At 41.1% G+C, this 288,358-nt stretch overlaps 1 non-coding gene across 1 annotated transcript; it reads right to left on the bottom strand.

Moving 5' to 3' along the window:
• Positions 1–181,400: 181,400 nt before the first annotated feature.
• Positions 181,401–181,538, bottom strand: LOC119939827. The gene has a single exon (XR_005454790.1). It is a non-coding gene; the product is annotated as a small nucleolar RNA SNORA7 (small nucleolar RNA).
• Between the last annotated feature and the right edge of the window lie 106,820 nt (positions 181,539–288,358).

Here is a 288,358-nt window from a genome sequence, read left to right as displayed (position 1 = left end):
TATATTGTATTCTCCCAAGCGCTCAGTACAGTACCCTGCACCATAAGCACTCAATAAGTACAACTGATTGAAATTATTTTTAAAAAGTTGTTTCCAAAATGAGCAGGGAAACCCAGGACCCAAAGCTGAGTTATCATACAAATTTTGTAGAATAAGATTTCATATCTAAATGCAAAGACTACCTTAATGTGTTTTTGCCCAGTGTTGGCTTCAGACATTGAGCTGCCATGGTGTGGAGGAGAAAATCAGTGTGGCCTGATTTCATATAACATCATAATGCTATGCTCTCCACACATGTAAGATTAAAACAACAATATTGTAGGCAACAATCATGGAAGAGTCTTTCTCTGCTGCTACTGTTGCTGATGCTGTGTCACCACTACCATCTCTCACTCCTGAGCTGTGCAATCCCGATTGATGACCTACTAATGGATCAATTCCATCCTACAACCATTTCTGGGAAGATCAGTGGCATCATTATCTTTGAGAAGAACCATGTAGCCACAATCTTTGAAATGACCAGTCTGCCACAGTCTTTGGGGATGTCCCAGGCATTGGTCATCTTAGGGGGGGCCTGGACAGATGCCATCTTTGTGAGGGACATCATTACTGCCACCATCTTGGTGAGGCTGAAAAGCCACAAAGGACCATCTGAAGCTAACCCTATGTCTGTCCACAAAGTACATGAAAATGCCCCATGAAAATACCAATTTTTAATTGTGTAGATTTTCCCCTTGGGAAATACACCTTGATGAAATACTTTTTGTAGGGTATAACCACACATTTTTAGAAGTCACGAAACTCCAAAACTTAGAATTTGTAAATCAATGTACATTTTTTCTCATCTGCTCCTCATCTTGGAACCATAAGAGACTGAATTCTCTTTGCATGGTGGAAGGGTCAATTTTGGAAACTTTCTTTTCTAAATTTTGATCCCTTGGATAATGCATTTTGTTTTACTGATATGTATTAAATCTCATTAATATCTTTTCATTTTAAAACTAAAACTTAAGTAATTGAAATGAATGAATGTCTTGCCTAGAAGCCGGAACTGTTGCTATTCTAAGTGATCTGAATCTCTTTTCCTCCTCATTAGTGAGACTGAAATACCTTGTCTTATCACAGCACATATCCCCACCCAGAGTGCACTTGCTTTAGCCTGGGAATGAACCCCCCGTAATTTGTCAAATCTGGTATTTGAACCACTTGAATTGTTAGCTTTTATCTCAATTTCTTGACTGCTGCTTAAGAGGATTAGAGGCATTTGCCCTGCTTCACCAGGGTAGCTAGAAGTGACAGGATCAATGCAACTTATATCTGAAAATCAATGATGTGTGGCTCTTGCTAAGTCTGACTGACTGATCCACCGATTACTGTAGAATATTGCTGCCTAGAGAAACCTAGAGAATCTGATGGTTACCTCCATCTGGGATATATTTGAATATCAAATTTCTGTAAGTATTAAACTGGGTAGGAATCATGCTTCAATATGTCAATTCATCATATTTAAGGAGCATTTACTGTGTGCAGAGCACTGAACTATGCACTTGGGAGAGTAATAATAATAATGGTATTTGTTAAGTGCTTAATATGTGTCAGGTACTATACTATGCTCTAGGGTGGATACAAGCAAATCAGGTTGGACACAGTCCTTGTCCTATGTGGGACTCACAGTCTCAATCCTCATTTTACAGATGGAGTCACTGAGGCACAAAGAAGTGAAGTGACTTGCCCAAGGTTACACGGCAGACAAGTAGCGGAGCTGGGATTAGAAGCCACGATTTACTGACTTGTTGGCCTGTGGTCTATCCGCTACTCCATGCTGCTTCTCTAGTAAAATATAGTTGATTTGGTAACATTCCCTGCCCACAAGGAGCTTACAGTCCAGAGGGGAAGTCAGACCTTAATATACATAAACAAATTAAAGATCTGTACATAAGTACTGTGAGGCTGAGGGTAGGTTGAATAAAGGGTGCAAATATGCGAGGAAGGTGGACTGGAAAGGAGAGGGAGTAGGGGAAATGAGGGCTTAGTCGGGGAAGGCCACTTGGAGGAGGTGTGATTTTTAATAAACCTTTTCATAAGGATTTTAATGTCATTCAAACTAATTCAAAGCAGCTAATTCATAGCTATTTCCAATCCTACTCTCCGATAACTCCTTCACTTCTGCCTGCAGACATGTTGAAATCTTCCCCATACTAAAAAAAACCCTTTATGGATACCCCGTCCCACTCTAGCTAATGTCCATCTCCCTTCTTCCATTCCTATCGAAATTCCTGGAACAGATAGTATACATCATCACCTTCACTGCAAAAGTCAGCACATAGTAAGTGTTTAACAACCACCTTAAAAACATAAAGATCTCCTTATAGTCAAGTCCAATGCACTCTACTCTCTCCTAACCCTAACTCTCCTAAGTTTGTCTGTAATTCTGTAGATTCCTTCCTCCTCCTTGGAACATTTTCAGATCTCAGTTTTGCTGACCTAGTAATCTCCTGGTTCTAATCTATCTACCCCAGTGCCTAACACAGTTCTTGGCACATAGCAAATGCTTAACCAATGCCATAATTATTTCCCTTCTCTATTAGTAACACCACCCAAAAGCCTTCAACTTTGAAGCCATCCCTACCCCCTCACTGTTTTACAGTTTCTACATTCATTATACTGCCACGCTTAGCTACAAACCATTACCAGCATTTCCCCTTTCCTCTTTAGCCAAACAACAGCTCACCTGATTCAAAATGTTTTCATATCGTGGCTGGAATACTGTATCAGCTTTTTTACTGATATCACTGCCTTCAGTCTCCCCACACCAAACTATACTACATCCCCCTACACCGCACAGATCATACTGTGAGCCCACTGTTGGGTAGGGACCGTCTCTATATGTTGCCAACTTGTACTTCCCAAGCTCTTAGTACAGTGCTCTGCACTCAGTAAGCACTCAATAAATACGATTGATTGATTCATTGATTGATTGATCCCTATACTCCTCAAAAACCTCCAATGGCTTTCAATTTCTCTCTGGATCGAGCAGAAATTCTTTACGATGGGCTTGAAGGAACTGCAGCAACTCTTTCCATCTTATATATCATCTAACTTTACGAGCTACTCCCAGCTTGTACTCTTTGTTCCTCCCAATGCCCCCTTCTAAATATTAAGATGATCATTATCATCATTATTAGTAATAATATTTTATGGTATCTGATAAATGCTAACACTGTATTAAGCACTGGGATGGATACAAGTTAAACACAATGGGGCTCACAATCCAAGGTGTGATTTTTGCTTAGCATTTTTATGTGTTTTTGTGGGAAGCAGCAGGACATAGTGGATAGAGCACGGGCCTGGCAATCAGTAGATCATGGGTTCTAATCCTGGCTCCATCACTGGTCTGCTGTGTGACCTTGAATAAGTCGCTTTACTTCTCTGTGCCTCAGTTACCTCATCTGTAAAGTGGGGAATAAAACCATGAGCCCCACATGGTACAGGGTCTGTATAGAACCTGATTTGCTTGTATCCACCCCAGTGCATAGTACAGTGCCTGGCATATAGTAAGTGCATAACAAATACCACAATAATAATAATAATAATAACTATTATTATTATTGTGATTGTTATTGTTATTATGTGCCAAGCACTGTACTGAGGTCTGGGGTACATAGTACAGTGCTCTGCACATAGTAAGCGCTCAATAAATATGATTGATGATGATGGAAGCAGCATGGCTTACTGAAAAGAGCATGGGCTTGGGAGTCAAAGGTCATGGGTTCTAATCACGGCTCTGTCACTTGTCAACTGTGTGACTTTGGGCAAGTCACTTCTTTGTGCCTCAGTTACCTCATCTATAAAATGGGGATGAAGATTGTGAGCCCCATGTGGGACAATCTGATCACCTTGTATCTATGTCAGTGCTTAGAACAGTGCTTGGCACTTAGTAAGCGCTTAACAAATACCATTATTATTATTATTATTATGCAGTCCCTATACCATGCAGAGCTCACTCTGTGTCATTCTGAGATACTTCTAACCTCTTGATCCTGCTGTTCTCTCATCCAGGATCTTCAACCCCCTTCACACATTCCACCAGACACCAAATCTCCCCATCTTTAAAACCCTCTTGGAATCCCAGCTCCTCTAACTAGTATTCTCCAATTAATTCTTGTCAGACAGTTGGGTACCATCAGTCTTTAGGCTAAGAATGGAGTGCTTTGAAACTTTCTAATCAGGTAATAATAATTAATAACTTGTTAAGCACTTACTGTGTGTCAAACACTGTTCTAAGTTCTGGGTCTGGTGAGGGAATTGCAGAGAAGCAGATGCAGAAAGCAGAGGGGCTGGTTGGCTACATTTTTCTATGCTATTCCTATGCTATTTTACCCGTGTAATCATTTTGGAAAACTGGGAAAAGTCCTCTATCGGTCGTGACTATTGTCCATGAAGTTGTTCATTATAACCTTATAGTGAATAGCTTGCCAGATTGTAAGCTCCTTGTTGGCATACTTCATGTCTATGAATTGTATTGTCCACTCCTGGGTCATTGATTTAATGCCCTTGCACCAGTAAATTCTCAAACAATGCTACTGATTGATTGCTGTTAATACACAGCCACGTTGTTTGCTTATCATTTATCTGTCCCAGCACTTAGTACAGTGTTTACTATTACAACCTTTCTATAGCAGCTTAGCTTTTCAAGTGGTTCTATGTAAAGTAGTAATGCTCACCTCAAATGGCAATTCTAGTTGCTGTGGGGGTGGATGGATAATAATAATAATAATGATGGCATTTGTAAAGTGCTTACTATGATGACAGAGGTTCTTGAGGAGTTGGGGAAACGTGGACTGAACTTTTTTTTTTTTTAGATCCAGACAGTAAGAACCAGATTGGGAAAATTAAAGAAGTAGGGAGATTAGCGAGGAGGCTGAATCAGTAGTCAAGGTGGAAAAGAATAAATGCTTGCATCAGTGCAGTCGCAGTTTGGATGGAGAGTAAAGAGTGGATTTGAGTGGTGTTGTGAAGATAGAACTGACAGGATTTGATGACAGAATGAATATGTGGGTCTAGGATAATGCCCAGGTTTCTGTCTCACAAGACCACTGTCTCCAGTGATGGTACAAGTTTCGGGAACTTGAATTGTCTAGATTCTTAGCCCTTTATGTAATTCCAGTATAGTTTCCATATTGTATCTAACACCCTCCAAATAATGTGCTGAGCAAGGGACTATTTTGTTGACTAGTCCTGTGGTAAGGTTTTCATTTGATCAAATTCATGTGAAATTGGAATGAGAAATTAAGGTTTTCAATAGATTCCTTGACTGATTACTAAAATGAAATATTATTTGCAGAATCTCTCATTTCCTGGCAATGCTTCCATCTAAAATTTCACTTAGCTTCAGCATTCTTAAAAATGTTTGCTACGTCATTTTGTTTTGCAATGTATAACCATGATCACAATTTCACTAAGAAATTTATACAAACGTTTCAAAATTGTGAAAGAGGCTGATCACCAAATTAAACCCCTTATTTTTCTTTTATGTTGCTTTATGGATTTTGATGAACATGTGCTACCAAATGACAGTTGATGCAATTTTCCCTCTTCCTTTGACTGTGAGCCTCGTGTGGGACATGGACTGTGTCTAACCTGATTAATTGTACCTACACCAGTTCTTAGAATAGTGTTTGACACATGTAAGCACTGAAAAAAACCTTAATAGTAATAATTCTAATTGTTATTATTTTTTGACTATGCATTGAGCATGAAACTAAAAGCTGAAGCATGGCTAATTGCTTATTATATACTTCAAGTTGGCACATAGTAAGCACTGAACAAATACCATAATACTGATTATTCTCATTGTTATTATTTTTTGACTACACATTGAGCATGAAACTAAGAGCTGAAGCCCTATTCATTGCTTATCACTATATACTTCTAGTTAGATATTCCTTCAGGATTTGATGCCTTATGCTGTATCGGATCAACACGGTCTACTACAGACACTGAGTAAATTCTGGATATGTACATAAGTGTGGTGGGACTGAGGGTCAATAAAGGGAGCAAATCCAAAGGTAAGGGTGATTAGCTTGTAGTAATAATAATAATAATGATGGTATTTATTAAGTGCTTACTCTGTGCCAAGCACTGTTCTAAGCACTGGGGTAGATAAAAGGTAATCATATTGTCCCACGTGGGACTCACAGTCTTAATCCCCATTTTACAGATGAGGGAACTGAGGCACAGAGAAGTTAAGTGACTTGCCCAAGGTCACACAGCAAACGGTGGAGCCGGGATTAGAACCCATGACCTCTGACTCCCAAACCCGTGCTCTTTCCACTAAGCCACACTGCTTATGTCTGTTTATTGTTATATTGTACTCTTCTAAGCACAGTAAGTGCTTAATAAATATGATTGAATGAGAGAGGGAGTAGGGGAAATGAGGGGTAGGGGTAGGCCTCTTGGCGGAGATGTGATTTTAATATGGTTTTGAAGGTGGGGAGAGTGATCATCTGTCTGATATGCTTCGTAACCCCACAGTGAAGGCCAAACTGATTATTAGAACACAGGGAAGCAGCCTAAATGAATGCTATCTGAGAGTGTAAGATCTCTAAAATATATACCCACGTGGAGAGTCATGAGAAGAAATTTGGAGACATTGGTTATCAGCTAAAGATAAGTTCTGAAACAAGTGTCTACATGAGTGCAATTCTCTTTATGTAATGGCTGACCTGATTAGGATAATTAACGATCATCTAATTTGGACAATTTCTATCTTGAAAAGAAATATGTTGCCATCCATTGGGAAGCGACGCTGTTTAATCCTTAGGGAGGGACTAAAAAAACCTCACAAGATATGTGAAATATTAAAAATTAGGGTTGATCCATGAGACAGTCTTAGATCTACCCATTGCTTCTCAAAAGATCCACCACATAGACTGTTAAGCCCCATAATTATCTCTCCTGTTTGTGACAAGAAGGCACTAATCAGTCTCTAAGGGAGTTGTCCTGCAGATCAGGGAAAATACGTGGGCTTCACCTTTCTTATCAAGCTATTTTGTGTTTGGTATCACATAAGAGCTGACAAAAGTCCATCATCCTCATCTAGTCCGGAATTAATTTAAATTAGGCAAAAGGTACTCTTTTAAAGGGGCGTTATCAGGATTCATATCAAACAAAAGTTTTCCTCCTTAAAGCAAGATAGGTTCTAGCTGTTTATAATCCCGTATTAAAAGATTAGAAAAAACATCTGAAGAAATCAGAGAGGCTCTAATTGAGGTTCTTGCCTTTAATCCTGTGACTAGACTCCCTCTTGGCTACCAAGATCTATCAGTGCAGAGTCCTGGGAATTCTGTAAGAAAAAAAAATACAACATGAGGAATACAATATAGTCTTTTCTATCTAAGAAGTGAAACGGGGAAAAATCCAGCCAGTGATATCAAAGTGTAATTTGCTACAATATTATGAGTGGGGTTAGCCAGACTAAGGGTTTTACAAATAAAAATAACTAAAGGAAAGAACTGGAGAAAAAATAGTGAAAATCATTCTTCTGTAACATCCAGAATTGGCTTTCAAGACAAGGCATATGCAATAAGCTTCTTTGAAATAATATTGTTCACCCCAGAAATCCAAAATAGAAAAGAAATATCCAATTAAACCCAGACCAGAATGAGAATTATGAACTGTTTATTAGAAATACATGTAACACTTTGAAACTGGTACTATAACATAGTGGATGGTCTCAATGGGACCAGAGTTCATTTAAATCTTGTCCTTTCCCAGAAATATATTTTAACCTGAATTTTCTACTACTTCAATAAATAATGCATTGCTACTTTAAACTCAAGTGTATTACATTACCTCAAAATAGTGTGAAGTGATCTATGGAAGTATTTATTGGTAAATCATCACTTGATACTAATGCAGGGAAAGATTAAAAAAAAAGTAGGTCAAATCATATTAGCTTTAAAAAGAAACAAATAGTTTGAGAAATGCAGAGTTTTGGTATAGGATAGTAACAAGAAAACAGCAAACTTCAGAATGACATTTATAAACAGATATTAAGATAAAACTTAAAATGGAACTACAATGCTTTATGCAACATATTAAATACAAAGTGTTTTTATTTTCCCTCTTTGGATACAAGTGGGATAGATGCTTAATTGCATACAGATTTACTTAATGTAAAATAGATTTGTTTGCATATAAGTACCATGAATGTGTTTCCATTCAACATAATATGCATGAACATTTGAAAAGGGCTAGTTCGCTGTTTATTCAGAAAGTTTTCTATTTCCCTCATAAACAAATTCAGCTATGAAAATGACATTTTAAAATATTTTAATATCCTAATTAATATTTCATTAACAGTCTTTTGGAAAAAGAAGAATCCTCTTCAGTAAAATGGGCTGATACTACAAAAGAAAATTAAAACAACCTAATACTATGCTTTTTCTTTTCAGTCGCAATAAGAAAATCTTTTTATAGAACAACTTCGATTTGAATACTATATTTCCCCACCAACAAGATTCCAAGGATCTTGAAAAGAATGCACAATAAAAGCAGTAAAGGGTTTTACAGTATTACTATTTTAATATTTAATACACTTTGAGACTCTGTCTTCATAAGCAAAGGGAAATAGAATTGAGATAAAAACCTAATGGTCCAGGCCCAAAGTCTCCTTCTGAGGGAAAAATGGGATTTAGGACTTGAATAGGCAAGTGGTTACCTACATCAGTTGCAAATCTTGTCCCCAAATTGTGGGGCTGTGAGTCTGAACCATATATTAATAATAATAATAATAATAATAATAATAATGACATTTGTTAAGTGCTCACTATGTGCCAAGCACTGTTCTAAGCACTGGGGTAGATACAAGGTAATCAGGTTGTCCCACGTGGGGTTCACAGTCTTAAATCCCCATTTTACAGATGAGGTAACTGAGGCATAGGGAAGTTAAGTGACTTGCCCAAAGTCACGCAGCTGACAAGTGGTGGAGTCAGGATTAGAACCCATGACCTCTCTTTCCACTGAGCAATGCTGCTTCTCTATCTCAACCCAGAAAATGGCTTTCTTTCCTTCCCACTCCCTTCCCACTGCTGCTGCCTGCCTCGGTCTTCCACCTCCCAGAATGAGAAGCAGTGTGGCTTAGTGGATAGAGTACAAGACCTGTGTTCTGCCACTTGTCTGCTGTGTGACCTTGGGCAAGTCACTTAATTTCTCTGGGTCTCAGCTACCTCATCTGTAAAATGGGGATTAAGACTGTGAGTCCTATGTGAGACAGAGACTGTGCCCAAATCAATTATCTTGTTTCTACCCTAGTGCTTAGTACAGAGCCTGGCACATCATCATCATCATCATCAATCATATTTATTGAGCGCTTACTGTGTGCAGAGCACTGTACTAAGCGCTTGGGAAGCATTTAACAAAAACCATTAAAGAGAAAAAAAAAACCCACCACCTTCTGGTATTACCAGTGCCATGTTCCCACCCATTTTCTTAACAGTGAAAACACCGGGCAGTTTCAGTGAAGGAAATCATCGCATGGTTTAGTGGGAAGAGCTCAGGCTTGGGAGTCAGAGGTCATGGGTTCTAATCCCAGCTCCGCCACTTACCGGCTGTGTGACTTTGGGCAAGTCATTTAACCTCTCTGTGCCTCAGTTACCACATCTGTAAAATGGGGATTAAGATTGTGAGCCCTGCGTGGGACAATCTGATCACCATGTATCCCTCTAGCGCTTAGAACGGTGCTTTGCACATAGTAAGCGCTTAACAAATACCATCATTATCATCATTATTATTATATTTGGGATATATATAAATATATATATTTGGGACCCAGAATAGCTGCAGTGCCAGGCAGTAATCAGGATTCACACTTTGCTAGGTCGCTTCAGGAACGTCCTGTGAAATCAGCCTCCAAACCCAAACTGGTGGGTTAGTGCTGGACAGCCCAGCCCCGGGGCTGCTTGTTGACAAATACGAACAACTTCAGGATGTAAATATGCGTGTTTGTGTGTGTGTCTAATTTATCAAATGTATATTAATATATAATCAATACTATAAAACTAGACTATATAATACATTTGCTCGTGTAGTCAGTTGGTTCCCTTGTGGGCAGGAAAAATGTCACTTTTCTGTATTGTGTTTTCCAAGCTTTTAGTACAGTGCAGTGTGTCCATTGTACACACAAAATTACTTCTACTAAATCTTCATTTTTGGAGATGACACAACTGACAAAACCCCTCTAGACTGTAAATTCACTGTAGGCAGGGAATGTCTGTTATATTGTTATACTGTACTATCTCAAGCACTTAGCACGGTGCTCTGCACACAGTAAGTGCTCAATAAATATGACTGACTGACTGACTGACAACAAGCTCCTATCCACGAGGACAAATGAGGCTGAAAATACCCGTTCAAAAGTGTCACAGTGTTGGACGGAAAGTTAAGGGTTCTTACTGCGCTGATGGGTCGGTCTGTTTCTGAGCCTGCCTGTTGGTATTCCAATTTTGGTGTAGCTTTTGCCATCAACCAGGTCGATCTATCTGTTGCAGTGGTCTTCTTGCAGCCCCCTATTTGAGTCCATGCTTTCCGGGGTCTTTAAATTGTTTATTTCTCAAGGCTTGTGTGTGCTTCCTACCAGTTTTACAGAAACTGCTTGGCATCAACCAGTCTCTTGATTGTTCCAGCCAGCAAACCTGTCTTGCCAGAAACATTGAGAAGCGGTGTGGCCTAGAGGCTGGAACAGAGACCCGGAAGTCAGAAGGACCTGGGTTCTAATCCTGGCTCCGCCACTTGTCTGCTATGTGGCCTTGGGTAAGTCATTTCACTTCTTTGTGCCTCAGTTACCTCATCTGTAAAGTGGAGATTAAGGCTCTAAGCCCCCATATGGGACAGGGACTGTGTCCAGCCTGATTAGCTTTTACTAAGCACTTAATACAGTGCCCTGAAACACAGTAAGCGTTCAATAAATACAGTTGAATGAATGAATGAATACTATACCCTTCATTTTGGAAGACGACACAACCACTCTAGACTGTAAACTCATTGTGGGCAGGGAATGCGCCTGTTAAACTGTTATATCGTGCTCTCCCAAGAGCTTTGTACAGAACAATGCACACAGTAAGAACTCAATAACTACGATTTGACTGACTGTGCTTGACACATAGTAAGTGCTTAACAAATACCATCATTACCATCATTATTATTATTATTATTATTGAAGCAATGCTTGCGAAAAGGATCACCAACAATCGGAATCAATGTTCCATATTCCAGGACGTTGTTGTTGGTAATCTTGCCCTGCCATTTTTTGGGGGTTGAGTGTGATTTTTAGGAGTCACTAGTGAAACTTCCCTGGAAGTGGGTTGTGTCTTCTGTAATAGGTGCAGTTCATCCAGGAAGGTGGTTTTTTTAACCGGTATTTGTTTAGCACTTACTATGTGTTAAACGCTCATTATCTGTCAAGCACTGTTCTAAGTGCTGGATTAGATAAAAGGTATTTAGATCGGATAGAGTTCCTGTCCTATATGGGGCTCACACTCAGCTTCTCTGTGCCTCAGTTACCTCATCTGTAAAATGGGATTAAGACTGTGAGCCCCATATGGGGCATGGATTGTGCCCAACCTGATAATAATAATAATGATGGTATTTGTTAAGCGCTTACTACGTGCCAAGCACTCTTCTAAGCACTGGGGTAGATACAAGGCAATCAGGTTGTCCCACATGGGGCTCACAGTCTTAATCCCCGTTTTACAGATGAGGGAACTGAGGCACAGAGAAGTTAAGTGACTTGCCCAAGGTCACAGAGCAGAGAAGTGGCAGAGCTGGGATTAGAACCCACAACCTCTGACTACCAAGCCTGGGCTCTTTCCACTGAGCCACGCTGCTTCTCAAGCTGATTTGCTTGCATATACCCCAATGCTTAGTACAGTACAGGACACCTAGTAAGCCCTTAACAAATAACATTAAAAAAAAAGTAGAAGAGAGAACAGGTATTGAATTCCCCATTTTGCAGTTGAGGAAACTGAGGCACAGAGAAGTGAAATGACTTGCTCAAGGTCACACAGCAGGCAAGTAGCAGAGTCAGGATTAGAACGCAGGTTCTCTGGCTCCTACTAGGCAGCGCTGCTTCTCACGTTGTTTGACACCACAACAGCCTTACAAGTCTTCATCTTGGACTGAAACTCAATGTCCTGTTGTCGCCACACTCTGTTATTCAATCTGAGAAATGGCATTTAGAATATTTAAGGTTCATTGAGTAATGCTGCTTAAGAATTGATCTTGGGATGAATAGGTTTTTGATAGAAAATCGTATGGATAATTGAAGCTCTCATAGTGAAGTTTGGCTTCTTTTATCTAGGTGTTTCTAGATCAAGATTTTGGTCTAAATCATCTGGTAATGGAGTGAAAATGTATTTTTGGACCAAATTATTTAGATTTTTGGCAAGTGGAGAAAGAGGAAATGAGGGCTTAATCAGGGAAGGCCCCTTGGAGGAGATGTGCTTTTGATGATGATGATGATGATGATGGCATTTATTAAGTGCTTACTATGTGCAAAGCACTGTTCTAAGCACTGGGGAGGTAACAAGGTGATCAGATTGTCCCACGGGGTGCTCACAGTCTTAATCCCCATTTTACAGATGAGGTAACTGAGGCCCAGAGAAGTTAAGTGACTTGCCCAAAGTCACACAGCTGACAATTGGCAGAGCCAGGATTTGAACCCATGACCTCTGATTCCAAAGCTTTTGATGCTTTTTGATGCTTTTGATGAAGCATTCACTCTACAGTACAACACATAGGCTGAAAGTTGGTTGCATGACCTCATGAAGTCACCTGGCCAGATAGACCTAGGTCGGGGCCAAGCGACCAGCATGCATTGATCTGGGGATTTTCTTGTTTGAATGAGGTTGGGTTCACGTTCACAGTCCTCTGGCTATAGAAGCAGCGTGGCTCAGTGAAAAGAGCCCGGGCTTGGGAGTCAGAGGTCATGGGTTCTAATCCCGACTCTGCCACTTGTCAGCTGTGTAACTTTGTGCAAGTCACTTCACTTCTCTGGGCCTCAGTTCCCTCATCTGTAAAATGGGGATGAAGACTGTGAGCCCCATGTGGGACAACCTTGATTACCTTGTATACCCCCACCAGGGCTTAGAACAGTGCTTGGCACATAGCAAGCGCTTAACAAATACCAACATTATTATTATTTTGTTGATGATATGGGACATTGCTTTTGGAGTCTCTTGGAGGTCTGCAGTTTCAAGGGCTCAGTTCTTTGAGGTGAGGATGGGGAAAAGGTTTTCTACCTACCATCCTCAAGTGAGCACATTTACCCTCCTTATGGTGTGGATTGAGACAGTTGAGAAAAATGAGAGGCCCCCGGGGGTGTCCGGGGGACCCGGGAGAGGCAAGCAGGAGTGGGAATGAGGCCTGGACACCCTCCCTTTCCCTCCCATCCAGGGGCAGATCAATCAATCAATCAATCAATCAATCGTATTTACTGAGCACTTACTGTGTGCAGAGCACTGTACGAAGTGCTTGGGAAGTACAAGTTGGCAACATATAGAGACAGTCCCTACCCAACAGTGGGCTCACAGATGGTTGTGGCCCAGCCATATGGCCTAATGGATAGACCATGGGCTTGGTTCTAGTCCTGACTCCGCCATTTGTCAAGCGCTTAGTACAGTGCTCTGCACACCATAAGCGCTCAATAAATACGATTGATTGATGAGACCAGGGAGTAGCAATGTGGCTGAATGGATAGTGCACAGGCGTGGGAGTCAGAGGACCTGGACTCTAATCCTGGCTCCACTACTTGTCTGCTGTGTGTCCTTGGGCAAGTCACCCCACTCCTCTGTGCCTTAGTTCCCTCATCTGCAAAATGGAGATTCAATACCTGTTCTCCCTCATCTAGACTGTAAGTTCCCCTGATACTAATAATAGTGATGATATTTGTTAAGCGCTTACTATGTCATCTCAATCCCCATTTTACAGATGAGGTAACTGAGGCCCAAAGAAGTGAAGCGACTTGCCCAAGGTCACACAGCAGACAAGTGGCAGAGCCAGAACTAGAACCCATGACCTTCTGACTCCCAGTCCCGTGCTGTATCCACTACACCATCCTGCTTCCCCTCCAGACTGTAAGCTTGTTGTGGGCAGGGAATGTGTCTGTAATATTGTTATATTGTACTCTCCCAAGCGCTTAATACAGTGCTGTGCACACAGTAGGTACTCAATAAATACGATTGACTGACTCCTATTTAATAATAATAATAATAATAATGACATTTATTAAGCACTTACTATGTGCAAAGCACTGTTCTAAGCACTGGGGGGGATACAAGGTGATCAGGTTGTCCCACGTGGGGCTCACAGTTTTAATCCCCATTTTCCAGATGAGGTACCTGAGGCACAGAGAAGTGAAGTGACTTGCCCAGAGTCACACAGCTGACAAGTGGCGGAGCTGGGATTTGAACCCACGACCTCTGACTCCAAAGCCCGTGCTTTTTCCACTGAGCCACGCTGCTTCTCTATTTACTGTGAGCCCCATGTGGGACAGGGACTGTGTCCAACCTGGATAACTTGGGGCTACTCCAGTGTTTACAACAGCACTTGGCACAGAGTAAGCACTTAACAAATACCATAAAATCAAATAGAAAAATAAATTACCTATAATTTAATAATAATGATAATAATAATAATGAGGATGACAATAATGCTATTTAAGTGCTCACTATGTGCCAAGCTCTGGTGTAGAGACAAGATACAAGATTTGTCCCCATTTTACTGATGAGGAAACCAAGACATAGAGGAGTTAAGTGACTCACCCTAGGTCACACAGCAGACGAGTGGCAGGATCAGGATTAAAACCCAGGTTCCTGACTCCCAGTCATATGTTCTATTCTTTTAGGCCAAACTGATCATCAGTTGCCCCCTAGGTCCCACCTCCAACTTTTTTTAACCATTTTGAATCTCTTTCTCACATTCCTCCTCTCTTTCTGTATGCCTACATTGACCCTTGGGGATTTCAATATCCACTTAGATGTTCCTGGTGACCTTTCTGCTGACCGCCTTCTATCACTGCTCACCTCAGCTGACCTCCTGCTCCGTCCCACCCCTCCCACTCACCAACTTGGATACACATTCCGTCTCATAATCTCTAGCAACTGTACAATCTCTACCCTCACCAATTCCGAAATCCCTCTACCCGACCACAATCTCTTTTCCCACACACCTCCTCCCCATAAATCTGTACTATTCCCCCACAGAGACCTCCGATCTTCATTCATTCATTCAATCATATTTATTAAGCGCTTATTGTGTGCAGAGCACTGTACTAAGTGCTTGGGAAAGTACAATAACAACAATAAAGAGTGATAATCCCTGCCCACAAGGAGCTCACAGCCAAGAGGGGAGGAAACAGACATCAATACTAATAAACAGACATCAATATAAATAAATAAAATTACAGATAAGTGCTGTGGGGCTAGGAGAGGGGGAAGAGCAAAGGGAGCAAGTCAGGGCAATGCAGAAGGGTACATTGTGCACTGTGTGCAGAACACTTTATTAAGCACTTGGGAAAGTACAATACAACAATAAAGAGTGACAATCCTTGTCCACAAGGAGCTCAGTCTGGAGGAGGAAGACAGTCATCAATACAAATAAACAGACATCAATACAAATAAATAAAATTACTGAAATATACATAAATGATGAGCAGGTGGAAGAGGGGAAAGAGCAAAGGGAGCCAGTTAGGGTGATGCAGAGGGGATTGGGAGGAAAAATGGGGCTTAATCTGAGAAGGCCTCTTGAAACCTTCAATAAGACATTGAAGGGGGGAGAGTAATTGTCTGGTGGATTTGAGGAGGGAGGGCATTCCAGGACAGAGGTAGGACTTGGGCCAGGGGTCAGAAGCAAGACTGAAGATATCGAGGCACCAGAGAAGGTTAGCACCAGAGGAGCAAAGGACACGGGCTGGGTTGTAGGAGAGAAGCGAGGTGACGTAGGAGGGGGCAAGGTGTTGGAGTGCTTTAAAGCCAATGGTGAGGAGTTTTTGTTTGATGCGGAGGTGGATAGGCAACCACTGGAGATTTTTGAGGAGAGGAGAATGCCTGAACGCTTCTGTAGAAAGATGATCCGGGCAGTGAAGTTAAGTATGGACTGGAGTGGGGAGAGGCGGGCGGTTGGGGAGTCAGAAAGAAGGCTGATGCAGTAGTCTAGGTGGGATAGGATGAGTGATTGTATTAATGTTGCAGCAGTTTGTATGGAGAGGAAAGGGCCTTTGGTCCAACAGGATTTGGTGACAGATTTAAATTGTGTGTTGAATGAGAGAGAGGAGACAAGGATAACTCCAAGATTTCGGGCTTGTGAGCCATCTACAGTGACAGGAAACTCCAGGAGAGGACAGGGATTGGATGGGAAGGTAAGGAGCTCAGTTTGGGATATGTTAAGTTTGAGGTGATGGGAGGACAACCAAATAGAGACATTTTGAAGGCAGGAGGTGATGTGAGCCTGGAGAGGGGGAGAGAGATCAGGAGATGTAGATTTGGGTATCATCTGAATCAAGATGGTATTTGAATCCATGGAAGAGAATGAGTTCTCCAAGGGAATGAGTGTAGATGGAGACTAGAAGGGGACCTAGAACTAAACCTTGAGGGACCCCCACAGTTAGGGGATGAGAGGTAGAGGAGGAGCCCATGAAGGAGACTGAGAATGAACTACCAGAGAGATAACAGAGGAGAGGTCAGGATCAGTGAAGCCAAGGTTGGATACTGTTTCCAGGAGAAGGGGGAGGTCCACAGTGTCGAAGGCAGATGAGAGGTTGAGGAGGATTAGGATGCAGTAGAAGTCATTGGATTTGGCAAGAAGGAGATCACTGGTGACCTTTGAGAGGGTGGTTTCTGTGGAGTGAAGGAGACAGAAGCCAGATTGGAGGGGATCAAGGAGAGAATTGAAGGAGAGGAATTGGAGAGAGGGGGTGTGTTATTCATTCAATTGTATTTATTGAGTGCTTGCTGTGTGCAGAACACTGTACTAAGCGCTTGGGAAGTACAAATTGGCACCATATAGAGACAGTCCCTACCCAACAGTGGGCTCACAGTCTAGAAGATGACTCGCTCAAGGAGTTTGGAGAGGAAAGGTAGAAGGGAGATGGGGCAATAACTGGAGGGAGCTGTGGGATCAAGGGAGGGTTTTTTAGGATGGGGGAGACATGGACATGTTTGAAGGTAGTGGGGAAGAAGCCTTTGGAGAGTGAATGGTTGAAGATGGCTGTTAGGAAGGGAAGGAGGGAGAGAGAGAGAATTTTTATGTGGGAAGGAATGGGGTCAGATGCACATGTGGAGGGGGTGGCATTTGAGAGGAGGCAGGAAATCTCCTCTGGAGATACTGCAGGGAAGGGCTGGAAAATTGAAGAGGGGGCCAGGAGGGGAAGGGACTGAACAGGGGGAGGGGCAATTTTAGGGAGCTCAAACGTGATGGTGTTAATTTTCTTAATAAAGTAGATGGCCAGCTCTTTGGGAGCCAGGGATGGGGCAGGTGGGGGAACAGAGGGCCTGAGGAGAGAGTTAAATGTCTGGAACAACTGGTGAGGGCAATGGGCATGGTGCCAATAAGGGAGGAGAAATAGTTTTGCCTGGCAGAGGAGAGGGCAGAGATAAAGCAAGCAATGATAAACTTGAAGTGGACAAAGTCAGCCTGATATTTAGATTTCTGCCAGCAGCATTCCTGTCTCACAAGCCTTGGCACTATCCTTGACCCCTCTCTCTCATCCAACCCACATGTTCAATCCAAAACTAAATCCTGTCAGTCCCACCTTCACGACATCACTAAAAATCTGCCCTTTCCTCTCCATCCATACTGCTAACGTGCTAATATAATCTCTCATCATATCCCACCTGGATTACTGCATCAGCTTTCTTGCTGACTTACCAGCCTCTTGTCCCCACTCCAGTCCATACTTTAGTCTGCTGCCCAGATCATTTTTTCCACAAAAACTTTCAGGACATGTTTTGCCACTCCTCAAAAAACTCCAGTGGTTGCCCATCCACCTCCGTTGGTTGCCCATCCACCTCCGTATCAAACAAAAACTCCTCACCTTTGGCTTCAGAGGTCTCCATCACCCTGACCCCTTCCTACCTCACCTCACTTCGTGCCTCAATCTCATCTATCTCCCCGCCAACCCCTCGCTCACATCCTCCCTCTGGCCTGGAAGGCCCTCCCTCCTCAAATCTGCCAGACAATTACTCTCCCCCCGCTTCAAAGCCTTATTGAGGGCACATTTCCTCCAAGAGGCCCCACTTTTCCTCATTTCCCACTTCCTTCTGCATCGCCCTAACTTGCTCCTTTTGCTCTTCCCCACCCTCCCAGCCCCACAGCACTTATGTACATATCTGTAATTTATTAATTTATATAAATATCTGTCTCCCTGCCCAACCCCCCCTTCCCCGGACTCTAGACTGTTGTGGGCAGGGAATGTGTCTGCTTATTGTCATATTGCACTCTCTCAAGTGCTTAGTACACTGTTCTGTATACAGGAAGTGTTCAATAAATACAATTGAATGAATGAATGAAAATGGAGCAGAAAGAGTGAAGGAAAATGTGAAACTGAGGAGGCACAGTGCAATACTGGAGCTGTCTCACTGCTGGCCCAAGTGACTTCTTTTTTCCTTTTCTGCCTCCTCCCCCACCCATACTGCCTGTGTTCTCTAGCAGAGTCAATTAGTAAATCTCGACGGAAGAAAGCCCTCATTAAAGTGATAATCGCTTTTAAAAGTCGACTGGGAGTTGGTCAACAAATGAAAATCAGTCAGCCGCACTGATTGTTTAGTCAAAAGACGGTTCTGCTATTGTGGAGCCAATAGATCACTGGAATAAACTTCCCCAGAGATCTCTAAAGCAAGATGCTATCATCAAAGATCTCAAATTCATTTGTCTGGAGGCAGGGGGTTGGACCAGATGACCCTTCGTATGACTTAGGAATCTATAATTTATTTCGATGATTCCATCACCCTGCATTGGTCTCAAACACAGTCAAGTAACTGGATGTTCATTTCTCTGGAGATCCACAGAGAGATATGAATGGAAGCTCTGAGTAGAAAAGGTCCAGGCTTGTCACTGTGGGTAGGTAAAGTGTCTATAACTCTGTTGTATTGTACTCTCCCAAGAGCTTAGTGCAGTCTCTGCACTCAGGAAGGGCTCAATAAATAGCACTGATTGAACGAGGAGGGTAGCCAGAGTGATGTGTAGTGTTGGTGCGGAATAATAATAATAATGATGGCATTTGTTAAGTGCTTACTATGTGCAAAGCACTGTTCTAAGCTCTGGGGAGGATACAAGGTGATCAGATTGTCCCACATGGGACTCACAGTCTTCATCCCCATTTTACAGATGAGGTAACTGAGGCACAGAGAAGTTAAGTGACTTGCCCAAAGTCACACAGCTGACAATTGGCAGAGGACAATCAGATGGAGTCAGAGGACGTGGGTTCTAATCCTGACTCCATCACTTGTCTACTGTGTGACCTAGGGCAAGCCGCTTAACCTCTCTGTGCGTCAGTTATCTCACCTGTAAAATGGGGATTAAGATTGTGATTCTTACATGGGAAGACCTGTTTACCTTGGATCTACCCCAGTGCTAAGAGCAGTGCTTGGCACATAGTAAGCACTGAACAAATACCATAATGACTGTTGTTATTATTATTAGCAGACAAGTGTCAGAGTCAGAATTAGAACCCTCTGACTCTTTCCACTAGGCCATGCTAAGCACTTAAGAAAGTACAATATAACAGAATTGGTCGATACCTTCCCTGCCTACAAGAAGCTTACAATACAGGAGATGTTCAACATGAAAATAGGTGAGGGATGTGGAAAATAGTAGAGTATAAGAACATTAATTGTGGGGGTAAGATGAGTATCTAATTTTCTGGGAAAAGTTGGGGACATCAATCAAGTGAAGGAAGTCTGGCAACAAGATGACAATCAATGAGAAACAGCTGACTTGGGCTAATCGAAAGACTAGCGTAAGATGCTTTCATATTACCTGTGACCTTTAAATGCAACTCTTTCACATCACAGTTCCATATGAGGTTCCTCCAGATTACAGGTTCAATAAGTGGCAGCTATCAAAAACAACACATAAGATAGGAAGCGAAAGGCATAAGTTTTTGGCCTACCTCAAACCGTAGTTTACTCATTCCTGAGGCTCCACCAGCAGTTCTGAATGTGTTTTTAAGGAAGCCATAATTGAATGGGAGAAGATGAAAAGCAGGACGAGGGTGGAGAAGGTTCCTGCAACAATAGCTGGAAAAGAAGGAACCTTCCAGCCTGGAAAGAGATATGTGAGTAGAAGTGGTACTTACAGTGCTTTGCACACAGAAAGTGCTCAGTAAATACCACTGATTGGTGGACATGTTTAAACCAACACAGAACTTAGGCAGAGATTATTGTTTGCCGGAGGTCATTAAACCAGGGCAAGGAGGTCTTTGTTACAGCTTAAAGATGGCAGGTACGGAAGAAACTGATGGAAAAGTTACTGACAATGAGTAATGAGTTTGATGGTAGAGTCAAGAGAGGTTGGGATAAATTTCTGGCCAAGAAACCTTAAGTGGCTTTCTGGAGGGGCTGTTAGAAGTGACCAATAGTTCATTGTAACTCATAGAGTGAATCAATCAATCATGGTTAATGCACATTTGGGAGAGTACATATCATCAGAGTTGGAAGACATGTTCCCTGCCCACAGGGAGCATCCAGTCTAGAAGGGGAGACAGACAGTATAAATAAATTACAGTTATGTAAATAAGGGCTGTGGGGCTAAGGGTGTGGTGAATAAGGTCCAAATCCCAGTGCAAGAGTAATGCAGAAGGGAGTGGGAGAAGAGGAAATGAGGGTTTAGTTGGGGAAGGACTTCTTGGAGGAGATGTGATTTTTATTAAGACTTTAAAGGTAGGGAGAGTGATGTTCTATCAGATATGAAGGAGGAGTGTGTTCCAGGCCAGAAGCAGGATATGGGTGAGTGGTTGGTGATGAGAGATTTAGGAAATGAAAATGCATAGAAGAATTTGCCCTTCAGCAGAGTCTTTGAAACTGGACAACTTACTCTGTCATTTGTCATTTTTAACCCGGTTACCGTGCTTGTTTATCAATAATAGTAATAATAAAAAAACATAGTATTTGTTAAGCACTTACTATGTGCTAAGTAATGAGGTAAATATAATAATAATTGTGGTATTTGGATTAGAACCCAGAATTCTTCTCCTTTGTGTTTGAATACGGCTATTTCCCAGCTTGACTTTGTAGGCTAAGCTTTAGGTCTAAGTTAACAACCTCATTTTAGTCCATTGGTGAACCTTCTTTTGTTTACGTTTTCCTACTTTCCCATCTCAAAGAAGTTTGTTAGATTTCTAATTTTGCCCTCCCCAGAGCTAAGTATTCCTCCTAGCTTCGTTGTCTTTGCACACTTAACGAGCATACTTTATATTCATTCCATTCCATCAGCCAATGGCAAAACATTCAATACCCCAGGGCTGAGGGTTGACCCCTGAAGAGCCCCTCTGGTTATCTCTCCCCATTCCTTCATTCCACAGATGATAATTATGATCTGAATCTTTACATATATCCAGGTGATACTGGCCAGAAATCCTTCAGGATATAATTTATTCCTCATAATGAAAAACTTCTCTAATTTGGAATCATATATGGCAGAATGCTTTAAAAAAATGCTATGCTTAAAGAAGAGTGCTTTGCTTCTGCATAGAAGAGCAGATATTGGTTTCATCTGAACTGAAATATCTATATGACTCATGGGAAATTAGAAAGAAAAATAGTATTTTATAAATCACTGAAGTTTCTACTGTCATCTGCTATAGGTAAATCATATCTAAATGTAAAATGTTACTTCCTCAGCTAATTGGAACATTGACCCACACCTGGTGAGGTCAGGATTTGACACTTTCTTCCTCCCTCATGGCTGTGTGTCCCAATCTCCACCTGGGCATGGGAATGCGTGCGCACGTGTGTGTGTGTACACACACAAAAATAAATTATCTGATCACGCTGCTTCTATGAAACCCAGAACTGTGATGAAATGAGTTGGTAAAAAGCTCACTGTGGGTAGGGAATGAGTATGTTTATTGTTATATTGTACTCTCCCAAACGCTTAGTACAGTGCCTTATGGAAGTAAGCTCTCAGTAAACTTGAATGTTTCAAAAAAATGAATTGAAAATGTTTCCAACAGTACTACAGTACTCTGCCAACAGTAAGCACTCAATATATACCATAAATTGATAACTGCTGTATCTCTTCTTGTTGTGTGACCCAGAGTTCTGATTACACCTGGGGGGGCCAATCGATTCTCCATCTAAATCCACTCCCTTGGAGAAGTTATTCGCTCCCATGGCTTCAATTACCATCTCTATGCAGATGATTTCCCCAAATCTAATAATAATTATTATTATGGTATCTAAGTGCTTACTTTGTGCCAGACACTGTACTAATTGTTGGGATTACTGTACTTGTTCCACATAGGGCTCATAGTCTCAATCCCTGCTTTTACAGAAGAGGTAACTGAGGCCCAGAGAAATGACGTGACTTGTCCAAGGTCACACAGCAGACAAGTGGCAGAGGCAGGATTAGAACCCATGACCTACTGACTCCCAGGCCATGTTGTATGCACTCTATGCTTCCCTTCCACATCTGCAACCTTGACTTCTCTCCCTTTCTGCAGGCTCCTGCCTTCAGGACATCTTTTTTTAAGGTATTTGTTAAGCTCCTACTACATGCCAGCCATGTTCTAAGCACTAGGGTTGACACAAGCTAATCAGGTTGGACACAGTTCATGTCCATGTGGGACTCACACTCTTAATCCCCATTTCACAGGTGAAGTAAGTGAGGCACAGAGAAGTTGCCCAAGGTCAAACAGCAGACAAGTGGTGGAGTAAGGATTAGAGCCCAGTTTCTGCTGATTACCAGGGTCATGGTCTATCCACTAGGCCATGCTGCTTCTCTTGGACATTTCTACTTGGATATCACAAGCCCCACGTGGGACAGGGACTGTGTGCAACCCAATTTGCGTGTATCCACTGCAGTGCTGGTACAATGCCTGACACATAGTGAGCACTTAACAAATACCATAATAATAATTATTATTATTATACATGTGCACATTATAGAATAGAATGTGTACTCATATTGGACTTAGTGAATTTCATATATATGACTAGTATTCCTAGAACAGAGTATGTCCAAAATTTGATGGAAGTATTTCTTCCTAATTGGAGATATTATGTTACCTTCAGATGAGGTAACTGAGGCACAGAGAAGTTGTCCAAGCAGACAAGTTGCAGAGCCGGGATTAGAACCCATGACCTTCTGACTCCCAGGACCATATTCTATTCACTATGCCACACTGCTTCACATCATATAGAGACAAAGTTGTCTAAAATAATTAAATATGGTGGCAGTGGTGATGATATTCTAAGCATACAGTGAGCACTTAGTACAGTGCTCTGCACACAGTAAGCACTCAATAAATACGATTGAATGAATGTGGAACAGGTCAAAACACCAAGCCTTTGTTGTGTACTAAAAGCAACTCTTGTGACGTTTTATGCTGTCAAGTCGTCTCTGACCCACGGTAACACCACGGGCACATTTCTGCCAGAACACCCCACCTCCATCTGCAACCGTTCTGGTAGTGTATCCATAAAGTCTTCTTGGTAAAAATACACAAGTGGTTTACCATTGCCTCCTTCCGTAAAGTAAACTTGAGTCTCCATCCTCGACTCTCTCCCACACCGCTGCTTCCCAGCACAGGGAACTTTTTTGACTTGTAGTAGATTGCCTTCCACTCACTAGCCACCGCCCAAGCTAGGAATGGAATGGGTAGGCCTCTGTTTGACTCTCCCTCCTGAAGCCGAGACTGGTAGAGTACTGGAAACTATCCAGGTGCAAATGGGAGCTATTAAAAGCAACTATCATAGTAAAAAGATATTGGCAACAATGCATCTCCACTATCATACTCATGACCATGCAAAGATATTTTTAGTTCTCTTCAATAATGGTATCCCAACAGGCTAGTAGGACTACTTTCCTCCTTTTTAATCTAACTAAAATGACAAAGGCAGTTATTAGCAATGAGAGAATGAAAAAAGATCTATGCTAAGTACAGGGGTTAAACACTGGCATAGGTTTTACATAACTGTCTCAATAAATCAATTTATAGGATTTTTTTGAGTGCTTACTGGGTGCAGAACTCTGAACTAAGCACTTCGGAGAGGACAGTACAAGAGTTGGTAAACATGTTCCTTGCTCACAACGAGCTTACTGTCTAGTGGGGCAGATGGACATTGATATAAATAAATACCATGATTAATACAGTCACTTGTCCTATCCATCCTGGATTACTCATCAGCCTCCTTGCTGACCTCCCAGCCTCCTGTTTCTCCCCATATCAGTTCATACTTCATTCTGCTTCCCAGCTCATTTTTCTACAAAAAATGTCAGGATGTGATTCCCCACTCCTCAGAAAACTCCAGTGGCTGCCCATCCACCTCCGCATCAAACAAAAACCCCTCACCATTGACTTTAAAGCACTCAATAGCCTTGCCTCCTCCTACTTCACCTTGCTACTCTCCTACAAACCAGCCTGCACACTTCAATTCTCTAATGCCAACCTTCTCATTGTGCCTCAATCTCACCTGTCTTTCCACCCAGCCCCTCGCCCATGTCCTGTCTCTGGCCTGGAATGTGCTCCCTCCTCAGAAAATTACATTCCCCTCCTTCAAAGCCTTATTGAAGGCACATCTCCTCCGAGAAGCCTTCCCTAAGCCCCACTTTACTTGTCTCCCACTCCCTTCTGCATCTCCCTGACTTTCTCCCTGTGTTCTTCCCCCGCTCCCATCCCCACAGCACGTATGTACATATCTGTAATTTATTTATTTCTGTTAATTGTCTGCCTCCCCCTCTAGACTGTAAACTTATTGTAGGCAGGGAATGTGTGTGTTGTTATATTGTAATAATAATAATAATAATAATGGCATTTCTTAAGTGCTTACTATGTACAAAGCACTGGGGAGGTTACAAGGTGATCAGGTTGTCCCATGGGGGGCTCACAGTCTTAATCCCCGTTTTACAGATGAGGTAACTGGGGCACAGAGAAGTTAAGTGACTTGCCCAAAGTCACTCAGCTGACAATTGGCAGGGCCAGGATTTGAACTTGTGACCTCTGACTCCAAAGCCCGTACTCTTTCCATTGAGCCACGCTGCTTCTCTTGTACTCTCTCAAGTGCTTAGTACAGTGCTCTGTACCCAATAAGCGCTATGCAAATATGATTGAATCATTGAATTCATGTAAAAAATGTTTTTCAGTTCTTTTATCAATATTCATTGACAGGAAATGCTGAATCCTATCTTCTGGAGGAAATCTTTTTCAGTTCAGCCTCAGTTAATTTTAACACAGCACACACCCATTCAACCCAATGCCAAATGAAGTGAACATAATGCCATTCAAACCAATGCCAAATGAAGTGAACAGAAAAAAAAGCTACCTCTAAATATAGAGGACCATACATCAATCAAAGGTATTTATTAAATGCTTGTGGTGTGCAGAGCACTGCACTAAGCACTTTGGACAGGGCAATGCAATAGAGTTGGTAGATATGTTCCCTGCCCATAATGTTAAAGGTATGAATTTTTTCATCTCATTTTTATGAATATAAACTCCTGGAGGCCATGTCTGCTTTGCTGGACAGATTCTTACACATTATGGGAGTCAATACATGTTAAATAAAAATGGTTTGATGCAAGCTTCCCCATCCATTCACAAAGAGAGACACATTCTCTTATATTCAAACGGTCCTGGGAATCAGGTGCATTTACAAATCATGCACTAGGTTTATCATTGATTTATCTCTTTTCAGTTCTATTTCTTCGAATGTCAACTTGGGATATCAAAATCTCCTAAACTCAAGGCCTGTAATACCAGACTAGTGACTCTGAAAGCTTTATAGTCTTGTAGTTCCAGGAGCTATTTCTAGGTATTTCTTAAACATGAAAGGAAAGGATTAAGATAATTTAGGATTCCTTTGAAAGGAGGATTAGGGACAGACTCTTGGAATTATCCCATAAATAGTTGTTAATCCAGGATTTAGGAACACTGGATTCCCACAGACAGATGCAATAACAGTGAGTAGGTCTTCACGTGGCAGAAGTATCAGCATGGCATAGGCCTTTCCTTACGTGCACACAGTATGTAGTGGATTGTAAATCACTGTGTGCTTAGACTCTCATCACCACTGCCACCATATTTAGTTATTTTACACAACTTTGTCTCTATACAATGTGAAGCAGCATGGCATACTGAATAGAATACGGTCCTGGGAGTCAGAAGGTCATGGGTTCTAATCCTGGCTCTGCAATTTATCTACTGTGTGGCCTTGGGCAAGTCACTTAATTTATCTGTGCCTCAGTTACCTCATGTGTAAAATGGGGATTAAGACTGTGAGCCCCACATGGGACAGGGACTGTGTGCAACCCGATTTGCTTGTATCCACTGCAGTGCTGGTACAGTGCCTGACACATAGTAAGCACTTAACAAATGCCATAATAATAATAATTATTATTATACATGTGCGCATTATAGAATAGAACATGTACTCATATTGGACCTAATGAACTTCATATATATGACTAGTATTTCTAGAACAGAGTATGTCCAAAATTTGATGGAAGTATTTCTTCCTAATTGGGGATATTATGGTACTTTCAGATGTTTAATTTTAAATACTAACTGTGATATCTGTTGAGGTAGATACAAAATAATCAAAATAATCACAGTCCCTGTCCCACATAGGCCTCACATTCTAAGTAGGAGGGAAAACAGATATTGATCACCCATTTTACAGAGAAGGAAACTGAGGAAACAAGGTCACACAGCAGGTGAATGGTGTGGTCTGAATTAGAACCCAGGTCTTCTGACTCCCATGTCCATGTTCTTTCCACAGTCTAGGTTGCTTTCAACTTGAATATTGTCATGAGAAATCCAAACTTGATTAGTAGTAACGCTTCAGTAAATCAGAGTTTGATCCAGTTTTGGGGTCTGGAACCAATTGAGCACTTTTGTTTAGAAGTCATTATCAATCCATTGGTGTTGGTCATTATTTAGTCTGCCCCAGACAGACCACTGCAGCCTCAGATGGGAGAAAGATTCCCTAGCAGCTAAAAGCATGTCATAAAAGGTTAAAATGAGAGGTGTCCCTGAAATTAGTTTTCATGAAACACTTGGAAGGACTCTGAATCTAGAGCAAAGATGGAATAAGATATGACAATTATACTAAATCTTCTCTAAAAGTGTATTATTATCATTCATCATATTTAGTATTTACTGTGTGCAAAGCACTGTACTAAGCACTTGAGAGACTACAACATAACATCAAACACATTCCCTGCCCACATTAATATAAATAAATAGATACGTAAATGAATTACAGATATATACATATGTGCTGTGGGGAAGGGAGAGAGGGTGATTGAAGGAGCAAGTATGAGAGGCGCAAAAGTGAGTGGTAGAAGAGAGGAGGGCTCAGTATGGGAAGGCTCTGGAGGAGATGTGCGTCCAATAATGCTTTGAAGTAGGGGAGAGCAATTATCTGTCTGATATGAGGAGGGAGGGCATTCTAGGCCATTCTAGGCAGGAGGTCCGTGGCGTGATGGATGAGATCGAGGTACAGTGAGAAGGTTATGTGGTGTATTCTTGCGGTCCGCCAAGGATACTATGAAGCTCTGACCGACACCTTCATTTACTACTTTTAAGTTCAGGTGTGCTAATGTCTCTTTAATGAAATCCGCTAATCAGGACATTTGCCGAAACAGTCTCAGTTAAAACTCCGAGGCTGTGCTCAAAAGAGGCATTGTATAGAAGTCAGGACTAAGCAGAAAATGTTGTAGCAATTTGCTGAACATGGAGACTTATTGAGGATGCAGTCCTGAATAATACACACTAGCTTTGCTCTTCCTCTTTAGCTTGTGTCGAGAAACCATGAATCATTCATGGTCTCCCAGCTGAGAAGGGCTTCAAAGAGGCTGATTCTGATTGGATGTCCTGGGTGAATTGCCATGCTGCAGAATTCCCGACACCCGTAACACTGGAGGGTTGAGAAAACACTTTCATCTGGGCCTCCAAAGTGTTTAGGGTCACAGTTCACCAGAAGATAACGATGTCGATGTACATTCGGAATTAGCTGCACAGATACCTGTGTAGTGCGGTGTGGAAAAGTGAGCCAGTGAGATCCCCAGTGGATGCTGTGAATCAATTACTGTATTCTGAATACAAGGTTGGCTGCAGGGGATAAACAGATGTCAGAGAATTTTTCCCTAATAAGACCCTAGAAATAGAAAAGCACTGTCAGCTTCATTTTGCATTAAAAAATCTCATTTCCTCTTCATATGGCCAATTTTATTAGGCCTCTAAACAAAGATGTTTTGCATCACTACCAGCAGTGGAGTATGAGCGGTGTCATTAAATTTCATAATTTCTGCTACAGCACAACAACTTAGGCACGAAAAATTGATCCTATCTAAGTCACAGGAACAGTGATCTGAATCAAGAAGCCTTTTGGTGGGTTAATCATTGAGAGACAAGGATGAACAATGGGCTCATTCTCATTGGAATTGCAAGTATAGGATGCCTTCAAGATTGTCATTCTCACTCTCCAAACTAAAGATGGGGAATAATTCCCCCAGCCCTCTCTGCCTTCCACTTCATTGGACCTAAACCATCATCAGCTTTAAGCCATTGAGGTCAGAAACAACTTCCAACACGATAAACCTGAGTACATCTTTAATGGATCACATACTTGAATATGTCACGGATGCACTACATCCCGTTTTCTACAAAAATGGTATAAGCTGTGATGGCAAATGAGCCATTTGCTCAAGAAAAATTACTTTGGGTACCTCATGTCCTAAGCCCCTTGAATTCAGGTGCATAGGTGCATCATTCTATGAGTTGTGCAAACATCTAATTAGCCTCGCCTTTCAATTAGAGACATTTTAAAACTTAAAATACATACCTTTGCTAAATATGATCCGAGATGGAATTAAAGAAGGCAGAGAAGATGGCTGTATTTCCTTATTTGTGTAGTGTTTTCAATCCATTTAGCAAACATTGGTTTCAATAAGGAAGAAACCATTAGCCGTGGCTCAGTGGAAAGAGCACGGGCTTGGGAGTCAGAGGTCATGGGTTCAAATCGCGGCTCCGCCAATTGTCAGCTGTGGGACTTTGGGCAAGTCACTTAACTTCTCTGTGCCTCAGTTACCTCCTCTGACAATGGGGATTAAGACTGTGAGCCCCACATCAGACAACCTGATCACCTTGTATCCTCCCCAGCGCTTGGAACAGTGCTTTGCACATAGTAAGTGCTTAACAAATGCCATAATTAATTAATTAATTAGCCTTCTTTTCTCTAAATACTCAAAATTAAAATGCCAAATACTCTAATGGTGTGGGGGAAAGAGTGCATAGAGTTGTTCATTTCATTGGTGAAGTTCACTTATGAGTGTGTGGTTGAAAATGTCAATAGGGGGTCTTTAGTCCTGACCACCTTGTGCACCCAAGAAAGAAAAGTATGACTTCTAAAGATGACCATAACGGAGAAGGTAAGATTTCAAAGGAGTAAAGAAGTCTGGGAATATTCCATTCTGGGTAATGATATTCTTTCTGATAGATTTCCCTTTAACTTCCATTAGATGAGCTCTCTATTCTCATGGATATTTCAAACTATTATTGGGTCCTCTCAGTTTCAGATCAATCAATTAGTCAATCAACAGTATTTATTGAGCCTTTACTGTGTGCAGAGCACTGTGCTAATTGCTTGAAAGAGTATAATACAATGAAGTTGGTAGACAGGGTGCCTTGCCCTCAGGGAGAGTACAAACTAATTAGGGAGACAGACTTTACAATAAATTACAGATAGGGGCAGAATACAATAATAATAATTATGGTACTTGTTAAGCACTTACCATGTGCCAAGCACTGTTCTAAGCACTGGGGTAGATAAAAGGTAATCAGGTTGTCCCACGTGGGGCTCACAGTCTCAATCCCCATTTTACAGATGAGCTAACTGAGGCACAGAGAAGTTGTGACTTGCCCAAAGTCACACAGCAGACAAGTGGTGGAGCCGGGATTAGAACTCACCACCTCTAACTCCCAAGCCTATGCTCTTGACACTAGGCCTTGCTGCTTCTCTATATAAGTGCTGTTGAGTGAGTATCAAAGTGTTTAAGGGACCTAAGTACACAGGTGAGCAGAAGGGAGGTGAATGGGATAGGGGAAAGAGAGGTTAGTCAGGGAAGGCCATTTGAAAGAGAGATGATTTCTAATAGGGCTTTGAAGATGGGGAGAATGGTGGTCTGTCATCATCATCATCAATCGTATTTATTGAGCGCTTACTGTGTCAGATTTAAAGAGGGAAGGAGTTTGAGTCTGCAAGTTGGATGTGAGCAAGAGATCAACAGCGAGAGAGGCAAGATCTTCAATGCTGTACTTTATGACTCATAAAGACAATTGACTGTTTAGATCACTTAAAATGAATGGTATTATTTACTCATCCTAATCCCCTCCTTTTTGCTCTCTTATTCACTTAGGCCTGTACTCTTTAAGCCCTTTAATACTCTCCCTACCCCCAGCCTCACAGCACTCATGTACATAGTCCTATATTCTACCCCTATCTGTAATTTGTTATGCAGTATAATATAAAATGCATAAAAGTTATTATAGTCCTATTATAACTATCATCAGTTACCATACAAATAACGGTACAGTAAAACTTCGTATTTGGGTAAGAGGCTATTCAATTCTCAAAATCTCAGATTTTTCATGATGAAAAAAAAACAACAACAAATCTTTGACAAGGATTTAAATGGAAAGCTTAACGTGCTTGAATGAGTTGGCAGTCCGGTAGCATTGTAGGCAAGTGGCAGAGCCAAGATTCAAACCCAGGTCTTCTCACACCTAGGAACGTGTTCTTTCTGTGGGCAGGGAATGTGTCTATTATATTGTTGTGTGGTATTCTCCCAAGATCTTAGCACTGTGCCCTGGACAAAGTAAGCACTCAATAAATACGATTGAGTGGTAGGTGACACTGCTTTTCATCACATATTCACAGCATGGCATAAAGGATAGAGCACGGCCCTGGGAGTCTGGAAGTCATGGGTTCTAATCCCTGCTCTGCCACTTGTCTGCTGTGTGACCCTGGGCAAGTCACTTTACTTCTCTGTGCCTCAGTTATCTGTAAAATGGGGATTGAGACTGTGAGCCTCATGTGGGACAGAGACCTTGTCCAACCCTATTTCCTTGTATCTACCCCAGCGCTTAGTACGGTGCCTGGCACATAGTAAGTGCTTAAAATACCATAATAATAATAATTAGTAATTATCATTATATTCAGCATGCATTCACTGCCGATCTATTGGCAATCTTTCACTTGCCGTTTGCCCCTCTCAGACTACTGGGGGACTCTAACACTACACTTCCACCCTACTCTCTGGGTCACTGAGTGGTCTGGATCACTGAGAAGGAGTGCAAGACTTGAATGTGATTTTATTTTTTCAACAAAAATAATTTGACTAGCTTCTGCCTAGGACTCAGGTACAGAAAGAATTCCCTCCTGCTTAGGTTGTGAACCCCATGTGGATCAGGGACTGTGATCATGATAACTTTTCACCCTTGCACTTAGAGTTGCATTCTTTTATTCACCCCTCTCTCAGCCCCACAGCACTTATGTGCATATCTGTGGTTTATTCATTTATGTTAATGTTTGTCTCCTCCTTTAGACTGTCAGCTCACTGTGGGCAGGGAACGTGTCTACCTCCTCCGTCATATTCATATAGTGTACTCTCCCAAGTGTTTAGTACAGTGGTCTGCACAAAGTAAGTGCTCAATAAATATGATTGATTTAATAATTGTGTGGTACTCTCCCAAGCGCTTAGTACAGTGCTCTGCATACAGTAAGTGTTCAACAAATATGATTTATTAATTGACTAATCTATTCATTGCCCCTCATCATCTTTTTCACTGCTCCTCATCATCTTGCTCACACCCACCCCAGGGCCTTGAATTCCATCCACTTTCAAATCAGGCAGATAATAGTTTTCTTCCTTTTCCAAAGTCCTTTCATAGGCACATCTCCTTCAGAAAGCCTTCTTTGATTAATTCATTTTCCTTCTTAGGGTATATCCCCACAAATATCATTTTCAGTACACCTCTGCTGTATATACATACCTTGCTATTTAAGTGCTTTATATATTCACTTCTCATTTTTCCTTCTCATCGTAAATTATTTCAGTGTCTGCCTACCTCAGATTGTAAGCTCCTTAAGGGAAAGTATTGTGACTACTAACCCTATTATCCTCTCCTAAGCACTTAGTTCAGTGATTGATTGATTGGAGTCAGGGAGATCAGTAAGTAAGCTGACAAAACAGTCTAGCCCTGATGTGATTGGAAGCTTCCCAACTTGACTATTTCAAAACATAGCCTATGTAAAGGTTTTGAGTTATTTGTTGAAAAAGCAACTTTCCTCCTCAGTGTGTTTTTTTTCCAAATTGACCTTCCTTAGAATTGATATTGTTTTTGACTTCCCAAACCAACCTTTTCAAGTAAAGCATGGAGTTCAAGTTTGTAGATTCTATGAAATCCATGTCTCCGTAGTAAGTGTCTTCTGAGATAGTGTGGTTTGAATTTTCATCCTAGGAGGTTAGCAGATATAGTAATAGTCTTGTCTTGGCTCAGTGGAAAGAGCACGGGCTTTGGTGTTAGAGTTCATGGGTTCAAATCCTGGCTCTGCCAATTGTCAGCTATGTGACTTTGGGCAAGCCACTTAACTTCTCTGTGCCTCAGTTACCTCAACTGTAAAATGGGGACTAAGATTGTGAGCCCCCCATGGGACAACCTGATCACCTTGTAACCTCTCCAGCACCTAGAACAGTGCTTTGCACATAGTAAGTGCTTAATAAATGCCATTATTATTGTTATTATTATTGTCTTATGCCATTGAGTCATTTCCTACCCATAGGGACACCATGTACATATCTCTTCCAGAACTCCCTGCTATCCATCTGCAATCATTCTGGTAGTGTATCCATAGAGTTTTCTTGGTAAAAATATGGAAGTGGTTTATCATTGCCTCCTTCCACGCAGTCAATTTGAGTTTCCACTCTCGACTCTCTCCCATAACGCTGCTGCCTAGCATGGGTGAGTTTTGACTTGTAGCAGATTGCTTTCCACTCGCTAGCCACTACGCAAACTAGGAATGGAATGGGTATGCCTCTGCTCGACTCTTCCCCCCAACACCATAGCCGAGACTGGTAGAATACTGGAAACTCTTCAGGGGTGACCTTGAGAGGGGATAGTAATAGCAGTGGCTGAAAATCCTTGAAGAGAGCTATGATTGTATGAAAAGATCAATTTAAAAAACCTCGATGATTTCATCATTGTTCTTATACTGATAAGAGCCTAGCCAGTGACATAATAGCATATCTGATTTGGCTTTCTACCTCTTTGTCTCCCTCGAAAGCAGGCTTCCTAAGTAGCAATATCTAATGATATCATTTAGCACCAATAATAATAATAATGATGGCATTTATTAAGCACTTACTATGTGCAAGGCACTGTTCACCAATGCACACAGAACATGGCACTATCACTGCCTCAAAATTCCAACCACACCAAAAGTATTCAGGGCAATTAGAGGACCAACCCTCTTTATGGCTATGAGCCTTAAATCTACCCAGACCTGTGTTTTAGGAAGCCGTGTGGCCTACTGGCAAGAGCACGGGCTTGGGAGTAGGAGGTCGTGGGTTCTAATCCCGGCTCCGCCACTTGTCTGCTGGGTGACCTTGGGCAAGTCACTTAACTTCTCTGTGCCTCAGTTACCTCACCTGTAAAATGGGGATTACAAGTGTGAGCCTCATGTGGGACAGGGACTGTACCTTGTATCTAACCCAGTACTTAGAACAGTGCTTGGCATATAATGCTTACCAAATGCTATAGTTATTATTTTAATCCTGGCACGGATATTTGCCTACTGTGTGACTTTCAGCAAGTCTCTGAACTTCTCTGTGCCTGTTACCTCATCTGTGAAATAGAGATTCAATACCTGTTCCCCCTCCTTCTTAGACTGTGAGCCCCAAGTGGGACAGGGACTGTACTTACCTGACTAACTTATATAAAAATTGTGGTGATAATTGTAGCATTTGTTAAGCATTTACTATGTGCCAGCCACTGTTCTAAATGCTGGGGTGGGTACAAACAAATCGAGTTGGACACAATCCTTGTCCCTGTCTCTCAGAGGCTGCTGGACTCTGAGTTGCAAACATCCAGAATCCTGCTCCTCTAAACAAAAAGACCCCACCTGTTCCATAACACGCTGTTCTCATACTTTGCATTGTTTTTGTGATTTTATGTTATCCTTCCTTATATGTGTCTAGCCTGGAATGCCCTCACTCTTCACAACCAACAAACACTCTCCCCATTCCAAAGCCTTATTGAAGGCACATCTCCTCCAAGAGGCTTCCCCTGACTAAACCCTCCTTTCCTTCTCTCCCACTCCTTTCTGCATCACTTTAACTTACTCCCTTTATTCATCCCCCTCCCAGCCCCACAGCACTTATGTACAAATCCGTAATTTTATTCATTTATATTATTGTCGGTCTCCCCTTCTAGACTGTAAACTCAATGTGGGCAGGGAATGCGTCTACCAACCCTGTTATAGTGTACTCTCCAAAGCGCTTAGTAGAGTGCTCTGCATAGAGTAAGCGCTCAATAAATATAATTAATTGATTGATGTCTGTCTCTTGTCCCCTCCAACTCCTTAAAGGCCAGGGAGCCCATATAATTTTCAGCTGTGTATTTTTTTTTTCCAGGGCATAGTACAGTGCTGAGTGAAGCAGTAGAGTATAAAGATATATAATTAAGTGTTATGGGTGGAGTAGGATTACCCAAATGCATAGATGACCCAGAAGTGATGAAGCAGCAGTTGGGCGGGATAGAGAATGGGAAGATGAGAGCTTAATCAGGGAAGGCCTCCGAGGGGAAGTGTGATTTCAGAAGGGCTTTGAAGATGGGGAGGGCTAAGAACAGGATATTCCAGCCGGAAGGATGATTACGAGCAAAAAGTAGCCATTGGGAATAATGAGAATGGGGCTCAATAGACAGGCTGGCTTGAGAGGAACAAAGAGGAAGAGATAGGGTTTAATGACAGAGGAGCAAGGTTAAGTAGTAGGAACGGGAGTTGACTGAGTACCTTGAATTTAGTGGTTAGTGTAATGCTACTTGATAAGTGCTTACTCTGTGCCAAGCACTATACTAAAAGCTGGGGTAGAAACAGTATAATAAGACTGGACACAGTCCCTGTCCCACATGGGACTCAAGTCTAAGTAGGAGTAAGTAGGATTTAATCTCCATTTCACAATGAGGAAACTGAAGTACAAAGTAAAGTGACTTCCCCAAGGTAAGAAACAGCAGACCAATGACAGGGCTGGGATTGGAACCAAGGTCTCAAAAGCCCGAACTCTTTTCACTAGGCCATGCTGCTTCCCTGATGGTTGGGGGTTTCTGCTTGATGCAGAGAGGATTGGACAACCATTGAAAGTATTTGAAGAAAGGGGAAGGGGTTGATGTGCACAGAATTATTTACTAGAAAATTTACTAGGCATCAGAGTGAAGTAGAGACCCAAGAGGAAGAGGTTAAAGGCCAGGAGATCAGTGAGTAGGTTGATACAGTAATCAAACTGGGATAAGATTTGAAGTTGTCAAGAGAGACAGGGAGGGTAGTGGGGTTATCGACTATAATGGGAAAGTTAGGTGGAAGAGATTATTTGGGAGAGATGATGATGAGTTCAGTTTTGGACATGTTGAGTTTCCAGGAGAGAGATTAGGATTAGAGAGGTCAATATGGGAAGTCCAATACCTAGAGTTGATAGCTGAAGCCATGGGAGTGGATTATCTCCCCAAGAGAGTGAGTGTGGATTGAGAATAGAAAGGAACATTGTAAAGAAACAGTGTGCCTAGTGGACAGAACACAGGCCTTGGAGTCAGAAGGACCTGGGTTCTAATCCCAGCTCAGCCACGTCTCTGCTGTGTGACCCTGGGCAAGTCACTTCACTCTCTGGACCTCAGTTCCTTCATCTGTTAAATGGAAATTGAGATTGTGAGCCCCATGTGGGACAGGCACTGAGTCCAACCCAATTTGCCTGTCTCCACCCCAGTGCTTAGTAGAGTGCCTGGCACATAGTTAAGTGCTTAACAAATACCATTATTATTATTATTATTACCAATGTAATGAATAGACATACACAGCAACAGAGTTTAGAGATATGTACACAGTGCTATTGTAGCAATCAATGAATGGTATTTATTTAGTACTTATTGTGTGTAGAGCACTGAATTAAGCATTCAGGAGAGTATAATGCAACAGAGTTGGTAACCATAGAAAGATCCTATGTTTAGAGGGGGAGACAAACATTAAAATAAGTTACAGCTATGATGACTGGATAACCGGTGGTAATTGGAGAGTGTTTTGATAGTCAAAGGAGGGTGTTTTAGATTCGTAGGCATGTTTGAAAACAATAGGGAAAAAGCCACTGTAAAGAGAACAGTTGAAGATGGAGGTCATGGATGGAAAAAGAGAGCGGGCAAGTGTTTGATTCTACTTCTCCAGGCTAAAGAACAGTGCACTGCACACAGTAAGCACTCAATAAATACCACTGATTGGATAGAAGGATAGCTCCAAAGTGTTTAGGGACTATGGAAGTCCTGAAGTGGTAGTAGAGGGAGAAATTTGGTGGGGAGATAATAACAATAGTGTTTGTCAAATGCTTACCAGGTACCAGGCACTGGGATAGATACAATAAAATCAGATCAAACACAGTCCCTGTCCCACATGGGGCTCATAGTCCATAGAGGAGGGTGGATAGGTATTTAATCCCCAATTTACAGAATAGGAACCGAGTCACACAGCAGGCAAATGTCAGAGCCGAACATTAGAACCTGGGTCTCTTGACACCCTGTCCTGTACTTTTCTGCTAGTCCACATTGGAGAAGAGAAATTAATCAGGGAAAACCTCCATTAGGAGATGTGAATACCCAGATGGGAAGCCAGTTTATATTGCTAAATCCCTAAGTCTTCTGAGACCATAAACAACAGAAATCCAACTGAACAAATCTCACGTAAATGAGATGGCAATCTAGTCTCAGGACGATTTTTGCACATCTAGATCAGGAGGTTAGTGATTACTAATACAAGATGAAATATCTACTCCTGACCTGTTTTATTTTCTTCTTCAAATCGTATTCCTAGAGGCTTCCTCTTTCCTCTGTGTTTCTGTGTTTTCCTCTTGAGTATGTATCTAACCTGTTTGTTTGGTTACTTAGACTGAGGCTTCAGACCAAGGAATTGGAAGTGCAGCCTCTTGACAGTCAGTGCTTTATTCTTCTATCATAAAAAGAATCCTAAGTAAAGAATGCCAGCAGTGGCTTGCTTAGCTTCTGGGCATTTTTTTGTTCTTGTGATCTAAAGTCCACTTATTGTGTTTTCGGTTATTTGGAGGTCATCAAACTTTGATCACTAGGGGGAAGTGTGGGGCTTTGCCTTGATCTTGTGATCACACTATAAGCTGATGTACCTCTTTAATACACATCAGAAAAGCTTATTTGACAATGAAAAGTCAGTATTTCATGTATATCAATCATCCAGGCTTATGCATTTTAAACTCAAAACATTGCCATTACAACAATTCGTAAATGAAGATGAGAATATGATGTGCATTTCACTAAAGACTAACTTTCTGTGAGCTCATTGTGGGTGGAGAATGTGTCTGTATCTTGTTATAGTGTACTCTCCCACGCATTTAGTACAGTGCTTTGCACACAGTAAGCATCAATAAATACGATTGAATGAATGAATGTTATTTGTATTTATCCCAGGGCTTAGAAACACAGTAAGCTCTTAACAATATAATAATAACAATAATAATACCTTATGTGAATTGTGGATTTTGGAAATCCCCTCTCCTCCTCCCCCACATGACATCATAACTTGGATTTCAATATGCGACTGTAGTTTAGGGGTTCCAAAAGAGTGTGACCCCACAGCCTATATTAATATTTAATCAAGTGCTCACTGAACACTGAAAGCTAGTGTTGTCAAGATTAACTAGCACGGGAGTTCTTTAAAGGCATCGTTAATCCCTTCAAAATTGCAAATAGATTAATCCTTCAGTGGTTAGAAGCAACTGTTCAGACAACTAACAAAACTGGAGAAACCACTTTGGACCTAAGTGATTTCAGTTTCTACCTCTGAAATTGGTCTTAAAGAGAAGAACTTGCTCTTCCACCCAAACCGCTTTCTGTAATTCACGATGACCGTAGAAGAGAATTGCAAGTGGCTTCCAGGTCTTTTTCCCTCCCCATCTTCTCAGCTAACTCGGCAGTTCTATGGAAATTGAAAAGGAATTTCATGAAACCGAGGCTTGTCTAAGAACATTTTCATTCAGTGGAAACAAGACAGTGTATTAAAGGGTAGATTTCCTACTTTCGTTTTGACTGTGAGGTTGAATGGAGGTGGGCCTTCGAGGGCACGGTGTTTCTAAACACAGAGAGAGATTAAAGAGTTGGCTGTGGAGAGGAGAGAGAATAGAAAAAGATAGAAATATGCCTGGAGGATAGAGATGTCCTCAGAACGTCGTGTCTAGAGGTGAGAGTCTTTAGTGCTACTGCTTCCCACACTCTCCTCTATGAGTCTCATGATGTAACATTTTCAAGATGGCAGCTGATTACGCCTAAGGGAAGCAGTGTAGCCTAGTGGTTTAGCACATGGTCTTGGGAATCTGGAAGATTTAGTTTCTAATCCCAGCTCCACCACATGTCTGCTGTGTGACCTTGGGCTAGTCATTCAACTTCTCTGGGCCTCAGTTACCTCATCTGTAAAATGGGGATTAAGACTGTGAGCCCTAAGTGGTACAGGGACTCTGTCCAACCTGAGTAGCTTGTCACAAATCCAGGGCATAGTGTAGTTCCTGGCACATAGTAAGTGCTTAACAAATGCCATTATTATTATTATTGTTACTATTCGTTCAATCACATTTATTGAGTGCTTACTGGGTACAGAGCACTGTACTAAGCACTTGGGAGAGTACAATATAACAATAGACACAATCTCTGCCCACAAGGATCTTACAGTCTAGAGGGGGATGCAGACATTAACATGAATAAATAAATACAGATATGTACGTAAGTACTGTGGGGCTGGGGGGTGGGTGAATGAAAGGAGCAAGTCAGGGCAAAGCAGAAGGGAGTGGGAGAAGAGGAAAGGAGGGCTTAGTCAAGGAAGGTCTCTTGGAAGAGATGGGGCATCCAGCAGAGGGGGAATGGGGGGGGGCCTGAGGATGATGTGGAGGCAGAAAGTGTTTCTTAATAATAAATTACTACTAATAACAATGCAAAACTACTCAGAGACGTTTTTATTTCAGAGAACAGAGGGGTTGATATTAATGGAGAGATGTTGTTACCCCTGTGACTTCGACATGATGCCTCAATGGGGTGCTCATTTAACAATAATAACTGTAATTCTTAAGCTGTTACTATGTGCTAAGCAGTGCATAAGCACTTGGGTAAATATAAAATAATCAAGTTGGACAGTGTCTCTGTCCCACAATCTAAATAGGAGGGAGAATAGGTATTGAATCCCCATTGAATCCACTTGCCTGCTATGTGACCTTGGGCAAGTCACTTCACTTCTCTGTGCTTCAGTTTCCTCATCCGCAAAATGGGGAATTGAGACTGTGAGCCCCGCTGGGGTGGATACAAGAAAATCGGTTGGATACAATCCTTGTCCCATTTGGGGCTCACAATCTTAATAACCATTTTACAGAAGAGGTAACTGAGGCGCAGAGAAGTTAAGCGACTTGCCCAAAGTCACACAGCTGACAAGCAGCAGAGCCGGGATTTGAACCCATGACCTCTGACTCCCAAGCCCGGGCTCTTTCCACTGAGCCATACTGCTTCTCTACTCAATGCTAATTTTCTTTGACTTCTCAATCAATCAGTGGTATTTATTGAGCACTTAGTGCAGAGCACTGTACTAAGAGCTTGGGAAAGTACAATAAAAGAGTTAGAAGACACGAGCCCTGTCTATAAAGAGCTTACAGTCTACAAGGTTATCCCAATGTACCACTTATTGATATTTTTACTCTAAATTAACACAAGAAACATTAGTAACTGATTACCATATCATTGCCTGACTCAAAAAAATTGTTCATTATTATAGCATGAAGGTAGAATCCATGGACTTTTTTTCAAACCAGGTATTAACTTCGCCCTTTGTAGACATGTCGAACTTAATTATCCAACACATTTCTTGGAACACAGTGAGTGCTTAACAAATACTATTATCATTATTATTATTATTGTTGTTATTATACGCAATGTAGGTGTGGGGATATGAGTTTCCAGATGCAAAAATGCTGATATACACCTGCTATTTAATCAATTTTAAAGATTTTCCTCTTTCATCTGGAAACATTTTTATTTCTAACGACTGTTCTTTGGAACATGCAATCCTACTTTACTATTTAGTAATTCTTTACATTCCAGAGCAGTTGTTATAATCATTTTATGAAAACTTCTCACAATGAGAAGTGGGAAGCATTAGGTGAAATGAAAGAATCCAGAAGCAGGAGGCAATTATGAAACAATTAACGTGAGCATCCTTGCTGAGAAGGGCAGGCTGAGCAAGTCCAACACAAAGATTTTCAATTTTAGAGACAGGAATTGGGACATAATGTGAAGCCAGGTAAAGCAGGAAGGGGTAGTTTAAAAAACAAAAAAAAAGCCTTGTCAAAGAGAAGCCTGAATGTCATTTGTCTTATGCTGTCGAGTTGTTTCTGACTCCATGGACACATCTCTCCCACAATGCCCCTATCTGCAATCGTTCTGGTAGTGTAGACACAGAGTTTTCTTGGTAAAAATGTGGAAATGGTTTCCCATTGCCTTCTTCCACATGGTAAACTTGAGTATCCACCCTCGCTCCTCTCCCATACCGCTGCTGCCTGGCACAGATGAGTTTTGACTTGTAGCAGATTGCCTTCCATTCACTAGCCACCGGCCAGCCTAGGAATGGAATGGGTATAGAAGACAATGGTCGAGTACTGGAAACTCTCCAGGTGCCATCCTGAGAGCAGGAAGGCTGTTTACAAGCATGGAATTAGAAACACATTAAATGTCACATAATGTAAAAACAGACAATCGAATGGGAATCCTGAAACATTCACTGGTAGAAAAAAAGTGGTGATCAGAAGCAAATAAATTATTCTTCCTGAATTGGAAAGCTCTTCTGGTGAGTTCCACTAAAAAGAGCGGAAGATTGGGGAGAAGAAGAAATCAAGCAGACCAAAAAGTGTGAGGAACTCCTGAGGGGTTTGCGTAAAGCTAATAAAAATATTTTTTTCAAATAGATCAATAATAGGAAGTCATATAGGGAATGAATATAGTTACGTGGGGATGCAAAAAGTACACTGCAAGTTGTGTGGCCTAGTGGATAGACTATGAGCCGGAAAGTCAGAAAGTCTAATCAACAGCTCTGCCACTTGTCGGCTGTGTGACCTTAGGCAAGTCACTTTGCTTCTCTGTGCCTCAGTTACCTTATCTGTGAAATGGGAATTAAGACTGTGAGTTCTATGAGGGACATGGACTGTATCTACCCCGGCACTTAGTACAGTGCTTGGCACAAGAAGCAGCTTGGTGTAGTGAATAGAGCACGTACCTGAGAGTCAGAAGTCATGGGTTCTAAACCCGGCTTCACCATTTGTCTGCTGTGTGGCCTTGGGCAAGTCACTTAACTTCTCTGTGCCTCAGTTACCTCATCTGTGAAATGGGAATTGAGAATGTGAGCCCCAGGCTGGACAGGTTCCGTGTCCAACCCAATTTGCTTGTAACAGCCCCAGTGCTTAGTTCAGTACCTGGCAAATAGTAGGTGCTTAATGAACACCACAATCATCATCCTTATTATTATTATTTCATAGTAAGTGCTTAACAAATACCATAAAAAGTCCTCTGACTCTCAGGCTCATGCTCTTTCCATGAGGCCAAACTGCCCCTCAGCCATTTCTCTATGTGTAGCTAAAGAGTTGAACACTTTTTTTTCTTTATGCTATTTGTTAAGTGCTTACTATGCATCAGTCTAAGTAGGAGGGAGAACGGGAACTGAATCCCCATTTAACAGATGAGGAAAGTAAGGCACAAAGAAGTTAAGTGACTTGCCCAAGGTCACACAGCAGACAAGTGGTGGAGCTGGGATCAGAACCCAGGCCCTCTGCCTCCCAGATTTGTGCTGCTTCCACTAGGCCATGGAGCTCCCATTAAGATTAAGAATTAAAATAACTTCTTAACAAACAGAGTAGTGACCATGTTCTAGATATCTCTTTTCCATAAAACTATTTTAAGGCCTTTGGCTGCATAAGAAATAAGTTTAAACATCTTATATAGCCTCCTAAAGAAGCATGATAGGTTGAATCACCCTTGTGCTGTCCTTATGGAAGGACTTCAGAGGTGTCCTAGCAATTGTAGATCAGTGAGTTGTACTGAGTTCTGCTATTGGACAAACCAGCAAATGAATAAATTGAAATCTATTCCCTCCTACCTTTTTAAAACACTTGCCCCCTCTCTCTTTCTCTCTTTGATTGCCATCTTCAACTGTTCACTTTCTAATGGCTTCTTCTCCACTGCTTTCAAACATATCCCCTTGACCCCAAGGCCCCCCTCCAGTTATTGCTCCATCTGCTTCTTTCCATTTCTCTCCAAACTTCTTGAGAGTTGTTTACCCCCCACTATCTCCATTTCCTATCCTCCAAATCTCTCCTAGATCCCTTCCAATCTGGCGTCTGCCCGCTTCTCTCCACAGAAACAGCCCTCTCTAAGGTAACCAGTGATCTTCTTCTCACCAAGTATGATTGCCTCTACTCTATTCTAATCCTCCTAGACCGCTCAGCTGCCTTTGACAATGGAGACCACCCCCTTCTCCTGGAAACTTTATCCAACTTTGGATTCACTGACACTGTCCTCCTTGGTTCTTGTCCTATATATCTTCCTTCTCAGTGTCTTTTGCTGGCTCCTCCCCTGCCTCCACCCTCGGACCCTCAAAGTTCAGTTCTAGGTCCCCTTCTATTGGCCCTCTACACTCACTCCCTTGGAGAACTCATTCGCTCCCATGACTTCAATTACCATCCCTATACAGATGATCTCCAAATCTTTATCTCCAGCTCTGACCTCTCTCCTTCCCTGCAATCTTGCATTGCCTCTTGATTTCAAGACATACCCACTTGGATGCTCATTCAATCGTATTTATTGAGCGCTTGCTGTGTGCAGAGCACTGTACTAAGCGCTTGGGAAGTACAAATCGGCAACGTATAGGTTGTTGGTCCCTACCCAACAATGGGCTCACGGTCTAGAAGGGGGAGACAGACAATAAAACAAGTAGACAGGTGTCAATACCATTAGAATAAAGGTTCAGCTCTGGGTCCCCTTCTATTCTCCATCTACACCCACTCCGATAGAGAACTCTTTCGCTCACACAGTTTCCACTAATATCTCTCTGCAGATGATACCCAAATTTACATCCCCAGCCTTGATCTCTCTCATTCTCTGCCTCCTTGCATTCCTCCTACCAGGAGAAGCAGTGTGGCCTAGTGGATACAGCATGGGCCTTGGAGTGAGAAGGTCATGGGTTCTGCCACATCTGCTGTGTGACCTTGGGCAAGTTACTTCACTTCTCTGGGCCTCAGTTACCTCATCTGTAAAATGGGGATTAATAGTATGAGCCCTATGTGGTACAGGGACTGTGTCCAACCTGACTAACTTGTATCTACCGCACTGCTTAGAATAGTGCTTGGCACATAGTAAGTGCTTAACAAGTACCATAATAATAATTATTATTGTTATTCTTATTACTTTGATGTCCACCTCAAACTTAATAAGGTTAAAACTGAACTTCTTATCTTCCCACCCAAACCCTGTCCTCCCACTCACTTTCCCATCACTGTAGATGGCACCACCATCCTTCCTGTCTCACAAGTCTGTAACGTTGACATTATGATTGATTCCTCTCTCATTAGAGAAGCAGCGTGGCTCAGTTGAAAGGACATGGGCTTTAGAGTCAGAGGTCATGGGTTCAAATCCCGGCTCCTCTAATTGTCAGCTGTGTGACTTTGGGCAAGTCACTTAACTTCTCTGTGCCTCAGTTACCTCATCTGTAAAATGGGGATTAAGACTGTGAGCCTGTGAACCTGATCATCTTGTAACCTCCCCAGTGCTTAGAACAGTGTTTTGCACATAGTAAGTGCTTAATAAATGCCATTATTATTATTCAACCCACATATTCAAGCCATCACTAAATCTTGTCCAGTCTACCTTCACAACATTGCTAAAATCTGCTCTTTCCTCTCCATCCAAACTACTATTATATTATCCAAGCACTTATCCTATCCTGCCTTGATTAATATATCAGCCTCCTTGCTGATCTCCCTGCCTCTCCCCACTTCAGTCCATACTCCACTCTGCTGCCCAGATCATTTTTCCACAGAATCATTCAGGACAAGTTTCCCCACTCTTCAAGGAACTCCAGTGGTTGCCTATCCACCTCTGCATCAAACAACAACTCCTTACCATTGGCTTTAAAGCACCTTGCCCCCTCCTACCTCACCTGGCTACTCTCCTACAAGCCAGCCCACATACTTCATTCCTCTAATGCTAACCTTCTCACTGCACCTTGATGTCCTCTAGCTCGCAGCTCTCCCTGTCATCCACGTACTGCCTCTGATCTGGAATGCCCTCCCTCCTCATATCAGACAGACAATTTCCCCTCCTTCAAAGCCTTATTGAAGGTGCGACTCCTCCAAGTCTTCTTCTAAGTCCTCCTCTCCTCTTTTCCTGCTCCCTTCTGTATCACCCTGACTTGCTCTATTCATCCCCACTCCCAGACCCATGACATTTATGTATATATCTGTTATTTATTTATTTATTTATGTATTTATTTATTTATTTACTGTCTCCCACTCTAGACTATGAGCTCATTGTGAGCAGGGAGCGAGTCTATTTATTGTTCTTTTGTACTCTCCCAAGCTCTTAGTATAGTGCTTTGCACAGAGCAAGTGGTCAATAAATATGATTGCATGAACATTTAAAGTGCTTTAAAATACCACAATTATTACTATTATTTCTTATTCTTATTACCAATATTTTAAGCAGTCTGCCTTCAGTGGTTCTAGGAAGATTAATTCTGATACTGGAGAGCAGGAGCATACTGTGGAAATTTCCAGGCAGCTGTCTTCAGGTTGGACTATGTCCAACATGATTAGCTTGTATCTACCCCAGCACTTTGAACAGTGCTTGACACATAGTAAGTGCTTAACAAATACCATCATTATTATTATTCAGTTTCTTCTTGAAGATGGTGATTATGGGAGCAGTTTTAAAACCTTCTGGCATTTCCTCCATATTCCATATCCTGAAGAATATACTGTGAAGATAACCTAAGTCTTCTTCCTGCTTATAGGGTTCTGCGAGACTTAATCGAGAGCCAGGTGTTTCATTCATTTTATAGCTTGGTTTATGAGATGTTGTAGTCTCATCTGTCAAAAAAGGGGCACGTCTCAATTCTGAGATTGCAGGACAGAACCTGCACAGCAGAAGTCATTATGTTGCTAGGGGCTTGTTCTGGGTCACTCACACTCAGCTCATTGCAAGCAGGGAATGTATCAATTTGCTGTTATATTGTACTCTTCAAAGTGCTTAGTACAGTGCTTTGCACATAGTAAGCACTCAATAAATATGATTGAATGAGTGAATAAAAGTCAGGTTCTCACTGGGGCAGAGAGTAGGCAGCACCAACATTCTTCTTGTCTCACAGGCCTGTAACCTTGGCATTATCCTTGACTCATCTCTCTAATTTGACCCACATATTCACTCTGTCAGCAAATCTTGACTGTTCAACTGTCACAGCATCACTAAAATCTGCCCTTTCCTCTCCATCCAAACTGCTACCATATTAGTCCAAGTATTTATTCTATCCCACCTTGATTACTGCATCAGCCTCCTTGCTGACCTTTCTCACCCCACTCCAGTCCCTATTTCACTCTGCTGTCCAGTTCATATGTCTACTAATCTATTCAGTTTATGTTTCCCCACTCCTCCAGAACTTCCAGTGGTTGCCCATCTACCTCCACATCAAACACCACCTTATTTCTTATTGATTTCCAACAACAGCATAACTTACTCCTCTCCTCTTCTGCCAACCTACTCACTGTACCTCCATCTCATCTATCTCACTGTTGACCCCTCGCCAACATCCTGTCTCTGGCCTGGAATTCCCTCCCACTTCATATCCGACACACCATCACTCTCCCCACCTTCCAATCCTTATTAAAATCACATATCCCCCAAGAAGACTTTTTTTATTGGTATTTGTAAAGCACTTACTATGTACCAGGCACTGTACTAAACACTGGGGCAGATACAAGCTAATCGGGTTGGACACAGTCCCTAACCCGCAGGGGCATCACAATCTTAATCCTCATTTTACAGATGAAGTAGTGTAGGCACAGAGAAGTGAAGTGTCTTGTCCAAGGTCACACAGCTGACAAGTGACAGAGCCAGGATTAGAACCCAGGTCCTCAGACTCTCAGGCCCAGGTTCTTTCCACTAGGCCACACTCCTTTCCAGTAAGCTTTCCTCAACTAAGCCCTCATTTCCTCTACTTCTCCCTTCTGTGTTGCCCTTGCACTTAGATTTGCACTATTTTTCACCCTCCCCTTCACTCCTGTAGCACTTATGTGCCTACATGTAATTTATTTATTTATTTATACAAATGTCTGTCTTCCCTTCTGGACTGTAAGCTCTTTGCAGGCAGAGAATGTGTCTATCAACTCTGTTGTACTGTACTCTCCCAAGCGCTTAGTATAGTGCTCTGCACACAGGAAGTACTCAATAAATACCAATGATGGATTGATATTCAGGCAGGAGGCAGCACAGTGCTCAGGGCAAGGTCAGTCTCCCCCTATGAGAGCCAGCTACAGGGAGAACTGGGATGAGAACCTGTGTCCCCTGATGATTCCCAGAATAGGGAGTTCTCTACAGGACCTACACAGTTAGCACCTGTGATGTCCTAATAGAGTCAATTAGGGACACAGAGGGTGGGGGTTTTCGTGACTAAGCTTTACTGATGGAATAAATCACAATATTCAGTATCGCAGTAAGAAAACATTTATTAACCTACAAAAAAAACCCCATCAAGCACAACGGATAACATACAAAAACATCAAATGCAACAGATCCGGCAGCGTGGCTCAGTTTAAAGAGCCTGGGCTTGGGAGTCAGAGGTCGTGGGTTTTAATCCCGGCTCCACCACTTGTCAGCTGTGTTACTTTGGGCAAGTCACTTCACTTCTCTGTGCCTTAGTTCCCTCATCTGTAAAAGGGGGATTAAGACTGTGAGCCCCATGTGGGACAATCTGATTACCTTGTATCTCCCCCAGTGCTTAGAACAGTGCTTGGCACATAGTAAGCATTTAACAGATATTATTATTATTATTATTATTATTATTATTATTATTATTATTATTATTATTATTATCTGGGCCAAGTTTCGTCTATAGATTGCTCTCCTTGAACAGATACTTTAGGAAGATGAAGAGATCAGGAAGTAAATCAAACACATTAGCCTCCTAAAGTCACTTTTAGCTTGAACATAGGGTAGAACAGACTGTTAATCACCCACAGGTCTTTCCAGCACACCCTACACTCCCTCCTGACCCCCAAGAATGTCACCGTTTGTAGGATTATCTATGAATATGAAGGACCGCTTCATATTCAAAGGTAAAATGGGTATTCAAGAAGAGGTGCCCTTGTTCACAGGTATTTTATACTCTAGCATACATGCATTTTTTTCATTACCTGTCCCAAACATGAGTTTTCTGAATTCTTCCTCACTGTTATAGCAGAAAATTGAAGAAGAACCAGGACTGTTGAACAAGCCCACAGTCTAATGAAGATCTAAATTTGCTCATTATTCTGTGAACAGCAGTTAGGAGGGAACGAGGGGATGGGATATAGCTGTTCTTTCGCTCTCTCTGCAAGGAGAAGGAAACCATTTGAATAAAATATCTGACAAATAAACTGTTAGGAATTAATCAGAAGTGTGTTTGCTGTCCCTGTTGGAAGTCGATAAACATGCTGAACACTTGTAATAACATAGAAACTGTGGCAAGTTCAACACACTGCAGGTTCTTGTCCATTTATTTCCCTTTTTGGGTCAATGTATGTCCCATTATGTTGGAGGTTGTACATGCCCTCTTCCCAGTGCCTTCACATCAAAGCTATTTATCAAATGTGTGCTCTCAAAGAGGAGTAGCAACCTATGTGCATATAACCATTTTTTCTTATAGAATTCACATTTATTTTGAACATATGTGATGAATGAATGAAGCAACCTATAAATTTCTGCCTTGCCTAATCATGCACTTTCAGCTATTTCCACAGCTGGTAAACTCCAGACAACACTGGAAAGCAAGAGCTGTCTTTTAGTGGACTGTTTTATAACAACAAAACTGGCCTTATATATAATCCTAATTCATTGGACTTTTCCATTTTCTTAATTAACTAAAGAAAGCAAAATCCCCATACATGAGGGATCAGAGGAACTTGTGGAAACTTACTGTGGGCAGGGAACATGTCTACCAACAAGGTAAGGTAAGAGGAGAGCTGATTGAATATCATAAAGCCAATGGTAAGGAGTTTCTCTTTGATGCGCAGGTGGATTCATTCATTCAGTCGTATTTATTGAGTGCTTACTAGGTGCCAAGCACTGTATTAAGCACTTGGGAGGGTACAATAAAACAATAGAGACACGTTCCCTGCTCACAATGAGCTTACAGTCTAGAGGGAACCACTGGAGATTTTGAGGAGTGAGGAACAGAGAATGAATGGTTTTGTAGAAAAATGATCCAAGGAGCAGAGTGAAGTGGAGAGGGACAGGAGGCAGGGAGGTCAGTGAGGAGGCTGATGCAGTAGTCAAGACGATATACCAGCAAGGTTAATTTAAATACAGTTCCAAAGTTTCAGTTCCCCTGGTGAAAACTACAAATGCAAATACTAAGTTAAATACTTCAGCAGCTAAACTAATCATCATTCATCACCGGCTTGATCGCAAAACCAGTATTTACACCTTACCCCTGAAGCAGAGCATTTCAGAGTGAAGGGAATTTCAAGTTTCAAGTGCATCCACGATAAAGTTATCTGTTTCCCAATGATTTGAATGAGAGGACTTTGCAGCAATTTAGCCTCTTAAGAACCTAAACCGTCTTATAGATTGGTTTTAAGATTGAAATTGACACCCTCAATTGCCATGGGATGAAAATAGTTATTCAGTGAGAAAGAAGGGCTTCTAATTTTTGCCACAGCCCTAGGAAGTGATAACAGAGCAGGTTTTAGTCATGATTGTGGTTTTTGTTAAGCACTTACTATGTGTCAAGCACTATGCTAAGCACTTGGGAATACTTAATATAGGCACATTAGACATGAGTCTCACAATATAAGAGATAGGTAGAATGCATATTTGTTCTGTTTTATAGATGAGGAACATGAAGCACCGAGATGTTAAATGACTTTCGTACATTCAATCATATTTATTGAGTGATGACTGTGTGCAGAGCACCATGCTAAGCAGTTGGAGAGTACAATATAACATTCCCTGCCCACAACGAGCTAAAAGTCTAGAGGGGGAGACTTGCCGAAGGTCACACGCCTGGTAAGTAGAGGAGCCAATAGAATGCCCAGGCTTATAATCTACCCATTAGGTCAATTAATCAATCAGTGGTATTTATTGAGAGCTTACTATGTACAGAGCACTGTACTAAGCATACTACTACAACAGAATTGACAGACATGTTCCCTGCCCATAATGAGTTTAGGTCATGCTGCTTTGTCATCTTAATGACAAGTATCTATCTGATCATCTAATCTGAGGGAGAGCAGAGAAAGCTGCCCTTCCTATTCAAAGACAATGCTGATGATACAGTTTGTCCCTGCTTGCTGAGCTGGCTGCAAAAGCCTGTGAGGACCATCATACTCATTCATTCATTCATTCAATCTTATTTATTGAGCGCTTACTGTGTGCAGAGCACTGTACTAAGCACTTGGAAAGTACAGTTCAGCAAAAAATAGAGACAATCCCAACCCAATGACAGGCTCACAGTCTAGAAGGGGGGAGACAGACAACAAAACAAAACAAGTAGACAGGCATCAATAGCATCAGTATAAATAAATAGAATTATAGATAAATACACATCATTAATAAAATAAATAGAATAATAAATATGTACATATATACACAAGTGCTGTGGGGCAGGGAGGGGGGTAGAGAAAAGGGAGGGAGTTGGGGCGATGGGGAAGAGAGGAGGAGCAGAAGAAAAGGGGGCTCAGTCTGGGAAGGCCTTCTAGAGGCTATTCCTCACTGTGTGTGTGTCAAAGTTGCCCTTTGTCACCCTGACACGTTTGTCACTTTTGGTAACTGTTGATGTTGTCAAATCTGCCTCTTGGCTACATGATCTTCCCAAAGCCTCTGTTCAAGGAACGTAACCCCTCTTCTGATTGCCACATGCCAGATTTGCCTGGATGTTGCCATTTTACCTTTCTAAAAGCCAGTGCTATATCATAGCATTTGACACACAACTTTACAATGTCTTTAAACTGTTCTGAACACTACCAAGCATCAGTATCCACCACCAAGGTCCTCAACTACCCACCCAGTGATGCCCAAATCTACAGAAAAGGCTCCAATCTCTCACCTGCTCTAGAATCTTGGATTTCTTCTTGCTTCCAGGACATCACCCAATAATTAGCCTGCTGGCACCTTGTGATGCATCCGGCTGAAAAAGTTCCAGGAGTCACCACCACTTGTCTGCTGCGTGACCTTGGGCAAATCTCTTTATTTCTCTGTGCCTCGGTTACCTCATCTGTAAAATGGGGATTGAGATTGCGAGCCCCACATGGGACAGGGACTGTGTTCAACCCGATTTGCTTGTCTCTACCCCAGTGCTTTGTAAAGTGCCTGGCACATAGTAAGTGCTTAACATATACCACAATTATTAGTATTTAGGAGTGCCCTGACCTCAGTTATCCTCCTCTGAGTTCTAAACCTTCCAGGTCTTCTATTTAAATGCAATCTAGGGACATTCTGCTCAGTATTCCCCAATTCCCTACACCTCATTTTCTGCCACTACCCTTCAACTGAAACCCATGTATCTATGTGAAGGTAAAGAGATCAATGGGGATTAGTAGATCACCCCCATACTGGGGCTGGTTACAGGAAACTTGCAGAGAAATCTTTAAAGTTTCGAATGTCCCTCCAAACTGTTAGTCTCAGCCTGTTCAGTTTCATTCATTCATTCATTCATTCATTCATTCATTCATTCGGTTGTATCTAGTGAGTGCTTACTGTGAGCAGAGCACTGTACTAAGCCCTTGGGAGAGTACAATGCAACAATAAACAGGCACCTTCCCTGCCCACAATGAGCTTACAGTCTGACAGGGCAGACGGACATTAATATAAATTACAGATATGTACAAAAGTGCTGTAGTGTCAAGAGGGGGGATGAAAAAGAGAGCAAGTCAGGGTGATGCAAAGGGAGTCAGAGAAGAGGAAAGGAGGGCCTTAGTCTGGGAAGGCCTCTTGGAGGAGATGTACCTTCAATAATGCTTTGAAGTGGGGAGAGTAATTGTCAGATTTGAGGAGGGAAAGCCTTCTAGGCCAGAGGCAGGATGAGGGTGAGGGGTCAGTGGCAAGATAGATGAAACTGAGGCACAGTGACAATGTTAACATTAGTCGTGCGGTGTGGTAGGAGTGGGTAAGGTAATGAAGTGCTTTAAAGCCAATGGTGACGTTTTTGTTTGATGCGGAGGTGGATGGTCAACCACTGGAGTTTCTTGAGGAGTAGAAAAGCATGCTCTGAACGTTTTAGCAGAAAAATAATTGAGGCAGCAGAGTGAAGTATGGACTGGAGTGGGGAAAGAAAGGAGGCTGGGAGGTCAGCAAGGAGGCTGATGAAGTCATCCAGGAGCGATAGGATGAGTGACTGAATTAACGTGGCAGCAGTTTGGATGAAGAGGAGAGGGAAGATTTTAGTAATGCTGTGAAGGTGGGACCAACAGGATTTAGTGGTGGATTGAATATGTGGGTTGAATGAGAGAGAGGATTAGGGCTTGAGACACACGAAGGGTGGTGGTGCCATCTACAGTGATGGAAAAATCAGGGGGACCGTGTGGTTTGGGTGAGAAGATAAGAAGTTCTGTTTTGGGCATGTTAAGCTTGAGGTGATGGGAGGACGTCAAAGTAGAGGTGTCTTGAAGGCAGGAGAAAATGTGAGACTGCAGAGAGAGTGAGAGAGAGAGGGAGATCAGGGCTGGAGACGTAGATTTGGGCATCATCTGCATAGAGGTAGTAGTTGAAGCCATGGGAGCGAATGAATTCTGCAAGGGAGTGGGTGTAGATGGAGACCTAGAAGGGGACCTAGAACTAAACCTTTCAAAATAGCTTAGCTCAAAATAGGTTAGCTTAACTGTAAACTGGTATTCCTTTAAGAAAAAAACCCTTAAATTAGTTTCATTCTTTCCCGAGATCTTTATGATGCTGAAGAAAATTGGCAAGTAAACTACGATTTCAGATTTTGCTCTGTGACGCAAGACATTTGGAAAAATCTCAGAATATCTTCAAAAACTTCCAGTGTTTCTCCAATCTCAGATGTGTCCTTGAAGTTTAATGCTATCGATTTCCACATTGGTTTACTGCTTTAGAACACAGCTTGGATGTCACACAGCCATGTAAATTATTAGCTGAGGTAACAGTCAATGAAGAACTATAGGTTTTTATCTCATCTCTCCTTTCTTCTCTCAGAGAAAATGGAACAGCATTCATGTATCCGGATCTCCCAAATATTTGGGATCATTCCTTGTTTCACAGCCTGCCCAGTTTCTCCTTACTGTTTATTAGGCACAGACCCCCGATTATCCCATATTTGAATGCTGTATGGACCACCTCTTTGCAGGATGAGAAAACTGGTTAATCTAGACCTTGAAAGGCTCCCATAGTCTCAAAACTGAAATCTGGCCCCTCTACCCATCATGTAGAATAAATTCATTCATTCATTCATTCAATCGTATTTATGGAGTGCTTACTGTGTGCAGAGCACTGTACTAAGCGCTTGGGAAGTACAAGGTGGCAACATACAGAGATGGTCCCTACCCAACAGCAGGCTCACAGTCTAGAAGGGGAAGACAGACAACAAAACAAAACATATTAACAAAATAAAATAAATAGAATATGTACAAATAAAATAACTAAAATAGAGTAATAAATGCATACAAACATATATACAGGTGCTGTGGGGAGGGGAAGGAGGTAAGTGGGGGATGGGCAGGGGGAGGAGGGGGAGAGGAAGGAGGGGGCTCAGTCTGGGAAGGCCTCCTGGAGGAGGTGAGCCCTCAGTAGGGCTTTGAAGGGAGGAAGAGAGCTAGCTTGGCGGATGTGCGGAGGGAGGGCATTCCAGGCCAGGGGGATGACGTGGGCCGGGGGTCGATGGCGGGACAAGTTAGAACGAGACATGGTGAGGAGATTAGCTGCAGAGGAGTGGAGGGTGCGGGCTGGGCTGTAGAAGGAGAGAAGGGAGGTGAGGTAGGAGGGGGCGAGGTGTTGGAGAGCCTTGAAGCAGAGGGTGAGGAGTTTTTGCCTGATGCGTAGGTTGATTGGTAGCCACTGGAGATTTTTGAGGAGGGTAGTAACATGCCCAGAGCGTTTCTGCACAGAGACGATCCGGGCAGTGGTGTGAAGTATGGATTGAAGTGGGGAGAGACAGGAGGATGGGAGATCAGAGAGGAGGCTGATGCAGTAATGCAGTCGGGATAGGATGAGCGATTGAACGAGCAGGGTAGCAGTTTGGATGTAGAGGAAAGGGCGGATCTTGGCAATGTTGCGGAGGTAAGACCAGCAGGTTTTGGTGACGGATTGGATGTGAATCAGTGAATTTGATTCACTGAGAGCTTTTTGGTTTAGTTTTAACGGACAAGATCTAGTCCTGTCTGATAATAATAATTATGGTACTTGTTAAGCATTTACTATGTGCCAAGCACTGTGCTAAGTGCTGGTATAGGGACAAGTTAATCAAGTTAAACACAGTCCTCATCCCACATGGGGCTCACACTCTTGATCCCCATTTTACAGATAACTGAGGCTCAGAGAAGTGAATTGTCTTGCCCAAGGTCACACAGCAGACATGTGGTGGAGCCTGGATTAGAACCCAGGTCCTCTGACTCCCAGGCTCGGGCTCTAACTACTAAGCCACACTGCTTCCCTGCCGGTAATATTTAGAAACCGTCTTCCAATTCACCTTCATTTGACCAGCTCTGCCGATTACCAGTGCTTGAGCCATCCCTTTCTACTGCGAGTCAGTTTGCCTAGAGTCAGTTAAGGACCACCCTCCGTGTGGCTACTGATGAAAACAATTGTTTTTTAAAGATGAAGTTTCAAGACCTGAAGAGGAGAGGAAATTCCCAGAGTCCAACCGGTTGGAACTCCAGGATTCCTCTCCAAGAGAACGAATACTGACTCTGCACCTAATTTCAATTCAGAAGCTCCGTGACACTTGCCTACACTGATGATCAGGCTGGATAGAGACGCATCTGTGATCGGATGCCAGGGTCTGCTTACTGCTCAAATAATGGTTTTCTCCTTCAGAGAAGAGTGCTGAGTTCTGCTTCAGAGCTGGGGAAGGCAGTTTGCTTACCCTCTCAGAGATTTTGAAAAAAACGGAGCTCTTTTGTGAGAACTCAAAAATCCCCAAAAGCCAAACCATCACCTTAGTTTTGGACCCTCAGGAAAGATTCTGATGGCTAGACGCCGCCACACTGAACCTGCTCTTCGAAGAAGAAGACAAAAAGGCTCCCCCACCCCAGCATTTTCGCCTCCTTCCCAAGAAAGAAAGGAGCCATAGCTGTACAGTGTGAAAACCTCATCATTTCCTGTGTTTTCTATGTAGAAGTGTTCAGTGCAGCTAGCTAGAAACCTCATATTCAGAAGGCAAACAAAGCATCATTTTTTAATGACTCTTCTGAATACATTTTTGCAGCAGCTTGCCTTGTCATAATGGCTTCTTCAAACGCTTTTTAAAGCCTGTGATGTTCAAGGCCCTTAGTCTTCCCTGTCTCTTGCTTGTTTTTTTTTTATGTGTCACAGTTGTCAACGAATATAGTGCACCTTTGTCTTTGTTTCAAGATGGTACCTGATCAATATCATCAATCCTTCTCCCTCCCTCTCCCTCTCTCTCCCTCTCTCTCTGTCTCTCCCCCTCTCTCTCTCTCTCACACGCACTCTCTCTCTACAGCTGTATCCATTTCCTCCTGGCAAAAAGGGACTTTATGAATAAATGATACTGAAATGCTGAGGGTTCAGATACTAAATAATGAATTTCACCACCAAAAACACAACAACTTCTCCAATCATAAAATACCGCTCCTTCCATATTGATTGTGCTTTGGCAACTAGATGCAGCGCTAGGCTTCACTCTGCAAGGTGTTTAAAAAGAAAAACAGGTTTACCCAGGATTTATCATGTATGGAAAAATGTAATATCTAAGTAGGCTGTCTGCTAATGTCTGGCATAGTGTTTCTTCATAATGGTTAACCCTTTTTCAGGGAGTGGAATAATGCAAAGAGTGCCTCTCTCTAGATGGGAACTTTGCTTCATGGGACATTACAGTAAGTGTGTCATCTATTCTGTGCCGTTCTGCGGGTACTGGCTGTAATGATAATGCAAAACTCCTTTTCTATTTTTAAAGACCAGCTGGATGTAAGGAACGCTGTATTCTGCGGCAGAACAGGGTCCTAGATCAGAAAACCTGCAGTTGCTGTGCATGCGAAGGGTGCTGGAACTTGCCTGCAGAGGGTCAAGGTTTTGGAGCATTTGTTGTCGGCTCAAATGTGACTTGCTTGCCTATTTCCCTCATGAATGGTCTCTGCTGGCGGATTTCTGATGTGCAAAGAATGCCAGGATCTGCTAGCTGAGAGATAGCTGGGGTCAGGGAGGGTAGATTCATGGCATGTGATTGGCAAAACCTGCCTTCTGTCAAGTTGTAAGCTAACTTTTTTGACTGAAATGTTCTGTGTCTGCCTATAAATTTGTTTTACTGCCTATTAGTGTCAGAGAAGCTTCATTTTTAATTAGGTGAAACGAGTAGACTTTGTTTTATGAGGAATGCTTTCGGTTCCAAGTGGAAGATCTTTTAGTCATACTCTGCAGTACAGGTTATCAGATGATGTCACTCCTGTGGGTCCATCTAAGTTTTGGGGCTTTTTCAGTGTGTCGCTGAGTTTTTTGAAATTACAGTTAAACTGGTGACAGAGAAATAATGGAAAAGTTGAGAGGTTCAAATGCCAGATATCATTTATTTTATTTTTTTTTTGACATCCATTCATCCATTAAGAGCTCCGTCGGACTTTCGAAATGCCAGGGGTAATACCAAAGGTTTGCTTGTTTACCTGTTGGCTCGAATAAAGCGTACGTTTCCATTTTATAAAACTTAAAGGGAAAATGCAGACGTTAATTTAGAGCTACTGATGCAGTGAAATGGTGGAATATATTTGAGCTATTAGCCATTTCAATCTCCTGCCCACAAATAATTGATGAGTTTCTATTAAAGATTGACAAGCTAGCAGACTGCAAAGCATTTTGACTAGAAATGCGGCATGGACAGTTAATATGCATCATTCCTTTTATTCTGTTGCTCTATATTAATAGTTTGAGAATTAAGCTTCATGTTTCTATATGTCTATTGATTGACATTAACTGCAGATGAGCATCTGGCTTTTCCCAGACCCCTCCCCCTCCATCATTTCATTCACAGCTTTCAGCCACCACTCTCCATTTGCTAGGGGGTTTAGTGTTTTGCCTGAGTATTAGGTTTTCACTCACCTCCTCGGGATTGCTAAATCTATATTGAACCTCTGTATTGAAAAATGTGAACCGGAGTAACAGACAATTAAAGTGCCAGGTAATGTCACCCGGAGACTCACAGAGGACTCATAGCTACAATAGTTTCTCCTCGGGATCTCAGCTTTGGAAGTAGAGCCAAAACCGTATCTCAGTTGCCAGCGGCAATAGAACGGTATGACTCTGTTTTGAATGTGTTGAATGTTTCTCAAAGATACTAACTGCTTCAAAATCCACAACGCAGAGTTAAGCTATGTTCTCTGCAAACACAGACATACGCACACACACACACACAATTCCTTTTCCATGTTGAAGCAAAGCATATTGATTACCGGACCATTCACAGAATCCAGTTTGATTCCTTGCATAATCTCTAAATCTGGCAAGTCCATGGCTATCAGATGGACAGATTGATTTATTCAGCAGTTTTTGTGGACACCTCATTTGGCTTATTCTACTGTACTTTGTCGATCTGCTTTGAGCCCCTCTATCCCCACCCTTTTCTATTGCTGTGAGACAAGTCCTATCAGTGATGTCCTGAGTCAAGTAATCACTGAGGCAGAATATTTTGTAACTGGGAATACTTTGCTTAACTAAATGTGCAATAAGTATGTTTCTTCATTTTTGCTTAGTGCAAGCTGGTTACCGTATTTCTCCCAAAAAACTCTCCAGTGCTCAACACACATTGATGACCAGAAGAAACTAGGTACTGGCTTAATTTAGAGATGCCATACCAGAGTAACACAGAGGAACATGAATTATTACCATGAATTTTAATATTGGTTATTTTCGAGAGCTCTCTTAGTAAGACATCTTACTTTACCCAGGGCAGTCCTTTGCCGTTGCGGATCTCTTAGGAATTTGTTTTCAGCAACCGTCAAATGTGCGAACTGACAATCAGTCTAGGAGGACAAGTTCCGTGACTTGCATACTTCTTTGTAAATCAACTGGATGGATATACATAACGAGTGCACAAGCTAAATCCAAAGTTTGTGACACTGAAAATCCAAACCCAAGAAAGAGCTGTGCATATAGTTTTAGTTGTTGTTATTTGATCTAGAGGACATTAAATACAATATACTTCCACACCTCCCCTTTTGTAAGCAAAGAGCCTCAAGGGTGTTTTGGTTGTTTTGTAAACGTTTTTGAAAGTCATAATTAGAATGGGCCAGTGAAAGTGAACAAATATATGTTGAGCATAAAAGAAAATACACAAAAAACTGATAATTTTATATTGATTGTTAAAATGCATGCAAGTCCAACAAGGATATGGTGGACACTCATTTGCTTAAGCCCAATTTCATTAGCTACATATTTGTGCATTATTTGTATTTAAGGATATTTTTTCAGTAGAATAATAAATAGGTGAAAATAGTTTGGGACCACGTGATGTGTTTTATCCGTTAGGCATTGCCTGGGGGAACTGGTCCCTGCCTGGTTTTCACTACTGAAAAGTGAAATGCGTCACAATGAAAATCTTATTGAAATGTATGTTAACCCATTAGAGTATGCTCATTTTCAATTCTTTGTAGGAAAGCATGATGTATCATTCTGTGGGTGTCATTTTTCAAAAAAGAGATGAGTCAAGTAGAGGAGCAAATTTAATGGGGGAGTTTTATGGGAAACATTATACAAATGGCAGACTACGCGATTCCCATTATTAAAATAATTTGTCATTGTATGAAAAAATGGTATAAATTACAAGAAAGCTCTTCTTTAGTTATCCCCCCTCTTTTTTAATGACAGTGGCTATTGTGTAGTAAAGACAGACACGTTTTCAAGCAGAGCCCATTTCGGGCCTGAATTTCTGAGAGCTCTATTAATGTTTCATGCTAATCAAGGGGAGTGGGAAATAGAGCTGACAGGTGCTTTCTACTCTGCTTATTCCTGTCTTCCTGTATTAGATATTACCAGCTAAAAAAGGGCCAATGTCGTTCCTTTTCAGTGCATGCAGCGATAAGGGCAGGAATGAGATGTGTTTTCGCCTAAGATTCCAGTTGTTTTCATTCTTGGCTGAACTACTAGCATTCCATGTTTATTTGGAGCATTGATTATTAATAAAACTTCGAACTTGCCACTTTAACTGGACTCTTGCTTTAGGGGCCAGAATTCTGAATGAGTACGACCCAACAGCGCCTTGAGTTTTACCAAGTTTTAATCAGACATGTATTTATGGTGTTACCTCAGTGGAATACCTTCATTTCCATAGGGTGAGTGCTTCTATTTCCTCTGTGCTGTCCAAAGACAGAGCTTATATTAGAATTTGCCCATACTTCCAAATTTTAAAACATGTAACAGATTTGTAACAAAGTAAGCATGCTTTCGCATCTGAACTAAGAAAAAATGCTTAGCCGGTTTAAAGGGCTTTTTTTTCTTCTTTGTTGATTTTTAATCTGGTTCAGTTCCTTTTAGGTATATGACAAAGCCCCCTTATTAAATAAAATCAAAACACCAAACCCCTGTAGGTAAATGTTCATTTATACTACCCATTATGTGCTTAAAAGTGATTTCTTAGTATGGCTTCCTTTTCCATATCTTTTGTTCATAGAAAGAACTGTGTGTTTTTTTTTCTTAAAGTGCATTTGAAGATGTCAAGGAATGTTACTTTCATTTTTAACTACTGAGAAATCGCCATATCCCCCTTTGGAACATGAGAGGTGACATTTCAAGCTTTGGGGATAGATTGAGCATTTTTGGACTAAGGTTTCAGGTAGCAATATGTCACATTTTTTATTATTAGCGTTTTAATAGCATTTGTTAAGCACGTACTATGTGTCAAACACTGTTCTGAATGCCAGGGTAGATACAAGTTACTTAGATTGGACAGAGTCCCTGCCCCGCATGGGGCTCACAGACTACGTAGGAAGGAGAACAGGAGAACTGAGGCCCAGGGAAGTGAAGTGACTTGTCCAAGGTCACACATTTGGCAGAGCCAGAATTGGAACCCAGGTCCTCTGGCTTCCATGCCCATGATCTTTCCACTAGGCCATGTTGCTTCTCACGCAAATGTCCCAACAGAAGGCCAAATGACATTGTTATATGCAAATAAAGTAAGAGCTTTGGACATGGCTCAGTGGAAAGAACATGGCCTTGGGAATCAGAGGTCATGAGTTCTAATCCCAGCTTGGTCACTTGTCAGCTGTGTGACTTTGGGCAAGTCACTTAACTTCTCTGTGCCTCAGTTACCTCATCTGTAAAATGGGGTTTAAGAATGTGATTCCTACATGGGGCAACCTGATTACCTTGTGTCTCCCCCAGTGCTTAGAACAGTGCTTGGCACATAGTAAGCATTTAACAAATGTCATTATTATTATTATTATTATTTGCAGATGAGGATGGCATCAAAAATGGGACTGTAAGCTCCTTGTGGGCAGGTATCACATTTACCAACTCTGTTGTATTGTACTCTCCCAAGGGCTTAGTACAGTGCTCTGCACTTAGTAAGAACTCAATAAATCCCAGTGATTGATTGTTGGATTGATTGCAAATAGTTTCTTGGCCTTACTTTCTAAGAAAACCATAAACTCAAAGGTGCATTAGAAAGCACTGCAAAAATGCATATCAAATGTAGAAATCAACAGAAATTCATTTATCGCTGATTATTTCATTTTAGAAATTTGTGTATTCTGAAAATGAAAATGGTGAGTTTGCGTTCGTATTAGACTGTAGCAATCTGTGTCGTTAACAAGTGCTTTTAGTATCTCTGCTGCTCAGTGTAAAACATTCTCAAGTCATGTCTTTATAAACAAAGTAAAAAGAGGACTGGAGGATCTTCTAGTAACTTGGGCAGTTGTAAAACAATCCATGTTTTCTGATTCTGCTGCTGAAGTTCACTGGATAATTCTTCAGTCAGATGTTTGCTTGGTTAAGTGGATATGACCTGGGAGAAAAAGTTCTTTGAATTTTCAGAAGCTCAAAATACCAGAATTCACATATGATGGCATCATTTGTTTTATGTTATCATCATGATTTAGTAGCATGATTTATTTAGTCAGAGGCTCTGTAATCTATTCTGTTAGAGTTAGAATAAACCCTACAACAAAGAACCCATAGTAGAGTATCCTCACTCCTAGAACTGCCAATAACACAGGAATATTAGTTGGCTGAAGTATCTAGATCTTCCGAGTTTAATAGCTGCCTGGTGAAAATACTGCTATTGGTTGTCATATGCCAACTTTAGCCAGAGTGTTAATTCTGGAAAAAGCTCATTGGCAATAGAAACAATTTGGAAACATTTTGTTTATTAATGTTAAGACAACCTTACAAGTGAAATACCTAACACAATATATAGACAAATCAATCAGTGGTATTCACGGAGCTCTCATGGTGTGCAGAGCACCATATTAAGAGCTTGGGAGAGTACAGAGCAGAAGAGTAGGTTCTCTTCCTATGAGAAGGTTACAGAAAGAATAGACTTGAACAAGTTTTTCATAGTTTGTAACAATGATCTGGGTTATGACATTTAATCTCCACATTAAGATCGCTTTTCAGAGTTGAAAGTAAAATAATTTATCTAAGAAAATGAGACCTGCTCCATGCTTGAAATTAATAGTGAATATGATGAAGGCGTAGAGGATCCCTGCATAGAGAAAAGTAATGAAAGAGAAAATCAAATATCAAACACAATAGCTAACATAAGGGAAAGAGTATAAAAGGTTTATTTAAGATACTGAATTTAGGTTAATGTTTACATGGCTAATAAATCATTAATCATTTTGTTGTAAGATACTATTTAATGATTAATTAACAATGCATTAATAGAGGAGTATATTGGTAACTTGACCCTGTCTTAGCTAGTGATAATTACAATATTTAACACCTATTGATTCATGTTATTAGTAGCCTATTTTGCTTCTCAATTAGGCTTTGGTAAACCTCTATCTGAATCATTTCTCATGACTCCACAGACTGGACAGTAACTAAAAGAACATGGTGGAAAACTTCTCCTAATTTCAGGGACCTATTCAATTTTAGTTTTCTCTGTATTTTATGTTTCCTTAGAGGGATATCAAATACCAGTGCCCTTTACCTTGAAAGTCATTCATTCCTGAGTTTTCAATAATAACTACTAACATTTACATATGGACAGTGTTCTCACAGTGGTTCTCATTGGAAGCGATCCAAAGTTGCCTTGCAATATAAAATTATCTTTTAATTTTGATGTAAACTATCTCAGAACCTTAATACCAAAGGAGTAACATAATGTAATGCAATACATAACAGAAGGCAGAACAGAGTCTCCGCGCAGCTAATGTATGATGAATGGAAGTAGGGAAACTCAAGCTAGGGAGAGAAAACTTTCCTAATGACACGGTGCAGCAAAATCTGGGGTGATGTGGCAAGACATAATTAGCCTGCTGTACAACAATTAAAAATGGGGTGACAGTGCAGAGGCTGTCACTCAATCCCAACCTCAAAGTACTGACAGAAATAGACTGCAAGTAGAAAGTATAACACTGCAGCAACACACATTGGTTGGAAGGCCGTGGGGCAACCTGATCACCTTGCAACCTCCCCAGCGCTTAGAACAGTGCTTTGTACATAGTAAGCGCTTAATAAATGCCATCATTATTATTATTATCATTATTGTCAGCCTTTTCCACCACTCTCAGGCCCATGATTAAAAGTGCACTATCAATAGTGTCTTCTCACCAGAAGCCCAGATAGGACACAAACACTGTTAGGGAGAGGGAATTTGTGTTTAGTCACAGGATGCCTCTTGGAGAAGATATGCTGTTAATAAGATTTGAAGTTGAGGAGAGTGATGGTCAATCGGATAAACCGTGGACAAGGAATGCGTCAGTTGAATGTTATATTGTGCTCTCCCAAACACTTCCTACAGTGGTCTGCACACAGTAAGCGCTCAATAAATACCACTGAATGAATATGCAGAGGGAGGATGTTCCAGGCCAGAGACAGGACATGGGTGAGAGGTCGGCGGTGAGATAGGTGATATCAAGGTATAATGAGTAGGTTGGCATTAGAGGAGTGAAGTGTGCGGGTGGGAAATCAGAGAGGTAAGGTAAGAAGGGGCAAGGTGATTGAGTATTTTAAAGCCTATTTTAAGAAGTTTCTGTTTTGTTGAGAAGTAGATGGGCAACCACTGGAATTTCTTGAGGAGTCACGGGGTGGCGGGGAGGTGGTCGAGGGACTGAATCGTTCTGTAGAACAATGATCTGGGCAACAGAGTGAAATATTAACTGGCTTGGGGAAAGAGAGGCGGCAGGAAGGTCACCAAGGAGGCTGATGCAGTTGTCAAGGCAGGGTAGCATAAGTGTTTGGATTAATGTTGTAGTAGCTTGGAGGAAGAGGAATGGGTGGATTTTAGTGATGTTGTGGAGGTTGAACCAAAGGATTTGGTGACGGATAGAGTATGTGGATTGAATGAGAGAGATGAACTGAGGACAATGCCAAGGTTATGGGTTTGTGCAACAGGAAGGATGGCGGTGTAGTCTACAGTGACAGAAAAGTTACAGGGAGATCAGGGTTTGGGTGCGAATATGAGGAATTTTGTTTTGGACATAATAATAATAATAATAATAATAATAATGGCATTTGTTAAGCGCTTACTATGTGCAAAGCACTGTTCTAAGCACTGGGGGGATACAAGGTGATCAGATTGTCCCATGTGGGGATCCCAGTCTTCATCCCCATTTTACAGATGAGGGAACTGAGGCTCAGGGAAGTGAAGTGACTTGCCCAGGGTCACACAGCAGACATGTGGCGGAGCCTGGATTAGAACCCACGACCTCTGACTCCCAAGTCCGGGCTCTTTCCACTGAGCCACGTTCCTTCTCTACATGTTAAACTTGAGATGTCAGTGTCATCCTGGTACAGTTGTCTTGAAGGGAGGATGAAGTATGAGACTGCAGAAGAGAGAGGAACAGGCTGGAGATGTGGATTTGGGCATCATCCACATAGAGATGGTAATTGAACCATGGGAACAAATGAGGCCTCCAAGGGAGTGGGTTTAGATGGAAAATAGAAGGGGACCCAAATCTGAGAATTGAGAGACTCCCAAAGTTAGGAAATAGGAAGTGGAGGAGGACCCCACAAAAGAGATTGAGAATGAGTGTCCAGAGAGATAGGATGAGAATCAGGAGAGGACAGTGCCAGTGAAGCCTAGGTTGGATTATGTTTCCAGGAGAAGGGAGTGGCCCACAAGGTAGCTGAGTGGTAGAAGTGGTTTTGGATGCAATAGCAGCTGTTGGATTTGGCAAGAAGGAAATCGTTGGTGATCTCTAAGAGGTCAGTTTTAGTGTAACGAAGGTGGCAGAAGCCAGACTGGTGCGAGAGAGGATTGAAGGAGAGGAACTGGATGCTACAGGTGTAGACAATTCACTCAAGGACTTTGGAGAAGAATGGTAGGAGGGAGATGGGGCAATAACTGGAGGGAGCTGTGAAGCCAAGGGAGGGCTTTTTTAGGATGGGGAGACATGAGCATGTTTGAAAGCAGTGGGGGAGAAGCCATTGGAGAGTGAATAGTTGAAGATGATAGTGAAGGAGGGAAGAGAGGAGGAGGCAAGTATTTTAAGAATAATTAGAATGATGGTATTTGTCAAGTGCTTATAATGTGTCAAGCACTGTTCTAAGTGCTAGGGTAGATATGTTATCAGGTTGTCCCACGTGGAGCTCACAGTCTCAATCCCCATTTTATGGATAAGGTAACTGAGGCGCAGAGAAGTTAAGTGACTTGCCCAAAGTCACATAGCTAACAAGTGGCAGAGCCAGAATTAGAACCCACAAACTATAAATCCCAAGCTCTTGCTCTTTCCACTAAGCCACGCTGCTTCTCTATCTTTTCAATAAGGTACAAAAGGATGGGGTCGGAGGTACAGGTGGAGTGGGTGGATTTTGAGAGGAGATGGAGAACACTCTTGAGATACTGCTGAGAAAGATGAGAGAGTTGAATTTTATTGAATTTTCCTCAATAAAGTAAGTGGCCAGGTTATTAGGCACAGGAGATGTTGGAGGGGAATGTGACAGGGTATTTACAGAAGGAGTTCAGTTTCTGAAACAAGTGGTGAGTGAGTGAGGTGAGTTTAGTAGAGAGGGCATCAATTTGATAATCAAGGGAAGGTAGTTTGGAGATTGATATTAAATGGGGCATGAGAAGATTGGTACAGGTTAAAATATTGGAGGTCTCTGTGGGGGACCAGAGCAGTAGTAGTAGTACTATTACATTTGAGGCCTATAAGGAGAAAAATAAAAAATCCACACATTCTTATGTTTCAAATACTCTTTTTGATTTTCAGAAACTCTCATTGCTTTATCAGCAAATACTTAGAAGTTCATCCATTCTTCTCCCAAGTTACAAACTGAAACTGGGTTTCTACATGAAAACCAGACCTAGCTGTTGGCCTTGTAACAACCAGAAAAGTTTAGTAACCACCATTCATAGCATCCCACGTAGAGAGACAATTTCTGCTGACGGAACCTTCCTGGGTAATGCTCCCAGCAGGAGGAGGTTATAGTGATCAGAATATGCTCAAGTCTTCTCTTGATGGTAGAGATGGGGCTGATAAAATCAGTTGTTGTCCTTTCCCTTTTAGCCTCTACATAAATACCCCCGGGGGGTGGGGGGGGGGGGGTCTAGCATCACCATCTAGAACAGCTGATGGTAAACGAGCTGCAGGTGTTTATAGAGCAGCTGAACAAACTTATAATTACAACAGTTTCAGGCCAGAAGTTGCCTAAATGAGGTTGCCTAAAGGACCAGAGCCCCCAATAAATATCTGAATCCAAGTTTCAGCAAGGAGTCAGCTAACACACTTCGGTAATACCTGTATTCTTAACAGTGCAGTTTTTGCAAGGGTACCCCTTGCCCTTAGAATGCATGTTTGTTATCTTGTAATAATAATGATGGCATTTATTAAGCACTTACTATGTGCAAAGCACTGTTCTAAGTGCTGGGGAGGTTACAAGGTGATCAGGTTGTCCCACGGGGGGCTCACAGTCTTAATCCCCATTTTACAGATGAGGTAACTGAGGCCCAAAGAAGTTAAGTGATTTACCCAAAGTCACACAGCTGACAAGTGGCAGAGCAGGGATTTGAACCCATGACCTCTGACTCCAAAGCCCGGGCTCCTTCCACTGAGCCACGCTGCTTCCCCAAGTGCTCTTGTGCTCTCCCAAGTGCTTAGTACAGTGCTTTGCACCTGTTAGCATTCAATAAATACGATTGAATGAATGAATATCTTCATATTCTATTATTTCCTCCTGTCCATTATTTCAGAGTCTGTATTCTCCCACAATATGGTAAGCTTCTTGAAGGCAGGGTACATGGCTACAAATTCTATTGTCCTCTTTCAAGTTAACACTGTAAACAGTAGTCTCTGAACATGTAATACTGATTAATTGGTTGAAGAAAAAAATTATAAGATTGCTATTATTGATTTGTCAGCAAATGCTTAGAAATTCATCCATTATGCTCCCAAGTTTCGATCTGATATGGATAGCCAAAATAGAGTTGGTGTTCCTTAGCATTCCAAGATGCCCATTCGAAGTTCTCAAACTACACTGAGCATGAACTAAGACCACATTTCAGGACATACGAGGAGGTCCAGATATTTTAAGTGAGCAGTCTTAATACTAAAGGTGTTCTACCTGGTCAGAATTTCTTCAGTACAGTGAAAAGGAGGTTGTCCCATGCAGAACGTTTTGTGACATCATGGATTTAATGTATTCATTGAGATGAAAGAATAAGCACAGAAAACATGGTGTAGTGGAGTGATTCAAATTTTCCCAAAATGTGTCTTATGAACATTGTATGATCTGTGTAAATTTGAAAGAGATTCTTTGAAGTAATTTAAAGTTGCTTAAAATAGTGTTGGATAAGAGAGGGAGTGGATAAGAGAGGGAGTCTGGAGTGAGGTGTGCATATTTTAATGGGAAATATCTCATATTTAGAGAGCAGAATTATTTCAGCTCTTTCAGAAAAATGATCCATCCTTGATGGCAGGCCATTTTACACCATTGTAGATGAAAATAAATTGTGTGTAGACTCTTTTGCTTTATTTTGTAATGAAGACCTTTACCAAGCACAAGTCAATCATTCCATTTATAATCCAAACAGATCTGAATGCCCTAAATAGCATAGCTGTCTTTCTCCCTTCTATTTTAGTAACTAAGTAGGACCATAAATATTGAATTATGAAACCTAAGGATCTTGAAAAGTCAGTCGCTACACTTAAGACGTTATTTTCCAAATTGTTTTTGCCTCTAACACCCTCACCATGGCTGTCAGTAGTTTAAAAGCGTGCTTTTTAATATTTAAAGTTTTTTGCAGATTAGATAACAATGCATTAGCTTCTAATGAATGAATTTAAGGTCTCTGGGTCCACACCCAACATTTTTATGGCCAGTTTGAGTTAGCCGTATTAGCTGCAGAACCATTAGTTTGCTTCTCATATGACACTACAGCATCCCAGTCTAGCAAATATTTTACTTACATTAATTGATTTACCAGTTGCTGAAGGGTCAGGGTTAGCTATATCTTCCCCAAGACGAAACAGTAGTTACCTCAACTTACAGAGCAGGGGTCTCCATGTGTGGGTTTTTCCCTGCCAGATTCATCAGCAAGATTGTTCGATACCTTGTGCTTGTCAACAGAAGTGTCAGCCAGGTTTAAAAAGAATAGTCAGAGGGAAAACTTAAAAGTAAATTATTTAAGTGGAGTTAGAGTGGAAACTTGAAAGAACTCTGTTTGGTGGGTTTCTTCACATCATTCTGTCTACGGAAAAGGAACTCTCAGCGTCTCACTGGTAAAGCTCTGTCATAACTAGGGCTGACAGTTCACATTGAAAATTCTGTTTTCTTCCTTCCCAGGAAAGCAAGTCAAAGTTACACCAACAAACTATTGCTGGCAAGTGTCTGGCTTTTATTTTCTGTGCTTTTTTAAATTAGCCATTTGGGCTTTCTAGACTATATTGCAAATGGGTTTCTGGAACTTTGAAATTCATTTTTGTAGTGTGGTGTAGTTGATTTAATTCTAGAAAAATGACAAAGGTTCTCTGAGGGAATATATCTTGAAGAGTGAAGGATACTTGAGAATGAGATGGGGTCAATTTAATGATAGATTAAAAACAGCAATTTGCTGGCTGATAAATGTTTGTATTTAGAAAGTAATTCAAATCCTTTGTCGGTCTGATTGCAGTCGACTGAATTTCAGGATCATTTTTAAATAGAGACATTTGCCCAAGGTATTTTCAAGGTCATTAGAAGGCCATGGCCCTGGCAAACTTTTTCCTCAGTTTAGAATATTTCAGTGTTTATTAGTTTAGGGGGTTGTGCATTGCTTGGGTAGTCTACAGTGTATGTGACTATGTATGTTAGAATTGTAAATGTACACAATAGCTAAATGGTGTATGTTTACATGCATTCTTCTAAGGTCTGAATACTCTATCCATACTATTATACCCACACACATGTACATATAACCCTATCCTTTGTCTAATTGACCTATCAATATATAGTACAGTATATGTAAGGCCAGATCATTAAGGTTAATTTGTTCAAAAATATTAGAAGCATTAATTTTGGGCTCGTAGCTAATGACTGTTTCCAGCTAGTGTCTTGTTACATCATTAGTATCAGGGAGATTATAACTCACACCCAACTGTTTTTATACTATCTAATAGAATCAATCAATTGATGCAATGGTTGACAAGAAGCTGTTTTGCATTTTGTCATCTCACTAATGCACATGGCTTAAAGGCGTTGGCATTCATAATGGGGGCAGTTTGGTAGGAGGCATGGAATAGGCTGAAGCTGTAAGGGCCATTTTCATAAAATATTAATGAAATTGAAAAATGCACTGGGGTTGAGGACTTGTCTGCTAAATGTAAGGGAAAATCTATTCTGTTCTGCTTTCTGATGACTGTAATTAGCAGCCCTAATTAAAAATTCAAACCGTGTGTATATTTGAAAGCATGAATCTTAGCCCTCATAGTGTTTATTTCCTTTACAAAGTATTTTATTTTACAACACTAATTGAACAGGATCCTTCTCAGTCTGACTGTCGCAGCTGGCTGGAGCCAGTTTATGTATCCAGTCTCTCTAGACTACTTCCTTTTGTAAGCAATAAAACATCTTTAAAAAACATGTATAGGCTCTCTATGAGCCATTAACTCTGTGTCATCCTGTACCATGCAGACCTTCTATACATGCATTGTTTTTTTTTTTCCCTCCCTTCGCTTTAAATGTGACCTCCTGGAAGAGGCTGCTTTTTCCTGATCTTCAATATTTAATTGGATTTACTTACATTAAATGACCACCTTTCTAAAAGAGACCTGGCCCACTTCTGACATTATTTATGAACAACATACACTCTGCAAAAGTGCCTGTGAGCTTACATGAGAAAAATCTACTTTTCATCATTGCTTTATAGGGTTGTTTCTTTAATTGTGGTCAGAGTGTTGCCACTTCGATGGAGATGCGTGATGCCATCCAGAGACCAGAGTCCAAACTGATTATGACCCTCTTTCTTAGTGAGGTCCAGAAGAGGGGGGAAGGGTCAGAAATACCATGAACTGAAGGAGCCAAGACTGGAAAAATTGTTTTCCCACTCCCAAGGGGTAATTTCCTCATCTTTAGCTGATTGTATTCATTTTGGTCAAGAGGACATAGGAACATAATTTTATTATTCAAAATGTCCACTGCAAGACAAATCCATTTTCACCTATCTGTTATATATTCTGTATTCTAGTTGACTGGGTGACCTGCCTTTTCTCTTCAAGTTTCTTGGGCTGTGAACACAGAAGAAAGGTAAATGAACAAACACTAGGAGGGCATACTGGGAAATTGAAAAGATTCAGGTTTATTCATTTCATTCCCAGGATGTTCATATTAATATGCTTTATTCTTGTCCCAAAGCTTTTAGAAAGGATATGTGAGAAAAGGAAGCCTTTTTTTCATTCCAATATTAATAAGATCTTGGTCCGATATTCCCTGATTCTATTCCATCCTTAGAATGTTGCAAAAATCCGCAGGAGTACAGAGTGTGTGACGTTTATCTGCCATATCTGTGACATTTTTTTGCCATCTTCAGTTGGAAGGACAATGAGACGCAGAGTGATTTAGTGGATAGAGCACAGACCTGGTAGTCTAAAGGACATGGATTCTGACCTTAGCTCTGCCACTTGTCTGCTGTGTGACCTTGGACAAGTCACTTAACTTCTGTGTGCCTCAGTTATCTCATCCATAAAATGGAGATTAAGACTGGAAGCCCCATGTGGGACAGGGACTGTGTCCAACCTGATTATCTTGTATCTACCCCAGGGCTTAGAATAGTGCTTAGCACATAGTGCTTAACGGATACTGCAATTATTATTATTACTGTGAGTTCTATAGGCGACATGGACTGTGTCCAACCTGATTAACCTGTATCTATCCCAGTACTTAAAGCAGTGCCTGGCACAGCTTCAGAGCTCTCCATTACCTTGCCCCCTCCTACCTCACCTCCCTTCTGTCATTCTCCAGCCCAGCCTGCACCCTCCGCTCCTCTGCTGCTAATCTCCTCACAGTGCCTCATTCTCGCCTGTCCTGCCATTGACCCCTGGCCCACGTCATCCCCCTGGCCTGGAATGCCCTCCCTCCCAACCTCCGCCAAGCTAGCTCTCTTCCTCCCTTCCTCCCTTCAAGGCCCTACTGAGAGCTCACCTCCTCCAGGAGGCCTTCCCAGACTGAGCCCCCTCCTTCCTCTCCCCCTCCTCCCCCTCTCCATCCCCCCGCTTTACCTCCTACCCTGCAGCACCTGTATATATGTATATATGTTTGTCTGTATTTATTACTCAATTTATTTTACTTGTACATATCTATTCTATTTTATTTTGTTAATATGTTTTGTTCTCATTTGTGTTCTCAGATGACCCCGTTTTTATTTTTGTAATGTAGAAAAATTTCACAAGCCAATTTTGTGTCCCATTTGACCTCAAATGACCCGATGAACTCTCTGTGACCCCCTTTGTGTCCTCAGATGACCCCATGACCTCATTTGTGTCCTCAGATGACCCCATTTTTACTTTTGAAATGGAGAAAAATTTCAGAAGCCATTTAATGGCCCATTTGACCTCAAATGACCTGATGAACTCTATGTGACCCCCCTTCGTGTCCTCAGATGACCCCATGAACTCTCTGTGACCTCATTTGTGTCCTCGGATGACCCCATTTTCACTTTTGAACTGGAGAAAAATTTCAGAAACCCGTTTAATGGCCCATTTTACCTCAAATGACCTGAAGTTTCTGTGACCCCCCTCGTGTCCTCAGATGACTCCATGTACTCTCTGTGACCCCATATGTGTCCTCAGATGACCCCATTTTTAATTTTGAAATTGAGAAAAATTTCAAAAAGCAGTTTGTCTCATTTTACCTGAAATGATCTGATGAACTCTCCGTGACCTCACTCATTTCCTCAGATGACCCCATGAACACTCCGTGACCCATTTGTGTCCTCAGATGACCCCACTTTCACTTATGAATTCGGGAAGATTTACAGAAAGCAGCAGCGCTCCTCCCCCTCGGCCAGAGCTGGGTGCCTGCTCAGATGCCTGCCGGGCGGGATGGGGGTTGGGTTCCGGGGATGCCTCCCTGCTTGGCCTCTGCCCCCACCCCAAATGCCTGTTCCCCTCATGCTGTAGGGCTCCAGGCCTCAGTTTCTCCGGCTGGGGAGCCGGGGTCATGACCCCCGGCCCCCTTAGGCAGAGTGGGGGTCACAGCCCGGACCCCCGAGCCGCCCCCCACTCACCAACCACTGGCAGAGGGCATGGTGGGGGTCGCCCGGCTGAGGAGCGCTTACTATGTGCCAAGCACTGTTCTAAGCACTGAGGTAGATACAAGGTAATCAGGTTGTCCCACATGGGGCTCACAGTCTGACTCCTCATTTTACAGATGGTGAGGATGATGGTATTTGTTAAGCGCTTACTGTGTGCCAAGCACTGTTCTAAGTGCTGGGGTAGATACCGGTAATCAGGTTGTCCCATGTGGGGCTCAGAGTTTTAATCCCCATTTTACAGATGAGGTAACTGAGGCCCAGAGAAATGCAGTAACCTGCCCAAAGTCACACAGCTAAGTGTTGGACTAGGATTCGAACCCACGACCTTGGACTCCCAAGCCCATGATCTTTCCACTAAGTCATGCTGCATCCTTATTGACACCCATGTCCATTGCCCTCGACAGTTGTTCCACATGTTTAACTCCCCCCCATAAGTCCTTGTCATACTCAAGATCTCTATCCCAAGCCCTTTTGACCTGAAAGAGTCTCCTTGCTGCTGAATAGTTTTAAAGCATGATATAAAGTCCTTATTTATCATAATAATAATAATAATAATTTTGGTATTTGTTAAGCGCTCATTATGTGCCAAGCACTGTTCTAAAGGCTGGGGTAGAAATGAGCTAATCAGGTTGGGCACAGTCCTGATCCCACGTGGGGCTTAAGGTCTTAATCCCCATTTTACAGATGGGGTAACTGAGGCTCAGAGAAGTTAAGCGACTTACCCAAAATCACACAGCAGACAAGTGGTGGAGCCAGAATTAGACCTCACATGCTCTGACTCTCAGATCCTTGCTCTTTCAATTAGGCCAATTGACACCGGGGATCCTTTTTCCTGGGAGTTGGATCCTCATGGTAAAGTTAAGTATTTCCAGTCAGTCAACTACTGGTCCATTGGAATGGAGTAACTTTACACAGCGAGAAGACCAAAAACAACAGAATTAGCAGAAATGAAGGCAAACCTAGAACCATGGAGCATGAAAATGGACCGTCTGAGTGGTGGAAGCTAAACAGAGCTGATGAAACCAATAAATTACATTTCAATCCATCTTTCCCTGGATCAATCAATCAATTGTATTTGTTGAGCGCTTACTGTGTGCAGAGCACAGTACTAAGCGCTTGGGAAGTACAAGTTGGCAACATATAGAGACAGTCCCTACCCAACAGTGGGCTCACAGTCTAAAAGATCACTCTCCCTTCTGCCCTATCTATGCACTTGGATCTGTGACCTATGGATATTTGCTATCTGCCCCCCTCCCCAACCCCACAGCATGTATGTACATATATTTAAATTATATTTTATAAATTATTTATTCATATTAAATCTGTCTCCACCTCTGGACTGTAAGATCATTATGAGCAGGGAATGTGTCTGCTAATTCTAGTTATATTCATCCATTCTTTCATTCAGCTGTATTGTTGAGCACTTACTGTGTGCAGACCACTGTACTAAGCTCTTGGAAAGTGCAATTCATGAACAAGGAGAGACAATCTCTACCCACTGTGGGCTCACAGTCTAGAAGGGGGAAGACAGACATCAAAACAACTAAACAGGCATCAATAGCATCAATATAAATAAATAGAATTAAAGATGTATATATATACACATCAGAACAAGAAAAACAGGCATTAATATAAACAAATAGAATTATAGATGCGTACAGATATATTCAAGTGCTGTGGGGCAGGGAAGGGGGTAGAGTGACTTACAGGACTTGCAGGATAGAGTGCTTGGTACTCTCCCAAGCACTTAGTACAGTGCTCTGCACATAAGTGCTCAATAAATACCATCACTTGATTGAGCACTTACTTTGTGCCAAGCACTGTACTGAGCGCTTGGGAGAATATATGACAGAGTTGGTAGACACATTCCCTGCCCACAATGAGTTTATAATCTAGAGAGGGAGGAGTGTGAGCTCTTCTAGAGATGATGGTACAAATAGGTAGAATCAAAAGCAGTGTCATGCACTCTGAAGAAGTGTAATAGAACACAGCAAGGTTCAATTTTTATATACATATAAAAAGGTATAAATTGTCCGATGTACCCCAGTTTCTTGACACATTCTCATAAACTAATGGAAGCACCAACATCAGCACTGTCATTTTTTTAATGGCATTTGTTAAGTGCTTACTATGTGCCATGCACTCTTCTAAGCACTGTGGTAGATATAAGATAAATCAGGTTGTACACAGTTCATGTCCCACAGAGGGTGCCCATTTCACAGGTGAGGTAACTGAAACTGAGAGAAGTGAAAATGACTTGCCCAAGACCACACAGCAAACATGTGACTGAGTCAGAATCAGAACCCAGGTCCTCTTGACGCCCAGGCCCATGCTTTTTCCATTAGGCTACGCTGCTTCTCATCTGCAAAGCTGAATGATAGCTATCAATCAATCAATGTGTGCAAAGCACTGTTCTAAGAGTTAGGAGAGTGCAGTATAACGGAGTTGGTAGACTTGTTCCCTACCCAAAAAGAATTTACAGTCAAGAATCTCTCTCTCTCTCTCTGATTGACAGCTTATTCACTCATCCTGCTGCAGGTCTTCCAAGGCTAGGAGACAGATCATGGTAAGGAAGAAGATGGAAAGACAGAAAAGCTTTGAAATGACATGGCCTAGTAGCCTACTGGAAAAAACACGGGCCTGGGAGACAGAGGACTTGGTTCTAGACTGTGAGCCCACTGTTGGATAGGGACCATCTCTATGTGTTGCCAACTTGTACTTCCCAAGCGCTTAGTACAGCGCTCTGCACACAGTAAGTGCTCAATAAATACGATTGATTGATTGATTCTAATCCCAACTCTGCCACTTGTCTGCTGTGTGGTCTTAGACAAATCACTTAACTTCTCTGAGCCTTAGTTACCTCATCTGTAAAAGAGAATTAATACTTTAAGCCCCATAGGGGACATACACTGTGTCCAACCTGATTAGCATTTATCTACTCTAGCACTTAGTATAGTGCCTGGCACATAGTAAGTGGTTAACAAATACCATTAAATAAAAGCTTGAAATACTTACTGTGTGGATGTCAGGGCTTCTAGAGGAAGCTGGAGAAGAAGTTAAGAATTAACAGGGCAGAAATGTGATCATTACCAAAAAATAATGTTTCTATCTAATCCAAGATTTCAAGGGTCAGTTTGCTACTGGTCTGAGGTTGGGTCCATTCAGAGTTTTGTCTGAAATGGAAATTTTTATTAGAAAAAGCCAATGGGAATAATACCATTTCCTGGCCAATTTGGCATTCTAACAATGCAGGGAAACATCAAGGCCTTTTGGAGAGAGTACAGAACTGGGAGTCCAAGGATGTGGGTTCTAATCCTGACTCTGACACTTGTCTGAGGTATGACAGTGCAAGACACAACTTCTCTGTGCCTCAGTTTCCTCATCTTTAAAATGTTTTCCCCCCTACTTAGACTGTGAACCCTGTGGAATACAGGGATTGTGTCTGACCTGACCAACTCATACCGACCCCAGCACTTAGTACAGTGCTTGGCATGTAGTAAGGGCTTGATAAATGCACAGGTATAACTATTTATAATTAGTCATTAACTATTACCTGAACTTTCATCCATAGCCGTGTTTTCTGACTGGCTCCAGCAATTAGAACTTGCATTTAAAACCAGTATTCGACCACTGAAAATCGTAGAAAAATATTTTGTAATCTGCAGTTTTCAATTGCTGAATCCAGTTGTTTTATTTTAATTATATGTGATTTCTTTTGTCCAACCAAGTTACGGAAGCCATACTTACTTCATGCTAAAATGCCTATTGTTCTAGAAGTTGAAAGATTAGCTAAAGAACAATTATTAGGATTGTAGAGTGAAGAGTGAATTAACCTCTTTAAAAGATCTGATTTCAATTATTTTATTCCCTCCACAAACCTTCACAGATATTTACTGCATCTGGCCAAATGTGTCTGTGGCCCTGGGAAATATTTGATTTTTAGAAAGGCAATCCACATGTTACATCCACAATAGCTTATATGTACTTCTGCATGTATAGGTTCCTCTTTCCCCTCTAGACTGTAAGCTCCTTATGGGAGCTTGTACTCTATTTTATTGTACTTTCTCCAGTGCTTAGTACAGTGCTTTGCACAAAGTAAGTACTCAAAAAGTAACATTGATTGTGGTGAACTTGTCAGTGAGGAGTAGAAACACTCATTAACATCTGAAACGAAGTTTGAAATAACCAAAACATGATTAAATGCCATGGATAAGACAAGAATTTTTGATGGGAAATGTGAGGAATAAAGGAAGCCAAAGAGAAAGAATTGCCTGCATTTCAGCGATTAATCATGTTTACATATCTTTCCAAGTGAGTTGTGCTACATTTTTCATCCTGCGATTCATTTCTATTTTCCTTCAGTTTCTCCATCTCAGCCTTTTAAAGGGTGATTCTCCAGCATTTCTTGTCTAATAGATGAGATGGGACTCACTGGTTATTAAGTTTATTAGATAATAAATATGAACTCAGACATGCATACTTCAGTAGAGTGCATTCCCTTGCAGTGAACACAAAGGGTCACTGTGACCACATTCAATATATTTTTAAGAATTCTAAAAAAAAAAGAAAAAGGACCAAATTTGGAATGTGGTTACTCATCATCTGGGTATTCACTTGGAATTTCTAATATTAATTATCTTGACTTCCATTTTAGTTATCTTCATTTTCATCTCTCAGGCTTTCAGGAATGTGAAAGCAGTGCTTCTTTTGGCTGTTCAAAAAAGACAGAAAGTAAACAGGCAGAAGTCCCAGACACTGCAGTTTTCCTTTCTGGTGCATCACCTTTGTGAATTAATGTGCACTGGAGAAATAAATTGGTCTCTGGAAATCAATAATGAGCCAACAGCACACATTTCTGGTCAGCAATGCCCTCTGAGCTTAATCAATGGACCATAAAATATGTTTTTCTCCAAATAATAAGGGATACAATTTAGCCAAAATTAGCAAATGTCTATATCGAATCGAAATTGGATTCTTGGAAACCTATCACTTAACTAGTCTCTAAGCCTTTTCACCATTGACAGAGCTTTTTTGTGAGTTTCACTTTTGATGATTTCTTCATCTTTTGGAAGAGGTAATAATCTATTTTAAAATTTTTGTGGTAATGAAACATACACGTCAATTTTAGAAAACTCTGGTACTTCTCTTTAAACAATGCAGTTCCACTGAGGAGATCAAACTCATAATCATTAGGAGCTATCTATTGATGGTAAGAGGGTACTAATTCTTCCAGAATGCCCAAGTAAAGTTGAGCTCCTTGTTTTTGTGAAAAGTATATCCAGATAAAATTTCTGGCAAAATGTTGAAGCAACAAAACAGTAAGGCATACCTTAAACCATAGCTTGAACAATAGCTTTCAATTCTCCCATTATTTTTTTTCTTCTTTTTTATGGTATTTAGATAAAACACTATTCTAAACAATGGGATAGATACAAAGTAATCAGCTTGGACATTGTCCATGTCCCAAATGTGGCTCACAGTCTTAATCCCCAGTTACAGGTGAGGGAACTGAGACACAGAGAAGTTGAGTGACTTACCCAACAGCAAGAAAGCAAGAAAGACTTTCTTCTTTCTGTTTTCCTCTGATCTGCTTCTCCTGTTCTTGCTCTCCAGTGCCCTTCTCCAAGATGATACATAGTAATTCACATTTTCTCGAGGGTTTCTTAAATCATTGGATATTATGACACCATATAAATATTGCTAGTAATTGGCTGCTTCCTATGAAGTATGAATCTGTGATGTCCCCTTGAGAAAGATTGCTGGTAATTCTAGAATTAAATCAAGGCTAATTGTGGCAGCTGGACAATAATAATAATAATAGTGCTACTTGTTAAGTGCTTACTATGTGCTAAGTGTTGGGGTAGATACAAGTTAATCAGGTTGGACACAGTCCCTGTCCCCCATGGCGCTCATACTCCGTGGCTCAGTGGGAAGAGCACGGGCTTTGGAGTCAGAGGTCATGGGTTCAAATCCTGGCTCCACCACTTATCAGCCGTGTGACTGGGCAAGTCACTTAACTTCTCTGGGCCTCAGTTCCCTCATCTGTAAAATGGAGATTAAGACTGTGAACCCCCCGTGGGACACCTCATCACCTTGTAACCTCCCCAGAGCTTAGAACAGTGCTTGGCACATAGTAAGTGCTTAATAAATACTATTATTATTATTATTATTATTATTAATCCCCATTTTACAAATGAGGAAATTGAGGCCTAGAGAATTGCCCAAGGTCACATAGCAAACAAGTGGCAGACCTGAGATTGGAACCCAGGTCCTTCTGACTCCCGGGCCCCTACTCTATTCACTAAGCCACACAGCTTCTCTATTTTATATCAATTAAAGTGTTCATGGAGGGGAGGGGAGGGAGAGAAGAAGGGAGAATCTTGAGGCAGTGTACACAACTGGGAAGAATGGAGTTTGGAACTAGTTAGTTCTGGGCTGGGACCAAAATGATAGGCGTCAAAGTAGGAAAGGCAGAGCCCAAGAAGAGATTTTCAAGCACAAGAGCTTTCAGGCTGGCCTGGAGGGCAAGTTTTCTATTTGCTAAAGAGTCATAGGTGGAGTGAAGAAGGGAGAGACAAACCAGGAAGAGGATAATAGAGTTGGCAAAAGACTGTAAGTTCATTGTGGGTAGGGAACCTAACAACTTTGTAGTTTTGTACTCTCCCAAGAGCTCAATACAGGGCTCTCTCTGCACATGGTAAATGCACAATAAATACCACTGATGCTGGTAAAGGAGGAGGAATGGGGAAAACTGAAGAGCCACAAGAGGGTGGAGAGAGGGTAAGGGAGAAGAGACAGGAACACTTCATTGAAAATTATAGGAGTGAAGCCTGAGAAACTGAGAATATAGGAAGGAGAGTGGTAAAGAAAGGGAAGGTAGAAGAAGACAGAGAAAGAGAAGTGGGGGACTGGAGAATGACTCAGGAGAAGAGGAGCTGGGGAAGGAAATGCATCAATCAATCACTGGCATTTATTGCATGCTTACTGTGTGCTGAACACTGTATTAAGCATTTGGAAGAATGCAGTATATCTAGTAGACCCAATCCCTGCCCTCATGAAGCTTACAACTTAGTGGAGAAGACAGATACAGAAATAAATGACAAACAGGGATAGACAAATGGGGGTATCTTTGGCCCTAAATGCTATGGTGGGGAGTTGGGGGTAGGGGGTAGGGGGAGGTACTTATTGCCTAAATTGGGGAGGGAAGCAACTTGGCCTAGTGGATAAAGTACGGGCTTGGGAGCCAAAAGGTCCTGGGTTCTAATCCCAACTACACTACTTGCCTGCTGTGAGTCTTTGGGTAAGTCACTGAACTTCTTTATTGCTTCCTCAACTACAAAACAGAGATTCAGTATCTGTTCTCCTTCCTACTTAGACTGTGATCCCCATGTGGGATCAGGACTATACCAGCCTGATTAACTTATATCTACCCCAGCACTTAGAACAGTACTTGATACATATCATTAAAATGAAAGAGTGTGTAGGGAAAGATATAAAGTCACAGGGAGAGATTTAAAAAAATGGTATAATCTCATGAATAATAATAGTACTTGTTAAGTGCTTATTATGTACTAAGCACTGGGGTAGATACAAGATAATCAGGGTGGACACAGTCCCTGTCCCACATGGGGCTCACAATCCAATTAGGAGGAAGTAGGATTAAACCCCTATTTTACAGTTGAGGAAACTGAAGTTTAAGTGACTTGCCCAAAGTCACACAGCAGAGAAATGGCCAAGTACAGATTAGAACCCAGGTCCCCTGACTCCCAAGTCCTGGTTCGTTCCACTATGTCATTCTGCTTCACAAATAAATGCTAGATCTCAACTAGTTTGAAAGATTACTGAAAGTCTGTGAAGTTCACTGAAAATATGAAGTGTTAAATATTATTACTAAATTTTAAAATGTCACTTGTAATGAAGTTGGCTTGAGGCAAATGAAATTCCTTTAGTAAATGCACGTCAGAGCCTCTCCTTTTATTCTCCACCCAGAAGTTTAGGAAATTGCACCTAGAGCATTGTTTGACTTTTCAAATATCATGGGCAATTTTTCTAAAAGGAGTTTAAATTGGAGAAGATTATGCATCACACCTCGAATAACTGCTCTAATAGCTCATTCATGAAGACTGGATTAGAACTCAAATTGAGTGAGAGCTCACAGTTCTCCTGATTATTTCCACCTGTCTCTTTGGCATCTCTTCTGAAAATATGTCCCTGCTGTAAAATCACGGGGGTCACAATGCCTAGCAAATATTCAAAAAGATATTCCAAATGAGCTTCACAACAACAACAAAAAAAAAGGTTTCCAAAATTGATCAGTCAATATTGAACACTTATCGTGAAGTTCACTGTATTAAATCCTTGGGAGAATACAGCACAATAGAATGAGTAAACATGATCCCTGCCCTTAAGCAGCTTACAGTATAACAGGTTTAACCTAATGAATCTCTATGCCTTCCTCTCTCCCTCTACCTCTTCAAATCACCCCTGACACGTTGTCCCAGTATTCTAGGTGTGGTGCAGGTATAGCCAAACAACCAATTAATTAATCAATCAATCACATTTATCAAGGACTTATTATGTGCAGAACACTGTACTAAGCACTTGGAAAGTGCAATACAACAGAGTTGGGAGACACATTCCCTATCCACAAGGAGTTTATACCTCACAATACAACTATACTGTGAATACAGCCTATATTTTTGTCTTCTATATTTTAGAAGCAACCAGGGGATACAATATGTGTGATGCCTTATTCTGCCAACCACAGGTGAGTCCCTCATCAGCCTCTCCACCCACGGGTTGAGATTCAATCATCAGAAATAACTGAATCTCAGAAGAGAATCTTCCCACAGTCTTTGTCAGAATTTTGAGTGGTTGACACAGCTGGAAGATGCAGATGTCAAAGGCATAATTATATCTCCTTCAGAGGAATTGTTGTCCAAGGAGAACATCATCTACCTTTGACAATCCAATGAATGACTGCAAGATATGGAAGCAGATGAAGGGATTCTGGTTTCTCCATCGCGAGATAAAATCTTGGAATTAAAATGTCTTGGGTCAATTTTCAAGAAAACTGATGGACTGATAAATACGCCACATTTACTTGTGTACTTGCCCCACTTTATAGTATACTTTTTGGAACATTAAAATAGACTTGGGGCGATTACACAGGATCACACAATTCAAGAGGAAAAAGAGAAAAAAGATGAAGAATGAAGAAAAGAGGGAAGAAGAGCAAAAATAGAGAGCACTTGGATTATGTCACTTATAAATGCACACTCCCAGTGACTGCACTTAATAAGCATGAAAAGAATTAATAATCATCAATAGTATTTATTGAGTGCTTACTGTGTGCAGAGCACTGTACCAAGAGCTTTGGAGAGTACAATGCAACACAATTGGTAGACAACTCCCATTTCCACAACAAGTCAAGACGGATTCCCCAACCCCCTTCTCCTCTTTGAATAGTATTTGTATAGTGCTTACTATGTGCCAGCCACTGTATTAAGTCCTGGCATAGATACAGGCTAATCAGGGTAGACACAGTCTACATCCCACTGTCTCCTCCAGAGTCTCTTTACTTCTAAACCAAAGTAACATGGACTTTGAGGAGTCCATCTGAGGGGCATTGAGGAGAAACAATTAACTACATGATTTTCAGGTGCCCATTGTTTTAAGCAACTCAGTGGTACATCTCATTACCATGTACTTGCCCCAGCACTTAACATGGTGCTTGACAGAAGTGGTTAATACATTTGAATATTGAAATTGAATATTGAAATTTGAATATTAATAATAATTGATTATTATTAATATGTATAATAAATACTACCCAAAATGAATTGTCTTAAAGCTATTAAGCAGTGATCTTTATAATACTACAATGAAAAAGCATTAAATTTATTATCACCTTTAATAAACTAACCTTCTACTCCTAAAATCCAGCGAGTGACTTTAATTCTGATGGATAATAAACTCCATTAAGCTATTTTTATTTTAAAATGTGCTCACTTTAACATTTGTAAAAGTAACCAGATACAGCTTTCAACGGCAGCTGCCCCATGAAACCCAGAGTGTTTCTAATAAAATGCTTATTATAATATTATAATATCAGCCCACCGTTGTAGAAATAAGCACAGGTAGGGATGACAAACTTGCCATTTAAATCTTTAAATCTTCTTTGCTAATATTTATATGCATGAAATCTTAAAGAACCTTTAATGTGCCTATAATCCTGAACATTTGACAGCTTTTACATAATTTTCTAGGCAAAGGTGACCTGATCAGCCGATGCTGTTGACAATGCAGTTGAAATAGCCTTCCAATAAATGAAGCGGGATTATCCAGGCACTATGGCAAACAACAGCTCATAATATGCATCAGGAAATTTCCATAGCACATTGGATCTTTGCCTTCAATGACACATGGACCATGTCTGATTCTCAAACACACATTTCCCTAGACACTCAGTAAGTTGTAAAGGACACAGATAGAAGGAACTCGCTGCAGATTTCAAATTTGTTGTTTTACACAATTTGCAGGAAATTGCTTTCCATTAAAAATAAGCCCCAGCAGAGTGGTGTCAAATGGAATTATGATTAGCATTCAGTGCCTGCTGAATTATACTCTGATATGCTTCATTCATTTGGAGGGCTTTCCTGTTAAACTCCTACAACATTGCAGAAAATGCACGTGTGCCTCTCTTAAATCTGCTATTGATGCACCACAGACTGGAGAGAGGATGATGAAGTGGGGCAGGCATCAGGATGCTCAGCCTCTCATGCCTCTGTTAAAACGTCACCCTCAAAATGCTACCCCATTCCTTGTAGCTCTGTGGGCGTATGCCAAGGAACGGCTTGGAGCTTGCTGTCGATTCATATCACACAAATCACTGGCTGTAAATTTCGTTTGGAACGGTGTAATTAGCAGCCCCACAGCTAGATTTTCTAAATGCTCTTCCTCCTACTGTTCAGCCCGAGTCCTTGACAATTTGAATGCCACGAAATATCAATCAATACTGATCTTTTATGTCCCTTTGCCAGGGCCGCCTAAGGATACGTTGGGTTGGCGTGGCAACATCATTAGAGTATTGAGTTCCTCCTCAGAAGGCAATCTATGGCATGTCACTGGGAGTTCTCGTTGGATAAAAAATAAATACCCATTAAATGATAGCTGGTTCCTCCCTGTCAAACGGAATAACTCTGCCCAAGTGACCTAGCACTGTAGCAGGGCAGCCCTTTAGGCTGAATTGCTTCAAGCGAGCCAACCTATTTCAGGAGCATTTAAATGAGAAAATAAAACCACAGAATTTCAATGTGTTATGGATCCAGACATAATACTCAATATCCTTGACTTAAATCGATACCGTAAACACAGGTGTGCTTTTATCTCCTTTAGTGCCTTCAAGGACATTAATTTTTTTTTCGAAGATACGGAACAGTGCAGGGCATACTCGTGACTGAGGTTAGCTATGAGTCTTCAGATATGCAAGCATAAGGCTTATTTCTCCTCACCACCCCCATCACCCCACTGTCATTCCACCACTTCTGTCACATCTGAAGACTTGGTTCCCCCTAAACACTTATGGACAAATCTTTAAGCTTTGTTACTTCCCCCTACCTCTAATTTATTTTAGCATCTATCTTCCCTGCTAAACTGTAAACTCCCCTTTAGACTGTAAGCTCCACTCTAGACTGTTAGCTTCCCTCTAGACTGTAAACTCACTGTGGGCAGGGATCATGTCTACCAACTCTGTTATATCTCTCCCAAGCACTTAGTACAGTGCTTTGCAAACAGTAAGTGCTCAATAAGTACGATTGATTGATGGATTGAGGGCAGGGAAGGTGTCTCCTATCTCTATGGTACTCTCCCAACTGCTTAAGCACAGTTCTCAACACAGAGTAAGCTCTCAATAAAAAACACTAATTGCATGTAAAACAGAGTGAGTAGAGTGAATACAATGATTGCATAGTAAAATTATGTTCTATTTTGACAATGTGAAAACTCATTGAAATTAATTGTGGAATTATTATTGTGGAGATATCCACATTTAAAACTAACTTCATAGACTTCAAGCATAGAGGTAGCAAACCTTCATAGCAGTCTAATTTAGCATTTTTCCTTTGCAAATTAAGTTCAACTTTTAGACAATAAGCTCATTTTGGGCAGGGACAGTAGCTACCAACTCTGCTGTACTCTCCCAAGCGCTTAGTACAGTGCTCTGCACACAGTAAGCTCTCGGTGAGACCTTGATAAATACCACTGATTGATAGATTAACAAAGTTTACACAATATGAATGATCCCCAGTCAATCTATGAAAGCTATATCACAGTACTCTAAAAGATTTACTGGCTTTACTAAGGGAGAAAGAAATTAATCCAGATATCGTTTTAGGAAAAACAAGTATGAGTCTTTAACTGGCATCAACATGAGCAGAGTTGTTAGAACTGAAAGTCTCTAAAGTAACCACTGACCTTCTGCTTACCAAATCTGATGACCTCTACTCCATCCTAATCTTCCTAGACCTCTCAGCTGCCTTCAACCTGAGGGACCTCTCCCTTCGCCTTGAAACTTTTTCCAACCTTGGCTGCACAGCATGGCTTAGTGGAAAGAGCACAGGCTTGGGAGCCAGAGGTTGTGAGTTCTAATCCTGGCTCCACCACTTGTCACCTGTGTGCCTTCAGGCAAGCCACTTCACTTTTCTGTTCCTCAGTTACATCACCTGTAAAATGGGGACTAAGACCGCAAGCCCCACATGGGACAAGCTGATAACCTTGTATTTATCCCAGTGCTTAGAACAGAGTTTGGCACATGGTAACTGCTTAACAAATACCATTATTATTATTATTATTATTATGAGGGTGCTGCCCTGCATCTGCACCCTGAAATACTCACAAGGCTACTTGTCTACATCCTCCTGGACAGTGGATACTCAGGATCAGGCAGCTAGTGGGACTGTAAGCTTGTTGTGGGCAGGGAATGTGTTTGTTTATTGTTGTACTGTACTCTCCCAAGTGTTTAGTACAGTGCTCTACACACAGAAAGCACTCAATAAACATGATTGAAAGAATTAGCAGGGAGAGAAGGAGAGAGCATATTTATTGAGTGCTTACTGTGTGCAGAGCACTTTACTAAGCACTTGGGAGAGTATGGTACAATAATAAAGAGATATATTCCCTGCCCAAAATGATCTTACAGTCTAGGCAACCAGTTTACAGTCCAGACAAGGAGCTTACAGTCTAAGGGTGCTGTACTTAGACTCCTCCTCCATTTTATCATTTCCCTTCACTGCCTGCCTCTTTGCTTTCTTACCTAGTCTTCTTCTGCCTCTCATGTTCCCAATGCAGAAGAAGTATGGAGAGGTTGGGGTTGGGATATTGTCAAACCTCAAGGCACCTGAGTTGCCCCAGAATGGGATCTGGGAGGGCTGGTGGAACTTTACTTCAGACTTGGTGCATTGGGTTTGTACCACCTTCTCCTTGCTCTGGCCTCACTCTTTGCTGGTCTCTCCCTGTTCCAGACATTCCCTGCCAGGGTTGAGGGTGAGATTGGCCTCATGCAGTAGAGAAAATAATCCAAATTTTGTACTGGAATAATTTCCTCCAAACTCCTGTTTGCCCTCTTTCTCCTTCCGGTTGCACTCGCTGAGAAGAAGCCAGGAAACTCATTTCACAGGTTCATAAACAGGGATTTCCTCAGAGATTCCAGGTAAACAGTTGTTAAAAAGAAGAGGGAGCATGGTTCATCCAAGAGCTATTGTCACAAGACACAATTTTTCAATATTTAAGCCACATTTAGACCTCATGCCCAAAAGTAAGGCTCTGACTGACATATCAAATACTCTGGCAACATTTAATCCAGAATAAGGCACCAGTAGTTTAATAAATAAATATGTACAACTCTGAGAGTAAAGTTTAACAGCCATTCCATTTTATTAAGCCTTTAGGCAAGGATTATATATGGATCAAAAGGTTTTTCTATGAAAAGGATTGGTAAAAGGAGGAACATCACAATAAAACTGAGAAAGGTATTCAGAACATTTCCATCCTTTTGAATAGAATATGTTGACAACATTTAAAACTATACTATACCTTAGACTGCACCTGAAGGTAACAATTCAAAATGGAAATCTTCTATATATTTTATTTTCCTCCAAGGAAATTTTCATGTTCCTTTTATAAGATATATCCTTTGCAACAAAATGAATATAAACCATTTAACAAGTGTGTGAGAGGAAGTGAAGCTTCAGTAAAGAGAAAAGGTACAGCAGGAAGCAATTAACGGACAGAACAAATGGTAATGAACTAACAACTAGTGTTTTAATCCAAGGTAAAAATTTTGGCTCTGCCATTTGGCTGCTGTATGACTTCAGGCAAGTCACTTAACTTCTCTGTGCTTCAGTTTCCTCATCCGTAAAATGGAGATTATTCTTCATCCTCCCTCCTGTTTAGACTGTGAGCCCCAAGTGAGATAGGAACTCTGACTTGGTTAGTTCAGTGGTTGGCAAAAAGTGCTTAACAAATACTAGTATTATTATGGTTCTAAGGCTGTTCAGATAGAAAGTTGTTCAAACACTTCTTCAAACCTGATATTCCAGCAATCTACAGTGGAAGCAGTGTGGCTTAAGAGCTGGGTTCTAGTCTTGACTCTGCCGAAGTCCTGCTTTGTGACCTTGGGCAAGTCACTTAACTTCTCTATACCTGTTTACTCTCTTGTAAAGCAGAAAGATAAATTACTACCTCTTTCTGACTCTTAAGAATGCTGTGAAGATAAAACAACATCAAAAATTGATAAGAAAGCTTTGAAAAAGATAATAATAATAATGGCATTTATTAAGCACTTACTATGTGCAAAGCACTGTTCTAAGTACTGGGGAGATTACAAGGTGATCAGGTTGTCCCGGGGGGGCTCACAGTCTTAATCCCCATTTTACAGAGGAGATAACTGAGGCACAGAGAAATTAAGTGACTTGCCCAAAATCACACAACTGACAATTGGCGGAGCCGGGATTTGAACCCATGTCCTCTGACTCCAAAGCCTGTGCTCTTTTCCACTGAGCCATGCTGCTTAAAGTGTTTTATGAATTCTGAGGTTTTGTTCTGGAAGACAGGGAAATGTAAAATGGACATATCAGGTCTGGCATAACAGGAAGCCAGTCACTTGGCATAAAGAACAGGTGATAGAGAACAGGGCTACATTTTGACCTGGAGAAAAATGACCAAAGGAGCCCAAGAAATGTTGAGGAAACTTCAAATGCTTTTCAACTAATCTCATTCACACATTCATTCAGCAGTATTTATGATTTGTGCTGCTGTACTAAATGCTAGGTAATGTTCAAAAAGGAGAATTAATGATATTAATTTCAGGATTTGTTAAGTGCTTACTATGTGCCAAGCACTGTACTAAACCTTGGGGCAGATACAAGATAAGAAGTGCAACACAGTCCCTGTACCACAAGGCGCTCACAGTCTAAATAGGCAGGAGTCCGGGTTTTTAATCCCCAATTTGCAGATGAGGAAACTGAGGTGCAGAAAAGTTAAGTGATTTGCCCGGAGTCACAGAGCAAGCAGGTAGTGAAGTTGGGATTGCAATTCAGGACTTGAAGAACATGGCTGACCATTGCTTAAAGATGAAACTCAAATCTTCATTAAGAAGCAATTGTCTTTTATGGAGTCTTCGTCTTTAGGTAATATGTTACAAGCTGCTAGACAGTTACATTTCTCATAAATTCCTCTATCCCTTATGAAGTCTAGTCTGCCATATATTTTTCAACTTCATTAAATTCTGATTTTTTTCCTGGTTTTTATCTGTTTTCCCCTAAGAAACTGTCTCATTTCATTAGTCCGTGCCCTCTGTAATTCCTCAATTCCTAATTGACAAAGGAAGACCTATTTTTCAGAATTTCCTACCACCTAAGAATCATTTGAGGTTTTTTGTGGGCTTACATGGCTCATTTTAGCTTACATGGCTCATTTTATTCTTGAATCAACTGGTTCAACAGCAATGATAGAATATCATTAGTTCATACTGTTATCAATTGTATCTATGTTTTCTTTTGTTTTCCCTTATATGTACAAAATCTGTGTCCTCCTTAACTAGAAAGGCCTCAAGAGAAGGACTTCTACTGATGTACTCTCAACATGTAGAATACTTCTCTTCACACATTCTTGTCTTCTGCCACCGAGTCTTTTCTGATCCATAGCGACACCATGAACACATCTCTCCCAGAACACCCCGCTCTCCATTTGCGGTTGTTCTGGTAGTGTATCCAAAGAGTTTTCTTGGTAAAAATTGTGGTTTACCATTGTCGCCTTCCACGCAGAAAACTCTAGTCTCCACCCTCAACTCTCTCCCATGCTGCTACTGCCCAGCATGGGTGAGTTTTGACGTGTAGCAGATTGCCTTCCACTCATTAGCCACTGCCCAAGTTAGGAATGGAGAGTCTGCTTGACTCTCCCTCCTGTATCTGAGACTGGTAGAGTACTGAAAACTCCCCAGGTGTGACCCTGAGAGGGACTTCACACAGTAAACACTCCAAAATTCAGAATAAGCACTCAGAGTAGTCATTTTCTACCTTAATTTTAAGCTCAGTTCATCACCTATATTGTCTTCAGTGGTAACTGATGCAGTTTTAAGTACTCTTCCACCTGGGTCCTCGGAGTAAGGTAACAATCAATCAATCAAATAATATGGAAATAAGAAAATATAATGCTAATGATGATCAATCAGTCAATCAGATTTATCGAATACTTACTGTGTGCAGAGCACTGTACTAAGTGCTTGGGAGAATGCAATATAATAGAGTTGGTTGACATGTTCCTTGATCACAATTTATTTATTTATATTACTGTCTCTCCCCTCTCTAGATGATAAGCTCACTGTGGGCAGGGAATGTGTTTATTATTGTATTGTACTTTCCCAAGTACTTAGTACAGTGCTCTGCACACAGTAAGAGCTCAATAAATTTGACTGAATTAATGAATGAGCTTACAGTCTAAAGGAGACAGACATTAATATAAATGAATAAATTATGGATATGCTCATAAATGCTGTGGGGCTGAGAGAGGGGTGAATAGAGGGAAGAAATCCAAGTGCAAGGGTGACACAGAAGGGAGAGGGAGACAGAGAAACGAGGGCTTAGTCAAGGAAGACCTCTTGGAGGAGATGTGCCTTCAACACGGCTTTGAAGGTGGTGAGTGTAATTGCATTATAATATGACTTCGGTACTAATAAGACTTAAAACCTGTACATCCTGATTTGCAGGAACTCTTTTCCTTATGCTATAAGCCTTATGTGGGACAGATTCTGTGGCCAACTTGATTGTCTTGTATCTACCCAGTATGTTTGGTTTTGTTAGTATGTTTGGTTTTGTTAGTATGTTTGATTTTGTTCTCTGTCTCCCCCTTTTAGACTGTGAGCCCACTGTTGGGTAGGGACTGTCTCTATATGTTGCCAATTTGTACTTCCCAAGCGCTTAGTACAGTGCTCTGCACATAGTAAGTTTGCAATAAATACAATTGATGATGATGATGATGATGCTGGGCCACAATTATCATTATTATTATTGTCCATTTTTCCATCTAGATGGTAAGCTCTTAGGGGGCAGAGATCATGTCAACCAACTCTGCTATATTGTACTCTCCCAAGGACTTAGTACAGTGCTCTGCACACAGTAAGCACCCATTAAGTACCACTGATAACTCAGATTGGGAAGAACTGGGTTACAGTTAGCAATATGCTAGGGATTTCTTGGCCTGTAAAAAGATTCAGAGTACTTTTAATTGCCCTATGGTGCTGGGTCATTTGTGAGGTGAATCAATTCCTCTAAACCTTCCAAAATACAGTAAAGTACCTGGTACCCTGGCCCATGTCCAAATTTCCAAGGGCTTGAAGGAAAGGGAAAAGGCCGCAGATTCTGCATAGAACAGCGTTCCATTCCCCTCCCCTTCTGAATCTTAGCGGGGGACTAGGAGAGAGAGCAACGCAAGGGGCTTAGACAGAAATCCCAGTTGGATTCTGAGGCTTCCCTGAAGCCCATGTAATCATCAGAAAACTGCCCAGGGAGAAAATCAGAAATGTGGACGGTAGATGGTTCTAATAATACTGTTGCAAAGAATAAGTTATCTTACTGGGGATTTTAATTTTAGCCCTTTTTTCAGCTGGTGGGAATGAAAAATAAAAATGAGGAATAAGGCATCCAAACATGCAATTTAAGACTAATTCAGACAACTAATCTTCTCAATTACATATATAATATGCACATGTATATATGCACTTGAGTAGATTGTGTGCAATTACATATATACCACATACATAGATGTAATGAAAACACATGTATTACATACATGCACTTTGTCACATACATAAATATGTTAGTATATAATAATGATAGCATTTGTTAAGGGCTTACTATGTACCAACCACTGTTCTAAGTGCTGGGGTAGATACAAAGTAATTAGGTTGTCCCTTGTGGGGCTCACAGTCCTAATCCCCACTTTACAGATGAGGTAACTGAGGCACAGAGAAGTTAAATGATTTGCCCAATGTCACACAGCTGATAAGTGGCGGAGGCAGGATTAGAACCCACAACCTCTGACCTGACCCAAGCCCATGCTCTTTCCACTAAGCCACGCTGCTTCTTGTCTATATGCAGTATATGTGCATATGTGTGTATTGCGCATATAATCATTATCACTCTACATATGGTTGTCCTTTGTATCCAAGACATTACCACCGATGGTGCAGTTCACCATCACTTAGGTTAAGTGCATATATCCTTTATTTTCAGTGAGATTGCTGAGGCCAGAAATACCCTTCTATTTGTTCATATTAGGCTAAAAAGACAGACATGTGAACAACACACCCTGCCACACTGTCTGCACTCATGGATTGTCTGTGCTCTATTCATCAGTTGTCCCTTAACAATATCCTCCTCTGCTGACAAATTTGCCAGTAGACTAGCTCAGCTCAAATGGAGAAGCAGGGAAGCTCAGCAAGAAGGAATGAAATTGGAACTCTTGTAAGAATGTGAATGGGTGGTCAGCGGACTAGACCTGAGAGCCAGCACTGCAATTTCACCCGTTGCCAACCTGTGGTGATCAAGCCTGGAGCAGTTAGACTGGAAGCAGTGTGGCCTAATGGAAAAAACACGGGCTTGGGAGTCAGAAGAGCTGGGTTCTAATCCCGGCTCCCCCACTTGCCTGCTCTGTGACCTTGGGTATGTCACTTCACTTCTCTGTGCGTCAGTTTCGGCATCATTCAAATGAGTATTCAGTTCCTGTTCTCCCTCCTACTTGAACTGTGAGCCCCATGTGGGACAGGGAAGGTGTCTGGCCTCATTATCTTGTATCAGCCCCAGCGCTCTGAACAGTGCTTGACCCAAGGCCCTGAACAACTACCATAAATGTATTATTCATTTTATTAATTATTTAAAGCAAAAGGAAGGATATGCAAAGTTTCCCAGATATTAAAGTGGCCCTAGAAATGGGGAAAAGTGTTTTCAATGAAGAGCTGGCCATGCACAGCTCTTCCCAAGTTAAAATGTTAAAACAATCCTCAAAGCTCTGAGTTGAGATAAGCAGATAGGCTTTGAAGCAGGGAGGGCAGAAGCGTTGACTACAATGATGGGAAAGTCAGTGGGACAGAGAATGTGTAGGTGGGAAGATTAGGAGTTCAGCTATGGACATGTTAAGTTTGAGATAACGGTGGCATATCCTAGTAGAGTTGTTCTGAAGACAGGAGTAAGTGACAGACTGCAGAGAAGAAGAGAGATTGGGACTGGAGAGGTAGATTTGGGAGTCAACAGCGTAGAGATGATAGTTGAAGCCAAGGGAGTGAATGAGTTCTCCAAGGGAGTGAGTGTAGATGGAAAATAGAAAGGGACACAGAACTGAGTCTTGAAGGAGCCCTGTAGTTATATGGAGGTTCCAGTCAAAGATACTGATAAGGACAGGCCAGAGAGAAAGGAGGAAGACCAGGAGAAGACAGTGTCAGTGAGGTTAGATAATATTTTCAAGATTTAGTCTCTCTTACTGACTTGCATGGACTTCTTTTCGACTGTACCTCCTTCCATTGAATAACAGCTGCTTAGCTGAGCTGCGATTCTATTAGCATCACCCCAGTGCTGGAGAGCTGACTGCATTCTAGTAGAACCTCGCTGTTGCTATCTTGTCCTTCCATTTGAGGTTGAGCGTGCTCCACAGGTGGCACCGATGAAATCCATCCATCAGTGGTATTTATCGAGCACTTACTATGTGCAGAGTCCTGTACTAAGCACTTGGGAGAGTACAATACAACAAAATGAGCAGACACGTTCTTAGACCATAACAAGCTTGCAGTGCCCAGAAGCTGAACTGTGTCTTTTTTAAGCACTTACTATGGTTCAACAGTGTTCTAAGCACTGGGGTATTTGCAAGTTAATCAGTTCCTGTCCCACAGTGGGCTATAGTCTACGTAGAAGGGAGAGCATTTTTGAAACCCTATTTTACAGTTGAGGATAGTGAGGACCTTTTCCTTTCTCTCCTTTGCTTTTTTTGTCCTCCCCTTTTTCCTCTTCCTCCTTCACCTTCTCCCCTCTCCTCCTTCTCCTGCTCCCTTTTCTCCTCCTCTTTTTCCTCTTACTCTTCTTCTTCCTCCTCTCTCTAGCCTCCTTGTTCCCTGTTCTCTTTTCCTTCTCGACCCAGAATTAGGGAAGACCCAGGAAGGCCCTTATTAGTTAGAGACCCAATTTCCAGCTGCTCATTTATGAAAAGTGACCCCAGAGATCAATCATTATATCAATTAATGGTATTTATTGAGTGCTTAGTGTATGCAGGGCACTGTACTAAGCTCTTGGGAGAGTACAGACAACAAAATAACAGACACATTCCTTGCCAGGTTTTTCAGTCTGTTCAGTTGACAAAATGCTTTTCCCCTCCCTCCTGGGAAGGTTACTACTGTACTCTTCAGGACACAAAGGGGAAAATTCTACAGATTTGTTTGGTTAGTGTGTCCTCACAAGCTTAATGACCCCAGTTCTATTTCTCCACTCGAGTGAAGGCTCATTTGTTCTACAATTTCTCTCTTCAAAGAGACACCACTTTCTCTGCAATATGAATGAGTTTCTATTAATAAGTGGTCATTACTAAGATAGAGGCTCATCTACAAGGTCTTATTTTGGGAGATTGCTTTAAAAAAAATGAAGAGGAAAGTGGAAAATTCCAGGTAACATGGCCCATAATGAAAACTTTAAGTTTTCCCACTTTGAATTGGATCCAAGGAAAGCATTTTCCAACCATCATCACCATGTTTAGCCAAAAATGTCTTCTCGTGCTTCATAATGGTTGTCTCTGCAATAAGCAACAGAATGGAGTAGAAAATATTTGGAAGGGAAATCTGGAGTGGTAAAAGACACTCTCAGAAGTCCTCAAATCTTACTTTAGTCATCCTGGAGACTCCCGTTAATGAGGGTGACACCAGTCAATCAATGTACAGTGCTTTGCACACTGTAAGCGCTCAATAAATACGATTGATAATGCTATTTATCGAGTGTTTACTGTGCATAAAGCACTGTACCCTGCTAGATTTGTAGTCTAGTGGTCCATAAAACTCACTGTGTAAGTTCTTCACTTACCCAGCAGTAGGTCTGCCCAGCCCTCAGGGCTGATCAATCATGACACTATCAGGTGTGAGCTCTCTAAAATTGCCTCTGCCCTTCTCCAGTCCCTCCCCCTTCTGCCGACCCAATCTCATACCCCTAACGTCCTGGCCACCTATTTTATTGAGAAAATTGAAACTATCAGTAGTGCTCTCCCTAAATCTCCCCTACACTTCTCCAGTCTCTCCCTCCTCTTGCCCCTTATTCTAATCCCAACACTGCCACTTGTCTGCTGTGTGACCTTGGGCAAGTCACTTAACTTCTCTGTGCCTCAGTTACCTCATCTGTAAAATGGGGATTAAGGCTGGGAGCCCCAAGTGGGACAGGGACTGTGTCCAACTGGATTACCTTATTTCTACTTTAGCACATAGAGCTTAACAAATACCATTAAAAAAACCCCTCTGTCTCCAGCTTCTCCCAGCTGCAGTCCATGCTTCATTCCCTATAGACCATAAGCTTACTGTGGGAAGGGAATATGCCTGTTATGCTGTTAAATTATATTCTCCCAAGCGCTTAGTACAGTGCTCTGCACATAGTAAGCACAAAGTAAATACAAATGACTGACTGACAGACTTCTGCCCAGATGAGAAGCAGCGTGGGTCATTGGAAAGGGTGTGGGCTTTGGAGTTAGAGGTCATGGGTTCAAATACCTACTCCACCAATTGTCAGCTATGTGACTTTGGGCAAGTCACTTAACTTCTCTGTGCCTCAGTTACCTCAACTGTAAAATGGAGATTAAGACTGTGAGCCACCCGTGGGACAACCTGATCACCTTGTAACCTCCCCAGTTCTTAGAACAGTGCCTTGCATACAATAATAATAATGGCATTTATTAAGCACTTACTGTGTGCAAAGTATAGTAAGCGCTTAATAAATGCTATCATTATTATTATCATTCTTCCAAAACATCATTTGCATACATCTTCCCTCTCCTCAAAAATCCTCCAGTGGTTGCCCCTCCTGTTTGGCATCAAACAGAAAATCCTGACTGTTGACATTCAAGTTAGTAAATCATCTCTCTCCCTTTTACTCATCTTCACTCCTTTCCCACTACACCCTAGCTGGCACGGTTCATGGTATTCAAGTCAACCTAGCCATTATGCTTCATTCTTCTCCCTTTTTCCGATGACCGCTTGCCTGGACTTCTCTTCCCCTTCACATCAGACAGACCACTGCTCTCCCCATATTCAAGGCCCTTCTGAAGTCACCCCTCCTCTAGGAGACTTTCCTGATTAATCTCCCACCTCCTCACCCTAGTTTCCCTACTTCTGACACTTTGGCACTGTTGTGTCACCTGAAGGTTAATCTTATGCTTTAGACTCTATTGCTTTCTTCTAAATAATAATAATAACAATGATAATGTTGGTAATTGTTAAGTGCTTATTACGTGTCAAGCACTGTTCTAAATCTAATTAGGTCAGACACTGTCCCTGTCCCTCGTGGGGCCCACAGTCTTAATTTCCATTTTACAGATGAAATTAAGTGACTTGCCCAAGGCAGGTAAATGGTTAATACAGGATTAGAACTCAGATCTTTGCTCCAAGGCCTGTGCTCTATCCACTAAGCCATGCTACTATAATTTATTTTAATGTCCATTTCCCCCTACTAGAGTATAAACTCCTTGAGGGTGGGGATCTCTACCAAATCTATTGTACTCTCCCAATCACCAAGTACAGTGTTCTGCACAGAGTAAGCACACAATAAAGTACTATTCACTGATTGTCATATCAACAACAGACTGGTTCTGAAATTATTTACTGTATCACAGTTATTTAAAACCATGTAGTAGTCACAAGACTCTAGGTATTTAGAAATGAGGATCAGAAATCCTTTAAAGAATGTTCAGGAAACTTTAGTAGGTTTGTATCCTGTGCATCCTGAAGTTCAGTGAGATGATGCAGAGATTCATAGAAAGCTATTAACTTCTACTTAAGACTAGTGTCTATGTAGTAGCCAAATGATTAAATCATCTTTGGGGAATCATTGACATAGATAATAAAAGTGACACAAGAAATATCCATTGTTATGTTTATAGGCCTTAAAAACACAGAAAATGTCACAAATTCTCCTTTTAATGATTCCTCATTCCTGTCCAATACCTTCTACTGTCACTACCCACCACTATATCAAAAGGTTTCACAAAATCAGAAGGTTTATTTCTTAGCAACTGTCATCAACCTCAAATTGCTGCCTATTGTCCTTATCCTACATCCATTTGCATGCAAAATGTGTAAAACATAAGTTACTTTGTGCCTTCTGTTGTAATAATAGAAAGGGAGTCAGAGAAGGGTGGGTAGTCCAGAGAAGGGGGAGTAAATATCTTAGCAAGACAAACCATTTTGTTACTTTGTTAACATAAAAGAGCCCTCTCTATATAGTTCAGTTTATACATCTAAATTTTTCAAGGTAAATGAATGTTAATTTATCACTGATGAATTTCATCATTTAAGCAGTGTGGCCTTTTGGATAGAAACTGGGCCTGGGAGTCGGAAAGACCTGAGTTTTCTAATCTTAGCTCTTCCACTTATCCACTCTGTGACCTTAGACAGGTTGCTTAACTTCTCTGTGTTTCAGTTTCCTCATCTGTAAAATGGGGATTAAGACTGTGAGCCCCATGTGTGATGTGGATGGTGTCCAACCTGATTGGCTTGAATCTACCCCAGTGCTTAGTACAGTGCCTGGCACATAGTAAGCACTTAAGAGATACCATAAACAAATAGACGATACAATAAACAGATGTCCTGGGTTCTAATCCCAGCTCCTCCAGGATCACTGCCCTCAAAGGCCTCACAGTGTAGACCTGCTGATCTCCAAATGTCAGAGGAGGTGACATAGAGAAGCAGCAGTGTGGCTCAGTGGAAAGAGCACGGGCTTTGGAGTCAGAGGTCATGGGTTCAAATCCCCGGCCTTGCCAATTGTCAGCTGTGTGACTTTGAGCAAGTAACTTAACTTCTCTGTGCCTCAGTTACCTAATCTGTAAAATGGGGAGTAAGACTGTAAACCCCCCGTGGGACAACCTGATCACCTTGTAACCTCCCCAGTGCTTAGAACAGTGCTTTGCACATAGTAAGCATTTAATAAATGTCATTATTATTATTATAGAGGAGGGTGACTCAGATGTGCAAGGAGGGTGTCAGAGACAGGAGAGTGACTTGGGGAAAAGTGTTGAGTTTGTCAGGAAGAGAAACCAAAATGGTATTTTCCTGGGTTTTACTTCTAGAAAACTCCCCATGAACCAAGTGGCCATGAAGTTTCTGCAGCCCCCGAACCTTGGTTGCAAAGGCCATGATGTTGCAGTTCTTATTCCATCAATTTATATTGAATCTCAACGGCAGCTCTGGCACCATTAAGCTTCTTCCTCCTTACAAGGGAGAGGCAAGTCACACCCCAGCTCAGCTAGGTATTTGCACAGACTGGGACAATATTATATTAACTTCGAGTTTAGTTTATCCAGCAAAGCCTCCCTCCCAACTCCCTTCATATTAAGTTACTCGCCTGCCCGGAAGAAAAGGATTTTGGGTCTACTGGTCCCACAGGATCCTTCAAGCTCCAAGATCCTATAAGCCTGGAGTGGAATACTCACATAAGAAAAAACATGGGAATGATGTTATCTCTCTCCAGCCCAGAGCTCAGGTCGGCTACCTCTGGGCTGGATCCCATGAGGGAAAAACTGCATCCTGAGACCCGTGCTAGTGGGTGTCTTAGCATAAGGAAAACGAATGGTCTCAATATAGGACTCTCTGGCTGATGCTTCTGCTATTTCTGCTATTTCGGATCCTAAAAGAGCAGCTGCCTGCACATTTTTCTGCTGTTTTTCCTCAGCATAATGTTAAGCAATAGAGCAAGGGGCACACTTATGGACTCTAATGGTCTGATAATGGACCACAATAAAAGTTATGTGTCCCCCGCTGAAGGTGAAGGAACATAATGGATGGCGAGATCCATTATCTGACCATTAGAGCTTACACTACAAGGAGGCTCTTGGTAACCAAAGGAAAAATGTGATTTTCACTCATTCCCATTAGTTCAGGAAAATGATTCTGAGAAGGCGGATGATTGAGGTACTAGACAAGATACCCAAGTTGCATCTGTCTTGTCTCTGCTAGAGAAGCTCAGATGGACTATAAAACCACCCAGGTACATTCATCTAAGAGTCTCCTTTTTCCATATCATGAATGGGAGAAATTATGGAAGAAATGGGTGACAGAGACTCAGAGGGAAGAGAAGCAAGTATGAAAAGCTGTAGCAAAGAGCCCCCACTATCTGAATGTTCTTCCACCCGACTTGTAGGGTTTCCTGCCCCCATGCCACAAATATTAAATCGTTTTGTCATATAATCTGAAGGGGACCCTTCTCTCTTCAAGAAGCAACTTTAGAAAGAGCTGAAGCTGGCTCAGTTTCAAAGCTGGTGAGTTATCTTTCAAGTGCCTTAATGCTCCCCTTTGGCGGTCAATATATGAAATGTTAGCCATTTCATTTATTGATCGCGAGCAAGGGTATTAAGCCATTTCTTTGGGTCTTCGGGGAATCCTGATACCCCTGACTTTCTTCATAGTGCATTTGATTTGGAAAAATCGATCAATCAATCGGTCGTATTCACAGAGTGCTTTCTGTGTGCTGTTCACTGTACTAAGTGCTTGGGAGAGTATAATAGAATGGAGTTGATAGGCATGCTCCCTTGTCCTCCAGGACCTGGAAAAAAGATCTTCCTTCATCTCCCCTTTCCTACTGGATGGTCTCTGAACCAGCCAGTGATGGTCTTCTATCCGTGGCATTAGGTCTGGGCCCCCTGAAGAGGGAATCGGTACAGTGGCATGGTTTCTCACCAGGAAATCTTCATACTGTTATGCTTACGACACAACTGATTCCTGAAAACTGCATCTTAAGTCAAAATATTCCGAATCAGAAACAATTTTCCCCTAGGAAAACCTTATCACTGGAAGATTAGTTGTTGATCCAAGGTATCATGGATTTTTTTTGGTCAAAATTATCTGAAATTGGGTACTATGTCAGTTATAGGTGAGAAAGATCACTACATCAGTGTATTTATATTAGGTCAGAGAAGGGCTTTGACTTCATCAGTAAAAAGATGATGGCAATCCTCTATGGTGAATCTGGCTGTCCAACAGCAATAATGATGATCATAATGGTGGTACTGGTTAAGTGCTTACTATGTGCCAAGCACTGTACTACTAAGCACTGATATAAATACAAGATAATCAGGTTGGACAGAGTCCCCGTCCCACACAAAGCTCACAGTATAAGGGGGAAGGGAAACAGTCATCCAATTTCCATATTACAGCTGAGGAAACTGAGGCAGAGAGATGAAGAGTGACTTTGCCATGGTCACACAGCTGGCGAGTGGCAGAACCAGGGTTAAAACTCCAGTCCTCCTGACTCCCAGCTCCATGCTTTTTCTCCTTGGTCATGCTACTTGTCAAAAATCAAACAATGCCAATTGCTCCACTGTCCAGCCTCTCCTGTTCCGGGCCTGGGATAAACGTTGCTCTTGTGCCTTCTCAGACTCTTCCATCGCTTCTGAGAAAAGCAGCATGCAACTGTCACCTACCCTCCTGCCACTGAGGGTCCCTGCTCTTGGCATGCTTTGAGCATGTTGGGCTGGGGATGCGAGCTGCTTACGCATGCTCTTGGCTTCCTCCATTGCCCCCGAGAAAAGCATCACGGTAACCACTGTCTTCCCTCCTGCCACCAAAGTTCCATACACCATGCTTGCTCTCACACATTCTTAGACTGTTTTATCACTACTGAGACTTGCAGTCTTTTGTGTCTATTTGTTTTCTATTTTAATGTTTCATCACTCCTGTCACATCCAATCCCTTTTCTCCACCTAATCAATGGTATTTACTGAGTGCTTACTATGTGCAGAGCACTGTACTAAGTGTGTAGGAGAGTTCACCACAAATTTAAACTTCCAGACTGTGAGGCACAAGAGAGACAGCGACCAAGTTTAATTCCCATTTGTGTATTTTTCCCAGCACTTAGTACAGTGCTATGCACTCAGTCAGCGCTTAATACATACCATCTCTATAAACTATAAACTTTCCCTGATTCCCTCTATCCCCCATCATGGTTTTTACAAACGTTTCTACCATGAGCTGAAAGACAAAACAACCCCACAGCACGTATGTCTTATTTATTTAGATTAATGTCTGTCTCCCCCTCTAGACTGTAAGCTCATGGAGGGCAGGGAATGTGACTTTTTTGTTATATTGTACTCTCCCAAGTGCTTAGTACAGTGCTTTGCATATAGTAAGTGCACAATAAATATGATTTAATGAATGAGTGAATGAACATCCAGACCTGATGCCAATTCCTGTTGAAATCTTCAAGAAGTCAATCAATTAATCAGTCAGTGGTATTTGCTGAGCACTTCCGTGTTCAGTTCATGGTTCTAAGTGCTCAGGAAAGTGCAATATAAGAGAATCATGGATACAACACCTGCCCAGAAGTAGCTTACAGTCTAGAGGAAGGAAGGGATTTATTGTACTCTCCTAAGAGCTTAGTACAGTGCTCTGCACACAGTAAGTGCTCAATCAATAATGATTGATTGATTTATGGCTTAGGTGTCTGCTCATGCTTTTCTTTACATAGATTTCACGGGGAAGATGCTATAAGATTTCAAAGATGCAATGACATTGACCATCTTAAAGAATGTAGGTGAAATATCTAACTCTTTCCATTTCCAGTCACATAATTATTCAGATATTTCATGGACCAGTTCCTGAAAAAATAGCCTCACCCATGCATTTCCAAAATTACAGTGCTGCTCTAGTCTCAGTATGACATGAGAACTACTGAGAAGCAGCTCAGCCTAATGGATGAAGCATGAGCAGAGGATCTGAGTTCTAATCCCAACTCTGCCACGTCTTCTGTGTGATCTGGGGCAAGTCACTTCACTTCTCCATGCCTCAATACCTGGAGAATGGGAATAAAGACCGTGTGGGATATGGACTGTGTCCAATCTGATGATCTTGTATATGTCCTAGCCCTCCGTACAGTGCCTGATATGTAGTAAGGTCTGGACAAATAGCACTGAAAAATAAAGGGCATAGTCTTTGATACTGAGCAGAAGTGCAGTCAACAACATCCAGACTCCCACATGAGGTTCATATCTGAACACAATGAGTACAGCTGAGCTGAAGCAGACATTGGCTGCTCTGAGAGATTCATCCAGATCTTACATGGAACTGGACTGGTTCCATGTGAATGAAGCCAGTCTGGCTGTTTTTCCTTCCCAACGGTTCAAAAGTAGAACTGTGGTCCAGGTACATTCATTTTCAACTTATTCTACCCTTCCATGTTGAAGTTTGACAAAGGTCCAGGAAGCTTCTATTAGTGTTCTGATTGAACAACCTAGAAAATTGGACAAGCGGCCTGACCTAGTGGAAAGAGCACAGGATGGGGAGTTAGAGGACCTGGGTTCTAATCCTACTCAGACACTTGCCAGCTGTGTGATCTTGGGCAAATCACTTAATCTCTCCGGGCCTCAATTCCCTCAACTTTAAAATGCAGTCTGTGCATCCTCAGGAGCTATGGAAGCAGCACTGACTAGTGGATAGAGGAGCGGCCTGTGAGTCAGAGGAGCTGGGTTCTAATCTTGACTCCATCACTGGCCTGATGTGTGACCTGGGATAAGTCACGTCACTTCACTTATATGTGCCTCAGTTTCCTCATTTGAAAAATGGAGATTCAATAACCATCTTCCCTTACTACTTAGACTGGGAGTCCCAAGAGGGACAGGGACTGTGTCCAACATGATTAACTTGTATCTGCTCCAGTGCTTAGAACTGTACTTGACACAGAGTAAACACTTAACAAATACCATGATGATGAGGATGATGATTATGGAGCAGAGTAGGGGATAATATTCTTCACTCCCCAAAGCCCCTATCCTTTTTGTATAATATGAGGAACAGCATGGCCTATGGGAAAGCACACAGGCCTAGGAGTCAGAGGGCTTGATTTCTAATCCCAGCCATGCCACATGCCTCCAGTATAGCTTCTCTGTGCCTCACTTTCCTCAAGTATTAAATGGGGGCTATCTTTTCTCCCTCCTACTTAGACTATGAACCCAATCTGGGACAAGGACTGTGTCCAACACCATTAACTTTTTTTTTAAATGGCATTTATTAAGTGCTTACTATGTGCAAAGCATCTAACCCAGTGCTCAGTACAATACTTGACACATATTAAGTGCTTTACAAATACCATAATCATTAATCATTACTGTATGGACCGAGTGTCTAAACTACAGAGACCTAAATCCCCCACCTGCTCTTTTCCCCTGGATATAGCTCTTTAACTCACGTTTAGGGAATATCGGAATAATAATTATAAAAATTGTGGTATTTGCTAAGTGCTTACTATGTGCCAGGCAAAACAAATTGGACACTGTCCCTGTCCCACATGGGGCTCACAGTCTTAATCCTCATTCTACAAATGAGGGAACTGAGGCACAGAGAAGTGAAGTGACTTTCCCAAGGCCACACAGCAGACAGGTGGTGGAACTGCCCCTTCTAGACTGTGAGCCCACTGTTGGGTAGGGACTGTCTCTATATGTTGCAAATTTGAACTTCCCAAGCGCTTAGTACAGTGCTCTGCACACAGTAAGTGCTCAATAAATATGATTGAATGAATGGAGCTGGGATTAGAATCCATGACCTTCTGATCCCCAGGCATTTTCTCTATCCACCATGCTATGAAGCAATGTGGCATAGGTTCTAAGCCCAGGTCTGCAACTTGTCTGCTGTGTGAGCTTGGGCAAGTCACTTCACTTCTCTGTGCCTCAGTTACCTCATCTGTAAAATGGAGATTAGGACTGTGAGCCCCATGTGGGACAACCTGATCACCTTGGATGTACTCCAGTGCTTAGAATAATAATAATAATGATGGCATTTATTAAGCACTTACTATGTGCAAAGCACTGTTCTAAGTGCTGGGGAGATTACAAGGTGATCAGGTTGTCCCACGGGAGGCTCACAGGCTTCATCCCCATTTTACAGATGAGGTAACTGAGGCACAGAGAAGTTAAATGACTTGCCCAAAGTCACACAGCTGACAATTGGCGGAGCCGGGATTTGAATCCATGACCTCTGACTTCAAAGCCCATGCTCTTTCCACTAAGCCACGCTGAACAGTGCTTGGCACATAGTAAGCGCTTAACAAATACCATAATTATTATTATTATGTCAGAGTATACTGAGCAGCAGGAACTGTGCTGACTGAAGAAAGAGCTTCAGTTTTGGATCACTCAGAATAAGGAAAGGGAAGGTGACGTATGCAATTTGTCACCACGGAAATTTGGGCAGGTGCTAAATATCAATGAGGATGAGAAAACTCTACATCCCACGCACCCAACCACCATCCTGGCATTGACACTTATCATATCCCAGTTAAATTATCAGCCTCCTCACTGACCTCCCTGCCTCTCCCCTCTCCAATTCTGGATCATTTCTCTAAATCATCATTCTCTGCACAATGCTCGAGTCAGCCAAAACTTCCAAGGGTTATCCATTCCTCTCTGCATCAAGCAGACACTTCTGACCTTTACGTTTAAGGCACTGAATTGGTAATTTCTCCCTCTTAATAATAATGGCATTTGTTAAGCTCTTACTATGTGCCAGGCACTGTACTAAGCACTGGGGTGGACACAAGCAAATCGGGTTGGACACAGTCCCTGTCCCACTTGGGGCTCACAGTCTCAATCCCCATTTTACAGATGAGGTAACTGAGGCACAGAGAAGTGAAGTGATTTGCCCAAGGTGACCCAGCAGACAAGTGGTGGAGTCAGGATTAGAACACATGATCCTCTGCCCCCCCAGATCCATGCTCTATTCACTGTGCCATGCTGCTTCTCTCACCACCCTCGTCTCCCACTACACCTGAGCTCCATTCTTAATTCCTCCCAAGGGCCCCATTAGACAGTAATTAGCAGTGATAATAGAAGGGGTCATGTCTTTAGCCTCTACTATAGTCTCCAAAACATCGATCAATGGTATTTATTGAGTGCTTAGTGTGTGCAGAGCACTGAGCTAAGTGCTTGGGAGAGTACAATAAAACAGAGTTCAGTGTCATGTTTCCTCCTCACAAGGAGCTTACTGTCTAGAGGGGGACAAAGCATGACGTAAAGTGCTCTATACACAGTAGGTCGTTATCTATAATTGGTTAGTTGTGAAATTTTATCAATGAAATGTCCATAAGTTTTGGGATAGGAGAAGGAAAGATTGAGGATGGTTGAAAGCTTGAGAAAGGTCTAATAAATTCATTTTCGGTCTGTGTAGGTTATTAAAGGTAAAAATTATGACAACCATATTATGACAATATGTCAATTGTCAAATTGTGACAATAACCATAGTCCCTGTATTCCTCCAGACAATTTTATTTGTCACTGTTGGAAACTGAATGCTGTATAGGTTAGGCCATTGATCTGACTCTTTTGGCTACTTACTCTCCCAAGTACTTAGTACAGTGATCCGCACACAGTAAATATGATTGATTGATCAATTGATTGTGTATTTCCTTCATACAAACCACAGCATAGGTCATATTCTCTACCCCTAATTTTAGTCCACATAGAAGAACCTAAAGGTTCTTTAAGTAGGATATGACTTTTGTAAAATAATCCCTTCTCTTCATCAACATCAATCAACTCCATATCCTTTGGACTGATCACCATACATTTGTTTTCATTTCTCTCCACTTGCAAGAACAGACACTCAAAAATGAAAAGCTCAATATTTATCTTGCTGTCTAAGGAAAGGTGTAGTTTTTCCATTATACAGTTGTCGACATAACTTCATTTTGTAAAGCAACCAGTATCTTTTCATTCTTCTTTGGGTTCTATCCTGAATGGTAAATTACTAGTAAAATTTCCTTATAGAATCACAAGCTCAGGTGGAAATTCGATATATAAATTCAGCTGGTCCTACCCCCAACTAGAAGTTAAAATTTTCTTGGGAAAGTTTGTAATTTTTTTGAACTTTAAAAAATTAAGCACAAAGTCAATTTAAATTGAATGTTTGAAAAACCCAGCCCAAGGTGAATTAATTGAAACCCATCGATAAAATAGCCAAGAACTGTGGAATATAGCATCATAATTGTTATCACTGTTTGATATGTGGGGTGCAATCATTGTCAGCTTTATCATCATCATCATCATCATCATCATCATCACTGTGTTATTTGTTTGGCACTTACTCTGTGAGAAGCAATGTGGGTAGATACTAGCTAATCAGGTCAGGCCCAGTCCAACCCAGTGCAAATGAGATGTGATCTTGATCCTTTGTAATTCAGGAATTGTTCTTCTGGTTTATGGATTATCCAGGTTTTCTGATTCTCTTCCTTTCTGACTCCCTTCCTTATTTCCTGCCTGGTAAACAGAAAAGAAAAGAGTTTTGGCTGGGACCCATCTTGATTCATTTTAATAATAACAATTGTGGTTTTTGTTGTTAATAATGATAATAATAATGATAGTCATTAAGTGCTTACTCTGTGCCAAGCACTGTTCTAAGCCCTGGGGTAGATACAAGTCAATCAGGTTGGATACAGTCCATGTCCCACATGGGGCTTACAGTCTTATTCCCATTGTACAGATGAGGTAACTGAAGCCTGGAGAATTGAAGTGACTTACCCAAGGTCACACAACAGGCATGTGGTGGAGCTGGGATTAGAAATCTTAAGCGCATTCTCTACCCACTAAACCATGCTGCTTCATTTTGCAAGTTGGATTGTGAGCCCCATGTTTGGAAAGAACAGTGCCCAAGTTCTTGGAACCACCCCAGTCCTTTATATTTGTGCTTGGCACACAGTAAGAACTTAACAATCCATCAATCTGTGGTACTTATTGAGGGCTTATTATGTGTAGAGCACTGTACTAAGCCCTTAGGAGGATGCAATATAACAAAGTTGGTAAACATGTTCCCTACCCACAATGAGCTTAACAGTCTAGAAGAGAACTGTTTTACTATTATCATTACAACATTTCCCCTGTTGCAGAAAATTGGATTCAGTAAGTATGAGATTCTGAGACTTCTTTATCATCCAACTGGATAGGAAAGAATATCCAAGGACACAGTTTATTTTCTTCCCCATTCTCAGTCAGAATGATGTGATTTGTGCACTCCTTGAAAAAAAGTTTCATCAGCAGGGATAATAGTAATAATATGTGCCAAGCACTGTATTATGCACTGGGTAAGATACCAGATAATCAGGCCCCACATGGGGCTCACAGTCAAAGTGGAAGGAGAGCAGATATTGAATCTCCATTTTGCACTTAGTACAGCCTCAAAAGAGGCTAAAATAGGAAGCTTTTGATATGTGGAATGATTAATAAAGTCCCAATTGTGGAGTGGCAGGAAGAACAGAGATAGTAGAGACAGTGGGAATTTGGGAAAAGGAGGGGACAAGTGAAGAGCATTCTGCTGTCAACTCAGCTAGCTACATTTAATGAGACCATCAAAGGAGACAACCAGGAGAGAAATCCAGGAAAGTAAAGCTAAGCTTAGCACATTCATAAAGGTTTATGGACACCCCCTCACCCGGTATCCCCCTCCTCTATTCCCTCCACCCACCCACACACATGGGATCACTCAAATTGTATAAGAAGAGGTTAGCCTAGCCTACTGGAAAGAGCATGTTATCAGGAGTTAGGGCATCTGGGTTTAGCCCTGGTTCTGTCCCTTATCTGTAGTGTGAACTGGGGCAAATTACTTAATTTCTCAGCTTCCTCATCTGTAAAATGGGAGTTAAATACCTGCTCTCCCTCTCTCTTAGGCTGTGACACCAGTGAGGGACAGGGATTGTATCTGATCTGATTATCTCCTGTATACCCCAGAATGTAGCCCAGGTCTTGGCATGCAGTAAACAGTTAACAAGTTCCATAATTAATTGAGAAGTGTTGCTATAATTTGCCCTCCACTAATTCACACTGAACATTCTGTAGTATGAAGGGCTGAGATTTTACTACACAGAACCCCACCTTCCTAAAAATGGTTTTCACTACCCACTTCCTTCCCAAACAAAATTTCCAAGAGTTTTCCCAATATGGAGTTAAGAAATTAGGAATAATACAAAAGTCTTAAGTCATAGGTATTCACTCACAAGCATTTTTAAAGCAGGTCTATTAGATAACCACATGCCAGCTAGTGTTTGACAAAAGTTCCAAAGTAGTACTGAAGGCATGTTATTCAGATGAAGGCCTTTTACATAACTTGACTTTTCTTTTATAATTGACCAATAAATAGAACCCGAAAGATTTTTTGGAAAAGATAAAAATCACAGTAAGAGAAAAGAAGAATTGTTGGTTTGATCAACCAGCTTTCCAAAGCAGTTCAATGAAAATTTCCATTCAGTTTAAATTGCCTATGGTGTCATAAATGATCTGATCAATTGAAGCTGATGTAACGGAGGATTTATAGCTATGTAGACCCCAACATCAAATACTGAAATCAGAAACTGGAATAGCAATCCTGTCGATCTAAATTAGCCAACAGCCCAGTTTTACTGGACCTTGGATAAATGGTAGCTGTAACTGCAGGCTCGAACCGACTAGAAGGACTTGGGATGTTTCAGTTCCTGTAAAAACAATCACTTTTAAGAAGAGGAATCACTTCTCAATAATTACCTATTGAGAAGCAACGTGGTCTAGTTGAAGGAGCACAGGCCTGGAAGTCAGAGGACATGGATTCTAGTCCTGGCCCTGCCATTTGTCAGCTGTGTGACCTTGGGCGAGTCACTTTTCTGTGCTTCAGTTACCTTATCTGTAAAGTGGGGATGAAGACTGTGAGCCCACTGTGGGACATGGACTGTGTCTAACCTCATTACCTTGTATCTACCGTAGCACTATTTCACTGGTACATAGTAAGTGCTTAAACATATCATTAAAATAAAAAGAAGAAGGTTAGGAGAGTTCTTCATTCATAGCATTACTAGGACTTGATATGAGCTCTTCTGGAATGAAGTATTTCAACAATCAATCAACCAAATTGTTCTAAACCCTTGCAATATAATGCAGTTGTGTATAATACACGATCCCTGCCCACAAAGTTCATTCAGACTACTATTTAAATGCTTTATCAATTATTAACTACAAAATTGTTTTTCAAATTCAAAACTTGGATTTTTCACCAGGAAAGGGAAGTGGAGAGTTATGGCTTACAAATTTCACCAGTGGTTTCTTTCCTTTAATTTTTATAAGCTCGTTGTGGGGAGGGAGCATGTCGGCGAACTCTATTATTTTGTACTCTCCCAAGCACTTAGTATAGTGCTCTGCCTATAGTAAGTGCTCAATTAATATGATTGATTGATTTAAGGGAATACAATAATTATTTACAGGGGAAAGCCAAACTCACCAGCCTCCGCCTTTCCTAGCACGTCCCCAGCCGGAAACACTCTCCTGTCTACGTTTCCTCTATCAATTCAGATGAATTTTTATCCATCAGACGATATGAAAATTTCGATAACTTCCAGCAGATGAAAGGCAATCATAAAGATGTGCACTATTGAGGAAACGAGTGGCCTTTTCTTTCCTGTGGCGTGCCCTCTCTATTAGACTTTGTAAACTGCGGCAGTTTGAAATCTTTAACCAGCCATTACTAATAAGCATATGTTAATTGTAGCAGAGATCATAAGCAGGTCAATTAGGAGGCAAAGACTGGAACAGAATGAAACATTCAGCTGGAGGGAAAATTCAGGGCAGGTGTTGGCCAGCGTGTTCTGCCCTGGCAGGAGCTCTAAGCATCTTGGGTAGGAGCTCATTTAACATTCCGATTTGCTGAATTTGCATTTCAAATTTTCATTCCTAATAGACAATATAGTCAGTCTTTGTTAATGAGGACTCTGATTACATGTGCCATTATAATTGGGAATTAGCAGGCCAGCCTTGTTTTGGATATTAACTCCAAAGCAAATTGGATTAAAAACGGCATAACTGAATTTTCTCGCTCTTTTTGTTGTTTTCTTAAGTCAGAGGCGAGAAGGATTCCATTTGTTCGAGGCATATGGCTCTCAACTGGAGTCGAGTGTTTTATGTTGTGTGTATTTTAAAAGTAAAGGTACAATTAATGTCATATAAAAACAGACTACCAAAATATTTACTAAGTAATGTTGAAAGGTGACCAGCAAATAGAATTGGTGCTTCACCAATTCTAGTATTCACGAGTGGGAATTGACTGCACTACAGTCACTCCAAAGCATTGGTGGCAAGAAAATACTCTACAAATAGTAATTTTCCTAAATTAGACTTCTGTTTTTAGTATGGGGCTGATATTTCAGAATGAGCTGTCAGTCAAATTATGTAGCTTGTCTGTTCCAACGTTTAAGGAAATTATTCAAAATCCCTGTCATTGCTGTCTAGTCAGGCTGAGTTAAAAGGTGATTTGGTTTAGTTTTTCTTACATAATTTCAAATATGGAAATGAAATAATGAACATAGAACAATTCATGACATGCTATATCAGTTAGCAATGCATCTTTTGATAATTACAGAAATATCCCTTTAAAGATGCCCTTTTCTGCATTTTACCATGTGCTTAAAATCCATGTCAAATCCATAGCTCAAATTTTATATTCATTTTCTATTTTACTTGTTTTTTTTCACTCTCATGGGTCAGGTAATATTTTAACCCAATTTATAATAATAATAATAATAATGATGGCATTTGTTAAGCGCTTACTATGTGTGAAGCACTGTTCTAAACGCTGGGGAGGATACAAGGTGATCATGTTGTCCTACGTGGGGCTCACAGCCTTAATCCCCATTTTACAGATGAGGTAACTGAGGCTCAGAGAAGTTAAGTGACTTGCCCAAGGTCACACAGCAGACATATGGGGGAGCTGGGATTAGAACCCATGACCTCTGACTCCCAAGCCCATGTTCTTTCCACTGAGCCATGCTGCTTCTCCAATTTCACAGTAACACATTCATTATTAGTCAATCAGCCATTCAATTGTATTTATTGAGCGCTGTTTGCAGAGCACCGTACTAAGCACTTTGGAGAGTACAATATAATAATATAAAAGGCACATTCCCTGCCCACAGCAAGCTTACAGTCTAGAGGAGATGGACATTGATATGAATAAATGAAATTACAGATATGTACATAAGGATTAGCCTTTCCAACCAATGTTTCAAAAGCAGTATTAATAGTTGTAGTAATGATAATTGTACTAGTAGTGTAGTTATGGTAGCTATTGGATGCTCAGAAGCCATTTGGACTAGTGAGAAGCAGTGTGGCCTAGTGGATAGCCCATGAGCCTGGGAATCAGAAGGACCTGAGTTCTAATCCCAATTCCACCACTTGTCTGCTGTGTGACCTTGGGTAAATCACAACTTCTCTGTGCCTCAGTTACCTCATCTGTAAAATGGCGGTTAAGAGTGTGAGCCTTATGTGGGAAAGGGACTCTGTCCAACCCATTTATCTTATCTCTACCCCAGTGGTTAATACAGTGCTTGGCACATAATAAGTACTTAACAAATACCAAAATTATTATTATTAATATAATGCACTATAATAAAGTGGTTGGGAAAATACAACAGAAAGGAAAGATGTGTTCTATGCCCATGAAGATCTTTCACTCTAATTGTCTTGTCTTATGCTGTAGAGTTGTTTCAGACCCATGGTGACACCACAGACACATCTCTCCCAGAACGCCGCACCTCCATCTGCAATCGTTCTGCTAGTGTTTCCACAGAGTTTTCTTGGTAAAAATATGGAAGCAGTTTACCATTGCTGCCATCCATGCAGTAAACTCAAGTCTCCGCCCTCGACTCTCTCCCATGCTGCAGCATACTGCCCAGCGTGGGTGACTTTTGACTTGCAGTAGATTGCCTTCCACTCGCTAGCCACTGGCCAAGCTGGGAACAGAATGGGTAGGTCTCTGCTTGACTCTCTCCCATAGCCGTGACTGGTAGAGTACTGGAAACTCTCCAGGTGTGACCCCGAGATGTGTTCACTCTAATGGGAGGACAGAAATACAAGTATTTAGAAATAATCAGATTAAATAATTGAATTTATAATTGAATAAATGTATGCGCACGGGTACTGGGGGTGAGAACAAAACACTAGTGGTAGTGGGTGAGATGATCTAACAGGTGATGGGTATTAATCACGAAGGCTTTTTGGAAGGGGATTATAAATGTATATGCACAGGTACTGAGGGTTAGTGAGAACAAAACACTAGTGATAGCTGGTGAGATGATCTAACTGGTGATGGGCATCAATCAGGAAGGCTTTTTGGAAGAGGAATTTGAATGTTTGGAGAGCGGTAGCCCATTAAATTTAGGGTGGGGGTGGGTATGTTCCAGGCTGGGGAAATGGTGTGAATGAGGGGACTGAGAAGGGAACTGTTAGAATTGAAAGAGGACTTTTTCTTGGTGCTCAAGACAAGAGCACATTTGAAGGTGGAAGAGAAGAAGCCATCAGAAAGAATCAGTCTCAAAACACAAGCAAGGCTTGGTTATTTAGCACCCAAGTGGAAATTACTGCATTCTAAATCAATCAATCAGTGATATTTATTGAGCACTTACCGTTTCCAGAACACTGTTCTCAGCATGTGAGAAAGTACAATAAAACAGAATTGGTAAGCATGATCCCCGCCCACAGGGAATTTAGAGTCTCAGAAGGAATACCCTGCCCAGGAGGAACTTAAAGAGTCTCAGGTTCAAGGAGTATCCAAATCTTTCATAAGAAATACTAATCTATCCTTTTTTAAGTGATTTGCTTTTTAAGAGGTAAACCATAGAAAACTCTTCACGTGGCATGCCGAAGGAATTCACTGGGGTTTCCTGAAGGAATTAAGCTGATGAACAGAGAGACTCTCTGTAAATGTGGTGAGGCATGATGGGGAATATATGTACTTGTACCCAGAGAGAATTGCAAGTGGTAGAAAGAGAAATCTTTCAAGGAAAGAGAATTGTTTTAGGTGAAGTTCTCAAACTGATGTTAACTCACCAAGAAGTTTGGTTACCTGCCTAACCTATTGCTGCCCACCTTAATCCTAGAGCAACTTGTGAACTTTGTCATGTTACTGGATATAGAGAAAGCCATACTGAAGTCTGGTGTGTGGGAACTTTTAAGTGTTTTCCAGTAGAATGTAAACTCCTTCTGTAGACTCAATTATTTTTATCTTTTTCTTTTTCTTCTTCTCCTCCTTCTTCTCCTCGTTCTCCTGCTTCTCCTTCTTCTTCTTTTTCTTCTTCTTATTATTGTTAAGCACTTACTATATGTCAAGCACTGGGGTTGATACAGGTTAATCAGGCTGGACAGTCACTGAATCCCAATTTTACAGTTAAGGAAACCTAGGTACATAGAACCTAAATAGGTAACTCAAGTTCACAAACTAGGCAACTGGCAGAGCTGGAATTAGAATGCTCCTCTAACTTCTAGACCTCTGCTCTTTCCACTAGACCACACTGCTCCTTCTCCTGGACAGGGATAGTGTTTAACAACTCTAATAGATTGTACTTTCCCAAGCAGTTACTTTAGTGCTTCATACTCAGTAAACACTAAATAAGTATTATGAATTGATTAATTCCTTCTGTAGATGGACACCCATTCTGATCAGTGACAAGTAAAGTAGGATGTTTCCCACTACTTCCACATGGATTGTTCCACTCCTTTTACAGCCCCATCTTTAAAGTGGAGGTGCAGTAAGAAGAAGCTTCTGACTCCCAGGCTTTCTATGTTTAAGTCATATTTCTTCCGTCATATTTTGACCAGATCATCTGGGGAACCCATCAGAAAGGCAAGCCTATGATTTTGTGTCCTGTATTGATAACATTAATAATGCCTTGAAAACATCATTCTAGACTGTAAGCCCGGTGTGGACAGGGATAGTCTCTCTTTATTGTTAAATTGTACTTTCCAAGCCCGGTGTGGACAGGGATAGTCTCTCTTTATTGTTACATTGTACTTTCCAAGCACTTAGTGGAGTGCTCTGCACACAGTAAGTGCTCAATAAATATGACTGAATTAATCATTAACCTTAGTGTCTCTGAGACAGTCCTCTCCTGGTTCTCTCCCACCTCTGTGGCCATTCCTTTTCAGTCTTCTCTTTGGTCTCCAACTCCCTAACTGTGGAGGTCCCTCAATATTCAATTCTGGGTCCCTTTCTTTTCTCTACTGAGACTCACTCCCTGAGAGAATTAATTTACTCCCATGGCTTCAACTACCATCTCTATGTAGATTACTCCCAAATTTACCTCTTTAGTGCCAGACTAGCTCTTTCCCAGAGCTTAGTACAATGCCTGGAACATAGCAAATACCATTAAAAATAATTAAAAAAAATTTTTTCCTACCTTCAGGTCCCTCTGGCACTTCAAGCTCAATATGTACAAAACTGAACTCATCATTTCCCTTCCAAACCCTCTCTTCCCTGTTCCATAACTTTCCTATAATTGATTACAAGACCACCATCCACCTCATCATGAAGCCCAAAGTGCTCCTTGAGCATCAGTTTAGTTTCTGTGCCCTGATCTCATCTGTTTCACCACAGATCCCTTTCCCACATTCTCCCCGTAGCCTGGAACTCCTTCCCCTTCCATACATGCCAGACCACTTGGTTCTCCACCTTCAAAATATTAACAAGTCACATCTCCTCCAAGAAGCCTTCCTGATTATCCCTCTTTTCCCTGGCTTGCTCTCCCTTTTGCGTCCTCTATGTACTTGGATCTGTGACCTTTGGATATCCACCTCACCCCAAACCCCAGGCAACTTATGGACACATCCTTAAATTGCTTACTATAAATTACTCATTTATTCATATTAATGTCTGCCTCTCCCTCTAGACTGTAAGCTTGTTATGGACAGGGAACATGTCTACTAATTCAATTGCATTATATCCCTCCAAGAGCTTAGTAGCATGGAAAGCAGCACAGCATGGTGGATAGAGCACAGGCCTGGGAGTCAAGAAGGTCTTGGGTTCTAATCCTGGCTCTGCCACTTGTCTGCTGTGTGACCCTGAGCAAGTCACTTTACTTCTCTGGGCTTCAGTTACCTCATCTGTGAAATGGGGATTGAGACTGTGAGCCCCATGTGGAACAGAGACTGTGTCCAACCCAAATTGCTTGTAACCAGCACTTAGTACGGTGGCTGGCACATAGTAAATGCTTAACAAATACCACGGTTATTATTAGTGGTAGTACAGTGCTCTGCATGTAGTAAGTGCTCAATAAATACCATTGATTGCTTGATTGATCCCTGTCTCCTATGCCTCTCTCAAACTACATATTCACTCAGTCACCAATCCTCTCAGTTCTTTCTTCACATCATTTTCAGAAAGTGCCCCCAAGCTGGACCAAGCACGTGTTATATTCCGATTGAATTATTGCATCAGTCTCCTCGCAGACCTCGCTGCCTCCAGTCTGTCCCCTCTCCAGTCTATACTTGACTTAGCTGCTCAGATTATTTTTCTAAAACATCATATTGCACACATTTCCTCTCACCTCCGAAGTTCTTTAATGACCCGATCCTCTGCACATCAAGCAAAACTCCTGACAAATGACTCTAAGACAATCCATCAGCTCCCTCCATCTTACACTTGCTCCTTTCTCACTATATCCCAGCTCATGTGTTTATTCCTTTAAAGCTGACCTGCTCACTGAATCTTGTTCTCGTTATCTCTTACCATTGACCTCTTGCTCACATCCTCATTCCTGCCTGGAATTCCCTTCTGACAACCCATTTTTCTTCGCTTCAAAGCCTACTATCAGTCAACCAATCAATCTAATATATTGAGTGCTTCCTTTGGGAGGAATGAAGACTGAGTGCCGGAATAGGAGGTGAAGAGAACAGATAGGTAGGGAGGGTCCAGATCTTAGAGAACCTTGAAGACAACTGTGAGGAATTTTTGTTTGATGCCGAGAGACACAGGTTTGAATGGTTTTGAGGGGAGGCCGAGTGGAATTCTCAGAAGATGATCCATGCAGTAGCATGTAGTACAGATTGGAGGAGAGAGAGACTGAACACTGTGAGATTAATCAATCAACGAATTTCCTGAATGCTTACTGTGTGCAGAGTAGTCAGTCACTTGTATTTATTGATTACTTACTGTGCGCAGAGCATGGTACTAAGCACTTGGAAGAGTTTGATATAACAATAAACAGACACATTTCCTGCCCACAATGAGCAGACAGTCTAGAGGGAGAGACAAACATTAATATAAATAAATTCATTATGGATATGTAGATAAGTGCTGTGAGGCCGGGGCGGGGGGTGGGGGGTGGGGATGAATTAAGGGAACAACTCAGGGTGATACAGAGGGAGTGGGGCAAGAGGAAAGGAAGGCTAAGCACTTGGGAGAGTATAATGAAATACAGTTGATAGACATGATGCATGCCCACAAGGAGATCAGCAAGGAATGTAATGCCATAATCTAGCAATGGTAAGACCAGAGGTTGTACTAGAGCAGTTTGGGTGCAGAGGAAGGGACAGATCTGAACAATGATCTGAAAGAAAAACCAGAAGGGTTTGGTAGTATATGGAAGTGGGAGTTGTACACTATAGAATAGACAAGGATAAAAACCAAGGTGTGGACTTCTGGGATGGACAGAGTGATGGTGTTGACTGAAATGAGAATTTACAGGATGAGTGGATTGAGGAGGAAAAATGAGGAGTTCAGTTATGGATTTGTTGAGTTTCAGGTGCTGGCAGGACATCCAAGTGGAGATATCCTGAAGGCATGGAGAGATGGAGGATTAAAAGTGAAATGAGAAATGAAGGCGGGAGGTAGTAAGCAAAACTAAGTGAGTGTATGAAGTCCCCAAGAGGGTGAGTGTAAAGTGAGAATAATAATGATGGTTTTTGTTAAGTGAGTACTATGTGCCGAGCACTGTTCTAAGTGCTGGGGTAGATACAAAGTTAACAGGTTGTCCCATGTGGGGCTCACAGTCTTCATCCCCATTTTACAGATGAGGGAACTGAGGCCCAGAGAAGTTAAGTGACTTGTCCCAAGTCACACAGCTGACAAGTGGCGGAGACGAGATTCAAACCCATGACCTCTGACTCCCAAGCCTGGGTTTTTTTCCACTAAGCCACGCTGCTTCCCCATAGAGAATTATAGAGGAGCCAGAATAGAGCCTTCAGGGATGTTCATAGTAAAAGGGTGAGAGAAAGAGAGAGGTGCCAATAAATGAAACTGAGAAGGAGCAGTCAGAGAAGTAGAGAAGCAGCATGGTCTAGTGGAAGGATCACAAGCCTGAGAGTTAGATGACTTGGGCTCTAATCCCAGGTCTGCCACTTGTCTGCTGTGTTACCTTGGCCAAGTCATTTCACTTCTCTGTGCCTCAGTTACCTCATCTGTAAAATGGAGGATGAAGACCGTGAGCACCTACATAGAACAGGGACTGGGTCTGATCTGATTATCTTGTATCTTCCCCAGCGCTTAGTACAGTGCCTGTTTCTGTTCATTTTATGTGTCTGTTTATTGTTGTAATGTATTCTCCCAAGCACTTAGTACAATGCTCTGCACAAAGTAAGTGCTCAATAAATATATGTTTGGTTTTGTTCTCTGTCTCCCCCTTTTAGACTGTGAGCCCACTGTTGGGTAGGGACTGTCTCTATATGTTGCCAATTTGTACTTCCCAAGCACTTAGTACAGTGCTCTGCACATAGTAAGCGCTCAATAAATACGATTGATGATGGTGATGATGATGAATAAATGCTTGGCACATAGTAAGCACTTATCAAAAACCACACATTACTATTAAGTAGAAGAACCAAGATAGTACTGGTTCAGCAAAGATGAGGGAAGTGTTTAAAGTAGTCAAGAAATCCAAGAGGCTTAGATAGAATAGAATCCTTTGGACTTGGCTATGAAGAAGCCACTGGTGACCTTGAAGAGAGCAATCTCATTCAGCGTTCTCAAAAGTCAGGCTGCAGAGGGTTGGGAAGAGAATTGGTCGAGAGGATAAAAATGTATTGGATTCAAACTCCCCATTCTTTACCTTGATTCACTGTAGAAAATAAGATTTGCCTAGCAATGATTCAGTTACTTAAAAAATAAAAAGAAACAGAGAGCATTGAACAGAGAATAGTCATATTCAATGAAGATTACAGAGAAGCAGCATAGAGAAGCAGCATGGTTCAGTGGAAAGAGCACAGGCTTTGGAGTCAGAGGTCATGGGTTCAAATCCCGGCTCCACCAATTGTCAGCTGTGTGACTTTGGGAAGTCACTTAACTTCTCTGTGCCTCAGTTCCCTCATCTGTAAAATGGGGATTAAGACTGTGAGACCCACGTGGGACAACCTGATCACCTTGTATCCCCCAACACTTAGAACAGTGCTTTGCACATAGTAAGTGCTTAACAAATACCATTATTATTATTATTATTATGTCGATGATGACAACAGTGATTCTCAATGAAGGCTCAGCAGTCGATGATTTCAAACCATAGACCCTAGACCATAGACCTTCTTTTGGACCCAGATGTAACTGGCTTTATTTCAGGCAAATGCTGATTGCTCTTTTAAGGATGTGTAAAGAATCAATGAAGAATTACAAAATACAGTGTCATATTAGAACATCTTCATTTCCATGCTAGCTCTCAAAGTGTCCAACAAGTTTATATGAATTGTAAAGTACTGCCTTTAATGAATAATTTGTATCCAAGGTCACAAGTAAGCTCCTTATTCTTTCATTCATTCATATTTATTGAGCACTTACTGTTTGCAGAGCAATGTACTAAGTGCTTGGAAAGTACAATTAGGCAACAAATAGAGACAAACCCTACCCAACAACGGAATCACAGTCTAGAATATATTCTAGATATACACAGCCCACATAAACATATATACAGTCTAGTTATATTCCTTGTGGACAAGGAACATATCTACCAACTCTATTGTGTTGTACTCTCCCAAGTCCTTAGTACAATGCTTTGCAACACAAGCACTCATTCATTCATTCAATCATATTTATTGAGCACTTCCTGTGTGCAGAGCACTGTACTAAGCGCTTGGGAAGTACAAGTTGGCAACATATAGAAATGGTCCCTACCCAACTGACTGAAGTGGGCAGTGGACCCAAATCAGAAATGAATGAGCTGGATTAGAGGAATCTGAATGTGGTGATAAGCCTTCATTCAGCCTTGAACTGATCCTTGCCATTTAATTTTTCAGTTTAAATTCAGACAAAATTCAGATCAAAATACTATAACCTTTACACAGCTGGGGAAATGTCTTGTTTCATAGAACCGTGCAAGTAATAAGATTCTGTAAATGTTAGGGAATTGATTCCATGTAACACAATGGATAACACTGTGAAATTGAAACATTTTAGGTTTGAATGTGAGGATTATTGTTTTCTCTGGGGAGATACAAATCCGACCCCACTTTTGGTGTTGGGGAATGTTTCTAGGATTTAAATTGGCTGAATCACAATAGATTTCATATCTAAAATGTCTCAGGTGGGTAGACAGGAAATTGTAATGGAAAATGAAGGCTCAGGTACTTTTTTAGAGACTACAGAAATGTGGGAGAACCAACGTCTTGAGGGAGGAGATGGAGGCAAGACCAGAAAGGAAAGTACTAGCACATCAAATTATCCTGCAGCTAACAATGGCACCTGGTTGGCCAGGAATTGGAACTGCTCAATCAAATATTTAGGGGTATTCTATGAATCCTTATTCTGTGCTAACATTATACAAAACACTTGGTAGACGTGACCCCCGCTCTCAATCAAGCCATAGCACTTATTCAGCATTTACTCTAGGTAAGTGCTTGGGAGAACACGATAGCATTAGTAGACATGTGTCTCCATGTGACTAGAGAAAGTGTCTACCAACTCTGTTGTATTGCACTCTCCAAAGCACTTAGTATTAATGTTCTGCTCACAGTAAGCTCTCCATAAATACCATTGATTGGTTGATGCATCTTAAATGAAAATGAGATTATTTCATTAAAATTGCCTGTAGTTTTATTTTATAAAGTAGCTGTAGCAGCAGCAGTAATACTAGTAATAAGAGTAGTAGTAGCAGCAGTGGTATTGGGAGTAGTAATAGTAGCAGGGGTAGTAATGACAACTGTATTTACTGTGTGCAACACACTAAGAGTATGGGAAAGAGCAACAAAAGAATTAGACATTTTCCCTGCCCACAATTAGACACATAAGGCAATCAAAAAAATATTTATGAATAGTGGAAGAACAATAAATAATGTATGAATGTATGATTTAATGCACACACTCACCCATATGCAGGTATATACAAACAAGTATGCATATATCTAGAAATTCACCATCATTATCCTCCTCCTCCTCCTCCTTCTCCTCCTCATTATTTATCAAGCCCCAAATGAGTCTTAGGTACTGTACTAAGCAGCTTGAGAGAGAACAACAGCAGGAAATCACATGCTCCTTTATCCTCAGGCTTTCAATCTACTGGGAAAGACAGACGAAAAGTATTTACAGATTGTGAAAGCCGGAGGAAGAACAAATATAATCAGGAAGCAGTTGGAAGACCTCAGGATTTACCAGCCTAAGAATAATTGAATGTTCAGATATATATGTAAATACTATATAAGTAAAAATATGCAAATATACATGAATGTTGAAGCTACATAGACAGTATCTACAAGCACTATATAGCAACATTAGAAGCAGCATGGCTTAGTGGATAGAGTGTGGGCTTGGGAGTCAGAAGGACTTGGGTTCTAATCCTAGGTCTGCCCCTTGTCTGCTGTGTGGCCTTGGGCAAGTCACCTAACTTCTCTGTGTCTGTTATCTCATCCATTAAATGGGGATGAGTGTGAGCCCCGTGTGGTACATGGACTGTGTCTGACCTGATTAGCTTGAATCTAATGGTAAGCCTTAACAAATGCCATTTAAAAAAAACAACCTTGGAAAATCATTACAAGCATTTTATCAATGGGTCAGTGTTTTTTACCATCTTGTCCTTCTGGCTAGAAGGTACTCATGGAGCCAGTGGAATTCAGGCAACATTATTCACCTGCCCTAGATAACTGCTTCCCTTAGGCTTCTGTGTTGTAGTAATACGTAGTCTTCTAGACTGTGAGCCCACTGTTGGGTAGGGACCGTCTCTATATGTTGCCAACTTGTACTTCCCAAGCGCTTAGTACAGTGCTCTGCACACAGTATGTGCTCAATAAATACGATTGATTAATATTAATAGTATCTATTAAGCGCTTACTGTGTGCTCTGCACTGGGAGGGAACACATGGGTGGGAATTAGACACACCAGGATTGATGAAGCAATATCACACAGAACCATAATAAAAGAGGATTCATTCATTCATTCATTCAATTGTATTTACTGAGCACTTACTGTGTTCAAAGCACTGCACTAAGCGCTTGGGAAGTACCACTCAGCAACCTATAGAGACGGTCCCTACCCAACAACAGGCTCACAGTCTAGAAATAAATACATCAACTATAACTAGGGCATTATGGCTAAAGAAGAACAATTTCAAGCTCCTAGTTCAGGACACACCTGTAGCCACAGTGAGTTCTTCAGCAGCCAACAGTCTTCCCCTAGCTATGGGTGGGTGATTTTCCCTTTCCCACCTGGATGGTGGAAGGGTGAGAAAAACAGCCCAGTTTTGTCAGAGCAGTCAGGACACAGCTTGTGTGGAATTCCACAAAGATATCTTATCTTTCTATTTACAGTAGTGTCTTGGCTTCCAATAGTTTCCCTTTCTCCTTGTTCCCCTAAAACATTTTACTTAAGTGTAACCCAAAGCTGCAGGTAGGCTTTAGGAAGTGACTATGTCCTATAACATTCTTCAGTGTAAATTACCTGTAGAGGTAACAAATAATAATAATAATAATAATAATAATAATAATAATGGTATTTATTAAGAGCTTACTAAGTGCCAAGCACTGTTCCAAGCACTGGGGAGGTTACAAGGTGATCAGGTTGTCCTACGGCAGGCTCACAAGCTTAATCCCCATTTTACAGATGAGGTAACTAAGGCACAGAGAAGTTAAGTGATTTGCCCAAAGTCACACAGCTGACAATTGTCAGAGCCAGGATTTGAACCCATGACCTCTGACTCCAAAGCCCGTTCTCTTTCCACTGAGCCATGCTGCTTCTCTAATTTGTGCCAGGAGTTATTTAAGCTCCCTAATAGAATCACCCTTTTCCTTTTCTCCTTCTTTAATTCTACCCTGTCTGGGATATGAAAACTTAGGGAGTTGCTGTTTCACTGTACTAAAATGTGCCACAGGAGGTTGGGACAGGCAACAGACACTGTGCCTCCCAAGCAGCAGGTTTTACAGGGCTGCTTCAAGTTGTTGGGGATTCCCCGGCAACTCATCCAAATAGAGATTTTCACTCACAGAAAGGCATTTTGTTCCTTATCATGCTAGCCAGAGAACTAAAGAGGAGCCAAGTTTAAAGCCAAGCTTTCTGAGGAAAGGCAATGATATTGCTTTTCAAAGTCTGATCTACAAGTCCGTGTTCAACAGACAGCTCGATATCACGCATTAAAAATAAATGTAATCATGAGATGATTAACTCTGAAATCCTCCCATCAAAAACCGATCAAGCTGTCACTTGTGCCTGAGAAATACACGTGCATATTTTGAGCTCTGAAGATGGGGAATAATTCTGGGAGAAGAAAGCGGGCATTATTCTACATGTATGTGGGGGTAAGGGAAACTATGACATAGCATGTGAAGTCAATAGTCTGGTTGTTATTATTTATACATGAGTAAAGATTACAAATGCAAGCACCAGCTCAGATCTCTCACCCCCTGGATCTATGAAGCCTGTCACTCAGTCTCCCGCGGTGTGTCTTCCTGTCTCCCAGCCATTAGACCGCCTGCTGCCCTGACTCTCATCTACCTCATTGCCCTAAGGCCTCGATGATAACAGCATTGATTCCAATGTACATCTAATTACTTCTCATAATCTATTCATTTCACAATAGTGTAGTGAAACATCTGTCACATCATAAACTCTTTAGTATCCTTATCAAACCACCAAAACCCACTCTGCTGTCAATCGGCAGCAGCTTTGGTTTCCCTCTTATTAATAGAGTGAGACCGAGGTTCCTAGCTTTTTGGGTGTGTTAAAATAAATGTTCCCAATGACCAGTGAAGCAGAACTTGGCAAACTATAGTCGTATGTGACTACATACTTCTTATTAAGGGGTTATCATGATGCCAGGTGCCAAAAATCAGCTCAAAAAGCTGTGTTTCCTCCATGTTCTAAGTCCTTAAAAAGTCTTGGCATTTATAACACAATTACAGATGACTCGCGTCCTTAGCTCTCTGAGATTGATTAATTTACAAATATAAGCACCTCAGGGATTATTGCCTTTGAAGAGCCTATCACATTTAAGACCTTTGTACCTGCCATGCCGTACTTTACCATCAAAGTAAATTATTTATCAGTAAATAATGCTGATCCTCTTCATGGAACGAATCAAGAGCAATGTGACCTGTTAACACATATTCTTATTATTAGACAACACACATTCTTATTACTGAACAACACAGACATTAATTATTTAGGACCAAAATGAAACTGTCTATGCTGAAAGGATCGGTTGAATCTAATGAAAAAGGCTGATTAGTTTATTGGCAAGAAATTGAAACACGGGTAATAAACTCAGAGAATTTAGGTGCTGCCTAATTTAGAACTCTAACCTCCTACAGACTATTTGCTGTATTTCCTACAAATTATAAATTCATAGTCTGTGGTCCTTGCATTCTCTGGTTGAGTTTCCATCTTGTGCATCTTAGGAGAGAAAACAGGTTCCCAAGGGGGTGGCCATTCGTTTAGTTTTATCCTGGTCTGTCCCCTGACCATTATAGATCTGGCACTGGATGTTTTTATATCCAGAAATTTTATATTCAGAACTCAGCCTTCCTTGCCTTGGCTCTTGATAAGAGTGGACAATGTGCTACATAAAAATAATAATAATGATGGCATTTATTAAGTGCTGGGGAGGTTACAAGGTGATCAGGTTGTCCCACGTGGGGCTCACAGTCTTAATCCCCATTTTACAGATGAGGTAACTGAGGCACAGAAAAGTTGTGACTTGCCCAAAGTCACACAGCTAATTGGAGCAGGATTTGAACCCATGACCTCTGACTCCAAATCCCGTGCTCTTTCCACTGAGCCATGCTACATGGTACAGAAACTGTATCAGCCAAGGCCCTGGAGGAAGGGTAAGCTCCTTGTGGGCAGGAAACAAGCCTACCAACTCTGTTATACTGTATTCTCCCAAGCACTTAGTACAGTGCTCAATAAATATGAATGACTGATTGATTAAAGTGGTGGCAAAAGGATCCCAGAAAAATGCCCTAGATTTGGGTGAACTCCGTGTACTTTGGCAAGATTCCATGTTGGTACACACACACACACACACACACACACACACACACACACACACACATATATGTACTTGTAACATATATGTGCGTGTGCATATATATATGCACTTCTTTGAACCCTCTAAATGGAGTGAAAAGAAAGAATCAAAGAAATTCTAACAACAATATGGACAATAAATATATGGCTGGGGAAGTGGTGCTTTGCCTGGAGACCAGTGTGGTTCAGCCTTTGACCTGCTGTTTCTGATCACTATTTCAATTTTACCAACCTCCTTTTGAATTCCAGTCTTTATCTCCAAGGCATCGATCATCCCTCTCCTTGCACTAATCTTCTGTAAAGTGAACAAGTATTAAAGTTGGAAGTTGTATGCTATGGAGAGTAGAAATTGCTGCATTTATCTCACAGACACGAGTGTCTCTGGTAGTCTTTAGAATCGCTGGACACTGTCCTCTGCTCCATTGTGAAACTGGTCCCAAGCAAAGGTTTGAGTCAGATTCTCCCCTTATTTATGCAACTCTCAAAGGGCCTATTCTATATTGTAGGTCTTCAGGTCATCAACTGGCCCTCCGGTAGCTTCTAAGAGTATGTTCCAATCAATCAGTGGTAATTATTGAGCACTTACTGTTTGCAGAGTATTGTACTAAGTGCTTAGGAAAGTACAGTATACCAGAGTTGATCAACACATTCCCACCCCACATCAAGCTTACAGCTTAGAGGCTTACAGTTGCTCATTCCCTCCATTTTCAAATTCCCCTGTCCTCCCTATTATCATTCCCATTTTTCAGTTTAAGGGGTGATCTGAATTGTTTCTGCCTTTTTTAGGATAGAAAATTAGTATTTCAATTTTGAAATAGAATATTCAATCTTTATCAGGTAATATTTATTGCATGCTCTGCCTCTGCACAGGTGATGTATCTCACCTTTGACAGAATTTTATTCTGACCTCTGAAGGCACATGTCAATAACTTATAGTGAATCAATGATAAGAACTGTCAACTGGCATGCAGCTTCCCATAATTTTCCCAGGAGACTGCAAAAAGAGTCAAGGTCCAATGCAGGTGTTTGTTTTCTTTTGGAATGAAAATCCTAGCCTGAATAAAAAGACAAGTGATCTGCTAATCTCAAGATCAGACATCATTGGTTTACACAGAAAATCTGACACCTTTTTCCCACTTACCTCTGTTCACCTGCCAGAATAAATCTAGGGTTCAAAAGATGTGTTCCAGAGCTGGTGTTCCATAGCTGGTATTCCAGCAAAGTGCTATTGTCAGATCAATAATGGAGTCAAGGAAGCCACACAGAAATTGTTCAAAAAATGTTAACTCCTTCATGGAAGGAAATTAGTTAATGAAACTTTGGTAGAAAAAGCAGGAAAGCCAAAACCTTTACTGACAAAGCTATCTCCAAAACAGTGTTTATAGAACTGTTTGGGATTCTACAAGTGGACAAAGTGAATATGTGTTGATTATATTTAATATCCTAAGGGTAAGGTGGAGAGATAAAAATTCAGAAAATGAATTTTAGGATTTTTAGATGTGCAGTGAGGCCTAGTGGAAGTAGAATAGCCTGGGTGTCAGGGAGCCTGGCTTCTAATCCTGGTTCTGTCACTTGCCTGTTGCGTGTCTCTGGTAAGCCACTTAACTTCTCTATGCCTCAGTTTCCTCATTTGTTAAATGAGGATTCAATGCCTGTTCTCACATGGGACTCTGAGCCCCATGTGGGACAGGGATGGTGTCCAACCTGATTATTTTGTATCTGTCCCAGCATTTAATACAGTGCTTGGCAATTAGTAAGCACTTAATTACTACTTTCATTACTACTGTTGTTATTATCATTATTTCTATACTGTAATATAGAATAAAATAAAAGCACTAGAAGGAGGGACCCAATGCAAAAAATGCATGAGGCAGCTGTAAGGAGAAGAAAGCATATGGCTTCTTAGGGCAATACTGTGGGGATGGAAACAAATACCAAGGGTGAAGAGAAGTATCTGAGTACCTAGATGAAAAGTGAAAAGGCATCAAATTGGTTAAACTCAATACTATGCTGAAAGGCAAAGGGGAAACAGCATGGCCTAGGAGAAAGTGTACGGCCCTGGGAATTAGAGGACCTGTGTTCTAATCTCGGCCCCACCACTTGTATGCTGTGTGGCTTTGAGCAAGTTAGTTAACTTCTCTGCCTGTTTCTTCATCTGTAAAATGGAGATTAAGTCCTCTTCCCTCTGACTTAGACTGTGAGCTCCATGTGGGACAGGACTGCTTCCAACCTTATTATCTTGTATCTTCCCGAGGGATTAGTAAATGCTTAAAGAATATCATTAAAAAAGGTGCTGAAAGTATAAATTAGACCAGATCAGTTGAAAATCACAGTAAGAAATAGCAGAATTATGTAGCAACAAAAAAATGAAAACAACCCTAAATTCCCTGAAACTAATATTTAAATGCACCTAGTATAGAACATAAAAGGTGAAGGCATAAAATTCTTCAATTACTTTAGGCAAAAAGGAGGCCTGAGAAAATGTCACCTTTCTCCAACTTCCCTTCTTTCCCTCTCCTCCAGGAAAGCTGATCATAGAAAATGAACCATGAAGGTTTTTGGTTTTTTTCGGGTTGGTGTGTGGGGGTGGTGAGGGGGGGCGGTTGCTACAAAATAAGGCAAACTGTGCTCCAGACAAATATTCTCTTGTGAGGAGTGGTTAAAACCCAAATAAAGAAAAGGAAATTATTAAAGAATTCCTTAAAAAAAATGGAATCTATTTAAATAAGCAGTACATAATGAGATAAATCTTTAGATACTTAATAATTGTCAGTAATTATTGGAAATCAATAATTGATATTTATTGAGTGCTTACTGTTTTCAGAGCCCAAAACAAAGCACTTGGGAAAATACAGTACAAATAGCCATTAGACACTGAGAACTTACTGAGTAGAGGGGAAGTCCCTAAGGAAGGGAAAACCATCTCTGTAACAGATGAAAGGAGAGAAATGAGAAAATGATGATAATCTCAAACAAATCTGCTTAATCTTTATACTTGGGACTAGAAATAAAATAAAGCCATTTGTAATCATCTAGAAAAAGGCACCCTTTTCTGTAAAATGCAGATTAAATGCCTGATTTCTCCCCACTTAGACTCTATCGCAGTGCTTAGTACATTTCTCGGCACATAGTAAGTGCTTAACAGATATCAATATAATGATGATGAATATGATGATACTAGGTAGCGGCATCTTTTCAGAGAAGCAGTGTGGCTCAGTGGAAAGAGCACGGGCTTAGGAGTCAGAGGTCATGGGTTCAAATCCCGGCTCTGCCTCTTGTCAGCTATATGACTTTGGACATCACTTAACTTCTCTGTGCCTCAGTTACCTGATCTGTAAAGTGGGAATTAAGATTGTGAGCCCCACATGGGACAATCTGATCACCTTGTATCCTCCCCAGTGCTTAGAATAGGCTTTGCACATAGTAAGCACTTAACAAATACCAAAATTATTATTATTATTAGGAAGTAACCATCATGGCTTCTTGATGAGGAAATCATTCTAGACCAGCTTAATTTCCTTCCTGTGATAAAGTGACGAGTCATAAAGTCAAGGGAGAGACATAGATGTGAATGAGATAGGCTTCAGAAAAAGTTGTATTCTGACCTATATGACCGCTTCACCAACAAGCTAGTTGGCCCAAGTTTCTCATGTCATCTGGCATAGTTTCTACCTAGACCTGAAGATGTTTTTTAAAAAAGGTTTTTACTATTCAGTATCTCTGTTGGTTTAATTGAAAGTGAATCAGTGGATTTTGTTACTCCAAAATCTAGTTTAATCTAATCTAATCCTGGAGGTTTACACTCATTGCTTTAATACTAGCAGTGCTCACCTATGATGGGATGCTCACATTAACACAGATATCCAAAGCAAGGCAGAAATCACAGACACCAGATAAATCATGTTTGACTTTAAATCTTGGACCCCTCATTTATCCAGGTATTCAATGGCTGTACATTTAAAGAAATAAAGTGGCAAAACCGGCAATCACACTTTCTGTGCCTGGGTGAAATCTCCAAATTGGAAGAAAGTTCTTTCAGTTGATAAAATGCATGCGGATGAGAGTGAATTTCAAGAAGACCTCAAAAGGCTGAGTGGGCAGAAAAGATGTCAATCAATCAATCAGTCAATGGTATTCATTGAGTGCAGAGTACTATACTAAGCACTTGGGAAAGCATAATATAGCAGAGCGGGTAGACATGTTCCCTGAAATCCTATGCACCCAAGGAAGAAGCTATATACCTACAGAAACATTGTGGCTTAGTGGTAAGAGCCCTGGTTAGAGCATGTTCTAATCCTGGCTCCCCAACTCGTCTGCTGTTTGACCTTAAGTAATCCACTGAATTTCTCTGTGCCTCAGTTACCTCATCTGTAAAATGGGGATTAAGATTTTGAGCCCCAGGTGGGACATCCTGCTTACCTTACATCTCCCCCAACACTTTGAACAGTGCTTGGAACATAGAAAGTGCTTAACAAATACCATAACTACTATAATTATTATTAGAGAAAAAAATCCAAACTAACAAATGATGATGGGCTCTGATTCATTCAATCATTCAATCACATTTATTGAGAGCTTACTGTGTGCAGAGCACTGTACTAAATGCTGGGAAGAGTACAGTACAACAATAAGTTCTTCCCAAGTGCTTAGTACAGTGCTCTGCACACAGTAAGTGCTCAATAAATACGAGTGAATGAATGAATAAGCACACACATTCCCTGCGCACAATGAGCTTAAAACCATGACTCAGAAAAAAGATTGGGAACTCCTTGAGGGCAGGGACACATCTTTTATTACTATTGTGCTCTCCCAATTGCTTAGTTCTGTACATAAAAGATGCTCAGTGAAGTGACTGATGGATTTATCAATCTCAGAGTTACTGTTCACTGTTTCTTCAAATCACTGATCTAACCTGTGGCCTGAGCCCCTAAACTCCAGCAAAATGCTGGTCATTTTCAGGAAGGAAATAGAAGTAAAACAAAAGATGGGGTCTGCCAGTCCTGGAATACTGCATGCAAGTTTGGCTGCGTCATTTGGGCAGGGAACGTATACGTTTATTGCTATATTGTAACTCTCCCAAGCTCTGCACATAGTAAGTGCTCAATAAATACAATTGAATGAATGAATTTCAAATAGGGAAGAATAGACACCTGCACAAAATACAGAGAATACCTGAAATGATGAAGGGTGTGGAGAACCTTCAATCATGATAATCATGAGAAGCAGCATGGCTTAGTGGAAAGGGGATGGGTTTGGGAGTCAGAAGATGTGGGCTCTAATCCCAGCTCTGCACTTGTCTGCTGTGTGACCTTGGGCAAGCCACTTACCTTCTCCGTGCCTCAGTTACCTCATCTGTAAAATGGGGATTAAGACTGTGAGCCCCACAGGGGACAACCTGATTACCTTTTATCTACCCCAGCACTTAGAACAGATAGTAAGTGCTTAACATATACCATTATTATTATTAACAATAATAATAATCAATCAGTGGTGTTTATTGATTGGTTATTATGTTCAGAGCATTGTACTAAGTGCTTGGAAGTATACAATACAACAGAGTTGGTGACTATGTTCCCTGCCCACAATGAGCTGACAGTCTTGAGGGAGAGACAGGCATTAATTTAAATAAATTAATTATATTTAGGTACATAAATGCTGTGGGGCTGAGAGTGGAGTGAATATCAAGTGCATAAAGGCTACAGATCTAAGGGCATAGGGAATGAAGAAGGGAATGGGAGTCAGGGGGAAGAGGGCTTAATCAGGGAAGGCCTCTTGGAGGAAATGTGACCTTAGTAAGGTTTTGAAGGTGGGGAGAATGGTGGTTTGGGAGTTGCAGGCCAGAAGGAGGATCTGAGAAAGGGGTCGATGGTAGGTAGACAAAATGGAGGCACAGTGAGTAAACTGGTGCTAGAGGAGTGAAGTGTGTGATCTGGGCTTCCACACGAGAACAGAAAAAAAGTAAAAGTTTCTTCAGTCTGAGAACACTCACTCTGACAGATGAAACTGAAGTTTACAAAATCATTGGAGTCTTGGGCAGAAGCAACCCGGAATTTTTCACCATATCCCATAACAACAGGTAATAGAGGGATCCTCTCAAACTTGAAGGTAACAGATGCAAAAGAACTAAAATAGGAAAACTTCAGACCACAGGGAGTAAGCATATGGAGTTGCTTATCACAGAAAGATATGTTTGAATATAAGAATAAGCTACTAACGGCAAGTTTGGGATTAGTGCAACTGGAAGGTGTCCCCGTGCTGCCCGCTTCCTTATGAGGTCTGAGAAGATCTCATGAGAAGGAATGAGTACGAACAAAAGCAAGGGTTCTTTGTTTCAGCCACGGTCTGAAAACAAAAACTGAGCCACCGTATGGCTTGTACATTCCACGGCCATGGCTGGCATACAGAGATCGGCACCTCACCTGCTTTGCTGAACCAATCGCCTTTGTCAGCCTTTAGGTTCAACATACTAATGCTCTGATGAACTGAGCCACGGTTCTGACTGGAAAGGTCTTTTATTAAATGGACTACTAGGATGTCACTGCCAAGATATTTGCACAGTACTTTAATTTAGAGAGTAAAAGGTTTCAGTGTAACACAGGCAATTTGAAGAGCAATTTCCACTTTAACCGAATAAAGTATTTTCATGTTTTAGCACACTAGTTTGCAATCGCAAAAGCTTCACCCAGTTTCTAGGGAGGCGGTGAATAAACTGTCAGGGTCCATTATTTGCAATGAAGTCTGACAGCTCCAGGATGGAAAGGGAAATACATTTTATTGTTTAAAAGCATTTTTCCACCTCCCCTTTCATTCTTGATCCCACTCCTACTCCCAAACACCCTTTTTTCTAGTTTGGAATATTTTCACATGCTGAATAGGTGCTGGTTTATTTTTCTGTAGAGGCAAATGAAAAATAAACATATGGGATAGTGTGTGTGTGTGTTGGCAGGGTGGGTTTGTGAGAGACAAGAGAGGAAGATTCTCAGGACATTTGTTCTAGAGAAGAAAAGTATACTTCTGTTCAGTTAATATTTAGTGGATCATTATTATCCCCTGAACACCATGTTCCATTATGCAGATTCCCAAAGTTTCAAGTTCCCATACAGGAGTCTGCTTTGTGTCTATCTTTCTAATGTACAGTAACAAAAAAAAAAAAAAAATGTCAAAATAATTCCCTTAACAGCTTCTACCCACTTGCTCCCTCAAGTCTTCGATAATCTGCCTAGTCACTTACACAAGACTTCTTCTGGGTTTATAAACCCTTTTTAGAGAAAGTCTCTTCTGAAGCCCATATTTATTCTGACATTCCCCTTGTTTTAGTATGCATATACCAGCAGCAATGGGTCCTTTGTATGGTGACACTATGGATATCTAAGGAAACTTTCTAAGAGAGGATAATTTTTGGCAAGCTTTTTCTTCTCTTCCAGAGGTTCACTGCTACCACCTTCTTACCTAAGGGTCATCGGGATTTAAAAGAGGCAGGATCTTAACTGGGCAGACAGCTACGGAGAGGAACTAACTGGAAAAAAATTACCAAACGAAAATCTTTGGTTAATGATACTCCAGTGGAAGCCTAATCTCCTATTATGTTATCATCTGGCAAACTAGTTGCACATTTAATAAGGTTTTGTTGTATAAATTATAAATGAAATAAACAATTCTGTTACCATGGTGTGTGGTGAATGCTCCACATGTTATATGTAAATATATTAGTCATTACCTTTTGCTTATGTGTCACAGAAGTCCATTTCTTTCTGATGTGCTTTCTATTCTCCCTGGATCTTAACCAATGTCATTTCAACCTCACACATAGCCGCCTTTTACAGTGGAATTATGTTGTTATTGGCCTTTTTCTGCCCAGTTTTAATAACACCTGCTTTTGTGCCAGTTTCATTTACTGCTGCAAATTGTAATTCAACAGAGAATAACAAAAATATTCAACCACCCGAACAGCAATGTGACTTCCAGAAAGAATCTTGGTGATATATTGTCACAATCGAGAAAACATATTGAAACAATTTTCATTTTCATTATTTTTCCCCAAAATTTAAATACACCCATAAAACAAGTGTACAGATTTTTCCCCAACCAAACCTCTCTTTCCCTAATGAGATAATTTGTTTCTTTGTTGTTGTTTTTTTTTTAAAAAAGAACAAGCCCATCTTCCTTTCAAGTAGTGACATTTTTAGGTTTCACAGTAATAATAATGATGATAATAATAATAATAGTATTTGTTAAGCACTCACTATGTGCCAAATACTGTTCTAAGTGCTGGGGTAGATAGAAGTTAATCAGGTCCCATATGGGGCTCACAGTATAAGTAGGAGGAAGAACAGATATTGAATCCCCATTAGGGCCGTCAGGCCCCCTGGAAGGGACAAATCTAGCAACCTTTAAAGTCTAAAGGACTACAGTTGTGGGATATAGCAGAAGGTCAGTGGGAATCTGCTGCAACAGAAGGGGCAAGGCTGCCAGGAAGAAACTGGGAGAGAAGTTGCTTTGCTACAGTGAAGACTTTGTGCAGAACGAGACTTCGGAAACAAGGTTGAAGACAGAGATGCGGGCATGGTGGAGCAAATCCACTGGTGTAACAAGGATCTCTCCTCACTTATAAACAATGCAGGACTCTGTGATCTCATTATCAGTAGCACCATCTTAGATTATTGATTCTCTCTCTCCCCCTCTTTCTCTTCCTTTGTCATAAAAAAGAGAGCAGCAAAATATACACTCTATATGAATATTGAAAATATATGAATATGGCTATATTGTGGAAACCTCAGGTTACAGTTTTCAGAGCTGTTCCACTCAGGAGAATCATATAAATTTTTCTCCAGCCTAAATGGTTCTCCATTCCAGAATTTGCATGATATACCAGCATGGCCTATTGGATAGAGCAAGGTCCTAGGAGTCAGAAGGACTTGGGTTCTGCTGTGTGACCTTGGACATGTAACAATTTCTCTGGGCCTCAGTTACGTCATCTGTAAAATGGGGATTAAGACTGTGAGACCCATGTGGGACAGGGACTGTGTCCAACCTGACACGCTTGTATCTACCCCAACCCTTAGTACAGTGCCTGGCATACAGTAAGGCACATAACAGATACCATTAAAAAAAATAAACTTTTACCCTTATTATGGTGGGGTCTTGAAAACCGTTGAGGTTTTTACCCTTCTGCATACAATAAGCGTTTAATAAATACCACTGATTGATTTGGTAGCTGGGAGATAGAAGAAAGAAGGATTCTCCTGTCAAAATTTTACAGGTAGTTCTTCCTTACCTCAGAACCTTTTTTCCTAGAGGAGATAATAGGTAGGCATGGAATTTGGTTTGCCAACTAATGGCTCCCAGACTGCAGAAGGGGCAATGGAATTAACACGAGAGGTATTATTTCTTCTCATTTACCAGCTTCATATGCTGATGCTCAGACACTCAGAAGCACTTAGATACTTGCAATCTAGTATTCCGGCACTTTCTAATGGGAAAGGATTTGCTGGGAGAGAGAAGTGATCTACTGGAGTGCATCGCCCAACAGGGCTCTTTCTATCAAATATTATGCTGATAATGTTTTACTGTTTCTCCTAGATGGCAGGCCAGAGAACGTAATAAATTTCAGTTTGTTTATATTCCGTGTTTGTATTTGCACTTTGGTGATTATATTTGAATTCATGCAAGATCCGTATTTTTTCAGAACTTGTGCATAATCTCCTCATTAATCCTGTCCTGTTTGCCTATTATTAATAGGCCACTGTACAATCTAGTCTACTGCAAAACTCCACCAGGCATGACTAATTCAGATAATTAATTTGCTAGAACATTAACACCATCAAATGAGCCTGCTAAACCGGTAAATTTAAAGTAAATTAAACTTAATTTGCAGGTTATTGCAATTAAGTCTGCCTTGTCTTTCTGAGGGATTTCAACATCCTCAGTATTTAAGAGGCAATCATAATGCATGCAAGTGGGCGGGTTTTGGGGCTAATTAACACGAGAGTCTAATCTGCTTTTCAATTAGGTTAGATGTTTATAATGTGCTGGTGACAGTGTTGCAATTCAGTGCGGCATAACAGGAGTGCATGGCATAATTATGGCTGAAAAGAAAAGCTCATGCCGGGCCTGTTTAGGGGTTAATGAGACATTGGCAGCTTCCAGCTGAGGAGATCGAGCCAGTTTAGTGCAGCTTCAAGAGGAAACCACCCATAGGGGTTTCCTTTGAAGTGTCAAAAGGTCCCCTTGTTCTGGGTGGCTTATGTTTCATTTGTCTGAGTGGCATATCAAAAATTGATGAGCTGCCAGCAGCAGTCCAAATGACATTAATTCACCGATTGTGTTTCTAATAGTTTCAGCCTTAAATACATTTGGGGGATGATAATGGTAAGGAAAATCAAGGTTCTGAAAACAATGCACGGGGCACGGCAGTTCGCAGGCCCAGATTCTGGCTACGCAAATGCAGTGGTGGCAAATGTTAATGATGCTGATGACCTACACAGTGTGTTATTAGCCAGAGGAAGACAAAGAAGTATTGTGCACGGGCCTTCTGTGTAACAATATTTGCTCGAAAGGGGGATAAAAGTATGCCATTCACTGGAGCTTAGTTTTTACTTGGCTTTTGAAAGGCACATTGTGTCCAAGAGTAAAGGAGGGCAGTAATGCTGTTCGAAAATGCTAGGCTTTTTTGAGCCATAGACACAAAGGTCCTCAGCTACACTTTTAATTGAGCCACCTGGGCACGGGAGAGAAATGCCAAGAATCCCGTGGTTGGCTCCACATCATAGGTGAGTGACACCATCATTAGTTCAGCCAAAACAAAGGCTCTCTGCTCAGAATTAAAACAAAACCCAAGCCCAGGCCTTTTTTTCTCTTTTTTTGATGGTATGTGTTAAGCGCTGGCACCGTACTAAGCGCTGAGGAAGATTCAAGCTACTCAGATTCAACACAGTCCACATTTCTCGTGGGGCTCACAGTCTTAATCCCCATTTTACAGATGAGGGAACTGAGACCCAGAGAAGTGAAGTGACTTTCCCAAGGTCACACAACAGGCAAGTGGAGGAGAAAGGATTAGAACTCAGGTCCTCTGACTTCCAAGTCCTTGCTCTTTCCGCTCGGTTTTTTTTATGGAGGAAGAGTTAGGGCTTATCATTATCACCGCCATTTTTCCCTCAGCAATAATTGAGGCTTGAGCTGGAATTTTCCAGATCATCTCAAATGTTGGCCAAGGTTTTACCAATCTAGAGGATGCTCGACCACATGAGCCAGTCTGACCCCCAATCTAACTTAAAATAATAATAATGATAATAATTAAAATGATGTTTTATGCTATTTGTTAAGTGCTTACTCTATGTCAAGCTCCAGTTCTAAGCGCTGGATCAATAGCACATTAATTAGGTTGGACAGAGTCCCTGTCCCAAATGAGGATTATCTTAAGAGGGAGAACAGGTATTTAATCTTCATTTCACTGTTGAGGAAACAGTACCTTGTAACTTGTCCAAGGCCACAGGGCAAGCAATGGGTAGAGCTGGATTAGAACCCAGGTCTTCTGATTCCCAGGCACATGCTCTTTCTAATAGGCCATGTTGCTCATCTGCTTCTCTGGGCCTATCTGTCCAGATGACCCAATGACACCTAACTCAATACCTCTTAGATATTAGGTGAGCCTTGGTGAATTTTTTAAACAATGAAATAATGTGAGTGACCTCAATTCACTATGATTTTGAAGACTGGGTTTCTACAGGACTGCATTCAGGAGAGGTATTGTAGATGCATGCAAATCATTCCTGGTGACTTGCCCCCTACGGCCCCCAATAACTGAATTTATCCACCCTTCAAAATATGGGAATGCTGAGTGCGGTAAAAGCCTCTGCAATAAACTGATTTATCACAACTTCACGGGAAAGAGTGAGGCCCTATTTACTCTTCCATTGGAATCCATTGATCCTGCTATTTAAAGACCTTATCATTATTGCCTTGTTCTGTTTCACAGCACTTAAAATTTCAGATACAAAGGAAAGAAATCCCTGTAGCAGAGAAAGCCATAACTCTACCATGAAAAAGGACAAAGTGAGGTTGATGATGAAAATGTTTGATATTATATTCCATTGATATTTCTTTCTGGCCTTGGAACTCCGACCTTAGCAAAAAGACCCTCAAAAGCAGTCATTCCACAAAACAGTTATGCAGAGTTCTAAATTGCACTCAAGATCTCTTGCAGGGCAGGGGTTGTGTTAGTATGGAACTCCGCATGAGTGAAAACTCACTTTGTACTCACCATGGTTGATTCTGCACATATGCTTTTGCAAACAACAGTTTCTCCTTACACTGTGTCACACTGTGTCTAGGCAGGCTCAATTTGCCAGAAAAAAAGGTTCTCTAATCCCTTTATTGAGCTCTACCCAAAAGGTAGCATGAAAACATACATTAGAGAGGAACTGAGTGGAATTTCAATAAACCTCATTCCCACAGAAAGATGGCTGGGATGAGTTAGTTTGGGAAGGCTTCTAGTAAGGCTTCGAAGTGGGGGAGAGTAGTTGTCTGGCAGGAGGGAATTCCAGGCCAGAAGGAGAATGAGGGCCAGGGATCAGCAATGAGACAGCCGTGAATGAGGCACAGTGAAAAGGTTAGCACCAGAGAAGCGAAGTGTGCGTGGTGGGTTGTATAAGGAGAGAAGAGAGGTGAGGTAGGAGGGGGGCAAGGTGATGGAGAGCTTTAAAGCCAGTGGTGAGGAGTGTTTGTTTGAATCGGAGGTGGCTAGGCAACCACTGGAGATTTTTGAGGGGGTGGAGTGACATGCCCTTAGCGTTTCTGTAGAAAGACAATTCGGGCAGCAGAGTGAAGTATAGACTGGAGTGGGGAGAGGCAGGAGATTGGAAGGTCAGAAAGGAGGCTGAAGCAGTTATCTAGGCAGGATAGGATGAGTGATTGTACTAATACGGGGGCAGTTTAAATAGAGAGGAAAGGGCAGATCTTGGCAATGTTGTGAAGGGGTGAGACTGAAAGGATTTGGTGATGGATTGGATATGTGGGCTGAATGAGAGAGCGGAGCCAAGGATGACGCCAAGATTAGGAGCTTGTGAAATGGGAAGGATGGTTGTGTCATCTACAGTGACGGGAGTTTGGGAGAGGACAGAGTTTGGGAGGGAAAATAAGGAATGGGGTTTAAGGTCGTGAGCTCCACGTGGAACAACCTGATCACCTTGTATCCTCCCTAGCACTTAGAACAGTGCCTTGCACATAGTGAGTGCCTAACAAATGCCATCAATATTATTATTATTATATTGTTTACCTATGTTTCTCACCAGAACGCTGGAGCTTTTTGTGACTGTTTGGAAGACTATTTTGTTGTCATAGAGATCATTGTTTAGTATCACATCCTGAAGTCTTTATTCACAAAGGAAATGCACATTGACGAACAGGAGCACTAAGTACAGTGCTCTGCACACAGTAAGCGCTCAATAAATACGATTGAATGAATGAATGAACAGGAGATGTGGCTGTTTAACATCAAACCAGTTTCTGCAACAAACAGTGATAGCATGCTGAACATAAAATCATCCTTTTGGGGGTGGTAAAAGTTTTGAGTATAGGAAAACCAATCAATCAGTATGTTTTAATGGTATTTATTTGTTAAGTGCTTACTATGTGCCAGGCACTGGGGTAGATACAAGGTAATCAGGTTGGACACAATCCATGTCCCACATAGAGCTGAGGAATGGAAATGGTAAGTGACTTGTCCTGGGTCACACAGCCAACAAATGGCAGAGCTGGAGTTAGAACCCAGGTCTTCTGACTCCCAGGCTTGCGTTCTTTCAGCTAGACACACTGTTACTCTTTCCTAATCATATTTATTGAGAACTTTTTATGTGCACAGTACCATACTAAGCACTTGGGAAGTACAGCATATGAGAGTTGGTAGACACATTCCCTGATTTCATCAATCAGGGTACAACCATGGATCTACAGGTGGTAAAAGGAGAGGAGCTCTTTCACTTATAGATAGATAAGTGATCTTTCACATTTCTATGACTGCAGCTCTCTCCCTCCTTCATAAAATCAATCAGTCAATCTGTGGCATTCACTGACTGCTTACTGAGTGCAGAGCTCTGCACTAAAGTGCTTGGGGGAGCACAATTTAGATAGTGGACACCATCCCTACCCTCAGGGAGCTCACCAGAACAATAAGGATGATAGGTTTTTTATACGCTTTCAACTCAAGTTGATATTTCATATATCTCTTGGGTTTTTGTCAACTGTTTTCTTGGGAGTTGGTTGATGATGGAGTAGAAGATGTGTTACAACCAATGGCTATTTTCTTTTGACCTTTGATAACAAACAGCTTGGGTGGCTCTAAGGACAGCATTGTGCTGTTCTAAAAATCTATGGTATTTATAAGACCCTTCCTGTATACAGAGCAATGTAATGTATTAATAGTAGTAATGTATTAAGGACTTGGGATAGAACCATAGAGCAAGTAGACATGATCCCTACCCTCAGAAGGTGAACAATCTAGTTGAGGAAACAGTAAAATGAATTACAGGTAGGGAACGCAATAAGTTTAAAGATACGCTCACAAGTGCTATGGGGGAGTATATAACTCTCCAGTGGCTACAGACTCAAATGCTTGGGTGATGCAGACGGGAGGGGAAATAGGATGGGGAGATGAGAGACTAGTCTGGGAAGGCTTCCTGGAGGTAATGGTAATTTTTTAGGACTTTGAAAACTATTTCAAATGTTTTATGTCTCCAGTTCCTCAGTACCTCACTATCACAGGGAAACAGCGTGCCTTAGTGCAACGAGCATGGACCTGGGAGAAAGAAGCCCTGGGTTCAAGTCCAGGCTCTGCCACTTGCATGCTGCATTACCTTGTGCAAGTCGCTTAACGTCTCTGTGCCTCAGATTCCTCAACTGTAAAATGGTAATGAAATACTTGTCCTCCCTCCTACTGGACCATGAGCCCCATCTGGGAAAGGGACTGCATCCCACCTGATTAGCTTGTATCTACCCCAGTGCTTGACACATAATAAGCACTTAACAAATACCATTTAATATATTATATCATAATAATGATAGATGTGGTATTTGTTAAGTGCTTACTAATTGCCAGGCTCTGTACTAAGTGCTGGAGGTGTAGAGGGAGGGAGAATACAAGCAAATTGGGTTCGACACAGTTCCTGTCCCAAAGTCTTAAGTCCCATTTTACTGATGAGGTAACTGAGGAACAGAGAAGGAACTTGCTCAACGTCACACAGAAGACAAATGGCAGAGCCAGGATTAGAACCCATGACCTTCATCTCCCAAGCCCATGCTCTATTCACTAGGTTGTGCTGCTTCTCTAAAGACAGTAAAAAGTCCTTCTAGGCTAGAATTGAACATTATATATATTATATTACACATATAATATATACATAATATAGGCACAAGTATCTATACACATATATACACATATGTACATGGTGTCCTGGCTAACAGAGTTCATATTTACAAAACCACAAACTTGGAAATGGATTCACATTATAAATCTCATCAGGAATAGTATATAGACATGTAACTCTTTTGTAGCAAGCAGATCGTCTATATGGGTTGATTGGGTAATATGTTTTGATATCATAATGTGTGCTCTAAACCCACTACCAATCCATATATGTACTTGTGCATTCAAAATAAAACACAAAGATGTTGAGGTCTGCAAATGGAAAAGTTTCACCAAAAAAGGTTTCAATTTGGCCTCTGTCTATAAATCTTCACTCTTTTCCTTTTTCAAAAGCAAGAGCCACTAAAATCCTTTGCATTATCAGTTTCACTGGTAAGCCAACGAATGAAACCCCTGGCAAATATATGTTTTTTACAAAAAAGCACCCTCTACATCACAGAAATCTTAAATCTAAGAAGGAACTTGCAAATGTCATCTCTTCAAAACCATCCAACAACAAAATACATTTCAGCTGGGACCATCTTAGTAAATTAAAGAACCAGCATGTGTTAAAGCTAAATTTTAGTAAATTACAAAGGCTGCATGTCTTTCACAACCTTTTAATGAAGGAATGTTCTTTTACTGAAAACTTTGAGTAGCAATATCTGTAAGCACTTCTTACTGTTAGCAGCTCATGTAATGTTTTAAATAAATATTACATAAATTATGTAGACATTCTGTTGCTTTGAATACTAAAAATGTAAAATTAAAACCATATGCTTAAGGTGTTTTACCACAGATGTCTGTAAGGTTAGAAAATGTAGATTCAGAAAACTTATTTTTGCAATAGGAATCAACATGTGCTCATGTAAATAGCTGGCTGTTCTATGTACAAATGTTTAAGTTTGGTGTGCAAACAGACAGTTATTGAGGTTGACAGATAAAAACTTCTCCATGTTCTGGTAAAAAGACTATTCCTTTAATGTTATAGATGTCCTGAACTTTGTCTAGAATAAATGATCTGTCTTAGCCTATCTATATTTAAATAATAATAATGATGATGGTATTTGTTAAGTGCTTACTATGTGCAAAGCACTGTTCTAAGAGCTGGGGTGGAGACAGGCAAATTGGGTTGGACACAGTCCCTGTCTCACGTGGGGCTCACAGTCTCAATCCCCAGTTAACAGATGAGGTAACTGAGGCTCGAAGGAATTAAGTGACTTGACCAAGGTCACACAGCAGACATGTGGTGGAGCTGGGATTAGGACCCATGACCTCTGACTCCCAAGCCCGTGCTCTTTCCACTGAACCATGCTGCTTCTGACATAAATGACATAAAGAGAAGGGGCTGACTGTAAAAATTGAATGAAAACATTTCTAAGAATTCGGTGCAACATTCAGAAATTGAAACAGAAAAAAATATCTATTTTCCTACTGTTTGCCATTGTTCTTATGATGGGAATTTGTGCTCAGAAATAGAGCTTTAGGATGACTATTTGGGCAATCAAATCAATGCTACTTACTGAGTGCTTACTGTATGCAGAATATTGCACTAACTGCTTGGGAGCAGAGGAAACAACAGAGGTGGTAGACGTGATCCCAGCCCAAAAGGAGGTTATGGCTTAGATGGGAATACAGATGTTAAAATAAATTACAGATAAGAGAAATAATAGAGTAGAAGCAGCAAAGCCTAATGGTCTGGGAATCAGAAGGACCTGGGTTCTAATCCCACCTCCACCACTTATCTGTTGTGGACTTGTCTGTGTCGTGGACACTTGTCCGTTGTGCAATCACTTCACAGAGAAGCGCCTCAGTTACCTCATCTGTAAAATGGGGATTATGACTGTGAGCCCATGTGGGCAGGGACTGTACAACCTGATTACCTTGAGATACAACAGTGCTTGGCATGTAGTAAGTGCTAAACAAATATGATTATTGTTATTATTAGAAGAATGTGGATGGAAGTACTGTGGGGATGGCTTGAGAATCATAGTGTGTGAAGGCAAAATGTTTGATTTACGGTAAGCAGCATGTGAGATAGCCAAGATATTATTATTTACATAGCTGTGAAGTATTTAAGCCATCAGCTTGCCAAATAACCTTAGCATGATGATGCCACATTGCTGTAGCAATTAAGCAAATATTTTTGTTAATGCTCTTCCCACCAGCCTGTGAGTTAAATTGATTTTATTCCTTCCATTTTACAGATTAGACTCATATACATAGACTCCTTTACTGCTGTTTCTAGTGTGGATTTCCATTATTGCTTTGGTTTTTCTTGAAGAAAGAAGCAATTTTGCCATTGACCCCATTGTAAATGTGGTGAACAGTAACTTAACCAAATGAAAAATGGAGTCCATTCATCTCTTGGTAGAAGTCTGGCAGAAGGCAACTCTAGAAATGTCCAAGACATAAAGGCACCCCTGATGACTCAGTGTCTTTGCTTCTCTAATCAAATCAGGGAGGGAAAATCTTTAGAAGCACAGTTCAGTGCTATCTTAGGTGGGTTGTATCCACAGAAATATGTAGCGTTCAGGAAAACAGCCATAGACAACTGGTCTAAAATTCCCATTTGTGACTATCTCTTCCTAATATGTTGTCAGCTAATAAATGTTTGTCTGTGAAAAGTGTTTTGGGGCTTTTTTTGTTTGTTTTCAGCACTTACTATTTGGCAAGCCTAGAGCACGACCCTAGGAATCAGAAGGCTCTAATCCTGGCTCTGCCACTGGTCTGCTGTGTGACCTTGGACAAGTCACTTCACTTCTCTGTGCTTAAGTTACCTCATCTGTAAAATGAGGATTGAGACTATGAACTCCATGTGGGATAGGGACTATGTCCAACTGATTTCACTGTATCCACCCTGCCACTTAGTGCCTGGCACATAGTAAATGTTTAATATTCTTATTATTAAGTACTGGGTAGGTACAAGATTGTCAGGTTGGACACAGTCCCTGTGCCACATGGGGCTCACGGTCTAATTGGGAGGGAGACCAGGTACTGAATCCCCCTTTTGTCAACCTTTTTTCTCATTTATTGAATACAAAATAAATATCTCCAGAGGATGTGGAGGCTGCTTCATTTCAAAACAGGACTTCTAGTGGCTAGCAATCTTTATATTGGTGGTTAGTTTTGCGTGGAAGAGAATTTTCTGGCCCCCAGACTTTAATTGAGTTTGAGGTTTCTTGGACTTTCCCATGAGCTATCACTCCCATCAGAGAGACTATTAGAAAAAAACAGAACGTGTTTCTCAAAGGTGCCCTCTCAAGCTTACTGTGGCAGATGGATAAAGCCTGGGGCAAGCTCCACGGAATGTCCCAGCAGGGACTTTCCAACTTCCAGGAATTTCTTTCCACTCTATCTTCACTTGGAGTCATGCCAGATGCAGTTAGAGAGCCATGAATTTCTGTTCAATTGTTTTGTCACTAAGCTACTTCCTTTTAACCACTCTGCAGATTCTCATCCAGGATTAAGATTGGCCGCTGGACAAGTGACAGTGGCTAAAATAAATTACAGACTGTGATTAGGCTTATCATTAGACCTAGAAGTGGCTCTGCAACTTATCAGCTGTGTGACTTTGGGCAAGTCACTTAACTTTTCTGTGCCTCAGTTACCTTATTTGTAAAATGGAAATTAAGACTGTGAGCCCCAGCATGGGACAACCTAATTATCTTTTATCTACCCCAGTAGTTAGAACAGTGCTTGGCACATAGTAAGTGCTTAACAAATCACATTATCAACTTATCCTGTACTTGAGCTTTCCAAAATCCCAAACCTCAATCTGTCACTCAGCACAAATGGCAGAGAAATTAATTAAATTATCCTATTTCATCTTCTGCATTTTTTGACAATTCTCCAGACCATGAGCTCATTGTGGGCAGGGAATGTTTCATTTTGTTGCTGTATTGTACTCTCCCAAGAGCTTAGTACAGTGCTTTGCAAACACTAAGTGCTCAATAAATAACTGAATGAACTGAATGAATGAACTTAGTTCAACAGACTCCATTTGGCATCAAGAAATGTGTGTTTTCCTAGAGCTTTACACTCCAATCCAGTTAGTGATTTTTGAAATACCTTCCTCTGAACCAGTTTACAAATGACAGGGAATGTGTCTTCATATTGTTAAATTGTACTCTCTCAAGCGCTTAGTACAGTACTCTACACACAGTAAGTGCTCAATAAATACCATTGAAAGAATGAATGAATGAATGAATGAATGAGTGCTAACCAGGTAATGTAGGCAGCCCTCTCCTGGCTGGATAGTTAAGCTGTTAGTAAATCAGATAAGTGATGGGGTCAGAAGGAGAGCATTTCTTGGCTTGCCCTGCTGATCATACCTTATCCTCTCCAAAGCTAGTGTACTCTATAGGGTTCCAGGCAAAGCCTTACAACAACTTTTATGCTCTCTACCAAACACCAGTGTTGCACTCTAAAGTCACTTCCTGCAGCCTACTTTGCTCAGTCTCTGGCCATAGATATGGAAAACTGAGTTACTAATAATAACAATGGCATTTGTTAAGTGCTTACTATGTGCAAAGCACTGTTCTAAGTGCTGGGGAGGATACAAGGTGATCAAGTTGTCCCACGTGGGGCTCACAGTCTTAATCCCCATTTTACGGATGAGGTAACTGAGACACAGAGAGGTTAAGTGACTTTCCCAAAGTCACACTGCTGACAAGCTGCGGAGTCAGGATTAGAATCCATGACTTCTGACTCCCAAACCCGGGCTCTTTCCACTGAGCCACTACTACTACTACTAATAATAATAATAATTGTGGTATTTGTTAAGCACTTACTATGTGCCAGGCACTGTACTGAGTGCTGGGGAGGATACAAGCAAATAGGGTTAGGCAGAATCCTTGTCCCATTTGGGGCTCATGGTCCCAAAGGTAACAGGCACAGAGAAATAAAGTGACTTGTCCAAGATCACACAGCAGAAAAGAGGTAGAACTGGGATTAGAACCCATGACCTTCTGACCCCCAGACTTGTGCTCTATCCACTATTCTATGCTGCTTCTTTAGTCAGCGATTAATAAGACCTCTTCACCTACTATTGCTCAGTTGCCTTTTGCAACCACAAATAGAAGCTGGTTTATGTTTGCTAAGATTAAGCCAAAATATGGTGCAATCTGGTTTGGGTGTGTGCCCAGCCTTACCTTCTCATAGCTCACCCTCTTGAGAAGCAGCCACCTCAGTGTAAGATAGTTGGGCTTTTGAAAAATAGCTGCTTTATGCTTGCGTTTTAAGGAGGTATCCCGCTGTGCTTTCTCAGTCCTCCATGATCTCATTGATTAGTTGTCTAATCATCAGGTGTTGACCATGAATCTGTAATCTTTCTTAGCTATCACAGCTACACAGAAAAAGAAACCTACCTCATCTGAATCCTTTCATATTGGAATCTTTAGGATTGATCTTTAATAACTCTCATGGAGATCATCTGCCACCTAATTTATTGATTTACTTAAATGTATTTGTTAAGTGCTTACTACATGCCAGGTACTGTAGTAAGTGTTGGGGTAGATACAACCTAATCAAGTTGGACACAGTCCATGACCCACATGGGGCTCACAGTCTTAATCTCCACTTTAGAGATGAGTTAATTATGGTACAGATAAATTAAGTGATTTGTCCCAGGTCACACAGCAGACAACTGGCAAAGATGTGATTAGAACCCAGGTCCTTCTGATTCCCAGGTTCATAATAATAATGATGGCATTTATTAAGCACTTACTATGCACAAAGCACTGTTCTAAGTGCTGGGGAGGTTACAAGATGATTAGGTTGTCCCACGGGGGGCTCACAGTCTTAATCCCCATTTTACAGATGAGGGAACTGAGGCCCAGAGAAGTGAAGTGACTTGCCCAAAGTCACACCTGACAATTGGCGGAGCCGGGATTTGAACCCATGACCTCTGACTCCAAAGCCCGGGCTCTTTTCCACTGACCCATGCTGCTTCTCTATCCACTAGCCAACACTGCTTCTCTTTTAAGGTGTGAAATTTTCCCCTTGTGTTTTCCACCAAAGTAGTGGAGAGGAACCAATATGTCACTTCCTCGTCTTTTCTTCTTGAAGTAGCTCTCTAGATTTTAGCGTGAGCTTAGTACCACGCAACTGAGTTTGGGGTTGGAACCACTCTACATATTTGAAAATTTGAATTTTGAATCAAATTTTGAATTTGAAAACTGAATCTCTCATTTCTGAGTCAGAGTTTGAAAAGTATAAACTGGCCCACAACATCTCAGGTCCAGTCTCTGCTTGGGGTTGAAAGGAAATGTTGCAACAAAGAGGAGCTTGGATTTTTTTTTTTTGGTATGGTATTTATTAGGCACTTACTATGTGCCAGGAACTGTTCTGAGCCCTGGGATAGATGTGAAATAATCAGGTTGGATACAGTCCCGGTCCCACATGGGTCACAGTCTAAATTGGAGGGAGGAAGATTTAATCACCATTTTACAGATAAGGTAACTAAGGCACAGAGAGGAACAATAATGGTAATAATTATGGTATTTGTTAAGAGTTTACTCTGTGCCAGGCACTGTACAAAGTGCTGGGTTGCATACAAACAAAACAGGTTGGACATAATCCCTGTCCCACATGGGGCTCACAGTCTCAATCCCAGGGAATTTAAGGGACTTGCCCAAAGTCACAAAGCAGACAAGTGTTGGAGCCAGGATTAGAACCCAGCTACTCTGACTCCCAGTCCTGTGCTCTTTCCACTAGACCACACTACTAACTAGCCATTAAGAGGCTAATTTCACTCAAACATTACAGTAGCCAGACCTATGCCTATAAAGGTAATAGGAAGGTGGTCAATGTAGCAAAGTAAAAAGTCCTGACAACAAGCTGTAGTCAACCTCCTGTGTCCATTGTCCAAGGGCATTCAAAAGATAACCGCAGAAAACTTGTTGGTTTTTATTTATAATTCGTGAATCAATATCCTGATTCCTTTCCCAATACTTAGTGCAAAGCTGTTCACATTGAAAGTGCTTAACGACTGTCCTAAATAAAAAATAATCCATATTTGGATCATCCTTCCTATTCAAAGGCAGTTCTGCTGGCTGATTTCTTTATACATGTGTGCTTAGGGCTGAAAACACTTATTCCTGGCCAGAATTCCTTCCCACACTTGGTAAACCAAAGGTTTTGCTTTGGTGTGCAGCTGCTTCTGCCACTGTAGACTTTTGGAGGCGGATAAAACAGCAGTATTATTATTATCTATATCATTATTATATTGAGTGCTCACTATGTACCAACCACTGTTCTAAGCACTGGGGTAGATACAAGTTAATCAGGCTGGACACACTCCCTGTCCCTACATGGAGCACACAGTAAGTAGTAGGATTTCATCCTCATTTTACAAATGAAGTAACTGAGGCACAGAGAAGTTAAGTGACCTGCCCAAGGTCACACAGTAGGTACATACCAGAGCTAGGATTAGAACCCAGGTCTTCTGATTCCCAGGCCCTTACTCTTTCCACTAGGCGTGCTCCTTCTCAGTCTCTGGCTCCTTCCAGCTAGGTAGCCCCAGACTATGGCTTACGTTTTCCCAGCCAGGTAACAATTCTTCAAATTGTGTTTCAATTTTCTTTCAGTCCAATGCTTTCTTTTCTTCTACCCCAACTCTCTGCTTTCCTACATCATCTCCTCACAGCCTCTCACTTCCAAATCACCAGGCCATCTTCCTCCCCTCATTCAAAACTCTCCTGCAACGCCACATTATCCAGAAAGTTTACACAGGGAATTGGAAGTCAAAGCTCACATCACTCAACATCAGAGTGCACAGTTCCTACCCCTCCTCAGACACCAAACTGAGCTAATTCCAGCTCTGTCAATAGCTTGCTGTGTGACCTGGGACAAGTCACTCATCTGCCTAAGAAGCAGTGTGCCTTAGTGGAAAGAGCCCGGGCTTGGGAGTCAGAGGTCATGGGTTCTAATCACTGCTCTGCCACTTATCAGCTGTATGACTTTGGGCAAGTCACTTAACTTCTCTGCGTCTCAGTTACCTCCTCTGTAAAATAGGGATTAAAACTGTGAGCCCCACGTGGGAGAACCTGATTACCTTCTATCTACCCCAGTGCTTAGAATAGTGCTTGGCACATAGTAAGTACTTAACAAATACCATCATTATTATTATAATTCCTCAGTGCCTCAGTTTCCACAGCTGTAATGGGGATATGTGTTCTCCCTCCTACTTAGACTGTGAGTCTCGTGGGGTGTAGGGACTGCAGGTTAACTTCTATCTACCTCAGCACTTAGAACAGATTTTGGCACATAGTAAGTGTTTAACAAATACCATAAAAAAACTCAAAAAAAAAGGCTAAAATTGCATCTGCTCCAGTCAAATCAATATTAGAAGCATGTAGGTGTCAGGGACTCAGGGAATGTGTCTATTCTTTATAGTATTGTACTCTCCGAAGCACTTAGTACAGTGCTTTGCATGCAGTAAGTGCTCCATAAATTGGTTTTGGCTGACTGACTGCCTGACTAACTAGAAGGTGGATTCTTTCAGTAGCACCCATTATGTCTCTTCTGGCCAGCAGCTTGAAATGAAAGCTTGGGGAAAAGATGCTCTTTTAAAAAAAAGCTCTTTTTTGGTTAAAGATGAATTTATCTTAAAATGCCATTTTTTTGTTTCTGTTATGGTCATTCCCCTGCCAATTTCTAGCCATTTCTTTTGGAGAAGGCAAAGTGGCTCCAGGGAAGTACTTCCTCAACTGCACTGTCATTATAGACTTTTTTATCTTTCAGAATCTTATCACCATGAAAAATAGGTCAAAAACATCAAGTGCTCAGTGGAAACTGGCTACAGCATTATGCAAAGCTGCTTATTTCTTCTGATAACTTCTCACAAACAGAGGTCGATGGTAAAATAAAGAAAAACAGATAAGGCAGCTGGGAAGAAGCCCCTTTGAAGTTTATATGTCTGTAGTACAATAGTTTCATGATCATGCAGGAGTTTGGAAGAGTAGAAAGACCACTTAGTTAATATAATGCTAATTTGAAAGGCATCAGGGCTGTGTTAAAATCCAGTTGCTCATTCGGTCCCTGATTAAGTTTTATAAGGAGCTGAGATGTGCCTAGTGGCTTTGCTTTTATAGGTGAATCCTCCTCCCAGCAATCTTCAGACATTTATAATAACAATAATAATAATAATAATGACATTTATTAAGTACTTACTATGTGCAGAGCACTGTTCTAAGCACTGGATTTATCTGCTTGAGGCAGGAAAAAAATTCTCCCCACACCCCCACCCCAAACACACAACACTAGAGGGTGAGAAGCAGTGTGATCTAATGAAAGGAGCACGTGGTAGTCAGAAAACCTGGGTTCTAATCCTAGCTTTGTCATTTTTCTGCTGTGTGACCTTGGGTAAGTCACTTCATTTCTCTGGGCCTCTATTTCCTCATCTATAGAATGGGGATAAAATATCTGTTCTCTGCCCCGCTTGGAATTTGAAGCCCCAAGTAGGGCAAGGGCATTCATTCATTCAGTTGTTTTTATTGAGTGCTTATGGTGGCAGAGCACTGTACTAAGCACTTGGGAGAGTATGATACAGCAATAAACAGATACCATCCCTGCCCACAATGAGCTAGGGTCCTGTCTGCTCCTATTGTATCCACCCCAGCACTTACAGACAATGCTTAGCATATAGTATGCTCTTAATAAATTTCCATTTTTATTATTATTATTATTATTATTGCCACTTTGTTATTATTAAGACGGTTGCCCCATGACACTCAGAATAATAAAATGATGTCATATGGAAGTCTGTCCAAGTCCTCCCAAACCCCTTAACTTAGAGTGTTTTCTGGGGAAGCATTGTTCCTTAGTGGATAAAGCACGGACCTGGCAGCTTGAGAGCCTGAGTTCTAATTCTGCTGTGCCACTTGTCTGCTATGTGATCTTGGGCGAGTCTGAACCTCAGAGAAGTTAAGAAACAACTTCAAAATGGGGATCAAATACCTGTTCTCTTTCCTACTTAGACTATGATCCCCATGTTAAGACAGGGACTGTGTCTGAACTGATTAATTTGAATCTATGCCAGTGTTTAGGACAGTGCTTGACACTTAGAAGGCTTAAGAAATACCACAGAAAAACCCTTGTTCCCACAATTTGTTCCAAATCCACTGTGTTCCAAATCTACCATGGCTCTGTTAACCCAGATTCCACCCTCTAGACTGTCAGTTCACTGTGGGCAGGGAATGCATTCATTTGATCATATTAATTGAGCACTTACTGTGTGTAAAGCACAGGGAACATGTCTTTTTATTGTATTTTCCCAAGTGCTTAGTACAGTGCTCTGCACACAGTAAGCACTTAATAAATGAGATTGAGTGAATTAATTTCAAACCCCAGGGGACTCAGGTGCGGAAACTTAGGGCTGGGGAGGCTGGGCATTTTCAATTTTTCAGCTGCTTATCACCATAGTCTGAAGTGGCTGCTTCTCTTCCTTATTTCTAAAATAGGCCTTGTCTACAAATGGAGAGACAGAAGTTCACAGCTGCATGCATCTCCAAGTGAGCATTCTCAAGGGAAGTGACTGAAGGGAATGCAGTGTTAGCTGGGTGGTCCAATGCAGTCAACCTGATGATAATAATAATATCAATAAAGATAATAATAATAGTGTTGTTTGTTAAGTGCTTCCTATGTGCCAGGGACTGTTCTCAGTACTGGGTTAGATACAGGCTAATAGGGTTGGACACAGTCCCTGTCCCACATGGGGCTCACAGTCTTAATCCCCATTTTACAGATGAGGGAACTGAGGCACAGAGATGTGAAGTGACTTGCCCAGCAGACAAGGGGCAGAGCGGGGATTAGAAACCAGGTCCTTCTGATTCCCAGGCTTGTTCTCTGTCCACTAGGCCATGCTCCCGTTGGAGCAGGCAAGGTGTGGGGACCTGGACTCTGGCTCTATGACAACATCATATTATGCACATGCCCAGTGTAACCGCATGGACATACAGGTAGTGTTTTTTCTTTTTTTTAACTTTCATTCCCGAGGACAGGGATTTGGTAATGTCAGCGTGTGAGTCAAAATCTGGTTTGAAGGGAAGGCAAATAAAAGATTCCATCCTCCCAAAGCAGCCTCAGCATTAAGAAGAAATGTCACTCAAGATCACAGCATAAAAAGAAGACCACCAATAGCTGCACAAAGCCATCGGGGACAAAATCCTGCAGCGGCTACTATTCACCTGACTTCAGACTGGGATTCAGGCTTACCAAGTGCAGTGAGTTGAATAGATTCAACTGATAAACACACAAATCCAAATTGCCCTGACCCCTAAAAGATGTTTAATTAAAAATGCATTCAAATAACTAGGTCATTGACATGCATTTCACCTTTCATCCTCCATAGGAATGCAAGCATTTTTTCCCCCCGGTAGGTTGTCAGAATGGTAGAAATTGCTTGTGGAAAAAATGGAAAAAAGAATCACGATTTGGAAGGTGACCTGAATAAATCCTTGAAGGAAATAAAGAGAGAGGCACTGTTCTGGAGCAGTTAAGTCTATTGAACTCTCCCAAACACTTAGTACAGTGCTCTGTGCCATGAATAAGGGCTCAATAAAAACTATCAATTGATATATTTTTATTATTTCATCAGTCATCATCAATTTCATTTATTGAGTGCTTACTGTGTGCAGAGAACTGTATCAAACATATTTGGGAGAGTACAATAGAGTTGATAGACATGTTCCCTGCCCACAACAATCTTGAAAGTCTAGAGGAGGAGAAGGATATTAATATGAACAAAAAATTATAATATCTATAGATGTTATTTAATAAGGGAAGCATGCAACATCAATTAGAGAGTAAAGGCAAAATAGAAAGAACTCAAATCTGGATAGCTGAAAACACTTTCTCTAAAGTAATTCATAAAGTAATAAAGTGAAGCACTCCTCTAGACTGAAAGGTCACTCTGGCCAGGGAACATGTCTATTAACTCTCTTATACTGTACTCTCTCAAGCACTTACTACAGTGCTCTGCACACAGTAAGCACTCGCTAAATACCATTGATTGATTGATTAAGATAATTTTCTGGGATTCAGATAAGAATCTGTTGGTTCTGCTTTTTCCTCTCCATCTAAACTGTTATTCCTCTGATCCTCATCATCTCCCTTATATTTTGATTTGTACCCTTTTTTCCCTCCACCCTCAGCCTCACAGCAGTTTCTTCAATTTCTTCTCTCCCTCTCCCCCATCTTAATCTCCCAGTTTCCTCTCTTTAATATGCCCCGGTTTAAAGTCATTCCCTTATTGTTTGTCTTATTTTTATTTATAATGGCTTCTCACAGACCCAGCTTATGTTCAGGTGCTTCAGCAATGCAGATACTTGAACTGAAAGAGAACAGTTGGGAATGTCGCGGTGAAAGAACCCAGCTACTCTGCCATAATCACGGCTCCCAGTTAAAGATTTCTAAGCAAAATGTTAGACATGGAAGATTGAAGTCAAAACACTTTGTCATGATGCAAAATTAAATAGATGACATATTTAGCACATTCAAACCCTCCTTACGCTGATAAGCTTAAATGCGTATATGTGTGCACTTGTCTGTTTGTGAGTGTGTGAGTGTATGTTTGTGTAAATGTGTATGGAGGAGTTTGCGTCAACACAAGTGCACATCTGAAGGTCTCATCTCAGGTTGAAATCCCCAAATTGTGGTGCTATGCTCACTGCTTCGCTTTGTAAATATGGTGCATAAAATCACGTACTGTCAAAGTGATAGTTTTGACAATCTTCACATCTTCACATATTGATAAGTGCCACAATGAACCAAGAATTATTAGCTCTGGCTCTCTCCAACTGATCTGGAAGGCATTCTCCCAAACTACAAGTTATAGAAGCGCTTAGTACTGTGCTCTGCACACAGTAAGCGCTCAATAAATATGATTGAATGAATGAATGAATAGAAAACGAATACAACATTTAAGAAGGCTAATTCCTAAGGAAATATAAAGTCATTTCCCCAATCACTCAGAGAATTATTATTTTTCTCACATTCAATCCTCTTCTACATCTTAATGATAGATTAGGTGAAGCCGGAAATGAACAACTAACACATTTCAGAAATTCACTTCTGATGTTTACAAACATCAAACATTTAAGGACCCAGCACTCCAGTTTGGATACAATATTTTACACTTGATGGTGCTTTCTTTCTCATGAAAACTGACATTCAATTTTGATAAAAAAAAAATTACTTGACTTATATGTGTAATATATTTTGAAGATTTGGGCAAACTGGGGATCTTTGGTACATATTCCTAAAAAATATTCCTTTCTGGATTACAAGCAACAGAAAAACTAATTCTCTCATTTTCAGAAATAAGGCATCTTTTTTCATACTCCTTTGTTCATAATATAGCAAGAAACAATGTTGCTGAGTGGATAGAATATTTTCTTGGGAATCAGAAGGACCTGGGTTCTAATCTTGTCATCTACTTGTCATCTATGTGACCTTGGGCAGGTCACTTCACTTTACTGGGCCTCAGTTACCTCATGTGTAAAATGGGGATTAAGACTGTGAGCACCAAGTGGGACAGGAACTGTATCCAACCTGATTATCTTGTATCTATCCCAGTGCTTACTACAGTGCCTGGCACATAATGAGCGCTTAATACCATAAAAAAAGGAACCTGGGTTTTAATCCTGGCTCTGCCACTTCTCTGCTGTGTGATCTTAGGCAAGTCACATAACTTCTCTGTGCCTCAGTTACCTCATCTGTAAAACAGGGACTAATACTGTGAGCCGCATGTGGGACATTGACTGTGTGCTATCTGAATAGCTTGTATCTTCCCCAGCACTTAGTACAATGCCTAGCACATAGTAAATGCTTTACAAATGCAATAAAAAACAGTCTTTCAAATAGTTAAACATTATATGTATAGCCTTCATTTTCAGAGGTAACATTACTGACAGGAAACTTCAATCCATTCAATCAGATATGGCTGAAAAAAAATTTCATTGACTGTTCATTCGATCAATCAATAATATTTATGAACATTCCAAAACACAATCTATACAATATTTTTAAAACCTCAGGGGTCTTTAGATTTACTAGTAATTAGATTTACTAGTGGGAAGCAATTATATTTATTAGGTTACCTTATCACTGTATACAACTACACAAAGGATGTTCCGAGAAACAGTATTGCTTAGTGAATAGAGCATGGCCTAGGAGGCAGGGGATCTGGGTTGTAATCCTAGCTCTGCCACTTGTTTGATGTGTGACCTTGGGCAAGTAACTTAAGTTCTCTGTGCCTTAGTTACCTCATCTGTAAAATGGGTATTAAATCCTCTTCCCCACAAATTAGACTGTGATCCCCCAGTCAAAATGATTCACTTGTATCTATCCCAGTGTTTAGTATAAGGTCTAACACATAGTAAGCGCTTGACAAATATCATTCAAAATGTTTTTTTGAATTGTGGTTGAAACATAACTCCAAGGGACAGGGACCATGTCTAATTCCCATCTGTGTAATCTTTCCTAGCACTTAGTACAATGCTCTGCATATAGTGAGTGCTTGATAAATACTGTTACCATTAAGACATCTTGAGGAATAAAACTCCTGATGCATGAATTACAGCTGCCCTATGGAATTATTAAAATCAAATGCTTTTAAAAAAAAGTGTTGTGATATGTTGTTTGCTGTGTCAGTGGCCCAACAAAGTGGAGGTATCCTGGAGTCAAGGAGGAGTTGTGAAACTGAACAAAGAGAAAGAGGTTAGGGCTAGAGAGGTAGATTTGAAAGTCAGTCACATAGATGTGGTAGCTGAAGTCTTCTTATAGAAGAGCTCCCTGAGAAAGTGCAAGAAGACAAAAGTGAACAGGGCACCTAAAGAGAGTCTTAGGGGACACCCACAATTAGGAAATGAGAAATGGACGAGGAGCCAGCAAATGAATCAGAGAGGAGGTAGAATGAGAAACAGAAGAATACCATTGCAGGAAAACCAAGCTCTCATGATATTCCAAGGAGATGGAGGTAATTAACATGGTCTAAAGTGTCTGAGAGGCTGAGGAGGATGACGTTGTAGTAGAGTTTGGCAGATGGAGTGTCATAATGACTTCAGAAATTGTAGTCTCAGCCTTGTGTATGAAGCAAAACCCTGACTATAAGAGAATTGAGGGAGAGAAAATCAAAGCAGCAGATGTATAAATCCTTTTGAGAATCCTTCTGGACATTGGAAGGTTGATGTTAGAAATTGCTGGAAGGGAATTGTGACCCAGGAAATACTTTTTAAATATAGGTAAGACTTGGATGTGTTAGAGGGCAGAATGGAAGAAGACATCTGAACAGTCACTTTACTTCTCTGTGCCTAGGTTTCCTCATCTGTAAAATGGGGATTCAATTAGCCTGTTCTCCCTCCTACTTAGTGTCATGTGGGACAGGTCGATTAACCTGGTTAATTTGGATCAACCCCAGCACTAAAACAGTGCTTGACACATAGTAAGCATTTAACAAATATCATGATGATAATAATAGTCTGAAAAGGAGAGTTGAAGACAAAAGAAGGGGAGGAGAATGAGAGTAAGCATTTTGATGTGATATGAAGGAAGGGGTCAGAGGCACCAATCAAAGTTATTTATTGAGCAATTAACTTTGCACTTGAGAAAACACAATATAATAGATGCAATCCCTGGCCTCAAGGTCTTAGAGACAATGGTTTCAATTTACTAATAAAATCGTTGTGGAGGTCACTAAAGGGTAAGGATAGTGGAGCTGTTAGAGGCTTCAGAAGGGAGTTACAGATAAAGAATAGCCAGTGGAGATCTTCATAATGGGAACTGGTGAGGGCGGAGAAGAAAGACCAAGGACAGAGAGAATCTGAAATGGCTGAAGTGGGCCCAGTGTCTCATGGAGGGCTGGAAGAAATAGACCATTGGGGTTATTCGAGCCTGGAGGTGTTCTGACTTTCAAAATTCTCAATCACCAATGTCACTCTATTCCACAGCTGGACTAGTGTACTGTACCTCACTCAGAATCTCAGAGACCCCTGAAGTTTTTACAGCAGAGTGGAGTGGGGAGGGCACCCTGAGATATTCTGTTGCCATTTTCTTGGCATTTTTTAAGTCTTATATTGAGGGAAGCAGTGTGCTATGCAGTAAGGGAGATACAAGGTTATCATAGCAGACACAGCCCCTCATTCACAAGGGAGTTACCATCTAAAAGTAATTGAAAACAGGCATTTAATCCCCATTTTACAGATTAGATAACTGAGGCAAAGATATGAGTAACTTGCTAATAGCAGGTGAATTATGTATCTGGGACTAGATTCCAGATCTCTTCAGTATCAGTCTCATGTTCTTTTCACTAGGTCATGCTCCTGCTGATGATGATGATGGTATTTGTTAAGCGCTTACTATGTGCCAAGCACTGTTCTAAGCACTGGGGTAAATACAAGGTAATCAGGTTGTCCCACGTAGGGCTCACAGATTTAATCCCCATTTTACAGATGAGGTAAAAATGAGGCACAGAGAAGTTAAGTGACTAGCCCAAAATTATATGGCTGATAAATTGTGGAGCTGGGATTAGAACCCAAGACCTCTGACTCCTTCCACTAAGCCACACTGCTTCTCTAAACCATCAAAGCCAGAAATTGCACATTGAGCCTCTATAGTGTAGTCCTCTCCCTACAATAATCCTTGAATGCCTGTTTCTAGCACTCTCGAAGATGTATGAAGTCTCTAGACTGTAGGCTGGGCCTGGCTTATAGTCAGCAGTTAACAAATACCACTATTAACCTCATTGTGGGCCAGGTTTGTATCTATTACATTGTGTTGTACTCTCCCAAGTACTTAGTACAGTGCTCTACACACAGTAAGTGCTCAGTAAACATGATTGATTGATTTATTGATTGACAATTTTCCCAGAGACAATGGCGCCTGCATTCTGGTCTCCTACTGCGTTCTCCAGCATGGTTTCAATCAATCAGTCAATCAATCAGTGGTGTTTATTGAGCATTAACTGGGTACAGAGCACTGTACTAAGCACTTGGGTGAGCATAATAAAATGGAGTTGCATAGAATAAGTTGAACAGTACCAGTTTCATTACCCATCCATGCCTTACTCAAATGTCAATGGGGAATGTCTCATCATCATCATCATCATCATCAATGATATTTATTGAGTACTTATTGTGTGCAGAGCACTGAACTAAATGCTCTGGAGAATACAATACCAAAAACCAGTCAATTAGTCAATGGTATTTATCAAGCACTTACTATGTGCAGAACACTGTACTAAGCACCTAGCAACAGGAGGGAAAGACTTGTCTTTGATCCTGCCCACCGTGCTTTAATGAAGCAGTCTTAGATTCCTCATGAACTTTTAAGGGCAGACAAATTTGCTTAGTAATTTCTGGAGCCCATATTTACTGATGGTATCAAATGTTGTGGTCAGGTCTTTGAAAATTGTGTCGAGGTCCTCATACTGTTCTCAACACCTCTCCTACATCGGATGTATGGCAAAGATTATGTCTCCTGTGGCACACTGAGGTCTGAAGCCACAATGTCATTCCAGGAATTTCTGGTCAACAATATTCTTTAGGAGCCAAGCTGACTTGGATCTTGCTGGCAGTGGAGGGTGATGTAATACCTCAATAAGTGCCTTAATATGATTTCTTTTTTGCCTTTTCATAATTGTAGAGAAGATTGGACATTGTTAATGCCCTTTACACCTTCAGTTTGGGCTGAAGGTAGATCCTATGCTGTTACCACTATCAATATCCCAAAGATCATACTGTCACTCTAGCTTGGGTTGTTCTACATCTCTGTAAAGTGTAAGCCCCCTGTGAACAGGAATCGTGTCTACCAAATCTACTGTATTGTATTTTCCCAGGTACTTAGTACAGTGTTCTGCACACAGGAAATAATACATACTATTGATTTGCTTCTTTGAAAGGTAGGGTGCAGCTGATAATGGCTCTCTGCATGTCCATCTGGGAGACAGTTGGATGAAAGGGACTAAAATATTTCAATGATAATAATATCCTAAAATTTGAAGTTAAACATCCTTACAAGTGTGTCAGCTCTCATTAGCTTGGAATTTCGGACAGCAAAAAGGTTAGAGCTTCATTTGGCACAATTGCAGTCAAGGAAACGATTATTTTCCTGGACAATTTAAATTTTTCTGCATTTTTCTGGTCCTAAACATGCAATTAAAAATTAGGCAGCTTGTGAAATCATTCATTTCATCCCATTTGAGAGTTGAAAAATATTAATGCATGATTTGATTAGAATCTAAAAAGGATGTCAGTCTAAGATGAATAAATTGAGGAAAATGTATAAATTATTCTACTATTTATAGTGGGTACTCCCTGTGCTCTTGTTTTTATTCAGAAAACTTGTTTGACATTTTTTCAGTGTAAAGAAGCTTACCTCTTCATGTACCAAAAGATCTATATCGGAAAAGTCAATTTTAAAATGTGCATTCTAGTTAATGACCAGTGCAGCTAAAATTGTGATGATTGATGGAAATGACTGATTGCAGTCTGATTACTTAGACTTCCTTAATTATAAAAAAATTTCCTCTTTTTTTTTCTTCCCTACCTGAGGTTAACAAAAGCTGAGAGAACTATTCCTGTTCTATCTCTGATTAGATCAGCAATGCTGCTTCTTCAGGTCTTATCAGATTGGTTTTGATAATAATTACTTGGGAAGTGTTTGATCTCAATGATGAATTCATGATTCGTTTTTCATGGGATCAGTCAACCACACCACTCAGCACTACTCATGTGAGACCTTGTTGATTTAGCTGTTGGAAAGCACACATTCTCCCTCAGTATAGTTATGGGATGTCAGTCTTTGGGGAAAAGAGGGTGGAGAAAGGGCAAGTTTATGGGTAATGATATCTCAGCAGCAGATATTTAAGGTTTACTAATTCTCTGCTCAATTATACTCATTCCTTACCCATCGCAATACCTGCTACATGGCTACAGAATCAATCTTCGTTGGGGAATATATTTTTCTATTTTCAAAAAAGGTTTCATGACACCACTGTCATTTCTCAAACCCTTGGAGAGTTTTGCCCTGATGAATAATATTTTGTATGTGGAATGCTTATGTGATTTTCACAGAGTGATAACCTCGTTACTACTTAACTTTGACGCATTGCGATGGCTGCTCTTCCCTATGAGAGCACTTTTACACCCCATCTCCTGCAAATGGTCTTAAAGCTAAAAATGGAAGATCCAACGCAACTTGAGCACACAGTGGAAGAACATCTGAGAGAGTATTTCACATTTGGATTGAAAAACTACTCTACTTACGGGAACAAGAGTTTGACTGAAAAAAAGTCACTTCTTTATTTGATCCATCCAGGATATTTTATTACAGGGGCCAAAGGGTAGCTAGTTTTTATCTCATAGTTTAACATGATATAATTTTAAGAGTTCAGATTAAAGGATTTGATTACCCATAAAAAACAAGTAGCATGCATTTATTAAAGGATGTAATTGCATGATCCTTTGAAATGAAGAAAGGGGAAATCACCCAGCATAGCTCCAAGGATAGTTCATTTTCACTAATATTTTCCTTTTAATACTTGACTGATGTTGTGGCTAAAATTCCCAGGAAGGGACGACGTCTAGACAACCTATTCTTTTCTTTCAACATAACTTTTGGGTTTTTTTTCAATCATATGTTTTTATTCTTCTGCTTAGACCCCTCTGATATAATCAGAAGAGCAGTTTTGAATCAGAAATAAGCAAAAAATTTAAATACCACACTCCAGAGTGAGTGATATTTTGGGAAATCTAGTACCATTATGACTTTGGTCTGGTCTGCAGAAGCAACGTGAAATTAAAAATAAATCAATAATCCAGATAATCCAGAACAAGAAAAAAAGCCCCAGAAATTCTTGTCACAATTTCAGATGAAAGGTCATTGGAGTTTATATTGCTCAGTTCTCCATTTCACTTTGCATCTAGATATACACCTGGGTCAGTATTTTGATGTCTGGAAATAATAATGAAGAGATTGATTATGCAGTACTTCCCTCATACAAAGGAAAATAGACAGCTATTATGCTAATGAAGTGCCTTTGTCCAGTTTTGTAAAAGTGAAATTTGAAAAGAGATAGCCCAGCAGTTCTGGAACACAGTAAATTTGTGCCATTTTTGAAGTCAGAACTAGGGTAATATTCAGAATAATAATAACAATAATGATAATTATAATGATAACAATGATGATTGTGGTATTTGTTAAACACTTACTTAATATATGCCAGGCAATGTATTAAGCACTGTGGTAGATACAAAGTAATTGAGTTGGACACAGCTCTTGTTCCAAATGAGGCTCACAGCCTTAATCTGTATTTTGCAGAAGAGGTAACTGAGGCACAGAGAATTGATTTGCCCAAGGTCACACAGCAGACAGGTGGCAGAGCCAAGATTAGAACTCAGGTCCTTTGGACACTCACGCCCCTGCTCTATCCACTAGGCCACACTGCTTTCCTAATCATAGAAAACCTGTAGAATAAATTTACCACATATTAGAGAATGCTAAACCAGGAGAGTGGAAAATGTTGTTTTCAATTATTTAAAATGCAAGACCAAAATCATATTTTAGATGAGATGTAGAGGCTCTATTGACATTTGTTCAACCTAAAACCAAGTCTTGTTTGAATCGAGTGTAGGTTCCCACTGTTTCAAATCTAAACACTGGAAAGTTGAGTGAAGAATCTAACATTGTTTACTGATGATCACCACAAAGCTATACATTCTTCATTTACTTCTCATTTAACTGTTATCTCTTTATTTCCTTCCTAAGGAAGAACATTTCAGGCTGACAATAAAAGAAACCTATAGCAGAGTACAATTTGTCATCTGTAGGTAATGAATGAATTTTAGTATTGACTAGCAGCGGACCTAATAACAACACTGACTCCGCTGATTTCGACTAATAAATTTGAAGACATGACAGCCTTATATTAGTATAATAAGCTCAAACATTCATTTCACATTAAGAAAACAGATAGCAGATATGTCAGCGGTCTTTCTTTTGAGAGCACCATATGGTTTTAAAATAGGATTCCACAATGTTTAATATATGTAAATTTAAAATACAACTGTAAGGACCCTGTGAGAAATGATGTTTTTGGCACTGTTGTCCAGTGGGTGGCTGAATTATGAGCATAAAGATTGATAGCTATGGTAGTTTATGCTAATAGTACCTGTTAAGAAAAGTTCTCCTATTGTTTACCGAAGCATGGTTTATGTTTCACCGGCTCCTGATAATTCCTCCAGAATTAAAATTGGATCCTAGCTAGCTTTCAAAAATATTCCCCTGAGAATTTTATCTTTAGATGAGACATCCTTAAATCCCTTTGAATAAACCATAGAGACACACGTCTTCATCAGAAATATAACGCCAAAGGAAATATAATAGCAAAGCTGTAACATTTCTGTATTTTTTAACCTCTCAAACTATAGTTATAGTTTATGACTGTATTCTAGTTGGGGATTACTAAACAAGAATAAATCTGTTACAACCCAAATTTGACCAGACTACAATGTTTCTGTTGCCTCAAAATTAGGCAAAAGCCAAGAACACTGACATAGAACAGATGCAATTAAAGAGAAACATCGAATCAATATTAGATTCTATTGTATGAGATATACATTTCTGGAGTGCTTTATTTTTTCTTGGCTACTGCTCTTAAATTCCAATTGAACCTTCACTTTTAACGAGGAGGGAGAATTATGGAGGTAGTCTGGAAGCACATTTTCTTAGGCCTACAAAATAAGCAATGCTCAGATGATGTTGAGGAGCAAAACGGCCAATAGATTCCTAACAAGATCAACAGTCCAAGTGTGAGGAACTCCATAAGAAGGTGCTAGAATGATCTACTCACATAAACAGGATTCATTGTTAGGGTAAATGCCCCCTTTGTAACACCTGTGCTGAGAAGCAGGTAGGCGATACTGTATTCCTTTAGGTTGACAACTTTACAGTGAAGTATTTTAGAGTGATAGATGGATTCATTGCTGAATACAAGGAGGCAACAGTTTGGAGCTCAATGACTTAAAGAGTGGATAGGTAGCCACTTTCACGAAGCAATGCTTTCCATCAGGCATTGCGGATCAATTCTGCACAAGTTCGGAAAAGCAGCATGTCCTAGTGGATAGAGCCAGGGCCTGGGTGTGAGCAGGACCTGAGTTCTAATCCTGCAACTGCCACTTGTCTGCTGCGTTACCTTGGGTAAATCACTTCACTCCTCTGGGCCTCAGTTTCCACATCTGTAAGACTGTGAGCCCCATGTGGGACATAGACTGTGTCCAACCTGATTAACTTGTACCTACTTCAGCATTTAGTTTAGTGCCTGGCACATAGTAAACACTTAACAAATGCCATTAAAAACATAGTTGTTGCCTTGGGCTAATAGGACTCACACCAGAGTTGCGGTGACAGTAAGGAAGTAAGCGATAGGAGATGGATTTAATAATAGAAACAATCAGGAGTGTCTCTTAACCCCTACAGGTCAGGTAATAGAAGGGGAATTATTCTAAAGACCAAAATTAGGGATCTTCTATGGAGTAAAGGAGAGGTGTCTTTACATAGTCAGAAATTCTGAAACTCTTAGATCAGCAGTGTTTAACGTTTATGTTCATTTTGGAATGGGTACCAGAAGAAAGACCATATGTGGATAAGGATGATAAATTACTTGTAACAGTAGGACATGAACAGATCCCTGGATTTAAAAAAAAATTGCATTTGTTAAGTGCTTATTACGTGCCAGAAACTGTACTAAACGCTGGGGTGGACACAAGCAAATGGGGTTGGACACAGTCTCTATCAAATGAGGTAACTGAGGTTCAGAGAAGTGAAGTGACTTGCCTAAGGTCACACAGTAGACAAGTGGTCTACTGACACCCAAGCCTGTGCTCTTTCCACTAAGCCATGCTGCTTCTCAAGGCTGGAGAGGAGAAGTGTGTGTGTGTGTGTGTGTGTGTGTGTGTGTGTGTGTGTGTGTGTGTGTGTGTGTGTGTGTGTGTGTGTGTGTGTGTTGCAGGGTGGAGAGTTGAGGGGAGGTCTCTGTATGTCACAATAAGAAAGATTGTAACTAAGCAACTTTTGTCCAGGGAACCGGGCTTTTCCCAACCATATATTCATGTAAAACACAACAACCATCCTGGCCCTTGGGTTGCATTCTAAAATAAGGGACTAATTAAACTAAACAAACCTGTATTAAAGCACTTTACCAAAGACAGGATTTGGTATAAAGAACAAATGAAACTTGTGAACATTTTATAGCTAGATGACACAGACCCAGAATCAGTATTGATCAAAGGGAAAACTAAAGCAGAGGACCATTGCCTAATTTTGAGGAAAGTAGTGTGATGGCTCAGGAAGACTTAAGAAATACCCAATAAAACTCAAAAGACCTGGAAATCAACTTTCTCTGATAAACCAGATCTGCATTACCCATTGTGTTTATAAAGGGATGAAAGGGTATTTATTCATTTTGGAAACTGCAGTTACAACAAATGAACCAATAAGCAGACTAACAGTCTTTTACTGGATTTACCTTACAAATATCCAGTGATTCCAGAAAATGTTGACCTGCATACCAAGCAGTAAAAGTGACCAAGCAGCCTATTTTCAGCAGGGCAAAATCTCCTTTACTGAGGAGGGGGTTGGGTGTGGGGGAGAAGGGAATTCTCTCCATCACCTTGAAAGAGAAAGATGGTCTGCACAGATAGCACTCACTTAATTTCATTAATTAATTGATCTAAACGAGTCCTGTCTTTAAGATCGTGAGACATCTGTGGAGGAATTTGTCCTCAAGCTTCAATACTATGAAAAATTCCAAGTCCAAGCTTCTTAGTAAAAGTTATATGGTTAATGGTTGAACCCATTTGCTTGATCTTTCAAAGTGTGCTCTGCACTCATGGCTGCTTCTAAAGTAGCAACAAGACTCCATGCTTATCAAGAAATTTGACTTGGTTGATACCTTTCTGGTGGAAAGGAGGCTCGTATCCAAGCTACTATTCCTATTCTAGGCTGTAAACTCATTGTGGGTAGGGAATATGTCTGTTACACTGTTATATTGTAATAATAATAATAATAATAGCATTTATTAAGTGCTTACTGTGTGCAAAGCACTGTTCTAAGTGCTTAGTACAGTGTTCTGCACACAGTAAGCACTTAATACAATTGACTGACAGACTGACTGACTATTCTGGGCTTGGTGAAGGACATCATGTGTCTTGAGGATCTTTATCTAGCAGAACCTAACAAAACTCAGGAAGCTTATCCACCATTCATTCAGTCGTATTTCTTGAGTGCTTACTGTGTACAGAGCACTGTACTAACCATCGCTGCCACTCTGAATGAGTTGCATAAGGGACAAACGTACAGTGCTCTGCACACGGTAAACACTCAAGAAATACTATTGAATGAATGAAACCAGGGCTATGTTAAGGCACTGGTGCACTCTAGGTAATGGAAAAAGAAGTAGGTCATCAACTTGTCAAAAGTTAACTCTCTCCTCATGAGCTTCTTCTAGGATAGGCATGAAAAACTCATTTCTATAGTTGGTTCATATGTGACACATTTAAATTTGAGGCCACGCATTTTGAAAGCTACAAATTACTAATTTTTTTGTTAACATATTGCTAATTATTTTCAGGTGGGAATCCTATGGTGGGTTATCAATCCCAAATTTGGGAGAAAAACAAGACAGGATAGGGAAGGAGAGTCAGGGAGAGAAAATGACAGAGACCAAATGAGAGAGCCAGAGGGATAAAAATGAGGTAGAACCGGGGAGACAGTGACAATTTCAACAGACAGCGGGTAAGCGAGTCAGAGATTCCAACAGAGGCAGAGTCATGGGGAGATATAGAGTAATCAAAGGACCTGGGTTCTAATCCTGGCTCTGCCACTTGTCTGCTGCATGACCATGGGAGAGTCACTTCATTTCTCTGTGGCTTAGTTATCTCATCTGTAAAATGAGGATTAAGGCTGTGAGCTCCATGTTGGACAGGGACTGTGTCCAACCTGATTAGCTTATATCTACCCTAGTGCTTAGTACAGTGCCTGGTACATGGTAAGTGCTTAACAAATACCAGAAAAAAAAACAACAACAGAGACTTCCAGGGAAAGAGACACAGATGCAGAGCCACAAATACACAGAGACACGTATATAGACATAAACACCGACAGGTACACAGGCAAAATTCAAAAAGAAGAGAGACTGAGACTGAAACACACTCCTTAGTCGCACACACATGTACTGATCCACAAATTGAGACTCATCCAGTTGCCCTGCCCTTCAAACAGCAACAATGACAGAAAGAGGGGCTTGTACCTCACACCCGCAGCCAGACCCTTCCTCATTACCCCACCCTAAGAACACCCTCCTCTCTGCTAAATCACAGTGGCATATTCTCTCCCAAACAGCATGGCTTAGTGGAAAGAGCATGGGCTTGGGAGTCAGAAGTCATGGGTTCTAATCCCAGCTCTGCCACTTGTCAGCTGTGTGACTTTGGCCAAGTCACTTAACTTCTCTGCGCCTCAGTTACCTCATCTAGAAAATGGGGATTAAGGCTGTGAGCCCCACATGGGACAACCTGATTACCTTGTATCTACCCCAGTACTTAGAACAGTGTTTGGCACACAATAAGCACTTAACAAATACCATTATTATTATTATTATAAACAGGTAGGCTGGCCCTGGAGGTTCTGTTGGTAATGAGTTCTGAGTGACCACCCATTTTGCTTAGTGGTGAAATAGTCCTAGATCTGAGTACTGCTCAATTTATTTTGATATTGGGCTGGAGTCGGTAAACTCCATGTCATTTAAGACAAGTTGATTTTTGGAGAAATCCTCTTGAACGTATTCATGTACTTTAAATATTCTGTCCTGCATCAGGCTGATGAATCTGAATATGTCCAGAGTTACCTTTCTTCTGTGCCTAGATGTGCCAGCCCCAGAGAAGCATCGTGACCCAGTGGATAGAGCATGATAGGTCTGCTGCGTGACCTTGGTCAAGTCACTTAACTGTTCTGTGCCTCAGTTACCTCATCTGTAACATGGGAATTAAGATTGTGAGCCCTATGTGATGATGATGGTGACGATAATGGTATTTGTTAATCACTTACTATATGCCAGGCACTCTTCTAAGTGCAGGATGGGACAGGGACTGTGTCCAACCTGATTAGCTTGTATCTATCCCAGTGCCTAATGCAGTACTTGTTACATAAGAAATGCTTAACAATCTCCTTACCACCGACTTTAAAGCACTCAATCTCCTTGCCCCCTCTTACCTCAACTCACTACTCTTCTACTACAACCCAGCCCACACACTTTGCTCTTCTAATGCCAACATGCATGCAGTAAGGGCTCAAGAAATATGATTGACTAACCTACTTGCTGTATCGCGATCTCATCTATCTTGCTGCCAACCTCTTGCCCACGTTCTGCTGTGGAGCCGGAATGCTCTCCCTTTTCACATCTGACAGACAATGACTCTCCCCACCTTCAAAGCCCTATGGAAGCCACATCTTCTCCAAGAGGCCTTCCCTGACTAAGCCCTCAATTTCTCTTCTCCCAATTCCTTCTGCATCACCATGATTTGCTCCGTTTTCACCCTGCCTCAGCCCCATAGCACGTATATATCCATAATTTAATCATTTATATTATGTCTCCCCAGCTAAACAGTAAACTCACTGTAGGCAGGGAACGTGTCCAGCAACTCTGTTCTATTTTACTCTCCCAAGTTCTTAGTACAGTGCTCTGCATACAGTAAATGATCAATAAATATGGCTGATTGATTGAGCACAGTGAAAAGGTGAGCTTGGGAGAATTGAAGAGAATGAGAATAGAAAGCATGAGGGAGAGAGCTGATGATGACCTTGGCTAAGTTATGGACAAGTCTAAGTAGAGACAAGAATTTACAAGGTTCCTTACAGCTTTGAAGATTTCCAGCTCTCTAATAATGCTTTCAGATGGAGATCACAGACCAGCATAGCTGAACAGAGACACAGCAACATCCGGGTCTCATTCCTTGTCTCAGAAACAGAAACAACATAGCCTAGGCAGAATAACACTGAGGTCTGGGTCATTTAAAATGCCATGAATGTTTTATGGGTTTCTACTAATTCCTCATTAGCTTTATTATGTAGTTCATATAATCAGGCCAACTGATAAAACACTCAACTTGACTTCAAAACTGCATCAGAAATAATTGAAGTGTTGGAGTCTTTGTTAAAATAGGACCAAGTGGAAAAAGCAAAGCCATTTGTCTTGTTTGACTTGAAGAAGAGCAGCTTGGGCCACCCGCCATATTAACACAGAAAGGATGTTGATTGGTTAGGAGAATGCAGAACTCAGGAATTTCTGTCAATCAGTAACCCTCTGCCATGGGGCTGGGAAGAGAACTGAATCAAGGTACTTTGAGAGGGACCACAGAGGAATCAGGGAAATATGACTATGGAAGCCAGCCAATTTGCTGGTTTCCCCAAAGCTGAGACTTTCCCCAGGCATTCTGCCTCTCTTCTCACAAGTTCTCCCTAGAACAGCTGCTGCCTCCCTCACCAAATCCTCCCTTCTTGCCTTTATCTTGCCTCTGGCCGGGAACATCCTCCCTCCTCAAATCCAACACGCAATTACTCTTCTCCCTTCCAAAGCCTTATTTAAGGCACATCTCCTCGAAGAGTCCTTCCCTGATTAAGTCCTCCTTTCTTCTTCTTCCTATCCCTTCTGCGTCACCCTGACTTGCTCCCTTTACTCATCCCCCCCTGCCCCAGCTCCACAGTATGTATGCACATATCTGTAATTTATTTATTTATATTAATGTCTGTCTCCCCCTCTAGACTGTAAGTTCATTGTAGGCAGGGAATGGGTCTGTTTATTGTTATACTGTACACTCCCAAGTGCTTAGTACAGTGCTCTGCACACAATAAGTGGTCAATAAATATGATTTACTGACTGAATGACTGCCTCCGCGGCAGTTGCCACCACTTAACTCTGACTTTGTTCCCTTTCATTCTCTGGCTTTTGTGGAGCCATTGATCTGGTAGCAATAACTGTGGTATTTGTTAAGTGCTTACTATTTGCTAAGCATTGTACTAAACACTGGGGTAGATACAAGATAATCAGGTTGGACACAGTCCAAGTCCCACATGGGGCTCACAGTCTAAGTAAAAAGGAGAACAGATATTGAATCCCCATTTTACACATGAGGAAACTGAGGCTCAGAAAAGTAAAGTGATTTGCCCATAGTCACACAGCAGGCAAGTGGAAGAGCTAGGATCAGAACCCAGGTCATCTGACTCCCGGGTCTGGGATTTTTCCACTAGATTACACTACTTCAGTGAGGATGGGAAAGCGCCTGGGTTTAAACTTCCACAGTGCAGAAAACTCCTGGAAATGAAGGACTGTCCACAATGAAATAGATTTCTAAGGAATAATCTGAAATTGAATTAGGCATTGATCTTTTAGAACAGACTAGGTGTGCTTCATCCCAAGAAAGTTTAGATGTAATCTTGTTTTAAGAGGGTATGGGCTAGCATTTTTTGAAAAGAAATATATTCTGTATGCACTAAGTTCTCAAGTGACTCCTATTTGTGAATAGCACATGGTTCTTCCAAGACAGTAACTTGTTAACTACATGGCTTTTTTCAGGATAAAATGGCCAATTTCAAAGAGATTCTACTTTTCCCTCTGATCTGAAGCATTCAGTTAAAATTCTGCAGTCTTTTCAGAACATCCAAATATTTAAAAAATGTATAATTTCATGAAATGCTCCCTGATATTTCATTTAAAAATATTAACAACTGAGAATCAGACTTCCCTTGAACAGAACATTAAACTGGGGAAGACAGAAGATGTTAAGCATCTTAAAATAGTGAATTTCCCCATAAGAATCATCAAATTTTACGATATGGGCATTGTCGGTATGGCCATCTAGCTCTGTGGTTGATGACTAAAAGAACTCTCAAATCACACGTTATAAAAGATGATGATGAGGCAATTGCTGCTATTTCCCCTGATGCCGAAAAATCATTTTGCAAGCCTGACTGGAATTACCTTCAATGAGTCCTTAGTCTTATATTAAAAAATTTAAATCTCTCTTATTCTTCATCTTTTAAATTAATACCCTGAAACAATTTCTATATCTTTTCTTAAGCTACTATTCTTTCCTTGCTACCTCAAGCCTGTGAGAATCACTAGTTATTGTAAAAGATGTATTTTGCAATATAGAGAGGGGAGGGGAGGGTATGGGAGGGGAGGGGAGGGGGGAGAGGAGTGGGGGAGAGGAGGGGAGGGAAGGGAATAAGGAATAGGGAATAGGGAAGGGAAGGAAAGGGAAGGAAAGGGAAGAAGCATGGCCTAGCAGAAAGCACTCAGGCCTGAAAGTCAGGGAACTTGGGTTCTAATCCCAGCTCTGCTACTTACCTGCTTTATAATGATTTAATAATGATGATGATGATGGCATTTGTTAAGCACTTACTTTGTGCAAAGCACTGTTCTAAGTGCTGGGGGGGATACAAAGTGATCAGGTTGTCCCACGTGGGGCTCACAGTCTTAATCCCCATTTTACAGATGAGGTAACAGGCTCAGAGAAGTTAAGTGACTTGCCCAAGGTCACACAGCAGACATGTGGCGGAGCTGGGATTTGAACCTATGACCTATGTACTTCCCAAGCGCTTAGTACAGTGCTCTGCACACAGTAAGAGCTCAATAAATACGATTGATTGATTGATTGACCTCTGACTCCAGGGGTCCAAAACCTGTGCTCTTTCCATTGAGCCATGCTGCTTCTCTGCCTCATCTTCCTGATCTGTAAAATGGGGGTTAAATAGCCATTCTTCCTCCTACTTAGACTGTGAGCGCTATAGAGAAGCAGCACTACAAATTGGATAGAGCATGGGCCTGGAAGTAGGGAGGTCATGGGTTCTAGTCCCCACTCCTCCACTTGTCTGCTGCGTGACCTTGGGCAAGTCACTTTACTTCTCTGTGCCTCGCTTACCTCATCTGTAAAACGGAGATTGAGACAGTGAGCCCCAGGTGGGACAGGGACTGTGTCCAACCCGATTTGTTTGTATTCACCCAAACACATGGAACAGTGCCGGGCACAAAGTAAGCACTTACCAAATAATATGATTACTATTATGTGGGGCAGGGACTGTGTCCAACCTGCTAATCTTCTCTCTACCCCTAGTACAGTCAACAACATATTTTGGTAAATAATAAAATATTGCAGCATGAGCCAATTAACTAAGAAGATGTGGAAATTAAAGTGAAAATTTGGAATTTCTCTGATCATCTGAAATATTTTGCTGGGAAATTTAAATCACCACCAGCAGCAGTAACAGGATTTTTAAGCACTTAATGTGAACTGAGAACTGGGAGCACACGATAAAAAAAGAAATTGCCCTTTCCTTGAGGAGTTTTCAGTCAAATGGAGGAGAAAAGGGGATGGGGATTGCATATTTTATAACAGGTAAAAGAATAAAAGCATAAATAAAATTGATCAAAACTAAATATATTTGCAAATGGAATATATAGTTTTTCTTTGGAAACAGAGAAAGCAAAGATTAAAATGTATTAAAATGCAATAAAATTTAGGATGGGGAAAAGGGGGAAAGAATAAGATAACCGTATTCTCAGGCTCTCACAGAAGAACTGAATGTGGCACTTTCTGGAAACTAGATCCAAAGGGCAGAATAGGAAGAAAGAGAAGGGGGAGATAGAGGGGAGAAAGAGAGAGAAGAGAGAATGAGTGAAAAGTATAAGCTTTTATTGATTCAAGAGGTGTCTTTTCCGTCTTGTGCACTCTTTCAAGTATTCGGAAGAGGGCTCTGTACATATTAGGTGCTCAATATATTTGGATGGTTCAAAGGGGAATGAGAGAAATGAAAGAGAAGAGATAGGGGAGAAGGTGAACATGGGTAATAAAGCTACAAATATTCACACAAATACACATAAATCAATCTGACAATCACTCGTTTGGCTTCAAAGCTCTCCATCACCTTGCCCCTTCCTAACTCACCTCCCTTCTCTCTTTCTACATTCCAGCCCACACACTCTGCTCTTCTGGTGCTAACCTTCTCACTGTGCCTTGTTCTTGCCTGGCCCCTGGCCCATGTCCTACCTCTAGCCTGGAATGCCCTCCCTCCTCAAATCTGCCAATCACCCTCCCCCTCTTCAAAGCCCTACTGAAGGCTCACCTCCTCCAGGAGGCCTTCCCAGACTAAGCTCCCCTTTCCCTCAGCTTCCCCACATCACCCCGACTCACCCATTTTGCTCTACTTCCCTCCCTTCCCCATAACACTTGTGTATATATGTACATATCTACAATTATATTTATATTAATGCCTGTTTACTTGTTCTGATATGTGTATATATAAATATATATAATTATGTTTATTTATATTGAAGCTACTGATGCCTGTTTACTTGTTTCGATGTCTATCTCCCCCCTTCTAGACTGTGAGCCCATTGTGGGCAGGAATAAGCACTTAGTACAGTGCTCTGCACACAGTAAGTGCTCAATAAATACGATTGAATGAATGAATGAATTGTCTCTACCACAGTAGTGCTTTCTGAATTGTCTATTTCTAAATAACACTCCTTTTTTCAGCCCTTCCTTTACCCATGTTTGTCCTTTCCCACATCGATTGTGAACCTCTCATGGGTCAGAGCCTGTGTTTGAACACCTTATATGGAGCTACACTCAGCACAGTTCATGTACTTAATAAATATCATTTTCATCACTACCTCCTGCTAGATGGAGGTACCTAGAGATGTGCAAGGGACTTTATATTCTGATCGACTGTCTGTATCAGAGACAAGACAAATGTGACTTTAATATTTTGTACTATACAGCAATCACTGCTATTCTTAAAAGTGATATCCCTGACCTAATGAAAATGAGTGAAAATCACATGTTTCCTTTCATCACCAAGAGCTTCCTTGTACTGTAAACTTTAATGGTCAGATAATGGATCTTGCCATCCATTATATGCCTTCACCTTCAGCTGGGGACACATAACCTATTGTGGTCCATTAACAGACCATTAGAGTCCATAAGTGTGCCCCTTGCTCTATTACTTAACATTATGCTGAGGAAAAACAGCAGAAAATGTGCAAGCAGCAGTTCTTTTAGGATCAGAAATAACAGAAGCATCAGCCAGAATGTCCTATATTGAGACCATTCATTTTCCTTAAGCTAAGACATCCACCAGTGAGAATCGCAGAAAGCAATTTTTCCCTCATGGGACCTTGCCCACAAGCAGCCAACAGTTCCTTCTCATGCAAATATTTCACTCTAGCCCTGTAAAATCTTAGAGCTGGAAGCAGCCTGGAAAGACCAGCTGACCTAAAATCCTTTACTTCCAGGCAGGAGAGTAACTTAACCCAGAGGGGTTTGGGAGGGATGCTTAGCTGGGCAAAACCACTCTCGAAGCTGAGAAAGAGCATTTGCCCTGGCCATGGGTCTACATCGCCGCGATGAACTTGGAAACAGCCCGATTCTCCCCTGCAAAGAGGAAGAGGCCTCAGAGCTGCCAGGGCTGTAGGTGAGTTATGTGACCAGAAGAGCTCTTTTCTCTACCATAACATTGGATGCAGCAGTCTCAGCAACTGCAGAGATCGACGTTGTAAAAATTTCACGGGGGCCTGGGGAAGCCCATGCAATTCCATCTAGGTGAAACCCAGAAATGTTATATGAGTTTATCTTCCCGGAAACTCTTAAATGTCCTATCCCAGCTCCAAAGATGCCCTTTTCCAGTTCCACTGATGCCTCGAGAGACAGCTGGTCTGGATGGGCCCCACACTTAGGCTGAGGAGGAGGAAGCCAGGAGAGTCACTCCATAGTTCCCCTCCCTTAGAGGAGAGTGGAAACACTTTGCCAAGCAAATGAGAGAGGAGGATTAGGGAGGAGGACGAGGGGTCAGGTTGTTGGGGGAAGAAGACCTTGCAGCCATCTTGGAAATGGGGCAAGTAAGCTATGGGAGAGCAAGATATTCAGAGGGTTCACGCTAGGGACCCTCAAAGGACCCATGGCAAAAAGAGGGATCTGAGAGGATTCCTAAGCCTTCAGGGAGATGTCTGGCCTTCAGTAGGAGGGTGTTGCAATTATAGAAAATCCAGCAACATGGAATGCCCTGAGGAGAAAATGTCCTCAAACCTATATGATGATATAGAGGTCTTTGGGATCCAGTGGAGGCTGGTACTCCTAGAATGCCATAGAGGACTCTTTTTTTCTCCATGGTATTGGCTAAGTACTAACTAAGTGTCAGGCACTGAACTAAGTGCTGGGGTAGACACAAGCTATTCAGGTTGGACACAATCCATGTCCCACATGGGGCTCACAGTCTTAATCCCCATTTTACATTTGAGGGAACTGAAGCACATAGAAGTGAAGTGACTTGCCCAAGGTCACACAGTAGACAAATGGCGGAGCCGAGATTAGAAGCCTGGTCCTTCTGACTCCCGGGCTCATGGTCTATGACTAGGCCATGCTGCTTCTCAAATGGGATTTAAGACTGAGAACTCCTGGTAGCATCACACCCTGTCACAGCCTGAATGGTGCCCTTCCCCAACCCAACTGTCCTTTCAGTCTCTAACACACTTCTCTTCACTATTAACTCAATTCCACATGACAAAAGTTAAAAGACAAAGTACCTTAAAGTAAAATAAATAAGCGAGGTAGATCAGTAAGCTTGTATGCAAATGTTGTACGCTTCAGCATGGATTTATCATATATTGCCATATGGAATGTAATCCCAAGGAGTGGGAAGAGGTGGTTCTATTTTCTAGGATTTTCTAGAAGCAGCATGGCACAGTGGATAGAGTGTGGGCCTGAAAGTCAGAGGTCATGGGTTCTAATCCCAGCTCTGTCATTTGTCGGCTGTGTGACCTTGGGCAAGTCACTTAACTTGGCTGTGTTTCAGTTACTCTGTAAAATGGGGATTAAGACTGTAAGCGCCATGTGGGACAGGGACTATGTCCAAACTCATTTGCTTGTAACCACCCCAGTGCTTAGTACAATGCCTAGCACATAGTAAGCGCTTAATAAACACCATACTTAATAATAATAAGCACTGGGTGGGGGGGATACAAGGTAATCAGGTTGTCCTATATGGGGCTCACAGTCTTAATCCCCATTTTACAGATGAGGTAACTGAGGCAACAGAGAAGTTAAGTGACTTTCCCAAAGTCACACAGCTGTCAAGAGGTGGAGCCAGGATTAGAATCCATGACTGCTGACTCCCAAGCTCAGATGCTTTCCATGCTGCTTCTCTATTATTATTAATATTAATTAAAATAACTGGGGGAACTCCATGAACCCCAGAATTATCTGTGGCCAGAAGGCAAGGTCCTTGAGGAGATTTGCCTGAGCTTGGTTGATGGAACCAGGCTTGCTACAAGGCTTATGAATGCTATGCTTAACTTAACCCTCTCACTTCTTCTTGTGATACTGAGGGTTGCCAGCATTCCAAGATTGATATGAGAGACTATCAGCTGTTCCAACTATGTTGATTCTGCCTTGATTGGTACTTGAAGTGTGATTCAGGCATCCTTGAAAGTGGCATTCAGTATTCAGTCCTGATCCTCAGATTTTCATGGACCCAGCTCACATTGCTATTCCAAAGAAGTCACCAGTTTGTTTTATTAGGTCCAAGAGGATGAGCTGCAGCATTGAGACACAGCCTGGCCTACTGGAAAGAATACAGGCCTGGCAGCCAGAGGACCTGAGTTCTAATCCTGGCTTCACCACTTGCCTGCTGTGTGACCTTGGGTGAATCCCTTAAATTATCTGGGCCTCAGTTTCCTCATCAGTAAAACCAAGCTCCATTTGGCACAGGGAATGGGTGTGATCTGCTTGCATTTTATTTACCCGAGTTCATGGCATATACTAAGCGCTGAACAAATACCACAATTATTATTAGTACTTTACAGGATCACTGGAATAAGACTCTACCAGTGGCATCAGAGGATTCTAATCAGGGTGATTCCTCTTGGGGCCCTGCCCAGCCAAGAAGCAATGGTAAACTTGTCCCTAAATTTTAGTCACGTTGTGAACAGAGAATTTGTCTGTTAAATCTGTTGAATCATGCTCTTCCAAGCACTTAGTACAGTGCTCTGCACATAGTAAGTGCTCAATAAATATGATTTATTAACTGATTGATTGCTGAGGAAGATATTTTTCATGGCATTTGTTAAGTACTTACTATGCGCCATGGACTGTATTAGTTACTGGGGTAGATACAAGCTAATCAAGTTGGACACAGTCATTATCCCTCATGGGGCTCCCAGTATTAATCTCCATTTTACAGATGAGGTAGCTGAAGCCCAGAGAAGTTAAGTAACTTACCCAAGTTCACACAGCAGACAAGTGACAGAGCAGGATTAGAACCCAGGTCCTCTGATTCCCAGGCCTGTGCTCTATCCACTAAGTCACGCTGCTTCTCACAATGAAGATAATTAAGAATTAATCCCATTCACGTAGAACTGGAAGAGTTCACAACATGAAGAGAGAGCAGAATATCTCTCTTGGATGGAACTAGTTGGAACTAGAGATTAGAGGCCTGATATGCGGATACTACAAGTGCCATAAACTTGAGTTGGGAATCACTTGGTCCAGATGAAATCTAGGAAACTAACAGTAGGCAGTGCTAGAACTATATAGTCCAGAAATACATTTTGATTAGCTTTGGAAATGGCTAGGGTGTGGTACTTCAAATAACATTTGGAGAATCATCTCGATTACTGACACCAATCCCCTTTGGTTTCTGAGCTATTAATGGCACCTCTAGAAGATTTTTCCATAGAGATGAAAATTCATGCTGGAAAATTTGGTGATATAGAAGAAATGAAATGCATTACTCATATATATATATATATACACACAATGTTCATTACCCTTTTGAAAGTATTGTTATAGACCTTAATAATCATATCATTTGAAATTTCCTTTTCTCAGAAGAAAATATCCATAACATTTTTATAGGAGTGCTACAGAGACAGTAGATCAGGGATCATATATTATATATCAATAAATAGCACTGATTGATTGAAATATTTTAAACAGATTCCAGTATATACAAAACACTTAACGGTATTATAACAAGTCAGTCAGTCAATCAGACTTATTGAGAGCTTACTGTGTGCAGAGCACTGTAATAATAATAATAATGGCATTTATTAAGCGCTTACTATGTGCAAAGCACTGTTCTAAGTGCTGGTGCTTGGGAAAGTACAATGTAACAATAAACTGTACAACATAATACCTAAGTGCATGAGCTGAATAAAATAATGCCTTTAATCAGTGTGGTGTGAGAGTTGTGCACTGAATTGTTTCAGTTCCAACATTTGGGAAACTGATTTATTTGCTGGCTTAGCTAGAACTTGTTTTTTTTAATGTAGAAGATTGTATCTGTGAATTTCCCCGTAAAAAATAACAAGGGAGTTTTCTTGAAGCTTAGCATTCTCAGCAATCTTCTCTAGTTTTCTCTGCGTGCTGAGAGATCTAGGATGAAAAATTAACAAGTACCTGTCAATTCCAAAACATCAGGTATTTTTTTGTTTTGTTTTTGACAGAGTCCACTGGACTTTTTTTTTTCCTATCAAGAGAGACTTTATCAGTAAATCATAAAAATCTCTCATACAAAAAGGAAACAGACTTTTTCAGAATTGTTAGACCCTTGACTTAGGGGGCATGCTGTCTCCAATAAAGGTCTTTTCATCATGGTGCTTTTTTATTCAGATTTGACTTCACATTATGGCTAATCAATACCTTGCAACTGTCCAAGTCCCCAGTTAGATGCATAGCTCACCAATCAGGCAGAGAGGCCTTCTAATTGAAGAAAAGTCAGAGACCAGGTACCAGAGCCCTGAGGCCATAGTCCTGTCTCAACTCTTTCTCTTTTCATGGCATTCTGGAAATGGTGGAAATAAAATTTAGAGACATGACAGGCATGGAAAAGAAGAATCAATTCCTGTCACTTGCCACCAATGTTTACTGCTTCTCCAGGTCTTCAGTGGGTGTTTTTCTTTCATAGCTTAGGGGAACTTAACCTTTTATAAATGGGAAGATGTCTTCTTCATGAATTTTAAATTTTTTCATGTTACAGGTTCAGGATTTGTTGATTATTCAAAAAAGAAATATTTACCCTAACATTTCTCTCTCCCCCATCTCCTCAAAAAATTCTAAATTTGATCTAGTCAGTTTTCTCTGCTATAGATTAGGACATTTGATGATTTCACAGTATCATTTTCTAGATTTGGAGGAGTGTGGGTTGTATTGTAAGTGATTATGTTTCTTTAGAAAAATAAAGTCAGTTCATTTAGTGTAGGTGACAGTCTTCTGTTTCAACTCAGGAATTGGAATGAGGAAAATGACACCTCATTTGGTGTAGGTGACATAGTCTTCTCTTTCAACTCAGGAACTGGAATGAGGAAAGTGGTTGTTCACTGACTTACTGTATTATTTTTGCTTGTTTTTGCCCTACCTTTTCTAATATGCTTAGAATATGCTCAGTGCTTAGAACAGTGCTTGGCACATTGTAAGTACTTAACAAATACCATCATTATTAATATGCACCAAAGAATCTTTTAAAATAAATGGTCCATCTTGTCAAAATTTCTACCATTGTCATGAGCAGTTTTTATTGAACAACTGCTATGTAGAGAATATTATGAATGCTAAGACCAAAGTTAGTGGGTCATCAATAATAACCATACTTGGGACATAGTTCTTATGAAATGCCATTATTATTTTGAAGTGACCTGCTTCTGGTCCAGGGCAAAGAGCACAATTCTGAGAATCCAAAGATCTCTGTTCCAGTCCCAGCTCTGCAAGGGTAGGGGAATGCCTGCTGAGGCTATGTACCTCAGTGGTTAAGGCTTCTGATCAAACAATCACCTAGGAGGTATCTCACGTGAAGGATGGTTCAGGCAGAAATCCTGAAAAATAGCTCATACGGATGGAGAAGTTGCTGAAGCAACTGTCTACAGGATTGTGTCACTACAGCAAATCTGGCATTCTGCTGTGGTCCCTTTAGTGGTAAATGGATCCTGCCCTTAAAAAATGTTCTACTTGCACATTGCAAGTGCAGCACTCCTTGTGCTTCTTCTTCCACTACACACTATGATGACCCAGGAGGATAAAGACTGTTAAATACAAGAGAGGATGAGATGTCCTTTGCAAACCACTAGCACTATAATCAATTACTTCTCACAGTTCTTTGGTCCAGGAATTTGAAGTGCTTGGGTCAATCATCATCAGAGATGAAGTCCTACATCTGGCCACGTGTCTGTTGGGTGACCTTGGGCAGGTCACTTCACTTCTCTGGGCTTGGGTTACCTCATCTGTAAAATGGGGGTTGGGACTATGAGCCCTACATGGGACAGGGACTGTGTCCACCTCAATTTGTTTGTATCCACCCCAGCATTTAGTACAGCACGTGGCATATAATAAGCTAAGAAAGGAAGACCACCGCTTAAGAAAGACCACAATTATTATCATTATTATTATTATTGTCATCTATTCTGTCCAAGATATTTTAAAAATGTACTTACTTTTTTAAAAAAGAAGCACTGGGATCGCCTTAAACACCATAATTTTCCAGATCCCTTAAATATTTTACAGTCCTATCCTTTCCTTACGAAGCTGGTACACAGCTATTAAAAATAAATGAAACCATCATTCTTCGCCACACCTCTTCTGTAAATTATTACTTGTCTGTGGAGAGTGGGCAAATGGTTATTTGAAAATCTGGTCTGTTTGGTGTAGCAGAGTGCTGAACAGTGCAACAATTTTCTTGAGCTTAAAACAAGTGGAGAAAAAAATTAAACGAACAAAATACACCCGTGAGACTTAAGTGCTCATAAAGATGAGATGGTTGACATCCACTTACACAGCAATCCTTCCTTCGAAGTTCTTTACAGGGTCAACTACCTCCTCTGGGCTTGGGCAAGAATGGTATGCTCAAAATTGGGCTCCTTATCACAGCTCAATTAATCAATCAATCAGTGGTATTTATTGGGTGTCTACTGTGTATCAAGAACCATAACTATGTGCTTGGGAGAGTACATTGGGTTGGTAGACATGATCCCTGTCCTTGAGAAGTTAACAATCTACCTGGGGAGACAGACATTAAAATAAAAGTAGAGATGGGAAACACTTGGGAATAAAGTACATAAGTGATTTGGGGTTGTGGAGGGGAAAGTTTCAAAATGCTTGGGGGTATAATTTTAAGTACACGGGTGACCTGGAAGGAAGGGAGATTAGGGTGAGCATCAAGCAAAAACTCCTTACTTTTGGCTTCAAGGCTCTCCATCACCTCGCCCCCTCTTACCTCACCTCCCTTCTCTCCTGCAGCCCAGCCCACACCCTCTGCTCCTCTGCCACTAACCTCATCACTGTACCTCACTCTCACCTGTCCCTGAGTGTCTTAAAGTGGAGAATAAGAAATTTGGCTTTAATGTGGAGGTGGGTTGGCAGCTGTTGGGGTTTTTTGAGGAGTGGGGAGATGTGAATAGAACAATGCTTTAGGAAAAAATGATACTGGAAGCTGAGTGAGAGAGGAGAGGCTACAGGCAGGTCAAACAGAGAGTAAGTTGACTCAGAAGTCAAAATAGGATATAGTGATTGCATGGACCAGTTTGGTAGCTGTTTAGATAAAGCTCAGTTTGGCAACTTGCATTATGGTTCCCTTTAATTTTGAGACTTCCTTCATTTACTGGAAATTGTTTAAGGACTTTCAGGAGAAAGAAATGCAATTAGAATGGTAAAGCATTGAGCCAAAGGATCATAACATGGTAAAACACAAGTATTTGCTAATACTTTGATTCTTTCTGCAGACCTCAGTTTTGTAGACTGCTCTGTATTGTTGTGCTGTTTTTTGACCTGTCTTTTCCAGAAGATCACATTAATTACATTTCATTCTTTCCACTTTGATATCTCATTAAAATCTTATAAATGATCATGCAGTGACCTTGAGGGCCATGCATAATACATGAAAGTAAACCTGCAGTAAAATGTATTCTTTCACTCCTGACTGGCTCCATCCCATATTTCTTTCTCCCATCCCCAGTGACCCCAATACGGGGAACTCCTAAGCCAGGTATGGTACAAGGGTGCAGAAAAACTAGCTGAGTTCCCTTAGCTTCCCTTATTGATGACAACTGTAATATGTTAATAGCCTGTATGTGGAGGTGATGGCCCTCTTACTACTTGGGGCACTATGCTAATTACCACACAAATGGTGACAACAAGTGCAACTGTCATTTTGCATCAGCATCATATGCCTGTAGAAAAACAGCTAGCAGCAACAAAAGAGAAAATGTAAACTTTAGTCAGCAACTTCCACTTCTCTGAAGAACTTGTCTTTATTGCTAATGATTAAAGGATTTACAGGAGTGCTGCTTTTTTATGCAAGTACGGTTATTTTGAATTTGTGAGGGTGCCTTCGTAAACTATTTTCCGTAATGTTTCAACAACATGCAGTTTAGTGGCAACTCAAGTCAAACACACAAGGCTTGTATCTATGAAGTTTTCCTTACTGAACCAAAGTTTTGCTAAGCCACATTTTTTGCATGGAGTATACACTGAGAAGGATACGATTTTATATTTAATGAATATGGTCTTGCTGTGGGTTTCATTGTACTTTATTTCACATTTTTAAATATGTGGATTTAGTTCCCATTTTATCAGATTCATCAGAATTATGTCCTTTCCCTGAAAGATGCATGAGAAACAAATCTCAGGAAGAAAATGATTGCTATTATTTTAAAGAGAAAAGAAACCAACATATTTCCAGCTTTAAATCCATAGAAAAGTAGCTATGGTAATCTGAAGGAATGATATCCAATTTCCATGGAATCACTGCTGATTAAAGGAATCTCAAAAGGGACTCAAAATCAAAAGTAACAATAATCAGATTGCATTTGTATTTCTTGATGTGACCTGTGACATTTTCTAATCAACAGCACAAAGTTAATGCTTAAATGTGGCCACTAAAGGCAAGCTTTCCCAAAAGATGGGAAATTACCTGTAGGGAAAAAAAAATGGAGCTTCTAAATGATACCGCTGATACCAATTCCATACCTGGCTAGTCCATTTATTCGAAGGGACTAGTGTTCTATTTATTCAGGAGGTGACTGTTCTTAACACAAGATCAGAAGGGACATGGTTATGAGATTGGGCAGTTAAGTACATGGAATTCAGAAGTGCGAGGAGTTGAGCAGGTTGAAATTTCAATAGGCTCAAGATGGCTTGGAGAAATATATGGCTGAGAGTTTCTTAATATAGTATTAAATTAGGGATGCTAGAAAGAACACACTATATCATTAAAAGGAGCTTATATCACTTTACCCATCAATCAATCATTCTGTCAATGTCATTTATTGAGTGCTTACTGAGTGCACTGCCCAAAGCACCTCGGAAAGCATAATAAAATAGAATTAATAGATACCTTTCCTGCCCATAGTAAGCTCACATTCTAGAGGGGAGACAAATATTAATCTTTACTTCCATCTAGCTGGTATGGAACACAAGTTCATAACTGAAAGCAAAAAGAATTTCTGATTCTTAAATTTCTCTCATTTTCTAGCCTTGTAGGGGTAGTAGTAGTAGCAGTTATAGTAATAATAGCAGTAGCAGTTGTATTAATAGTAGAAGCAGTAGCTTTTATTACGTACCTACTCAGTTTGAGGCACTTTATTAAGTACCTGGGTAGTAAAAAAATAAAAAAGTGGCATGTTACCAATCCACAAGGAGCTTATATTCTAACTGGGGTGGCAAACACAAAAATATTTACAACTGGAGTCATCAAAATCAATAATTGAGTTTTCATCTGTACAAGAGTGCCGAAAACTAAGGACAGATATGAACAATGTGAACTACTGTAGGCGGTATAAGGCAGGAATTGCATTCCATTTCAGGCCACTCAGTCTGAATACCTTGCTCTTCCTCTCTCTCTCTGTCTGTCTTTCTCTTCCTTACTTATATACCATGGAGGTAAAGCTACCATAATTACCACTTCGAGAAGACGGGATGGGGCTGACTGTTAAAATTGTCAGTCTCCCTGGTTTTTGTTGCTGACAAGCTTCTATTCAGAATTCTTCTGGATAGAATTCCTGAAGAACATAACATAGTCAACTGCACACTTGCCTGAGTTGCAAAGTAGCTGCAGACCAAAACAGACCACAGCAGAAATGATTCTTCCAATGCTACAAGAAAAGTGCAGAGAACAGTCCCAAGACCTATAGTCCATATTCATTTAATTTACTAAAACGTTTTTACACCATCAACAGACAGACTCTGGAAGTCAATAAGCTAAGTCCACTGTCTTGAGTCATTCACCCCAACCCTCAGTGAAAAGGAGAATCAAAAGGGGAGTTGTGTTTTGTCTGGATGGAAATATCACGAAATCTTAGAAAACAAGAACTTACAAAATTGTCATACTGAACAGTGCTCAACTTTTACTCAGGAAGGTACTGGGGAGCTGATAGGGGTTGAAGTACCAAATGCTTGCATGCTTCTAATCTATAACCAACCTCAGTTAGGCACGTCTCAAAATCCTCTACTGGCTTCCTGTGTCTCTTTGCATCAAACAAAAAAACTCACAACATCAAAGCTTCCCACCATCTGGCCCAACCTTACCTAACCACTTTCATCCACTATCCCCAAATCTCTATCCTTGATTTATGGTGTTTATTAAGTGCTTACTATGTATAAAACACTTTTCTAAGCCCTGAGGTAGATTTGACTTATGCTGTTGAGGCGTCTCTGACCCAAAGCAACACCATGGGCACATTTCTCCCAGAACGCCCAATCTCAATCTGCAATTGTTCTGGTAGAGTATCCATAGAGTACAATATAGAATTGGTAGACATGTTCTCTGCCCATAGTGAGCACCCTCTTTTCTCAACTTCACCATCCAAACCCCTTGCCTCCTGAAGGGCTCTCATGAAAAGTCATCCCCTTCTAGACTGTGAGCCCACTATTGGGTAGGGATCATCTCTATATGTTACCAACTTGTATTTCCCAAGTGCTTAGTACAGTGCTCTGCACACAGTAAGCGCTCAATAAATATGATTGAATGAATGAATAGACTTTTCTTGGTAAAAAGAAGGAAGTGGTTTACCATTGCCTCTTTCCGCACAATAAACGTGAGTCTCCACCTTCGATTCCCTCTTATGCCTCTGCTGACCCGCACTGGGGAGTCTTGACTTGTAGCAGATTGCCTTCCACTCGCTAGCCACTGCCCAAGCTAGGAATGGAATGGATAGACCTCTGCTTGATTCTCCCTCCCGAAGTCAAGACTGGTACAGTACTGGAAACTCTACAGGCAAGACCCTGAGAGGGTACTGCAGTAGATACAGGTCAATTGAAGAGGATGCTACTGGTGGTAGTAATTATTAATAATAATTATGGTATTTGCTAAGCATTTACTTTGTGCCAAGCACTGTTCTAAGCACTGGGATAGATACAAGGTAAACAGGTTGTCCCACGTGGGGCTCATAGTCTTAATCCCCATTTTGCAGATGGGGTAACTGAGGCACAGAGAAGTGAAGTGCCTTGCCCAAGGTCACACAGTAGTCAAGAGGTGGAGCTGGAGATTAGAACCCACGTCCTCTCACTCCCAAATCCGTCTCTTTCCACTGTCACACTGCCACTATTGTGCAAATGTGGTTAAAAAGACTGATGAATACCCAGCCTACACAGTAGACCCTTGTTTTTTCCATATTGAGGCCTCTCTCTACTAAGAGCCAACCTCAAAAAGTCTTTGCTCAAGGGGAGCAATCCCTTTCATGAGCACTGCTCACCAGCTGGTCTGTGTACTACAGTGGCCTCCCCAGAACGCAATGCTATATCTCACTGTATGAGACTGTGCTTCACTTATGTCTTTATATCACGTATTCTGCCCTCCTGGCTCGCGTGTGCCCTTTATAAAAATCACCATACAACAGTTGTTTAGGTATCCTGCTGCCGTCCATTTTTCTCAAATGTCCCATCTAGCGGACCTGTGGCTCTGTGAGCATTGCTTGAATGCTGAAGTCATTGTTGATGATCTTGTCCTGCCACTTGGTACTGAGTATGGTGTGTAGGTGACTGTTTAAACTGCTCTAGAAACTTAGAAAATTAGTGTACAGAGCATGGACTGGGAGTCAGGAGGGCCTGGATTCTAATCCCTGCTCTACCACTTGTCTGTTGTGTGACTTTGGGCAAGTCATTTAACTTCTCTGGGCCTCAGTTACCCCAGCTGTAAAATAGGGATTAAGACTATGAGCCCTATGTGGGACAAGGACTGTGTCCTGATCTGATTAACTTGTATCTACCCCAGAGTTTAGTACAGTGTCTGGCACAAGGTAAGCCCTTAATAAATACCATAAAAAATGAATCATATGAGCCTGGGAATGCTATGGACATGGGCATTTTGCTGAGAAAAAAAAACACCAAAAAACTCTTTTTGCTAGCTAACTCTTAACTCTGTGTATTATCCAAGCACTTAGTACAGTTCTCTGCATACTCAAAAAACAGCACTGATTATTATTCAACATATCTGACAGACCACAGCCCTCCTATCTTTGACACCCTTCTGAACTTGCATCTCCCAGAAAATATGCATTTCTAATCTCCTAAATTAACATTTCCTCTTCATGACACTTCAGCACTTCAGTGCCACCCAAGCACTTAATGACTCCTACGGCCTCCTTCTACTACAGCAGTCGTTATAAATCTTATACTCCAAGATTTCCTCCTATCTATAATTTTAGTGTCTGTCTCCCCCCACCACAAATAGTAAGTTATTTGAAGGCAGGGATCATGTCTACTAATTTTATTGTACTCTCCCAAGTGGTGAACATACTTGAGAGCACAATATAACAAAGTTGATAGACATGTTCCCTGCCCACAATGAGCTTAAAGTCTAGAAAGGGACGTCTGAAATGATCCCTAAAGTGGTGGCTATTGGTAACCTCATTCCCTTCTGGCTCAGTGGAAAGAGCCAGGGCTTGGGAGTCAGAGGTCATGGGTTCGAATCCTTCTAGACTGTGAGCCCGTTGTTGGGTAGGGACCCTCTATATATGTTGCCGACTTGTACTTCCCAAGCACTTAGTACGGTGCTCTGCACACAGTAAGCGCTCAATAAATACGATTGAATGAATGAATGAATGAACGCCACCATTTGTCAGCTGTGTGACCTTGGGCAAGCCACTTCTCTGGGCCTCAGTTCCCTCATCTGGAAAATGGAGATGAAGACTGTGAGCCCCACGTGGGACAACCTGATCACCTTGTATCTACCCCAGCACTTAGAACAGTGCTCCACACATAGTAAGCACTTAACAAATGCCATTATTATTATTATTATTATAAGGCTGTCTTTGAACAGTGTCCATTTATTCCATAAACATGGTTCCCTAAGAGAATTAACTAAGGTGCTTAATTCTTCCCCCTTAGTTGAGGAGACTGTTTTGAGGAAACTTAAAAAAAAATGGAAATCACCCAGTCGGGCTCAACACCACCTCCTATTTCCATTAAATGAAAGCATAAAATGTCCCTGAGTATAGATCCTTAAGTATTCCAAGATGGGTTAAGCACTAAACACCATGAAATTCTGATCAAGCTATTCCCAAGTGTGCTAGTGATTTCCCAGTGGGAGTTTTTACATGGAAACGTGTGGGTAGTTATAAAGCATATGGTTTTGAATACTATAATAACAATGTAGCAGAGAGATTCTTTGAGGCATTTAAATAATGTAGGTCCTTCGAGAGGAATCCCAGGCTGTTTGTAATTACTAGTCCTGGCTAATTTTCGTAATTCGTTGCTTTTTGGTTATTGTTTGACAGTGAAACTCTTGGATAATTATGCCTCCGATTTTTTGTGTTATATAATTACACACCAGCAGTAAGATAGTTTAAAAAAGAAATGGAAAGGTTTAGCATCCACTACAAATCTATAACAAACTTGTAAATATTTTAGAACAAGTTAGTTTTTCCAGCCCTTTAAGAAAATTATGCTCTGTGCAGCAATCTCTAACAAATCCAAATCCCCAAAATGGTTTCTAATATTTTCTTCTTAAATGGATAACAGAACTAAAGTATTATCTGCAGCTCTTGAATTTTCCTTCTTTAGTGAGGGTCTCTCAGAAATCTATCCTGCCCTTTTAATTCCATATGACCAAATTTTCACCGGGCCTCGTTATGCATAGTCCACATTATTTGCTGGCACATCCATTTATGTGTGCAAATACCCATATTTGCTCATGGAAATTGCACAGGCAAACAGATAATAATTTAGAATCAGGATAACCCGATCAGTGTGCACCAATGCATGAAGAAACATGCGGTTTAAGTAAAAGACATGACTTGTGGAAGGAAAAATAGGTTTTAGTGTCCGCAAATAGGGCTGAGTCCAAAAATGCAGCTGCGGTGAAATGGGTATCTGATATATCTTGTTGTTTATAATTTTATTTCTTGTTCTTTTGCATGGCTGACTGTCACTGCTCAGTTTGGTGAAACCAGGACTGAGGGACAGTTTTCTTCCTCTAATTTCTACTGTCATTTTAGAGGATTTGCTTTTTCCTTTCAATTTCTGCATCTTAGAGACATAATACTTGTGGATAACTCAATCTTAGCTGTAATATTATCTATCTTTTGACAGCCAGTGTTTCTTTTTGCTATCTTAATTACCCTCTAAATGTCTGTTATATTTTTCTCATACATAACAGTTGCTTTCCCTACTTAAAAGGAAGTATCCTTTTAAAGCCTTGTTACAGAAAACATATTGATATCTCTGTTGAATTGTATTGTCCCCATTTTTCTTACACAGACTTTCAAATCATGTTGATTCATTCCAATATTGTCCCCTGCTTTTTCTGAAAAAAGTTTCTATTTTGCTGCAGTAACATTCACATGCAATTTTGAAATCATCAATGCTTTTAATTAAATTTCTTTGATGAGCTGTGTCATCAAAGGCTATTATTTTCACAGAAGGAAAGGTCTCTATTATTCCTACTGAGAAGCAGCGTGGCTCAGTGGAAAGAGCATTGGCTTGGGAGTCAAAGGTCAAGGGTTCTAATCCCAGCTCCACCACTTGTCTGCTCTGTGACCTTAGGCAAGCCACTTAACTTCTCTGTTCCTCAGTTACCTCATCTGTAAAATGGGGATGAAGACTGTGAGCCCCACGTGGGACAACCTGATCACCTTGTATCCCCCCAGTGCTTAAAACAGTGCTTTGCACATAGAACATGCTTAACAAATGCCATTATTATTATTATTGGGGGTGGCATATCAATACCGTTGTTGGGTAGGGACCATCTCTATATGTTGCCAACTTGTACTTCCCAAGCTTAGTACAGTGCTGTGCGTGCAGTAAGCACTCAATAAATATGACTGAATGAATGAATAAATCAATGGTATTTATTAAGTGCTTACTATTTACAGAGCACTGTATTAAGCATTTGGGACAGCAAAATACAACAGAACTAAACACATTTCCTGACCAAAATAAGCCCATCTATACTGCATGACAGTTTGGTTTCATCTTAACAAATGCGATAATAATGATAATAACAATAACAATTTCCATTTGTTTGCCCAGTATACTGGATTCAGCTAAAAAATGACCCCTTACAATCTGAAAATTACTGTAATGTTTCTGAATCTTATTCACCCAAATGAACATTGCCTGAAATTTTAGGGTTGTTTTGAATTTCTAGAGTCTATATTCTATTTTCAGTATAAGCAACCTAAACTTATTATGCACTCTTCCAATTAACTCTCTTTGCAATTGTATCTTCCTCTCAACCCTTCTGCCCCCAATCCTTTAGTCATTTCATTTCCTGCATCTGAATCTCCCTCCCCAACCCCTTCCTAAATCTACCATATCATAGCCCTCCCCATCTTCAAAGCCCTCCTGAAATTCCACCTCCTCCAGGAAGTCTTCCCCAATCAATTACCAACAAACCAAGTCTAATAAATCCATCCGTCACTCTTGTAAACTTTACAGCCATTTTCAGCATGTGTGTGTATGCATTCAATTTTGCATTCATTTATTTATTCTGATTTATTATATCTGACTCTAGCATATGTGCTTGAACCTGAATATCCATATGTCAATTTTCCTCACTAGATTGTAAAATACTCATAGTCAGGGATTGTGTATTTTGCATCTGTTGTAGAAAGCTGCACTCAGTAAACACTCAATAAAAACCACTGACTGAGTAATTGAACAAAACTTTCTCTTATGAAAGGAACATATGCTTCCATTACTGCTAGGAGGGGAAAAAAATTCAATAATGTGGATTTACTACAATAACCCAGATCTGTTTTTTAGAACTGCATCCAGAATAGACTTGTCCTTCATTATACTGGAAAAAAAAATGTCTCCACAGATCATGTCTTACCTCCAGGAGTACCTAAAATGCTGAAAAACTTTAGCATTTTATAAGCCCTTCTTTTGTTTTTTACTATTAGAAATAGTAAGTTGCTGGAGAGTTGGGATCATGTATTCTACTCCTCTGATTTACAACTGCTTAGTATAGTTCTCAGCAGATAGGCATTAATGAGGATAATAAAGATGGTGACAATGATGATAGTGATGATGCCTTAATTTTTGACAGGTGGAAAAAATGATATGGTACAGATGTCTCAGTTATTAGAAGCCTGAGCGCAATTGGTAGAGTAGGACACAAAAAGCAAGTTTTTGGAAAGAATCCCTTTACAAAACAATTAAGGGTAGCTTCAGGGACAGTGAATACTTGCTCTCACCAGATCTTCAACAGCAGAATGCAAGAGACTCCACTGAAGTTTGAAGGTAGTAAATTTGAACAAAACAAAAAAACAGGCTCCTTCATGTAGAACTGGAGAAGCATCTGGAATTTGGCACCATGAGAAATAGGGCAACCTGAATATTGATAGGTTTGAGAAGAGTTCAAATAAGAAGCAGCATGGTGTAGTGGAGAGAGGGCAAGCCTGGGCATCAGAGGACCTAGGTTCTAGTCCTAGCTCCGCCACTTTTCTGCTATGTGACCTTGAACAAGTCATTTAACTTCCCTCATCTGTAAAATGGGAATTGAATAGCTGTTCTCCCTCCTCCTTAGACTGTGAACCCCATGGGGAACCTGATTATCTTTAATCTACCACAGTAAGAGCTTAACAAATACCATTTTTATCATTACTTTTATCATTACTATTATTATTATTATTGTCATTATAAATACATGGAAGAGAGATCCACAATGAACCCATGGCCTAGTGGATGGATGATGGGTCTAGGGGTCAGAAGGACCTGGGTTCTCATTCCTGCTCTACCACCTGTCTTCTGTGTGACCGTGGGCAAGTCACTTCACTTCTCTGTGCCTCAGTTGCATCATCTGTAAAATGAGGATTAAGGCTCTGAGATCAATGTGGGACATGGACTGTGTCCAACCTGTTGAGTTTGTAATCTACTTAAAACTTTGAACAGTGCCTGGCATATAGTAAACGCTTAACAAATGCCATTAAAAAAAGAGACGGTCATCACTATTATCATTAATAGCGGTATTTATTGCACATACTTGATGTGCAGGGCAGAGAACTAGGCTCGTTCAGGACATATGGAAGAAGGTTAAGATCCCTGTGTTTTAGGAATTTATAATCTAACGGGAAAGTCAAGAAAGCTGAAACTGATGAAAAAACTACAGTTAAAGGGGCAGGACGAGAGCTATAAATACTGACTCTAAGTGGATAAATGAATCAATAACAAATAAAAGACAGCTAAGTGCATAAAAGTCCTGATAGAATTGAGGGAATGCCATGCCAAAGAAGGTTGGGGGGATTGATCAGTAAATGCATCCTGGAACGGTGGTTTTTTTCAGAAGGGTTAAAAGGAAGAGACAGAATGCAGAGCAAAAAGAGAAAATTCTGGGAGAAAAAACAGGGAGATACTATGATAATTACATCATCACACGATCTGGATGAAGAATGAATATTTTCAGAGGGAAAGATAAGTGCTGCAGAACTTATTATTTCTGCCCCTCCCTACTCTACCCTGAAGTCAGTGAAGGAGCCAAGGTTGAGCCTAGCTAGAGGAGAGAATCCCTGACAAGCAATCCCAGGAATTTACTGGCCTTAAGTGATAAATAGATGCTCCTTCTTCAGCCAGATGCCTTCTTTTCTCTCTATCAGATTTATCAAGACAGAACATAAGAAGCATGGCCTAGTAAAAACGGCAGGAAGTAGCAATCAAAGAACTTATGTTCTAATCCCAGCTCCTCCACTTACCTGCTGATTGACCTTGCCAAAGACATTTAACTTCTCTGTGCCTCAGTTTACACATCTGTAAAATGGAAATTCAATATGTGTTCTCCCTCCTTCTTAGACTGTGAGCCCTATTTGGGACAGGGACTGTTTCTGACCTGAGTGTCTTGCATCTATGCCAAGTCTTAGCACCGTGCTTGACACATAGCACTTAACAAATACTTATTATTGTTATTATTATTATTATTAGCCAGGCAAGAGGCTGATCAGTATTGGATCCTTCTTTATTTACTACACATTCTTAAAAAGCAGGTGACAGAATAGCTGGACTTATAGCCAATTAATTTTCACAATCTAGAAAAACATGTATTTTCAGTTGAGGCCAATGTTGCTCTGTTATGCCGGAGGCTGGCTGAGCAACACAGAGTTGGGTATCTTTTCTGTCCTTGGGCATCTCTATATGTCCTTAACAGCACTCACCCTTCCAGAGAATTATAGGGCTCATTATCGTCACTGCAATGGTTTTCTATAAATTCATAGCATGTAAATTTAACCTATAGAGTGTAGTCTCCAGAGACCACTGGAATAATTTCCTGGCAGAAAAAAAAAAAAAGTAGATATCATCGATTCTGTCTTCAGACTGCTAAATCACTGAATTGGAGTCACATTTCTTTTCATAATTCTATTTCCCTAACAAACATTTTGTGATAATATAAAAACTGTAAAAATAACCTCTTTTTAGAATGAGATTTTCTTCAGTGGTATAAGTTATATTAATAAATGATCCTCAGATTTGTAAGGTACTGAGTCTACCTGCTTATGCCTTTCCAGGGATTATTTGTAAAGAAAATTATCCTTTCAAGAGTAAGAACTGTCAAACCAAAACCAATTTAAAGATCTTGTTACTTCCAAGTTTAAAATAAGGAAGAGCTTCATAAACAACTTAGTGAAAGAAGATTTTTTCCCTTTTTTGTTTAGTTTACAATTGACAATTCTAAGATCCCAAAAAGTCAACATGTTAGCTTCTATAATAAACTGGGTTAGAAAAATAGTGTTCTTCAAGGCAAGAAACCTATTGCTAAAAAATGTAGGCAGAATGTTTCTTTACTAGGAATTCTTAAAAGCAGATGACAGTAGGGCTCTAGATATTCCCAATCATTTATCACGATCTAAGAAAATAATTCTGAATTCTACACGTTGCTCTGCCATTGCCTTGCCCCTGAATCTAAGCAAGCATGTACATCTCTGTGGCTGTGACTTCTTCCACAGCTAATTCTGAATATAGGGAGCCAAAATCTCCTTTCCATATTCCTTTTATCCTATTTTTGTGCCTATCATGTTGGGAGTTTGGGGGATTACTAAAAAACATGCTGATGTCTGCAGTTAACCCAAATGATCTTTCTTAAGAGAAATGAATAAATGATCAGAATGATCAGAATTAATTAATATTTGTAAAATGCTAATTATTAAGACTCTCAGTTGCTCCTCCACACCACTATTGACAACCTGCTCTGATTTATTTTGCCCATCCCTTCTTCAAAAAAAAACTGATGGAGTTGATTTTCTCATTCAGATGTCTGAAGACCTTTGGCTGGGTATATATTGCAATCCAGTGTCTCTACAGTTCAGCTGCAGCCAAAGGGGTTCAAGCAATAAATTGATGGTCACTGGATCAGGAAGTTTCTATTCAATTTAGGTCACACCCTTGCTGGAGGCCTGTGGCTATGTACTCAGTTTCTAATATCTTAGTTCTGGACTGTGAGCCCACTTAGCCCTTAGTACAGTGCTCTGCACACAGTAAGCGCTCAATAAATACGATTGAATGAATGAATGAATTTGTCTTCTGTGTAAAGACTTGAAAGGCACAAGAAGCAAATGTAGGAATCTGCAGGTGGTTTCTTGGCAAGAATAATAGTGGATACAGCATGAGCCTAGGAGTCATCATCATCATCAATCGTATAGGATCAGGGTTCTAATCACAACTCTGGTCAGATTAGTTGACTTTTCTGTGCCTCAGTTCTCTCATCTGTAAAATGGGGGTGAAGACTGTGGGCCCCTTTTGAGACATGGGCTATGTCCAACCTGATTATCTTGTATTTACCCCAGTGCTTAGAACAGTGCCTGGAACATAGTAAGTGCTTAACAAATACCACCTATTATCACCACTTTTGAGAACGAAGGGGAGAGAGCTGGCTATGGAAGCAACCAAGAATTCTTTCCGCTTTCCATTCCAAACAAAATTCTAATCCGACTATGTGTACAGATTCCATGCTCAACCATCTGAATTCCTACCTGGTTTCAGATCAAAACATAGTAGTATCAGAGGTGGAGGAGGAGGGGGAGGAGGAGGAGGGAGAGGAGAAGAGGGAAGAGGAGGAGGACAAGGAGGGAAGGAGGAAGAACAGGAGGAGGGGGAAGAGAAGGAGAAAAGGAGGAGGAGGGAGAGGAGGAAGGGGAGCCAGTTCAACAGCATCAAAACAATGTTTGTCCCCCTGTAGACTGTAAACTCCTTGTGGGTAGAGTCCATGTCTATCAACTCTACTGCATTGTAATAACAGTAATAATAATGGCATTTGTTAAGTGTTTACTATATGCCAAGCACTGTTCTAAGCGCTGGGTACTTTCCTAAGTGCTGAGTACAGTGCTCCATACACAGTCAGCGCTCAATAAATACCATTAATTGATGGATTGCTTCACAGCCTGGTAAGGTAGAGTATGAAAAATGGACTCTTACAGAATGCTCTATGGTAAACTAAAAGGAGAAGTGTAATTTGAAGTTATGCCCTTGCTAAAATCATCTAATACTTTTCCTGAGACAGCCTCCTCCGTGTTTTCTTTGCACTTTACAGTGCTTGTCAGCAGGGTTGAAAATAATAAAACTTCAAATTCCTCACTACTGGTTTCTAGACAGGCTGCCTGAACAACATTTTCAGGTACATTAATCTTGATTGCCCTTTTTTATATTGGTTTTATATCCATGTTGAACAGGTTTGTTTCAAATCCTTTTGATTGACTTGTCAGTTATCTCAATATCATTCTACCCTTTGCTCCAGAGGGCAACACTGCCTTGTTAGTTCCTTCCATATTACAGAAATAGATGTTCAAAGAAATATAGACAGAGTTCTTTATGAACGTGGGTTTGGGTTTATTTCATCACAACTCAAACTCATTTCCTTTTTTTATGAACATTTTAATTTTGAAATATGGGTAGTTGCATATGGATTCTTTCTGAGGCACTAAATGCCTTAGATATCTCACAGCCTCAACAAAACAAGAATCCTTTCCCTAAACTAGGCCTCATTCTTTTCTATGCTAAACTCTCGAGGGTCACCAATGACCGTCAAGCTGTGTGGCCTCCTGGAAAGTGGACAGGCCCAAAATCTGATTTCTAATTACTGCTCCAATGTTTGTCTGCTGGGTGACTTCTCTGTGCCTCCATTTCCACACCTGGAAAATGGGGGCTAAATACCTACTCTCCCCCACTTCAGACTATAAGCCCCATGTGGGACAGGACCTGCAACTGATCTAGCAGCATAGCCTGGTGTAAGAGTATGGGCCTGGAGTTAAAAGACCTGGGTTCTAATATCAGCTCTGCCACTTATCTGCTGTGTGACCCTGGGCAAGTCACATAACTTCTCTCCTTCAGTTTCCTTATTGGCAAATATGGGGATTCAATACCTGTTCTCCCTCCTACTTGGACAGTGAGCCTGCCATAGGATCTGATTACCTTGTATCTTCCCCAGAATTTAGTTCAGTGCTTCACAAATACCACAATTCTTTCTTTCTTTCTTCCTTTCTTTCTTTCTATCTTTCTTCTCCTCCTTCTTCTCTTTCTTTTCTTCTTCCTCTTCTCCTTCTCCTCCTCTTCCTCCTCCTCTACCTCCTCCTCCTTCTCCTCACCCTCCTTCTCCTTACTGTAGTGTATCTATATCTCAGTGCTTAGCACAGTGCTTGACACTTAACAAATACCTTAGGTTCAAAGGGCTGAATCCACCTTGATCCTTCTCTAACCTCTTTTCTGTTTGGGACATTGTAGATCACTCCCTTCACCTCAAAATCCTACCTGTACGATCTTCTAGACCATAAGCCCGTTGTTGAGTAGAACCATCTCTATATGTTACCGACTTGTACTTCCCAAGAGCTAAGCACAATGCTCTGCACACAGTAAGCACTCAATAAATACAATTGAATGAATTAATGTAGGTCCAGTATCAACCCAAATGTCTTGCTTTGAAGCCCACAGGGGTGCTTCTGGGAAAGTAAATCCCAAAAACACACAGAGCCTGAAATTCTCTTTTTTCTTACTTCCTGATCTGATCCAGGCATGAGGTTTCGGCTAAAAACTATGTTCTTGACTTGAGAAAAGTTAAAGAACTATTTTCTCAAAATGTGGTCTTGCTTGGCATTCACGTTTCTCTAAGCTCTGGAAAATCTACTTGAAGCTGTTATTTGGAGATTCATAAAACTTGAATAAGCCAAATTTGTTCAGCATGCTGTTAGATCACCCATCAACTTTCAGTGCTTTTTCTTGCCATTTTTGTCTTAATTTGTTCAAGAAAGTAGGGGGAAAATAGAGACTAGCAGATTGAACTCTAGAAGCTTGTCTCTGTCTTCTTTTTGGGTCCAGACGGGAGACTTTGTATTTTCAAACTCTTCTTTTGGCCTTCACAAGAAAAGCAGGATGGTTGCAAAGAGAGGAAACTAGATAAGAGATCAAAAGATTTGGAGGTATGGAGTTAGCCTTTCCTGACTTCCTTGTGACCTTTGGGAATTAAACTATGGATATCTGTTTCTCCACTTTAAATTAGAAATGATAATAGCAACCTGTCTTCCTTAAGTTTTCCACAGTCATGAATGATTTGGACCCTCAATAATTGTTCTTTCAATACTTGTAGGTGGCTTAGCACACCATTTAGGTTGCTTAGGTTGTATTATATCTATAGGGTGTAAAAAGTAAATAACAGAAAAATTTGTTTTGTATCTGTTTACTTTCCTTTTGGCAATAAAGCCTGAAGTATGTTCTGAAGTAGTACTAGTAGTAATAGTAGTAGTAGTAATAGTAATAATAATAATAATAATGATGGTATTTGTTAAGTGCTTACTATGTGCCAAGCAGTGTTCTAAGCACTGGGGTAGATACAAGGTATTGAGGATGGCCCATGTGGGACTCACAGTCTTTATCCCCATTTTACAGATGAGGTAACAGAGGCACAGAGAAGTCAAGTGACTTGCCCAAAATCACACAGCTGATAAGTGGCAAAGCTGAGATTAGAACCCATGACCTCTGACTCCCAAGCCCGGGCTCTTTCCATTAAGCCAAGTATTGTAGTAACATGGCCTGGTGGAAAGAGCATAAGCCTGGGAATCAAAGGGCCTGGGTTTTCATCTCAGCTCTTGAGCAAGCCACTTAACTTCCTTATGCCTCAATTCTCTCATCTGCAATATGGGATTCAATATCTCTCCCCCCTCCTACTTGGACTGTAAGTCCCATGTGGGACCTGATTATCTTGTAGTGGTTGACACATGGTAAGCATTCAATAAATACTATTAATAGTAGTATTAGTTGTAGTAGTTGAGAAGCAGTGTGGCTCAGTGGAAAGAGCATGGGCTTGGGAGTCAGAGGTCATGGGTTCTAATCCTGACTCCACCACGTGTCTGCTGTGCGACCTTGGGCAAATCACTTAACTTCTCTGAGCCTCAGTTACCTCATCTGTAAAATGGAGATTTAGACTGTGAGCCCCACGTTGGACAACCTGATCACCTTCTATACACCAAGAGCTTAGAACAGTGCTTTGCACATAGTAAGCGTTTAACAAATGCCATCATTATTATTAGTAGTAGTAGTAGTAGTAGTAGCAATGACACTTATTCAGTGTCTACTGAAAGTAAAACACAATACAAAACACTTGCAAATGTACAAGAGAAATAAAAGACCCATTCCTTGTACATAAAGAGCTACCATCTAATGGAGATCCTTCTAGCTCTTCTCCATTCCTTTTTTCTTTTATTCTGACAGATACTTTGAGAGTGAAGGGAACTTTCAAGTGCTTTATGGTACTCATTTTACTCAGGGCAGTAGCTCACTCTGCTTTCGCTGCCTGATTTCTCCCATTCTTACAAAGAAAGTATCTGCATCTGTCCACTGAACTCTCTTCACCTTTTTTAAATATTCAACCACAAGTCTTATTTACAAGGATTTTATCAGAACCATTAAATTAATGAATCATATTGATTGAACACTTTAGTGTATGCAGAGCACTGTACTAAGCTCTTGGGAGAGTACAGTATAACAGAATTGGTAGACATGTTCCCTGACCATAAGGAGGGTTAAGACTGCAAGCCCCTGTGGGACAACCTGATCACCTTATAACCCCCCCAGAGCTTAGAACAGTGCTTTGCACATAGTAAGCACTTAATAAATGCTATCCAAACAAAAAAGGAGCTTACATTCTAGATGGGGAGATAGACATTAAAATAATTCATGGATATGTACAAAAGCCCTGTGGGGCTGAGGGTAGGGTGAATATAGGTTGCAAATCCAAGTGCAACAGTGACACAAAAGGGAATGGGAGAATAGGAAATGAGGGCTTAATCAGGGAAGGCTTCTTGGAAAGAGATCAATCAATAAATAGATGGGTATTTATTGAGCACTTACTATGGGCAGAGTACTGTTCTAAGCTCTTAGATGTGCTTTTAATAAGGCTTTGAAGATGGGGAGTCATCATCTGTAGGATATGAAGAAGCCAGAGGCAGGATGTGGATGAGGGGTTGGCAGCGTTATCAGACTGGGGTACAAAGAACTGGTTTGTGCTAGAGGAAAGAAGTGAGTGGACTGGATTATAATAAATTATCAGTGAGATAAGGTAGGAGGGTGTGAGCTGATTGAGCATTTTAAAGCCTATAGCAAGGAGTTTCTACTTTATGTGGAGGTAGATGGGCAACTAGTGGAAGTTCTTGAGGAAAGGTAAGACAGACTTGAATGTTTTCTTAGAAAAAATGATCAGGGGCTGCTAAGTGAATTAAGGACTGGAGTACAGAAATACAGTAAGCAGGGAGGTCAGTGAGAATGCCGATACAGTAATCTAGGTGGGCTATGAAGTGAACTCATTCACTCATGTGGTTTCAACTACCATCTCTATGCAGATGATTCCCAAGTCTACATCTCCAGCCCTGTTCTCTCTCTTGCATTTCCTCCTGCCTTCAGGGCATCTCTAGTTGGATACCTGACCAACTAGACCTTCAGGGCATCTCTAGTTGGATACCTGACCAAATCTTGCCCTCCACCTGACTTTCCCATCATTGTAGACAGCATGACCACCCTCCCTGTCTCACAAGCTTATAACTATGACTTTATCCTCGACTCACCTCTCTCATTCAACCTACATATTCAATCTGTCACTAAATCCTGTTGGTTCAACCTTCACAGCATTGTTAAAATCTGCTCTTTCCTTTCCATCCAAACTTCAACCATATTTGTGAAAGCATTTATCTTATCCCTCCTTGATTACTGTATCAGCCTCTTTTCTGACCTGTCTATCCCCATGCCAGTTTACACTTCACTCTGCTGCCCAGATCATTTTTCTGCAAAAACGTTCAGTCCATGATTCCCCACTTCACAAGAACCTCCTGTGGTTGTCCATCCAACTTTGCATCAAACAGAAACTCTTTTCCATCAGCTTTAAATCATTCAATCACCTTACACTCTCTTGCCTTACCTTGCTGCTCTCCTATTACAACCCAGTCTGCCTCTAATGCCAATCTACTCACTCTACCTCGATCTCACTCATCTCACCACCGACCTCTCACCCATATCTTGCTTCTGGCCTGAAACACCAGCACCCTTCAGGGGAAAGAGCATGGGCTTGGGAGTCAGAGGTCTTGGGTTCTAATCCTGGCTCTGCCACTTATCGGCTGTGTGACTTTAGGCAAGTCACATAACTTCTCTGTGCCTCAGTTACTTCATCTGTAAGATGGGGATTAAGATTGTGAGCCCCACGTGCGACAACCTGGTTACCCTGTATCCCCCCAGCACTTAGAACAGTGCTTTACACATAGTAAGTGCTTAACAAACATTATTATTATTATTATTATTATTATTCCCAACAGACAATCACTCTCTCCACCTTCAGAGCCTTATTGAAGGCATATATCTTCCAAGAGGCCTTCCCTGACTTAACCCCTCATTTCCTTTTCTCCCACTCCCTTTTGTGCCACCTTTGTATTTGGATTTGCTCCTTTTACTCACCCCTCCCTTAGCTCCACAGCATTTAGGTACCTATCTGTAATATATTTATGTTAATATCTTTATCTCCCTCTAGACTGTATGCTTGCTGTGGGCAGGGAGCATGTCTACCAACTCTGTTGCATTCTCCTAACCATTTAATACAGAACTCTGCTTACAGTAACCACTCAATAAATATTATTGGTTAATTGATCCTTAGGGTTTATAGTTTTGAAACTGGGTTGCATAGCGGATCAGATCTATTCTATGCTGCCGTGCTTGAGGATGAAACACGATATCAGCAATTTATTATCAAAATACACTTCTGATCCACTAGGAAACTCTTCCATGATTTTGAATATCTTTGCAAATTCATCACCCCACCATGATCTGACCATAAATCTGAACAAAATGGAAATGTTCAAATTAATGAAACCAAATGAACTCCTCCTTAGACCATGTAAGACATATTTTTAACATCCTGCCATTTCAGGATCATTACCGTGTGTCCATCTTAATATGATTGCAAAGGCAAAAATCTCATTACCTGTCCACCTTCACTGGGGTGGATTATTCTTTTCCCTAAAACAGAGCTTCCTAGGACTGATGAACATGAGAAATAAATTGGTGCCACTCTGAGTAGGGTCATCTTTTGAATTCTTGGTCCTTTCCTCCCTTCCAGATCTAGTCTCATTCACTCTGATCCAGAGAAGCAGATTCTGAGAATGGTTTGCTTTCTTACCTCTAGCTGTTTCCATGGAGACATGCTAATTAGTAGCAGTCAACACTGGTTAAGGAAGAGGCAAGAGTGTGCATGGAGAAAGTTGAGTTTCTGAGGGAAACTGAAAGCAAAGAGGAGTAAATTGAAAAACATGGAAGGAGAGGAATGAGAGGCGAATGCAGAGGAAACTGCACTTCAAATAGAGAAGGAATGAGGAGAACCTTAAGGAATGGGTTTAATGAGAAAATAATCAATCAATGATTTTTTTATGGTATTTGTTAAGTACTTACTATGTGCCAGGCTGGACTATATATAAGTTAATCAGGTTGGACAGAGTCAATATCCCATATGAGGCTCAGTGCACTAATAAACACGCATTAAGCATTTGGGAGAGTACAGTACCACAGAATTGGTAGACATGTTTCCTGCCCACAACAAGCTTAGTGTAGAGGGAGAAATTAATGAGAGGAAGAGGTATCAGGAGAAAATCCAATAGCAAAAACTTTTCTGGAGAGTCAGAAAAGAAGATCAAGAAATCTGGGCATTCAAGAGATGAAATGGGGAAAATCTCCTTCGGCCAGATGTGTATTGGGCAATCATGAATGAAAATCTTTTGTGAGGTCAGGAAGAATATTAGAACCATTCAGGTTTTCCAGAATTCCTCTGCAATGACTTGCAGTTGAAGTTGTAGAGCCAGTAGTAGTAGAGTTGAAGGTTGGATATTTGACAAGGTGCTTCATTCTCATTTTGAGCAGAATATTGTTGCTCTAATTATACTTTTGTTCTTTTTAGGAACAAGGGACAGGATGGTGAGGCAATCTTTTAATATTGATGTAAGAATAATAATAATTGTGGTATTTATTAAGCATCAAAGACTGTACTAAGGATTGGAAAAGAGAAGATAATCATATTGGACTGGATCCCTGTACCACATGTGCTTAGTCTTAATTAGGAGGGTGAACAGACACTGAATCCCCATTTTGCAGATGAGGAAACTGAGGCATATAGAAATTAAGTGACTCACCCAACATCACACAGCAGGCAAGTGGCAAAGCCTGGATTAGAACCCAGATCCTTTAGCTCACAAGCCCATGCTCTTTCCACTAGGCTTCTCTGCTGCTTCTCATTTTCTGCTTTTGTACAGTGACTGTACATCAAGAGGTCACACCCAAGAAAACATGCAAATGATTGTAAACAACTTCTCCAATTGACCCAGGTGCTACAGTCTAAAGGTGAGACAAAAAAAAACTGAGATGATGTGTCACCCTGCACCAGGGAAGCCATAAACACAAACAAAAGTTATACTAGCAATACAGAGCAAAACACCATTGCAGAATTCTGTCACCTAGGCAGCACCTGACCAATGACTCAAAGGAGGATAAGGACCCAGGAAAACAAATCAAGAAGGTCACTATGTCTCTGGGGAAACAGTCAGATGGAGTTTAGTGACAATGTAGTATAATTTGCCAGACCAAGCTAAATGTCTTGAGAGCTATGGTGGTGTCTGACTTTCTCCATGGCTATGAAATTGGACCCTCTGCAAGTATCACAAAATAAATGTGGTATTTATTAAGCTCTTATTGTGTGTCAAGCACTGTTCTAAGCACTGAGGTAGACACAAGATCATGTCCCACATGGGGCTCACAGTCTAAGTAAGAGAGAAAATAGGTATTGAATCCCCATTTTGCAGATGAAGGAACTGAGGCACAGTGAAGTTAGGTGACTTGCTTAAGGACACCTAGCAGACAAGTAGTGGAGCCAGGATTACAACCTAAGTCCTCTGACTCCCAGTCTCACATTCTTTTTCTTTCCTATGGTATTTCATGAGTGTTTATTCTGTGCCAGACATTACACTAAGCCCTATGGTAGATACAAGGAAATCAGGTTGGACGCTGTCTCTGTCCCCCATAGGGCTCACAGTCATAACCCCTATTTTATAGACTAGGTAACTGAGGCACAGAAGTTAAGTGACTTGCCTAAAGTGACACAGAGCAGACAAGTGGCAAATCCAGAATTAGAACCCAGGTCTTCCAATTCACAAGTCCTTGCTCTTACCACTAGGACACACTGCTTCTGGCAGCCAGTCATATCTCGCTCATCGAGCAATTGCGCCAGCATCATTTACAGACCATACTCAATGTTGTGGCAGGATAAGATTGCAAATAACTGGGTTCTGGATTCTGGTCAAGGTCAATTTCCTAGCATCGAAGGTCTGCTCACTTCAGACCAGCTATGCTGGGTAGGACAGAGAAGGCGAGTGAATGACAATACTGAAACAACTGCTGTATGGAGATCAAACATTGGGAAATTGAAAATAAGTAGGGCAGAGAGAGTGTTTCCAAGACATATTCAAACAGAACCTCGGACAATGCTGCATCCCAGCTAGTTCAGGGACCTGAGTTCTAATCCTAGATCCACCATTTGTCTGCTGTGTGACCTTGGGCAAATCACTTAACTTCTCTGTGCCTCAGTTCCCTCATCTGCAAAATGGAGAAATACCTGTTCTCCATCCTAATTAGGCTGTGAGCCCCATGTGGGACCTGATTATCTTGTATCTACCCTTGCAATTTACAGTGCTTGGCACAAAGTAAGTGCTTAACAAATACTGTATCATTATTATTATCATTATTTATTATTATTATCCCAGCTGAAAACTGGGAGTCAATTACTGGGGACAGATCAGCATGGAATGCTGTTATCAAGAGAGGAGTGCCTCATTTCAAGCAAAAGTTTCCTAATGACCAAGAGACAAGGAGGCTGAAGGGACTCCACAATTAAGCATAACAATGTAACAATTGACAACCTTTGTGTGTTCACTAGGTGGTCAGGACTGTGAGTTCCACATTTGTCTGTTCAGCCACAGTAGCACTCAGAATTCTATACCTCCTGGTCATTGATACAATTGTCTACTACAGCGCTAAGCATCTGGATGCTCAATAAATAGTTGCTTGACTAGTGAGTTTAAGCAGAAACCCCTTGGACTTTTCAGAGGTATCAAGATTTCGGGGGGATAATATCCATCATCTTAAATAGCTGGAAAAATTTCAGGTGCTAGAATATTAAGTAAATAAGTCACACAATATATGGGGCTACCACTTACCTACCTCTAGGGTTATAATAACAATAATAATGGTACTTAAGTGCTTACTATGTGAAAAGCACTGTTCTAAGCGCTGGGGAGGTTACAAGGTGATCAGGTTGTCCCCCGGGGGGCTCACAGTCTTCATCCCTATTTTACAGATGAGGCAACTGGGGCCCAGAGAAGTGAAGTGACTTGCCCAAGATCACACAGCTGACAATTGGTGGAGCCAGGATTTGAACCCATGACCTCTGACTCCACAGCCAGGGCTCTTTCCATTGAGCTACACTGCTTCTCCAGCAGGTTATCAGAAGGTTGCTAAAAATGTCTGGCTTTGACATATGTGACTCAGGTGAGCCTTTATTACTGCAAACCACCAGGAGTGGAGTCCACTGGAATAATTCCTCTAATGTAGCATTGGAAAATCATTCCGTTCCTCAGGATCCTCTCATTTGGCAGTCCTCCAGCTCTAAGCCTGGAAGAAACTTTGTTTCATTGCTGAGAAGCAGAATGGCCTGTTGAAAATCAATTGTATTCATTGACAGTGCATTGTCCATCTTACTGATCTAGAACACAACACCCAAAGTTCATGAACTCCAATCATGATTATTTATTTTTAGCTTTTATTAACTGCAGGCCCAATGATGGGAGTTTTCAGGGACAAGGTGACTTATACCATTCCCACCCCCCTCACATCTCCCGCCACTTCCCTCTACACTGTAAACTCGCTGTGGGCAGGGAACATTCTCTACAACCTCTGTGCTCTCCCAAGGGCTTAGTGCAGTGCTCTGCATACAGTGAGCACTCAATAAATACTATTGATCAATTCTACCCCTCCCACACCCTGCTCTGCTTTGGCAGGGGCAACCTCATGAGGCAAAGCTTGGAAAAGATGGTCAGGGAGAAATATGGAGTGATGTCGTGATGTCACCACATTGCATCACACACAGAGTGACTAATGATATATCGAGCTACTTGGGGATTTCTCAAAATCAAATAACCCTGGTCCCACAGGTGTGTTTATCAGGCCTTCCTGTTCCGAATGAAATTATCGGTTCAGTACACTATGATAAGCAATCAAAGTTCAATATCTGGGGAATCCCTGAAGTTATGAACCTCTTTCCTATCAAGGTACTTCACATTTGACTAGTGAGTTTAAGCAAAAACCCCTTGGAGTTTGTCCCCCTCCCACCGAAGTCCATAAACCCAGTCCCATCCCCACTTCATGTCCACATAATCAGAACTTTCCTCCCTCTCTCTCCCCAGCAGCCCACAACCCCTCCCATACCACCCCTTCCTATTCTATTTCTATTCTTTTTAAATTATTCATTTTTTTAGCCATTCTATCAGGAAGCTCTCCTCCCCTAGTATTGCCACCTCTCCACTCCCATCTTACCCACCAGGAATCTGCCAGGAATGTGGGGCAGGGATGGGATTGGGGGTGGGGGTTTGGGGGAAGTGGGGAACTGAGGGGCAGCTCCCTCTCGCCCCCCTTAACTCTTTATCTTCACCTCACACTCCTCCTCTTTCTCCCCCTCTACTGCCTCCTCTCCATTCTGGCCTGGACCCCTCCAGTTTTCAACTCTGGAAAGCAAGAACTGCCAGTCACAGAAACAGACAGGGCCAAAGAGGGGGAGGCGGTGGTAGTGATGGCAGCGAGTTCCTCAGTGGAACTAATGAAATGTGTGAGCTAGAGGCAAAAAGCATAGGCCTAGGAGTAACAGGACCTGAGTTCTAATCCAGGTACCTGCACTTGCCGGCTATGTGATCTTAAGCAAGTCACTTAAATTCTCTAGGCCTCACTTTCCTCATCTGTAAAATGGGGATTCGATATTTGTTCTCCCTATTATTTAGACTGTGTCCACCCTGCTTATGGTGTATCTACCCCAACTCTTAGTACAGTGGTTGGCACTTAATTAGCACTTAGAAAATGCCAGAAGTATGATTAGCATTATTAAGCCAACAGCAATTATCTTTAAAAAAATCGTATAAAGGAATAACTATAGAGTAAATGGGAGGCACGGGGGCCTGGAGATATAGGGCAAGAGGCCAGAAAAAAACGCAAGAAATGAGAGGTAAGTGGGCAGAGGTGGTAAAGAGGGGGTACTTCCCTGATGATTTTGCACAATTGGAAACGAGAGTGAAAATAAATTTTAGAGAGAGTGGTTTCTCCTGGAATGACTAAGGTATATATGGATGAGGAAATTGCTTTTTCAACCAGTGAAACTCATGCAGCTTGGAGGAAATTATTTAACAAGGCACGGATTATATTTAGAAATTACCAGAAGTTTTTAAAGAGGCCATTTACATTTTATAGCTCTTTTACAGCTATCAGTGGCGTGTGATTTTTTTTCAGATAAATTAAAAGCAACGGGCCTCTCTAATATTACCCTATAGTCGTTACCAGTTATTTCATTACCAGTTTCTTTTATTGGCTTTTACTTGTGTGAGTCTATAATCTTTTCCATCAAGATTTGTGACAAAGTGCTGCTTGCTATTTGGAATTCCAAAAGGTTGATTTAAAGTGGGTTACACTGAGTTGGGTGGGGAAGTTAGTCACATGTGAATTATTGAAGGATCCTTTGAAGCAGACTATCCCTGTATTCTGATGTTGTCCCCTAGACTGTAAACTAGCTGTAAGCAGGGAATGTGTTCTCCAACTCTTGTATTGTACTCTCCCAACCGCTTAGTACTCAATAAGCACTCAATAAATACCATTGCTTGATTGACTGTGCTACTTAATAGTGTTACAATTGATTGGCACTTAATAAGCACTTAGAAAATACCAGCAGTATGATTAGCATTATTAATCCAACAGCGATTCTCTTAAAAAAATCATATAAAGGAATAACTAGTCATAACTAATAACACAATAAAGGATTGTGTGATTGTGCATGTGTGTATGGTGTTGGAGGCCTCCCTCCTTCTGCACTGGGAAGGAACATCCCCAAAATCAGTCCTGGAAAATGGATTACTTACATTTGCAAGGGATTTGAGGTTGCAGCATCCTTAGGGTTGAGCTAAACCCTTTCATGTCATGGTGCCTGCAGCCAAACAGAGCACTGGCCAAGCCACTAGAACTCAACTCCCCCAGAGGGGCTGAAATTTAAAGAAAACAACAGAGTGCTGCATAGGTATGCTCCATTCCACGATACCTCTGGAGGTCAATCAGGGAGATTAGAAGCAGTTGGTTCTTCTCAGGCCTTCGGAGGTTCATTCATTCATTCATTCAATCGTATTTATTGAGCACTTACTGTGTGCAGAGCACTGTACTAAGCACGTGGGAAGTACAAATTGGCAACATATAGAGATGGTCCCTACCCAACAGCGGGCTCACAGTCTAGAAGGGGAGGTGTGGCTGAGTCCTCAAGAACCCAGCCCAGTCTGTTGGATAATAACGATAGTAATAATAATGATTAAGCGCTTTTGTTAAGCGCTTACTATGTGCAAAGCACTGTTCTAAGCACTGGGGGCATATAAGGTGATCAGGTTGTCCCATATAGGGCTCACAGTCTTAATCCCCATTTTACAGATGGGGGAACTGAGGCACAGAGAAGTTAACACAGCACACAGCAGAGCTGCGATTTAAACCCATGACCTCTGACTCCAAAACCCTTGCTCTTTCCAATGAGCCATGCTGCTTCTGCCCATTCCCATCCAGCTGGTTAAAATTCTATCACCTCAATCCGAGTCTGAGGTTCCTGATAACAATAGCACTAATAACACTAATAATAATAATAAGTAATAATAATATGATATTGTTAAGAGCTTATCATGTGCCAAGCACCAAAGTAGGTACAATATAAACACATTAGACAGAATCCCCATTCTGCATAGGTCTCACAATCTCAGGTAAAATAGTAGTAGTAGTACTTGTAGTAGTAGTACTTATAAAATGTTTATTGTATGCTGAACAGTTTACTAAGTGCTGGGAGAGAGTACACAGATGACCATTGAACCCCCCCCCCCCCCATAGGGTCATGGGTCAAGGGGGGTGATGAGGAGTTCTGGTTTCACTCTGCAATCTCTGGGAGGATAGTCCATGAGAGGGTCGAAGGGAAGAGGTAGGAGTCAGGAGGGGTCAGGTCTAGACTGTAAGCCTGATGTGGGCAGGGAATGAGTCTGTTTATGTTGTATTGTACTCTCCCAAGTGCTTAGTACAGCGTTCTGCATGCAATAAGCACTCAATAAATATGATTGAATTGAATATTCTCACAGATCCTTGGGAGACTCACAATCCTGTCTGCCCACCACTTCAAGCCTGAGCACTGCCCTAGCTTAAAAAGCAATTAAACTTTGGGGGTTATAGATCAGGCCAACGCCAGAGTTGGAAGACCATCACCAATGTGGAGCAGCCCCTTTAATAATAATGATGGCATTTGTTAAGCGCTTACTATGTAGAACAGTGCCCAGCGCTTAGAACAGTGCTTTGTACATAGTAAGCACTTAATAAATGCCATCATTATTACTATGTGTGAAGCGATGTTTTAATGGAGAAGCAGCGTGGCTCAGGGGAAAGAGCATGGGCTTTGGAGTCAGAGGTCATGGGCTTGAATTCTGGCTCTGTGTGAAGCAATGTTTTAATGGAGAAGCAGTGTGGCTCAGTGGAAAGAGCATGGGCTTTGGAGTCAGAGGTCATGGGTTTGAATTCTGGCTCGCCAATTGTCAGCTGTGTGACTTTGGGCAAGTCACTTAACTTCTCTGTTCCTCAGTTCTCTCATCTGTAAAATGGGGGTGAAGACTGTGAGCCCCCCGTGGGACAACCTGATCACCTTGTAACCTCCCCAGCCCTTAGAACAGTGGTTTGCACATAGTAAGCACTTAATAAATGCCATTTTAAAAAAAGCGCTGGGGGCGGGGGGAGCGGGGAATACAAGGTGATCAGGTTGTTCCACATGGGGCTCACAGTCTTGATCCCCATTTTACAGACGAGGTAACTGAGACCCAGAGAAGTGACTTGTCCAAAGTCACACGGCTGATAAGTGGCTGAGTCGGGATTAGAATCCATGACCTCTGACTCCCAAGCCTGTGCTCTTTCCACTGAGCCACGCTGCTTCTTCTTCCCTTTAAGTGATTGGCTCCATATTGCCCTAGTACCAGTGACCCTCAAGGGGAAGGGGTGGCAACAGCAAAGATACATTCATTTACAAGTCCCTTTGTTTTAGTTCCTCAGGCTGGCAGGGCTGTGTTTAGCAGGAGAAGGAACCAAAACAAAAGTCATGTAATACGGCATTTAGCCCTCTTCCTGGGGCTTACCTCCACTGTGCAGGGAGCCAGCATGATCCTACAGGTGTTTGGCTCCAGCCTTGCAGAGCTCTAAGGGATCACAGCGACCTTCCCAGTCGCTGACTCTAGGCAAGGCAATTCTATCAACAGCTGGTGACCGCTCAAAATAATGATGATAATATTTCAGTGGTATTTGTTAAGCACCTGCTCTGTGCCAGGCACTGCACTAAGTGCTGCGGTCGTTACAAACTAATCAGGTCTGACACAGTCCAGAGCACACACGGGGCTCACAGTCTTAATCCCCATTTTACAGATGAGGTAATGAGGCACAGAGAAGTTCAGTGACTTGCCTAAGGTCACACAACAGAAAAGGAGCAGAGCTCAGATTAGAATCCAGGTGCTCCTGATTCCCAGGCCCATGCTCTAGATTAGGATCCAGGTGCTCCTGATTCCCAGGCCCATTAGGCAACAATGTTTTTCCAAGTATTCATTAGTTGCTTACTACATTTCCAAAACTGTACTAAGCACTGGAGTAGATACGAGATAATCAAGTCCCACGTGGGGTTCACAGTTTAAGTAGTGGATGCTCCACCCTCATTTTACTGATGAAGGACCTGAAGCACAGAGAAGTTAAATGTCTTGCCCAAGATCACACAGGGGGTATGTAGTGGAGCAAGGATTAGAACATAGGTCCTCTAGTTATTATTACTATTATTATCATTATTATTATTATCATTACAAGCACTTAGTACAGTGCCAAGCGCTTAGTACAGTGCCAAGTGCTTAGTACAGTGCAAGCACTTAGTACAGTGTTCTGCACACAGTAAGCACTCAATAAATACGATTGATTGATTGATTATTGGTAGTAGTAGTAGTAGTAATAGTAGTAGTAGTAGTCTCCCAGGCACTTAGCACAGTGCTCTGCACACATTAAGCACTCAATAAATATGATTCATTCAGTCAGTCAGTCATATTTATTGAGTTCTTACTGTGTGCAGAGCACTGTACTGAGAGATTGGTAGAGTACAATACAACAATAAACAGATTCATTCCCTGGCCACAACGAGCTTACAGTCTAGAGGGAGGGAGACAGACATTAATATAAATAAATGAATTACAGATATGTACATAAGTAGAGAAGCAGCGTGGCTCAGTGGAAAGAGCCCGGGCTTTGGAGTCAGAGGTCGTGGGTTTGAATCCCGGCTCCGCCACATGTCTGCTGTGTGACCTCGGGCAAGTCACTTAACTTCTCTGAGCCTCAGTTATCTCATCTGTAAAATGGGGATTAAGACTGTGAGCCCCACGTGGGACAACTTGATCACCTTGTATCTCCCCCAGCACTTAGAACAGTGCTCTGCACATAGTAAGCGTTTAACAAATGCCATCATTATAATATTATTATTACTGTGGGGCTGGGCAGGGGAAGAACAGAGGGAGAGAGAGTGATGCAGAAGGGAGTGGGAGAAGAGGAAAGGAGGGACTTAGTCTTGGAAGACCTCTTGGAGAAGATGCTCCCTCAGTAAGGCTTTGGAGGGAGAGTAATTGTAGGATTTGAGGAGGGAGGGCATTCCAGACCAGAGACAAAAGGTGAGCTAGGGGTGAGCAGCGAGACAGCAAGCTCCTACTTAGACCCTGAACCCCATGGGGAACAGAAATTGTGTCTGACCAGATTAGCTTGTATCTACCCCAGCACTTACAACAGTGCTTGTCACATAATAAATACATAACAACAACAACAGTGAGAAGGAAAAGAAGAAGAAAGAAGGAATAAGGAGGAAGGAGAAACCAAGAAGAAGGTGAAGGAGAAAGAGAAGAAGTAGAAGAAGAATTTGGAAATTCAATTATACATTCAATTCATTAAAAAAATTATTCTGGCATATTTATTCTATTATCTCTTTGGTCCTGTTTTTCCAAATGCTCCCTCTATTTGTAAAAACTTTGTATATCTGTCTCCCCCATTTGTAATCAATTGATTGATGGTATTTCTTGAGTGTTTGTGCAAATCACAGTGCTAAGCACTTGGGAATGTTCGGTGCAACAGGGTAAGACACAAACCCTGTCCACAGGGAGCTTACAGTCTGAAGGGGAAGGTCTTTATGGGCAATGTCCATAACTTTTGCTTCTGGTCTACTTTCCCAACCACGTGGTAGAGTGTGCTTTAATTGTTATTCAATATGCCATTAAATATATTATTCTTCCTCCTCCTTGCTCCTCCTCCTTCTTTATTCCTCCTCCTACTGGTGCCTAATGTCTTCTATGACAATCCCAGCATGCAGGGATTAAGGAAATTGCTCTCAGCTAAGGTAATTAGCAAAATGACTTGTTCTGTTCTGTTTTACTAGTATTAAAATGGCAGAGCAAAGTGTATATTCACTTTTTCACTCTTGATTCTCAAGTATCTCCTGCTAGGAGGCAAACATTTGAGGCCAGAGATTTCCTGAAGTGTCCTTGTACATGGCCTTCCACTTGATGAAATATTCACTGCAAATGGAAATACTTTAGCAACCAAAGATAATGAACCTAAGAAATACACAAAACAATTAGATGCATATCTTCTGATGGCAGGAATCATGTCTACTTACTGTATTATACTCTCCTTAGTATTTAGTTCAGTGCTCTCTACTCAATGCATCCTCTGTAAATATCATAGATTGACTGATTCATGAATTCATTCATCATTTTCAGTAAAGGGGAATACTCAGGATTATTAAAAAACAAACAATTAAGAAATGTTATGCCAACAATGAGGTACTAATAGGATAAAACCCTCAACAATTTCAGAAGAAAGTCAGAACAAGGGAATTCATAAAAACAAAGTTTACCTAAGCTCATCTATACCCTTATAGCTCAGTCTGTTGGAAAAATAATAATGGTATTTGTTAAGTGATTATTACATGCCAAGCACTGTATTAAACACTGCAGTAGGTACAAGATCATCAGATCCCGCAAGGGGCTCACAGCCTAAGTAGAAGGGAGAATAGGTATTGAATCCCCTTTTTGCAAATGAGGGAAACGAGGCACAGAGAAGTTAAGTGACTTGCCCAAGGTCACACAGCAGGTACGTGGCAGAAGCAGGATTAGAACCCAGGTCCACTGACTCCCAGGATTGTGCTCTTTCCACTAGGCCATCTCTGTGCCTAGGTTCAGATCCTAGTCTATCCTCTATTTCACGCTAAGCCTCTCCAGTATTTCTTTCTTTCTGCTCCCATACAACTAATCTCTCACCAGTTTGCCTTTCGCTATTCTTCTTTTCCTTTAGAGTTGTCTTTCCATTAGTATCAAATCCTTCCACTCTGCTTTCTTTTTCTCTGAAGTCCCATTTCAACGTACGATTGACTGTCTCGGCTAGAGCATCAGCTCTTTTCATTTGCGTTTGATATAATTCTATTTTCCTGAGCTCATCTCCAATTTAACCACTCCACTCCCTCAAATTCTCCTCTCACTTCATAATACTAGTATATGGTAAACACTTACACTTGTGTCCAAGCACTGCACTAAGCGTGACCATAGATACAAGGTAATCATTCAGTCAATCAGTGGCATTTATTGAGTGCTTACTGTGTGCAGAACACTGTTCTAAACACTTGGAAAAGTAAAGTATGATAGAATCAGTAGCTATGATTAGATTGGACGCAAATCCTGCCCCAAATGGAGCTCACAGAGTAAGCAGCATGGCGTGGATACAGCACGGGCCTGGGACTCAGAAGGTCATGGGTTTTAATCCTGGCCCCTCACTTGCCTGCTGTGTGGCCTTGGGTAAGTCACCTCACTTCTTAGTTATCCCATCTGTAAAATGGGGATTGAGACTGAGCCCAACCCTATTTGCTTGTATCCACCCCAGCGCTTAGTACAATGCTCGACACATAGTAAGCACTTAATGAATACCATCATTCATTAAGGGGGAAAGAAGAACAGGTTTTGACTCCCCATTTTACAAACTTAAGCCCAGAGATCTTAAGTTACTTGCCAAAGGAGACACAGCAGTCAATTAGAGAAACAGCATGGTCTAGTGGAAAGATCTTGGGCCTAGGAGTCAGAGGACCTGCGTTCTAATCACCGCTCTGCCAAATGTTTGCTGAGTGACCCAAGGCAAGTCACTTAATTTCTCTGTGCCTCTATTGCCTCACCTGTAAAATGAGGATTAAATATCGGTTCTCCCTCCTGCTTAGACTGGGAGCCCCATGCAGGACAGGGACTGTCTCCTACCTAATTAAGTTGTACCTACCCCAGGGCTTAGAACAGTGTTTGTCACATAGTAAGTGCTTACCAAATACCATAAAAAAATTGGCACAGGTCCTCTGACTCCCAGCTCTGAGCTCTTTTCTCTAGACCATATATCTCCATCCTTCCTCATAGCTATCTCTTTCGCTCAACCAGGTTTCTGCCACTCCTGGTCTGATAAACTCTCTTTTCACTACTCAGGGAACCTCAGTATTTTCCCTGGGTGTCTCTCAGGTGTTCTCAGCCCTCTCTTTCCTTAAAGATTCTTAAGGGGGTCAGTGCTTACTCTGAACTACATTAAATTATCCATTTGAAGTATGTATTTGTTCTTAAATACAATTCCAATTGACCTAATGATTTAATAAATCACTAAATGCAATGGAGACAATTTCCTAGTACAGCAAGTAAAGGAATCAACTACAGCAGATGACCATCTTTATTTGATCTTTACTCACAGGAAAGAATTTGTTATTGATCTCAAGGTAGGTAGATAACTTGGTGATTGTGATCACAGGATGATTGACTTTCAGTTAATAAGGGAAGCATGGAAAGATGTCAGCAGGATAGAGAAAATAAATGTCCTAACCATAAGTTAGCCGATAATCCAATAAAAGTCAGTCAGTCAATTGTATTTATTGAGCACTTACTACATGCAGAGCTCTGTACTAAGCACTTGGGAGAGTACAGTATAACAATAAACAGACACATTCCCTGGCCAGAAGGAGCTTGCAGTCTAGAAGAAAGGAATAAAATGAAATAAAATAAAATGAAATGAAATGAAATGAAAGCCAACAAGGCAAAGAAGCCAGAGAATACCAGCTGATCTTCAGATGATTCTGCAGTTCTGCAGTACACTCTCAATTTGGATCAACAAGAAGAAAGACTAGAAACTTAGAAGGCTAAACCCAGAACTCTTGAGGGTGATTTGGATCTCATTTTGGGGACATAACTTCGTCGATCAAAGCCATGAAATTTAATCAACCAATCAATGATACTTACTGCTTGCCTATTGAGTTTAAAGCCCTGTTCTAAGTGTTAGAAAGAGCACAACAGAAGCAAAACACATGTGTCTTAATCTAAAGGAGTTTACAGTCTAATGGGGGTGAAAGACCAAATGTTTTCACAGAGATAGGAGCAGGAGGAAAAGCGGAATAAAATAGGTAGTGTGAATATGTCAGGATGAACTCTCAAAAACAAAAAATGAAAGTGCTGAAGATGGACATAAATAAGGAAGCATCCAAGGTGGCTATTGGCTTGATATGACACGGGGTGTGTGTTTGGGAAAATCATGGGATTTTAAGAGGGCTTTTAGCATGGGGAAGGCACTGATCTGTCAGAATTGGGTGGTGGAGGTGTGGTGTGCTGGGTGAACAGCAAAAGCAAGAAGTTGGAGGTATGAGATTTGAGAATAGAGTACAGTTAGAAGGTCATCTTGGAGGGAACAAAGAGTGTGAGCTGGAGTGATGGATGGAGAGAGGTGATTTGTAAGATCCTGAAACTGGGTAAGCAGCTTTGAAACAGATGGTCAGAAGTTTCACCTTTTTGCAGAGGGATATCAGGGATCTCAGAGGTCTTTAAGAAGTTGAGAAACAGACTCAGCATTTCAGGGAGATGATCTGGGCAGCAGCAAATAATATACATTAATGGGGAAGAAAATGGAATATGGAAGACTGTGTGCTATCATTATGTCTTTAAATCAAATATGCTACAACAGATAATGGTCTTGTCAGCCTGGTAGCTACATGAAAAGTGTAGAGAACAGGAACCAATGTCATTATTCTGATTTTATAAGCTCCTTGAGGGCAGGCAAAATGTTACTTCTTTGTTTTGTACTTCCCAAGCATTTAGTAGAGTGCACAGAACCACTTGGGCACTTAACAAATACGTACTACCTATCAACAGATGGGTATTCAGGCTTTTGAGAAGCAAATTTGTCCATACTTCACTCTGTTGCCCAGACCGTTTTTTCTATGAAAACGTTCGGTCCATGTTTCCCCACTCCTCAAGAACCTCCAGTGGTTGCCCATCTATCTCCACATCAAACAGAAACTACTTACCATCAGCTTTAAAGCACTCAATTACCTTACCTTCTCCTACCTCACTTCACTGCTCTGCTACTAGGACCTGAGTTCTAATCCTGATGCAGCTACTTGTCTGCACTGTGAACTTGGGCAAATCACTTAACTTCCCTGTGACTCAGTTTCCTCAACTGTAAAAGGGGAATTCAAAACGTTTCCTACTTAGATTATAGGCCCCAAGTGGGACTAAGACTGTGTCCGGCCTAATTATAATAATTGTGGTATTTGTTAAGGACTTACAAATAGACACTGTATTAAGTGCTGGGGTGGGTACAAGCAAACTGGGTTGGACAGAGTCCCTGTATCTCATGGGGCTCACAGTCTCAATCCCCATTTTGCTGATGAGGTAACTGAGGCCCAGAGAAGTGAAGTGACTTGCCCAGGGTCACACAGCACACAAATGGCAGAGCCAAGTTTAGAACCCATGACCTTCTTACTCCCAGGCACATGCTCTATCCACTACACCACACTGCTTCTCTCTTTATCTGCCCCAGCACTTAGAACAGTGCTTGAGACACAGTAAGCACTTAACAAATGTCATTAAAAAAAACTCACTCTAGGGAATTAACGTTTTATGGGAGAGCTGGACTAAGTGGCTACTTAGAGGCAGACTCAAGATTGGAGAGTAAATAATGAAAAGGGTAGTGGTGAGAAAAGAATATAAGAGAATTCAAGGAGTTCTGTTGGCACTGTAAGGGATTTTAGTGTGACTTTATTTGAATAAAGTCTCTTTAAATGGATACTTTTAGACATTTTAATAGCAAATAAAAAAATTGTTCTCAAAAGGGGAAAAACTTATCTTACCAGCCCTCTTGCCATTCCTCTCCCAAGCTCCGAGAGCCAGCTCTCTCTGATCTCTCCTGCAACTTCTGTCCATGTTACTGACCATTTCCACATCTCTCTCCCCTGACACCCGCCCTTCTCCCATTGCTGGAGAGCTTTCCAAATATACAAAGAGTCGCCCTTTGTTCTTGAAGATGACAGTACGTATAGTGAAATTCTTTATAAGAATGCAGCGGTAACTGATTTTATCCACTGAAACACCCATCCTCCCTCCCCAATGATGTTTCTTGAGAAGCAGCGTAGCTCAGTGGAAAGAGCATGGGCTTTGGAGTCGGAGGTCATGGGTTCAAATCCCAGCTCTGCCAATTGTCAGCTGTGTAACTTTGGGTAAGTCACTTCACTTCTCTGTGCCTCAGTTACCTGATCTGTAAAATGGGGATCAAGACTGTGAGCCCCCAGTGGGATAACCTGATCACCTTGTAACCTCCCCTGCGCTTAGAACAGTGCTTTGCACACAGTAAGGTGCTTAACAAATGCCATCATTATTATTATTATTATTATTATTGCTGCAGAGATTTGTTTGTCCCAGGGAAATTTGTCCCAGCCTGTCACTGTTTTCGATTACCTTTTGGTATGGTGATCCTCAGGAAGCTTCCCCTCAGTGAGAACGACCTCTCCCCCAATTGTTGCCCAGCCAACAACCACAGCTAAAGTAGATTTTTTAAGACTAGCCTCCAATCTGACAATCTCCCCATAACCATGGCCTTTCTAATAGACAACTATGATTGCGTGAACCTTCCATGATCTGAGTGAGAACTGCCCAATCTTCTAAATTAAATTTGTTCTGACTGTAATCATTTTCCTTTTTTTAAGAAAAATTTTATATAGTTGAGTCAATTTTCTGCATGGCTGAATAGACATCTAGCTCAGTTGACTATGTAAAGTTACCCATTCAGAGGCTCAAACCAAATTTTCTGCCATTTTCAGTAAGACAATGGTGGGGCTGTTATGGACAGAGTACAGTGAATATGGGCATGTTAGAGCTTTTATTAAATGGATCCTGAAACACTGAAAAAATTGCGGATGGTGCCTCAGCAGTGACAGCTAGGGAATAAACATATGCAAGAGAATTCATGCCCTCTTTACTTTAGACCTTTCGCGGTAATTCCTTATATAAAAATCTCTTTTTCTCCTTGACCGTTAATACTGATAATTATATCTGTATTTCTTCAGAATATTATGAGTTGCCATTTCTGCATAATAGCAGATTGAATTTATTCACCTTACGGATATATTATTATCACAGATAATAACTGCAGCATGATAATTATCATTAATTATTCATTTGGATTAAGAGGCAAATAGGCTTGTATTCAAGGGTCTTCCAGAGTGGTGTTCATTGTTCTAGGCCCTGAGTGCCAGTGTGACTAATTCATACTCTTTTTTGTGCCACAGTTGACATCTGACTGGTCCCATATGTATTTATTTGAAAATATAATAAAAGGAATAAGTGCATCATTTCAAGGCATAGCCCCTAAAATAGACATATGGTTTCTTTTCTGCACTTGGAGAGAGGATATGCAATTTTCTATTAAAACCCAGGCTCCCAAAGCATTGCTTCAGTAGATTTGTATATATTCTCTCTCTTTGCATTCTTGATTCAGACTATTTAAGCTCATATATGCCAGGGTATTTACATAATAGCTTTTAGCACAAATAATGGTGTGGGAAACTGTACACTTTGTCATTCACAGAGACCAGTACTTAGCAGCCAGCTTTTTTCATAATCCACTTTGGAGCAGACCTAAATTTAATGTGCGAGGATATTCTTTGTATAACTTCAAAAAAAAGATAAACCAAAAAGAGACGATGGAGCAGAAAACAGAATGATGACGAGTACAATGTTAGTGTGACTCTGTGGTTTTGTTCTCTTAGGGCTAACAGAATCTGGAAAGGTTTAGCCTCCTAAATTCCCCTTCTCTCTGTCTCAACCCTTATTCCTGTTGTCATTCCTGTTGAGATTCCCAAAGCTGATATCAGTATGATAGCTTGAGAACTCAGGTACGAACCTAATGTTCAGTATGGGATAAATTCCCTTCTCATCTTCATTATTTTTTTCAATATTATTATTATGGTATTTGTTAAGCTCTTACTATGTGCCAAACCCTGTTCTAAGCACTTCATCACAGGGCACCTGACCTTTGAAATGACTACAGGAGTTGATGCTATTGTCACTGTTAATATTCCTTTAGATTCTGGCTGGAAAAATAACCCACCTCCATAAGAACTGATTTTAGCTGCATTCGCTCCTTTGAAAACTGTCATTTTCAGCTTATATAGTCATGGAGGTTCTTTCAGATTATTAGTTTTTACCTGTACAGAACTGTATTAATGATACCTAAATTGGGGAAAAAATACTAGCATAGAAGCATTCAATTACCCCCATCAATCAAGCAAGCAATCAAGAGTGTTGATTGAGTGCTCACTGTGTACAGAGCACTATAGTAAGAGCTTGGGTGAGTACAATTGATAAATTGTATTTAATTAACACTTACTGTGTGCAGAGCACAATACTAAGCACTTATCTGTTACAATATAACAACGTAACCCAGTGCTTAAAACAGTGATTGGCACATAGTAAGCGCTTAATAAATACCACAATTATAATTACTATAATAGACTACAGTCCCTGCCCACAGTGAGGTTACAGTCTAGAGGGGGAAATAGATAAATAAATAAATAAATTATGGATATGCACATAAGTGCTGTGGGGATGGAAGGGTGGATGAATAAAGGGAGCACAACTCAGGAGGGAGTGGAAGAAAAAGTAAAGAGGGCTCAGTCAGGGAAGCCCTCTTGGAGGAGATGTGCCTTCAATAAGCATAACTTCTCTGTGCCTCAGTTACCTCATCTGTAAAATGGGGATTGAGACTGTGAGCCCCACGTGGGACAACCTAATTACCTTGTATCTCCCCTAGCGCTTAGAACAGTGCTTGGCACATAGTAAGCACTTAATAAATGCCCATTATTATTATTATTGCTCTGCACACAGTAAGTGTTCAATAAATATCATTAATGATGTTGATGATGATCCCCGCTCACTGCATATCGGCTCCCATTCTCTTTCCTTTCTTAATTCCATCTTCAACATCATTTCCAATGGTTCCTTCCCCTCTGTCTGCAAACATCCTTGTCTGCCCCAGTACAGGTGTACTTCGAGTGAAGCCTTTCTCGAAATACTGAGACATGTGTCTGGTCACAAATGTTGATGAATTCCAGGATTCGTAAAAACAATCCTCAATGTTACTTTCAATCACTGCCAGAAAATCACTTTTCTCTCCTCAAACAGTCAGTTAGTCAATTATATTTATTGAGTGCTCACTGTGGGCAGAAAACTGCACTAAGTGCCTGGAAGAATACAATATAACAATATAATAGCCACGTTCTCTGCCTCTCCTCTCCTTCCTCCTCTCATCCTGCTACAGTCCCGTTCTCTTGGGTGTCAGCTGTGTGTTAAACCCTGTACTAAGGAGTGGGAAGAGTATAATAAAAGTGATCCCTGTCCTCTAGAAGCTTAGAATCTACCAGAGGAGACAGGCATTAAATAAATTCAATGTAGGGGAAAGCAAAAGAAAGGTTATAAATACGAAGTGAACAGAAGTGCATGCTGAGAAGTAGCGTGGACTAGTGGATAGAGCATGGACCTGGGAATCAGAAGGATCTGGGTTCCAATCCCAGCTCCATCACCTGCCTGCTGTGTGACCTTGGGCAAGTCACTTAACATCTCTATGCCTCAGATACCTCATCTGCAAAGTGGGGATTAAGACTGTGAGCCCCACGTGGGACAGGGATTGTGTCCAACCTAATTAGCTTCTCTAGCCCCAGTGCTTAAAACAGTGCCCGGCACATAGTAAACACTTAAATATGTCAATAACACAGATCAAAGGCATTTGAGGGCACTCTTGGATGCTCTGGGATCTCCTGGAAGATGGTCCCATGCAGGAGGCAAGGTACAATGTCATTTCCACCTGCACTATGGATTTTACCCAGTTTTCTCAATGGCTATTATTGGTTTCTCTGGTATGAACTTCTTATCCTGCCCACTTCACATCGAGCAGACCACCACTCTCTCTCCATCTTCAAAGTCCTTCTAAAATCACATTTCCTCCAGGAAGTCTTCCATGACTAATTCTTTATCTCCTCAGTCTATTTTCTCCCACCTCACCTGTACACTGGGTACTAACCCCTGCCAGTCACCTCATTCATTCATTGATTGATTGATTCATTCATTCATTCATTCAATCATATTTATTGAGCGCTTACTGTGTGCAGAGCACTGAACTAAGCACTTGGGAAGTACAAATCGACAACATATAGAGATGGTTCCTACCCAACAACGGGCTCACAGTCTAGAAGGGGGAGACAGACAACAAAACAAAATAAGTAGACAGGTGTCCATACCATCAAAATAAATAGAATTATAGCTATATACACAACGTTAATAAAATAGAGTAATAAATAGGTACAAATATACACAAGTGCTGTGGGGAGGGGAAGGGGGTAGGGCAAAGAGAAAGGGGGTGATGGGGAGGGGAGGAGGAGGAGGAGAGGAAAAGGGGGGCTCAGTCTGGGAAGGCCATCTGGAGGAGTTGAGCTCTCGCTAGGGCTTTGAAAGGAGGAAGAGAGCTAGTTTGGTGGATGAGTGGAGGGAGAGCATTCCAGGCCAGTGTCAGGACATTTATGTACAAATCTTTAAACTCTGTTACTTCCTCCAACCTGCAATTGATTATATTTTCTGTTTCTCTAGCAAGGCTGTGGACTCCTGGAGAGCAGAGATCTTACCGACTAATCCTACTGCACTCACCCAAGTGTTTAGACATAAATCTGCACACAATAAGCACATAATAAATTATATTGATTAATTGTATCCAGGTAATCCTCAATCAATCGCTCAATCGATTATATTTATTGAATGTTTACTATTGCCACTCTTGGTGAATACAAAGACCACGGCTCTCTCCGAGACAGGCATCTTCAAACCCACTCCCTTATGGGAGGTCTCAGCACGTGATCACCAGCCCAGAGACTGAGCCCTGGATTCTTACACAGTCCAGGTTTTAACACAACTTTCATTTGCATCAGGCCGCCCCTGACTGACACAGTCAGCTCCCTTTGGTCCTCCCGAAGATGCTCCCATGGGAGCATGCTATCTGTCATGTTCTGTGGCTTCTCACTGGTGGTCAGCAGGGAGCTGGGATCTCTCAGTCTCCAATGGTCTGTTGAGGCCCAATCCTCCATCTAAGAGCCCTGTGGCCTTGTGGGGGCAGGCACCCCCAAAATACCAAGGTTCAGAACAAGGATTGGGGTGTTCGGATTAATCCCAAGCTGTGATGGGGCAGAGGGGGTGTTCTTCAGCGGCAGAAGCTTCAGGAGGCAATGCAGGCTGCACTCTGGGGCTGGGCTTGGGGATGTGCCACAACACCTCGGTGTTGGAGTGTGTGTTGTAAGGGGACTCCCTTCCTGGGCCACTGGAGCCAGCCAGAGAGCAGAGCTTGCCCCCAGGACTGGTAAGAGATGGGTGGGGGGACCACTATGGCCCTCAGAAGGTGCCACAGAAAAGAGGAGACAAGGGGGGGAAAAGGGGTGTCATCTGCAGGTTGGAGCCCCCTCTGTGCGCTGCCACAGGGGCAATGACGTGGCTTGAATCTCCCTCCCAACTCAGTGGCGGAGCTCAACTCAAACCATGGTTTGGAGCCAGGGAGGGAAAAACCGCTGTGACAGCAGAGGCTCTTTGTGCAGGGTTTTGTGTTAGGAGCAGCCTGGCTCAGTGGAAAGAGCACGGGCTTTGGAGTCAGAGGTCATGGGTTCAAATCCCAGCTCCACCAATTGTCAGCTGTGTGACTTTGGGCAAGTCACTTCACTTCTCTGTGCCTCAGCTCCCTCATCTGTAAAATGGGGATTAAGACTGTGAGCCCCCTGTGGGACAACCTGATCACCTTGTAACCTCCCCAGCACTTAGAACAGTGCCTTGCACATAGTAAGTGCTTAATAAACGCCATCATTATTATTATTATTAAGCAGCCTGGGGCTAATTCCTCTGCCACTGAGCTCAAGCCTGAAGAGGGCAAGGGTAACACTTACTCTATGCAGAGCACTATACTAAGAGGTTGGGGGGGTATAGCATAATAGAGATGGTAGACACATTCCTTTCTTCTAGACTGTAAGCCTGTTGTGGGCAGGGATTGTCTGTCTTTATTGCTGAATTGTACTTTCCATGCGCTTAGTACAGTGCTCTGCACACAGTAAGTGCTCAATAAATATGATTGAATGAATTCCCTGCCCTTAAGAGCCTATAGTCTAGAAGGGGGAATATACAAGGTTTCTCTTATACAACTTCTTTCTCTCTGTGCATTTGCTGTTTCCTTATGGTAAGCTTTGTACAAAATACTGGGTAGGTATAAGAAAATCTGAGTAATAAATACAATTGATTGATGGATTGATTGAGCGATAAGTTACTGATTGGCTCAGGATCAGGTTCAGAGCTCACGTCGGCTACGAGACCTTAGGCAAGTCACTTAACTTCTCTGTGCCTCAGTTACCTCATCTGTAAAATAAGGATCAAGATTGTGAGCCCCATGAGGGACATGGACTGGGTCCAATCTGATTTCCTTGTATTTACCCCAGGGCTTAGTACATAGTACATAGGCTCAGAAGGCCAGACTCAGGACTAGGACTAGACTGAGGGGAAGACATGAGACCAGGCCCAGAGCAAAGGTCATGTCCAGTCTCAAGACCAGACTCAGGCTACATCTTAGGGCAAGGTACATAAGCAGACTGAGAACCAGGCTCAGGGCAAAGGCTCCAGCCCGAGCGCTACAGCTGCTGAAGGGAGGGGATGCAGTTCCCTTTTGGGAGTGGGCATCTAAAGGGAGGAAACCAAGCCATATCCCTCTGTGCTTGTGGGTGACATTTGACAGGAATAGGGGTTGTGGCAGGTTGGTTCCTGCAGCTAAGAGCCATAGTATGCTGTGTTTTTCCCCCCTCTTTATCATGGAGACAATAATGATAAAATTAATAATAATGGTACTTGTTAAGTTCTTACTAAGCACTGTACTTGGAACATAATAAGCACGCAGCATGGCCTAGTGGAACAAGAATGGGAGTCAGGGGTCATGGGTTCCAACCCTGGCTCTGCCACATTCATTCAATCATATTTATTGAGCGCTTACTGTGTGCAGAGCACTGTACTAAGTGCTTGGGAAGTACAAGTTGGCAACATATAGAGACGGTCCCTACCCAACAACAGGCTCACAGACTAGAAGGGGGAGACAGACAATGAAACAAAACAAAACATATTAACAAAATAAAATGAACAGACTAGTAAATATGTACAAGTAAAATAAATAGAGTAATAATTCTGTACAAACATATATACACATGTCTGCTCGGTGACCTTAGGCAAGTCACTTAACCTCTCTGTGCCACAGTTACCTCATCTGTAAAATTGGGATCAAGATTGTGAGCCCCATGAAGGACATGGACTGTGTCCAATCTGATTACCTTGTATCTACCCCAGTGCTTAGTACATAGGAAGCGCTTAAATACCACTATTATTATTATTATTATTGCTTAACAAATACCATTAAAAAATGTAAGTAGATCTGATACAGTCCCGCCCCACATGGGTCTCGCAGATTAAGCAGGAGGCAGAACACGGTATTGAACTCCCATTTTACTGATGAGGAAACTGAAACACAGAGAAGTAAAGTGACTTTCCCAAGATCACCCAGCAGGCAAGTGGCAGGGCCAGACCACAAACCGAGGTCATCAGACTTACAGGCCCAGGGTCTTGCTACTAACCACTCACCTTTCAACTCAGGGAGTACACCAGAAAAACCATTCATTAATCCAGCCATAGACACAGAAAGTGCTCAATAAATATGATTAACAATAATAATAATAACAATGGGGAAAGCTGATCTGTGGGGAATCCACTCCTAAAAGGTCTGCCCAACTCATCTCATCCACCCAAATTTCTCTAGAACCTAGGATTCAATGAAAGGAAAACAAAATTAGGGGTACTGTAGTGGCACACATTTCTAAAGGGGGTCCAACTCCGGGAACAGGATGTGGGGAGAACTTAGCAATATCAAGGAGCCCCAAACATTTCCCCATTTAATTTTTTCCCAAACTACCCTACCTTATTCAAGAGAACCCAGTATTCACTCAATCAGATTGATTGAGCACTTATTGTGTTTAGAGCACCGTACTAAGTGCTTGGAAAGTGCAATTCGGGAACAGATAGAGACAATCCCTTCCCAACAATGGGCTCATGGCCCACAGGCTCATGGCTCACAAGGTGCCCTTAAGATAGCATGGACTTGTTACTCACACTTGAAAGAACTAAGATAAGAGAGTCTAAACCTCCCAGTCTCCCTTGGACAATATTTTAAGGGTAGGAGTGAAATTATCCACTGTCTTCTGGCATGGCCCAAGCCATAAAACAGTAACATAAAATTGTCTCACATCAGCAACAAGCATTAGTGAGCCTTCTCGACCCAGAAAAACATCACCTCTATTGCTGTATCTCTATCTCCAGAAATTACCAATCCCCATAATTTGAATATGGAAAACATAAATGTTCTTAGTTTATGTGAGTACTAAGTGGGACCTGTCCCACTCTATCTGACCTGATTAACTTGTGTCTACCCCAGCACTTGGAACAGTGCTTGACATGTAGTAAGCACCTAACAAATCCCACATAATAATAATTATTATTGTTGTTGTTATTTTTATTATTAAGACAGAGTCTTAAGGATTAGAATGTTTTGCCAGATACCTGACAACTGAGTTGTCATCTCACCTAGAAAATGAAGAAGACTACGTACTTCTTCAAGGACAGAACAACTTAGATCACTATCCCAACATGTGAGGTGAAAAGGAAGCATAATGGCCTAGTGGAAAGAGCACGGACTTTGAAATCAGAGGACCTGGGTTCTAATCTCAGTTATGCCACTTGCCTGGTGTTTGATCTTGGGCAAGTCACTTAACTTCTCTGGGCCTCAGTTTCCTCCACTGTAAAATTGTGATAGTATGCCTGTTCTCCCTCCTTCTCTAGACCAAAAGCTCACTGTGGGCATAGAAAGTGTCTACCAACTCTTTTTAAATGTACTTTCCCAAGTGCTTGGTACAGTGCTTGGTACACAGTAAACGCTCAATGAATACCATTAATTCACTAGACTATGAGCCCCATTTGGGACAGGGATGGCATCAGACCTGATGATCTGTATCTATCCCAGTGTTTGGCGCACAGTAAGTTCTTAACAAATGACACAGTTATTATTACTTCGTGTTTATAAAATTGTACAATTTCCAATGTTTATTGAAAATGCTTAGCAACTGTAATTCAGTTTCCTTTTCTAAATTATTATGCAAAATCTATTTAATATACTTTTTTACATTGCTCCTGAAAATATGGAATAATTGTGAATACAAATGCCTCTGCTTTCTTCATGTGTAAGAGACATTATATACATATGAGTCAAATACAGTATAGAGAATAACGGATGCAGTATAATAATGATAAGAAACCATAATATCACTGTGGAGGTGGATACAAAATTGCCACTCATTATTTCAATGGAGAGAAAGTTAGTAGGCAATTAGCAACAGCAAATGCCATGAGGAAGGATAATTTGTAAGGCAACAATAAAGATGGTCTATGCCCAATGAGACAGAAAGAGAGAAAGAACTAATAAACCAAACTGCAGCTACAAAAGAGCTGCATTAACACAGAGTGAGAATAAAATAAATCTTCTTTTCTGTTCTTCACAGTAACTTCTAGCATTTTACATTTGGCTTCCCCTTTACTAGTAAGGCAATAACCACTTCAAGAAAATTATTTTCATAATAAACTATGTTTGGTAAAAGAACTTACTTTGAATGGAAAAAAAAAGAGCTGGTGATATTCACCAGACCAAAAAGGTGATCTGAAAGAGTCAGCAAATGCTGGAATGCTGAAGCCATTCATACACTCAATCAATCATATTTATTGAGCTCTTATTGTGTGCAAAGCATTGTAATAATAATAATAATAATAATAATAATAATAATAATAATAATGGCATTTATTAAGCACTTACTATGTGCAAAGCACTGTTCTAAGTGCTGGGGAGGTTACAAGGTAATCAGGTTGTCCCACGTGGGGCTCACAGTTAATCTCCATTTTACAGATGAGGGAACTGAGGCCCAGAGAAGTTAAGTGACTTACCCAAAGTCACACAGCTGACAAGTGGTGGAGCCGGGATTTGAATGCTTGACCTCTGACTGCAAAGCCTGTACTCTTTCCACTAGGCCATGCTGCTTCTCATTGTACTAAGCACTTTAGGGAATATAGTATAACAGTAAACAGACACATTACTTGCCCACAATGAGCGTACAGTCTTGTCACCAAATACTAACCTAGTCCTCCTCTGAGCCCCCAGAGGGATACCCTAAGTAATAATAATGATAATAATGTTGGTATTTGGTAAGCACTTACTATGTACCAGGCACTGTTCTAAGCGCTGGGATAGATACAAGGGAATTAGGTTGTCCCATGTGAGGCTCACAGTCTTCATCCCCATTTTACAGATGAGGGAACTGAGGCACAGAGAAGTTAAGTGACTTGCCCAAGGTCACACAGCTAAGTGGCAGAGCCATAGTAAGCAGTTAACAAATACAATTACTACCATTGCAACTACTACTACTACTAGCAGCGTGGCTCAGTGGAAAGAGCATGGGCTTTGGAGTCAGAGGTCATGGGTTCGAATCCCGGCTCCACCACTTGTCAACTGTGGGGCCTTGGGCAAGCCACTTAACTTCTCTGTGCCTCAGTTACCTCATCTGTAAAATGGGATTAAGACTGTGAGCCCCACGTGGGACAACCTGATCACCTTGTATCCCCCAGTGCTTAGAACAGTGCTTTGCACATAGTAAGCGCTTAATAAATGCCATTATCATTTTATTATTATTATTCTACTACTACTAATGAGATAATAATAATCAAAGGATAAAATAAGCATGCACTCAGGAAGGCAAGACAAGCACTGTGAAGAAAGGACAATGTCTCTGGCCAATGCGCCACCACCAATGACAGCATCTACAAGTGAGCACACCAGAATAAAAGCAGCCCAAGGAGTCAACCTGTATTGTTTCTTGTCTTATTTAACCTTAACCTCTCTGTGCCTCAGTTACCTCATCTGTAAAATGTGGGTGAAAACCTCCTCCCTCCTACTTGGATTAGACCCAACACAATGATCTCTACCCCAGAACTTAGAACAGTGCTTGTCACATAGTAAGGGCTTAACAAGAATTGTTGTTATTATTATCATTATTATTATTATGAACCACACCCACATTTGGCCCTGATGATTTGGCCAAGAGCCACAGGTTAGTAAATCCCTTTTGACATCCTTCCACCATAGTTTGAAATTAAGCAATCAACAATGAATTGCTTTAAAGGAAGCTCTGCCTATAGTCTGTCAGTTTTTCAAGATGTTTGAAGAGGCGCCAGATTAGATAACCAAAAATTTGTTGAAATGGGGTGGCAACTTAATTTACAATTTGAGGAGTGTGGTCTAGTGGAAAGAGCATGGGCTTGGGAGCCAGAGGACCTAGGTTCTAATCCCTGCTCTGCCACTTGTCTGCTATGTGACTTCAGCCGTCACTTAACTTCTTGGTGCCTCAGTTTCCTTATCTGTAAAATGGGGGTGAACTCTTACTCCCTCCTATTTACACTGGGAGCTCTATGCTGGACAGGGACTGTGTCCAAATTGATAGCCTTGAATCTACCCCAATGCTTAGAACAGTGTCTGGCACATAGTAAGCACTTAACAAATACTATTATTAATATTTTTATTACTGTTATTATTGCAAATGGATGATGCAGATGTTAGTGAGTTAACTTCATCTTATTTAGGGGAATCACTGTTCAATAAGGGCCTCACTTAAATTCAGTAATCTAATACTTCAACTGAAGTTGCCTTAACAGATGAAGCTATGGTTCCCCTAACCACCAGCTAGACTCTTAGGATTTTAAAAATATCTTGCATCACTTTTCAAGGCAGTAAATGAATTTGCAAATATGACTGAGGAAGAAAGCCTAATGAAAAGAGTGGTTCAAAGGTTCTCAGAGATGTTTAGAAGGAGCTAGTCTGCAATGCAGTGGTTTCAGAAGAGAAGGTTGCTGTTTAACTTAAATATAACTTTTTTCTAATAATAATAAGATGATGGCATTTATTAAGTGCTTACTATGTGCAAAGCACTGTTCTAAGCACTGGGGAGGTTACAAGGTGATCAGGTTGTCCCACGAGGGGCTCACAGTCTTAATCCCCATGTTACAGATGAGGTAACTGAGGCACAGAGAAGTTAAGTGACTTGCCCAAAGTCACACAGCTGACAAGTGGCAGAGCTGGGATTTGAACCCATAACCTCTGACTCCAAAGCCCGTGCTCTTTCCACTGAGCCACGCTGCTTCTCTTTCTACTGCAGTCAGAACATGTTCCTATTTCTGCAGCCCCAATCAATGAATCAATCAGTGATATTTATTCAGCAGTTACTGTGTACCGAGCACTGTACTAATAAGTGCTAGGGAGAGTACAATACAAAAAAATTGGTAGACACTTTCCCTGCCCATAACAAGTTTACAGCCACCTATGAAGACTCATATGCATATTACAATTCCCCTTTATTTAAAATTTGTGATGTGAAAATTTCAATTGCTTAAATAAAGCCTACACCATAGTCCAGTGCTGTTTGTCATTGCCGTATGTAGTATGGGAAGGAGTTACAGTTTAATTTTGCAGTTTAAGTTTCCCCTGCATCAAACAGAAACTTCTTAACATCAGCTTTAAAGCGCTGACTTATTTATTCCCTCCTACCTCACCTCGCTACTCTTCTCCTGCGACAGAGATCGCACACTTCACTCCTCTAATGTCAAGTTACTCACTGTTCCTTGATCTCATCCATATCACTGCCAGCCTCTCATCCCCATCTTGGCTCTGGCCTAGAATGCCCTCACTCTTCATATCCAATGGACAATTACTCTCCCCCACATTAAAAGCCTTATTGAAAGCACATCACCTCCAAGAGGCCTTCCATGACTAAGCCCTATTTCCTTTTCTTCCACTCCCTTCTGCATCACCCTGACTTGCTCCCTTTAATTGCATGACCCCCCTACAAATTCCCAGTCCCACAGTACGTATGTCCATATCTGTAATTTATTTATTTACATTAATGTCTGTCTCTTACTGCACTTTGTGAAGATTACGTACTAAATGCTTGGGAGAATACACAACAAAGTTGGTAGACACAGCCTCTACCCTCAGTGAGCTTACATTCTAGAGGGGGAATTAAGCACTTAATAAATACCATTGATTGGTTGATTGATCTAGCCATGTGTAAAGATATATATAATTTACATATTTGCTCCTGTTTATAGTAGACTAATAACAGACACATAATATGTGACTAATAATAGACACATAACATGTGGCTAATAATAGACACATTTTGGTGTGTGTTGAATGTGGATTCTAATTTGTTAAATTATTTCAGACTGAGCAAATCACATTCAACATCTACTACAAATCACACACCCATGCAAAAATGTTAGCACCTTAGCATCTTGCTACTTCTATTCTCAGAGTCCTTCCCGGAAGTCCCAAAGAAGTCTAGAGCCATTCATTACATAAATGTAACGTCATGGAGTGAGAAAAATAGATATTTGTAGAGAAGAGAGAGTTTAGAATATAGCTAAAATCTTGTGTATCCTTATCTGTGTCTTGGTTTCTCTTGTTTAAGCCAATTCAATCAATCTGATAGGATGCTTTGCTTCAAAGTTTTAGGAAGATGTATTCACAATCAGTGTTTTGTTTTGTTACCAGGATAATCCAGTCAGGCTTAACAGCTTGTTTACAATAGTACCCTGAAGACACATTAGGCTGTACTCATCTATATAAATATACATTAGAGATACATACTCATGCACATAACATTTATTAAACATCTGAACTGCGAAGTCTATCAGGTATACGCTGTGCCCTTCATCACTTTTTTAGTAGCAGGAAAGGAGGAGTTCCATGTATCCCTGACTGGCAGCAATAAAATGTTCCAACAACTGGTATGAAATCTGACTTTCTTCTTTGTTATCTCTGGAGATAGGAAGATGGCATAATCAAATAATAAAGTCAAGATTTTTTCCCAATTAAATCAATAGGGGTCTTATTGTTTCCCTCTGTACAGGGGTGGTGGGGTAAGGTGCGACTCATAGTAATTCAAGATAAACTGTTTTAGCACATCCTCCTGAATGAAAAGGTATCAATAGCAATCCTAGATTCAAATCCTAGCTTTGAATTATAGTCATGGAGTTCAGTTTCCTGACTTTAAGCAGTCAGGGAAGGACAGGGAAGTTGTCTCCTTATTGGTGTACCAGGAAGGAGCTTCAAATCCTCTCTTGGACCTCATTCCAGAAGTGCAGTGCAGAAGTGAGTGCTTACTGTGTACAGAGCACTGAACTAAGTGCTTGGAAAGTGCATTTAGCTTTAATTCTATTTGTTCTGACGACTTGACACCTGTCCACATTTTTGTTTCATTGTCTGTCTGCCCCTTCTGGACTGTGAGCCCGTTGTTGGGTAGGGCCTGTCTCTATTTATTGCCAACTTGTACTTCCCAAGCGCTTAGTACAGTGCTCTGAACACAGTAAGCGCTTAATAAATATGATTGAATGAATGAAAGTGCAATACAGCAATAGAGAAAATCCCTGCCCACAACGAGCTCTACATATGTATATATAGAGAGACATTTGTTATGGCTTATAATAGACTAATAATAATAGACATATTAATATGCCTACTTGTCATGCTGTTGAGTCATCTCCGACCCATAACGACTCCATGGACATATCTCTCCACTAAATAGCAATAGTAGTAAGTAGTAAATAGTAATTACAATAATAATAATGGTATTTGTAAAGTTCCAACTTTTCAAAGCTGAGATAGATACAAAGTAATCAGATTGAACACAATCTCTGTCCCACATGGGACACAGTCTAAATTGGAGGGAGAGAAATTTTAATCCCCAGTTTACCGATGAGGGAATTGAGGCACAAGGAAATTAAGTGACTTGTCCAAAGTCACACAACAGGCCCCATGTCCTCTGACTTCTAGTCCCGGGCTCTCTTTAATAATGGCATTTATTAAGCACTTACTATGTGCAAAGCACTGTTCTAAGCGCTGGGGAGGTTAACAAGGTAATCAGATTGTCCCACGGGGGGCTCACATTCTTAATCCCCATTTTACAGATGAGGTAACTGAGGCACAGAGAAGTGAAGTGACCTGCCCAAATTCACACAGCTGACAATTGGCGGGGCCGGGATTTGAACCCCTGACCTCTGACTCCAAAGCCCGGGCTCTTTCCACTGAGCCACGCTGCTTCTCTTTCCACTAGGCCATGCTGCTTGATATTTACTGAAAATATCAGCAAATGTCCCATAAGTGGAACACAGATGTCTCCTGGTGTCCTTGCAGTTTTGAGATCCCAGAGAAAGGTAGGCTTTTTTAGTTCACCTCCTTCCCCAGGTTCATTGTGCCTGATCTGATTCATTTGTACCTACCCTAGTGCTTAGTACAGTACTTAGCACATAAGTGCTTAACAAATGCCAAAATTATAATTATTGTTTTTACAAGGGTTTTGAAGGTGGAATCCCAATTGCGACCATGAAATGGGAGAACTCTCTGTGGGAAAAGGTTCACTTTTTTTGCTGAATTAGCTATTTTAAAACTGATCTCCAGAAGTCCCATCCCTGAGAAGTAGTGCCCTACATCATGGCATCCTTGAAAAATAACGTGGCATATGAAGTGTTATAATATTCCCCCATCCATCTACCGTTATCTATAAATAAACTGGGGGACTTCATCACATTAATCCTGGAGTCCAAAGGATTTCAGCAAATCAGGGTGACTTAGTGGGCTATGAAGTGTTATAATATTCCCCCATCCATCTAATGTTATCTATAAATGAATTGGGGGACTTCATCAGATTAATCCTGGAGTCCAGAGGATTTTAGCAAATCATGGTGACTTAGCTAGCTTACTCAGTTTTCAAGAAAAAGATTTCCAGAGCTCCTTGTGGGTAAGGAATGTGTCCATCAACACTACTGTATTGTTTTGTCCCAAGAACTTAGTACAGTACTTGATACACAGTAAGCTCTCAATGCATACAGTGTTCTGCACACAGTAAGCGCTCAATAAATACGATTGAATGAATGAATACCACTGATTGCTTGATTATTCAAGAGCTAGTAATGTGAGGGTCAAACAGACAAGGTTGTGTTGTATAGTTAACACTATCATTTGTGCCTTCAACCTGTCTCTGACCTCAAAATCTTTTAGACATATGGCATGGGACTATGATACAAAATGATCTCTGATGGGGAAAATTTCTGTGACTGCAGAAATTCTACGTTCTACCTCTCTGACATTCTGCCCTGAATGCAGAGTACTTCATCATGTGTACTTTTTTTCTTATTATATATAGTTTTAATACCCTGAGAAATAAAAGTGCTGAACTCTGTGTGCTATTTTACTGAACTCCTGAACTGTTCCCTGTTAAGTATGACAGATGACCCACTGCTTGAGCCAAAGAAACTGTTCTTTAGTTCAAGCACGGAACATTTCCATTAAAATCCAGAGACCTCTGTTCTAGCCTGGGTAATGCCTTCTTCCCATGATTAATTATTTTATGTGGGCTCTGGTCCATTAGGGAAGTGTCACTGTGCCTCAGGACACCCAGGTGCCTTTATATGCATTATTTTTTGCCAACTTCCTGCTCTCCTCCATCTTCAATAAAGTATAGCAAATGGCATCACTGCTACTTTTGTCTTCTAGAAAAGTTGTGGGTTTTTTTATTTTAAACTCAGATTCGCAAAATATTTTCAGCAGTCTTCTCAAGGGAATCGATCTGATGTTAATGTCACTTAATCCCCCTCAGAAATTGAAAGACTAAAATGGGAAATGTAAGCAAAAAAATCAGCAGCTAATATTATTTTCCTGGAAAAATAACTTAGGAAAATATCTCTCAGCGGCATAGTCTTTTTTTTCCAAACTTAGATAAATGGTGTAGTCTTACTCTACCTTGCGGATACCTTTATCAGTATCGGCACGATAGTATGATATTGTTTTCATGATTGCGGTGGGGGGAGGAGGAGTTGGGGAATATTTGGATATGTATCAGTTTAAACATTTTTAAGGAAAGAAAAATGTCTTCTGGCATTTATTTAAAGGGCTTTGATGATTGGACATCTGGATCTGTACCTTTTAAGCACTTGATATTCACACCCACCCACCCACACACACATGCACACACACTTAAGAACATACCCATAATTTATTTTAATGAATGTCTCCCCCTCTAGACTACAAGCTCCTTGTGAGCAGGGAATATGTCTACCGATTCTGTTGTGTGTGACTCTCCCATGCATTTTTAGTACAGTGCTCTGGACCCAATAAAGACTCAATAAATACCACTGATTGATTGATAAGGGAGTTATCTTTTCCAGCCAAAGTTGTGAAATGATCATGAAACTAAACAGCAAAGGTAAACAGTGCTGGGGACTGGAAACATAAAATATATCAGCGCAACAATGAAAAATCTCATAACCCTTCTCCCCTTCCTGTCCAAAGCTTAACAAACTGGTTTCCAACCTTTTAGAACACTGAGACTGCTCTCTCCAAGGACACCAATGACCTCCTTTTGTCAAATCTATAGGGCTTTACTCCTTCTGAATCCTCCTCTTGGCTGCCTTCAACACTATTGACCACCCCTTCTAGAGGAAGCACCATCTAACTTTGGTTTGACAACACAGTCTTCTACTGGTTCTCCTCTCATCTCTTTGGCTGATCCTTCTCAGTCTCTTCCATGGCCTCTTTCTCTGCCTCCTACTCCCTAATGGTTGGTCTAATAACTTTTCCCCAGATTTTCCCATCACTGTAGACAGCACTACATTTTCCATCTCACAAGCCTGTAACCTTCGTGTTATCCTCCGGTCATCTCTCTCAGTCAACCCAATTCAATTTGTGACCAAATCCTGTCAGTTCAACCTTTAAAACATTGCTAAAATCTGCCCTTCCCTCTCCATCCAAATCACTACCACATTATTCCAAGCACTTATCCTTTCCCACCTTGATTACTGCATCAGAATCCTTGCTGACCACCGTATCTCCTGTCTCTCCCCACTTCAATCCATACTTCACTCTGCTGCCCAGGTCATTCTTCTACAAAACCATTCAGGCCATGTTTTCCAGCCCTCAAGAACCTCCAGTGTTTGCCCATCCACCTCTGTACCAAACACAAACCCCTTACCATCGGCTTTAAAGCATTTAATCAACTTGCCTCCTCAATCAATCAATGCTATTTATTGAGCACTTACTATGTACAGAGCACTGTACTAAGCTTCAGTTACCTCATCTATAAAATGGGGATTAAGACTGCAAGCCCCATGTGGGACAAGGACTCTGTCCAATCCTATTTGCTTGTATCCACCCCAGGGCTTAGTACATAAAAAGTGCTTAACAACTACCACAATTACTGTTATCATTATTACCTCTGGATTTCCAATCTCTTACACATGGCTCTACAGCTTATTTGGACTACAGAAAGGGCTGAAGTTGTCCCTGAACCATCACTCTCACTTCCCACACCCCTGAATCTGCCCCCCATAACCTTGGAACTGCCTCCCCTTGACCTTCTCCCCTGCACAATATAACTTTGAATTTTTTTTTTCATTTCTTCCATGATTGGGCTGGCACCTACCCTGTGTACAATCCTTCTCCCCCAAAGACTGTCACAACTATGGAAACGGAGATGAAACAGCCAGGGATGGAGAGGAGGAATGGGTGGGGACTATTCAAATGACAACAGTAACCCCCTTTCCAATACGTAAGCTTTGTATCTTTCCACAACTGCAATCCTTTTTTTTTCTTCCACTCCCCAAATTCCCACTCATCTGGCTTTTTTTCATCCTATCTCCATCCCTCAGACTTCTTTCAATGTATATTTATCACCAACATGAGAAATGTTCATTTAGGCTGGAAGCAAAGGCATCGTTGTTCACCCCAACTGTATAGGCAATATGTCACTGAGGGGGGATGTGTTCCTAGGTAGCTGGGCCTATAGAAGTTGTATTATTTCAGTCCCTGGGCTTGAGGAAAGTCCTCACCAAGATCTCTGCAAAATGCATGTAATTTCCTCACATGAATGATTTTTCTCATTTGAAAGCAAAAAGTCTAAGATGCCGTAATAGAAAAATGATAATAAAGTCATTTGAAGGTCTGAAATAAATATTCAATATATGTAGACTAGATTTAGCTCTAGTGTAGGCACTCATTTAATTATCATTTGCATTGATGGGTCAAAATAGCAATTATCGTTAGGACTAATGCTTGATTTGTTTGTGGTGGTGATGCGAAAGTTGGAAGGAATCAAGTGATAATATGCTCAGCATACCAAGCAACAGTATAGTGCAGTTCTTAGTGATGCATAATGACATACTCAGATGTCATATTTTTAGAACTTGACACATTCATAATGTCTTTCTCTTATTCAGTAAAGCAATTAATACTTCCCAAGCGCTTAGTACAGTGCTCTGAACACAGTAAGTGCTCAATAAATACGATTGATTGATTAATGGATGACAATGAGAAGTTGCTGTTTAGCACATGCATTGAGCAAGGGAAGAGCGCTGTACCTACCATTCCAATAACATTTAGTCTAGCAATTTTTTTACCCACTTATGCATGATTGGATACATGGGCTATGAAATCTCCTCGGCATTAATGAAATTAATCCATCTGGTTCCTACCAGAGTCTTTCTCCTTATTGGCACAAGATATGGTCAGCTGAACAGTTTCTCTTGTCCTTTATTCATTCTTACTGTTGTCCATGTCCTCCCTCTGGTCTGGAATTCCCTCCCATTTCATATCTAGCATATCACCATTCTTCCCACCTTCAAAGCCATCCTAAAATCACATCTCTTCCAAGAGGCCTTCCCAATTAAACTCATTTCCCTTACTCCCTCTCCCTTCTGCATTGCCTGTTCCCTTAGATCTGTGCCCTTTAAGCCCTTAATATTCACCCAACCCTAAGCCCCACAACACTTTTTCATGTATTCCTATACCCTGTAATGTCTCCTATTTGTAATAATAATTGTGGTATTTATTGAGCGCTTACTATATGCTAGGCACTATACTGAGCACAGGGGTGGTTACAAGCAAATTGAGTTGGACAGAGTCCCTGCCCCATGTGGGGCTCACAGTCTCAATCCCCATTTTACAGATGAGGTAACTGAGGCCCAGAGAAGTGAAGTGACTTGCCCAAGGTCACACAGCAGACAAGTGGCAGAGCCAGGATTAGAACTCATTACTTTCTGTTACCCAGGCCCAAACTGTATCCACTATGCCATGCTCCTTCTGTCTCACCCTGTAGAAGATAAGTTCCTTTTGAGCAGGGAGCTGGTCTACCAACTCCATTTAATTGCATACTCTCCCAAACAGTACAATGCTCTTTATACAGTAAGCACTCAACAAATTGATTGATTGATTGATTTTTCCAAAGGTTTTTGAGAGATTAGCCTTTTCAATCAATTGATTGGTAGCATTTATTGAGTACATTAGCCTTTACTTTTACCTCTCGGTGCCTCAAAATTTTTATATGTAGTGTGGGAATTAGATAATTGCCCTCTCAACCTCCTCCACTGTGAGCCCCTGTGGGAATGGAGACTGTGTCTGTTCAGATTATCTTGTATACAGCCCAGCATTTAGCACAATGCTTTGTACTTATGAAAGGAATTAAAAATCACCCTAGTTATTGTCTGGTTATTTTCTAGTTATTATCTTAATTCGGGTAAGTGATTTTTTATGGTGTTTGCTAATAAGCACTTACTATGTGCCAGACACTGTACTAAACACTGGAGTAGTTAAAAAGCTAATCAGGTTGGACACCATCCATGACCCACATGGGATTCACAGTCTTAATCCCCATTTTATGGATGATAAGTTAAGTGACTTGCCTAAAGTCACACAGCAGAAAAGTCGAAGAATTAAGATTAGAACCCAGGTCCTTCTGGCTCCCAGGCCTGAGCTCTATCCACTAAGCTATGGTGCTTCCTCTAGACTGTAAGCTCATTGTGGGGGCAGGGAATGCATCTGTTTATTGCTGTATTGTACTCTCCCAAGTGCTTAGTACAGTGCTCTGTGCACTGTGAGCACTCAATAAATATGAATGAAAGAATAGTAAAGGTCCCAGATCTGACAGTATACCTGCTAAGGCCAACGAAGAGGAGATGTCCCTCTCAGACACAAGCCCAGGGTCTTCTTCATTGCATGGGACATTGAAGAAATGCCTCAAGAATTCAAAATATTACTACTATCACCACCCTCAAGAAAAACAAGAAAGCTTACTGCCAAAATCATTGTGGAATTTCACTGCTTTCCATTTTTTGGCAAAATCCAAGTCAGGCTTCATGCACTGGGTACAGGAGAACCATAAGACTGCCAAAATCACCATGTGTCTTCAGTCACAAGAATTCAGGTGATGGGGAATTCACCATTCCAAGCAGTGGTCCTGAGACTTAATAATTAACAATAATAATAATAATAATAATTGTGGCATTTTTAAGTACTTATTATTTGCCAGGCACTGTTCTAAGTGCTGAGGTAGATACCCTTTAATTGGGTTTGACACAGTCCTTGTCCGATATGGGGCTCACAATTTTAATCTCCATTTTACAGCTGAGGTAACTGAGGCACAGAGAAGTTAAGTGGCTTGCCCAAGGTCACACAACAGACAACCCAGGTCCTTCTGACTCTTAGGCCCATGCTCTAACCACTTGGCCACACTGCTTTTCTACCAATAACCTGCACAGAAGCGTTGATTTTAATCAGAGTGGTGTGCAACATGCCACTCAGTCATTCTCTTCTGTGTCAGGTGGGCAGGGGTGTGCCACATTGCAAATCACACATGAAAGTCTCATACTTGTGCTTCCCAAGCACTTAGCAGCTCAATAAATATAATTGAATGAATGAATACTTTCTGGATCTATTAACTGTTAAAGTGGCTGCCTTAGAGTATCAGTGCTGTGCTGTAGCACTGTAATTATGGAGGCGTTTTTGAAGCCTCACGGTATTTCCAAATGTTGTACGAAAACCCATGGAGACATCTGAGAATTAAGTCCTTTCTGTGTTTGTTGATTTCCACAGGAATGCTTTCAAAGCCAGTTGCTTTTCCATTTTTCATGTCTATACCTGCCATTTTTACTTCCTAAAAAATAGGGGTTCCACAATCTGTCTGATTTTCTTTGGAGGGCCTCCATCTTGATGGTGGAAAGCACACTCACGTCATTTTGTTGATAAACCAGAGACATCTTCCTTCTTCTTTAAGGATTTTAACACCTCGTCTATGTGGAAGATAGATCTTCATGAATGATACTTTATGTAACTACTCATCACCCCTATTTATCTTATGTCATGACCTCCACTGTGTCCTTAGCACTGGGGTAGATGCAGGATTATCCAGTCAGACACAGACCCTGTCCTACATGATCTATCTGATCGCCATTTTACAGATGAGGAAACTGAGGTTTAAGAAGGTTACATAACTTGACCAAGATCACATAGCAGTCCACTTATAGAGCAGGAACTCAAACCTAAATTTCCTGACTCCAGTCCTGTGCTTTTTCCATTAGCTCACATACTGCCTTTTTCTGCTGAATTCATTTCCCTACTTTTCCTTCTGCTCCTCTCCACCTTTATTAAAGCTTTCATAACCACATGCAATGAATAGGTGGAGAAATTAGGACAAGTTGTGATTAAAGTAATGTAAATGTATTTCATGCATAGGCATATATAACAAATCCCATTTTATTTTCTATACTGTGTATTTTGGGTATTATTTTTGATGGTTATTTGCATTAAAAGTCCTGAATTCTACAATTCTCATCATTCACAAATGTAAAGGTATAACTTTAGCTATGTATCCCATAAAAAGTGAGAATCTTGACTCACACAATAGCAAGTGCCTCCAATTTAAGGGATCGATCAATTGGTCACGTATTTATTGAGTTCTTACTATGTGCAGAGCACTGCACTAAGTATTTGGAAGAGTATAACATAGAGTTCTGTATCATCAGTGAAATTTCTTGCCCTACTGAACTTTGGAGCCTCTTTTCATGGGTAAAACAGTATCTCTGGCTTAATTTATGTATCCTTTTAAAACCCTCTCCAGCAGCTAACATTTAGGATATAATTGAGCAAATTGCTGACGATTTTTTAATATCAGTTTTTCACCTCCTTTGAACAACTTTAAGTTTGACTTTCGCCTCACAGGAATACAGAAATTACTTCCCTGGCTTCCTTTCTAAATGAGCCAAGTGTGTTAACCATGAACCCACAGTATTTTTAGAGGTTTTCTTTAAAAAACAAAACAAAACCCTAAATCCATAGTGGGTGTGGGGCTAATTTAGGAATCATGATCTTGAATTGTTCTATAGAATGATTCACCAAAAAGAGACTAATACTCAAACTTCCATCAAACAAGCAAACATTTGTTATGAGGACAGTAAAATTTACTTTTCACAAAAGGAGCCTACAGTAATAATGCATTCAATTCTATTTCCCAGAATGCTTCTTAAGTATGTTAATAAAGTCTTTATTGTGTCTGCTTATAAAAGTCGCCACCATTTCCCATTAGAAAGTCTCTGTTTATTCATCAAACATTTACTGACAGTGACTGCTGGGAGCTGCCTCAGATTTCCACTCCATTACACGTTTGTGGCATAAAGCACATTAATTATAGATATATTACAATATTCAACTCATTGAGGAAAAATTAGATGATCAAGGCTCATTTTCCTTGACAATAAGCAAGTTAATGAAAATACTAATTACCTGATGATGAAGTGAAGCCTTCAGGATTGAATGCTTAGCATCTGTAGAAGAGCTCTGAAAATCCAGCTCAGAATATTAAAGCCAGAAGCACTGGAAGTCTAAAGGGTGGTTCATGAGGTCACTGGGTGCCCTTTAGTCAGGGGACAAGGGACAGGACAAACTTTTATTTAAATTTTTGATGAAATACATCAGAACGATGGAACACTGTTTGAATTTAATTTTTAATCTGCCATTCTCAGCTCCACTCTCTGTATGTTGTTTGCTTGGAGGGAATTTTGACACCCAATAGGTTGTAACTTCCCAATTGTTCCCAAACTCCTGGGGCTGTTAGGAAGGAGGAAATTTTCCATTTTTAAATTCCTGCATTCATTAGCTCTTTCCGGTTGATTCAATGCAAAGTACTAGCAGAAATGTGTACAATTGCCTCAGAGAAATTTTTTCAACTCCTTGAAATGGGTCATAAAGCAAAACGGCTTGGAGGAAAGAGCAGCTTCCACAACTTCATTTGAATTTTTTTTTAATGACTAATCAGAATGACTGAACTGAAAAAATTATCCTTTGATTCATTTCCAATATCATTTCATATTTTTTCTCCAACTTTGAATTTCTTAAAATTCTCTGTGGCTACTTCTTTGTCAATATATCTACTTCTCAATGCCAGTACATTAGTAGCAGTAGTAATAGTAGTAGTACTTACGTTTATTAATATGAGGAGCAGCGTGGCTTAGTGGGAAGAGCACGGTGTTGGGAGTCAGAGGTCATGAGTTCTAATCCCAGCTCTGTCACTTGTCAGCTGTGTGACCCTGGGCAAGTCACTTAACTTCTCTGTGCCTCAGTTACCTCATCTGTAAAATGGGGATGAAGACTGTGAGCCCCACGTGGGACAACCTGATAACCTTGTATCTACCCCGGCGCTTAGAACAGTGCTTGGCACATAGTAAGCACTTAACAAATACTATTATTATTATTATTATTATTATTATTATTATTATTATTATTATTATTGAATTCCGGCTTGGTGTAGTGGACTGAACTAGAGCCTTGGGAAGTAAGGAATAATGAAGTGACATGGTCTCTGCCCATAGGAAAAACTTTAACTTTCTATCTCTATTTGCTAGTCATCAAAAATATTTAGTGCATAAATACTTATTTAATCATTGTTTTATACCAGAGTTTGATTCCTATTGATTTTTAAATAAATCAATGAACCTGCTCTTGGATTTTTTTATTGTTTTATTTTATAAGTTCTGAATCTGGCTCTGCCACGTACTTATTCCACATCCTTGGGCAAGTCACTTAACTTATCTTTGCCTCAGTTTCCTCATCTGTAAAATGTAGATGAATTACCTACTCTCCCCTACCCTTAGACTGTGAATGCCTTGTGGGTCAGGGACTGTGTCCAATCTGATTATCTGATTATTGAACCCCAGTGTTTAGCATAGTGCTGGACACATAATGAACAAATACTACAGTCATATTAATAGTAGTAGCAGAAGTAGTAGTATCATCATCATCATCATCATCTACTGCTCTGATGATGACCCTGTTGTACTTCCAAAAGGAATCATATTTGGTGCTCTTATCTTTTTCAGGAAAGATAGGGACTAGAGGGTTCCTGATCTTATCATTTTCCCCTTGTCTTCCCATAGACCTCTGCCTAGTAGGTAATAACAAGCTATAGAGAATCACAAAGCCCCATCTCAATTCACAGCAGGTAAGAGTGATTATCACACCTCAGTTGTGATCCTACTAGAATCCACACCTACCCAAAAGAAAGACCCATCTGCTAACCCCCAAATAAGATTAAGGGGGAAAAAAAAGTCCCAAAGAATATCTAGTCCTCATGAGTTTCCACTGACTAATTGATAGGGGTTCAGTTTGCTAATCTATGACTCCCTTGATAATGAATGGTTCTGGGGAAACTTTCATTTTTCAGATTCTTCCAAATAAAATGGCATTTTACATTCCACCCCTCCTGCCATTGTCCTCCGATTGGTTGCCCCATACCCATTGATTGGTGGGAAAATCTGCCTCTTGATGGTTTGCTAAACCTAGTTTGGCACGGATTGATGAAAAAATCTGCTTGTTGAGACCACTCTTCACCCCCAGCACTGGCGATGCAATCCCTCCAGGCTGAGTGGCAGAGGAGTAATGGTTGAAGGTGGCTGATGGGAACCCTTATTTTGGCTTTCTGGAAGCCCACAACACCTCCTTTTCTTGTTTTCCTTCATATCCATTCTCACAGTTTCCCCACTAATGGCTCACCAAATTCCCTTCCTCAAGCCCACTCTCTCTTATTTGGCATCTACTGTATACTGCTTCTCATGTCAGCAGGGTGAGTCTAAGCCAAGTCACACTTGCTCAGGACTCAGACTTTCAGCTCCAGAGGTAAATGGGTATTCTCTGGGGAGCTGGAACATGGTCCTACCTCAGAGGGGTCGGGTGGGGGGATTGCCTAAGAGAGCCTTCCTAGTAACTTTTCCTATGCTTAATAATAATTGAGGTATTTCCAAAGTTCTTACTATGTGCCTATATTCAGTGCCTGGCTAATACAAGAAAATCAGGTCATTCACAGTCTCTGTCCCACATCATGGATCATAGTCTAAGAAGGAGGGAGAACAGGTACTGTATCCCTATTTTACAGATGAGGAAGCTGGCAAGGGGCAGAGGCAGGACTAGAACCCAGGTCTTCTGACTCCCAGACCGGTGCTTTTTCTGCTAGACAATGCTGCTTGTCCCTGAATCTCCATGATTCCCCACTAATCCCCCAGGGAATTCTGGACTGGCTGACTGGCTGTGGGTGTCTTCCTTCCATGGGAAAAGACTAGGAGGAGGTGAACAATTTGTCATTTTTTTCATTTATTCTCTCAGATTTGGGATGAAACTGGTTCCCTTGCCTTTTTAAATAGTGACTTCCTAATAGTAACAGCTCAAATTAGACACCTACAAAGAAAAAAAAAACATATAACCAGCTAGACAAATTGCTTCCACCCAGTGATCAAACCTCCTAATGTCCAGGGAGGAATATGTTTCTTCTATTTCTGAGCTAATTTATCATAGCATTAGACCAGCAGTTGTCTCCCAGATTTTCTCTCTCCACTTAGTAAGAGGAAATCGCAGTATCATTGGAGAGTCATTTAGCAATAACTTACAAACCTTCCTTCCTCCCAATCCCCAAAAGAAGCAGGCACAAGTCGATATTTCTTTCTCCCTCTCTTTCCCACATTTCATTTTTCTTATTATCTTTCTTTCCCTCTTTCTCCCTCCTTTCTTTCTCTCTCCTCTCCTAAATTCATTGGATAATTACTCTCCACTTCACTTTACCTAAATAGTCACAGCCATTCAATTACAGAGGCTCTAATGCCTCCCGATTCAATCACAAAACAGTCCCACTGGGGAGTCCTGTCCTTTTTCCCCATCTATCCCACCATAAAATTAAAAATTAAAGAAAGAAACCCACTACATAGCCCTGAATTTGAGCTCTTTCCTGAATCTGTACTAGCAAACTACTTAGATGATTCACACATCCTCAAAACCTTTTGCTCTCAGTTATCTGTATATTTCAACCAAAGGTCATGTCCTAAAACTCAAATTTAAAACCCAATATTAGTGCCAACATATTATGGGAAATCTAAATTTAGAGTATAATTTGCTGGTGTAGACCCTTCTATGATCAGAAGGCTTTCTCTCTATTAGAGTATGAGGACCCAAAGAGAGTGAGAGAGAATTTTTCTTTGCTAGTTGAATTTCTCCCATCAAATTCTTCAGAGGCTTGAGGCCCAGCTCCAGATATTTGTTAATGTTACATTTTTGACCCCAGCATTTTTCTGTAATTTTATCCCTCCAGTGTGGCCTGTTGCAGTTGAGTTAAAAATTCCATAGGTATACAAAAAAGAAACCGTAGTGCCAGAATCTGAAGTCAAATCTTAACATTCTTATGGTCAACGTTGAAAAGGAAGCCTTAATGTCTCCATTAATGAAGGAATTCATTTTGAACACTTTGAGAGTTAACTATAACAAAGCATCTATGTAGAAAATCAAAAATGGTCTTTACCTCCAAAATACTTCTTTCTCCCTAGTATCTGGGAACTGCCTCGAGCCACTTTATGCTGCCTTCTTTAATTTGTCTTTAATATCAGATGTGCCTGATTGATTTCTTCTGTGTATATTTTCATTTTGAATAATTCAGAGGCACATTTTTTTTCCATTTTGGTCAATAGCTGGAGCAAATTTGGAGGATAATCAATTGAGCACTGCCTGATGGTCAGTAGTATTAATAGACCCTCAAGTGAGGGAAGGAGAGAAGCTGGGGGATTATATGATGCAACAGTCAATCACTTCTCTCAGCATATGAATCAACACTGGTGGTAATATAGGCACTCTGGATCTTTTCCTTTGGTCCTTAGAGCCTGCCAAGAGGTCATGTTTTTCTTTTACTTTTTATCTTGTGGCACATCTGAAAACAGCCCTCTCATTCTTCTCACAACTTAATCAATCAATAGTATTTACTGAGCATTTACTGTGTGCAGAGCACTGTTCTAAGTGCTTGAGAGAGTACAACAAATTCCCTGGCCACAACAGGCTTAAAGTCTAGAGAGGGAAAATAACAATAATCTCATTTTATTCTTCAAAACATCCCTGCAAAATAAGGAAAAGCAGATATTATCAAACCCATTTTATAAATGAGGAAACTGAGTCCCAGAGATGCTAAGTGACTTGCCCAAAGTCAGCCATCAGGTTTCCTAGATGGCTAGAACCCAGGTTTCTTCACTGCCAAGCCCAGGCTTTTTGGCTACTGTGAGTTGAATCTAATTCCCTGTCCAATGCTGAAGAGGCTGCTGCTGCCTCTATCCTCAAAAAAAAACCCATAGCTTTGGTCTAGGATTCCTGCTCAGGGAGGTGGGAGGCGGGAGGCAAGAAGCTGTGGCTAAGTGATGGTTTAAAACCACAACTTAACTGTCTGTCTTCCCCCTAGACTGTAAGCTCTATTGTTGTATTGTATTCTCCCAAGTGCTTTGTACAGTGCCCTGCACTCAGTAAGTGCTTAATAAATGTGATTGACACACTTAATGACTTACAACAGAACTGATTTGGGGATAAGTTCCTTGAGAGCTGGGATAGCACCCACTTAGTCTATTTTTTCCCCCAAGTGCTTAGTACTATGCTCTGCATGCAGTAAGGACTCGCTAAATAGATCGGTTGATTGAAAGAGGACTGCCAAGCTGGGTGGTATATCACTGCTTAGAACAGTGCTTGGCACATAGTTAAGTGCTTAACAAATACCATAATTACTATTATGATTGTTATTGTCATCCCACTATCCCAGTCTAGACTGCCAGCAGACCACACTCCTGAAGCCAGAGTAAGTAATCAGCCAGGATGGGTGCAGCACAGGGGGAGAGCAGCATTATCCTACTTCTAAGAGAAGTGGTGTTACTTAGTGGAAAGAGCATAAGATTGATAGTCAGAGGACCTGGGTTCTAATCCCACCTCTGCCACTTGTCTGCTGTGTGACCTTGGCAAGTAACTGAACTTCTTTATGCCCCAGTTACCTCCCCATTAAAATGGGGATTAAAAGTGTGAGACCCACGTGGGATAACCTGATTACTCTGTCTCTACCCCAGTGCTTAGAACAGTGCTTGGCATATAGTAAGCACTTAACAAACACCATAAATATTATTATTTGGGTAACTGAGTCTCCTCAGATAATATGGAGCCCTGTTTGGCTTAGGTTCTAGGGCAGAGACTTCCTTGTCCCTGTCTCTACCTTCCTTCTCCTTAAATTCCTGAAAGTAGGGAGTGACATTCCAAGTCCAAATTCCATATATGCTATAATGTTGGGTTAGTGCCCCACCCCAGAGAGCCCAAGATTCTTAATGTGTGCAGAGCGCTGTACTAAGTGCTAGGGAGAGGATGAAATAACAATATAACAAGAGTTCGAAGACAGGTTGTCTGCCCATAATGAGCTTACGGTCTAGAGAGAGTGTATTCACACATAAAGAGAGAGGGGAGGAAAACCTCAGAAGTTGCTGGAATCAGGTAAAATTTCCCTCCTGATAATCCCCTCCCTAAGAAAAGGTTAATTGGATTAAATACCAGTAACAGTGCTCTTTTTAAATTCCATTTGAGAAAAAGGGATCCTGAGGGAGAGGAAGCAGGAGAAAAGTTCTCCACACTAAGGCCCAGAGGCTAAAGTTCCCGAGAAGATCCTACCCCTGAAGGGGAAAATGGTTTGGGGGATCAGCAGCTATCCTACCTTGGCATCCAGAAGTCCTGAGGGAAGCCTGAAACCCGAAATTCACAGACAGAGGAGGAGGGGAAGGAACGAGCACAAATTAAGACATGACGACAGGGCTCATATCTACCAACTCGATTGTAATAGTATCCTCCCAGGTGTTTAATACAGTGCTGTGTACCCAGTAAGTACTCGGTAAATACCATCGATTGATTAATTGGTTGAAGCTCCCAGGAAAACAGAGAGGGTTCAGCAGAAGGAGGGAGGGTGTTGGAGGAAAAAGACATTCTGGAAGGGAATTTGGTTCTACTTTTTCCCTAATTAACTCATGAAAAACTGTTCAGTTTTTCTGTTTAAAACCCATTAAGAGCTCTAGCCTATGGGTGTGAATTTAAGAGGGGCTCGGGAAGCTTCAGGAGGCTGGAAAGATATGTTGGTCTGGGAAACCGAGGGTGCAGGAGGGAGATATGGTTCTGTACATCAACCTTACATCAACCTTGAGGTTCTTTACATCAACCTCAGATGGGAGGACGGTTAACTTGATCCTAAATGATGTTCTTGATATTTGGGGCTGTGGAATTGATGGCTAAGGGGTAGTGGTAAAGGTCTGAGGAATGGAGGAGAATCAGAGATCATCTGAAGACGCACCCAAATTCTCCCAAGGGCTGTAGGACCCTCTGGACGGTAGTGGGCTTCCAGACTTTCGCAATTAACTCTGAAAGGACTCTATCAACTGAGATGACGGGCTACGGAGACCTCGGTCCTTCACAATAAAAACACAAAAATTAAAAAGAAAAAACCCTTATGCACTGGCTCTGAGTGAAACAGGTTTGTTCATTACTAGAGGAGATACATAAAATCGAAGAAACACCTGCATTCAATCACTATATAGCTTATCACTAAAAAGTTTAATAACCCAATGTTTGCAAAGTCAATGAAAATTAGCAGTTCTGGCTTAGTTCCTCTTGAATAATTTATTAATAAATCTCTCTGTGATTTATTAATACGATCTTTATGCAATAGTCACTCATGTATAGAAACATTGTTAATTTTAAAAATTATATTCTAATTCATGTTTCTTTCGAGGGTTAGCTATATGCTGTGGGGTTCATCAGCCTTTTAGAGTTTTGGACATTGAAGTATATATTACTATCATATTTTATGAAAAAATGGGATTCTAATATTATTATTTTGCTTCATTGATCAATAGAAGGCTATAAAACCTATTGTTCACTAAATAATTAGAATTGTATAAAAATGAATTTCATTTGAATTTCCAAACAATTAAAGTATAGACATTGACACATAAAGATTTTGGGGGTGGCAGTTATTGTTGTTTTTTTTAAATGGTACTTGTTAAGTGTCAGGCACTGTACTTAGAGCTGGGCTAGATACAAGCTAATCAGGTTGGACACAGTCCCTGACCCATATGGGGCTCAGAGTCTTAATCCCCATTTTATAGCTGAGGTAACTGGGTCCCAGAGAAGTGAAGTGACTTGTCTAAGGTCACACAGTTGACACGTGGCAAATCTGGGATTAGAACCCAGGTTCTCTGACTCCTAGGCCCATACTCTAGCCATAAACCATGCTGCTTCTCTGTTTTAAATCACAACTTTAAATCAAAGTTTTATTTTGATAAATAAAATCACAGCTACCTATTGTACACAAATACTGCTATGCTCCAGTTACTTTAATGGAAGTAATTGGAGCAATTACTTTAATGGAAGAAAGTCATTGAGTAATTTGCTTCTCTCAGAAACATGTTACAATTCTCTTGGGTCCAGTGATCTTGGAGACAAAGAGGTGAAAAGTGTTGCTTTTTGGCACGTGACAGCCAGTGGAGTTTGACTGAAATTGTCATCTGTAAAATAAATTACTTGATCATCTAGTCATTGATGATTGATTGATTTTTCTGTGCTCCAACATTTCAGCTACTCTTGTCAAGGCAAATCTCCTGCCTTCTCTCAAAATCCACGCCCCTCCACTTGCACATCTGAACCCATCCCTTCACACCTTATCAAACTTTTTGCCCCATCCCTCTTTCCCTCCCTGTCTTGTTCAACTGTTCACTCTCCAATGGCTTCTTCCCCATTGGTCTCAAACAAACCCATGTCTCCCTATCCTCCAAACCTGCCCTCAGCTCCATGACTACCTTCAGTTATTGCTCCATCTCCATCCTACCAGTCCTTTCCAAAATCCTTGAGCGAGTTGTCTACATCCACTCCTCCAATTCTCTCCCAGTTCCTCTCCTCCGATTCTCTCCTTAACCTCCTCCAATCTGGCTTTCATCCCCTTTACAGCAACCGCCCTATCAAAGGTCAAAAATGCCAAATCCAATGGTCTCTACTCCTCAACATCTCAGCTGCCTTCAACACTGTCAACCATCCCCTTCTCCTGGAAACACTCTCCAACTTCAGCTTCACTGACACTGTGCTCTCCTACTTCTCCTCCTATCCCTCTGGCTGCTCATTTTCAGTCTCTTTTCGGGTTCCTCCTCTGCCGCCCATCCTCTAATTGTGGGAGTCACTCAAGGCTCAGTTCTGGGTCCTCTTCTATTATCTAACTACACCCACTCCCTTGGAGAACTTGTTTGCTCCCATAACTTCAACTACTACCTCTTTGTGGATGATTCTAGACTGTGAGCCCTCTATTGGGTAGGGACTATATATGTTGCCAACTTGTACTTCCCAAGTGCTTAGTACAGTGCTTTGCACACAGTAAGTGCTCAATAAATATGATTAAATGAATGAATGATTCCCAAATCTGCATCACCAGGTCTGATCTCTCTCCCTCTCAGAAGTTTAGCATTTCCTCCTGCCTTCAAGACATTTCTACTTGGCTGTGCCATGGACACCTCAAACTTAAAACAGAACTGCTTATCTTTCCATCCAAACCCTGCCCTCCCTCTGATTTTCCCATCACTGTAGACAGCACCACCATCTTTCCTGTCTCACAAGCCCATAATCTTGGTGTGATCCTTGATTCATCTCTCTCATTCAATCCACATATTCAGTCTGCCACAAAATCCTGTCAGCTCAACCTTCACAACATCGCTAAAATCTGCCCTTTCCTTTCCATCCAAACTGCTACCATGTTAATCCAGGCACTTATCCTATTTTACCTTGAATACTGTAACAGCCTCCTTGCTGACCTCCCTGCCTCCTGTTTCTCCCAACTCCAGTCCATACTTCACTCTGCTGCCCGGATCATTTTCTACAAAAATGTTCAGTCCATGTTTCCCCACTCCTAAGAACCTCCAGTGGTTGCCCATCCATCTCTGCTTTAGACAGAAACTCCTAAACACTGGATTTAAAGAATTCAATCACCTTCCCCTCTCCTACTTCACCTCACTGCTCTCCAACTACAATGCAGTCTGCACACTTTGTTCCTCTAATGCCAACCTACTCACTGTACCTCAATCTTGTCTATCTCACTGCCGACCTCTCACCCACATCCTCCCTCTTCATATCCAACAGACAATTACTCTTCTCACCTTCAAAGCCTTACTGAAGACACATCTCCTCCAAGAGGCCTTCCCTGACTAAGTCCTCACTTCCTCTTTTCCCACTCCCTTCTGCCTCAACCTAATGTGCTCCCTTTATCACCTCTCCTTCAGGCCCACAGCACTTATGTACATATCCATAATTTATTCATTTATATTACTGTCTGTCTCCCCCTTTAGACTGTGAGCTTGTTATGGGCAGGGTATGTGTCTCCCAACTCTGTTGTACAAGTCAGTACTGTGCATGCGGTAAGTGCTCAATAAATATGATTGATTGATTAATTGATTCCATTGCAAGGGGTTTTTTTAATCAAGGAATATCTCAAAGATAAAGATTTCCAGTCATGTGAGGATTATTGGAAAGATTAATGCATGACTCATGATCTGCCAGCCTGGGAGTTTGCCACCTAAACTAATTTATTCATACATGAGCCCGTTGTTGGGTAGGGACCGTCTCTATATGTTGCCAACTTGTATTTCCCAAGTGCTGAGTACAGTGCTCTGCACACAGTAATCACTCAATAAATACAATTGAATGAATGAATGAATGAATTCTAAGTGCTTGGGAAAGTACTATACAACAAAAAAAGCCAGTGACAATTCCTGTCCACAGTGAACTCACAGTCTAGAGGTAGGGGAATGATTGTGATATTTGTTAATCACTTACTATATACCAGGCACTGTATTAAGTGATGGGGTGAATTCAAACAAAATAGCTTGTACACAGTCCCAGTCCCCAATAAGGCTCAGTCTCAAGCCCCATTTTACAGATGAAGGGAAATCTTCACTCTAATTTCACCAGGTTCAAAATATTGCTCCAATTCTTGACTGTTTCAGTAGACAAAATCAAAACAAGATCAGTGGTATAACAAAAACATCTATCTATTGAAATACAGCTTTGTTGCCTTACCAATGTGCTTAGTTCTTATGCCTAGTGGTCCTGATAGCCCAGGGTCTTCCCATGTGGAATAATTGAGAATAATTTCCAGTGCCGATGTAAAATCATCTATGAACATATAGACTGATGCTTTGGACAAATGGCCCATGAGAACATTTAAGTCCTCTTTTGAAATATACCGTTTAATATTCTACTATAGAATGAACAATCAATGGGACACATCAGATCACAGAATAAACAAGAACATATTAGTCATTCCCCTCTAGACTGTAAACTCACTGTGACAGGGAATGTGTCTACCAACTCTGCTATATTGTACTCTCCTAAGCATTCAATACTTGGCTCTGTGCACAGTTAACACTCAATAAATACAACTGATGGAATGGTTTTTCTGCCTTGAGAGCAGTGGAAAAATATATTTTGGTCCAGTACCTCTATCAGAAAGGACAATCCAGAGGCTGTGAACTGTTACTTACTAAGCAGCATCGTGTGGTAATGTGCTAATATGCACCAATATGCTAATGGTATGCACATGCTTGTAAATGAGTTGGAAGAAAGAATTTTTTTAGTCAAAATATAGTGTGAGCAAAGGAAATCTTTTTATGACAACCCACTTGTGGTTTTGAAGTGTATTTTAACTGGTAAAATCACAGTAAGTGAATTAACTGAAGTGTAATAATTGGGTTCCAAGTGTTATGATTGATACATTTCATTGAAAACAGCACCCTGAGGTTTTTGTAGATTAAAGATGAAATCTAAATAAATCTTTAAATAACACAAGTGGAAATACTTTATTGTAGCTAATAACCTAATAAAAAATGGTCTATCGTTTCTGCAGAATCCTCGCTAAGATATACACCTGTTGTTTCTGTCATGGAAGAAACTTCATAATTTGCTTTGTAAAAATAATAACAATCCTAACTACTGGTAACATCTAAAGGAACCATTTATGCTCATCATTAATCATTTATGAATTGTCCCTTTGAGTAATATGACTATGATAGCTCAGCGTAAGTTTCACAATCATATTCCCCATAAGAGAGCTGATTCTCTTCTTACGCAGTAAGATATAAACATCTCACATTTACCAGGGAAGAATTTGGCATAAAGTTCTAACAGAATCTTATCATGCTGTTAAAATTTCACCTAAGACTACTAGACACAGAAAAGCATGGGGACAGGTATAAGAAGTGGAGCATGTAGTTTGCAGGTTTGAATAAAGCAAATAAAAGCATGATGTATTTGATTCCCAGAAGCACCTCAAATATTCACAATTTACAAGAGCCTGGCACTTTATATGGCACTGTTCAGTGCAGAACCAACTGCATCATCCCATACTACTCTAACACTGAACAGTAATCCTAACTAGTACCCGAAACTGGAGCGCTGTAAAAATTCCTTTCTCTGGAGGAGAGCAGGGATCTTTTTCATTCATTCATTCAACCATATTTACTGAACGCTTACTGTGTGCAAAGCACTGTACTAAGCACTTGGAAGAGTACAATATAACGAAAAACAGACACCTGCCCACAGTGAGGAATTTGTTTTAAGAGCCCAGCAAGAGCAAACTCAACCTAGAAGAAATGGCCTGACGTGGTCAAATCTCTCTTGAATAGCTCCAGTGAGTCATGCAATTTTCCTTTTCAGGAATGGTGTATAAATCCTGGAAAAGACTCCACCCCAGAAAACAAGAATGATAAATCCCATCTGAATGGATGTTCATCTTCTCTCCATCAGTGCTGCCCAACTGAAAGGCCCCCATCACAAACCTGAGTCTTCTAGGACCCTGGAGAGAAAACTGCTTCTTAGAGATTGCCTCGGACATAGACTGTAAAAATCAGTCATGATATTTTAACTAAGAAAGTTAAGACAAAGTTCCTTGACCCTCAAGGCGATAATACATTGGGACAGGCTTCCAAAGGTAGTTCAGGGGATTCCACCAATTAATCAATCAATCACTGGTATTTACTGAGCACTTTACTGTGAACAGAGTACTGTACTAAGACTTGGGGAAGTGCAATAGGAACTTACAAGGAACTTACAATCTTCATTCCCACAGAGCTGTGAGAAATGAGGAGACATTCACATGTACTGTGGGAATCATAGGGGCTGGCCCAAAGGATCAATCAATCATTGTATTTATTGAGTGCTTACTGTGGGCAGAGCACTGTACTAAACACATGGGATCACTTTAGTGTTGCTTCCAACTCAGTGATTCTAAGATTGCTGGGGACAAGGTAAGGCAGAGGCTCAGGAAACCCATCCTCAACAAATAAGCCTGCACCCTCCGCAGCTCTGCTGCTAACCTCCTCACTGTGCCTTGTTCTTGCCTGTCCTGCCATCAACCCCCGGCCCACGTCCTTCCCCTGGCCTGGAATGTCCTTCCTCCACACGTCCGCCAAGCTAGCTCTCTTCCTCTCTTCAAAGCCCTACTAAGAGCTCACCTCCTCCAGGAGACCTTCCCAGACTGAGCCCCCTTTTTCCTCTCCTCCTCCCCATCGCCCTCAGCCCTACCTCCTTCTCCTCCCCACAGCACTTGTATATATTTGTACAGATTTATTACTCTATCTATTTTACTTGTACATATTTTACTATTTTATTTATTTTGTTAATGATGTGCATATAGCTATAATTCTATTCGTTCTGATGATTTTGACACCTGTCTACAGGTTTTGTTTTGTTGTCTGTCTCCTCCTTCTAGACTGTGAGCCCGTTGTTGGATAGGGACCATCTCTATATGTTGCCGACTTGTACTTCCCAAGTGCTTAGTACAGTGCTCTGAACACAGTAAGTGCTCAAAAATATGATTGAATGAATTGAATGAATGAATGAATAACAAAAAGGAAGACTTACTTACTTCATGAAAGATAGAACACGAACAAAGATCTAATTCAGCATTAAAGGTTTCCCTTGAATGCTACTTTTGCATTGCTAGAATTGAGGGTTCCTAGGAAAAGGACTCTATACTCTAGGGTTTGGCCCATCTTTAATGTGACAGGCCGATAACCATGCAAATTATCTTTTAAAAACTAAGGGGTGTAGGCAACTTGGACCCAACTTCTGCTACATCTCTCAAGTTCAGGCCAGTGAGAACTCCCGTGGCTTAATGGAAAGAGCATGGGCTTGAGAGTCAGAGGTCCTGCATTCTAATCCTGCCTCTGCCACTTGTCAGCTGTGTGACTTTGGGCAAGCCATTTACCTTCTCTGTGCCTCAGTTACCTCATCTGCAAAGTGGGGATTAAGGCTGTGAGCCCTACGTGGGACAACCTGATTACCTTGTATCTACCCCAGTGCTTAGAACAGTGCTTGGCACATTGTAAGAGCTAAACAAATACCATCATTATTATTTTCAGAAACCATGGCAGGTGACTCAATGGTTATTATCAATTGTGTCAAAGAATCCCCAGAAACACATATATTGCAAAAATCAATACCCCCCAATTTGTTATCAGAAAGGGAACCCAAAGTTGCAGTACTTGGAAGACAATACAAGATGGTGTGTTCCTGATTGACCCTTCTTATCTAGCCATGATAGAGAAATGTGAGGGGTGGGTGGGGAGAGCATATGACAACTGAAAGCTAAAGGCTACTTTCCAAAATAGTCCACCAATCAAAGTTAGAATGGCCTAACTCTTTCTGGGTAATGAAAGTACAGGGTAGGGATTACTGGAAATGGTGGAGTATATTAATTAGATTCCACATTTCCCTACAGTATTAAAAGGCAGATTAAAATTTTCCCTGAATTCCAAATGTTTATTGCGTTTTTAAAAATCTTAGATTATTTAACTAGATTACATTTGCATTATGTAGTGTAAAAGCAACATTATAAGTTGTTTCTGCTAGGATGTGAGTCTGTGTTTTGTCTGAGATATTTCTTCATTGCCTGAATTTGTGTTGTGAACTGAAGTAATTTAGCTGTTAAACAAAGTTAGTCATCAAACATTCATGTGTCTTAAATACTGCAATTATTCATAATCAAAGGCAATTTTTTTAAAAAAATAAAGACACCATCATTTCTGATGTAGGTTCTGAAATTGAGAGAACTGTGACAAAGTTGTTGACATCTCTAACTAGGATAAAAGCATGTATGAGGTATGTCAGCAAAAATGAACAGATTGATTTCTCAATAAAAAATATGCTCACTTGTTGCAACAAATAAAGCACTGAATTCATCTATTTTTGTATAAGCAGCAGGTACTGGCAATACTAGCAGAACTGTTCAGAATTCACTGAACTAGTTTTAATCCCCCAAACCCTTTGTAAGCACAACACAAAGAGAAATGCTTTAGGTAGACATACTGCTATTCTTTTGTATTCTATTTGGTATTTTCATCTATGCTTGTGTTCAGTTTGTCCAGTAATCTGAATGGCCTTTATGCAGTTGTCAGCTTGTAACAATTAAACCTGTCTTAAAAATGTAAGCTCTTAGAGGACAATTTAGCACATCACCAAAGTCAGGTGTTTCTTTGTATCATTTGAAAACCATCATAACAGGCTTGCCCGCCATTGTCAGAGAGAGACTCCATCATCAGTCAGCCGCTCAAAAATGATTTTTGCGATAATCATAATGATGGTGGTGGAGGAGGTGGTGGTGGATTTGGTGATGATGATGATAATGATAACACTAAGAAGAGCACCTCTTGATTTTTACTGTCAGAGCTCCCCTAACCATGGCCTTTAACTTTGATTTTTCCATCTCACATCAGATCTGATAGCAGTCTTCCACTGCAAGGGACTTTAATCCTCAAGCTATCAGTCAAATTGCATTCCAACTACCCTGCTTGAAACTAGATGAAGTACAATCCAAGTTTAGTTCCTTCAATGTAATAATAATAATAATAATGATAATTATAATGGTATTTGTTAAGTGATTGCTGTGTGCAATCACAGTCTCTGTCCTACATGGGACTCACAGTCTTCATCTCCATTTGACAGATGAGGTAATTGAAGCACAGCAAAGTTAAGTGACTTGCAGAAAGTGAAGGAGACAGAATTAGAACCCAGGTCCTCTGACTTCCAGGTTCATGCTCTATCAAGTAGGCTATGCTGCTTCTCACTTATGTTCCCACCTACTCAATCCACCATTAAGAAATGTACAATTTTTTCCTGGTTATTGTACCCATTTCTGCAGGTTTAAGAAATTCAGTCATAGATGGCTTTAAATCATTCAATCGATAGCAATTATTGAGCAGCTATTGTGTGTAGAGAACTGTACAAGTGAATGGACAGTACAAGAGATCTTGACCCTCAAGGAACTGAAAATCAAGTCAAGGGAATAGGTGACATATACATTACAGATAGGCGGAAGAAGAAAATGAAACGACAACTGTCTTTCTGTCTGTAATCTATAATGTGCCTATCTGTAATGTGGGTGTGAGTGTGCTTAGATAGTAGATTGCGTAAGGCAATATGTACAGAAGTACCACGGGTCATTGTGAGTGTGTAAGTACAGAACTGGCACAAAAGTGCTGAGATGTAACTAAGGAGAAAAAAGATTTATTGAGGAGGACTTCCTGGAAGAGGTGGGGTATCAGAAGGGCTTTGAAGATGGAAGGAGCTAGGGTCTGACAGATTTTAAGGGAGAGAGAGTTTTAGACAGGAAGAAGGGTATGAAGCTCATTGAGGGCAGGGAATATGTCTGCTTATTGTCAAATTGTATTCTCCGCACACATTTAGTGCTCAGTAAATATGATTGAGTGAATGAATGAATGAATCAATCAATCAATCGTATTTATTGAGCGCTTACTGTGTGCAGAGCACTGTACTAAGCGCTTGGGAAGTACAAGTTGGCAACATATAGAGACAGTCCCTACCCAACAGTGGGCTCACAGTCTAAAAGGGGGAGACAGAGAACAAAACCAAACATACAAACGAAATAAAATAAATAGATTAGATATATACAAGTAAAATAAATAAATGAATGAATGAAGCAAGGGGCAGAGTCAGGAGAGAGGAGAACGAGGCTCAGTGAATAGGTTAGTTAGAGATGAATGAAGAGTGCTGGCTAGGGTGTAATGAGAGAAGAGAGTGGATAAGTAAGAGGGAGAGAACTGATGGTGTGCCTTAAAGCCTATGATCAGGAGTTTCTGCTTGATCTGGAGAAATATGGGTAACCACCGAAAGTTTCTGAAAAGTGGGGAGTCATGCGCAGGACATTTCTGATAAGTGATTGAGGCAGCAAAATGGAGTATGGACTATAGGAGGGAGAGACTGGTGTTAGGAAATAAGTTAGGAGGCTGATGATGACAAGTGACTGGACCAGCAATGTGGCCATCTAGATGGAGAGGAATGAACAGATCTAGGGAATACTGTGAAGAAAAAACCAACGGGATTTAACCACAGACTGAATGTGTGAGTTGAAACAGTGAAAGGAGTCAAGAATAATACCTAGGCTAAAGGATTCGGAGGCAGGGAGGGTGGTGGGAAATTTAGTTGGAAAAGAGGATTTGGGAGGGGAGATGCAGAGTTCACTTTTTAGTCATATTGAGTTGAAGGAGCTGGTGGGAAATCCAAATGGAGATGTCTTTTATACCTTTTGGATATAGTTTCTGTAAGTTATTGTATGAGCTCATGGGTTCAAATCCCAGCTCCACCACTTGTCAGCTGTGTGAATTTGGGCAAGTCACTTGACTTCTGCATGCTTCAGTTACCTCATCTATAAAATGGGGATTAAGACTGTGAGCCCCCTGTGGGACAACCTGATCATCTTGTAACCTCCCCAGCGCTTAGAATAGTGCTTTGCACATAGTAAGCACTTAATAAATGCCATCATTATTATTATTGTTACAACACAAACAACATCAACACATATTTGAGTAACATAACAGTCACAACTTTTCCCAGAGTTTTAAGACCAACTTTGACATTCTGACCTCGGCTTTCCTATTGGCTTGCTGTGAGATCTGGGGCAAACACAATTAACATCTCTGTGTCTCAGTTTCCTCGTTTGTATAATGAAGAGAGAAATACTGACTTTTCCTTGCAAACCTGCTATGAGGGAGAGCTCATTAGCAATTATAAAGTACTTTGAAAATGTAAATGGCGAATTATAATTTTAATCAACACATTAACCTTGGTGTTTCATACTCAGTCACATTCTACCGAGTGAAAGATTTAAACAGATGGCTGAATCACATAGAGGCACTGTGTGTATAGCAAGAGAGTGAGTTATTCTCCATATCTCCATCTTTCTTTCATGGTGTTTGCTAAGTGCTTACTATGTGCCAGGCACTGAACTAAGAGCTGGGTAGACACAAGCGAATCAGGTCGGACACAGTCCCTGGCCCACGTAGGGTTCACAGTCTTAATCCCCATTTTAGAGATGAGGTAACTGAGGCAAAGAGAAGTTAAGTGACTTGCCCAAGGTCATACAGAAAGACAAGTGGTGGAGCCAGGATTAGAACCCAGGCCCTCTGGCTCCCAGGCCCTCGCTCCTTCCCAGTAAAACTCACATCCCCAGTTTGCTCATAGCTTCTCCAGTTCACAGCTAGGAGTTCTCTTTCCTGCTCCCATCTAATTCTCTGTTCAAGTACCTTACTGCTGCACTTATAATGCTCAGAACCGGCCATCACAAATCAAAAGAATCTAAATGGGAAAACAAACATAGTAACAGTTCCACCTTAGTGTTCCCAAGGGAAATTGAATAATGGGCTTGCTTCAACAATAAAGCAGATATTCAATTCAATTCAATCGTCTTTATTGAGCACTTAGTGTGTGCAGAGTACCGTACTAAGCACTTGAGTGAATGTAATACACAATAAACAGACACATTCCCTGTCCACAAGGAGCTTACAGCCTAGAGGTGAAATTGAACTGATAAGAACTAGTATAAGAATAGTATACTATTCTAAGCGCTGGGGAGGTTACAAGATGATCAGGTTGTCCCACGGGGGACTCAGTCTTAATCCTGTCTTAAGACTGTGAGCCCCCCATGGCACAACCTGATCAGTTTGTAACCTCCCCAGCGCTTAGAACAGTGCTTTGCACATAGTAAGTGCTTAATAAATGCCATTATTATTATTATTATTAGTGGTAGATAGGTGGTGAGAGCAGATAAAGAAGAGTTAGCACCCCAGGGCAATAGGGTGAATCAAGATGACTTCCAGCCCAATTAGAAGACAATGGAGGGCATGAATTTATAGGAAAGAAAAAAAATGGTTTTCAGCTGATCTGTATAATTTAGAACAAAAAAAGACTGATTGAAAACCTCCCTTTCATTTAGTCGAAAACTAGGTTTCTTATTATTTTATCAGTACCAAGAAATACCATGTGAATAAGATTTTATTCTAAAATGAATATTGGTTTTTCTTCATGTAGCCATAGCCTTTGGTTCCCTAATCTCCTCCAAAAAAATTAGAAAGAAAATAGAACTAAAATACTACAGGGAATTTTGCTGAAGCTTTTTTTTTTTTACTGAACACTTTATACTAGAAAGATGAATATGGACTAGAGATTACCCAGAGAATAATTTCAAAAATGACTGAATAGAGAGATTTATTTCATATGAAAGATTAAAGGAAATAAATATCAGCACGATGGTTAAACCGAGCCATAAAATATTTGCCTTTGATGGATCCATTTTCATTTTCCCCAAGATGAACTACATTTTGTTATTTTAATAGTAATTGTCATTCAAGTAGGGCCCATTCAATGATTAACTCTTTCCCTCTGCCTTTTGTTCTCAGTTATTTGTTTCAAGGCCTTCCTTACTTCAAAATGACCTGTTCGTTTATTCTAAAAACAACTGCTCAAATACATTTTATTCAAAGAGCAGTTCTTTTCCAAGATGCTCAAATTACTATGCAAACCCAGTCAACACTCCCTTCAGCATCTTTGAGAAGTAAACACATAGTGTCCCATTGTGATTTAGAGAAACTGTCATAAAAGTTTTCTTTCCTACGTCTTATGGACAAATAGTGATGGATTAGATTGTTTATGGTATTTGGTAAGTGATTATTGCACTGTACTAAGCTCTGGGCAGATACAAACTAATTAGGGTGGATACAGTCCATGTCCCACGAGGGGCTCACAGTCTTAATCCCCATTTTGCAGATGAGATAACTGAGGCATAGAGAAGTTAAGAGACTAGCCCAAGGTCACACAGCAGACAAGTAGTGGAGTCAGGATTATAACCCAGGTCCTTCTGACTCTCAGACCTATCCACTAGACTGCACTGCTCCTTTGGATTTTGATGTATTTTCTGACCCTCAAGAGACACCCCTTTTAGAATCATTAGCTTAATGAAACTCCTTAAGCAGTAACCTCAAATACCCCCTGTTTATTTACTATATGCTATTCTTATAAATCTTTATGTTCTTCCCCATTATGTTTTTCTGCTGCCTTCACTCTTTCCCTAAGTGTATCCTTATTGATTCCTTCTCTTTCCCATCTCCAACAATATTAGTTTTAGCATGCATCTTTGAGAAAACCACCAAAAAGCTACATCAGGTGTTCCTTGCTCTTTCACTATTTATTTCAGGGGACAGTAGGAGAATATTGATTGGTTGATTGAGGGAGAAGCAGCATGGTCTAGTGGAAAGAGCACAGGCCTGGAAACCAGAGGATCTGGGTTCTAATCCCAGCCCTACTACCTGTCTGTTGTGTGGCCTTGGGTAAGTCACTTCACTTTTCTGTGCCTCAGTTACCTCACCTGTCAAATAGGAATTAAGACTGTGAACCCCATGCGGGACATGTATTGTGTCCACCCTGATTACCTTGCCTATCTCCTAGCATTTAATACAATGTCTGGCACATAGTAAGTGCTTAAAAAACTCCATTTTTTTTTAAAGCAGGGGAAATTCTGGGAGATTTCACATACTCTCCAGACCTTGACCACTCCTCATTCAGTGCTTGTGGTTTGGAGTTCCATTTTGTCTCTGTACTACTGCAATAGCACAACATGGATGATCAATAAGAAAGATCCAATGTCATTCTCCTCCTTTCCATCCAACCTTCCACCCAGATTCACCCCCTGGCCTAGTGTAAGGTTTTGCGGATGCCAAGATCTTCCCTCCGCAGCTGTTTGGTAGCCTACCCTCTACTTCATTCAGTCAGTCGTATTTGTTGAGTGCTTACTGTGTGCAGAGCACTGTATTAAGCGCTTGGGAAGTACAAGTTGGCAACATACAGAGACGGTCCCTACCCAACAACAGGCTCACAGTCTAGAAGACTCTAGAAGACTCTACCCCTATATGCAATGAGGAGAAGAAATGGCATGCTGTTCTTTATTACACCCTATTCACCTTTCAAAATAATTAATTAATTTTGGTATTTGTTAGGTGATAATTATATACCAAGCACTGTGCTAAGTTCTGCGGTTGAATCCAGATGGATCAGACCAGATGTGTCTGTCCCATAGGGGCTCACAGTCTAAGTAGGAGACAGCAAAGGTATTGAATCCCCATTTTACAGATGAGGAAACTGAGATTCAGAGAAGTTAAGTGACTTGCCCAAGGTCACACAACTTGACTTCCCCCCACACACATACGCATATTCAACAATTTATAACAACTAATTAGCAATACATCCAGAAGGTGTCGATTTCTGTTGTCAATATTTGTAACCCCAATTGAATATTCATGGATAGATAGGAAACAGAGATTAATGTTGATGTAATCCATGTGACTCTGTCAGGATTGCAATATCATAGTCCTTACATTCACTCTCTCAAGAAAACTCTATGAATAGTCATACCAGAATGACTAGAGATATGGCAGAAGATAGGACTTCTGGAGAAAATATGTCCATAGAGTTGCTATGGTTCGGAAATGACTCAACGGCATTTGATGATGATGACATTCCCTCTTTTGAATGTCCTAGACAAGTGGTAATGAAAATGTACAAGATGTCACTTATAGCAATGCAATCTGGACCATGCTTAGAGACTGTACAGACTCAGAATGTGTTCATGGTTCTCACTGGGGTTAGAGAGATATCATAAAAAGCAAAGCTGAGCCTCCAGAGGGATTCTGAAGAGATTGTAGGCATTTGTATGAATCCTAAAATCTAACAGAAATGCATTAAGGTCAGGGAATAAAGTTATTTAGGGAAACTGAGGTAGGAAGCTAAATGTGCTTTTATGAACCCTAGAAACAGCTTCAATGGCTGATGCATATTTTCCATTTAAAAAAAAAAAGAGAGAAGGTAAGGTTCTAAATTACGACAATGAAAACTCTAGGTCTGCCTGAAACTGGGCTGGAAACCAAGCAATTGAATGAAGATGTTCCAGTCAAGGTCCATTTTCAAGGGCCTGATTTCTAATAGTGCCCAAATAAATCAATAAATCAATTATATTTATTGAGCACGTACTGTGTGATAACACTGTACTACCTGCTTGGAAGAGTACAGTAATATAGAATTGGTAGACATGTTCCCTGCCCATAATGAGCTTATAGTCTAAAAGGGGTGACAGATGTTAATATGTGAGTATCTTCAAATGATATATTATAGATAACATTCATATTAACCTCTGTTTCCTCCTCTAGACTGTAAACTTGTTATGGGCAGGGAACGTGCCCGCTAATTCTGTTGCATTATACTCTCCCAAGCACTTAGTACAGTATTCTGCACATAGCAAGTGCTTAATTAAAGCAATTGATTAACATTGATTGATTGATATAAGTAAATTACAGATAGGCACTTAAGTTCTGTAGGACTGAGGGAGGGGTGATTAAAGGAAACAAGTCCAAATGCCAGGGTGATGCAGAAGGGAATCAAAGAGGAAATAGGGGGTTAATAAGGGAAGGCTTCCTGCAGGAGATGGGCCTTCAACAAGGTTTTGAAGGTGGGGAGAGTGAGTACTTGTCAGAAATGAAGAGGGAGGGTATTCCAGACCAAAGGCAGGATGTGAGCAAGGAGTCAGCGGTGAGCTAGACGAAATTGAGATGCAGTAGGTCAGTCAGTCAATCAATCATATTTATTCATTCAATTGTAATAATAATAAAAATAATATATGGTATTTGTTAAGTGCCTACTATGTGCCAGGCACTGTACTAAGCACTGGGGTAGATACAAGTTAATCAGGTTGGACACAATCCCTGCCCCAAGTGGGGCTCACAGTCTCAATCTCCATTTTACAGATGAGTTCACTGAGGCAAAGAGAAGTACAGTGACTTAACCAAGGTCACCCAGCAGTGGTGGAGCAGGATTAGAACCCATGGCCTGCTGACCCCCCAGGCCCATGTTCTATCCACTACACCATGTTTCTTCTCTTGGGAGCTTATCGTGTGCAGAGCACTATACTAAGCCCTTTGGATAGTACAATATAACAATAAACAGACACATTCCCTGCCCATAACAAGCTTACAGTCTAGAGAAGCACTTACTTTGTGCAGAGCACTGTACTAAGCACTTCAGATAGTGCAATATAACAGTAAACAGATAGGTTCCCTGCCCACTTTGAACTTACAGTCTAGAGGTCGGCATTAGAAGAGTGAAGTATGCAGGCTGTAAAAGGAAATCAGAGAGTTAAGATAGGAAGAGGCAAGGTAAGTGACTGTTTTAAAGCCATTTCTAAGGAGTTTCTGTTTGGTGTGGAGGTGAATGAGTAACCTGCCATAGAACCAAAAATGGAACTTGTTTAAAAGGGTCTATGAAACCAAAATCTCTTAGGATATGACTCTGCCAATCAATGCGTATGCATTTTCTTTTGCTCTATGATAAATAAAAGCTATGAAAATAAACCAATACCCTAATAAGGCCTCATTTGTTTTTTTAATGGCATTTAGTAAGAGCTTACTACGTGCAAAGCACTGTTCTAAACGCTGGGGAGGTTACAAGGTGATCAGGTTATCCGATGGGGGGCTCACAGTCTTAATCCCCATTTTACAGAAGAGGCAACTGAGGCACAGAGAAGTTAAGTGATTTGCCCAAGGTCACACAGCTGACGATTGGCTGAGTGGGATTTGAACCCATGACCTCTGACTCCAGAGCCCTTGCTCTTTCCACTGAGCCACGCTGCTGTTAACATCATTGCACAAATGGGAGAATTTTCAAATGGGCCAGCCACGTCTTTTTTTCATGAGCAGTTTCCTTTAGAAAAAAAGAGTAACATTTTCATCTTTTTCACATGACAAGAATAATTTGCTTTTGAAGTTATTTTTTAGTCTCTATTTTCTCCTTTGGTTACAGCTAAGTCGCTTCTCGGGTACAGAGGGGAGATTCCAAGGGTGCAGTCTGTTCACCCAAGCCACACAATTGTCAAGATGTGGAAAATTGCTCTTCCTGCTATCAAAAAAGCCTCTTTACCTGCAGACAGCAAGCTCCTTAACCATAATAATGGTATTTGTTAAGCACTTACCTATGTGCCAGGCACGTACTAAGCGCTGGGCAGTGATTGTGTCTATCAACTCTATTGTACTATATTCTCCCAACTACCATCCCACATTGGGTGGCCTAGGGAATAGAGTACAGGCCTGGGAATCAGAAGGACCTGGGTTCTAATGCCTACTCCATCACTTGTCTACTGTGAGGTCTTGGGCAAGTCACTTAATTTCTCTTTGCCTCAGTTAATCATCTGTAAAATGGGGCTGAATACTGTGAGCCCCATATGGGATGTGAACTGCATCCACCCTGATTACCTTGTATCTACCCCAGTGCTTAGAACAGTGCTTGGCACATAATAATCGCTTAACAAATACCATTTTTTTAAAAAAGCACTTCTGTTGTTACCATTCTCCCTCCTGCTTAGACCGTGAGCCCAATATGGGACAAGAGACTATGTCCAACCAGATTGATTTGACTCTATCCCAGAACTTAGAACAGTCCTTGACACATAATAAGTGCTTAACAACTACCATGAGAACATATTTCATGCTATATTCTGCATATATTTTTGTACATATTTACTATTCTATTTATTTTGTTAATGATGTGTGTCTAGCTTTATTTCTATTTATTCTGATGAGTTGACACCTGTCCACATGTTTTGTTTTGTTGTCTGTCTCCCCCCTCTAGACTGTGAGCCCGTTGTTGGGTAGGGACTGTCTCTATATGTTGCCAATTTGTACTTCCCAAGCGCTTAGTACAGTGCTCTGCCCACAGTAAGTGCTCAATAAATATGATTGAATGAATGAATATATTTTTGCACTGCATAATACACTGCTTTTCTGACTACATCAGCCCACACAAAGCATGAAAAAGCTATCCTGCTCCAGTGAAGTTGGCCATGAGGAAATCTGATCATTCAGAATTTCTTTGTCATCATTTTGGGTTTTCTTCTCCTTAAATACAACACAGAGAAGGTTATAGAGACAAGATTTTCTAATAATAATTAGTATTATGGTATTGGCTAAGCACTTACTTTTTGCCAAACACTGTTCTAAGCACTGGGGTAGGTACAAGGTAATCAGGTTGTCCCACTTGGGGCTCACAGTCTTAATTTCCATTTTACAGAGAAGGTAACTGAGGCATGGAGAAGTTAAGTGACTTGCCCAAGGTCACACAGAAAACAAGTGGCGGAGCCAAGATTATAACCCACGTCCTCTGATTCCCAAGCCCTTACACTTTCTGTTAAGCCACACTGCTTTGTTTTGCTGCTGCTGCTGCTGCTTTTCTTTGTCACTGTCTCTGCCACCCTTTGGGAAGGCTAGCAAACTAATTTCATTGAGAGCTCCAGATGAGCTAAAATCAGAGTCCCTGAGGGGGGAAGGCCTGTTTTTATCAACTAAGTTAAAGAATTCATTTCTTTTATTTCTTTTTCATTAAATATCCAATAACAAAAGATTATACAATAGCTGGAAGAGAGCTGTACGTAGTGGGTTTCCCTAAATTCACTCAAAAACCTTAAAATAATTTAAAGTCATGATAGTGCCAGTAATACACTGATTTTCTCTTCATGCTGCAAACATGAACCCTAGCTCCTCATTGTGCTCCTCTTACACCAACCTACTTACTGTATCTTGACCTCCTCTCCCTCACCACTGTCCTCTCTCACCCACGGCCTGCCTCTGACCTGGAACTCCTATCCTATCTGACAGACCACCACTCTCTTCCCCTTCAAAGCTTTATTCATTCATTCATTCAATCATATTTATTGAGCGCTTACTGTGTGCAGAGCACTGTACTAAGTGCTTGGGAAGTACAAGTTGGCAACATATAGAGATGGTCCCTACCCAACAACGGGCTCACAGTCTAGAAGGGGGAGACAGACAACAAAACAAAATATGTGAACAGGTATCAAGTCGTCAGAACAAATAGAATTAAAGCTAAATGCACATCATTAACAAAATAAATAGAATAGTAAATATGTACAAGTAAAACAAATAGAGTAATAGATCTGTACAAACATATATACAGGTGCTGGACATCCCACCTAAGAGTCCTTCCCCGACTGAGTCCTCATTTTCCCTACTCGCTCTCCCTTCTGGGTTACCCTTTCACTTGGATTTGTACTCTTTACTCACCACACCCTCAGCCCCACAGACAAAACTTATGTACAGATCCATAATTTATTTTAATGTCGGTATCTCCCTCTAGACTGTTAGCTCCTTGTGGGCAGGAAATGTTTCTCCCAATTCTGTTGTGTTGTACTCTCCCAAGAACGTAACACAGTGCTCTGCAAACAGTAAGTATTCAATAAATGTGAGCGGTCAGATTTATTGATTCGTACTTGCATTAAGAAGGTGGTAGGGCTTGGATTTGTCAATCGATGGAAGTAATTTCCTGGAATTTTGCCATGGGGCAATAGGAGACCTGGGATACTTTCTTTGTATTCACTGACCTATAGCATGCTCTGAGAATTTGACCCTCTGCTCCCTGATAACACGAATACAAATTGTGGTATTTGCTAAGTGTTTATTATGAGCCAAGTACTAGGGTAGAAATACTGCAATCAGATTAGACAGTCCCTGTCCCACATGAAGCCCCCAGTTTAGGTGGGAGGGAGAACATGTTTTCAATCCCCAGTTTACAGAAAAGTTGTCACTTGCCGGAGGTGACACAGCAGGCAAATAGAAGAGCCAGCTCTCCTGATTCCCAGCCCTGTGTTCTTTCCATTTAGGCCACTCTTCACCCAAAGTAAAGAGAAACAGAATTTTTAACTACATTGCTATTAATAGGCAGAATTCTGACATGGCATGTGTGTATGTGTTTTTAAATGTAAATGAAATCATCAACACTTCTATTATCTATCTTCTAACAGACAACTAAAATCACCCTTAGGATAATGAACCAAAGTGTATTTCTTACAGGGTAGTGCTCTTAAAAACCATGAAGACAGATGTTATCCAAAGATAAGCAGAGAAACAACTTGAAACTGAGGACTGATGAAGAATGAAATTGTAAAACAGAGTGAAAATAAGTACAGAAGAAGAAAGCAGCCATGAATCATTACCAATATTAAGAAAAAAGACTAAAAAGCAAAGACTAAAATTAAACAGTAATGATCATTTATAGTAAGATATTTTGAGACATGACAGAAGTCTCAGTACACAAAAAAGAAAATCTTGTTTGCTCAAATTATTTGTTTCTTCTGTCTAGTGAAGGTAATTCTAATATACAAGTGATAACACTGGCATTTCTTTGAAATGTTGATTCAGTTTAATTATGAAAATCACCAAGGTATTTTCTGGCTGCTGCATCACTCCCTCTACTAAGATTAATCACATGAACATCATTCATTTAATCTTCAAAGAGGAAGCAGTTGTCCACAAAAGCCTTCAAATAGCTTCATTAGTGCAATTTTTCAGACTCAAACATTTAGCTGGCAGCATATGATGGAGAGTAGGGAGATCATTATATTCATCTATTTCCTAATCCAATTTATTTTTTTAATATTTCTTCATTTTTATCAAGACAGTAAAGTCATAGAGTTCCTGCCCTCTCCGTGTTTGGCTGCTTATGTGAAGTACAGTGCACAGACCAGATCAGAATGAATAAATCTGAATTTTGATTGAAGAAATTTAAGATACCTATTTATTTAACATGAGAGCAATTTGGCATCCATATCTCATGTAAACAAAAGGAAACTCAGAACAGCAGAAATGAATTCTAAGTGCAGTGATTGGAGAACATGGAGAGCAATCTGACCAGGGTTTTCAAATCCAAACTGAGAGATATTTGTGTTTCAGAATGTAAGTAAGCATGGTGCAGCCCCATGTGTGAGACAGGGACTCTGAATGATATGATTATCTTATATCCTTCCCAGCCCTTAGTGTACAGTTCTTGGCACATAGCAAGTGCTCAACAAATGTCATTATTATTTATTATTATTATTATTTGGAGGAGAGGGGGAAAGGAGAAGAAGGAGCAAGAGGAGGAGATGGAGAGAGGAAAAGGAGAAGGAAGAGAAGAAGGAAGAGAAGGAAGAGGAGGAAGAGGAGGAGGAAGAGACTTTAAGTTCCTTGTGGGCAGACAATGTGTCTACTGACTCAAATGGTACTCTCCCAAGCGTTTTGTACAGTGCTCTGCTCACATAAAGCACTTGACCAATATGATTGATTGACTGATTGATTAGTTTAATTGGAATTTCTAACAAGCAAGGGGTTATTCTCCCTTAGCCAGAGGTATTACTGTCCCTTTATTTATTCAAACCCAAGAAGTGTCATAATATTACTAATGATAACATATTACCATATGAATATTTCCAAATATTCAAGTATTTTTTCAGTTGTAGTCATAATCCATTTGCATAAAATTATTTCTTTTTTTGTTACAGTCAGTAACAAATTGTGCAAAGAACAGGATAGTTTAAATAAAATTGATAAAAAAAATATGTATCTAAACTTATCAGGGCCAGATAACATCCAGCTGGGATATTTGGAGGAACTCACAGGGGAAATTGCCAAATTATTAGCAAAGGAATGTACCCAATCATTACAAATAATCACTCTACTGGATAACTGTCAGATTATCTGTAAGGGCATCCTCAGAAAAATCTTATTTCTGTTCCTAGCAAAGATTCAAATATATAATCAGGTTTAGCTGTAGTTAACACCTAAAAAAGTACAGTTTGATGCAAGGGGGGCAGGGAGGCAAGAGGGAGCATCATGGTTTCTGAGGGGAATAATAGCTTATTAATCTACTAAAGTTTTTTAAGAAGGCAAAGATTGCGAAGAGAGGGGAGCCAGTAGAGTTAATACTTTAAAATTCCCACAAGGCTTTTGATAAAGTTCCCATACCAGAAGCTTATACCCTCAGTTCTTCTCTACCACACATTTTCTCTACCCATTTTGCTATTGTGGGATGACAAAACATTATTCCATAAGAGGTGTATATTGTAATGTGAGTTGTCTTTGCACAGTTTTTCAAGATTTTAATCGCTGTGTTAGAGAACTATAGTAATGGGTTTGGAGATCATGATAACATTGGAAAAGCAATAATAACGATGGCATTTGTTAAGTGCTTACCATGTGTGAAATACTGTTCTAAGAGCTGGGGTGGATACAAGGTGATCAGGTTGTCCCACATTATACTCACAGTCTTAATCCCCATTTTATAGATGAGGTAGCTGAGGGACAGAGAAGTTAAGTGAGTTGCCCAAAGTCACACAGCTGACAAGCGGTGGAGCCGGGATTAGAACCCATGACCTCTAACTCCCAAACCCATGCTCTTTCCACTAGACACGCTGCTTCTCTGAGCCACTAATATGTCAGGTCAGTGGCCCATCCTACCCAACATAAGCATATCTTGGTTCAACCACCAAGGTACAACCACCTTGGAGATAAATCTTCATTGTTTGATACTTTAACACCATGCAGACTTCAAATCAGTCCCAAGGTTCTAGCCAAGCGCTGCAGGCAAATAAATCTTCCCCATCCACTTTCCTTCTGGGCAGAACTTAAACACACACACACACACACACACACACACACACACACACACACAATGTATTTTAGCAGAAGCTCTGCCCACAAGAAATAAGTTTTCAAGGCATTCAGGAGATTCCCGGACAGTTAAGCTCTTAAGAAACTTTTGAACTTGAGAGACAACTTAATTAAGGAATGGATGATGCAATTGTTGATGACTTGATTGCAGCTCACTGAGGGAGTCATTTTCCAATAAGGACCTCATCAAACTGCAATCATCAGAGGAAAAAGTTGGGATTTCTTCACCATCAACTAAAATCTTGGAAGTTAAAAGTCTTCTATTAATTTTCAAGAAAGTGGGTAACTATAAATACAGCTGAAAAATAAGAAGACTCTAATACAGAGGAGTTCAAAGTGCACACAGGTGTTCAGGAGTTAACCTGATACATGGTCATTGATGAGATAAAAAAAACAGGTTTCTGTTCAATCTAGGTTTAATCAATCAGTCAGTGGTATTTATTAAGTGCTTTCTGTGCATATATGTACTTATATGTATATATGTTTGTACATATTTATTACTCTATTTATTTATTTATTTATCTTACTTGTACATATCTATTCTATTTATTTTATTTTGTTAGTATGTTTGGGTTTTTTCTCTGTCTCCCCCTTCTAGACTGTGAGCCCACTGTTGGGTAGGGACTGTCTCTATGTTGCCGACTTGTACTTCCCAAGCGCTTAGTACAGTGCTCTGCACACAGTAAGTGCTCAATATATACGATTGATTGATTGATTGATTGATTCATAAATGCCATTTATTTTCTCAAATGCTTATTTTCCCAAATGCTTTCTCTACTAAGCGCTTGGGAAAAAAAATTATAGTTGCCGTCGCTGACCATAAGGACCTTATAGTTGGACCTTACATTCTTCACTAAAAGTGAAAAAATGCCACCATCGTAGTAAAATAAGTTTCTACTTCTGCAGCCTCCTGCAAAGATTCATAATCCTATTATAACTCCTCACTCATTTAGTGCTATTATGTTTGGATGAATTTAATAAACATTAAATGGTAGTTTAGGGACATTTATCATTACAGCATATAGTACATAAAGGAATTTCGTATTACTTTTCCAGAGGTTCTGGAATGGATCCTAATTTCTAACATAGAAATATGTGGGAAAATGTGCCGCATGATAAGCACATTTTTGAAGAATGTAATCAGTCAATGGTATTAACAGAGTATTTGCCTGTGCAAAGCACTGGGCTACTCAGGAGAATATAATGAAACGGAGTTCAAATATAATCAATCAAACAACGGTGTTTAACTGTTAGCAGAGCACGGTGCTAAAAGCTTGGGAGAATACAATATAACAGAATTGGTAGCCATGTTCCCTGTCCACAACAAGCTTTAAGTCTAGAGAACATGGAAATACAGGTCACTGTTTAATAATAATAATAATGTTTTTTAAGCACTTACTATGGGTCAAGCACTGTTCTAAGCACTGGGGTAGAAACAAGCTAATCAGGTTGGACCTAGTCCCTGTCCAACATGGGGCTCGCAGTCTTGATCCCCATTTTACAAATGAGGGAACTGAGGCACAGAGAAGTGAAGTGACTTGCCCAAGGTCACACAGCTGACAAGTGGTGGAGCTGGGATTAAGACCCAGGTTCTCTGTCTCCCAGGCCCATATCCTACCCACTAGGCCATGCTACTTCTAAAGCACTTGTTTTAAGTGCTGATCTAGATGCAAGACAATGATGTTGGGCCTGTGCCTTCCCACATAAGGCTCAGAGTCTACGTAAGAGGTGGAAAGAGACAGATAAACTACAATGTGAATAATAATTGTGGTATTTGTTAAGTGCCAACCATGTGTCAGGCTCTGTACCAAGTGCTGGGGTGAAGTGTCTGCAAGGAAGTACACATAGGTAAAAATACAACCGCGGCTTTGAGCTATCAATTATAAGGAGGGAAATCAATCAGTCAGTCAATCCGTAGTATTTACTGAATGCTTGCTTGTGTGTAGAGATCTGTACTAAGCTCTTGGGAGAGTACAATACAATAGAGTTGGTAGATATTTTCCCTTCCTACAAGTTTACAGATCTTGGAGTCATTGTTTATTGAATCCTCAAAACATCAGCTAACAATCCATTACGGATGTCTCATTCATGAGTTTATTTATTCTGAGATGCATCAGGCAAGATAGAGAAAATGGGACAGAAGCTATAGTGTTATGCCACTGTATAAAATCATATTGCAGCCCCAAATACTGTTTGCACTTCTGGTGACTGCACCCTAAGAAGGTTGTAGTAGACTTGGAGAAGTTACAAGTAACTTAGTAAGTTAGTAAGTTAGTAAGTATTTAATCAATCAATCAATCAATCAATCAATCGTACTTATTGAGCGCTTACTATGTGCAGAGCACTGTACTAAGCGCTTGGGAAGTACAAATTGGCATCACATAGAGACAGTCCCTACCCAACAGTGGGCTCACAGTCTAAAAGGGGGAGACAGAGAACAGAACCAAACATACCAACAAAATAAAATAAGTAGGATAGAAATGTACAAGTAAAATAAATAAATAAATAAATAAATAGAGTAATAAATATGTACAACCATATATACATATATACAGGTGCTGTGGGGAAGGGAAGGAGGTAAGACGGGGGGATGGAGAGGGGGACGAGGGGGAGAGGAAAGAAGGGGCTCAGTCTGGGAAGGCCTCCTGGAGGAGGTGAGCTCTCAGCAGGGCCTTGAAGGGAGGAAGAGAGCTAGCTTGGCGGATGGGCAGAGGGAGGGCATTCCAGGCCCGGGGGATGACGTGGGCCGGGGGTCGATGGCGGGACAGGCGAGAGCGAGGTACAGTGAGGAGATTAGTGGTGGAGGAGCGGAGGGTGCGGGCTGGGCAGTAGAAGGAGAGAAGGGAGGTGAGGTAGGAGGGGGCGAGGTGATGGACAGCCTTGAAGCCCAGGGTGAGGAGTTTCTGCCTGATGCGCAGATTGATCGGTAGCCATTGGAGGTTTTTGAGGAGGGGAGTAATATGTCCAGAGCGTTTCTGGACAAAGATAATCCGGGCAGCAGCATGAAGTATGGATTGAAGTGGAGAGAGACACGAGGATGGGAGATCAGAGAGAAGGCTAGTGCAGTAGTCCAGACGGGATAGGATGAGAGCTTGAATTAGCAGGGTAGCAGTTTGGATGGAGAGGAAAGGGCGGATCTTGGCAATGTTGCGGAGCTGAGACCGGCAGGTTTTGGTGACGGCTTGGATGTGAGGGGTGAATGAGAGAGCGGAGTCGAGGATGACACCAAGGTTGCGGGCTTGTGAGACGGGAAGGATGGTAGTGCCGTCAACAGAGATGGGAAAGTCAGGGAGAGGACAAGGTTTGGGAGGGAAGACAAGGAGCTCAGTCTTCGACATGTTGAGCTTTAGGTGGCGGGCGGACATCCAGATGGAGATGTCCTGAAGGCAGGAGGAGATGCGAGCCTGGAGGGAGGGGGAGAGAGCAGGGGCAGAGATGTAGATCTGGGTGTCATCAGCGTAGAGATGAGAGTTGAAGCCGTGGGAGCGAATGAGGTCACCAAGGGAGTGAGTGTAGATTGAGAACAGAAGGGGACCAAGCACTGAACCTTGGGGAACCCCCACAGTAAGAGGATGGGAGGGGGAGGAGGAGCCTGCAAAAGAGACCGAGAAAGAACGACCGGAGAGATAAGAGGAGAACCAGGAGAGGACGGAGTCTGTGAAGCCAAGGTCAGATAAGGTGTGGAGGAGAAGGGGGTGGTCCACAGTGTCAAAGGCAGCTGAGAGGTCGAGGAGGATTAGGACAGAGCATGAGCCGTTGGATTTGGCAAGCAGGAGGTCATTGGTGACCTTTGAGAGGGCAGTTTCCGTGGAATGAAGGGGACGGAAGCCAGACTGGAGGGGGTCGAGGAGAGAGTTGTTGTTGAGGAATTCTAGGCAGCACGTGTAGACAACTCGTTCAAGGAGTTTGGAAAGGAATGGTAGGAGGGATATGGGACGATAACTAGAAGGTGAGGTGGGGTCAAGAGAGGGTTTTTTACATGGTAAAATGGTACATTACATGGTACATTATAATCATGGTATTTAACAAATACCATGATTATAATGATTATAAATTCATGGCAGAGAAGCCCATAATCATATATATTGACTATGTGCTGGAAGTAGGGCACTGTACTAAGCATTTGGGAAAAGTCAGTTTGGCAGAGTTGGTAGTCACCCTGCCCAGAAGGAACGTGCAGTCTAGAGGAGGAGCTCACAGTCTGGAGGAGCAGAGTTGTAAATTCACAGAAAAAGTTAAGTTTATTAATTGACACCCATCTCAAAGGAAAGAGGAAAATGGATCTGTCCCACTAAGATTTTTTTATAATTTTACTCTCATAGGACCAAATTGGGTGTGGTTAGATAATCATTTGCAAGAACCTGCTCTGAAAGGTGATAAAATGTGTCAGACAGCAAAATGTGCAGAAGCCCATTACCATCCTGGCACTCCACACTTTGCATCTTATAAAAAAAATGATTTATTTGCCTTTTGACTAGTTCACTTGCCAGAAATCATTACACTGTAATATTCAATGACTGTTCCCGGGGGGAAAAGGGTAAATCAAACAGGAGATGTTTCAGGTTATAACCCAGCAGTGGTTCACTCCAAACTTTAGATGGAAACATTCATAAAAAGGCAAAGGAGTGCACTTTGGTCTCTCCTTAGCACAAAATGGACTTTTTTCTGCACAATGTGTATGTGGTTCTTGGTTATGAGATTCATCAATAATCTAATAGTAGTGGCATGACTTAGTTGTTCATGTTCCATTTCAGCAAAGGAAAAAAAATCAGTTAAGGGATTTAAAATACCGGATTAAACTCTGAGAGTATGTTAAATGAAAAGACAACATAATCTACTTTTATAAAAGTGGTATGAACATCATAAATAGGATTCCTTTCAGAGAAGTCCGAGTCTAGCTCATTGTGGGCAGGGAATGTATCTGTTTATTGTTCTATTGTACTCTCCCCAGTGCTTAGTACAGTGCATTGCACACAGTAAGTGCTCAATAAATACAATTGAAATAGTCAACTTAGAATAACACATGATCTTTGTTCAAAGTCAACAAGCAGCAGAAGTCAGTCATGAAGACTTGTAGAGCCCTCCTCAGTCTAGACCAAGCACACGTTGAAAAAGCAGCATGGCTCAGTGGAAAGAGCACAGGCTTTGGAGTCAGAGGTCATGGGTTCAAATCCCTGCTCTGCCAACTGTCAGCTGTGTGACTTTGGGCAAGTCATTTCACTTCTCTGTGCCTCAGTTCCCTCATCTGGAAAATGGGGATTAAAACTGTGAGCCCCCATGGGACAACCTGATCACCTTGCAACCTCCCCAGCACTTAGAACAGTGCTTGGCACATAGTAAGTGCTTGACAAACACCTTCGTTATTATTATTAATAATAATGACAATAATAATAATAAATTATTAAGTGCTTACTATGTGTTAATAATAATAATAATAATGTATTTGTTAAGCACTTACTATGTGCCAAGGACTGTTCTAAGCACTGGGAGGGATATAAGGTAATGAAGGTTGTCCCACGAGGGGCTCACAGTCTTAGTCCCCATTCTACAGATGAGGGAACTGAGGCCCAGAGAAGTTAAGTGATTTGCCCAAAGTCACACAGCTGACAAGTGGCGGAGGTAGGATTAGAACCCATGACCTCTGGGTTCCGTTAAGTTAGTTAGTACCATTAAATACAGTACTAAGCGCTGGCATAGATATAAAATAAGCAGATAAGACCCAGACCTTGTTCCACGTGGGGCTCAAAGTTTAAGAGAGAAGAAGAAAAAGTGTATTCTATCCTCCTGTTACGGATGAGGTACAGTGTAGTTATTTTCCTGAGGTCACAAGTAGGCAAGCGGCAGAGCCAGTTTTAGAACCCAGGTCCTCTAACTCCATTAGGTTACACTGTCATCCCCTCTCTGTTTTAAACTGAAGAGGAACTGCAGTGATTGTGGTTCTCTCATGTATAAAGAACAAATGATAGAATGGACCAAGAAACTCTTTTGTCCAGGATGAAGGCAGAGCAAGATCATGTGAGTCTGAGCTGGGAATCCCTCCCGTCTGCCTTTTCATCGATTTTGGATTTTCATTGCCCAAGAAGAAAGTACAGAATCAACCTCAGAAATTCTCACCTCAATTTTTCTTTTTGGCCAACTCCGGTGCAAACTGCATCCAAATCAGGCATAGAGGAGAGGAAAGCAGGAAAAAGGTACACAGGTTTATCAGTGGCATGTCCTAGGAAAACCCAGAAGGAATCAAGGTTAGGAGACAAGTAGAGGAGTGAGAATTGAGCGAGTATAGAAAAATCTGATTTTTTTAAAGGGAAAGCAGAATTGATAAAGGAAGAAATTGAGACTTCTATTTTAGGGAGAAGAGAGAAATAGATTCAGAAAAATGACACCTAAAACCAAAGCTATAGCCTTAACAGTATAATGTAGAAATATAACAGAAAAATCTAAAAGACTGTGAGCCCCATATAGGACAGAGACTGAATCCAATCTGATTAACTTGTTTCTACCCCGGCACTTAGTACAGTGCCAGACACATAGTAAGTGCTTAACAAATACCACAATTATTAGTAATAGTATTATCAAATTCCACAGAAAAGAAGAGAAAGAACAAGAGGAAAACGTCATCTATGAAATCTGATAAAATTCCCCAGTTATAAAGTAAAATGCTATATAAAGTTGTGAATAATTCAGTTTTGCTGAATCAGTGTAGCAATTCTCTCCCTAGCCATCGAAATAGACAACATTAAAATAAAATTACTGAAAAGAGAAATGTATTGTTGTTTTCTGTTTGTTTTGAATAAAAATGAAAAAACAAACCAACTATGCACATGGAGTAAATTCCCAAACAGTTCCTTAACCTTCTTAGCATTCAGTTCCTCACACATATGTTGTATGTTCTGATGAATTAATGTCTATTCTGAAGTTCGAATTTTACAGCCTGCACTGTCATTTTTTTATGGAATTAATAAAAAATTTAAACACAGTTGTTCTAAAATAAAAAAAAAATTAATGGCAAAGTTATGTTCCAATCAGCTCAGAGGAAATGCAATTATCATATCTTAGCAAGGTCTGTTGAAAGAAACAGCATCTTGCAAACTTTGAAACAACTTAAACTTTGGGACTGTAGAACTAATAAGATTTTTGCAGAATTTTTCTAAAACTGTATCTCATTAAAACAAAGCCTGGCTATTTTGCTTAATTTGGAAAGGATCATGTAGTTTACCTTTTTCTAAAAAACAAATTTCACCAAATTCATTCCTCATCAGTTAGAAAATGGGGATTTCAAAACTTTGGAACGGTGATGTTATTAAAAAAAATGATGGATAACCAAGACATTTTATTCTAACTAATGATTCAATTTTTCATCAAAGAGTGAGAAAACAACCCTAATAAACTGATAGGTCTTCCTCAATTGATCTACAACAAAAACCTGTTACCTTTCTGAAAAGGAACCAGTTTCTATCCATTGTCGTCATAATTGTGGTATTTATGTAAAAACAAATACCACAATAAAATGGACTTTTATTGCTGAACTAGGAGCTACTGTGCTATAGACACATTCAAATTTGAAGTGTGCAGGTGGACAGTGTAGCTCCCTGGTGTATGTATATTACAGAAACAAACCAGGAAAAATGACTCACATTAAAATAGGGGGGATTTGGGAAAACAGGTTTCTATATTAGCCAAAAATGAATTTCCTTCTTGTTCAGGAAATCAGACTGCTTTCCTAACACGAGAGCTACAAATGCTCGATTAAATCTAGTAGCAACCGAAAAGCTTCACAGAACACTAAGCAATATAACTTCACCTTTCTGACCATCTTCTTTCCTGTCTTCTATATACCCTCATAAAATATTTACTCTTCTTCTGAATGACCACTCTGATTATCCTTAGACTCCTTTTCAGATTCCCTGATGATGTCATGGAAATGTTAAACCCATTATGCTAAGTTAGGACTTCCATCTGCAGTGACCTCTTGGCACAGGCTCCCGAGGACAGCATGATATTTTTACATAAAAGTTAGTCTTAATTCTAATCCTCAAGGTTTGATCCTGAAACACTCCAGCAGATTAATCTACCCTAATAAATACTTAACTAAGTCCTTGGAAAAATAAGAAGAAGAAAATGAAAATCCAATACAAATTTACAATTCAATCATAAAAATATCTATTGAAGATACATTTGTTTTACTATGGTTGTCTATGGGAAAACAAGCATTTACCCTAATTTCCCAGTTCAACCCAAAGGTAATACATGGCATTCAGGTAATACATGGCATTCTTTTTCATTAAACTATTAGGGAAGTGATGAGTGAGTGACACCCAGTTTTAATTATCTTTAATGTAGTGTTTCAAATTGATCATGCACAATGCAATTACAAATTATAATTAAATTAACGGGCCTTGATTTAAGCTTTTATAAGTTGTTATAAGTAGTCGATTACATCTATTTATACAAGCTACCATTAATATTTTCCATATGCACGTCTTCCTTTCTTCCTGATATTGTTCTCTTCTTTTACAAAGTTCAAATTCTGTGAGCTCTGAGACACGCTGCTTCTCATCCCTTCACCCCCTCACTCCCTCACAGCTTCACAGCACCACACCCTCCAGGTGTAATGCCCTCACACAGCGTGGCTCAGTGGAAAAAGCACGGGCTTTGGAGTCAGAGATCATGGGTTCAAATCCCAGCTCTGCCAACTGTCAGCTGTGTGACTTTGGGCAAGTCACTTCACTTCTCTGGGCCTCAATTACCTCATCTGTAAAATGGGGATTAAGACTCTGAGCCCCCCGTGGGAAAACCTGATCACTTTGCAACCTCCCCAGCACTTAGAACAGTGCTTTGCACATAGTAAACGCTTAACAAATATTATTATTGTTATTATTATTATTATTATTACACTGGCACACCCACAGGCCATCACACCCTCAAGGCCTCAGTTGCTCACATCCTCACTCCCTCACACTGTCATGTCCTCGTGCGTCGCGTCCTCATTCATTCATTCATTCAATCGCATTTATTGAGCACTTACTGTGTGCGGAGCACTGTACTATGTACTTTCCAAGCGCTATTTGGCAACAAATAGAAACAATCCCTACCAAACAACGGGCTCACAGTCTAGAAGCGGGGAGACAGACAGCAAAACAAAACAAGTAGACAGGCATCAATAGCATCAGAATAGATACATAGAAATATAGATATATGCACATCATTAATAAAATAAATAAAATAATAAATATGTACGTATATACAAAAGTGCTGTGGGGCAGGAGGGGGCTAGAGCAGAGGGAGGGAGTCGGGGATATATATATATAATATGTATATATAATAATAATATAATGGCATTTATTAAGCGCTTACTATGTGCAAAGCACTTTCTAAGCGCTGGGGAGGATACAAGGTGATCAGGTTGTCCCACGTGGGGCTCACAGTCTTAATCCCCATTTTACAGATGAGGGAACTGAGGCACAGAGAAGTGAAGTGACTTGCCCAAAGTCACACAGCTGACAATTGGTGGAGCTGGGATATACATATTCGTATGTATATGATATATATGTATATTCATTCATTCATTCAATCGTATTTATTAAGCGCTTACTGTGAGCAGAGCACTGTACTAAGCGCTTGGGAAGTACAACTTGGCAGCATATAGAGACGGTCCTACCCAACAGCGGGCTCACAGTCTAGAAGGAGGAGACAGACAACAAAACAAAACATATTAACAAAATAAAATAAGTAGAATAGTAAATATGTACAAGGTATATTATACGTACTCACTGTGAGAAACTGACCATCGCCTTTGGTCTGAATGGGACAGCTCCTCTGGTATTAACTTATTTAGGATGGCATTTGTTAAGCACTTACTATGTGCCAAGCACTGATCTAAGCGCTGGGGAGTTTACAAGGTGATCAGGTTGCCCCACGTGGGGCTCACAATCTTCAGCCCCATTTTACAGATGAGGGAACTGAGGCCTAGAGAAGTGAAGTGACTTGCCCAAAGTCACGCAGCTGACAAGTGGTGGAGCCGAGGTTTGAACCCATGACCTCTGACTCCAAAGCCCGGGCTCTTTTAGACTGTGAGCCCACTGTTGGGTAGGGACTGTCTCTATATGTTGCCAATTTGTACTTCCCAAGCGCTTAGTACAGTGCTCTGCACACAGTAAGCGCTCAATAAATACGATTGATTGATTGATTGATTGATTTCCACTGAGCCACACTGCTTCTCTGGTAGTCGTTGGGGCGGTGGGCGTGGCAGAGCCCGTGGCAGACGAACGCCAAGGACGCAGATGAGGCAGAATTTGGTTTGCACGTGGACCACCCATCATCGCGGCCGCTCCTCACACTCGAGGGCTGTGGGCAGCTCCTCTGGTATTAACTTATTTTGTTTAGGATGAGTTCGAATCCCGACTCCGCCACTTGTCAACTGTGTGACTTTGGGCAAGTCACTTTACTTCTCTGGGCCTCAATCAATCAATCATATTTATTGAGCGCTTACTGTGTGCAGAGCACTGCACTAAGCGCTTGGGAAGTACAAGTCGGCAACATATAGAGACAGTCCCTACCCAACAGTGGGCTCACAGTCTAAAAGGGAGAGACAAAGAACAAAACCAAACATACTAACAAAATAAAATAAATAGAATAGATATGTACAAGTAAAATTAATAAATAAATAGAGTAATAAATATGTACAAACATATATACATATATACAGGTGCAGTCTGTAAAATGGGGACGAAGACTGTGTGCCCCATGTGGGACAACCTGATTACCTTGTAACACACACACACGACCCCCAACTCCCCCAGCGTTTAGACTTGGCACACAGTAAGCGCTTAACAAATGCCATTATTGTTATTACTTGTTAAGCGTTTACTATGTGCCAAGCACTGTTCTAAGCGCTGGGGTAGATACAAGGTAATCAGGTTATCCCACGTGGGGCTCACAGTTTTCATCCCCATTTTACAGATGAGGGAACTGAGGCACAGGGAAGTGAAGTGACTCACCCAAAGTCACGCAGCTGACAAGTGGCAGAGCCGAGATTTGAACCCATGACCTCTGACTCCAAAGCCCGGGCTCTTTCCACTGAGCCACACTGCTTCTCTGGTAGTCATTGGGGCGGTGGGCGTGGCAGTGCCCGTGGCAGACGAACCTCAGGACGCAGATGAGGCAGAATTTGGTGTGCACGTGGACCATCCATCATCGCGGCCGCTCCTCACACTCGAGGGCCGTGGGCATCTCCTCTGGCATTAATTTATTTAGGATGGCATGTGTTAAGCGCTTACTATGTGCCAAGCACTGTTCTAAGCGCTGGGGAGGTTACAAGGTGTTCAGGTTGTCCCACGGGGGGCTCACAGTCTTCATCCCCCTCCTCTTCCCCGCCTTAACTCCCTTCCCTCCCCACAGCACCTGTATATATGTATATATGTTTGTACTTATTTATTACTCTATTTATTTATTTTACTTGTACATATCTATTCTATTTATTTTATTTTGTTAATATGTTTTGTTTTGTTGTCCATCTCCCCCTTCTAGACTGTGAGCCCACTGTTGGGTAGGGACTGTCTCTATATGTTGCCAACTTGTACTTTCCAAGTGCTTAGTACAGTGCTCTGCACACAGTAAGCCCTCAATAAATACGATTGAATGAATGAATGAATATTTATTTATTTATTTTACTTCTACATATCTATTCTATTTGTTTTATTGTGTTAATATGTTTTGTTTTGTTGTCTGTCTCCCCCTTCTAGACTGTGAGCCCACTGTTGGGTAGGGACTGTCTCTATACGTTGCCAACTTGTACTTCCCAAGCGCTTAGTGCAGTGCTCTGCACACAGTAAGCCCTCAATAAATACGATTGAATGAATGAATGAATATTTATTTATTTTGCTTGTACATATCTATTCTATTTATTTTATTTTGTTAATATGTTTTGTTTTGTTTTGTTGTCTGTCTCCCCCTTCTAGACTGTGAGCCCACTGTTGGGTAGGGGCCATCTCTATATGTTGCCAACTTGTACTTCCCAAGTGTTTAGTACAGTGCTCTGCACACAGTAAGTGATCAATAAATACGATTGAATGAATGAATGAATGAATCCCCATTTTACAGATGAAGTAACTGAAGCCCAGAGAAGTGAAGTGACTCGCCCAAAGTTACACAGCTGGCAAGTGGCAGAGCCAAGATTTGAACCCATGACCTCTGACTCCAAAGCCCGTACTCTTTCCACTGAGCCACACTGCTTCTCTGGTAGTCGTTGTGGCAGCAGGCGTGGCAGTGTCCATGGCAGACGACTGTCAGGATGCAGATGAGGCAGAATTTGGTGTGCACGTGGACCATCCATCATCACGGCTGCTCCTCACACTGGAGGGCCGTGGGCAGCTCCTCTGGTATTAACTTATTTTATTTAGTATGGCATTTGTTAAGCACTTACTATATGCCAAGCACTGTTCTAAGCGCTGGGGAGGATACAAGGTGATCAGATTGTCCCACGTGGGGCTCACAGTCTTCATCCCCATTTTACAGATGAGGTCGCTGAGGCCCAGAGAAGTGAAGTGACTTGCCCAAAGTCACACAGCTGACAAGTGGTGGAGCCGGGATTAGAACCCACGACCTCTGACTCCCAAGCCCAGGATCTTTCCACTAAGCCACGCTGCTTCTCTGAGTGCTTACTCTGTGCAGAACACTGTACTAAGTACTTGGAAGAGTATGACAGAATTAGCAGACACATTTCCTCCTTACAATGAGCTTACAGTTTAGAGGGGAAGGCAGATAGTAATATAAATGAATAATTGATAATATATAATTTAAAGACATGTACATAAATGCTGTGGGGTTGAGGGTGGGGAGAATATCAAATGCCCAAAAAAGCCTAACTCATTGCAGTGAGCATCAACATCTAACATTTTGCCAGCACGATATTAATCCTTCCTCACATGGACAACAAATCAATCAATGCATCAATGGTCTTTATTGAGTGGATACTGTGTGCACATTCCCTTTCCCGTCACTCCCCTCACTGAAAAGTCCTTAAGAACCAAGGAATAGCTGGGAAAAATTCAACTCAAGTATCCTCGAGGAGGACACTTAGATTTACAATTCCCAGGAATTGCCACAGTCTTATGTTCAGACTCAGCTCTGACTATGCCACAGTAGTACAGCACTTGGAATGCAGAGCGTATGTACGTTCACCAGACACCAAGCTCCCTCAACGTAGTCCCTCATTTCCAGCAGCTCAGGTCATGGAGTTTTTGTCATTTTTGTAAAAAAATATATTCTCTGGCCTACGGGTCAGGGAGCGTAACTCCAATTTATAACATTGATCCTGGGGGGAAATGAGCTTCAACTCACAACGTGACATTTAGGGGCCAAGACTGTCATAAGTGTGAGGACTCCCCTTACTGAGCATTGTTGCAGAGAGTGGCAGAATAGTTTTCCAGATAAATTGCTGCCCTACCTCTGAAATTTCTCCACAGAGCCAGCCTAGTTAAGTTTATCTAGTAGTGAGTGGTAATAGTAATAATAACAATAATAATAGTATTTTTCAAGCACTTATGTGTCAAGGACTGTTCCAAGTTCTGGGGTAGATCAATCAATAGATCGTATTAATCGAGCATTTACTGTGGGCAGAGCACTCTTCTAAGCATTGGGAAGAGTACAGTGCAACAGATCTGGGAGACACATTCCCTGCCCAAAAGAGTCTACAGTCTAGAGGGGGAGAAAGACGTTAATAATAATAATAATAATAATATTTGTTAAGCACTTACTATATGCAAAGCACTGTTCTAAGCACTGGGGGGGATACAAGGTGATCAGGTTGTCCCACGTGGGGCTCACAGTCTTAATCCCCATTTTACAGATGAAGTAACTGAGGCTCAGAGAAGTTAAGTGACTTGCCCAAGATCACACAGCAGACATGTGGCGGAGCCAGAATTAGAACCCATGACCTCTGACTCCCAAGCCCGTGCTCTTTCCACTGAGCCATGCTGCTTCCCAGAGTGGATGCAGAATGGGTATAGGTGATGGTCTGGAGTTGCAAGGTGATAAGAATGGGTGGTTTTGTAGGTGCTACAGAATCTAGCACCTACATCCTGTAGTGTGGTATGAATGATGGCTTGTGGGTCCAGGATGGGGACGAGTGGGTGGTCTTTGGATGTAGGGTTATATAGGTAGATGGTCTGGGGTGCAGAATGGGTATGGGTGGGTGTCTATGGATGCAGGGTGGTCGTAGGGACTGTCTCTATATGTTGCCAACTTGTACTTCCCAAGCGCTTAGTACAGTGCTCTGCACGCAGTAAGCGCTCAATAAATACGATTTATTGATTGACTGATTACTGTGGATAGGGAATATGCTGTCTCTGTCTTCAATCCTGGCAATTAACTCCACTTTTTGAGAGCCCCAGAAAAAATCTGGCATGGCATTCCCTATCAAAATTGGGGTTTTTTTGTTTGTTTGTTTGTTTGTTTTTTGTTTTTTTGGTCTTTGTTAAACACTTACTGCTGTGTGGCCTCAGGCAAGTCACTTAACTTATCTGTGCCTCAGTTACCTCATCTGTAAAATAGGGATTAAAAGTGTGAGCCCCACGTGGGACAACCTGATTACACTGCATCTACCCCAGCGCTTAGAACAGTGCCTAGCACATAGTAAACGCTTAACAAATGCCATAATTATTATTATTATTTGACAGGCACTGGTCTAAGCCCTGGGGTAGAAACAAAATAATCAGGTTGAACAAAGTCCATGTCCCACATGGGGCTCTTAGTCTTAATCCCCATTTTCCAGATGAGATAACTGAGACCCAGAGAAGTGAAGTGACTCGCCCAAGGTCACACAGCAGACAAGCAGCGGAGCGGGGATTAGAACCCAGATCCTTCTGGCTCCCAGGCCCGTGCTTTATCCACTAGCCCCCCGCTGTTTCCCCGCTGCCTGGGAGGGTGGAGGGAAGGAATGGTGCACGCAGGAGAGGGAGGAATTGGCGGGATTCGGGGAGAACTTCCCCATCCTTCAACATTCCTTGGAGTTTGGGTTTCAGTTCGCAACTCGCTCCAGAAGCAGAATAAAAACGTTGGACACAGTCCTTGTCCACATAGGGCTCACAGTTTTAACTCCCATTTTATAGATAAGGCAACTGGGGCACAGTGAAGTTAAGCGACTTGCCCAAGGTCACACAGCAAGACAAATGGTGGAGCCAGGATTAGAACCCAGATCCTTTGACTCCTGAGTCCATGCTCTTAGCACTGACAAAGCTAGGTTCCCGAGACCACATCCTAGGGATCCTGGGAGGTCTGGGGGTCCTGAAAGATTTAGGGGCTCTGGGGGGCTTGAAGATCCTGGGGAGCCCCCGGGGGTACTGGAGGCTTGGAGATCCTGAAGAATCAGGGATCTTGGAGGGAGATCCCTAGTGGATGTTAGGAGGTGCCTGGGGGGTCCTGATAGTATGGCATAATGGATAGAGTACAGGCCTAGAAGCCATAAGGTCATGAGTTCTAATTCCTACTCTGCCACTTGTCTGCTGTGTGGCGTTGGGCAAGTCACTTCACTTCTCTGGGCCTCAATTACCTCATCTGTAAAATGGGGATTGAGGCTGTGAGTCCTAGATGGGACAGGAATTGTGTCCAACCTGATTGACTTGTATCTATCCCAGTGCTTAGAACACTGCTTGGCACACAGTGAATGCTTAAGAAGTGCTATTATTGTTATTATTATTACTGGGGGCCCTGAGCATCCTTAGTGGGGATCCTGAGGGTCCTGAGGGTCCTGAGAATTCTTAGTGGTGAGTCCAGAGGGTCTTGGGGGTCTTGGAGACCCTAAATGGGAGTCCTTAGGGCCTTGGAAGACCTGAGGATTCTTGGGATCCTGGAGATTCTTATGGGGATCCTGAGATTTGGGGGGGGGGGGCGGGGTCCTGGGAATCTTTACTGGGGTCCAGAAGGTCCTGGGAAATCCTGGGGATGGGAGACTCTGTCTGTCACACAGCTCAATCCAGGCGAATTGTGCCCTTTCCAGCCTGGCAGTAGCAGTTTGGTGCTTTGAATGCACAAGAGTATGAACATTCTTGGGTCTCGGCCTCTTGAGCACCAACTCTTGAGCTCTTTCATGAACAATTCCATCCAAAGTCACGTAAATGATTTCGGATTTGGTGATTATCTTTTGGTGAAGAGGCCAGAACAAGGGCGCTTGTTTCCAAACAGAGGCCGAATCCCTTGCCCATCCACAAGGTAGAAAGTGGAGCAAAAGTCATTCAACCAGCCATCGGCTTGTCGATTTGGGAAGATTTTTCATCACGATTCTGCAACAGGGCCCCTATTGCATGAGGGGATTCCAAAATGCCAGCAGTGAATGGTCACTTTTTTTTCTGGTCTTGAAAATGGGGTTGCAAAATCCGAGACCATCTGATAACAGCGAGTGAAAAGAATATTTCCGAAGAAGAACAAATTTAGCAATAAAGAATTGCGGGATGTAATTATATTAAGCATGAGACCAGGGAAGCTTGAGAAGCAGTCAGCCCTTTAAGTTTCCAAGCAGGAATCCGCTTGAAATGCATGAATTCTATTATATGTACAATTTAATCACAAGGTATTTAAAATAGACATTTCCATCTAAAATCCAATCAGAAATCAACACAGTTCCTCCAGGCATTAGATAGTCATCTCGATTTTTGCATTTGTAAACTGGTAGAAATAAATGTGACTTGTGGATACCAAGAGGTCAAGTGCGGCTGCTCAAATATTTTTCTTACAAAATGACGGATTTATTAGACAAATAAGTAGCCTGGCTGATGCAAAACCCCCAGTGATTGAATTTTGACGTTGAGTCAACAACAACTCGAACTACATCAGTGCTCCAAGATTTAGTTATGATGGTAGAGATTACTGAACAAATAGGAGGCAGAGATGAATACAGATTTCCTTGAATCTGCCCTGGCACCCTTTTCCTGACATACTTCTCCATATGCTCCCCCTATTCATACTGTATTCTAATTAAGGGACTTGGCTGGGCCTTATGATTGGAAAAGAACTTCTAAATAATTAGGCGCGGGTTTTTTTGGTAAAGGAGAGAAGCTCAGGCGAGAACGCCAATTGAATTTCCACTGGGATCCCTTCGATGCCCTGAAGTTTTCCCCTCACGTGGGAATATCCCGTGAGTGGGTTTTATTTTATGGGAGAACATTAGCAGTTATCAGTGAGAACATACCTTCAATAAATTAGGATCCCTTTCTCTGTACCTTTGCTCGCCTTTCTCTCTCCCTCCCTCCACCACCCTTAAAGAAAGCACCTAGTCCCTCAAGTGCATAAGGTCTGAGAAGCTGTCATAGAGTCATTCCCAATAGATCCTGTCGAATCTTCCCTCTTTCCCTCGCTCTCAAGACCTGATCCTTCTGGGATCGAACTTCCGAGGCTGAGAAATTACAGGGGACAGTTGAGCAACTTCTCATTCTCCTTCAACTCCTGCTCTAGCCCGCCTCCCCATCCCCACGGGGGTCCGGAGAAGGGAGAGGGCTAAGGCGCTAGCCTGGGTACTGAAGCTCCCCTGTAAGGGTGAGGAAAGCTGGGGATTTATATGTTTTTTTTTTTTAATCTTTATTTTTCCAGGGCTTTGGCTCCTTATTTTCACTTGCTAATCACCGGGTGTTTAAATAATTGAGAGTAAGTTTAGACATAAAGCCCCTTTTTCATCTTTTCGGAGAGAAAGGGCCTCAGCTGACTCTCCAGGGGACCCCCTCTCCCCCTCCCCCAACACACACACACGCACACACACACACACACACACACACACACTTTTTATTTATTCTGTAGATTACTTCCACCCCATCGTAGATCTGGTGACTCGAACTGTGCCTGAGCCTAGCTGGAGCCGGGCACCGTCTCTTCCTCCGGCCCCTCCAACCCAGATTCTGCACCATGGATTTCCTAGTTTATGGCTCCATCTCGTCTACAAAAACAAATTTGCATTTTGGTTTCAACTGGGTTTGCTGGAATGAGAACTCCGTGGTCTATCTCTTTGTAAAGAGAAACTTGCTTTCAAGACAACAAAGCATCGCTAAACTGGGAGCACTGGGCTGCTACCAGTTCTCGCCCCTAGATTTTGATTTTATGGGGCTCAATGCAGAAGTACCTGTATTACTTAGAGGAGTAACCCCTTTTCCTTTCTGGTCGTCATTCTACACACACACACACACACACACACACACACACACACACACACACACACACATCCCTCGGAATTATCGCTACCTATTTTTGTGTAGTCACCCTTATCTGCAAATAGCATTTTCAATCAATGAATTTGAGATCTGCAAATGGGGGACGGAGAGCAGCTATCAACGTCACGACGACCTAAAGCTAGGAATTCCTAATTAACTTGCCGCCTGGCATTTGAAAAATAAGTTGTTTAATTACCGCGTTTCTAGTAAGTCAATAAATTTCATCACCCCATTTTCACAACGAGTACTCCCTTCACTCGAGCAAAGCAGACGTTTTCATTTCAGTTCAACTTACTTTTAGGATTTATATTTCGGGAGCCTCTTTAGGATGCAAAATTTCTGTCAAATTAAAGTGAGTTCCTCTGTCTTGCCCGCTTCCAGCAAATCACTCGCAGCACCTAATAAATCCAGATGGAGTTCCTTATAGAGCCTGATGTAGAAATCATTATTGTCCTGCCTTGTTTCATGTCAGAGGCCTCTTCGGCTCATCTGTCATGAAACCAATTTCACTTTATTTACATCCATTTGCTAGTTTAATTACTGTGCTGATGAATAGCCTGAAGGAATTAAGTTACGAGTCTTTGGAAACCTAAAGCGACAGATATATGGGCTCGCTTTTAACTGAAGGGAGGGAAAATGATGGTTGGTGGCAGGCACCAAAATTTAAAGGTAATAAGTGCTCTGCCATACCCGGATATTCTTGAAATGCAGGATGATTACATTTTAGCACATATATTTATCTCCGTCTTCGTGTAATATACTGCATCGGGACCCTCCTGATACATGGTCGACGTCTCTGCTGGTTTAATACAATTCTGGATTTAAAATATATATATTCTTCAGAGAGGTCATACGAGTGTATTTCTGTCACACAAGATATATATTTAGATTGGATTTTTTAATTCGAATTTAAAAGATTCTTAGGCGAACTTAATCCTGAAATCACATCGAGACCTAAAATGTAGATAAATGCCTCTGGAAAATTAAAAAAAAAACTATTAACCATAATTTTTTGATTATATAGACGAGTGTAGTCCATATAGGGTTAAACACTCCAGAAAATGTGTAAATGTTTTGGCGTTTCTTTACATACCAAATATATTTTATACACTACTCTGTCATTTCTTGTACATGGGCATAATTGATTCATTTCTATTATTCTCATATTTTTCTGTATGTGTAAGAGAGTGCCTTTTTTTTCTTTTCTGTGCTTATTATGTATTTGAAGGCTTAAGAAAGAGCCACATACGTGTACCTTGATTTTAGATTGAAAATTAGGCAACTATAGTGGCCATGCAATTTGCATGTTGCTCAGAGAAGTTGAGTTGGTTGTTTTATTGCTGAAACTCTATTTTTAATTTAACCTTCCATAAATTACCTGATGGAGTTCATATCAATCAATACGTTATATTTCTAAACTCTTTTCGGATGATGTTCCATTATGGCGATCTATAATCAGCTATAGGTCTGATTACATGTGGAATCCCACTCTTTTAGTGCTCTTTCTCTCCTACTGTTATGTTATGGCACTAGCTTTAATAGATTCATCTCTGTCATTCTTATACTCTTATACTTACTCTTATACTCTAGTTCTGCGTTATATCCGTGCAGCACTTCGACGTCATATTAGTTTTTGCTTTGTTTCCCTAGTATGACTCTGGTCATTGTCGGAAATTTCTGAATCTGCGGGTTCCTTTGCTTTCCTCGGAAAATCTGAAATTGTAAACACATTCGCCTTCCCTGGAAAACCGATGCTTAGTTAAACTTCTGTACACAGTTGTTGTTCTACTTATCCCCTCAAGATGAAGGCCTGTCCCCAAAACTGAAGTTGGGAGAAGTTTATAGCCTCCATGGGCCAGGGATATGCACTTTTTGGAAAACCGTGAACGCAGGTCCTGGAGGGTCGTCGTATTCTCCCTAATCCCGCTACTTCACATGCTGTGCAGTTGCCGTGTACATGGTCCCAAGAGAATACAGTACTTTCCGGTGACCCAGGGTTTCATTCATTGCAGAATCAATTTAAACGGAGGAAAAACATCATGGACATAGTACATTTAGTATCTGAAGGATGGGATGAGATCAAAACGCTACGATTTTGGTGAAATTATTTTAAAGGAGTTAGGGACTAGGCTGCCGTTTCAAACTTTCCATAAGGTCATATACAAACCGAGGCACACGCACCCACAATCATTTCTTCTCGGTTCCTCCCTCCCCGCCCCTTTTTCTCCCTCCACTTCTTCATCTCCTTTCTCCTTCTTCCCTTCCCACCACCCTTCCCCTCCTGCCCCCGAAGCGACTTTCCACAAGCAAACTTTGTTTGAGCGAGAAAGATTTCAGCATTAAACGAGTCCCTCCGAGGTGACACTCCGACAGTAGTATCAGACCCAGATTTAGTCTAGTGGCTTTTGTGAAAGTAGGGAAATGCGATCTTCCAGAAGAAAAAGGATGATTAGGGTAGGGACCGTCTCTATATGTTGCCAGCTTGTACTTCCCAAGCGCTTAGTACAGTGCTCTGCACACAGTAACCACTCAATAAATACGATTGAATGAATGAATGAATGATTAAATGTTAGCTTTCGAATTTTCAGAGTCACACCTTTGTCAATCAAAGAGCAAAAATGAAGGTGGGGTATTAAAAAAGGAATATATCCTCTCCCTCCTCCCACTCTCTCTCTCTCTCTCCCTGACTCTTCCTCCCCTCCCATCTCTCTGTGACTCTTCCCCCCTCCCCTCTTTTTGATTAATAGATCCATGTGGCTAACGGCCTGACATATGGTGTGCGAAGCAGCTTGAGATGGTACCTTAGGCATCTCCTACGGCCATTAACATATTAGAGGCTTATGTGCAGTCAGACAGTCAGACTTCATCTAGCCCAGCACGGAAAGCGCACCCAGAGCTGTTTGATAGAGTCTTTCAATAACATATCATTCTGTCCGGGCTCAAAGATTGGGGCCGAACCCTAACAAAGTTTGGAAACAAAAATCAGTTCCATAAAGTAAAGTGTGTGTGTGTTGTGTAAATGCACGCTTCTACAGATAAACATCCAGACACATAACACGCTCCAGCTAGCCCTGAACACTCTGAAAATAATGATTAAAAAAAGAAAAACCAGCACTATAATTTACAGCTGGGACGGGGACAAAGGTAATGATAAAGTTTTCCAAGACAGACACCGCGAAGAAACATCAAGAAGTGATATTCATTCAGTCGTCTTTATTGAGCGCTTACTGTGTGCAGAGCACTGTACTAAGCGCTTGGGAAGTACAAATCGGCAACAGATAAAGGCGGTCCCTTTTCGAGGTTCTTTTCTGTTAGTTTCTATGAAAATGTGTCCCTATAAAGTCTCCAAGGGGAGACAAGAAAGCGCGATTGACCTGAGCTCCAGAGGCGCGTTTCAGTCTCGACCGAAGGAGCGAAAATCAAACCTTACTCGAGATCACCTAAAAGTTTCGACAAGTTCCAAGAAAACCGAGATTTCTGGACGGCAACTTTCAAAGGCGGAGTAGAAATCCGGCGCGTGTGTGTGAGTGTGTGTGTGTGTGTGTAAGTGTGAGTGTGTGTGATTTGCATCTACTCTAAAATCAGTGGATCCGCCCCATTCGCGATTTATTTCATCCATTTCAGCATTTGGATGGACGCTTAAAAAATCGCGATTCCCACGGTCCTCTCCCTCCGACCTCCCGCAGATCACCGCGCTGTCTCTTTTGAACTTGGTTCTGACCGTTTGCTTGGAAAACAGATGCGGTTTCGCCCGGTGAAACATTTAAGGTAGATTCATCTCCCGATTTCTCGAAAAAGTATTAATCAGGAGCTTTGATGTTGTTTCATTTTCAGACTGTGTAGCCTCCAGGCGGATAAAGAAAAAACCGCATAAAGGGAGCAGGAAAAGTAAATGGCTGGAAGGGAAGAGCGCCCTCCCTTCCACAATAATGGCAATGTTCCTATTCCGCATTAATCCGCGCTCCCCTCTTCGTCGTTGTTTGCCCTTCTTG

The sequence above is a fragment of the Tachyglossus aculeatus genome, chromosome 17 (assembly GCF_015852505.1).
Source record: "Tachyglossus aculeatus isolate mTacAcu1 chromosome 17, mTacAcu1.pri, whole genome shotgun sequence".
NCBI lineage: Eukaryota > Metazoa > Chordata > Mammalia > Monotremata > Tachyglossidae > Tachyglossus > Tachyglossus aculeatus.
This window is presented reverse-complemented; position numbering and strand designations above follow the sequence as displayed.